A 288,358-nucleotide genomic window follows, 5' to 3' on the forward strand; every position below is an offset into this window, starting at 1 on the left:
CGGGATGTTACAAATGGTATCAGAGCCAACCCCCGAGCCTTTGAGCGTCGTGGTGGGGCAAACCTCAGCGAGGAGGCTGAGTCCCGAGGGGGGTGTGAGGCCCCTATGGGGGGTGCGTGTAGGCACCTTAGGCGAATCCCACATCGGCCATGCACGGGGGGAGATCTGGGACCAGTTGTAAGGTCGCATGACGAGGACGTCATGTGCTTAAGGGGGGGAGAATGTAACACCCCGAGAGCCCAGAGAAATTAGAATATATCGAGGATAGTGTAAGAAAGGAAACAACACCAGCTGGATATCTTTTGGGCTGAATGTTGACAAAGAACTCCCAAGTTAAGCGTGCTTGACCTGGGGTAATCCAGGGATGGGTGACCCCCCTGGGAAGTTCGTGTAGGCTCATCAGGGTAAGTTGTTTTGGTCCTTCCTATCGCTCGAACGGGATGTTACATATACCTCTATTGGAAGTAACATGTTTTCTATTCTAAAACCTTCAATATAGTATATATATTGGAAGATTTATTTCAATTTGAATTTTGTAATGGCTTAATATATAAAGGGTCTTTAGACTATTAGAAAATGTGACATTTAGTCCCTCAATTTAAATTTTAATATATTCCTTTTTTCAACCATTTGTTTTCGTTCCCTTTAGTTTATCAGTTAACTGAAAATTAACAGCTAAATTAATGGTGACAAATAAGACGAAACCTCTATAACACATTAGATTAATTTTGACAAATTCTTTTTTGTTCCTTAATGGAATTGGAAGACAAATTTGGTGGTTGTACAAAGTTTGGTTGCTGGGTTACAATGAAAAATTCTCATTTTGTATGCCAAGTTCCTTGAAGAAACTAACTTGTGATTGTAAATAATATATTGACAATTTGAGTATGAAAATAGTGGTATGAGCAAAAAAGTTGTGAAATGCATAAAAGATTAAATCATTTCATTCATAATTAAGCAAAGCATGATCTAAATATATAACTCAACCAATGTGGGTTTTAACATCCAAAACCAAAACAATAATCTCAAACAAAACTACCTGTCGTGTAGGTATTATTATCTAGAAAAACATACTATCCAAATGAAAGAATCCAAGCAATGAAGTGATCTAAATTCATAAACGACTACATATTTAAATAACAGAACTCCTAAGCTACTACATTAGGACTGGTTTTTGTCTAAGAAACTCCAAATTGTTAAGTCACTCCATTTCCTGCACCATTTTGCTTGGCCTCCCTTCTTCTCTGAATGGAAGTGTGGAAAACTCTCAATTGAGTTTCTTGCTAAATTGACATAATATAAAAAGAGTTAGTATGTATGTATCACATAAGACTAATACAAATACTTCACAAATTAAGTAATGACTACCTAGAGTTGAGTAGAAGATATATGCTCGAGTGTCCTCTCCATTGTAATCCTGGTAGTTGGTATCCCATACTGCTTTGTCCTCTCACAACATATATACTGCAGTAAAGGCTGAGATCCAGAGCCACTTTGAGATTGAGATGATCCAACAGCGCGATTGTTAGGTGGTGTACACGGTGCATTAGCTACTGTTGGTCCACTGTTTCTTTCTATTATGATTTTGGATCAAAAATAAATCATAATCAAACCATCAATTACATAAATGAACGCAGAAATTTAATGTAGAAAATCCAAATCAAGAAAAATTACGGGCAAAAAAAACAAAACTCATCTATAATGTACACAAGAAATTATATTTTGATTAGAAGATGAGTCAAGAGGATATTTCTCTAGATGAGATAAATCTCACTCAAAACCGAATTTGACAATATCTTAATCACAGTTAAATTCGAAATCCTAATTACGATCAAATTAGAAATACCAATCACAGACAAATTTGAATTCTAGATTACAATTATAACACTTTCCTTAAATGGTGCATTAGCTTTGAGGAATCTTCTTGTATTGTCCAAGCTTAAATACGTTATAAAATACATAACCTAAAAATCCATTTTAACAAACAAAAGGAAAATACAATTAAAAACAATAATTGTTGAAATTTTAACTCATATCCAGTATCAGTGTACTAGTTTCAGAACTAAAACAACCATGTCCAACTTGTGGATTTACCTTCTTTGACCTCTTGGAGTTGCTTCTCACATCACTTAACAACTCATTATTTACCCCTTGCTCTACTTGAAATCTCTTTTTACTTCTCTTTGATCTACTAGGCCTTGGGTAATTCTGCAACATTATAGAACAACCAAAAAAGGATTACAATGCATTTTTTAGAATTATAAGCATATAAATAATGCTACTTGGGATGTGCTAGCAAGTTTTGTTGGGCATTTATAAGCATTATGACCCTTTTATTTTACAAAAGCTACAAGTCATGATTCTTCCTTTCCAGGACAATTTTCCAAACTTCTTTGGCTAATCCTTGTCTCTTCTTCTCATCTTCTTTGGCCTTCCTAGCATCCTTATAACTTCTAGAGGCTTTATTGGTTCTTTCCTAGAACCTTTTCCCTCTCATTGGCTGTAAACCATGACTTTAGGACTCCAAATAAGTGGACTTTTTGTAATGGTAAGCTACATAATGCTCAAGCTACTGGACAGATGCAAAAAACTACACAAATTGCATGTGCACATGGGATTCTAGCTAAGTCCCATTCTCTACAAGTGCCCTTCATTGCCTTCATATCTATTGTATGAGTGTCATCTTTGCAATATAGATTTATAACCTCATATCCAGACTCTCCATTCCAGTCCATCACCCAATTACATGAGTTACTCTTATCTAATTTTTTCATAGTAGCTAGAGATATATCACAAGTTAATAGCAAATTGCCTTTTTGTTGCTATTCTTTTCATCACCATCACCTTAATTTTCTCAAGCATTGAAATTAGGGACTTGTGCCTAGGACCTAAAATCCACCCATTGAATGCTTCATTTGTATTATTATTCACCACATCACACTTTATATTAGTTTTAGAAAAAGCCCTACACCACTTATTAACATGCCATTACAACACATCCTCAACAATGTTCTTTTCCAATTTGCTCAACTTATTAGACTTCTCATTCAAATCCTCCTTAATTAGGGCCCTTGTAGGCTTCCAAAATGCCATCTTCCTTTCATCCCCCTTTCCATTTCTGTTCAAACGTATGGTGTATATGCATTGCACATTCTCTGCGTTCTACTCTAGGCAGAACCTCTGCAATTGCATGCTTAAGTCCCTAAAACAAAAAACATTTTTCCATTAATGTTTAGATTATCAATAAGTTTAGAATGTCAGAATTAAAAAAATGTTTAGAAGTCATACATTTTGCATGTCAAACACTACAACAATATTTGCCCCATCTCCAAGTTAAAGATCATGTTGAAGCAATGTCACAAACCATGTCCAAAGCATACTTATCTCATTGCTCACTACTGCCCATGCAATGGGAAATATTTGATTATTCCCATCTCTGCCTGCAACAACCTATAAGATCTCCTTGCAGACACTTTTCAAGAAGCAACCATCCATACTTAATATTTTCCTACACATACCTAACTACCTTTTTTGGCAAAGCATCAAAATAGGTATAATAAAACAAATCAAAGTAGTTCTTATATTCTCTATTTTCAAAATTGGACTTAAGTATACTATTGGTCCCTAGATTACTCTTTTTAATCTCCTCCACATAATCTTACAACCTTGCATACTCCTCAACATAGCAACCCATAATGTCCCTTATTACTTTATTTCTTTAATTCCTGCACACACTAATATTGATCTCAACCTTCAACTCACTTCTACACAAAGCCTTTAGTGTCTTACATATAATCCAGGCTTTGTAATTATCCTATGTCTGAAATACTTTGCAATAAAGCTTGCCTTCACCAACCTATTCTTGTTATCCCTTTTTGAACAATTATGGTCTTGGTAGTAAGTCTAAAAAATATAAGACTTAGAATTATTTTCAATAAATGCAAGGATTACAAAAGGATAACTCTTAACACATGTAAACCTAACTCTTTCAACATCATTTTTCTTACAAGTTGGTTAACTTAGTAAAGACATGTAAAGATTACCCTCCATTAGTCACTAAAATATCAGGAGAAATATTTATGCATATACCATGAATCATACACAAAAATGGTTCATCACTTACCTTACACACATTAAACATGGAGTGTAGACCAAATTTGACCAAGGGTAAGGACAAGGTTGTTGATCAATGAAATAAAAAGATGATTTTTGGATTATGAAGCATATATAGTTAGACATTTTGTTTAGTTTTAGTTTAATATCACGAGTTTATTTACCTATAAATTTTAAAATATTTAGGCTTTATTTTATTAGTGATCTTTAATGAACATGAATTCCTAGGCAATGATATATGGACCACTAGAATATTAGGTTGTAAGGTAACTTGGTTATGGATGTTTGGAAATGAAAAGAGATCCGCACACAATTATATATACGATGATGTTGTTGTTTTACCTTAAATGGGGTTTCTATATTTTTGTTCAAATAGTTTAAAACAAAACACTATTATGAGCTAGTGTGTTTTTGACAATTTCTTAGGAATAGTAAATAGCGTGTTAAATTATTGGAAAATTTTAAATGATAGTCGAGGAAGCCAGTTTCTTTCAAACTTAGTTTCATATAAGTTCTATTTTTTTAAAAAAAAATATATATGTTCAATTTATTAATGACTGCAAACTTGGTCAAACTTGCTGAAGATGAAAAAATGTTTCAAATCAATTCACCTTCTCTAGTGCATTTATAGGCTGTATTTCTAGATTTCTCCAATGTTTTGAATAAAACTAGTCGTTTATAGTTGTTGGAGCCTGCAAAATTAGTCGTTAAAGTGATCTACGACAAAAACGGTCATTTGAAACAATGGATAGGTCGACCAGTTAGTGCAAATTCAAAAGAAACGATCAACAAGAGAAGCAAAAATGGTCGACAAAATAGAAAACGATCAATTGAAAATGATGCAATAGCTGTCATAGGAAGTCCGAGAGAAGATCCATTTAAAATGGATACAGATACAAAAATCACTCAAAATTGTCAAAAATTTCTTTTCATTTCCATATTTGATCACTATCAATAGAAGTCATAATAAATTTTACAACATTCTTTACATCATCATCTCGGGCTTACTATCCATACATTTTTAAAATAAAAAGCACTAAGACTTTAAATACAAAACAAACCCTCTACCCATGCCCTCAAAATTACACCCATGAATCCTAAGGCTGAGATATCTTTGTACACATTAACTAGGACTCACCCCAAATAACTATATTTTCCTTTCCTATAATGATGAAAGAAGCAAAGGTGAGCCACAAGGCTCAGTAAGTATATAGTAAATGGAAACATCAATGGATCGATATATGAAGGCATGAACAATTTAGAGTCAAAGAAAAATCACTACCCAACATCTAGACATCAATTGGATTCATACCTTTACACTTGACAAGAACATCCTCAAAAAAATACAATTTCTTATATTTTATCAAAACACATTTTTTAAGGTGAGCCATAAAACTAGGAAAGTGTATAGAAACAATGAAAAATGGATACGACCAGACTTTCCCTAAATATAATGCATATCATGTCGTATATGAAAACACACGCTAGTCTCATATACATAAACAACACATAATCCATGTCATGTAATTATATAACACGATACCCAGCCATAACATAATACATAAATGCACATATAAGGTCCTTAGGGCCTACATAAAATGTAAACACTGACACCCAAGAACCGATATACAAACTTGCCAACAGCCCAGAGTGGGCTATCAAGTCGAGCACATGAGCCCAATGCTCTCACACCACATCCATAAATACCATATCTATCACCATCGTCATCATGTGCCACAACACTCACAATCTCATCAAGGTCACAAGCTGTTGTGGGTCTCAAACCCCCCCCCAGTCTTACGCATCACAAGATCCAGTTGTTGTGGGCATTCACCACAGTCTTACGTATCATAGGATCTAGTTGTTGTGGGACTCACCCCACAGTCTTACGTACCAAGCATCAGACCATGCTACCCTCATGTAGGAATTCACACACACGAATGCTCTAATGCATATGATCACCTAACATACACAAGTCAGCACTCACAGGCCAACCGTCTCATGCCAATGCTTATGCTCTCAACACATACAATCCATAACCCCCCCCCCCCATGAATGCAACCTATGTCCCAACATCATAATGCGAAGCAATATAGTAACACAATGCAATGAAACACAATCACAAGCAAAGTTATAACAAGTAACATTCACACACCATCAATTTTTGCCCACTAAGATTTTGGTTATTTCACATAATTCAACATTTAAATAGGTTTCACCACATCAATTAAGTACAATTATTTGATAATATTGATAACCCGGTCAAGGTGGAAGTATTCAATTCCAGAATTTAAGGTTGAACGAATTTTAAGGAATGAGAAAGTTACGAATCAAGTATACATTTCAAAGAAAGCCCACAGGCTCAATAGTTAACCAAATGGTTCAAATCCTATACCAAATCGAAGCTTATCGAGTTAGGGTCACAACAAAAAAATGAATCTTAATTCCAATATTGGGACAAAAAGCTATGGTTTAAAGAGTGCAAGGTGTGCACTGTAAGTTTTTGTTTGAGTAAGTTTCAAAATATAGAGGGCATGTTTTGAAATATAAGTTTTTGTTTGATCAAGTTTTGAAATATAAAGGGCAGGACTCAAAATATAAGTTTACGTTTGATCAAGTTTCGAAATATAGGAGTTAAGTTTCAAAATCTTCAGCTCGAATAATTGACCAAAATCACATGAACTGAAGACCCACAAACGACAAACACCCTAAAATGACCACCACTAACTTCCTAACTCACAAATGACATTCCTTGAAGTAAAAATGGGGTGAACAAACCCCAACAAGATTCTCCACAAAACTATCTAATTTACAAGATAAATATACAATATTTACAACTAATGGAGAGGAAAACCCATTTAACCGAGAGAGGTTTCAACACAATGAATAAGATAAAATCTTACATCAATGAAGAGAGAAAGACTCAAGAAAAATTTGCACAACCAAATAAAAGAGGGTGCAAGAAGAACTTGCCTTGTTAATGAAAACAGAAGAAGAAAAGCCTCTTCAAAGCTACAAATCCCCTCACCTTTGAAGCTCTAATTCAACCAAGAATAATGGAAGAAGAAGAAAATAGAAAAAAAAAAAAAAAAAAAGAATGAGCAAGGAGAAGAAACCAACGTCTGAGGGAAGAGAGTAAGAAGAAAAAAAGAGAAAAAGAGAGGAATGGGGGAGAAGTAGGCTGCATGCCCTCTTCCACCAACTCCCACCAACCTATCTCCCATTTCTCATTTTTGCCTTTCTCTTTATGCACACACATCACATATAAATATCCAAGCCCATTTTATCCATTTTGCATCATTTGTTTTTTTTTTTTTCTTTTCTCTTTTCTTTATTCTCTCCAATTATGAAATTCCCCATTTGTCCTCACCTTTTTCAAACACAACATGTCCCTTTTTGTCATTTGTCACATTTCTCATTTTTATTTAATTATAATACCACCTTTTATACATATGGGCCCAATCCCAAATCAATAGCCCAATTAAATAAAATGGCCCACTTCCATCTTAGGCCCCAAATAAAATAACACACATACTTAATTTATTTCAAGCCCAATGGCCTCAACCCATTTGTTGACATGATCAACTCAATTTATACTTCATTTTAATTTTTCACTTACATTTTATTTTTCCATAAAATAACATTTCAATTAATTTGTCTTTTTATAAACACATAAAATATTTTGACCCTTTTAATTTGAACAGTGCCCGAAATGCATCACACATAATAAAATCATATTTCTCGTAAAATTCTAGACCCATTAAATTGGTTGTTACACAAATGCAATATGATCAATTTTGATATATCAAATATAAAAGATTCTTTTGATATAAAAATTTATTTTTCCAAATCAAATGCCATCAAGAGTTTTGAGAATGAAATTTTTGGCATTAGTTGAAATTTCTTTTCATGATGGTGCATGTAGAACTTATAAAATAATTTTGGTGCAACAAGAACAAAATTTTTCAACATAAGAATAATATTATTCCATCATCAAAACCAAAACATCAAAGGCAAAACAACAATAATAAGAGGAATGAAACTATAAATAGTCAACTTTATATAATTTTTTGAAGGGTCGAATGATATTCTTTGAAGTTAATATTTTTATACAAGGTCTTCTTATGAGTGTTCTACTTGTTTAGAAATTTTCATAAATTTTGATGATGACTTCGGTATTTTAATTATTTGAGTTGGATGGGATGCCAAGTAATAACCATGTTAAAAAAACACTCTCGAAGTCTTTTAAGTCTATGGATGGGCTAAGGATGACTCAAAAAAATATAAAATAATAATGTCATTAAGATTCAATTTGGACATGTTTAGATACATTATAACTTTTATTATCACCCTTAATTATGATTTTAGAATAAATGGTAGCATTTTCATAATGGATCGATTAATTGTGAGAGGCTCTCTAGTGATCGTTTTATGAACTTACTTAACCATAGGAAAATGAGTCTAAGGGATTAACTAAACAAGACAAGAGAGAAGGAAAATAATTTTGGAAAAAGATGAAAAAGTAAAATATTTTTCAATTTCATAGAAAACAATTCCCACCTCTCCTCTAGTTGTAATTTTTTATGAAAAATGGAATAAAACATGTTTTAATGTGTTATATCACAAAAATTTTCTACAAAATATTAAGCAATCAAATATGTAAGTATAAAATTTTTTTCATTAATGTGATATTTTTCATAAAAAATAATTTCAATCAAACACACTCAAATTATCAAGAAAAGTGAAAAGAGTCATTCTACAAGGCCCAACAAGCCTACCGAGCCCCTCATAGAAAGGGGGAAAAAATGAATTTGCCCCCGCCCACTTTGCAAATTTGCAAAACGGGCCATTGTCCCTGTCCCTGCCCCTGCTCTCTCATCTCCCCTACCATGATCGTCGCCTCATCGCTACCCTTATCTCGTCATCGCGCCTCGCTATCGTCGCCTCTCTACCATCATCGTCTCGCCGACAATCGATGCAGCTACTGTCGGCGAGGTGAGGTGAAGCGGCGATGGCAGCGAGGCGGCAACCATAATAGGGAAGACAAGAGAGCAGGGGCAGGGCAATCCATGGGAGAGAAAATGAGAGAGCAGGACGTGAAAGCAAAATTATCTTTTTATTCTCTTTCAGTAACTCGGTAAGCAGAATTTTCCAAGTGAAAAATAGAAGACAAGTCAACTTCTGTAGAGGAGCAGCATTATATCATTATGATTGATATATATATATATAATATATAACCCTACAAAATTCAACAAGAAGAACGTCCATTAATGAAATTAAATATTTGAACGTGCAAGAGAGAGGGAAGGGCTTGTTCTTGCCAACCAATGATTAATTAATTAATTAAGCTAGTTGGTGGCTCTTATATATCATCATCAAATTAAACCCCCAAATTAATAAAATTACCCAGAAACAAAAAAATAATAATTTTCTTTTCTCCAACATATATGTCACTACTAAGCAAATGACATGCTCTTTTGTTAATACTTAATTAATTATAATAGCTTACTAACCCTTTTGTTTTAAGATTAATAAACTACAATTTTCTGCTGTATTTTTTTTATTCCAGTTTTGGCCCTGCCATTTATTATTATGAATCATGACATTATTTTTTTTTTTTTAACTTCATTCTTTTTGTGCTAGCTTGTATATATAAGTAATTCACAAGCTTTAAGTTCTCTTCGCCTCACCCACTTACTCTCCTTGAAAAAACTTAAGCTATAGAGAGAGCTGAGAGAGAATAGAAATAGAGATGAAGATTATAGTCATTTGCTTAGTGGTGGCGCTACTTAGTCTTCTGGCCGCCGGATGAAGGTAAACCCCCCCCCCCCCCCCCCCCCCCCCCCACACACACACACAATTATAATTTTGTTTTTGCGTCGCCCAATTAATTAGTACATTCATCGACTACCTACGTAAGTATAGTTAACATATATACATTTTTTACGTTTCTCTTATACATACATGTCATTACAAAAAAATCAAAGTTTTAGCGACGAAAAATTTCATCGCTAAAATCTTAAAATCCGTTGCTAATTTTTTAGCGACGAATTTATCAACGGGCAAGTATCCGTCGTTAAAAATGACGTCGCTAAAATTTAGCGACAGGAAGAATTCAAAGACAGAATCAACGACTAGTGCGGCATCCGTCGTTGAATTTAGCAACGGGAGCCTCACCCGTCGCTGATTCAATATTTATTATTATGTTAATTATTATGTTAAAAATCAATATTTATTCATTGAATTATTGAACTTGTTATATTTAATGAAACCTCAAATGAGGCCCAAGGCTGGGGGGCTTCTTATGGCAACCGCGGGCTGCTCCTTGGGCGCTCACTGGAGGGCCATAAAAAGCAGCCACTTTGGGCCAGCCCAATTGTCCTGTGGCTTTTGTCGTTTTGTCTGTTGCTGTCTCTTTTGCACGATTTGATCCAGGCCATTGGTGCTGCTTTTACTGAGAGCAATCCGAACCATTAAAGGAGCTCTAGGTTATGCATTATAAGTGGTGGCCAGTGAGAGGCCCCAGATGAAGGTGGAGGCTATAGAAGTTGTAAGAGAATACCCAGATGTATTCCCAGAAGACTTATCTGGTTTGCCTCAGGATAGAGAAATCGAATTTACCATTGATTAACTCCTCGAATCTCATCTCAACCCCATATCCATTCCACCCTACCGAATGGCCCCAGTTGAGCTACGAGAGCTCAAGATTCAGTTACAGGACTTGCTGGAAAAATGTTTCATTCGCCCTAGTATGTCATCTTTAGGAGCGCCTGTGTTATTTGTGCGCAAAAAGGATGGAAATTTAAGGATGTGTATTAATTATTGTGCAATAAATAAGGTGACTATTAAAAACAAGTATCCATTACCCAGGATAGATGACTTGTTTAACCAGTTGCAAGGGGCCCGAGTATTTTCTAAAATTGACTTGCGGTCGGGATATTACCAATTAAAGATAAAAGAAGAGGATATTCCTAAGACGGCGTTCCGGTCATGGTATGGTCACTATGAGTATTTGGTGATGCCGTTTGGTTTGACCAATGCACCGGCGGCATTTATGGATTTGATGAACCGGACGTTTCAGCCGTATTTAGACAAATTTATTATTGTGTTTATTGATGACATATTGGTATACTCACCCAATGAGGAGGCTCATCAGGAACATTTGAGGATTACTCTGTCCACGCCAAGGGACCGTAAGTTGTATGCAAAATTTAGTAAGTGTGACTTTTGGTTGAAGGAAGTTTCCTTCTTAGGGCATATAATCTCGGGTAAAGGCATATCAGTGGATCCTGCAAAAGTAAATGCAGTAAAAGAGTGGCTGCAACCTACTACTGTTTTTGAGGTAAGGAGTTTCCTGGGATTGGCAGGATATTATCACAAATTCATCGAAAAATTCTCGAGCATTGCTACTCCACTAACTCAACTTACTTGGAAAGGGGTCAAGTTCGTTTAGGACGAGCATTGTGAAAGAAGCTTTCAGGAACTAAAGTTCAAACTAACAACAGCACCGATTTTCCGGAGGATACGAGGTATATACAGATGCCTCTGGCATAGGACTAGGATGTGTGTTGATGCAACGCGGGAAGGTGATTGCCTACGGGTCTCGACAGTTACGCCCTCATGAAAAGAATTACCCGGTGCATGACCTAGAACTGGCAGCTGTGATACATGCTTTGAAGCTGTGGCGACATTACCTATACGGAGAGGAATTTGTAATATATGTGGATCATCAGAGTTTAAAGTATATCTTCTCCCAACGAGATTTAAATCTTCGTCAGCGGCGGTGGATGGAGCTTCTAAAGGATTATGATTGTACCATCCAATACCGACCTGGGCGAGCAAATGTAATGGCAAATGCACTAAGCCGAAAGAGTTTTATGACAGGAGCGTGCCAAGCAGTCTGTCTACAAACTCTAACTGAGGAATTTGCAGGATTGACCCTTAACGTGAAACCGTGTGGCGAAACGGCAATTGTAGCGCAAATGCAATTACAAGTAAATCTGTGGGACGAAATTAAACAAGCTACAACTCAAGAAGGAAATTTGGAACAATGGATAGATGAGCATGGGCAACCGAAGCAACCGGGATTTGAGTATCGTAACGGAATACTCCGAATGAATGGACGAGTGTATGTACCAGCTCTTGGCAAGTTACGGTAGAAAATTTTGAATGAGGCACATCGGACGCCATATACAGTACACCCTGGAGCCACTAAGATGTATCGTGATATACGGGAAGTGTATTGGTGGCCGAGAATGAAGAGAGACGTGGCCGAATTTGTAAGAAAATGTGACACTTGTCAAGGGATAAAAGCCGAGCATCAAAAGCCATTAGGGAGTTTGCAACCACTAGAAATTCCTGAATGGAAATGGGAACATGTAACGACAAACTTCATCATGGGTCTACCCCGAACTCCAAAGAAAGCTGATGCTATTTGGGTAATTGTGGATCAACTAACAAAGTCAGCACATTTCTTGGCCATAAGGAGCACAATGGGCTCTGAACAACTTGCCCGACTGTATATCCAGGAAATTGTTCGCCTTCATGGGGTGCCTGTGAGCATTGTGTCAGACAGAGATAGTCGGTTCATGTCAAAATTATGGAAAGTTATGCAAGAAGAACTAGGGACCCAACTGAATTTCAGTACCGCCTATCACCCCTAGACAGATGGCCAAACAGAACGGGTCAATCAAATCTTGGAAGACATGCTTAGGGCGTGTGTACGAGATTTTGGAGGCAGTTGGGATGAATATTTGAGTTTGGTAGAATTTGCTTATAATAATAACTATCAATCAAGTATAGGGATGGCACCATATGAAGTATTGTATGGACGACGGTGTCGATCCCCAATGTGTTGGCTTGAAGTGGGAGAGAAACAACTTGCTCGAACAGATCTTGTGGATAAAGCGACACAACAGATAGAGGTAATTCTAAAAAACATGAAAGCGACCCAAGATCGACAGAAAAAGTATGCAGATCGTTGGACCCAACCTTTGGAGTTTGCTGTCGGAGACTCAGTGTACATCCGAGCTGCTCCAGTACGTCCGGCGTTTAGACATCAGCGAAAAGGGAAGTTAGGACCTCGATATTTAGGGCCATACCAAATTAAAGATCGAGTTGGATCAGTTGCTTATCGGTTGGACTTACCAGAACCACTAACCGGATTACATGATGTATTTCATGTCTCTCAATTACGGAGACACATATATGATCCGAACGTAGAGGTACACATTGAAGAAGTTGACCTCCAACCTGATATGACATTTGAAGTGCGACCTATATGGGTGCTAGGACGCTAGGATCGTCAGTTAAGGCAAAGAACTCTCCCTATGATAAAGGTACAGTGGAGTCAGCACTCGGAATGAGAAGCAACTTGGGAGATGGAAGAAGAAATGCGAAGGCGATACCCCTACTTATTTGAAGGCCACGAGTAATATCGCAATTGAGCAAAAGTAAGGCTGGGAATTTTTATTCCCAGTCAGGCGCCAAACGACGCCGTTTCGAGCGCCAAGAGGCGTGCACGTCATGCGCGCGGCCTTCCTGGCCGCGCCAAGTGGCAGCCATGCACTGCCTGCTGCTTTGCCTTCTAAATTCTTGTCCGCCACAACCCAAAATCACTCCACATTTTGATGCAATTGTCCTAGGAACTTGGAAGAATATCAATAATTTTGTCCCAATAGTAAACTACCTAATTATGTCATGAAATGATGAAAATTCTCAATGAAAAGTAGTATAAATAGAGAGTCTGGAGAACAATTGAAGGCAAGGAATAAACCTCAAATTGAGGAGAAGCAGAGCAGTAAGGTATGCTCAATTTAAACCTATTATGTTATTAGTTAATTGATGATTTGATTAGTGAGATAGTGTATTTGCTTAAGCTAAAGTCTATTCTAATTAGTTAATTTAGTTAGTTAGTTAAATTAATTAGTAATTAGTTAATTTAAGTATTAGTTAGTTAAATTAATTAGTAAGGAATAATGTTCAAGTTAGTTAATTAGTTAATAACTTTGTGGATTCAATAGTTAATAAATTTAATTATGAGTTGACCTTGTTTTGAAAATATTTTTTTTAAGCAAATTAAGTGCGTCAACAATACAAGTTATCAGACGGCACGTATCTCGAGGTAAGAGTTTAATATACGCTGCGTGTAAATTTCTTTTATCATGACTTGCATAAGATATTGAGGAAGTGACTAGGCATGGGGCAATGGATTGTTGACCGTGAGGGTTCTAGGATAGGGTCATAGTTGGAACCATTAGGGGCCACCTAAAGCCTGAGATAGGTGTGGTGGACAGGCTTGCATGTATGTTGCACTTCATATTTATCTATGATGTCATGCTGAATAATTTATTGCATTGCATATTACCTTTACTGAGTCTTAGGACTCACTCTTCCCACTAACCACACAAATAGTTCGGGGTCCGGTAAAGGGAAGACGGTGTTTGTCGAAGACTAGCTGAATGATGGGAATGGCAACGCATGATGGGAATATGACCTAGTAACTTGTGTCTGTCATATAATTATTTTGTGGATGTGTTGAACGCTGCTTGTATTTTTCAGTTGGACTTATTACTTTTAATGAGTACATCGTGTGAGCAAATTATGCTATACCTTAATTGCAATTTATTTACTCATAAGGCACAGGTCAGATTCGAGACTCAAGTGTCCTTCCGCTGCAAATGAGTTTTAAACATCGAGTTCTCAATAGTCGAAGGCGGCGAAGTCTGGACCCACCCAGGGCACCCACGTCATTTTATCCCCTTGTTGTTAGGGCATAATCGGCCTCCGAAGCGGGATCTACTAACGTTACAGTGACACCCGATAGTGGGGACGGGGCGTCACACAATAAATGTGATTTTCAATAATTTTTATTATTTTTTGGAGAGCACAAAATTTATTATAGTCTAAGGCTCCATTAAGTCTTGGTCAGTTTTGAAGATATTTTAACATTATTATTGTGTAGTTTAAAAAATAATATTAGAATTTACACAGCAAATAGGAGAGAAAACACGGGGAGCAACCTTTCCACGGAGAGAGAGAGAGAGAGATTTTCTTCACTACAGCCGAGAAAATTTTTCCCAATGCTGAACGAAAAAAGTTCGATATTTGTAATGCATTAACGTCCTTTAGACATCAACAATCTTGGGGGTTTGTCGCCTCCTGGGAAGAACAGGCATCTAATAAACAAGCTTTTGCCTCTTCCTTCACTTTCCCCCGGTCTGCAGGTATGGGTTTTCTTCTTCTTCTTCTTCTTCTTCTTCTTCTTCACTTTCCTGTTTCTTTCTTGGCCTTTTTTGCTTCTGGAAATTTCTCTGTTTGGTGCATTTAATGCTGGTGATGCGAGGGAGATTTCTTCTAGCTACCTCCTCCATTCTAAGGTTTTCTGCCTATATATACAATTAAATTAATTTCTGTGTTTGTTATGGTGATTCTTATTCTTGGAGCGAGTTCATATTTCATCTTTTAGAAATCTTTTATTGCCGTGATTATCTTACATTGGAGTGGGCGAGTTACTTCGATATTTCATATTCCTTGTTTACTATCCATTTCTCATCACAAGGTTGCACATTCTTATATGCGGGCATGATGGGCTCAGCCGATGTTCTGTTTCTGGCTCTGGGCTCTGGCTATTTTGGGTTCTTGTCACATGCATCCGAATTGCTTGCTTATGCAGGAAGAATGCTGTGAATCCTCGTAATTTGCTGAAGAAGACCAGACATCCGGAAGACAGCCCCTGTTCCAGTAGGCCACAGAATGCTACGCCGCAGGTTCAATTCTTTTGCTTCTGCTCAAGGTAATGTGTTCCTTCTCCTTCTGCCCCCGGTTGTGATGGGGATAATAATTATTGGTCCGACTTGTGTAAGATCAAGGGCCGGTGGATCCAAAATTCTCGGTCTGACTCAGCCCAAGATCCATCATGGAGTTTGGTTCAACACTCTGACCTAAAGTCTCTCTCTCTCTCTCTCTCTCCATTTCTATGTAGAGCCTGCGGTCCAATTCCTGATCAATCTCTACCCCTAATCCTACCTGTAACCTTAACCCTAAACTCATGGCCAATCTAACATATTAAGTTTCTTTTTCCTTTTCTATGTCATTTCCATGTTGATTATTAAATTTGATGATGAAATTAATTCAGGATACGGGTTGCGCCAGAACTGCAAAATCAGTTTGGATGGAAATATATGTTATTTCTATATTATTTACTTATTAAGTTTATTAGAACACAATATGCGTTTGAATTCTTTGGAAAGTTGACAGACAAAAGAATCTTATGTGGATATGTACATTTATATATTTATTGATAAATGTGTATTGTATTTTCCCTCTAGAAGGCTAGTTACCTATGTATGTAGTGGTAGATAAAGAAATTTGATTTGGCCGGATTTATTTAACTATTGTTGTGCTTTTTGATATTTTGTTTCGCAAGGCATTATTCACCGTCTTTTTTTCAGTTCATCATGTTCTGGATGACGTTGGAAGTGAACACTGGGTTCCCACCTTTTTTTCTCTTGACAGAGAACTAAAGCTAGTTGAGCTCGTCTGTCAACCATGATTTACACAGCAATTGACACCTTTTACGTAACGGATGAGCAGCTACAAAATACACCTTCCAGGAAGGATGGCATAGATGAAGCAACCGAAACGACCCTCAGAATCTATGGCTGTGACCTCATCCAAGAAGGTGGCATTTTACTCAAGCTGTATCCTGCATATGTTGTTGTTTCTGCTTCTACTGTTTTATGATACTGAAAGTAATGCTCTGTAATACTTCTGTGGGTTGCCTGAGGCCAAACATAAACAGTCCAAGGCAACCAAGTAGTTACAGAACATACTTATAAATTCTTTCTAACACAATGTGGCCTTTTCCTAGTTGTGTCTTTTGTTTTCTTTAATCTGCTTTCCGCAGACCTCAAGCAGTAATGGCCACTGGCCAGGTTCTATTTCATAGGTTCTATTGCAAGAAGTCATTTGCTCGCTTTAATGTGAAGGTTTTGTTTGTTTTTTTTCAACTGTTTAAATTCAGTTGGAGGCTATATGATATGTATGTACTTCTACTTCCTGATGTGGAATATGATCTTGTTTATTTGCAGAGAGTTGCTGCCAGTTGTGTTTGGCTTGCATCAAAGCTTGAGGAATGTCCAAGAAAAGCAAGACATGTACTCATTGTTTTCCACAGAATGGAATGCAGGAGGGAGAGTTTGCCAATAGAGCATTTGGATCCTTTTTCCAAGGTTGGATTTGCTTCTCATTATACTATGACACTTGCTAATTCTGGATACAAGATATTCACATATAGACATTTGTTGATAAGTACATGAATGAACACAAAAAAAGGGCGCAATCTTGTGCCCTCTGACTAGGGACCAAGGTTATTATACATCTCATTTGTTAGGTACTTTGTGCATTAAACGTCAGGCAATGCAATTTAAGCTTTTACAACACTCCTCTGACTCTCCCACAACATGACCTCACTTGATTTCATTTGTAAAATGATCTTCTCTATTATCCATGCTTTCAAAAAATTGCGCTCCTCTGCTCCTGTTTCTGAATGAACCTCCACAACCACTAGGGGGCCCTATTATAAACAGCTCCATACCTATTGGGTATTCAGCTTTTTTCCTTTTGTTTTCTTTTCCTTGTTACATTCCTCCTTTCTTGAGGATTTGTTTATATTTAGTGGACCAAGCCATGGAACATGATCATCTACTTCTAATTAGTCGATATCTGAACTGAGTCTTCCCTTTTGACAGAAATATGCAACATTAAAGATGGACCTGAATAGAACAGAGAGGCACTTATTGAAGGAGATGGGTTTCATCTGCCACGTTGAACATCCTCATAAATTTATATCAAACTACCTTGCCGCCCTTGGGACACCCCTGGAACTGAGACAAGAAGCATGGAATCTAGCAAATGACAGGTAATTCTCATTTATTTTATATGTAATGGAACTATATTAGATGCTGGTTAGACATGTCAAATGGGGAGTCGGTCCAGAGGCTGATTCAGGCTGCCTCACCAAGCCTTTGCAGGCAAACTATTAATTTTTATTTCTAATTAAAAAATTACAGATGTACAATTTTGAATGTACAAAATTTAAAATAACACATATAGAGATATTCTGTGTACTAAATAATTCCTCAAATTATTTTTATTGACTCAAAAGTGTTGACAAATGAAAAGATTTAAAATACATACAAATTTATAATATACGAATCATAATGTACAAAATTAAAAGTAACACATTAAGGTAATGTCTATATTAAATTATATGTCAATATATTCCTATTGTTCCAAAATTATCAAAATTATGACAAATGAAGAGTTACAATTACAATTATAAATTTTTTAAAAATATATGTTTTTATTTACCAGGCCTGCGGGCCATCCCAGGCAACTTTATGACTTGGATCTAATCTAAAATTGTGATCCTCATTGGTAATTTTATTTTTTCGTTCATGTGGTTATTGCTCCTTTTTGGTAACTTTAGTTTGTTGAGGCAGTTCATTGAGAGTCCCTTTCATGCAGTTGCTTTATTGATGGTCCACCAGATTGTTCATGGCCATTACTCCTTTGTTGGTGACTTGATACTGGTTTGTTGAACTGAAAGATCCAATCTTATAAAATTTCAGTGTGGGTGGATGATCCATGACTTAAAGTTCATGTGGTTACTACACCTTTACTTGTACCTTAATGCTTGTTTGTTGAGGTACTTCATTGACCATCCTTTTCTTAAGCAGTTTGCGTACAACTTTATGCGTGCGATTCAAGAGCGAGGTTGTTGCCTGTGGGGTTGTGTATGCTGCTGCTCGTAGATTCCACGTGCCACTACCTGAGAATCCACCATGGTGGAAGGCATTTGATGCAGACAAGTCTGGTATCGATGAGATTTGTAGAGTTCTGGCACATTTGTACAGCCTTCCTAAGGCACAATACATACCTGTTTGTAAGGATGGGGGTTCATTTACAACATCCAACAGATCGTGGGAATCTCCTTCTCTGCCACTTCCAAAGGTAAATACCCCTCACTTCCAAATGAATAAGAATCAGGACAATAACAGCACGAAGCCTTAATCCCACTAGATGGGTAAATGGATAAGGTAAACTAAATTCTTTTTAGGAAGTTTTCTTACTAATCCAAAGTTTTTGCCTCATTCCTGTTTTTGTTAGGAAGATTCACTTACTGTCCCACCAGCAAATAATGATCCCGGTACTCCAAAGGCATCTTCAGATACAACTAATAAGGAATCTGGCAATTCCAAGAGTGAACTGATAAAAGCAGCACCTGAGAAGTTGAAAGAGTCTAACAAGAAGAGCGGTGATGATTCTCAAAGTATCCCCACTGAGGGAGAGGCTAGAGAAGAGCGTGCATCCAAAATGAAGTCTGAGCATAGGATGGAAGTGAGTGGGGAAAGACAGGAGAGGGAGCGGGAAAAGGTAAGGGACAGGGAAAGGGAGAGGCTAAAGGTTCGGGATCGTGACAGGGGAAGGGATTCTGAGCGGGAGCGGGAGCGAGAGCGAGATGACACTGAAAGGGACAGAGACAAAATCAAGGACAGAGGACACCGTGCCAAGGACAAAGGAAAAGATTCAGGTTAATTTATGAATACTTGTCGGTTTTATCTCTAGATCTCTACAGTCAAAATTATATTAGCATTTTCTGATCCATATCTTATTGATGCAGGAGGTCATTCAGAGAAATCAAAGCGTCATACATCTCGAGGTTAGTGATGTTCATAAATTTCTTCCAATCTTGATTTAGTTACTAGGAGGGCCAGCCTTGGTGGCAACGGCCCAATTGCTCTTTTATGACCAAAAAGTAATGGATTTGAGTCGGGGAAACAACCTATTTGCAAAATAAAGCAAGAAGGCTGTGTACATGACTCTCTCCCAACCCTCACAAAACAAGGGAGTCTCTTGATCTAGAGATGCCCTTTCTTGATTTAGTTACTAGGTACTGTAGGGTGCTGACTTCCAACATCTATTGAATTTTTTACAGAACGCGAGTACCATGCTTCGTCTTATTCTAGAGAGAAGGATCGACACAGATATCATTAACTGCTTGTTACCTAATTCCAAGGCGGGCGCTCTGTACTATTTCAAATTTTATCTGCTCAATGGGTTGAATTTGTATGTGACATAGTTTGACCAGGCTGTCTAAAGTTGGAAGATCGATTAGCAATTTTGCTGCTTTTGGGTTTGAAATATGGATTGATGAGGTAACCAGATACATATATGACATATACCTTAATGGTTTATGAATAACGTGCTCATGGCTTGTCTGTGGTACACCCTTTCCAACAAGAAACTCCCTGCTTCACTTGTGGTAGATTGTGGATGAGAGAAGAGACTGTTTGCGGAATTCCTTTTTTTTACTGTTTGCGGAATTCCTTTTTTTTCCCCTTCTGCAGGTCGGGAATTGCAAGTGTGTTGTTATATTGCAACAGAACCTGGGATGTTGAGACGCCACCGTAAGGAAGTGTGAATTTACTGTTTCAGCTGATGAGACGAACATGACATGAAAGAGTTGCCGTGGCTTCGGATTTCAACCATGTGGGAAGCAGCATGTCATTTACAAGATGTGTAGCATATTTTATTTTTGGAGATCTCAGTATTTTCATCTTTTTTTACAATGTGGGTGGAAAAAAGTTAGACGAACCAACTGAATCCTTGATGTATTTTATTTTTTCAGTTATTTTGCACAGGTTTATATTCTTCTGTGGTTTGAAACTACGAAGGGTGGGTTTGTAAGAGCCATGAAATGGTTCAGCAGTTATAAGAATTAGGGAACGACTTAGTGATTTTAGGGGTAACTTAAGAGGTAGTTAATTAGTTAACTTACACTTCCAATCGAGTAAAACCGGATGAAGCTTTGCTTAAAACCCATTAAAAGATTCTATATTTCTTCTAGCTAATTTTAAATAAAGATTTGGATAACCAAGTCGGTCCGTGCCTAAATATATATTTTGTATGCTAATTAATACCAAAAGAGGACCAAAAAAGTTGCCTCTAAATCATGATGCACAGCTCTAATTAATAAAACCTAAATAAAATGTAACAATGTGTTAAACCATGCAAGTTTTTGGAAAGGGCCGGGGGGAAGAAGATTACAAAAGTTAATCCAGATAAGACTTTTGAGATCAATACCATATATAGTCAATGAGAGATTGAACAACCGCTCTTATCTTTCCTTCAAATTAACCTGTCCCTCTCCCCCGGAGTATAAGATGCCGTGTAGACATCAGCTTCGCGTGCTCTATCGATCTGCTAAAATCCGGCATATATATGGCCAAACTTGCAGGTATGTCTGCTCGAGACTTGAGCGCAGCTTTGATGTCTTAATTAGGAGTTGCGTTGGTACCGGCAACTGCAACCTGCTTGCTGCTCGTTAACCTGTGGGTGGGTCAGTGAAGCTGAAAAAAAGCGTTCAGAGATGACAACATGCATCAAGAAGAGTAAATGGCTCCATCTAATAAGCTATTGTTCGTTGTTTGAAAGAAATATGTTTGTCCGGATATTTTTTGACTTCCTTCTCCTTCTGGTAATTAGTGTATGGCCGGCTATATATTGTCATCGTCCAGATAATCCTCTACTCCAAAAAAGCTTCTTGGTGCCAAACAGGGCTATATATGACATGATATATACAAAATGGGGAAGAGCAAACACAAACTCGTTAAAATTTTTATGATACTGCTAAAGTCTTCCATTTAATTACCAACTCGATCTAGAAGTACTGTAATATTGTGATTCTGTGAACATCATCTTCTTCTTTGCTTCTTTTTTTGTATCATTTATTCTAGCTTGCTTTGATTATATATACTGTGATCGAATGCCAAGATCACTACTGCACACTATATATGGTCTTGGTTTTAATTTATTATTATATTATAATTAAACAAGTAAAGGGTGGAGAATTCTAATTAAATTGTCATATATATTCCAATATATCCAAGAGTCGAGAATTCAGAAACAACTTAAATCAATAAACAAGTTTATGTGTGAAAATCAAATCAAAGAAGCATTTAATTAATACAACAAAATTAAGGAAAAAGAAAACAAATTAGAAGAATATATAATTCAAACACTCATTCCTGTTGGAACTTGATACAAGAAACAAAGTTAATGAATTATCTAAATTATGAATGCCAAACTTTATGGACCTAATCATTTTTCCCTTAATAAATAGCTTAATACATATATAGAGGCCCTCTCAACGATTAAAAAATATCTTTACATCCTTATCAGGACGGAATGTTAGTGTGTGTATGAATGCACGTATTTCCGTAAGTAACAAACTACGTCTATAACCAATTGATAGTATTTAAAAAGGTTAATTGATTTGTTGTACTCTCTCAACAATTAAAAAATATGGTGTTTGGTCCTTGATTTACAAAATAACAAAATTTTGTATTTTTTAATTATTAAAAGTTATTGTTTTAAGTCTTTACCTTGAGACAAAAAAAGAGAATATGAACAAGAGTGAGAGAGCGATGAAACTATGTTCAACAAATAGAAATGATGGAGAATAGTTCTGTTATATTTTGTAATTGAAAAAAAAAAGTATCGTATTTTGAGTTAGTGATTTAAAAATTTAGATGTTTGGAATTTAAGGTTTTTTCTTAAAAAAAAAATTATGAATAATTTAGTCTTTTTCTCATCAAGGTAAATTTTAATTTGAAGTGTCTTACTCACGTGATTTTTTTATGACATGACATTTTTTTTTTTGTACGTGTATGTCTTGCGTGACATAAATAATAGTACTATTTATTCTCAGTCAAGTAAAGACTTAAACCAATGATTTTTAATATTTAAGATACAAAATCTTGATATGTTTTTCACATTAAGGGCCAAACACCATATTTTTTAAATGTTGAGAGTGCAAAAAATGAATTAATTATTTTATTTAAAAAATCTCCAATTTTTTTCAATTTAATAACCTGCTCGGAATAGCTTGGTCTTACAAAATTCATCTTTCTTGTTCTTTATATGGATGATATTTTTATGCTATATTATTTAAACAAATTGATATAAAAAAATCTTGGAGAAGCATCTCATGTTTTTAGTATCGAGCACATTTAGTGATGCATCAGTTATAAAAGGAGATAACTTAAGCTTGGATAGTGTCTTAGAAATGAAATTGAGAAAAAAATACATGAAGACAGTACCATATACTTAATATACTAGGAAGTATGATGTATATATAGATTTACACTAAACCTAACATTGCTTTTTTAGTTTGTCCATTTGATAGATATTTATCTAATTTTGATTGATATCAGGCCGACTCAAGACATAAGCCATTAAAGTCTATGCCTAGGGCCCCCAAAAATTGGGTGCCCCAAAAAATTGTACTCTTCAAATATTAAATACTTTTTATCATTTTTTAGAGGACCCCAAAAGTTGTTACTACCTAACACCCAAGTGACCCTTAAAGGCCCGCCTTTGTTGAGATGGTTGAATTGTAGTTAATAAAGTTTTGAGATACTTGAAAAAGACCAAACTAATAACATATTCTATCATGCATGATGAGTTATATGTTTTGGAGCAAACCATCTAAGGTAAGAAAGCTTTTTGTTAAGATGTTTATTGTTGATTCCATTGTTAAACCCATATAGTTGTATCATGATATATTTTGATTATATCATTCGTTAAGAACAACACAAATGTAATAAGATCTAAATATATGATTAAATATTTGACAATGAGAGAGTTCACTAAGAAAGGTGATATTAAGGTTGAGCATATCAAGACTAAATGTATAATTATTGATCCACTAACTAAAGGAGTCCAATTTCACATTTTCAAAAATATGGTGGTTTAGTTGAGTCGTTTAATGTTTTTGGTTAATGGGAAGTGTTGTTTATTTACTTATTTTTTGTTTGGATACACCTGTGTTAGTGTAATAACATTATCTTAGTATAATTGTCCCTCAATGTTTAGTTGTTAAGTTTTGAATATTTTTATATTGTGAGATATTGTTGGATAATATATGATATGCCATTACATAATATCTTAAGTGAAGTCTTGAGGGCATTTGCAAAAAGCCTTGTTGGTATATTTTATGGCTCATAAATATTATCTCGAGCTATTGATGTATCATCTCGTATCAAGCGATAGAAAAAATCGGATCAACTTATCCTGATGGGTCTACGCGAACTTTCTAGAGTCACCCATCCTTAAGCTATTTTAGCTCAAGCACACTTAATTCGAGAGTTATTTATTCACATTCAATCCAAAATGTATTCAGATGGTATTGTTTCCTTCTTTATTATTCTCGATAAATACTAACTTCTCTAGAGTCCCTTCTTAAACCTGACCTTGGACTCTCGAGGTACTACAATCAAATTGTACTTAAGATATTCTAATTTAATATGTAAGTTATAAGCAATTTTTTTTAGCATGGTTATGTTGTTTAAGGAAAAGAAATATCCAAGACCAACGAGAAAAGATAACACATTTTGATGATGTACAAGTGTTATTAATCTTTATAACACTATCATGTCAAATTTATGTTGACAAGGTTGATTGATATTCGTGGCAACCATAGATGATACTATATAGTTTAATGGTGTAATTATCACCCTAATTTGATATCAAATATTTTATTGAACTAAAGTATAACTTGGATTCGAGTTTTGTTTAACATTTGAACCCATAAAAATATTAGATTGAAAATCATTTTATTAAACTCTTTTACAAAATAAATCACAATTACCTTTTATTTAAGAGGGAGAAAGCCTTTTTAATTGTGTCGAAATATATTAATTGTAAATTTTATTTTATATTAAGATATATTGATCTTAATATGAGACATTCAAAAACCCACAAGTAATAAATACTCTTTTAGAAGTGTCCTTATTAGAGAGCACTTAAAAGATTGAAAAAAGAAGAGGAATTCCTAATGCAGCATTGTTTACATATCCAAAAACCAGTGCTCGGAAGCTTTAACTTATAGTATGAAATGATATTCTAAACAATCACGTTAATTATCTATATGAATTTTTTATTTTATTTTATTTGTAACACAAAGTCCATGAAAAGAAGTTATTTTAAATAGCTTCAAAGTCATAAAATTGGGATAAATATGACCATTGAAGGTCAGTAGTACACTCTTGTCTAGAGCTCATAGCCATGGAAGTGCCCTTCTTCATATTTTCATCTTTTCCACTCATTTTTTTTCAATGAAAAATATGGTTTTTGTATCTTTTTTTCATATATATGAGACAAAAGATGAATGTGTATATCTATTTATACAAAAGATACATATGGAAGATTGAATATTTTCACATGCAATAATTGCATATATATATATACTCTTATAAAAAATAAAAGGACTTTTGGGTAAAATTATAAATTTATCACGCTTCTTAAGAGCAAATTACAATTTCTAAAGTGTTTGGGGTGTCGGGTATAGGCTTAACCTCAAGTGCACTGGTGTAATTCTCTTCTTAACATTTATATTAAATTTTTTGAAAAGATAGATCAGTTATTTAGATTTTAGGATTTAAAATTTAGAATTATCTATCAATAGAATTAATATATGAGTTTTATACTCATCTTAAATATCTAATAAGAGTCACTTAGTGTACTTTCACTATGAAAAATTCTTTACTTATACTCAATTTATCTAAAAATTGTAGACTAACTAAATAAAAAATTACTAATAACGTACTAATTTAGTGATTCAAAAGATTTTCTATGATTTTAATCTATCTTATTTGCGAAATGACTTAAACCCATGACCATAAAGTGGTGATGCAAGATTTGGCCTTGTGAAATTGTGTTAGGGCTAAAGTAACGGGCTCGCTTACTTGTTAGTAGTTATGGATCAAATTGAATATTTTTTAATAAAAAAAAAATCTTCATTATTATGTCCAAAAAGAGTTATTATACTAATCATTTTACATTTCTCATTTATCTAACAAAAAGGATAAAAAAAAATCACTTTTATTATAATAATTAAAATTAAATAAAAATATTATTCAAACACTCAAAATTGTTATGTTATTTATGTTAGACAATATAACGTTTGCTCGATGCAACTCCACTCTCTACCCCTTTTAGAATGATCGTCTTTACGTGGTTCTCAGTGTTTGTATCATCGATTACGCTATAAGAGATAAATCACATGTTGGACCTTTAACCCTTACGTATGATAAGAATTAAACTTGTAAGTTACTGAATTAACACTAACATATTATTAAACCGACCTCTCGATTTATGCCATGAGTGCACTTCTCACCCCTTTTATGCCTGCATCAGACAAACTACATCCAAGCAGGATTAGATTTCTGTTGTGACAATTTTTTATTTTCTTTTTGGATTACGCCCTATTACTGGTGTCCTCAGCCACCTTACCCCTAGAGTTACACTAAGGAAATAAATCGCGAGATGTGCCCGAGTGACCAAGGTGGTAAGCCTTGGCACCATTGATGCCACTTCCAAGATCCTCTCTTAGAAGGAAATATTCTGCTTATTCTAAAAATCGAACTCATATTAAGAGTTTTTAGACAAACTTTTAGCCTGCTTTTTTGTCATTCGACTATATTTGCTCCTTTTTTGTGACATTTTTAACTTGGTAAATTCACGTCAAATGAGTGAGTGTCAGTGTCAATTTTCGTTTTTTTTAATTAACCAATCTCTCTCTCTCTCTCTCTCGTATTCACAAGCTAGCCTACTCTTCGTTAAACCCATAAACCCTAACAAAAAAAGAAAGCCGGGGCAAGCGAGCACGCCCTCTTTTACTAATCGCAACGGTTTTCTGGCTCAGTGGGAGCATTTTTGGGTTGAAGATGAAAAATCTGAAGCTGTCTTGTGAGCTTACGTCGAACCTGCAATTGCAGTCGGAGGACGAAGCCCTTCGCTTTGCCGCTTTCGATATCGAACGAAACCGCTTGTTCTTCGCCTCTTCGGCCAATTCTGTTTACGCCACTCACCTTCCTTCATCCCAGGTAAGCCCATTCATTTGGATTTCGATTTATATCTTATGATTTCTACCAGTGTCTGAAGCATATTTTTGCGGTTGCATAAATAATTGAAAAGGTTTCGGGGACGACTAGTTGTTTCAGATGAAGTTGTGCGGTCAGATAAAAAAGTGCAATTAACTTGGGGGTCCGAAACTTTTCCTACGGAGCTTGGTTATTGAAATGTATCGAATTAACGTGGCTAATTGGATTTCAGAATAGCTTCCTGACCGTAGTTTGCCAAAACTCTACACTGAGAAAGATTTTCAATGTTTGGGACGGCGTGGCCAAAATATATAGTTTTGGTAAAAAAAAATTCCGACAGTTATTTGTAAAAAATTGATTTTGAAGTATTCAAGTTTTCTAAAATTTGATTGGAAAGTTGTGGATGCGAGAAACTTTGAACCTCAGAGTACTTTCTGAATTTGGTGAAAATCCTGCTCTCGGAACAAGTTGGAAGTAGGGTAAAAATCTAATATCTGAATTTCTTATGAATTTTGTTTACTATTGTGTCTTAGTAAATCTTTTTGGAGTTTAAAAATCTACCTGATTGCATGAATTCTCTATGGTTTGCGTGGGAACTGTGGGTTTTTGATCATCTTGGTTTTATTTTAAAAATATGCTTTTTGCCAGCTAAAAAATGGAGGTGGCTTTGAACGGAATTCTTCAAGTTAACTGGGGATTAGCTAGAAAAAGGCCATGAATGCTTGGACCTCAGATAAGAATTCAACCTTAATGAGGAATAAAGTTCTATTACAATACCATTATTTGAGATTGCGACTGGATGGAATTTCTCCCAACAGGGATGAGAACAGCCTTCAGGCTTGCCTCTTACCACGGACCTGGTCAAGGCATCCCACTTCGGTGGATCTGAAATCCAATTTTCACATAGTGGGATTAAGGGTTGTTATTGTTAAACAACAACAACAACAGCAAGCCTTAAGTACCTCTAGGTGGGGTCAACAAACACTTGATGGATAAGTTGAATGTAATTATTCAAATATCCAAATGGCTCAGGAATTTTCTATATCTATTGACTTTTTATGGTTTGATGAAAATTCACGTGGATATTTTGAATGCTTGATTTTTTTTTTTGTTTTCCTGGATAAAAAATAATTCAAGTTGATCAATCTGCCAGGATGAAAGAACATGGAGGACAACTACTTTATCAATGGCTATTCAACCTCTTGATTTAGAACCTGGAGACTTCATTACTTCCTTTGATTATCTAATGGAGAAAGAAGCCTTGATAGTGGGAACCTCGAGAGGACTTCTGTTACTGCATAATGTGGAAGATAATGCAACAGAAATAGTTGGTAACGTAGAGGGTGGTGTGAAGTGTATTTCACCTAGTCCAGATGGAGATCTGCTTGGTGTAGTCACTGGTTTAGGCCAGATGTTAGTAATGACTCATGATTGGGATTTGTTATATGAAATGGCACTTGAGGATCTTCCTGAAGATGTTAGCATAAGTAAGATTTCCTTGCTTTTCTTCATTCAATTCTAAATATTCTTCTTTCTTAAAGGCCGCTTAAGTATCTAGGAAGAATAATATCATCAAGCTAATGATTAAGCATATTATATACTGCAACTATAAGGTTCAGTTACAAGATTATTAATACATCATGCTTCTTAGTGGGTTGCATGACAATACTAGCATAAGCTTTAGTACATTTCTTCAAAATAAGCAAGTCTTTGAGTAACATGCTATCAACCTTCCAAAACTCCCTGCAGGTTCTTAAACACTATGGTCCTCTAAAATGTTAATATGCATAAAGCATGAGTCAACTACTCAATAGTGATACACTAAGGCATGCACACACATAGCCAATGCTCAAGCATACATATCGTGATGACAACTTCTATTCCAAACCATTTTACTCTCGGGTTTATCACTAGGTTCAAGCATTATACTCCCCACCCTCCTTCCAATGCCTCTCACATGGACCATGCCTCTTGTTATGCAATCATGGCTTGGTTCTAGAGGAGTCTCAAACTTCCACTCTTGTAGAATAAAATAATAAATAATTCTAAGGCAAAGGGATGTAATAAGCATCAATACTGTCATCATTGTTTGATATTCTGTTAGTCTTATTTTCTAAGAGGCTGCTAGCTTGTTACTTGTCATTTCAGGTGAAACAAAAGTTTCTTCCAATTATACATTTGAGAGTCCAGTTTCTTGGCGAGGTGATGGGAAATACTTTGCTACATTGACCACAGTTCATAATTCTTTTTCCTTTCATAAAAAGATTAAAGTTTGGGAACGATATTCTGGGGAATTGCACTCTGTTTCAGAACCAAAACATTTCATGGGATCAGTTGTGGAATGGATGCCTAGTGGAGTGAAAATTGCTGCCATCTGTGACAGGAAGGAAGAAAAGAAGTGTCCATCAATAGTTTTCTATGAAAGAAATGGGTTAGAAAGAAACGCCTTTAGCATCAATGAGGACATAGGTTCAACTATCGAAATTTTGAAGTGGAATTGCAGTTCTGATCTTCTTGCGGCTGTTGTCAGATGTGAAAGGTATGACTCCCTTAAGATCTGGCACTTCAGCAATAATCATTGGTACTTGAAGCAAGAAACTAGATACCCCAGTGAGGATGGAATTAGATTCATGTGGGGTCCTACAAAGCCTCTGGAGTTGATTTGCTGGACTCTGGGTGCCCAGATCACGATCTTTGACTTTGTCTGGGTTACAGCTGTCATGGAGAACTCAACAGCACTAGTTGTTGATGGCTCTGAGATACTAGTAACACCTCTTTTCTTATCTCTAATACCACCTCCTATGTTTTCATTCAAATTAAGATTCTCAAGTGCTGTTCGAGATGTAGCTTTCCATTCAAAGAGTTCAAAGAACCATCTTGCCGCATCCTTATCAAATGGCTGTTTGTCTGTAGTAGAATTTCCTCAACTTGATGATTGGGAAGAGCTAGAAGGAAAAGAATTCGATGTTGAGGCTTCCTCTTCGGAATCATCAATTGAATCCTTTATACATCTCATATGGTTGGATGCACATGTGCTTCTTGGCATTTCTCATTTTGGTTCTAGAAATGGTAATTGGTTTCCGGATACATTGTCAGGCAAGGAGAGGCTTCATGGGCACTACTTGCTGGAAATTGAGCTTGTGTGTTCAGAGGATCATGTCCCAAGTTCATTGACATGCTCAGGTTGGCATTCAAAGATATCCAATTTTGTCTCTCTTGAAGAGCCAGTAATTTGTATCGCTCCTAATCCTGCTAAAAGATATTCGGCACTTGTTCAATTTGTTGGAGGAAAAATTTTTGAGTATACATCAACTTTGTTTATCACCGGAGGAGCTCCTGTCCCATGTCTTCAGATGCATGACAAATTGGGGTTCTTATCATCTTGCCCATTGATGGGTGTGGTTCCTGTTGCTGACTCTGAGACATCACAGTCTTTGCTTTTTGGACTTGAAGACAATAGCAGGCTTCATGTTAATGGAAGGATATTATGCCACAACTGCAGCAGCTTCTCATTTTACTCTATCTTTGCTAACGAAGTGATCACCCATCTTATTCTTGCAACCAAACAAGATCTACTTTTCATTGTTGATATTGTAGATGTGTTGCATGAGCAAGTAGAGGCTAAATATGAGAGCTTCTTGCCTGTTATCAAGAAAAGAAATGAAGAGAAAATAAACTATATAAGCATATGGGAAAAGGGTGCTAAAATTGTAGGCGTCCTGCATGGAGATGAAGCTGCCGTTATACTACAGACATATCGAGGAACTCTTGAATGCATTTATCCTAGAAAGTTGGTCCTGACCTCCATTGTCAATGCTTTGGTCCAAGGACGTTTTAAAGACGCACTCCTCATGGTGAGGCGGCACAGGATAGATTTCAATGTTCTAGTTGATTATTGTGGTTGGCAAGCCTTTATTCAGTTGGCTCCGGAATTTGTCAGACAAGTAAACAATCTGAGCCATGTAACTGAATTTATTTGCTCCGTAAAGAATGAAAATATCATGGAGACACTGTACAAGAACTATATTTCCTTACCTTGCATAAAGGATGCTAAAGTTGCAGAATTCAGACATTTTGAGGGATTTGATGCCAAAACCAAGGTATCCTCTGTCTTGTTGGCCATAAGGAAGGCTCTTGAGGAGCAAGTGGTGGAAAGTCCTGCAAGAGAGCTTTGTATATTGACCACTCTAGCACGAAGTGACCCTCCAGCTCTTGAAGAAGCTTTGAAGAGGGTAAAAGCTATCCGGGAGATGGAACTATTAAGTTCTGATGACCCAAAGAGAAATTCTTATCCCTCTGCTGAGGATGCTTTGAAGCATCTGTTATGGCTATCTGATTCAGAGGCTGTTTATGAAGCTGCTTTAGGTCTTTATGACCTGAACCTTGCAGCCATTGTAGCATTGAACTCACAACAAGATCCGAAGGAATTTCTTCCATTTCTCCAGGAACTGCAAAACATGCCGACTCTGTTAATGCACTACAATATTGACCTTAAACTCCAAAGATATGAGAATGCACTCAGGAACATAATTATGGCAGGAGATACTCACCATGCTGATTGTATAAACCTGATGAAGAAAAATCCTGAACTTTTTCCTCTAGGAATCCAACTTATCACTGATCCTTCCATGAACAAGAAAGTCCTTGAGGCCTGGGGCGATCATCTTACTGACATAAAATGCTTTGAGGATTCTGCAGCAACTTATTTGTGCTGTAATAGTTTGGAAAAAGCACTGAAGGCTTATCGGGCTTGTGGTAATTGGAGCAGGGTGTTGACTGTTGCTGGATTCATTAGGTTGGGGAGGGAGGAGGTTGTGCAACTGGCACATGAACTCTGTGAAGAACTCCAAGCACTTGGAAAACCAGGAGAAGCTGCCAAAATTGCCTTGGAGTACTGTGGTGATGTTAATGCTGGGATCAATTTATTAGTGAGTGCAAGGGACTGGGAGGAAGCTCTGAGGGTTGCTTTCATGCATAGGAGAGAAGATTTGATCTCAGAGTTGAAGATTGCATCTCTTGAATGTGCCAATATGCTAATTGGTGAATACGGGGAAGGGTTGGAGAAAGTAGGCAAGTATTTGGCCCGCTACTTGGCAGTGCGACAGCGGAGGTTATTACTTGCAGCAAAGCTTCAGTTAGATGAGCGACCAGTAAATGAAGTTGACGATGATACTGTTTCTGAAGTTAGCAGTAATTTCAGTGGAATGAGTGCTTACACCACGGGGTATGAGTTCTATATTCATAATCATTTATCTATTTCTAGTTTATCATGCTTTACTGGAACTATATGTATTTGGAGATATGTGCTGTTGATAGTTGAAATCAGGCAGAGATCATGCTTATCTATAGATGGAGCTTCTGTTCCACCCATAGCAGTTCATGGTCCATATAAAAGCACCTGCTTGGATGTTAAATATGTGCACCTATTTTCCAAAGGTCTGGTTGTTCATGCAGGATTGCACTAGAAACGTAGGAATCAACTGCTTAATGTTGTCATATGCCATGTTTTAGTTTAATAAATTCACTTGTGAAGTTAAAAGTTGGAGTAGCTTTCTCTTGGCCTCTTCCCTCATTCCTTCCATTTTCTTCTTTTCTATTTATTATTTTATTATTATTATTTTTTTTTTTTTTGGGGGGGGGGGTGGGTGGGGTGTGGTGTTGAGGATAAGTAAAAGATTTAGAAAAGGTTGTGTGGTCTTGTGTGGGTTAGAGAAAGAGGTCAGGTACCAGGTAGGCAGGTACTTCAGAGTTTGTTGTGTTATGAAATTCCATTGCTTAGAGGTAAGAGTGGCAGTTCATTGGGAGTTAAAAGTGAATAGGGGCTGTTTTGTGGCTGTGAACATTATACTTGGGTACATTGGTGAAAGTGGAGAAGAACAGGGTTTAATAATCTGATATAGAAGATCTTTGTACATACCCTAAGTTTAGGTTGCATGGGAGATCATTACCTCCCAAATTCTGTAAGGATTCCATTGAATAAGAAGAATGGGCGTCTCCTATAACATTAGCAGGGCCTAAGATAGGAACTTTTGATTGCTGACAACATTTTAAACCAAATTGGCATTAGAGAAGGAAAAGATAAAAAAAAACTAGGCCAAATTAAGGTCATACGAGACAATATGATGATGTTAAACATGACTCAGCATTGACTGCAGTCTCTGTCCAAAAAACTTTGTGGCCTATATTCTTTCACCTTTTACTTTCCCGGTTATTAGAATAAATGCATTAGAACAACATATGATGTAACAAAAAGAAAAATGATTCAACCATGAGCATAATTGTATGAGTTACATTATGCTCCATTTTCCAATATTCTTTTCTAATTTTGGTGGGTTCTATTCTCTTGAGCCTCAAATTTTCTTGGATGAATTATCCCATGGATTGCTGCCTATTGTTCTTGTTGAGAGAGTTTGGATTGAATAAAAATTCTCTCTTATGTATTCCATGGGTATGAAACCCTATATATAGAAGAAGTATGCTAATGAATCTCCTAAAAACTAGGAGTAGATAACAACCTAATAAGTAGGAACAATAATCATCTATAATTTCCAGATTTATACAAAATATGAAAACTTAAACTTGTTTTATCTTCTTAGGCTTTATGCTTCTTTATCTTCTCATCATTAACCGCCACTCCTTATCTTCTAAATGATAAGGTTCTTTATCCGCAACACTTCCCCTCAAGATTGAGAATGGATATCATCCATTCCAATCTTGCTAGTCAACCTTTGATGCACAACTGTAGGTAACCCTTTAGTAAGAATATCTGCAAGTTGTTCACAAGATGATATATATGGAGTACATATTAGCCTACTATCCAATTTTTCCTTAATGAAGTGTCGGTCCACCTCAACATGCTTGGTTCTATCATGTTGTACCGAATTGTGAGCAATACTGATTGCTGATTTGTTGTCACAATATAGTCTCATAGGTTCCACCAAAGTGATCTTCAAATCATCTAACAAAATTTTCAACCAAAGTAACTCACATACCCCTAATGCCATGGATCTGAACTCTGCCTCTGCACTTGACCGGGCCACCACACTTTGTTTTTTGGTTCTCCAAGTTACAAGATTACCCCCTAGAAAGGTACAATAGCCAGATGTAGATCTTCTGTCCACCACTGACCCTGCATAATCTGCATCAGTATAGGCTTCAAGTATCATATTTTTCCCCCTTTTGAACATAATACCTTTCCCTGGTGTCCCTTTCAAGTAATGAAGTATTCTTAAAACTGCTCTAAGGTGAGTTTCTTTTGGACAATGCATAAATTGACTGACAACCCCCACTGCATATGCAATATCTGGCCGGGTGTGAGCTAGATAAATTAGTTTTCCTACTAACCTTTGGTAGGATTCTTTATTCACCTCTTTATCTTCTGGAACCTCCCCCAATTTGTGGTTAAATTCAATTAGAGTAGTAGCAGCCTTGCAACCTAGCAGCCTAGTTTCCTTTAGCAAGTCCACAATATACTTTTGTTGAGAAATAAAGATCCCTTCTTTTGAGTGTGCAACTTCTATGCCCAAGAAGTATTTCAGCCTCCCCAAGTCTTTAATTTCAAACTCTTTAATTAGGCATTCCTTTAATCTAGTCATACCTTCTTCATCATTTCCGGTCACAACAATATCATCCACATATACCAATAGGGCTGTTACTCCCCCCGTGGCCGAGTGATGGATGAAGAGGGTATGATCTCCTTGGCTTTGTTTATACCTTAAGGTAAGCGTTGTATGGGTAAACTGGCCAAACCAGGCCCTAGGAGACTGTTTAAGGCCATACAATGCCTTTTTTAGTTTGCACACAACCTGCCCGTGAGTATTTGTACTATAGCCGGGGGGTAAGTCCACGTAAACTTCCTCCTCTAGGTCTTCATGCAAAAAGGCATTTTTTACATCATATTGCATCAATGGCCAGCCTAGGTTAGCAGCTAGAGATAGAAGAACTCTCACCGTATTTAGCTTTGCAACTGGGGCAAAGGTGTCTAGATAATCAATGCCATATACTTGAGTGTATCCTTTTGCTACTAGCCTTGCCTTATACCGGTCTAGATTCCCATCAGATTTGTATTTGATTGTATACACCCATTTGCATCCCACCGGTTGTTTTCCTTTCGGTAGTTGAACTACCTCCCATGTATTGTTTTTTTCAAGGGCTGCCATCTCGACTTCCATGGCAGTCCTCCCATTCTCATCCCTTAGTGCTTCGGAAAAATGGTGAGGAATTGGGATGGTATGTAGGCTGGTTAGGAAGGTTTTGTGTGGGGTAGACAGTTTAGAGTAGGATAGGACCAGGTGTAAAGGATGCTAAGTGCAGGTCCTGGTGCCTTTTCTGAGGGCTATAGGCCATTCCAGATCACTGGAAAAGGTAGGAGCATCTTGAGGTGTGTGATGTTCAGGTATAGGTGTAGTGGAGTCAATAGAATTATTACCTACTGGTGTCACAAGAGAGCTGCTGGTGTCAGTGCTGTTAACAGGTTCAGAAGAGGAAGTAGATTCTTGGATCTGCATTGGGCTAGTAGCCAGCTTCTGCCGCCTTGAGTAGACCTGCAGGGGAGGAGTACTTGGTGAGGTTTCCTCTAGAGTCTTGTCTTGTGTGTCTTTTGCAGGAATCGGATCTAGTGAGGAGATAGTTTGAGGTGAGGGATCTAGATCAGGGAGGGGCATGACTGGATTTCCCTCGGCAGTTTTGTTACTGTCATGAAAGTGATCAGAATAGGGAGAATTTTCCACAAAAGTAACATCAACCGAGACAAAGAATCTTTTGGAAGGAGGGTGATAGCACTTATAGCCCTTTTGGCTGGAGGAATATCCAATGAAAATGCATTTCAGAGCGCGAGGATCTAATTTGCCTCTATTAGGGTTGTGAACATGCACAAATGATACACACCCAAATATTTTTGGTTTCCAGCAGCTAGATATATGTAAATCAGGAAAATGACTGCTTAAGAGCTGAAGAGGGCTATAGGATTCAAGAGTTTGAGATGGCAGTCTATTAATCAGGGTAGTGGCTGTTAGGACAGCCTTTCCCCAATAATTTTTTGGAACATTATGGTGGAAAAGTAGTGCCCTAGTCACAGCTAATAGGTGCCCATTTTTCCTCTCAGCCACCCCATTTTGTTGGGGTGTATATGGACAAGATGATTCATGAATAATTCCTTTTTGTTGGAAAAAATGTGCGAGGGATTGATTGAAAAAATCTTTGGCATTATCAGTCCTTAACCTCTTGATTGGCACTCCAAATTGAGTACTAATCATGTTATAGAAGTTAGGAAAAATAGTGCTTACTTCAGATTTGTTTTTCATAAGAAACAACCACATTACCCTAGTGCAATCATCCACAAATATGATGAACCACCTCGCCCCAGAAAGATTGGGAACAGTTGCAGGGCCCCAAACATCACTATGTAGAAGGGAGAATGGACTAGAGGTTCTTTTATTGGATGAAGGGTAAGACACCCTTTTATGTTTAGCAAATTCACAAATAGGGCAAAGAAAATCTTGAATATCACAACTCCTAAACAAAGCTGGAAACATAACTCTAAGAGTAGAAAACGAAGGATGACCAAGACGATGGTGATGTAACCAGATCTGGTCCTTATTAGATTGCACCAAACAAGACACAAGATTCACCTTGTCCTTGTTTTCTTCCCCATTTGATCCATCAAAGTAGTATAGGCCAGCCCTAGCCTTAGCAAGCCCAATCCTCTTCTTCAACCCTTGTTCCTGAATTTCACAAGAAGTAGAAAAAAAATTAACACTGCAATTGTTATCCTAGGTAAGCTTTTGAATGGAGATGAGGTTGGTGAAGAGTTTAGGGACATGGAGAACATCTTTGAGAGTTAGATGGTTATTAAGGATGATATTTCCCTAGCCAGCTACAGTGGTCAAAGAGCCATCTGCCAGTGTTATCTTTTTTGAGCTTGAACAAGGACTATAGGTAGTGAAATAATAGGATAAAGGGGTCATGTGATCTGTTGCTCCAGAATCAAGAATCCAAGAATCAGATTGGGTTATTTTCGAAGCATGTAGGGTGAGAGAATGGGAGGACATACCTGTAAGTGCAAGAGAACAAGTACCTTTTTCTTTCTTTTAAAGAGAGTCTAAAAAGTTTCTTAGCTTTTCAATTTCTGTCCGGTTGAAATCCAAGCCATCTGTTTGCTCCTTTTGTTCCCCTTGCTTGTACTCTGTCTGCTACTGTTGATTGCTGGCTATATAGGCTTGATTTTGGACCCCAAATTGTCCTCCTGTAGATGGTTTTCCATGTAGCTTCCAGCACCTCTCGATGGTATGCCTTGGTTTTTTGCAAAAGGTACACCATAGAGAGTCTCGAGAATCTCTATTGCTGGAAGTTTTATCTCCGGCAGCCTTCCTTTCCTCCTTAGGACCCTGGTTAGGACCTCTTAATGCTATTAATGCTGACTTTTCTATAAGAGCAGTGTCTAGCATTACTCCTCTTCTTCCTTCTTCAACCCGAATTAGAGAGATTACCTCATTTAGGGAAGGTATATCCTCTTTGCCAAGTATTTGAACCCGAACTGCATCAAACTCCATATTTAGACCTGCCAAGAAGTCATAGGTTCTCTCCTTTTCCACAAATCTTTTATGTAAGGCTGCATCTTCACTACACTTCATCTTTAGACATTGATAATGATCTAATTCTTGCCATAGAGTTTGCAGCATATTAGAGTACTCAATAACAGATCTTACCCCTTGTTTGGTTGCTGCAATCTTAGTTCGGACTTCATATATTTGTGCTGCATCCTTCACTTTAGAATAGGTGAGGTTGACAGCCTCCCAAATATCTTTAGCGATTGTTAAAAACATCACCGTATCACTTATCTCGGGCATCATCAAATTCCAAAGCCAAGACATAATTAAAGAGTCCTCCTCATCCCATGCAGCAAACATAGGATCTCCTTCTTTAGGGCCAGTCCCTAATAGATGACTTATCTTACCTTTACCTTTGAGAAAGGTCCGGATAAGTTGGGACCATTTTAGGTAGTTTCTTCCATTCAACCGGTAGGCCGCCTAGAGATTTTATAGTTCTCCTCCATTACTCGAGTTGCTAGATTCGGTGAATGGAGCTTCTGACGGGCTGCTTGTTTCAACCGCTTCTGATGTAGGATTGGTGTTGGAGATGGTAGACATCTTAGGGGAAAAAATAAGAAGATATCGGGTGAAGAAGGAAGTCGCAACTGACTTTGATTTCTTCAAGAACCGGAACAAGAAGAATAGGCTGGAATGGGACCAAGCAGGAAAAAAAGGGCAATGAAGGCCTAAACAAAATTCCCTAGAGACCAAACTCTGATACCATGTTGAGAGAGTTTGGATTGAATAAAAATTCTCTCTTATGTATTCCATGGGTATGAAACCCTATATATAGAAGAAGTATGCTAATGAATCTCCTAAAAACTAGGAGTAGATAACAACCTAATAAGTAGGAACAATAATCATCTATAATTTCCAGATTTATACAAAATATGAAAACTTAAACTTGTTTTATCTTCTTAGGCTTTATGCTTCTTTATCTTCTCATCATTAACCGCCACTCCTTATCTTCTAAATGATAAGGTTCTTTATCCGCAACAGTTCTTGGCAATAATCGTTCACATGCCATTATATTTTCTAGTGGGAAGGTATCATGGGCTGAATTTGTCAATCATTCCTTGCAACATGTAGACCACCTTGCCTTTCCCTCACTCAAGCTTGGAAGCATCAGTTTAGAGACTTAAGAGTAAAAATGCTCATGTATTTTCTTGAACTTTGGTAAATTATAATTGGGAGGCAAGCTTTGTTGGTAACATTAAAGTTACTCTTTTTGTGATTGGAAGGTCTTGGGTTTAATTTGTGGGAACTACTTCTTTATAAAGCAAAGGTAAGGCTGTGTACAAAAGCAATCATCTTCTGACCTTTGCAAAGCAAAGAGCCTTGTGTACTGGGGACACTTCTTTAGGAGGGTTATTTTATAGCTTTTCCTCTTGTCAATGAATGGCTTATATCAATCCAACATATGGTTACAGTGCAATCTTGAATGGCTGGTATCAAGGAATAACCAGTCTACATGCTCATCTACCATATAGGAGATATTTATAAGTGTACTCCAAGTTACTATCTCAGGTAATGCCTACCTGTGTTGGTAACACCTACCACATGGAGTGACACATGTCTGGTGGTATCCATGTCATGTCTTTATAATTTTCATGTTCATGATAACTTGGTAGCCAAATGGTAATCTTTTCCACTTGAATGGTTTTCGTCCTAGAAGACCTCTGGGCCAGGTACACTTTAAATTGTTTCTCAAAAGTCAGTGTCTATTGCCTTCATTTAGCAAACTCCATTATCGGCAAGTTTCATGTAAGTCATGACAAACTTTCTATGAGTCTTCCGAGAAGATGTTGGCATTTGATCTAAAAGAAAAGTTTGCTTGTTTGTACCTTGGCTAAAAGAAAAGTTTCATCTGATGCCCATATGACGACTATATTGTATAGCATAGAAAATTCGGCAGTTAAGTATTGATATATGCAAAATATGAGTGTACCTAAAATAAAAGTATTAGGATAGAAGTGTTGCCATACAAGAAGACAATTAGAAATGAGATTATTTGTAAAAAGGTTAGAGTGTCTTTTGAAGATAAGATGAGATTGTTTTGGACTTGTGAAAAGGAGATCACTGGATGCATTTGTGAGGAAAATGGACATAATGGAAGAAGTTTGTAGCAAACTAAGGTAGAGGAAGGAAAAAATGTCTCCCAAGACGTGTGATATACCCTCATTCATTAAACCACATTTATCCAGATATTGTCAGCCGATTCAGCCCACGAACTATTTATGCGTGTTTGTTCTGCTGCTGAAGACAAAATATGGAGTATTCCCTGTCAAAGAATAAAATAAAGAATAAATAAGCTTATTTAAGGATGATAACTAAGGTATCCAGGTGGCAAGGAGATGGTAAAAAATAAATGTATTCATGGATCATTACAAGTGTCAATTGGATGTGAGCAAGAAGTCTGAAAACTATCTTATACAGTTATGTTGTGGAATTAAATTGATGAGTGCATGTGCATGGTATAGTTTAGTTGAGTATCAGGGGCCAAAGGACAGGAGGAAGGGCAAATTTCAGTTATTGTATGACTAAAAAATAAAAAAAGACACATTAATGATCTAAATAATCACATAATATAGAAACAATCTATCATTACTATATTGACAGGAATACGTTTAAAAGAATTTTGCAAGATCAGAGTGGGATATCATATTCAGTTTGGATTTAAGGTTGTTTTGAGTAAAATGTCAAAAAACGATAATTTTTGCCCCTCACTTGTAGAGGAGACATGAGTAGTTTTTGGGTGGTGGTAGGCTCTAAGCTTAAACACAGTAAATGAGCCTGCAGTAGTAGTTGAATTTATCTGTCAAAACCCAAAAGTGTGCTGTTCCAAATATTTTTTTTTCTAGCATTGCAAATATTTCTATCATACAATTTGGATTGCACCAATTGACCACCTTTCATAAGCAGGACACGAAAGAGCTCCTCTGCTTCCATCAGATCAAGTACTTCTAGCAAGTCAAGAAGCATGAGGCGTCAGAAGAACAAAGGAAAAATCCGTGCTGGCAGGTAGGTTGATTTTCGACATTCCTTTCCTTTTACTTTTCCTCAATAACTTCTGGCATTTAAATTTCCTTATTCTCCTTTATTATGGGTGTTACAATGTACTGTCATCCAGCCCCGGTGAAGAGATGGCTTTGGTAGAGCATTTGAAGGGGATGTCTCTGACCACTGGAGCAAAGCTTGAGCTTAAATCTTTGTTAGTTTCCCTTGTGATGCTTGCAAAGGAAGATATTGCCAGAAGATTGCAACATATTGGGGAAAAATTTCAACTGTCTCAGATGGCAGCGGTAAAACTAGCTGAAGATGCAATGTCTAGTGACATCATAGATGAGCAAGCATATTCTTTGGATCATTACATTCAGAAAGTGAGAAAAGTGGCACATTCAGATACTTTTTCTTGGCAGTCTAAAGTGTTGCTTTCACCTTGAACAGGTAAACACTTGCCAGAATGTGTACTCGAACTCTATTAAAATGAGATGGATATGAGCTGGAAAAATGTGGTTGCATCCAGAAACACCCAAGGAAAGTGTAAATAAACAAACCCCACAGCATTCATTGCTTTATTTATTTCGTTTTTTGTTTCGGTTATGATGTTTTTTGTGATTCCTGTTGCGTGTTTTCTTTTCTTCTTTTTTGCTGCATAAACATCTGTATGTTTTTTGTTTTGATTTCTCTTCTTTGGATTCTTTTGGTTTGGGAACTGGGGCTGGGGGGTGGGGGGGTTCTATATGGGTGTGCATGTGGATGTTTTCTTGTTATGGATGTTAATTATTATGGTTATTGTGGTGAATGGCTCTGTTCTTATGCTTTTGTTTGGATTGCATACCCTAAATGGCTGAGTCAAACTTTTGAAGATTATGATAGGTCACTTGATATTATACATTAGGAAGATCACTTTACTTGAGTGGATAATTTAACTATAATATTCAAATCGATACTTTCCCTTAATGATGGATGCTGTAGATGTAACAGTCACTAAAACTCCCCCTGTGGATTCTATAATGTTAAAGTTGCAACTAGTGTTTAAAAAGACGCACTTTAAGTGCAAAGTGCAGCATGCTTAGGGCTTTTTGTGTGTGAAGCTCAATGACTTTAGCTGAGCGTGATTAAAGTGCACTTAAGTGGCACTTCTACTTGAGCTTTTGAAGTGCAAAAAAACACAGAAATATGCTTGTTTTTTTTAACCAGACGATATGGATGGTTGGATTTGTTTCAATTTTTGCAATGATGTGGTTGCTTGAATGGAAACCTTACCTAAAAAAAGCTGTTTAAGATCTGATGAAATCATATATACACTTAAAACAAAAGAAAAAAAAAAGATTCAACTGTATTTAGCAAGCAAAAAATATTGATGGAAACATGTAATTAGGTGTAAATTAGGGATTGCTAAGATATTCTTCATTGTTGTAAATTAGGGATTGATTGTTGATTCTTAATTGCTGTAAATCATGGGTTGTTGATTGATTGTAAATCAGGGATTTGATCATTTGGGAATTGCTGTAAATTAGGGATTGATTGATTGGGGATAGGTGTAAGTTAGGGATGATTTTTTTTTTTTCCATGTGCTTTTTTATGATTGTGTGTACTTGTAGACTGGTATAAAATATACATGAAAAATTATATCTCACCATTTGTTAAATTTGCGAGCCTCATTCTTATTTAGTTTTTCTTAATGATTGTTTTTTTAATAGTTTATATTTTTAATGCTTATAAAAGTTTATCCTCTTTATTTCATTTTTGTGTGCTTCACTTGGCTTAAGCGTGCACTTCACTTTATGCTTTGCACATAAGCTCTGCAGGCATTCTGTACTTAAGTGAGCTTAGCGCTTTTGAAACACTGGTTGCAACATTCCATATGCCATTAGAAAATGATCAAACTGACTCAACAACACACAGCCATCATCTATTGTTTGAGCTGTGTGAGTTTAGAGGGGAGAGGCTTTTGACCAAGATGATCCCACCTTGACATGTGACTAGGATTAGGTGTGCCTTGATGTCATATGTTTTACTCTCTATACAGTCATCGTTTTGTTCTTCTCCTTGGTTTTTAACTCCCTCTATCTCTCTGTTGGTTTGTTCATAGAACAATTGTTTGGTTTGCTCGTAGAACAATTGTATCTGTTTTTCTATTTCTTACTCAACTGGGGTCAACAATGCAGCTCCTGCTCATAATATTTCTGAGAGGACTTTTCAGTAAACAGATAAGATGATGCTTTCTTCTCTCTGTCCTGATGATACAGTCATAACTGTTGATGACTTTGACATGGAGATAGGTTATTACTTATTATGCTGCCATAGTGAACGATAGATGATTCACATGAAGCAAAAGGTTTTCCCAGCTTGCTGGGTTAAAGGCAGAGGCAATTGATTGACCAAATACTTGATCATATCCAACTCATTTTCATGTTGTGAGGATGAAGAACGAAATTAGAAGCAGAAGGTAATAAGTCAATCAAGTAGTTTTCAGCTGTTCAAAAGGCCATGATTGCCTTAAGGATAATACATGGTCTGTAATAAATTCATAAGCAGCTGCTATCAATTATTACTCTAGGCCGGGGATCATACTTGCATAAAAATTCACTGGCTTCATTGTGTTTGTGTAGAATTAGAAGGGAGATAAATTTCTGATGAATAGCTTGATATGTTGTTTTTTATAGCTCTCACTTTTAAAAAAGCCTTGAGTTGGATTTCCTTTTTTGTTCTGGTTCTGCATCCTGTTGTGTGTCTAGCCAAAAATGATGGGAAACATGATCTACTCCGTTACATTTGAAAGTGCCTTTTAATTACTTTTGACTGCATTTTTGTTTGACTGCATATTCGCGTCGTAGTAAGCATCAGTATACATGTGCATCACACACAAACATTGGGTCAGGGCATCCAACCGGCCCAGGGGGTGGGGACAGCGGCAGCTTGGTCATAGATTGGTTTACACGTCCACCTTTTACTTATATTTTCCTAACATTTTCTTCCCTCTACGGATTTATGAAGGTGAGGTTATTTGCTTTTTGTTGTCACACGCTGAGATATGTCCCAGATCTGTGCATTGACTGTTTGTAATGGTGGCTGCAAGAAGTCAGAGCTAGCCAGATGACATTTCTAATCTATGCTGTAATTTTTTCTTCATTCTTGATCTATTCTCATTTCTGATTCTTTAGTAGCTGTTTGAACCATTTCCTTTTGCATTTCTGAATTATTTAGTTGTTCTTGCAATCAAAACTTTTTAGTTTTATATGTTCCATATATTCAATTACATTTCATCAAACTGGTGACATGTCCAACTAATGTTTCTTTTTGGAAAGGCGATTAACATCTTTATCAGATTAACACTGGGCCTGTAGTTGAAGTGCTATCCATCTGATCATACAAATTGCTTATCTTAGGGGCTTTCTTTGGGGTCTCCATTGAACCGTCTTACTGCTTGTGTGTGATTTGTTTCTTTATAAGAAATTGGTTTGCTTTGTACAAGGCTTTTGACGTTCAGAAATAAATCATATGAACCTTGTTGTTTTCTGATATTTTGGGCTCTAAATTCATTTGGAGCAAAGATTCTACCTTAAATCATCATACATCAAGTGGTTGGTTACTCATAATTATAGTTTTTCCATTCAGTTTTTTGGTAATTTAAGGTTGAATCTTGTTTCAAACGATTTGGCCTCAAAACTGTTGCCATTCACTTCCTTAGGGTAGTCAAATTAGAAAGGGGTAATCAATTAGTTGCAACTTTCCCACAATCATGAGTGAACTTGCACTCTTCCATTCCAACCATTTATCTTTGGAAATGGCCTCACGTGGGAAGTAAATGGTGAAATGGGTCATATGAATTCTCATACTGAATTATTCATGAATTCTACATATTATTAAAGTCAATAATGCATCTCATTGAACTTTCACCAATTTCATTTCTAGCTTCCAAAGCTGCTTTAAGTACATTTGCATGTAGTTTAGAGTTTAGGATTTAGGGTGTTATATATATCTCTCTCTCTCCCCCCCCCATTTGTAGCAGATGAGAAGTAGATTTACATGTCTAATTCTCACAAGTCTATACAAGGGCCATCCTCCCTCACATGGTTTATTTTGGCTAGTTGAAGAGATCAAGGAAGTTAGAGAGTGAACTTGAGAGCCAATGAAAAGTGAGGTGTATCTATAGGATGAAAAAACAAGCAACGAATACATATTTTGTAATAGGATTGTTATGGAGATGGATAGAGATCTTTTAATTATCAAATTTTGTGAATCCAGAATCTACGGTAGCATAGAAATAATTTTTAATTGTTAATATTTAATTATACACAATTATATAAGTCTTCTCTTTATTTTTTCTTATAAGATAGTGATAAAATTGTGTGTAAAACCCACAAAAATTAAAAGAAGGATTAGTGATTGAATCAGAGGATTCACATCCCTTCTTTTCTAGGTAGCATTTGGCATAGGGTCATACGATCCTATCCTTTAGATTTCAGAATCTGAAATTGAAGGATTTAATAAGATAGGAACAAAGATTTTACATGACCTCACCACCAAGGGAATGTGCTAGGGGTGGGTTCGTCGAGGGGCGAGTGATGGCGCGTAATCCAAAAAAGAAATATGACTTATATTATCTTATGTTTTGTTTAAAGGTTTGAGAGAGAAACCAAGGACAACTTTCACTAGGCTACCTTTGCCATGAAGGCAATGCGTTGAGACATAGGTCAAGAAAAGGAAATTATGTAGAGCTTAGAGTTACAACACAACTCGTGTTTATTAAAATGAGTAAGATAAGGTTATATTAAAATAAAGTTAAAATATTTTTCAGATCAAGATATGAAATATTTTAAAATTTTTATCAAACTATTTGTTAAATTTTTTGTAACGCTTTAAAAAGTATGTGTTATTTTTTTTATTATTTATAAAGTTCAATATATGTTTATCTGAAGAGGAAGAGATATAAATATATCTAGAAAATGTCAGATAAGTTTTTTTTTTTTTTTAAATATCGCTAAATAAATTTAGCAAACGTATTAGAAATAACAAAAGTTTAGAATATTTTTTATATTTTATCTTTTTTAATTTATATCTTAATTAACAAATATTATCTTAAAAGAAATAAAAAATAAAAAATACAATACACGTAAATGCCTGCCACTACCAAACACTGGTGAAGAAAAATAATCGAAACCCCTTACCATTGGATCATAATAACCACATTCACCAAGAAAAGGAAACACTATATCCACATATACGAACCATCTTCGTCATCGTCCAATCAGAAGCCTTTTTTCAAAATCCAAACAAGGCATCACCTGGAAAGAAACCAAAATCTGCCCTGGCCCTAGATCGCAAATATCTTCACCAAAGGAAAGGCCATGAGAGTCGTAGCATCATTGGAATTGCTCAGGGGTGTCAAAAAAATATCTAAAAATCGGTGAATCGAATTGTAACTTTTGGATTAGTTCTATGGTTCAATGGTTATGTTATGATTGTAAAAAATTAAGAACCGATATATTTGATTTGGTTATTAATTTTTTTTTTTTCAAACTGTGGTTCGAACCGAACTGAAATCGATATTATATTTATATATATTATAATTTTTTGGATATATATATACACATACACATAAATAATATCAGTTCCCAGGAAACTAGCGAGATTCATGAATTCTCTTATTTCTAGACTTTTATGCGTTATTACTATATTAAATGGTCGATGTAATCTCATTTAATGAGATAGTCTATGAATTATTTTGTTCTATTTTTACTTCAAGACTTGAAGTATTAGTGAAGTTATGGGTTTATTTTAATTAACAAATTTATTTATAATTTCATATTTTGCAAAAATATTTAGAAATTAAATGTTAATTGGATAGAATCGAAATCGGTCCGGTGTGACGGATTGGTCATGGTTTGATTTTATATATGTAATGATTCGATTATGATTTTTATTTTTTTGAAATTATTAAAAATAGTTCAATTACTAAATTCTTATAGAATCAGACTAATTCAAATCGTTGACACTCGTAAAATTGCCCAATAGAGTTGTGAGCTAGAACTGATGTGAAGGCAAGTTAGTGACAACCAAATAAGGTTGCAATAGAATAAAAAAAAATCTATGGAAGGCAAAAATATAAGAAGATGAGAGGCAAGGGAAGTGGAGGTAGATGACAAAGAAGCTCTCGAGGGAAAGGAAAGGCAATGCAACTATCATTAGCGCAGAGGAAGAAAATGGCCAAGCAAGGCTCCAATGACGCATATGTCCTTTAATACATTCTAAAATATTTAACAAACAGTTTGATAAAAAATTTAGAATATTTTTTACCCTTATCTATTGATTATGTCCATATTTTTTGTCCAAAAAGTATTTTAATTTTATCTTAATACAATTTTATCTTATTTATTTTAACAAACGTTATTTGATAATAAACATTAGAAAGACAAAGTTGCATCATTTTTTGCATACCACCAAATCATTTATTTTCATTGCTTTCCTTCTTTCTTCCACAAATCTTAATTCCAAGCAAAGAACTAGAGATTTTCACCTCGCACTATGGTAAATACACTAGTGATTCGAATTGTGTTTAGAAGCAAACAACTCGATCTTCCATTAAATCTCCATGGCTATGGATATGGCTCAATTCATCAAGCCATTTGAAGAACTATATTTAATCATCGAAATTAAAAATTTGCATAAATTTTTTGTTTGAAAGAATAAACTAGAGACTATTAATATTAGCGAGTAATGATATGTAAAAGTTGTTGCCATCAAATGAATAGAGAGAGGGGTGTTACTCTTTGGGTACTTAGGTTCCATATTCGAGCTCTGGTTATGGGAGAAAGTTCAGTAGTCAGGGACTCTTAAAAATTAGAAAAATATCAAATTGCTCTCACATTAGTAGAGAGAGGCTAGGGATAGAAACTAGCTACTGGGTTTCTTGATTTACATCTCCTGTTGAAATTGTGGGGCCGAGCAGCAAGAAGTGCTCGTGATAGTACATTAACAAAAAAAAAAAAAGGTGAGAAAGTGGGAGAATTGTCTTGCACAAAAAACAATATGCGTGGATCTGTAATTATATGTTGAGAAATGAACAATGAGCTCGACCTATTAAAAGCATTATTATTTAATGAAATAAAGACCTTTAATTCTCAAAATTTTGGAACCCACAATCCTTGGTAAAATAGAAAACATGTTTAATTAGTTAATGTTTAATTATATATAAAATTGTTGGTGTTATCCCATAAAACAAAAAAAGTCCTATATTTGTTATATAATTATATAAAGGGCAAATAGTAAATAAAAAATACTCAAATATTTTTATGAATTTATAAATTTATCTAAACGTTTCAATTTTAACAATTATATCCTAATTAGTTCAATTAGATATAATTTTATTCGATACTTAAAATCAATTTAGTGTGTACGTGTAGGTAACAATTCACCTATCATAAATAAATAAATAAATATATATATATATATATATATGAATGAGACCCATAAGATCTACATGTATAATTTTATTTTTTTTATATGTACATGTGGGTTTTACTTCTATATTTTTTTATGACAAATGGTATGTCACATCAATAATGGCACACGTCTCCCAAATTAATTTTAGATATTGAATAAAATTATACCTAATTGAGTCAATTGGATTACAATTATCAAATTGAAACGTTTAGATAAATTTATAAATTTACAAAAGGATTTGAGTTTTTTTTTTTTTAATATTTTCCCTTGTATAAATTGTGTGTAAAGACCTCAATTGAGGGTGTTTTGGTGAGCTATTTTCTTTTCTTTTCTTATTTTATTAAAAAAGAGCTTATAAATCTTTAACGTAATACTTTTTTTTTTTCTCTTCCAACAGTTTTTTTTACAAAAATTGGTGCCGCTAAATTCTTTCTCCTTTTTTTTTTTTTTAAAAAAAGCTATTTTAAAAAGCTCTTGTTAAAACCAAAATATCCTATAAAATAAACTTTTATAATTTATTAAATCTTTGTAGTTAGAACTTATAAACCCAGGATTGCACCATTGGCTACAATCTCTCTATATTTTCCTCATCATAATAACTCAAAATTTGCCACAAGTTTAGTTGTCACTAAATAATATTAATGTTATGTACCAAAAAAATAATGATAACGCGAATACTATATAGTATAGAATTGTCATTAAATGCCAATTTGATGAAAAGATCAAATTAGCTTTGTGCCAACTTTTTATCGTCATAGTAATTTAGGGTCTGGTCTCTTTATATTTTAGTTTTAAATTTATTTTTAATTTTGTATTTTGAGTGTTTGTTTTGATATTGTTGATTTGTCTGTAGTATTTTTCACGTTTTATAAATTTTGAGCGTGTTTGTGATGAAAATAGTCAAAATAATTTTTTATTATTTTAAATTTTCTTTATATTTTTTTCTTATTTTTAAAAATATAAAAATAAATATATTTTTACTATTTTAAAAAACTAAAAATTGAAAATAATCTGAAAACATGAAAGAAATAATGGTCTTAATATTTGTGACAAAACCAAGTGTCACTAAGTAAAATGCATGTGACCACTACATTACAAAATCTTCACTAATGATATTTAAAAAAAATTATAAAAATAATTTTTGTGGTAAACATTCTCATTACAGAATAACATAAAAAAAGGGATCCTTTTTTATTTGTTGTGTAAATTTTTTATTACTTTTTATTTTTTAATTTCATTATTTATTCTTTTTTTTTTTCCAATTTTTGGTTTTTATTCTTTTACTTTAATAAAGAAATTAATAAATAAAAATAGATCTGTAATTATTTACTGTGTAATTTTTTATTTAAATTAGAGTAATAACATACAAAGAATTGAGAAATTTGAAAAAGGGTGATAGTCTAGCCAAAAGATTCTTAAGGCACAGAAAAAGCTAATACCCTATTCATTTTCATTTTTTAAAATAATAAAAATATATTTACTTTCATATTTTTAAAAATATAATTTTGAAAATAAAAAAAAATTATATAAAAAATTAAAAATAATAAAAAATCATTTTACCTATTCTCATCACAAACACGTTAAAAAATTTTAAAATGCGAAAAATACTACAAAAAAAAAAAAATACATTTTTGACAATTTTAAAACAAACACTCAAAATACATAAAATTAAAAATAAATTCAAAACTTAAAATTAAAATACGAAAAAAACAATTCCTAAACTATTAGGGCATTCTATCTTAAATATAAAAATGAAGAAAATGGAACATTAGTGCCCATTCAGATATAGAAAATGTTTTCTAATTCTACCATTCATTTTTTTTTTTTTAAATTATTGAATCTACTATTAGAAATAAGAGACTAAATGTTCTAGTTTTATACTATGTATAAAAAATATCAAAGAATATATTTTTTAAAAATAATGTTATTATTTTCTTAAACATAAAATGTTTTGGCCTGCTTAGTTATAAAATTAGAGTTGGAAATTAAAATATGTTTTATACAACAAAATACACCTTAGGGTTCTTAAAAAAAAATAATAGCTACCGTCTTTTTGTTATTTTTACTCTCTATCACGGTCCATTTATGATAAAAGAAAACTTGTTTTAACATTTTTATAACTTTTATGTTTTGGAAATGTCAAGAAATATTTATGGGATACTTTTGTTATTTTATAACCTTTTCGTAATCGTTTTATAATATTAGAAAAATATCATTTTTATTCACGAATAGATATGAATTTTTTTTCATCTCTAACTCAAAATTTTAAATTTTTTTTATAGATTTTGTTTCTAAAATTTATTTTGAATACATTATGGAAGTTTTGTTTATTTTTAAATTAAATAATTATTTTTTATTATAAAAATTAAATTTACAAAAAAGTCATACATTTTTTTATTTACACATTTTTTGATATTTTTATTTATTTTTTTTAAAAGTATTTCGTGATTTTCATTTCGTATTATATTCATTTTCTATTTCTGTTTTAGTCTAACGTAAGAATCTATTGAAGGGAAAAAAAATAATCTACTACCTTAAATTCAAATAACTTAAGGAAAAATAGATATAACAAATGAATAAAATGAAATTTTATTTATTTACTTTAAACACAACTCCTATGTGTTTTAATAAATAAATTACGTTATTATAAAAAAATAAACAATAAATTAGGGGGCTAATAAATGAAAAGGAAATTTAGTTTTAGTCATTTGATACAAATTCTGGTTACTGTAATTATCACTAGATTGTAAAAAAGTGGAAAAAGAAAAAATAAGAAGTAAAAGCGTAGGGTTTGGTAAACCCTATCTCTCCTCCGTCTCCTCCGCCGTCCGACCGTCTCACCCCTTCCGTCTCTGTCTCCCCTCTCGCTCTGTGTCCCCGTCTCTTCTCTGCCAGCGGCGGGTGTCGCTGCGGGTGAGCCACCACTGCAAAGCCTCTCACATACGTATCGCTGTATCTCTCCGTTTCTTCTCTGCCAGCGGCGGGTGTCGCTGTGAACCACCACTGCAAAGCCCCTCACAGACGACAGATCTCACTGAACCCGTTGCCGGCCGAGTCCAATCTTTTTGGTTGTAAGTGTAATTTCTTCACCTAATTGGTTCATTACATGGATTGCATTGCATATCCGTTTCTATGGAGAAATGTGTGATTTCGCGGCCAATCAGATGAAAGAACTATTCTCTACGGATTGATGGGGATGCCAAGCATGGTGATATGATTGGATTAGCAAGATGTCAAGAACCATCGGATTCTTATATGCTGAAGGTACAAGATTAGAAAGTTAAACAATTTTTTAGTAAAACGCATGATAAGTGTAAAATTTTATATGTTGAACTATACAGCAACTTTGATAGCTATTTGTATTAACAACTGCAAGACATGAAAGAGGAAATTGTGTTGAAGGAAACAACAGTCTTCTACAGTTTAGTGTATTACTTCCATCCTAATTTTGCTTGCTGCCCTCTCTTCATCTAAAAGGCTTGGGCATTCCTATTTGTTTATAATTTGGTTTATTCCATCCTAATACTAGGTTTACATAACCCATTATTAAAATTTGAAATTTGGAACTGTCAGATCCGAAGGATCTGGCAAGGTATGGGAATAATGTTTGAGTGTTTGGAGGGAAGATTTGAATTAAGGAGGGAAAATAAGAGAGAACGAGGGAGAGAATATAACAGAATTGAGAGGGAAAAGGTCAAATGTCATTCATGAGGATTCTCATCATCCAATATGGCTAAGTTATAGCCATACACGAATCTGGAGTGTTCCTCCAAACGACCTAACTGCCGTAACAGCTAGGTCCCACATCAATAATAATCAAAGAAACTGAAAAGGACTCAATTACAATACTGCCCCCAATAATGCCCTGAGGACTGTGACAGGAACTCAATGATTTCACAAACAAAGATTTTACTTCTTGTTTTGTTAGAATTGGGAGCACTGGCAGCCTTGTAATCCTCGCAAGAAACTGATCAAACACCCCTCAACACACTCTCAACTCACTCGGCCAACATATAACCAACACAACAGTCAATAAAGAACATAAATAAAAGCATAAACAGAACAAGAAAGACAAAATCAAATCACATGAGGAGACACCGGTTTTTATCCTGGTTCATGCCACGTAAATGACACTACATCTAGCCTTGAAACCACCACCGAGCAGTCTTCTTTATTGATGGATAATAGTACATGACTTTCCCTCTTTCTCTCTCCCACGATACAAGTTTTTCCAAGAATGTACAAGACTATTCTAATTCTAACCCACAGCCTTCTCACTCTCTTGGCTCTCGTGAAAACATAAAAATAATATGCAATTCTTAGACTCTCAGCCCCCTACTCTATTTATAGAAAATAGGGTGATATTTCCTAGGGCTGGTTATGACATTATCGGATTTTCCCTCCACTAATAACTAATATTACAAGAGTGCAACCTGCTTGTCAACTATCCCATAACCACATACAAAATACTGCACATAATTCTTTCACTAACTCGAGATAATTTTCAACATGTCTTTTTTTCTTAGAGGTTTAACAAAGAAACCAAATAAAACCAACCCAAGGTCACCCCCACCATGGAGGTAATGCATTGAGGTAAAGCTTAGCTAAGGGAAACACCTAAAAGCCTGAAGCTAGAGAGACAATGCCCATGACTTTCCTTATACATTGAAGCATGCATTCTTGATCTCCCTTTCCTTTTTCCACAGATCTTAACTCCGAAGAGCGAGCTAGAAATTTTCACCTTGCATTATGGTAAATACATTTCTCATTCAAGATGGTAAGTGACTCGATCTTCTTTTGGAAATCCCCATGGCTATGAGCATGGTTTATTGGATCAAGTCATTTAAATAATTGTATAAAATCATCAAAAACTAGAACTATAGAGGTTTTTTGTTTGAAAGAATAGGCTAGAGTGCAATAGTAGCAAAATAATGAAATATAAAAGCCCTTTTCATCAAATTAATGCATGCACATGCTCACATAGAGTCATGTCACATGAAAAAAGTTGGCTTGAATATGTATTATTAGTATGGAATTAGATACAGACCTTTTAATTATCAAATTTTGTGAATCGAATATCTGTAGTAAAATAGAAAAAAAATTGCTATTCCTTTGATTGCTTCTCATTCCGTCTCTTTAGGTAGCATTTGGATAAGGTCACATGACTTTTATTATCATTTAGAATTTATAATTTGAAATTTGAAATTCAAGTTAGTAATAAGGATTTTACATTAAGAAAAAGAGATAGAAACAAAATCATAACAAATGTTCGTTTTTGTTTTTTGCTTAGAGGTTAAATAGAGAAACAAATGACTGTCGGCCAGTGTTGTTAAAGGCCCAAGGCGCACTAAGGCGCAAAAGGTCTTGGAGCCTGAGGCGCAAGGCGCAAGGCGAGGCGCGCGCTTGGCAGGTGCAAGGCGCATGCTAATTAAGAAGAAAGAAAATTATACTTCTTAATTGAATAATAAGTCATAAAATAGATCCTAATCACATATCAACATTTATGTTATCAAAAAATTCAAGAATTCAACATATATTAAATAAATCACAACATAAACATACTTCATGACATACCTGTAAATTTCAGCAAATTAAATCCCACCATATTTCAACAAATCAGAAAAATGAATCAACATTTAAACACCACAAATAAAAAACAAAATTAGTATTTGACATATATAATTAAAAGCCAACAAAAATAGTACTAAAAATGTCATTAAACTTAAGCAAAACCCACAAAAAAATGTTAGTTTTAAGACTTTAAGTCAACAATCAACTTAAAAGGAAAAGTTAAATGATCAACCTTAAACCATTAATAGGTCCTAAATGGCTAAATTTTAATTAGGATTAACTAGATATACATAATAACTAGAAATCATCCTCATCATCAAGATCAAATGTATCCATATTTTCATCATTAGAACTATCATCTCCAATATCTTTTTCTACATCATCTCCCTCTCCATCTTCTTCTTCCTCGTCAAGATCCATTGGAGCATTTGAAGTTGATGCCCTTGTCCCCCTCCCCCTTGTCAAATTTGAAGTTGAAGTCGCTTTTGATCTAGTTGAGTGATTAGCTTCTTCAACACCAGATGCCATAGTAACATCAGCCCATGTCAAATCATGATCTTCATGTACCAGCTCATTATCTGACTCTCCAAATTTATCAATTGCCCCAAGCAACCACTCATTACTTTCATCAACTTCATCTAAAGAAATTAGATCAATTGATTTACGCAAACTGAAACGACGTCTCAAAGCTCTATGATACTTGACAAATACCAAATCATTGAGACGTTGTTGCTCCAATCGATTTCTCTTTTTGTTATGAAGTTGTCATAGTTAAATTAGAATCAGTAAGTTAAAGAAATAAGAAATTATACACCTTTAGTGGTGAATATTAAGAATAAGAAAAAACACCCTTACATGCTCAAAGACACTCCAATTCCTTTCACAACCTGAAAAGCTACAAGTGAGGCTACATATCTTGATGGCAAACTTTTGCAAATTAGGGGTTGCAGTACCAAATTGAGACCACCATTCAACTAGGAAAAAATATACCATAATGACATAATCAGTAATTGAAAATTGCTAGTTGTAGACTAATGATTAGATTTACTTAGATTATTAATTAAAAAACCATATTACCTGGTGCCAATCGATTCCTTCCTCTTATGCATATTTGTTTTCCAAATATCCCTTCAGCATTTTTATACAAGCTTAGCTCTTTAGAAATTTTGTCTTGCACCTTTGCAGTGGGAACCAACCTCTCTGTGGTTTGATACAACCCATCAATAATCTCTTGATCTTCTCTAATGCTTGCATTTGAATAAAAAAATTCTGGATTCAAGTAATATCCGGTTGCATGTAGAGGACGATGCAATTGAATATTCCACCTCCCATCAATAATTTCAAATATTTGCTTGTATTTCCTTTCATCATCAAGAGATTTTGCAATGGCTTCTTTTTCCCTATCCATAGCCTCATAAATATAAGGCATAGCAGGCTTATCCTCATTGTCTACCACTCTAAGCACCTTGACAAGTGGCCCTGACACCTTGAGAGCATAAAGAACATTTTTTCAAAATGAATCTTGTAACACTGTTTGAGATGCAAGCTTACCCCGTGCTTCTCTTGCAAATTTAGAGTTAGTCCACTCTTTTGAAGTGAACATCTTCCTCAAGTTGGCTTTTTGTTTATGAAGTCTTGAAAGGTTGAGGAAAGCCGTGGCAAATCTTGTTTTCCCAGGTCTTAACATCTCTCTCTTTTTTGTGAATATTCTCATCATATTCAACACTTGTGTAGAGCTATACAAGAATCCATTTACTGCACATGCTTTTTGAAAAGTCTTCTTCAATATAGGAAGTTTAAAAATATCTTCTAACATTAGGTCTAAGCAATGGGCAGCACATGGTGTCCAATATAAGTGCTTTTGCTTAGCCATTAAGAATTCTCCTATAAGACAAGTTAAAAATCTATCATTAAACTAACAACATTAACATCATTCAAAGGTAAAAGTTAAAAAATAGCAAACTTACCAGCTAAAACATTAGCCGAGGCATTATCAGTCACAACTTGAACCACATTTGCTTCACCTACTTCCTCTACAAACTGGTCAAGTAATTTAAATATTTTAATAGCATCCTTGGCATATGAGGAAGTATCAATGGATCTAATGAACATGCTTCCCTTTGGACAATTTACTAAAAAGTTAAGCAAAGATCTCTCTCTCTTATCCTTCCAACCATCACACATAAGGGAACATCCATATTTAGGCCAATCCTCCTTATGACTCTTCATAATTTCATTTGTGCGTACCAACTCCTTCTTAAGATAAAGAACTCTCACCTCATGATAACTAGGAGGTTTCATGCCTGGACCAGCTCGGCCAATAGCCTCAATCATTGGCTTAAAACTTGGATACTTGACTGCATTGAAAGACAAGCCGGCTTCATACATCCATCTAGAAAACCAAACGCAAGCATTCTTCCTCAGTTCTTTATTGACATGGGTCTCCATTGTTGTTTGCTTCCCAGTGCTCACTTTAAGTTTCAGAGGCAAAAGCAAATCCAAAGGCCCTTTCATCCTTTGCTTTTTTTGTTGCATTGTTAAACCTTGACTTGAACTTGAAGACATAGGCCTTTTAACACCTCTTTCAAAAACCACTTCATCATCATCATCATCTCCAAGGGTATCAATGTTGTCAAAATCTGGTATAACATCACTATTGTTCTTTTCTTCTAGCTTTTTCGACATATACTCTCTAATTTCTTCTTTAACATGTGAAGGACATTTTGGACAAACTTTGGCATTCCTATACCCTCCAACAAGGTGTTGTTTAGCTCGGTAAACCCCTCATTTCGTTATTTTTCCACAAAAATTACATTTTAAACAATTTATGTCCTTTGGATCTGGCAGTGTGTTATATTTCCATGCTGGATCTTTTCTACCACTGCCAGAGGAGCCACTAGGAGCATTTGAATTAGATGCCATTAGGATTAGGATATCTGCCATAATCATCATAAGCAAGGAGTCATAAATTTGAAAAAATATTGTAAAAAAATTTTGAAAAGAAGCATGGATCAATAAGTGGCTGAATTTCAACCAAGGGAGGGAGGGATTGAAAAAGAATTCTAATTAGAGGTGGGATTTTTTGGAATGGAGAACTGATGCAGGACAACAAGAAGATTGGAGGAGAAGAGAAAAAATTTCAGGGAGGGGAAAGAAGAAATCCAGGGAAGTAGTAGAGATCAAACTTCTATTCTATTTCTAATCAAGCATAGGATCCGATTAAGGATTAAAACTTCTATTCTATTTCTAAATGCTGCAGTTGCAGTAGTTTTATATGAGTATACTTGAAAATTTGTAAAGACTAAGGCTAAATTATGCCAAAAAATGTTAAAAGAAAAACGAAAAAGAAGAAACAGCAGTAGGCATCAACAAATAAAGATTAAACAAAAAAATAACTGAAGAAGAAGAAGAAGCAGCAGCAGCGTAAAAAAGAAGAAGAAGAAGCAGAGGAAGAAGAAGAAGAAGAAGAAGAAGAAGAAAAAGAAGTGGGCTAGTAATAGCAGCAGCGTAAGAAGAAGATGAAGAAGAAGTAGTAGCAGCGTAAGAAAGAAGAAGAAGAAGAAGAAGAAGAATAGCAGGAGAAGGAGGAGCAGGAGGATAGCAGTAACGTAAGATTAAGAAGAAGAAGAAGAAGAAGAAGAAGAAGGATAACAGCAAAGCAATGTAAGATTAAGAAGCAGCTGTGTAATAAGAAGAAGAAGAAGAAGAAGCAACAAGGATTGCCGAAGAAGAAGCAGGCTAGCAACTGCCAGCAGCGTAAGAAGAAGAAGAAGAAGAAGAAGAAGAAGAAAGGATTATCGATATGTTACCTTGGCCTGGAGAAGCAGAAGCAGCTCAATCAGAACTGGAGAAGAACTTGAGGAGTTGCAGTTGCTGTGTTGCGGAGAGAAAATAATGCTGCGTAAGAGAGTTTTGGAGCCTTGGAGGTGTAGTTTCTTGGCCTTCCAGAAATCAGATGAGCTGGAACATCATATTTTTGAGTTTTGTTGACTTTTCAATATTATATTTTATTATTTTCTCTCTTTAAGTTTTAATAGAAATGTTTAGAACATAAAACATGATTTTTCAGCTGGGCATGTGCGCCTAAGGGAGGCACGCCTGGCTGGATCTCGCCTCGCTTGGACATGGCAAGGCAAGATGGCTGCGCTTTGAGGGGCCTTGCGCCTAGGTGCGCCTGTAACAACACTGCTGTCGGCACAAGGTTGCACGCATAATGATAGGAATGTGTTGAGGCAAAGCTTAAGCTAGAAGAGCACTGTCAGTACTCAATAGTTCACTCAAATATCACCGAAACAACCACAATACATGCACAAATCAGACAGTAAAGAAAAGACAGAATTGAAATAAGGAAAGAAGATCAAACCACAATTGCTACACACTGATTTTACCTTGGTTCATGCCATGGAAATGGCACTACATCCAGCACCTCCACCAAGAGAACAATTCACTAAGAACGAAAAGAAATTAGTACAATGGAATCCCTTGCCCTCTCATACAACCCGAGTACAATCCTCTCAAAGAATCCAAGAACTATCCTTCTCACAACTCTCTCTTTTCATTGTACTCGTATAAAAGATTATAATGAATGATTGATAATCCACAGCTGATCCCCTGCCCTCATATTTATAAACTATGGGGTGGATCATCCTAGGGACATAACCGACTCTACAAAGTCTATACTACCCCTAGTATATATAGATAATTACAGAATATCCTGCACACTACTGCCACTCGATCACCATCATGGACTCCTCTGATTTCTTCTAAGCTTCCAGCATACTAAACTCGGGCAAAACAACAACAAGAACTCTAAAGGGGCTAAAGCTAAAGCACAAAAACATCAATCTTGCCATACAACATAAAGAGAAAAACTAACTACAGACATATAATACAGATTAAAACAAGAAATCACAAAAGCCAAACTAACAAGAGCCATCTAGGAGGAACAAAAATACAATAAACACCAATGGCTACCATTGTCAAACAACAATGAATAAAGATAGCCAAAACCACATGCCATTGGCTCATGCCAACCCCACCACAACCACCCCAATCATAAAGGAATTAATGGTAGCACTGGATTTACAACCACCACTTGCCATTGGCTCTTTAGAATATTGTTAGAATATTTTATTGAAATGTTTTATATAATATTCTAGCAATATTATGAAGATATCCTAAAATATATAAAATTCCTAGGAGTTTACTTATCAAGTACTGGTTGTTCCTTTTTATCTTATAAATACATGTCCATGCCAACCTTTTTTGTAGACGACAAAACTCTCTCTCTCTCTCTCTCTCATAGTTTGAAGAAAACCACTTATATATTTCTATATTGGGTACTCATTCACTGTAACCTATTCTCTCTAGCAAAAATCTTTGTGCAAAAATCTTCAAAGATTTTTGCATCCCATGATTTTATACAACTGTTTGAATGGCTTTATCCTACAATTTGCGCTCATAGCCATGGAGATTTTCAATAGAAGATTGAGTTTCTTGTTTTGAAACAACTTTGAAATTGAATGAATGAAGCATTTACCACAATGCAAGGTTAAAATCTTTAACTCTCCCTTTGCAATTAAGATTTGTTTAGAGTTTATTGAATGTAGAGCCTGTTGTCATTAGTGCCTTAGTCAACCATTTTCTTCCTTTGTGCCAACGATGGCATCATCACCTTTCCACTTAGATTCCCTATCTTCTCGTCCCACATCCCTTCACTCCCATTGCAACCTTTTTTGTTGTCACTAACTTGTTTCAGCCTGTTATTTCAATTCCCACTGTTGACTCAATTAGCCACTTCTTACTAAGCTATGACTCTTATGAACTTTTTTGTGAATCCAGTATAAGAAAAATGGGTTCTGGTGACACTGGTTTAATGTCATTTTCTATTAAAATGACACAAAACAATTACAATAGTGTCATTTGAATAAAAATGACACAAAACAATTACAATAGTGTCATTTGAATAAAAATGACACTACGGTAGGGGTAATTTTAAATTATCTAGTGGGATTTTTATCTTAAATGACCCTAATAATTTAGAGATGTTAAATTTTTAAGAATGGCATGTAGTTTCAGTTTTAGGTTGAATGTCATTAGAAATTTATAAATCATACACACAAACTAACCTTCTAATTGCATACCCAATAAAATGCCACTAGAAATTTTTTTCTTATATGTAAAAATATTTCCTCTCTTATTTATAAATCTTTATTTTTTTGGTAAGAATTTCTTTTGGAATTTTTTCTTTCTAAAGAAAGATTTTTTGTCTTTTTAATTATAATTCCTCAAGATTCCTCCCATGTCTATTAATTAAATTATTTTGTGTACTATCAGTTGCTTTAATAAAAATTCTTTCTACGTGTTTATAATACATTTATATATAATAATATAAATAAAAATTCTCCATGTAGAGAAAACAAAATAATTTTTATAGAAATAAAAGTAGATCACAACACAAAATAAAATTTTGGAAGTAGAATTTGAACCCGTGTGCTTTCACAAGGACTTAATATCTGGAACTTTAGACCACTCAACCAACATATTCATCATACAAGTCATTAAAACAAAATAAAATTTTTAATAATTTTGGGGTAATATAAGATATCCTTGCTGAGACCTATGAGCAAAAATAACCCAATTTTTTCACCAAAGCTTGAAGTCAAAGCCTATCTTTTTCACTATCATGACCCAAGGCAAAATCCAAAAATGTAATGGTAATGCTATTGTACACTAATTTTTGACACACACACACACTGCTATTTAAAATTGAGTGTCAATTTTCACACTCAATTTTCACCAAAGTTTGTGTACAAATAGCATTACTGCAAAATGCAAAAAGACCTAGGTAAAATCCCCAAATGTGATTCCTCTTTATTTTATTGTGTCTGATTAAGTAGCTTGCTTCCAAAGTTGTGGTCTTTGTGGCATGGGTATTTTTGTTTTTTTTGGGTTCTTAAATTTGTCATTGTTTGTTAAATAGGTGCTTTTTATGGAGATCAAAGAGGAAGATAGGATGTGGGCAACACTGGACATATTTTCTAGGGGGAATATCCATGAAATGCGGTACACGATCTTTGTCTTCTTTGTATTCCTGCTCTTAGATACTGCTGCATTTTTTTTTATGGCTATTAATGTTATTCAGCATGATTGGGAGTAGGTTTTGAATTGATTCTCATGGACAAAATCTGCAACTAGAAAAAAGTATTCATTATCATATATGTCATTTGCATTATTGCATGCATGTAAAAGTTATGAGTTATGAAATTACAATTGATTATAATGTTGTTATGTGTATTATATATATGTGAAACAAAACATGATGTTTTGTGGCTAGGAAGGTGCTTTCTTTGGAATGAGTTGCATTTGTGTTTTTTGCTCCAGTGTTATTTGTCTATGGCGTTAATTGAAGGTGATGTTTTAGAATTTCATGGTTTTTTCACTTGTGTTGTTTTAGTTGCACCTGTGTTCTTGGTTGGAATGACAATTAGTGGATGGTAGGGAGCTATTTATTGGATTAGTAGGCAGTTATTGGGTATGTTTTTTCTTAGAATCCCTCTCGGCTACTCTTTCTATCTTTCTCCAACCTCCTCCTCAGATTCAGGATGGTAAGCAAGTCGACCTTCCATTAGAAATCTCTATGGCTATTAGCATGACTTGTTAAATCAACTCATTCAAATAATTATATAAAATCATTGATTTTTGTTCGAAAAACAGGCTAGAGTGCATTAGTAGCCAAATAGTGAAATATGAAAGCCCTTTTCACACACGGATAGAGTCGTGCCACACAAAGATGCCCCAACCACAGAAGAAATGTCTCAAGATAGAAAAAGGAAACACCTAAGTGTCTTAATCTAGAGCACCAAAGCGTAAATACTGCTAGATAAAGTAATGAAAAAACCAAACTACCAAACATAAAAGACAAAGAAAAATAAGAAATAACAAAAATGAAAGTCGCAAGTCATTTGATAGAAACAGAAAAAGCTACAATACGCACCAACAACTACCACTGCCAAATAAAATTGAATGATAATAACCTAATCCCATACTATTGGCTCATTCTAACCCCACCACAACCACCAATACGCTTTATTGAGTTAGCGTACTACATCCCAAATACGCTTTATAAAGGAAGTTGATAGGAATTGTAGCTTCACCGGAATAGACTAAGTGGATGTTAAGAGCTAAAAATGGTAAGGGTGGATCAGTATAAGAGAAACAAATTGTAATATCCTGCATCGAGTGATAGGAAGGATCAGATCAAATTACCTTGATGGACCTACGCGAACTTCCTAGGGTCATCCATCATTGAGCTACTCTAGCTCAAGCACGCTTAATCCGGGAGTTCTTTATCCACATTTAGTCCAAAAAGTATCCAACTAGTATTTTTTATTTCCTTACTATTTTCGATATATATACTAGCTTCTCTAGAGTTCTTTCTTGGACTTGACCTTGAGCTCTTGAGGTATTACATTCTCTCCCTTGAGCATATGACGTCCTCATCATGTGACGTTACAACTGGTTCTAGATCTTTTTCTTTTTGGGATTTGCCATCTTAGAAGCCTGTCAGGAGCCGCTCCTTGTTCAGACCCTCGCGCCCTTGTGTCATTTCTCGCTCTCATCGAATCGTCTTTTCCAAGGGTCAGCTTTGATATCACCTGTAACATCCTGCATTGAGCGATATGAATGACCATATCAACTTGCCCTGATGGGCCTATGCGAACTTTCCAGGAGTCACCCATCCTCGAGCTACAATAGTTCAAGTACGCTTAATCTGGGTGTTTTTTATCCACATTTAGCCCAAAGGTGTCCAGGTGGTGGTGTTTTTTTTCTTACTATTCTCAATATATATACTAGCTTCTTTAGAGTTCTTTCTTGGACTTGACCTTGGGCTCTCGGGGTATTACATTCTCCCTTCTTGAGCACATGATGTCTTCGTTATGTAACTTTACAATTGATCCCAGATTTGTTTCCCTTTGGGGGCTGCAATCCTAGAAGCCTGTTAGGAGTCACTCCTTGTTCAAGCACTCGCGCCTCTGCGCCTTCATCAGATCGCTTTCTCCAAGGGTTAATTCTGATACCAAAACTGTAGTGGCCTACTCCCAGATAGTTTCGCTAGCATAGAATATTCGGAAGGAGAACATTACAAGGATGATATAGAATAATAACGCACAACACCACATTATAATCCTTAGATAAATTCAGCGGAGGCTAACATAAAGGTTTACAACATCTTGGCACCATGGCCTACACAATGAAATGCAAGGGCATTTTACGACATAAAATTTTCTCACACATGTCCTCTTCACAAACACTAACATGAACCATCTAATCTGGGAGGTCTTTGTACACTTCTAACTCTAGGGCTCTAGTCCCACTAGACTCACCCTCAACCACTACTTTACTTTTACTTGGAATTCAACCATTGCTTTACCTTTACTTGGAATGACACGAGAGTAAAACAAGGTGAGCCACGAGGCTTAGCAAATATATATATATATATATATATGAAGTATGGAGAGATAAAATTAAGGGCATGAATAATCAAGATATAGTAAATAAAGACACTATGAAAATGTGTAAGTAGGATGCAACTCAGTTTACCCATTCACACCTATTTCCATGCCGTAATCATTATATATACCATATATTCATTTTTATGCTCATGCACATACATCAATAGTAAGGAATTTTTCACATAATTCTCAAGACTCTCATGGCCAATATATTCATACATGAATATATATACATCATGAAAATACATTAACAATTTGAGTCTCGCCTACCGGATTGATGGTCACCTTACCTGCGTCAGACGCTCATAGGATATCATTTTCTTATTCACGGACATAGTCGCTCTGCAAAATAATAGGTGAGCAAAGATAATAATCATGCATCATATATGCATATCCTAATTTCATATCAATCCTCAATGATTAAGAAAAATTTCAAATCATGCTTATCATGCATAATTATATAAATTAAGGTGTGCACTATCTCATAATCACATGGTAATTTCAATACATTTATTTACTCATACTTATAGAAATGCTCAACCAATATTTACAGTATATTTTTACCTTAACAACAACCGTAAGGAATCAAAATTTATACATGCAAGAAACACCAAATCTTGCAAGACTCTAGAGCTTAATCAATAAATGTGTCATTCCTTGAGAATTATAGGATGATACAAATTCCTATCAAGGCTTTTGAATAAAATACTTCAAGTATTTAAGAAGAATGATCAAGGGTAAGTATCACCTCAATTATAGAAAGAATAGCCAACATAAAAGGATTTAATTAGGCAAAATTTTAGAAAATTTTTAAATTTTGAAGTCTAACTTCAAGGGCTTATTTCGGGTTCATAACTCAGTCAAATATCATGAATCACAGTGTTCTAAAAGGCGCTACGCGCTAGTCGGGCGCCAGGCTGGGGCCTAGCGCCTAGGGCGCCTAGGCGGGGCCTAAAAAAATTGCTATTTTTTTTTTGTTTTTTAAATTTTGTGATGTAATTTGATGTTATTTTCAATTTAATCAAAGTTAAAAAGCATTAATAATGCAACATAAACCAAAGTCGGCTGCGACGGTGATAAGTCTATAAGCAAGCAGCAAATTTTTTGGAAATATTAAAGAATATATATAATTAATAATAAAAACTAAATATAAATCTAATAATTATATATAAATAGAAAAGAAAAATGAAATAAAATAAAAAATAAAAAACATAAAAACGAAATTAGAAACGCAGCAAACGCAAAACAGAGAGAGAGAGAGGGGGGGTGTTACGAGTGGATGGAGATGGACCTTGCCGCGGCGGAGATGGAGCTCGATGGCGAGGACGAGGGCGGAGGCGACGATGCTGAGGCAACGAGGAAGAGGAGGACGTGACGGAGAAGAGGGGTGATGATGAAACTTGGCGGTGAGGATGGAGTTGGATGCAACGACGACGGTGAGCTACTGGCGGGCCGATGAAGCTTGACGGCGTTGAGGCAGCAGCGTTGAGGTGAGAAGAGAGTGAAGAGGGGGAGACACTAACAGGTTTGAATCGTTTGATTTATGATTTAGCAAAAAAAAGCCCTAAAAACTGATATTTAAATCGAAAAAAGCCCTAGGCGCCGCCTGGGCCACCTAGGCGCCTAAGTCGCCCGATTACTCGGGCCGGCGCCTAGGAGGCCCGACTAGGGCAATTTCGGGGCGGCCAGTGGCCGCCTAGCGTCTAGCCCGATTTTTAGAACACTGATGAATCATATATCAAATCGAAGCCTCGGACCTCTAGTTTCTGAAACAACAACCGAATCTAGAATTGAAAATAACCATATGGAGATATCCCACAAAGACCGAAACAAGGCATAATTTATAATAGCAAAATTTTAGAATTCTAGATAGAATTCAACAAGCCTGTTATGGGTTCAAATCATAACAAAAAATTCAAATCTTATATCAAATCGAAGTCTATGATGTCTAGTTTATAGAGAAACAAACTGATTGCAAATCGGATATAACCAAAGAGCGTTATACCCAAAAATCGAAGCAAGGACAGATTATCAGAAAACATAGTAGAAAATTTTCGGATTCTGGGTACGAATTAAAAAGGTTGTTGTAGGCTCAAAATGCAACAAAAAATTCCAAAAAAATAAAAATAAAACGAAGCTTATCGAGTCTAGTTTACACAAAAACAAACGGATCTTGAATCAGATATACTATAGAGAATTATACCTTAAAACCAAAGCAAAATCAGATTACTCAATAGTAAAATTTTCAGAACTTAGTAGGGATTTACAAGGCTATCATGAGCTCAAATCTTAATCAAAAAATTTGATTCTCGTGTCTTTAATGAAGTTTAAGATGTTTAGTTTACACCCTAACAAACGGATCTCAATTTGGATATAAACACAATGAGTTATAGGCCAAAGAACACAACATAGTCAGTGAATTCGAAATTAAGGGCAAAAACTTGTAATTGAAAGGAATGAGCCTTCTAAGATGGAAAGACTGTTGAAGAACTTGCACAATTATAATGAGAAGAAGAATAAGATCTTGCATATGAAACAATAAGGAAGAGAACTTGGCTCAGAAGATGAAATCCAAAGAAGAACTTGATGAAGCTCTTGAAAATCCCTTTACCTGAAAGCTCCAATGAAGGTTAACAATGGAGGAAAAAGAAGAAAGAAGGAGAAGAAGAAGAAGACAATTGGGAGAGGGAGAAGGGAGTAAGAAGCAAGAAAGAGGAAAAGGATGAGGAAATGGGGGAGGAGTTGTCTCTCAACTCTCTCCAATCCAACATCTCTTTTGGCTTCCCTAATTTGCCCCTCACGTAACACACATAATTCAAATATCTTTTGCCCTTTATGTCATTTTCTTAATCTTTATTCTTTTTAATTAAGATACCACTCTCTATGCCCATGGCCCGGCCCAAGTCCAAATATATGGCCCAATCCAACTAAAGCCCAATGGACTTTTCTTGAAATTTGGATTCAACCCAATTCCTTTACACTTAAAATTTAAAAACTTATCAATATCTTTATTCAAATAAGGCCCAAACCTATTTATTTGAGACTTTTTCACACATTTAATTTATACTCACAAAGACATTGATCCACTTATATTTATTTTTCCACAAAATATTATCTTTATTAATTTGCCCCATTACCAACACATATAATATTTTCAACACTTAATTCAATAAAGACAAAAATTTCTAATATTCGAAAGAAGATATTACTCGACATCTAGATCCACCAACGGATCGTTACAATTTGCTCAAGCTCAGGTCCAAGAAAGGACTCTAGAGAAGTTAGTATATATATCGAGAATACTAAGGAATGAAATAATATCAACTGGATACTTTTTGCGTTGAATGTGGATAAAGAACTCGGGTTAAGCATGTTTGAGCTAGGGTAGCTCAAGGATGGGTGACTCTTGGGAAGTTCGCATAGGCCCATCAGGTTAAGTTGATTTGGTCCTTCCTATTGCTTGATGCGAGATGTTATAGGTGATATCAAAGCTAACCTTTGGAGAAGGCGATCTGATGAGGGCGGGGAGTGGCGTGGGGGCACGAGGGCTTGAACAAGGAGCGGCTCCTGGCAGGCTTTTAGAATGGTAGCTCCCAAAGGGAAAAAGATTTGGAACCAGTTATAAGGTCACATGATGAGGACATCATGTGCTCAAGGGGGGAGAATGTAATACCCCGAGAGCCTAATGTCAGGTCCAAGAAAGGACTTTAGAGAAGCTAGTATATATATCAAGGATAGTAAGGAAGGAAACAACACCAGTTGGATACTTTTTGGGCTAAATGTGGATAAAAAAACTATCGAGTTAAGCGTGTTTGAGCTAGGATAGCACAAGGATGGGTGACCCCTGGGAAGTTTGCATAGGCCCATCAGGATAAGTTGATTTGGTCCTTGCTATTATTCAATGCGGGATGTTATAGGTGATATCAGAGTAATCTGGGCCGTATGTTGGGACCATGTACTAGCCAAAGGTTGGGGATATTGGACTGGGGACACTGGGCGGGGGATTACTAGTAGGCTATAGGAGCAAATGTTTGGGATCAGAGGAGTCTCCGTACACATAGGAATGACAGATAGAGTTAATGGTGTGTTTAGTGGTTTAAATGAGGTTAGGCTAAGATAGCGTTCAAAAAGTAATTTGATTGTATAGGAAATGAGTGGTTGTTGAGGAAGATGTCCGACTCGTGCCTTAGGCAGAGGTTGGGCTATTCCTACACCTGTTCCTACCCTTACACCACCTTTCACACCTGCTACTTCTAGGGAGTTTACAACGGAATTACGATAGGAGGTGAGCGAGCTGAGAGGTATAGTGGCCACCATGTTGAGACATATTGAGGCCTTCATGACAAGCCAAGAGAGATAGGGTTAGGTACCTCAGGGGGCAGGAAATGGACCAAGGTTGAATGAAAATAATAATGGGCAGACTTCAAACCCATTGAATCAAGAAATGGAGCCCCAGGGGACAAATGGATATGCGGGAAGTCAGTTGGTAAGGAACTTTATGACTCTCTGGCCTCTAGAGTTCCATGGAGGGGTAGATGCACCAGTAACAGAGGATTGGATGCTGTCTATAAAAAAGCACCTCCGGAGTATAGGGTGCAATGATGGTCAGAAGGTCCAGTTGGCAACATTTCTGTTACGAGGGGATGCTGAGAGGTGGTTAGAAACCACTAGGCAGAGATTCAGGGGTAAAGAGCCATCATGGATAGAGTTCAGAGAAGAATTCAATGGTACTTATTTTTCTACTTGGATCTGTGACTAGAAGACCTACGAGTTCATTGAGTTGACTCAGAGGAACAGGTTAGTAGCGCAGTATGAGGCAGAGTTACTTATTTGCCGAGGTTTGCTCCAGACTTAGTATTTACAGATGGGAAAAAGGCAGCGAAGTTTCATCGCGAACTACGTGTTGAGATTAGATATATCAGTTAGTCAGCGCTCAACTTACAAATTATGCTATAGTGGTGCAGTGGGCCTACATAATTGAGAGGGAAAGAAATGAGTTGAGAGCAGCACATGCAGCTTCATGGGGAGCGAATTCATCTCGTGGACAGGGCAGCATTGCAGAGGCTTAGAGAAAAACAATTGTATGCAAAATTCAGTAAGTGTGATTTTTGGCAGTAAAATGTGGGTTTCTTAAGACTTGTAGTGTCTGGCGAGGGTATTGTAGTGGACCTTGAAAAAGTGAAGGCAGTGGTTGATTGGCCCAGACCAACTACCATGACTAGTATTCGAAGTTTTTTGGGATTGGCAGGCTATTATAGGAGGTTTATCGAGGGATTCTCTAAATTATCCTTGCTTATGACCAGATTAACTCGGAAAGAAGTAAAGTTTGAGTGGAAGGAGACATGCGATAGTTGTTTTCAAGAGTTGAAAAAGAGGTTGACAACGACTCCAGTGTTAGCTATTTCCAAGAGTGGGGAGAAGTTCACTATCTCTAGTGATGTTTCATATTTTGGATTAAGATGTGTTCTGATGCAGGATGGACGAGTGAATGGCTATGTCTCGAGACAATTGAAGAAACATGAGATGAACTATCCTATACATGATTTGGAATTGACAACAGTGGTATTTAGACTCAAGATATGGAGGCATTATTTGTACAGGGAGAAGATAGAGATTTATATGGATCATAAGAGCTTAAAGTATGTCTTCTCCCCAAAAGATTTGAATATGCGGCAATGCAGATGGATAGAGCTTTTCAAGGACTTTGATTGTGAAATTTTGTATCACTTGGGAAAGGCCAATGTGGTGGCTGATGCGTTTAGTTGTAGGGGAGCTTCCATAGCAGTTATGATGGTCTAAGAATGGACGCTATTGTGGCAGATGGGTAAGATGTCTATCTCTAGTCCTGATGAGAGGCCTATTGTGTGTTGTGCTTACATGAGGGTGGAATTTGATTTGATTGAGCAAATTCGAGTTTAGTAGCCACATGGTGTGAAATTGGCCCAGATTTTGGTAGATGTGGAAAAGTTTTCCTCAGTGGGATTCAGTCAGAGGGGTGACGGCAAGTTGCTATTTTAGGGGCGGATTTGTGTTCATGATGATGCAGAGATTAGGAATGGAATCTTGTTAGAAGCTCACAAGTCTCATTATATTATCCATTCGAGCACGACAAAGATGTATAAGAATCTTTGACGGCAGTTTTGGTGGGATGGTTTGGAAAGAGATGTGGCAAAATATGTTTCACAATGTGTAGTATGTCAACAAATTAAGGCGGAATATTAGAGATTAGTCGGTCTCCTATAGTCGTTATCTATTCCGAAGTAGAAGTGGGATAATATATCCATGGACTTTGTGACGGGTTTGCCTAGGACAACAAAGGGGCACGATGCTATATGGGTAATAGTTGACAGGTTGACTAAATCAGCCCACTTCTTACCGATAAAGAAGACTTACCCTCTGAATCGCTTAGCAGAGATATACATTGAGGAGATCATGAGACTGCATGGTATTCCATCTAGTATTGTGTCGGATCGGGATCCTCGTTTCACTTCACATTTTTGGGAGGCTTTACATGGTGCTTTGGGCACTAAGTTGAGATTCAGTACTGCATTTCATTCGTAAATTGATGGGCAGACTAAGAGGATGATCCAGTCACTGGAGGATATGCTTAGGGCATGCGTATTGGATTTTCATGGCAATTGGGACGATTATTTGCCATTAGTGGAATTCGCCTACAATAATAGTCATCACACGAGTATTGGGATGCCACCTTATGAGGCATTATATGGCAAGCCATGTAGATTGCCCATTTGTTGGGAGGAATTGGGAGATAAGAGTATTGTTGGGACCTAAGGTCATTGAACAGATGATAGAAAAGATTCGAACTATTAAGGCCCGAATGAAAATAGTTCAAGATAGACAAAAGAGTTACGTGGACAAAAGACGACGTGACTTGGAATTTGATGTGGGTGATCATGTATGATTGAGGGTAATTCCCATGAAGGGTGTGCATCGATTTGGAGTTTTGGGGAAGCTTAGTCTCTGTTATATTGGATCGTTTAAAATTTTGGAGCGAATTGGGACTTTAGCATACATGTTGGCTTTGCCACCTCAGTTATCCGGTATTCACAACGTTTTCCATGTGTTTATGTTGAGGAAGTATGTGCCGGATCCCCAATGTATTATTAATTATTAGACCATAGAGGTAGGATATGATGTTTCTTATGAGGAAATGCCAGTCAGTATACTGGAGCGGCGGGAGAAAGTATTGAGAAACAGGATGATGTCGTTTGTGAAAGTCCAGTGGCAGCGTCACTCTCAAAACGAGGCTATTTGGGAGCTTGAGGATGAGATGAGGCATTTTTTTCTCTAATTGTTTGCGTGACCAGGTATGAATTTGGGGGACCAAATTTTTTAAAGGAGGGAAGAAATTGTAACGACTCGTTGGTGAGTCTAGATGTCGAGTGGTATTTTCTTTCTAGCATTAGAATTTTTTGTCTTTATTAAATTAAGTGTTGGAAATATTATATGTGTTGGTAATGGGACAAATTAATGAAGATAATATTTTGTGGGAAAATAAATGTAAGTAGATTAGTGTCTTTGTGAGCATAAATGAAATGTGTGGAAAAGTCTCAAAGTTGTGGACTAAATGGGTTTGGGCCTTATTTGAATTAGGCCATTCATAAGTATTTAAATTTTAAGTGTAAATGAATTGGGTTGAGTTCAAATTTCAAGAAAAGTCCATTGGAACTTAGTTGGATTGGGCCATATATTTGGACTTGGGCTGGGCCATGGGTATAAAGAGTGGTATCTTAATTAAAAAGGAAAAAGATTAAGAAAATGACCTAAAGGGCAAGTGATATTTGAATTATGTGTGTTATGTGGGGCAAATTAGGGAAGCTAAAAGAGGGGTTGGATTGGAGAGAGTTAGGCGACAACTCCTCCCCCATTTCCTCCTTTTCCTTTTTCTTGCTCTCTTGCTCATTTCTTCCTCTTCCGATTGTCTTATTCTTCTCTTCATTTTTTCTTTTTTTTTTCCTCCATTATTAACCTTCATTGGAGCTTCAAGCAAAGGGATTTTTAAGAACTTCATCAAGTTCTTCTTTGGGTTTCATCTTCTAAGCCAAGTTCTCTTCCTTATTGCCCTTAATTTCGGATTCACTAACCATGTTGTGTTCTTTGGCCTATAAATGCTTATGTTTATATCTAAATTGAGATCCGTTTGTTAGGGTGTGAACTAGATATGTTAAGCTTTATTTTAGACACAAGAATCAAATTTTTTGATTAAGATTTGAGCCTGTGATAGCCCTGTAAATCTTAGCATAAATCCCTGCTAAGATCTGGAAATTTTATTACTTTGAGTAATTTGATCTTGCTTTGGTTTTTAGGGTTTAATTCTCTGTGGTTATATCCGATTCAAGATATGTTTGTTTCTGTGTAAACTAGACTTGATAAACTTCGTTTTATAATTTTTTTTTATAAAATTTTTGGTTGCATTTTGATCCTACAACAACTTTGTTAATTCTTACTCAGAATCTGGAAATTTTCTACTATGTTTTCGGATAATCTATCCTTGTTTCGATTTTTGGGATATAATGTTATTTGGTTATATCCGATTTGCGATCCGTTTGTTTCTCTATAAATTAGACATCATAGGCTTCGATTTGATATAAGATTTGAATTTTTTGGTTATGATTTGAACCCATAACTGACTTGTTGAATTCTATTTAGAATTATGAAATTTTGCTATTATAAATTTTGTCTTGTTTCGGTCTTTGTGGGATATCTCCTTGTGATTATTTTCAATTTTGGATCTGGTTATTGTTTCAGAAACTAGAGATCCGAGACTTCGATTTGATATATGATTCATGATATTTGACTGAGATATGAAAACTCGAAATAGGCCCTTGAAGTTAGACTTCAAAATTTGGAAATTTTCTAAAATTTTGCCTAATTGAATCATTTTATGTTAGCTATTCTTTCTATAGTTGAGGTGATGTTTACCCTTAATCATTCTTCTTAAATACTTGAAGTATTTTATTCAAAAACCTCGATAGAAATTTGTATTATCCTATAACTCTTAAGGAATGACACATATTGTTTAAGGTCTAGACTCTTGCAAGATTTGGTGTTTCTTGCATGTATAAATTTTGGTTCATTGCGGTTGTTGTTGGGGTAAAAATATACCGTAAATATTGGTTGTGCATTTTTATAAGTATGAGTAAATAAATGTATTGAAATTACCATGTGATCATGATATAGTGCACACCTTAATTTATATAATTGTGCATGATAAGCATGATTTGAGGTTTTTTTTAATCATTGAGGATTGATATGAAATTAGCATATGTATATATGATGCACGATTATTATCTTTGCTCACTTGTTATTTTGCGGGGTGGCTATGTCCGTGGGTGAAAAAAGGATATCCTATGAGCTTCTGACGTGGGTGAGGTGACCATCAACTCAGTAGGCGAGACTCAAATTATTATTGTTTGTTGATGTATTTTCATGACGTATATATATTCATGTATGGATATATTGGTTGTGGGAGCTTTGAGAGTTATGTGAAAAATTTCTTACTATTGATGGATGTGTATGAATATAGAAATGAATATATGATATGTATAATGATTACAACATGTAAATGGGTGTGATTGGGTAAACTCGTGAGTTGCGTCCTACTTACACATTTTCATAGTCTTTATTTACTCTATCTTGGTTATCCATGCCCTTGATTTTATCTCTCTATGTTTCATATATATATACTTGTTGAGTCTTATGACTCACATTGTTTTACTTTCGTGACATTCCAGGTAAAGGTAAAGTAGTGGTTGAGAGCGAGTCCAGTGGGACTAAAGTCTAGGGTTAGAGGCATACAAAAATCTTTCAGATTAAATGGTCCATGTTAGTGTTTGTGAAGAGGGTATGTGTGAGAAAATTTTATGTTGTAAAATTTATCAGTGCCCTTGTATTTCATTTTGTGTAGGTCATGGTGCCAAAATGTTATAAACTTTTTTGTTGGTTTTTGCTGAATTTATCTAAGGATTGTAATGTGGTGTTATGCGTTATTGGTCTATATCATTATTATGATGACCTCATTTCGAATATTCTATATTAGTGGGACTATCCAGGAGTCGACCACTACACAAATGCCCACTAGATAAATGACAATGGATGTGAAGTGAAGTGGTAGGAGATGACAAGGATGGTTTAATAAGAAAGATCATGCAGCTATCATCGCCACATGGGGTGAAAATGATCAGCATGGTAATGACAATAGAGGGTTCTACAATAATAAAACCTAGAGAGAGTCAAATCAATTTCCCTATGTATGCAATCATTTATTCATCATTTTCACCTTTTTTTTTTTTCTCTCATAAAAATCTTACTTAAAATGGAGGTTTAGGGATTTTCAGCTTTCATTGTGTCCCTTGCCTAAACATTTCAATTTGCAGTTGTTTATAATTAAGCAACTCGATCTTCAGTATGAAATTTCTTTGGCTATGAGAACATCATGTTGGATAAAGGCAATTAAACAATTGTATAAAATTGTGGGAATAAAAAATGGTCGTTTCCATAAAAAATGGTCGAAGTAGACATGTAGTGCTAGGATAAAAATTGGGCATTGAGTACATACTCGGTGATATCAATACTGAGAAATCAGATAAATACTTTTTAGATTATCTTCCAAATATTGGTAGAATATTTTGTTGGTACTTTGTAATCATCGTATTCCTATACAAAATATCCTTATAGAATGTTACAGATTTTAGAATATGTTTGACATTTTGTTGATGTTTTGTAATCTTCATAATCTTCTATAATATATTCTTGTAGAACCTTATAGATTTTAGGTTGTCTTCAAAATTTTGACAGAATATTTATATTTTGTAATCTTTAATAAAAATATTCTTGTAGGACGTTATAGAAATAGAATATCTTCCAAGTATAGAATATTTTGTAATCTTCTATAAAATATTTTTTGTAAAATTATGAATATATGTGTTCTTTTTTTTATTTTTTCTTTCAACTTATAGTTTTAAAAGAGAAATTAAATATAACATGGTTAGCCCAACCACAAAGGAAATGCTTTGAGTCATAACAAAGACAATCTAGAACCAAAAGCTCTGCACCAACACATTAATTTTGCCAAACATAGTAAAGAGAAATCCTAATTACTAAATATAAAAGGCAAATCAAAAAAAGAAGAAATGAGGACACTAACATGATCCATTTAGATGAAACAAAAAACTTTAGGACACGACAATATCTACCACTGCCAAACAATGATAAATAAGAATAGCCAAACTACCATACCATTGGCTTGTTTCAATCTTATCATAACCACCATAAGATTTAGTGAAATAAAGCACTAGATCTACAAATATAAACCATCCTCGTTATCATTCAACCATAAACCTTTCTTTAAACATAAATAAGGTATCACTAAGAAAATTAGCCAAATTGGGTCGACGTCATAGATCCCAAACACATTTCACAATGAAAGTCCGTAGGAACTAAGCTACATCGAAATAAGTCAATTAAGTCACTATTGAGAACTTAAATAGTAGTGTCGAGCAAGTTAGTGACAACCAAAATGGCTTGGAATAAAGAAATATCGATATATGGGATAAACAAAAGGCAATGGGAGTGAAGTGATGTGGGAGGAGATGACAGGGAAGGTGTAAGTGGAAAGGCGATGAAACCATTATTGATCCATAGGAAGAAAGTGATATACAAGGATGAAGACGATGAAAGACTCAATAATCAATAAAACCTAGCTAGAGAGAGAACCAAATTGCTTTCCCTATAGGCTAAAGCATTTTTTTCATCACCACCACATTTTTTCCCCTTAAAAATCTTAATTAAAAAGGGAGGGCTATGGATTTTCACCTAGAATTGTGGCAATTACATCATTGATTCAATTTTGGAGTTGTTTCTAATTAAACAACTCGATCTTCCTTGCAAAATCCCCATGGCTAAGAGAATGACTTGTTAGATTAAACAAATAAAACAATTATATAAAACCATGGAAAACCAAAACCTTTGAGGATTTTATTTTAAAATAATATGTTAGAGTGCATCGGTAGATAATTGCTCTTTTCGACCCAAAAGGGAGGCGGTTGGACGTGAGCTCACAACGTCAGGGAATAGACTTAGGGGGGTGGATGGTACCTGCAAGTACTTTAACGCTCAAGTAAGTAAGAGAGTAAAATGACAGAGTATCAATAGGTTAGAGAAGAACCTACCTTGGCTCTGAAAAGAGCTGATTTATATAGAAGGATGAGAGGTTTTTTTGCATGCATGCATCGTGCGTTTGCAGGGTGATGAGACTGGATATCCGGCGCTGACGAAGCTTCTTGATAGTGGCATGGTGTCGATAAGACACTCATTAATGTGGATGACATCCACCATTAATGAGGATGAGATCTTGAGCGAGTGTGGGAGTACCCAACATGCAGTTGTAATGATGTTGCTGCATGCTAACGTAGGGCCAGAGTTGAGCCAAGGCCGAGATTGGGTTGTTGGTTAAGATCAGGCCAGGATGGAGCTTGATTGGTCCATGGGCTAAGATAGAGTTGGATTGGGCTAGAGGCTCGATTTGGGTCAGTACGGTCCACAACCCCCCAAGTCGGATGCTTGAGAAACGAGTATTCGAGCTAGAGAAGGGGAGGTTGGGCGGATTTGTTGCTTTAACTAAGTTCTACGGAAGTTGGTGTTAGAGCCCGACCGAGGTAGATAGCCGAGCCAATGTGCGAGACTGAGATGACTCGAGGTCTGCCAAAGCTTGTTTGATACAAGGCGTAATTCGGGCGAGATCGAGATGACTTGAGGTCTACTAAAGCCTGTTCGATACAAGGCGTAATTGGGGTGAGACCGAGATGACTTGAGGTCTGTCAAAACCTATTTGATACAAGGCGTAATCAGGGCGAGACTGAGATGACTCGAGGTTTGCCAAAGCTTGTTTGATATAAGGCATTGTTTAGACGAGGCAAGGCCTCGAGGTCCGCCCGTCGGGATAGACCTAGGCGTTTGGGGGTGGATTGACCGCGTCAGTTTGATTCATGGAGCACGGTTTGGATCGAGATGACTCGAGGTCTGGCCGTGCCGAACTAACCCCCGCCCCTATCTGATCCCAAGGACGGTAGTCGGTATGGCAAAAGAGAGAAGGCAAGGCAAGGCCTCGCAGTTCGCCCGCTAGGATTGACCCGGGCTCTTGGGGGCAGATTGACCACATCAGTTTGATACACACAGTACTGCTTGGACTGAGATGACTCGAGGTTCGGCCGTGTCGAACTGACCCCCACCCCTGTTTCACCCAAGGACGGTAGTCAGCACGACAAAAAAGAGAAGGCAGTTAGCTCACTGGGATAGACCCAAGCGCTTGGGGATGGACTGATCAGGTCGGTTTGATACACGCAACACGGCTTGGATCGAGATGACTCGAGGTCTGGCCGTGTCAAACTAACCCCTACCCCTGTCTGATTCCAAGGATGGTAGTCGACACGTCGAAAGAGAGAAGGCAAGGCAAGGCAAGGCCTCTCGATCCACTCGTCGGGATAGACTCGGGCGCTTGGAGCGGTCTGTTCGCGTCAGTTTGATACATGCAGCACGGCTTGGACCGAGATGACTTGAGGTTCAGAAGATGATGAATTCCCAATCGTAAGATAGTCTTCAAGATAAAAGATAATCTTCATGGATAAAAGATAATGCTCATAGATGAATAATGTTTCAAGATAAAGCATAGTCTTCAACATAAGAGATGTCCCGATTGAATAATCGTTTTTATTGATGAGTAGTTGCGTAATCATATAGGCGAATACTTGACGAACACCAAATGTTAGAAGGGCATAAGACGAAATATGGGGTTGGACCTATGTAAGGACAGGATAAATAGTGAATGAATAAATGAAATTGTCTGGACTAAGCGGAGTTTATTCAATTGAATGATACAACAAAAATATTTAGGATAGTTACTTAGCTATAATATCTTCACAGGCTGGCTGCATTCCATGACATTGGCAGGGGCTGTCCTAAGAGTTCAGACAAGTGGTAGGCTTTGTCGCCGAGGTATGGGCCTTCTCAGTTAGCACCAAGCTTCCCTTGTTCGGGTTGTTGCCTTGGGCCTTCAATCTTTCTTAGGACCAAGTCTCATTCTTGGAAACTTCGAGGCTTGACCTTTTTATAATATTTCCGAGCTACCCTTTACTTGGAAACTTGTTCCCGGATGTGAGCCTAGTCTCGGATCTCTTGGATGAGGTCGAGGTCGGCTTTTTGTGTCTCGTTGTTAATGTTGTCATAGAAATGTTGCCGTTTGGGACTGGGCTTCCCGACGTCCACCAGGATCATGGCTTCAGACCCATAAGTGAGCTGAAAAAGCGTTTCCATGGTTGAAGTTTGAGCCGTGGCGTGGTATGACCACAACACCATGGGGAGTTCTTCTGGCCATGTGCCCTTGGCATGATCGACTTGTTTTTTCAATTCGACCAAGATGATTTTGTTGGCGTCTTCATCTTGACCGTTGATCTACGGGTGCTCGACTAAGGTGAAGACCTGGTGGATGCTGAGCTCTTTGCAAAATTCCTGGAGTTTGTTGTTTGTAAACAAAATACTATTGTCCGAAGTAAGCACTCTGGATAGGTCATATCGACAGACGATGTTCTTTCAGATGAATTTCCTGATCTTTTCGGTAGTGATAACGGCTAGGGGTTCGGTTTTGATCCGTTTGGTAAAGTAATTGACTGCCACCACTATGAACTTGAGCTGGCCCAAGGCGATTAGGAAAGGCTCGAGAATATCTATCCCCCATTTGTAAAATGGCCAAGGGCTGCTGAGGTTATGGGGCTCTTTTGGTAGGGAATGATGTGCGCTTGCAAATCTTTGGCATTTGTCGCAATGATTTACATGAGCTAGACAATTGTTCCTCATTGTTGGCCAATAGTATTCAGCTCTCAACACCTTTGCTGCCGGGCACCCGTCCTTCGAGATGGCTTTTGCACACTCCTTCGTGCACCTTGACCATGATGTATGTGGACTAGTCGGTGTTAACACATTTGAGGAGTGGTGTGGAAAAGCCTCTTCTGTATAGTTGATCTCCAAGTAAGATAAAGAAGCATGGTGACTTTTTGAGTTTCTTGGCTTTTTCGGCATCGGTGGGGAGCGTCCCTTCTTGTAGGAATTAGATGATGGCGGACCCCCAGAATTCCGGTGCTATCTCCACAGCTTGAACATCGAATAGGTCGACAATGGGTGAGTGTAAGGCTTCTTGTATAACAGATTGGTTGTTTCCAGACTTTTTGGTGATGACCAACTTTGAGAGCAGGTTTGGCCGCTCATTTTGTTCCCTGGGGATATATTCAATTTCAAAGTATTCAAAAGACTTGGCTAAAGTTTTGACCATGTTGAGGTATCGGTCGAGTTGCGGGTCTTTTGTCTGGAATTCGCCTTTGACCTGATTGGTTACCAACTAGGAATCACTCATTGCGACCACCCGGGCTGCTCCCATTTCTCTTGCTAGATTTAACCCGGCTATGAGGGCCTCATATTCTGCCTAGTTGTTGGTTGTCTTGAAGTTGAAGCGGAGGAGACTATTCGAGCATTAGCCCACTGGGTCCCTTTAAGATTATTCCAGCCCCGCTCCCCTTGATGTTGGAAGCTCTGTCGACAAACAGTATCCAGGGATTAGACTCTCGGCTCGGATCAGAAGAAGATAATTCAACATAGAAATCAGACAGTACTTGATATTTGATGTGCTTGCGGGGCTGGTATTGTATACCAAATTCGGAAAGTTTGACTGACCATGTGATCATCCCTTCTTGAGAGTATATTAGTATGTCAGTATGTCGTCTATAAACACGATCACGAACTTGTCCAAAAATGGTCTAAAAACTTGGTTCATGGTATCCATTAAAGTGGTTGGGGCATTGGTTAGCCCGAACGGCATCACCATAAATTCGTAGTGCCCATATCGGGAATGAAAAGTTGTCTTAGGCACGTCCTCTGCCTTGATCCTCATTTGGTAGTACCCTGATTTTAGATCAATTTTCAAGAAGACTTTAGCTCCTTGTAATTGGTCAAACAACTCCTCTATTCTGTGAAGTGGATACTTATTCTTGACGGGTATCTTGTTCAGCTGCCGATAGTCTATGCACATCCTCAAACTCCTATCCTTTTTCTTAACAAAGAGTACTGGTACGCCCTATGGCGACATGCTCGGTCTGATGAATCTCTTGTCTAACAGCTCTTGAAGTTGGGCCTTTAATTCTCTTAATTCTGCGAGGACCATTTTATATGGGGGTATGGAAACCGGACCTGCTCCCGGCACAATTTCTATTGAAAATTCAACTTCTTTCTGAGGTGGCAATCCAGGCAACTCTTCGGGAAACACATCCTCGAACTCTCTAACGATTCGCACTTCTTCGATTTTCAATGGTTCCTCGCTTTTCTTTTGGACACAAGCTAAGTATCTCTGTGCTCCTTGTCGTAATAGTTTCTCAGCCTTTAGAGCCGAGATCCACTTCCTTTCACTTGTCCTCTTTTGCCCTCGAAACTTGACATTCGAGTCTCCGCTCTTGAGGCTGATTGTCTTAGTTTTACAGTCTAATGTAGCATTGTATTTGGTTAGGAAGTCAATTCCTAGAATCAGGTCAAAATCTTAAAAATTTCAGAAGGATTATATTCACCAGGAACTCAACTTCTCCTATTTGAATCTTCCTATTTTTGTCTCCTGATGAGGTTTCTAGAGATTTCCCCATCGGGGTTGCCACGATCATACGATAGTTCAAGTTTTTCGATTTTTCTCCTAGTACTTCAGGAATTGTATGTGAAATGAATGAATGACTTGTTCCTGAATCTATCAAAACATGCAGAGGAATACCAGATGTAGACATGGTACCTTCAATTATAGCTGGATCTTCTGCCGTATTTTGCCGAGTTAGATGAAATAATCTTCCCTGCTGCACCCTGTCATTTCCTGACGATCCCTGAGGTTGACTCATCTGCTGCGGCTTAGGGCAATCTTTTGCAAAATGCCCTGTCTGCTGACAGTTAGAACAAGCGATTCCTTTCTTAGGACAGTTCAGATTGATATGTCCCTCCTCTCGACAGTTGTAGCAACCTTTCGTTCCTAGCCGGCACGGCTTTTCGAGGTGTTGCTTCTGGCATCTTGTGCACGGATTATTAGGCTTGAACTTAGGCCTCTTGAGATCCAACTTCTTGCCTACTTTTTGATTTCTTGCTTGCTGACTTTCTCCTTGAATGGCTTTGATTCGGCTCAGATTAGTCTCAGTTGTGACGGCTTGCAGCACCACTTTTGCATAAGACTGGGTACTTACGCTGCTCAAGGCTCGTTGAAGCATCAGATTTAGCCCACCCAGGAACTTTTGGGATTTGATCCTTTCATCTCCTTCAGACTTAGAGGAAAATACTTTTCGTCGAAGAGTTCTTTGAATCGCTCCCAGGTGACGTATGGTGCCCTTGCTCGAGGGGTCATTGCTCGTTTTACTCCTTTTCACCATCTGTCTGCCTCGTCTTGAAGCATGAAGGTGGCACAATTGACTTTTTTCTTTTCTCCGCAGTGCAAGTGGTCTAACAGGTTCTCTATTTGTTTAATTTAGAATTCCCCTTCGTTAGGGTCCGCTCCAATTTTTTGTTAAAAAACGGGAGGGTTCTGTCGATGGTAGATGTCGAGCATGTTGACTGCATGGCCGTCCCGAGAGTGAGTTCCTTGTATAAATCCCACTATGCTTCCCATTATTCGCTCCATTTGGTCAAGTCGACTGCTTCCCGTATCCTGCCTAGAGTCGCCTTCTGGGTTGCCACTTGTGTTTCCCTCTACATTGCTAGCTCGTTGATTGGGTGCCCTAGGTCCTACCGTTATCTCCCTTTGAGTGTTTACCATCTGAAAGAGAATAATATTCTAGATTAGCTCACAGGGTCTGTCTTAATTAATTTTTACAGATATTATACATCCGATTACAAAATGTCATAGGCAACACACTACATAAGTCATGGAGATAGTTAGATCATTTCTAGCTAGGTCTATTTTGGTTCGGACGACCTCCATATCCAGACGTTCTTTTCATCGTTGGACTCGTACGATGGTCTCTCAAGATCGTTCCTAACCACTTCGTTCTCTTCCTCGTCCTTGGAGTCTGTGTCCTCAAACTTAAGGGGGTTATTCTCAATCCAAAATATGGGTACATCGTTTTCCTCTTCTGCCTTGATCGGGTCTCCCATTTCTTCTTCTTCCTCTTTGGCCTCGATTGGGTCTCCTATTTCTTCTTCCTCTTTCGTCTCGATCGGGTATCCCATTTCTTCGTCATGCTCCTCCACTAGCACTGGCTCATATAGTTCTACCAGTAGCTCACGAATCCGTTCCCAATAAAGGAGGAATTCTGGGAATTGCTCGCCCTACCGAACCCAATTCGCGAAGTCTTGCAGATCGCCTTCCAAAACACCAACCAACATGTTTATCTGGAACTGGACTAGGTCAGGCCAGAGTCGGTAACTCGGGGGGTACGTCGTCGATGATTTCTTCCATTTGGACCAGATGCTCCATGATGCCCTCATTTGGTTTTGGGTTTCGGTTCTCAAGATGATGTGCCCAATGATCGACTAATATTTGCTCTGAGAAGTTTCCCGCCATCCTGTCATCACAACGCCCGTTAGTACCCTTAATTGTTCTTGAGTTGGTACTTCTAACCTTCTTAGATTTTCGAAATAAGTGCTAACGTTCTGTCTAAGTTATCCTTTCTAGGAACTCTACTTAGTTGAGTTCCGATACCAATTGTAATACCCCACCTACTCAGGGCGTGTTATGTGTTAGGGAATTTAGGAACTTATTTTTTTTTTCCATGCTACCTCATCCTGAAATTCCCTTAGACCTATTTAGTGCTTGACGAAATAATTATACACTAGAAATAAATAAAATCTTATAAAGCAGAAGTTGAAATCGAACCTGATCATAACATTTCATACTTAGATAACTGAACATGGTACTTATTACAAAGTTGATACATAGGTTTCTAATTTAAAACTTACATAATACTTGAGATATTCGTACTATAACATAACATGGTACATTTGCTCATTTCTCGACGACTCACGTCGTTACACATCTTCAACTTCCGTACCGTCACTGCAAGTCCCGACTGGAACGTTGAATGTTCCAGGGGTAAACCTGAATTAGATGATGAACTATCTAAGTAAGGGTACAAGATGTTTTAACATGTGTGTATACAATGTTTTACTCATTGTAGGTGTCAACTGCACCCCTCATGCTACCTATCATTTTTACGGCCACCTCTTTCGAAGCCGGGGTGTATGGGGGCACCCATTAGTATAGTAATGGTGCCAGTTCGTACTCCCTACGGCCACAATACATGTGATTAATGATATCAACATGTACGTATGCATTTCATAGCATGTCATGTGTGTAGTCTACGTGATTGATACATATCAGAGCATGCCAATATGATGAAGGTATTCTCGAAGATCGGGTGTAAGCATAAATACTTATAACCGTACTAAACTAGTAGCAGTACACACTTTACACAACTAAGTTACCTCGATAAGCGTGACAACCTCGATAAACGTGTTGAGCCAGCTATTTCCCAATCCTCGAGTCCCAAGGATTAAATTTATTTCCAGAATATTAATTCATTGTTTTCTCATAATTTCTATAATTTCTCTTTATTTTTTAAGTCTTATTTCTTTAAAATTTCATAATAAATATCTAAACCTTCATTTAACCCAATTTTCCTTCACTAATATTTTTAAAACATTTCTAGCATTCTGGAATTTTCTTGAAATTTTTCAATTTAAATTCCTATTTTTTCCTTATTTTCATAATAACAAAATTACTTAAATAAATAATTAATTTAGCATTTTTCTGAAAATTTTTCACAAAAAAGGCATAAACGAAATTCTAGATTTTTTGGAAATATTTGCAAAATTTTCTCTATTTTCTTATTTTTTTTCTTTTATTTTTTTTATTTTTATTTTCTTTATTTTTCTTATCGGGCGTGTGCAAGCTATGTGCCTTCTTCCCACTCGCGAGCGCGTGTAGCCACGCGCCTGACTGGTTCGCCTTCTCCGGCGATTGCTTCGCAGCCAGTGATACTGCTGAGCCTCCAAGCTTCAAAAGAGGCTTCCCTCCCCCTTAATTTTGATCTCGTGAACCCGATTACGACCTTAGATTTGAGAAAAACATAGCAAAAATATCTCGATTTGTGCGATGAAATCTCGGCTTGATTCTGCTTCTCTGCTGCTTCGTTGGCCACCAAACGCTCTAGAAACCTTGCCCACGATGCAAGGACCAAAACCCCATTCACAAAACTCTCAAACACTGCCCCAATTGATCGCTTCTTGAAGTAAATAATTCTGATGAAGAAGGCTGCTTGAACGCGGCTATTTATAGTCGAAACTCGCTGCGAGTTGTCCCATCACGAACGCCACGCGTCCTGGAAGGCTACTCTGACGTCCTTTGAAGCATTAATGGCCCCCCTACCCTTGGTTGCTTGTTGCAGGCGCGGCTAGAGCATGGCCGCGCGCCTGCTCCGATTTTTGTTGATTTTTTTTTTATACATATATAATACATACATACATATATACGACTTTATCATATACAATTTATATATATATATTTATATAACAATATATTATAAGAAAAGAATTCCCATTCATATTATAATTCTGATATATTTTTAACTGTACCTCATACAATATAAATTTAACTATTTAAACTATATATACTTTATGCAATATAAGTAAATTCTGTTAGAACGGGAGATGCTATGGCACACACCAAGAGGGGGGGTGAATTGGTATAATTAAAAACTTGGTAGAAACTTGAAAGCTTTTTGAAACAGGTTGAAGTTTTAATGATTTAAAACGTGAAGCATATAAAATGACAAATATGAATCAAGTGAGGAATTAAGGAATGCTTGGAAAGATAAAGATGATTTAAAGAACACAAGCACACAAGAACATCAAGATTTATAGTGGTTCGGCTTAACCCAAGCCTAATCCACTACCTTAGCTCCTCACTAAGGATTTTTCAAACCATCCACTAAAACCCCCAACTTAAACCAAGTAGGTCCTCTAGTCCGAGACTAGGAATTACAAAACCTCCCACTCAAATAGGCCCTTTAGCTATACAAGCTAGGAAAACAAGAAATATATAGTTGGAGAGAATCTAAGAGATGAATCTTAGTTACAATGACTCTAAAAAATGATACAAGGCTTAAATGAATGTAAACAAATTAAGATCACAGCCTTGAAGAGAGAAAATTGAAGCACAGTGAATGTAAATAGAAACGAGTGTAAAATGTAAGCTCAATTCAATTCGTTCCCATCCATTAGCATTCTCTTGATCATCTATGACATGTATATATAAGTGTCCCACGAAGTTGAAGAGAAATATAGCCGTTGGAACTTTCTGCAAAAAGAAATAATCGACAGAAGAAATATATAGTTGACTATTTTTACAACTAAAGCAAGAAATAGTCGACAGACAAAACGAATAGTCGACTATTTTATAACACAAAATTTTAATAGTCGACAGACACATTCCAATAGTCGACAGATGCTGAGATATGAAGAAATTTTTGAAACTTATGAACAAAAATAGTCGACAGATCAGAAGGCATAGTCGACTATTTTTACTCGATAGTCGACAGATGCTAAAATAGTCGACAGATGCTTAAATAGTCGACAGAACATCAAAAATAGTCGACTATTTTGAAGCATAGTCAACAGAATGATCCTGATAGTCGACTATTCTATAAAAAAACTTGAATTTTCAATACATCCTTATTCGATTCTTTAAAAACTCATTTTGATTATCTTTAAAGCAAGTTGAGATTATCAAAAGTATATTTTGAAACAAATCACTCTCAACAAGCAAGTTTTTCAAATCACTCTCAACCATACTCAATATTTCTTCTATAAGTTTTCATATCTTGCTTCAAAGCTTATATACTAAAAATTCATTTTCTCATTCATATAATCCACATAGTAGAAATTGATTTTCATATAGACATTCATCAAAACTATTCATATATACATTTATCAAAACCATTTCATTTCCAAGAGATATTAGATATCAAAATACCAAGAGATAGTTTTCTAAAATGAACACACTTTCAAAAATGAACACACTTTCAAAAACATGTTCTAGTTGGTCTTTTGCCTTAGAATTGTTTTGACCAACGATTTCAAGGAGATTCTTTTTAGATCTTAAAACTTGTTTATGCTAATCTCCAAATAATATAAAAGATCATAGATCATTTTAACAAAGCACTTTGAAATTGATTTTTGTTTCCAAATCAAATGCTTTGATTGAGAGAAAATAAAAAGACATTTGAAATTTTTCATCATCAAAACTAAACACAAGAGTAAAATATCAAATTCAATTACATTATAAATAAATATATCTTGCTCTATTAAATTTATCGATAAATTCTAAAATTCTAATAATTTCTCTAGGATCTTAAAATATTAAAATTTTGATTTATTATTTACGATGTCTAAGGGTATTACGAAGTGTATCCGTATCAACAATGGATGAGAGTATTCTTGACCATTTGATGCTTTTTATCGAGAGCAAGGTATTAGATATCAAAAGACGCCACAGTTGAATGGGTTGGCAGAGAGGATAAACAGAACACTTTGTAATATTGCATCCTAGGAACATCATAGATTTTAGGATATTGGTAGAATATTTTATAACATATCTTAGCAGTATTCTGTAATGTTTTGAGGAAGTGGTATTACCAAGTATGTATTATTTACTCCTTTTTTATCCTATAGATGCATAATTGGGCAAACCATTTTTTTTTTTGCAAGATAACCCCCCCTCCCCCCCTCTCTCTCTATATATAACTCAATTTGAGAGAAAAGGTTTTTATATTTTTGTATTGGATGCAAATGCACTCTAGCTTATTCTTTTGAGCAAGAACCCTATGTAGATTTTGACAATCCATGATTTTGTTCAATTGGTTGAATGACTTAATCCCACAAATCATGCTCAAAGCTAAGGTGATTTTCAAAGGAAGATCGAGCTATTTGATTTGAAAGAACTCTTGTAATACCCTAAGACATCATGAATGATAATCACAATTTTGGTATTTAGACCCTAGAAAAGTTATTAGAAGTTTAATATGATAAGACATATTTATTTGTACTATAACTAAATTTATGTAGTTTAATCATAATTAAATACATTGCATAAAATATATAGTTTAAATATGGTTAAAAAATACCAAAAATTATTTATTGGGATTTTTTTTACTAATATAGGTATATTATATATGATATAGTTGTACGTATGTATATATGTATATTATATATATGTATATGTATGTATAAATGTATATTAAAAAAAAAAATCAAAAAATCAGCAAAAAATTGGAGCAGGCGCGCGGCCATGCTCTGGTCGCGCCTGCAAACGGCTATCAGATGAGAGAGGGCCATTAATGCTGAAATGGCTGTTGGGATGGCCTTCTAGGACACGTGGGTGCCGTGATGGGACAAGACACGTCGAGTTTTTGCTATAAATAGCCGAATTCGAGCGAGGCCTTTCATCAGAATTTTTTACTTCATAGATCGGGCATTTGGGGTAGCGTTTGAGAGCTTGGTGAGTGGGGTTCTAATCCTTGCATCGTGGGCAAGGTTTTTGGAGCGTTTGGTGGCCAATGGAGCAGCGGAGAAGGAGAATCGAGCCTTGCCGAAAAATCGAGACTTCGCCGGAGTCGAGATTTCAAACGCAAAATCGAGGTATTTTTGCTATTTTTTTTCTCAATTCTAAGGTTGTAATCGGGTTCGAGAGGTAGAAAATAAGGGGGAGGGAATTTTGAAGCTTGGAAGCCCGACAGGGTCGCCGGCGGCGATTTGGCCGTCGGAGAAGACGACCCAGTCGGGCGCGTGGCTGCACGCGCCCGCGAGTAGGAAAATGCTAGATTAATTATTTATTTAAGTAATTTTGCTATTATAGAAATAAGAAAAAAATAGGAATTTAATTTGAAAAATTTCAAGAAAATTCCAGAAGGCTAGAAATATTATTTAAAGAATATTAGTAAAGAAAAATTGGATTATGTGACAGTTTAGATATTTATTATGAAATTTTAAGGAAATAAGACTCAAAAAATAAAGAGAAATTGTAGAAATTATGAGAAAATAGTAAATTAACATTTTAGAATAAATTTAATGTTTTAGGAATCCTTGGAGCACGAGAATTGGGAAATAGCTTGTCTTTCGAGGACGACATGCTTTTTGAGGCAACTTAAATTGTGGACAGTAAGTGTACTGGTACAAGATTAATACGATTATAAATATTTATGTTTACACCCGATCTTCGGGAATGTTTCATCATATTGACATGCCCTGGTATGTATTCATCACGTAGACTGCACACATGACATGCTATGAAATGCATATGTACACATTGATATTATTGATCACATGCATCGTGACCGTAGGGAGTACGAACTAGTGTAACACCCCACTTACTCTGGGCATGTTATGTCTTAGGAAATTTGGGTCTTATTTATTTATTTTTTTTAAATTACATTACTCCCGAAATTCCCTAAGACCTATATAGGGCTTGACGAAATATTTTCTACACTAGAAATAAATATAATCGTATAAAGCGGAAGCTGAATCGAACTTGCTCATGGCATTACATACATAAATAACTGAACATGGCATTTATTACAGAGTTATTACATAAACTTCTGAAGATAAATACAAACGTACATAATTCTTAAACTATTTATATTACAATATAACATGACACATTTACTCGTTTCTTGACGTCTCGCGTCACTACACATCTCCAACCTCTGTATCATCACTGTAAGTCCCGACTGGAACGTCGAATGTTCCAGGGGCGAACCCAAGTTAGATGATGAACCATCTAAGTAAGGGTATATAATGCTATATCATGTGTGTATGCAATGTTTTTCCTCGTAGGTGTCAACTGTACCCCTCATGCTATCTACCATTTTTGCAACCACCTCTTTCGAAGCCGGGGTGTATGGGTGCACCCTTGGTAAGACAGTGATGCCAGTTCGTACTCCCTACGGCCTCATATGCGTGTGATCAATGATGTCAACGTGTATTTATGCATTTCATAATCATGTCATGGATGTAGTCTACGTGATGGGTACATTTCATAGTATGTCAATATGATGAAAACATTCTCGAAGATAAACATTTATAATCGTACTAAGATTGAAACGGTACACTTACAGTTAAGTTATCTTGAAAGGCATGTCGGCCTCGAAAATCATGCCGAGTGGTTATTTCTCAATCTTTTTGGCTTCAAGGACTCCTAAAACATCAAATTTACTTTTAGAATATTATTTTACTATTTTTTCATAATTTCTTCAATTTTCTCTTTTATTTCTAAGCCTTATCTCTTCAAAATTACATAATAATCATCTAGACTTCCATAAAATCTAACTTCTCGTTACTAATATTCCTTAAATAATATTTCTAGTATTCTGAAATTTTCTTGAAATTTTTCAACTTAAATTGCTATTTTTTTCTTATTTTCATAATAGAAAAACTATTTAAATAAATGACTAATTTAGCATTTTTCAGAATATTTTTTACAAAACAAGACATAAACAATATTCCAAATTTAATAAAATTTTTTGCAAAATTTTTATTTCTTTTATTTTATTTTTTTTCTTTTCTTTTCTTTTCTTTTTATTCTTTTTTCTTTTTTTGCGGGATCGTGGAAGGCATGTGTAACAGCCCGCCTTCTCGGACGTGTTATATCTTAAGAAATTTAGTCTATATATATATATTTTTTTAGTTACATTATTCCCGAAATTCCCTAAGGCCTTATCTAGTGCTTGACAAGATATTTACACTAGAAATTAAATACAAGCGGAAGCTGAATCGAACCTGCTCATGGTAATGCATAATTTAATAATTGTACATGGCATTTAATACAAGTTAATACATAAAGCGTTTGATGATGGTACAATATACATAAATCTTAAACTAATCATATTATAACATGGTATATTTACTCGCATCTTGGTGTCTTGTGTCACTACACATCACCACTCTCTGAATCATCTCTGTAAGTCCCGGCTGGAATGTTGAATGTTCTAGGGGCGAACCCATGTTAGATGATAAATCATCTAAGTAAGAATACCAAATGCAATGCTATGAGTGTATGCAATGTCTTTCATCGTAGGTGTCAACTACACCTCTCATGTTGCCTATCATTTTAGCAGCCACCTCTTCGAAGCCGGGGTGTATGGGTGCACCCTTGATAGGCCAGCGGTGTCAGTTCGTACTCCCTACGGCCTCATATGCATGTGTTCAACAGTATCATTGTGCATGTATGCATTTCATAGTCATGCCATTGATGCAATCTACGTGATGATTTCATATCATAGCATGCCAATATGATAAAAGCATTTACATTTATAACTGTATTAAATTTAGGCAGCATACTTACAGCTAATTTGTCTCGAACTACGTGCCACGCGACTATCCCTTAATCTCCTTGCTCACAAGGACCCCTACAACATAGATTTATTTTTAGAATACCATTTGCTAGTTTTTCATAATTTCTTCCATTTTTCTTTTATTCCTAAGCTTTATTTCTTCCAAAATTACATAATAATTATCTAGGCTTCATAAAAATTTACTTTCTTTTTACCAATATTCCTTAAATAATATTCTTAGTATTCTGGAATTTTTCTTGTAATTTTCTAACTTTAATTCCTAGTTTCCCTTATTTCATAATAGCTAACTATGTAATTATTACATAATAATTACCTAATCTTTCAATTTATTAAATTTTTCTTCACTAATATTTCTTAAATAATACTTATAATATTCTGAAATTTTCTTGGAATTTTCAGACTTAAAATCCTATTTTTTTTCTTTATTTTCATAATAGAGAAATCTACTTAAATTACATAATAATTACCTAATCTTTCATTTTATTCAATTTCTTTTCACTAATATTTCTTAAATAATACTTCTAACATTGAAATTTTCTTGAAATTTTTTGAATTAAAATTCTATTTTTTTTCTTTATTTCCATAATAGAAAAATCTACTTAAATAATTAATAATTTTGGTATTTCCAGAAAATTGTTTCACCAATATATCATAAACAATATTTCAAATTTAATAAAAAAATTTCAAAATTTTACTTTTTTTTTTTTTTTTGACGGGCGCGTGCCAGCCACGCACTGTCTTCCTACTCGCGGGCGCGTGGCTGCACGCACCCGTCTGCTTCATCTTCTCCAGCTGCTGAACACGTCGCCGGTGATGCTGCCGCTTCAAAAAGCTTCAAACGAAGCTTCTAAACCTCCATATCCGACCCCCCGAACACCATAAAAACCTTAAATTCGAGAAAAAACATAAGAAAATACCTCGATTCGTCGTTTGAAGTCGCGGCTCCGGCGAGTTGCGCGTTTTCCGGCGAGCTCGATTCCCCCCTCTTCGCTGCTCCGTTAGCCACCAAATTTAACAGAAACGATGCCCACGACTTGAAGATCAAAACCCTACTCACCAATCTCTCAAACTTTCTCCCAATCAACCGATCTAAGCCTCGAAATTTTCGGATGGATTGGGCAGTCTTGGAGCGGCTATTTATAGCCCATTTTCGACGTGCTTCGCTTCCCCATCAACGGCCACGCGTCCCAGAGGCCATACCCCGATCATTTCGGCATTAAAAACCCTTCCTTTACCCCCAAGAAACAACTTGCAGGCGTGGCCATGCTCTGGCCGCGCATTGCTTCTGCAAATCTGATTTTTATATATATATATATATACATATATATACACGATATACATACCTGCATATATACTTATATTTACATAAATTATGATTTCCTTTAATCATATTATAATTTCATTTAATCACATTAATCTTAAATCTTACTATTTTCATTTACATATTTATACATTTATTTACATTTCACATACATACTTAAACTAATCAAATTTAATTTAAATCAAATTAATTACATAAACTTAATATCATATAGACTAAATTAATTTATTCAAATATGACTTAGGGTATTACAGCATGCGCCTTTTTCCCACTCGCGGCGCGTGCAACCACGTGCCCACTTGGTTTGTCTTCTCCGGCAGCCCTCTCACCGCTGGCGATGATGCCGAGCCTCCAAGCTTCAAAAGAAGCTTCCCCCATAATTTTGACCTCCCGAACTCGAATATAGCCTTAAAATCAAGAAAAAACAACACGAAGTACCTCAATTTATGCGATGAAGTCTCGGCTCCGGCGAATGGCGTGATTTTTCGGCGAGCTTGGATCTCCTTCTTCACTGCTCCGTTGGCCATCGAAATTACCAGAAACGTTGCCCACGAAGCAAGGACTAAAACCCCACTCCTAAATCTCTCAAACACTCTCCCAATTGACCGATTTATACAATGAAATTTTTGGATGAATGGCCTTGCTCAAACTCGGCTATTTATAGCCAAAACCCAGCGTGTCTAGTCCCATCACAATCACCACGCGTCTGGGAAGCCACTCCGACAGTCACCTCTGCATTAAATGCCCCCATCTCCCTCATTTCTTGCTTGCAGGCGTGGCCAGAGCATGTCCGCGCACCTGCTCCAGATTTGCTGATTTTTTTTAATTATATATATACAGATATATACATATATTCATATACATATTTATATCATACATATATACATACGAATTTATACCTACCGTAATACAAAATCCCATTACAAAATTATAATATTTTTTACTATATGCCTTATATATATATAGTAAGAAAATACTTATTATATAATTTCTAGGACTATAATTTCACACCATGATTTAGGTTAAATAAATCACATATAACTTTAATTTATACTTGCCCTATTGGTAATCACTTAAAAATTTCCAATAACTTCTTTAAGATCTCAAAACGCTAAATTTCGATTTACGATAACTAAGGGTATTACAACTAGCACCGCTACTATACCAAATGTGCCCTTATACACCCCGGCTTCGAAAGAGGTGGCCGTAAAAATCGTAAGTAGCATGAAAGGTGTAGTTGACACTTACGATGAGTAAGACATTGCATACACACATGATAAAGCATCTTGTACCTTACTTAGATGGTTCATTATCTAATTCAGGTTTTGCCCTTGAAATATTCAACGTTCTAGTCGGGACTTGTAGTGATGGTACGGAAGTCGAAGATGTGTAGTGATGCGAGTTGTCGAGTAATGAGCAAGTGTGCCATGTTATGTTGTAGTACGAATATTTCAAGTATTATGTACATTTTAAATTATCTTTAGGAACTTATGTATCAACTTTGTAATAAGTGTCATGTTCAGTTATCTATGTATGAAATGCTATGATTAGGTTCGATTTTAGCTTCCATTTTATGAGATTTTAATTATCTTTAGTGTATAAATTATTTCGTCAAGCACTAGATAGGTCTAAAGGAATTTCGGGGTGAGGTAGCTTGGAAAAAAAAAAAATCCTAAATTCCCTAAGACATAATACGCCTTGAGTAGGTGGGGTGTTATAGTTGGTATCAGAGCTCAATTAAGTAGAGTACCTAGAAAGGAAAACTTAGACTGAACGTTAGCACTTATATCGAGAATCTAAGAGGGTTAGAAGTACTAACTTGAGGTCAATTAGGGGTAGTAACGAGAGTTCTGATGACAGGATGGCAGGAAACTTCTCAGAACAGGTATTAGTCAATCATTGAGCACATCGTCTTGAGACCCGGAACCCGGAATCGAACGAAGGCATCATGGAGCATCTGGTCCAAATAGAAGAAATCATCGACGACGTACCCCCGAGTTACCGACTTTGGCCTGACTTAGTCCAGTTTCAGATAAATATACTGGTTGGTGTTTTAGAAGGCGATCTGCAAAATTTCGCTGATTGGGTCCGGCAGGGCGAGCAATTCCCAGAATTTCATTTTTATTGCGAGCGGATTCGCGAGCAACTGGTGGAGCTATATGAGCCGGTGTTAGTGGAGGAGTCTGACGAAAAAATGGGAGACCCAATTGAGGCGGAAGAAGAAGAAAAAATGGGAGACCCGATCGAGGCAGAAGATGAACACGATGTACTCGTATTCTGGATCGAGAATAATCCTCTTGAGTTTGAGGAGACAAACTCCGAGGACGAGGAAGAGAACTAAGAGGTTAGGGACGACCTTGAGGGACTACCGTACGAGTCCTAAGACGAAAAGAACGTCTGGATATGGAGGTCATTCGGACCAAAGTAGACCTAGCTAGAAATGCTCTAATTATCTGCATGACTTATGTAGTGTGTTGCCTATGACATTTTGTAATCGGATGTATAATATCTGTAAAAATTAATGAATTAAGACCCTGTGAGCTAATCGAGAATATTATTCTCTTTCAGATGGTGAACACTCAAAAGGGAGATAACGGTAGGACCTAGGGCACCCAATCAACGAGCTAGCAATGTAGAGGGAAACGCAAGTGGTAACCCGGAAGACGACTCTAGTCAGGAGACTGGGAGCAATCGACTTGACCAAATAGAGCGAATAATGGGAAACATGGTGGGATTTATGCAAGGAACCCACTCCCGAGACGACCATGCAGTTAACATGCTCGACCTCTACCGTCGACAGAACCCTCCCCTCTTTCAAGGGAAACTTGGCGTGGACCCTAGCGAAGGGGAATTCTGGATTAAACAAACGGAGAAGCTGCTATACCACTTACATTGTGGAGAAGAGGAGAAAGTCAACTGTGCCACTTCTATGCTTCAAGACGAGGCAGACAGATGGTGGAAAGGAGTTAAACGAGCAATGACCCCTCGAGCTAGGGCACCATATGTCACCTGGGAGCGATTCAAAGAACTCTTCGACGAGAAGTACTTTCCTCTAAGTCTAAGAGTGAAGAAGGAGAGAGAATTTATAGAGTTAAGGCAAACTGGGGACATGACTGTAGCCCAGTACTAAGATGCTTTCAACCGATTGATCAGGTACATGCCCATTTATGAAGGAGATGAAAAGATTAAAGCTCAAAAGTTCTTAGGGGGGCTAAATCTAAGGCCTCAGCGAGCCTTGAGTAGCGTAAGTACTCAGTCCTATGTAGAGATGGTGCTACAAGCTATCACAATTGAGGCTAACCTGAGCCAGATCGAAGCTATTCAGGTAGAAAGTCAGCAAACAAGTAATCACATAGCAAGTAAGAAGCTTGATCTTAAGAGGCCTAAATTCAATCTTAGTAATCCATGCACAAGATGCCAGAAGCAACACCCCGGAAGACTGTGTTGGCTAGGAACGAAAGGTTGCTACAGCTACCGAGAGGAAGGACATATCAATCAAAACTGTCCCAAGAAAGGAATCACTTGTTTTAATTGCTAACAGACAGGACATTTTTCAAAGGACTGCCCCAAGCCACGGTAGATGAGTCAGCCTCAGGGATCGTCTGGAAATGCCAGGGTGCAGCAGAGAAGAGTATTTCATCTAACTCGGTAAGATACAGCAGATGACCCAGTTATAATCAAAGGTACCATGTCTACATTTGATATTCCTATGCATGTTTTGATAGATTCAGGAGTGAGTCATTCATTCATATCGCATGCATTTGCTGAAGTATTAGGAGAAAAATCAAAAAACTTGAACTGTCGTATGATCATGGAAACCCCGATGGGGAAGTCTCTAGAAATCTCTTCAAGATACAAAAATAGGAAGATTCAAATAGGAGAAGTTGAGTTCCTGGTAGATCTAATCCATCTGGAATTTCAAGATTTTGACGTGATTTTAGGAATGAACTTCCTAATCAAATACAACGCTACATTGGACTGTAAAGTTAAAACAGTCAGTCTCAAGAGTGGAGACTCAAATGTCAAGTTTCGAGGGCAAAAGAGGGCAAGTGAAAGGAAGTGGATCTCGGCTTTAAAGGTTGAGAAACTATTACGACAAGGGGCATAGGGATACTTAGCTTGTGTCCTAGGGAAAAGCATGGAACCATTGAACATCGAAAAAATACAAATTGTTAGAGAGTTCGAGAATGTGTTTCTCGAAGAATTGCCTGGATTGCCACTTTAGAGGGAGATCGAGTTTTCGATCGAAATCGTACCGGAGTTAAGTCCGGTTTTCATACCCCCGTATAAAATGGCCCTTGCAGAATTAAAAGAATTAAATGTCCAACTTCAAGAGCTGTTGGACAAGGGGTTCATTAGGCCAGGCATGTCGCTATGGGGTGCGCCAGTGCTCTTTGTTAAGAAAAAGGATGTGAGTTTGAGAATGTGCATAGATTATCGGCAGTTGAACAAGATAACTGTCAAAAATAAGTACCTACCCCCCCAGAATAGAGGAGTTGTTTGACCAGTTACAACCAGCTAAAGTCTTCTCGAAGATTGATCTAAGATCAGGGTACTACCAATTGAGGATCAATGCAGAGGACATGTCTAAGACAGCTTTTCATTCTCGATATGGGCACTACGAATTTATGGTGATGCCGTTCGGGCTAACCAATGCCCCAACAACTTTTATGGATACCATGAATCGAGTTTTCAGACCATTTTTGGACAAGTTCGTGATTGTGTTTATAGACGATATATTGATATACTCTCCCTCGGAAGAAAAACACGAGTCGCATTTAAGGGTGGTATTGCAAACGTTGCAAAAACATAAGATGTATGCTAAATTCTCGAAATGTGAATTTTGATTATACCAAGTGGCATTTTTAGGGCATGTTATATCAGTCGAAGGAATATCGGTCGACCTAGCAAAGATAGCGGTTGTGGAAAACTGGAAGCAATGTCAGTTTGTTACAGAAGTTAAGAGTTTCCTGGGATTAGCTGGGTATTATAGAAAATTCTTGGAAGGGTTTTCTAGGATCGCAATGCCTCTCACCAAGTTAACTCAGAAGGGGGTAAAGTTCGATTGGAACGAGTGGTGCGAAAAAAGTTTTCAGACGCTTAAAAATAAACTCACAACTGCTCCAGTACTGGTTATGCCAAACGAATCATGAGGATTTAAGGTGCACACACCGACGCCTCAAGAAACAGTTTGGGATTTGTGCTAATGCAACACAATAAGGTCATTACCTTCGGATCCCGACAACTCAAGAACCACAAGCGGAATTACCCAATCCATGATTTGGAGTTGGTAGTGGTAGTGTTTGCCTTAAAGATTTAGAGGCATTATTTATATGGTGGAAAGTTCGAAATTTTTACTGATCACAGGAGCCTACAATATGTATTCTCGCAGAAAGAATTGAATATGAGGCAACGGAGATGGATGGAGTTGTTAAAAGATTATGACTGCACTATCCAATACTATCCAGATAAAGCTAACGTTGTGGCTGATGCCTTGAGTATGAAAGAAACCACTTATGTGGCTGAAATGATGGTATCTGAGTGGAAGCTAGTTGAGCCTTTTAGTTTGACGACAATGGGAGTGGTTTCCCGAGGTAACACTGCCTACGCAGCCAGTCTCACTCTGCAACCAGAATTAATGTATCAAATACGACAGGCTTACTCAGAAGATTCCCAAATTAGGATGTGGATTGACGAGCAGGGACGAGCAAAAAGACCGAAATTTGAGGTAAGAGAAAGCATTTTTCGGTGTCAAGGAAGGATATATGTACCCCGCGTGAGGGAATTAGGACAGGTAATTTTGGGAGAAGCCCACCGATCCAGATACTCGATACACCCTGGTGCCATTAAGATGTACAAAGACTTGAAGGCTGTGTATTGGTGGCCGGGAATGAAGAAAAGTGTGGCAAGGTACGTTAGTCAATGTGATATGTGCCAGAGAATCAAGATTGAGTATAAAAAATCGAGTAGAAGTTTATAGCCATTAGAAATCCCGGAATGGAAATGAGAACATATTATGATTGATTTCGTGACATGATTGCTAAGAAGTCCTAAAGGGAATGATGCTATTTGGGTGATTGTTGACAGATTGTCTAAGTCTGCTCATTTTCTGGTTATGAAAGTAGGCCAACCAATTAGCAAGTTAGCTCAGCAGTATCTTAACGAGATTTTCCGATGATATAGTGGAAAGAATTGGACTAGTCGCTTATCGACTTGCTCTACCCCTGGCCTTATCAAACCTCCACGATGTATTTCATGTATCGCAACTCCATAAGCATGAGCCACATCCCTCTTAAGTAATGCCAACCGAAGCTGTCAAGGTTCAAGAAAGTCTTTCGTACTTCGAAAAATCGGTTAAAATTTTGGATCGTAGAGATCAAGTCCTCAGGAACAAGTCAATTCCCCTTGTGCAAGTTCTGTGGAAAAACCTGGTGAGTGAAGAGATAACTCGGGAGCGAGAAGAAGACATGAAGATTAATTTTCCCTACCTGTTTGAGGACCTTATAGTTAGAATAAGCGAAAAATGATCAAATTTCGAGAACGAAATTTTTGTAAGGAGAGAAGAATGTAATACCCTAAGACATCATGAATCATAATCACAATTTTGGTATTTAGATCCTAGAAAAATTATTAGAATTTTAGTGTTATCAGTAAGTTTAATAGGGTAAGATATATTTATTTGTACTATAATTAAATTTATTTAGTTTAATCATAGTTAAATACATTGCATAAAATATATAGTTTAAAAATGGTTAAAAAATACCAAAAATTATTTATTGGGATTTTTTTTACTAATATAGGTATATTATATATGATATAGTTGTACGTATGTATATATGTATATTATATATATGTATATGTATGAATAAATGTATATTTAAAAAAAAAATCAGAAAATCAGCAAAAAATCGGAGCAAGCGCGCGGCCATGCTTTGGCCACTCCTGCAAACGACTATCAAAGGAGAGGGGGGCCATTAATGTTGAAATGGCCGTCGGGATAGCCTTCTAGGACACGTGGGTGCCGTGATAGGACAAGACACATCGAATTTTTGCTATAAATAGCTGAATTCGAGCGAGGCCCTTCATTAGAATTTTTTACTTCATAGATCGGGCGTTTGGGGTAGTGTTTGAGGGCTTGGTGAGTGGGGTTCTAATCCTTGTATCGTGGGCAAGGTCTCTGGAGCGTTTGGTGGCCAACGGAACAGCGGAGAAGGAGAATCAAGCCTCGCTGGAAAATTGCGACTTCATCGGAGCCGAGACTTCAAACGCAAAATCGATTTGGTCGCCGGAGAAGACGACCCAGTCGGGCGGATGGCTGCCCGCGCCCGCGAGTAGGAAGAAGGCGTGTGGCCTGCACGCGCCCGCTAGAAAAAAAAAAAAAAGAATAGAAAAGAAGAAAAATAAAAAGAAAATAGAAAAAAATTTTGCAAAAATTTTCAGAAAATCTAGAATTTCCTTTATGTCTTATTTTGTGAAAAACTTTTTGGAAAATGCTAGATTAATTATTTATTTAAGTAATTTTGCTATTATGGAAATAAGGAAAAAATAGGAATTTTATTTGAAAAATTTCAAGAAAATTCCAGAAGGCTAGAAATATTATTTAAAGAATATTAGTAAAGAGAAATTGAGTTATATGAAAGTTTAGATATTTATTATGAAATTTTGAGGAAATAAGACTTAGAAAATAAAGAGAAATTGTAGAAATTATGAGAAAATAATAAAATAATATTTTGGAATAAATTTAATGTTTTAGGAATCTTTGGGGCACGAGGATTGGGAAATAGCTCGTCTTTCAAGGACGACATGCTTTTCGAGAGAACTTAAATTGTGGACAGTAAGTGTACCGTTACAAGATTAGTACGGTTATAAATATTTATTTTTACACCCGATCTTCGGGAATGTTTCATCATATTGATATGCCCTGGTATGTATTCATGACTTACACTGCACACATGACATGCTATGAAATGCATATGTATACGTTGATATTATTGATCACATGCATCGTCACCGTAGTGAGTACAAACTAGCACCGTTACTTTACCAAAGGTGCCCCCATACACCCCGGCTTCGAAAGAGGTGGCCGTAAAAATGGTAAGTAGCATAAAGGGTGCAGTTGATACCTACGATGAGTAAGACATTGCATACACACATGATAAAGCATCTCGTACCTTAAATGGTTCTTCATCTAATTCGGATTTTGCCTTTAGAATATTCAACGTTCTAGTCGGGACTTGCAGTGATGGTACAGAAGTCGAAGATGTGTAGTGATGCGAGTTGTCGAGTAATGAGCAAGTGTGCCATGTTATGTTGTAGTACGAATATTTTATGTATTATGGTTTTAAATTATCTTTAGGAACTTATGTATCAACTTGTAATAAGTGTCATGTTCAGTTATCTATATATGAAATGCTATGATCAGGTTCGATTTCAGCTTCCGCTTTATGAGATTTTAATTATCTCTAGTGAATAAATTATTTTATTTTGTCAAGCACTAGATAGGTCTAAGGGAATTTCGGGTTGAGGTAGCTTGGAATTTTTTTTTTTTTTCTAAATTCCTTAAGACATAACACGCCTTGAGTAGGTGGGGTGTTACAACTCCAAAATTGAATCAATGAAGTATCAACACAATTCAAGATGATGCTTTCTAACTCTCCTATTGTAATTAGGATTTGTGGAAGAAAATGGGTGGGGAAAGAGAGAATAGATGCTTGAATATATGGGGAAAGTGATGCGACTCTATCTCTCTAGTTTAGTAATTGTAGAGCCATTTGTTGCCAATGCATTGGTGTACTATTTCCATCCTCCGCATCAATGATGTCTTCTTTGCCTTTCCCCTTAAAAATTTATGTGTCTTCTCCTCCCATTTCCTTTCACTCCCGTCAATTTTTATTCCACCATTAATTCAATCTTTTCTTCCATTGCAACTTTTTTGTTATCACTATTAACTTGCTTCACCATACTATTTTAGTTCCCATTGGAGACTCAATTGATTGATTCCCATTAAGCTACAACTCCTATGGAGTTTTTTCTAGTGAGCGTATTTGGGTTGTAGGATGCTAACCCAATTTTGAGCTTTTATACCGACTGATGTCTTGTTTAATTTTTGAAGAAGGGCTCTTGGTTGGACAATTACAAGGATGGTTCATATTTACAGATCCAATGTTACCCTTTCACGAGTATTGTGGTGGTTGGAAAACAGTCATTGGTGTATATTGTATTTTTTTGTTTCTTCCAAATGACTCTCTTTCTCAATTTGAAGAAAAACACATATATGTTAGCTACTGATGTACTGTAACATATTCTCTCTAGCAAAAATCTTCAAGGATTTTGGCAACCCATGATAAAGAATGGCTTTATCCTACAATTTGTGCTCATAACCTTGGAGATTTTCAATAGAAGATTAAGTTTCTTGTTTTGAAACAAATTTGAAATTGAACGAATGAAGTATTTACCACAATGCAAGGCGAAAATCTTTAACTCTTCCTTTGTAATTAAGATTTGTTTAGAGTTTATTGAATGTAGAGCCCCTTATCATTAGTTTTGTCATGACCCAAGAGGAATTAGAGGGGCAATGCTGCCATTAATTACAATTGTTGGTTAGGAGATGCTATTCATTCTGTTAAAGTGCACATGGGTGCTGTTCTACAATATTCTATTACTTGAATAGCCTATAAATAGGTCATAGCATGTAAAGAAATGTATGCTAAAACAGTATAGTGAATTCATATTTTCTCTCCATATCTTCTCCCTCTCATTCTTCCTAGTTCTCTCTTATTTCTCTTGAATTCTGCTCTATATCACCTCTCAATTCTCCTCTGTTTCCCTACCAAATCCTTCCTAATTCCTTCATGGACCCTAGCTAAATCCTAGGGTCGTGACATTTGGTATTAGAGCCGATGATTCTTGGCTATGAATCGGAAGTCGTAGCAATTGACCAAGGCGACTTCGCAGCAAATTCAGACAATAGATTGCAGAATTGATCAAAGTAGTGATTTCCGACGCTTAGGGCGGATTAATTTCCAACAGTCTTGGATGCAATTCTGGTGACTGAAAAATTAATTAAAGTAAAGCACTTTGGGCTCGGAATTGGAGATGAAGCGGCGATTTAGTTCATAACAACAGAACGTTGGCATTTGCAATGGAGCTTGAGGTGAATCTATCAATTTCGACTAAACAGAGGTGGGCGAAATTCCGGCGAATTGTGGCCAGGTTATCTCTGACTTGATTCAGTTGAGAGGTAGGGTAGTCTTGTGGTTGTAAATTTCGTCTCAGATTTGAATTTTGAATTGCGTAGGCAGAGTTGGTTTCGTAATCTGATATGTCTTGAAATTGGAGGCCGAATTGATTCAATCAAGTTCCAGGAGTATTGGCACAGCAGAAACGTTGTTATCAGAGTGGTGCAACGGGTTTTGGGATCGGAAATGGATCTTAAAGGCGGAGTTCAGAGTTGATTCCGACTATGAATTCTAGTAAATTGTGTTCGAAACTTGGAAGGCGATTCCGACGGTGACTGTGAACATATGCGGTCATGTGCAGTTGATTGTGGCGAGCTTAGTACTGCTGAATTTGGATTTTGAGGAAGGCGAAGGCAAGAAACAATCTCTTGTGTGATTGTGGAACATCAGTGAATTTCGAACTGAGGGTGGCAAGTTCTAGTGAAACATCAAGAAACAATCTCTTGTGTGAAACATCTCTTGGTTCTTTGGAAGCTGAGGGTGGCAAGTTCCAGGTTATTTCTAACTAGATTCCAGCAGAAACGTATTGAGGCAGAGCCAATCCAATTAATTGAGGCACGGAATTCAGGTGAATTTCGACAACTAGAGGTCGGTGATTGGGTGGAGAAGAAGGCACCAGCCTGGGCGATCATTGAATCCGCTGGACCATGGGTAGATAGCGATTAGCTGCAAGCAAGTTCGATAATCGACAATTTAATTGCAGATTAGAGGTGTTGATTCAGGAGAATAGGAAGCATCATAGCCTTGAGCGAGGCGAGAAGGAAGGAGCGACCACTGCATGTGACTGGGGCTATTATCCAAAGCAAATCTAGGTCACTGCCTGTGATCGAGTTGTGAAGGCAGGCACCATCGGAAACGATCCAGAGGAGAATTTCGCAAGCAGCAATTCTCAATTGCCTCGATTTCAATTGTGATTCTCAACTCAAATTTGAAAGTTGAGCGAGAGGTGAGTTCTAGGCAAATTCTTACTTGATTCCAGCACATTTTATGGGTTGCAGCAGAATCGACCAACATAGAAGGGGGAATAGGCCTGGGCGAGCATGGAATTGAGATTCCAAGAGTAAGGAAGGCTGTCGATTACGGATCAGTTGCCCGGAGCGAAACAAGGCTAGGCAATTCAGGCAATCCCGAAGCTGAAGACGAAGCAGGTGGTAGCCTTGTGGCTGGAAACTTGGCTGTGGAAATGGATAGCAGCGATTCGAGTGTGATTCCGACAACTCTTTGCAGTCGGAATTGTTAAAGATGCAATGAATCAGCTGCATCTCGGTTGGCGCTTGGGAGTTAAACGAATTAAGATAGGGATGATCGAGGTAGATTCGTGAGGTTCCAGTGACGGAATTATGGTGAAGTTGGAAGCTGTGAGTAGGCGAACTTGAAGGCCAAACAAATTCGATCCTCAATTGCTGAAGTGAGGTTGAGGCGCGAAGGAAGCTTCTGTCGGAAGTGGATATTGAGTAATTGCTGCGCATCGGAATTGGGAGAATTTGATTTGGAGGCTGTTCAGCAGCAAGAATTGAGGTTGCTGAACGGAAAGCAACCATTGCAAGGTTGAATTAGATTGCGGGGATTAAGGATTGCTGAATTTTAATACAAGGAGGAGTTTCCGAAGAGATCCTTAGAGGCTGATCAAGAGGCTGTTACAAGGTGTAATTTCAAGGAATTAAACTGAGGAGATGGCTAAAGGACTAATCACTGCAACAAAGGAAATCAAGGACCTCCGTAGGCAACTGGACGATTTTTTGATCCTGTGTTCGCATAAATTTGAGATTGCTAATTGAACTTTGTCGACTCAATTCCAAGTGCCGATTTGTCCACTTTTGCTCCATTGGCTATTCTGGTGTTTGACAGGGATAGGCCAAAATGGTGGATCCGACAATGTGAACGGGTATTCTACCAACATCGATTAGCTGAAAAAGAGAAGGTAAAAATGGTTGCAGCTAATTTGAGTGGAATTCCAAGCGTTTGGTTTCAGAATTGGAGCTGGGGAAGGGTAGAATGGAGCTGGTCATAGTTTGTAAATACCTTGTATGGTTTGGAGAAAGGCCCAAAACTAATGTTGTCATAGGAGTTCCTAAGGCTGCTCATCAAGAAGTGCAGGGAGCTGATACAGTAGCCATGGAAGAGGAAGGTGGTGTTCATACAACTAAGGAGGAGTATGAGGTACTAAGAATGAGAATGGTAGCTGCAAGGAGGGAGGACAACCCTTCTGATCTTATTGATCTCCAGAAGCAGCAGAGGAAGGATTTTGAAAAGTCTCTTTACCAAGTACTTGAGGAGAAGGAGGAAAGGATTGCACCGGGCACACCTTGTTTGGAACATCTCATATGTATGTCTTTGGCACGGGCACACAAAACAGGACATCAGCTGCAAAAAAGGTTGATTTGCTTAAAGAGAAGTTTAAATTTCTTCTTATGCCTGGAAATGAGATGGTTACAGGATTGATAGCTCTATTGGAACAATTTTCAATGGAAATAAGGAAGAGGTGGATGGCTGGACTTGGGCTTGCCGCTAGTTGTAGTTCTGTTAAGGAAGAAGGAAAGAGAAAGCAAAATAAAAAGGTAATACGAGAGGAGAACAAGAAAATGCGAAGAAGAAACCAATTGGTGAAGATGGGCATCGGATGAATAACAATGGTTCAATGGTAAAAAGTTTCTTGGGGACAAGAAACATTTCATGGAGGGGAAATTGTCATGAGCCAAGAGGAATTAGAGGGGCAATGCTGCTATTAGTTACAATTGTTGGTTAGGAGATGCTATTCATTCTGTTAAAGTGCACATGGGTGCTGTTCTACAATATTCTATTACTTGAACAGCCTATAAATAGACCATAGCATGTAGAGAAATGTATGCTGAAACAATATAGTGAATTCATATTTTCCCCTCATATCTTCTCCCTCTCATTCTTTCTAGTTCTCTCTCATTTCTCTTGAATTCTGCTCTATATTACCCTTCAATTCTCCTCTGTTTTCCTCCCAAATCCTTCCTAGACCCTAGCTAAATCCTAGGGTCGTGACAGTGACCTAATCAACCATTTTCTTCCTTCGCACCAATGATGGCATCATTACTTTTCCACTTAGAACTTCCATATTTTCTCCTCCCACATCCCTTAAATCGGCCCCATTTAGAGCCGGCCTTAGGCTAGGGCTATAGCCCGGGGCCCACAACTGAGGGGACCCAATTTTTTTTAAGCCTATGTATATATGTGTATAAAAGATTAAAAAAAAAAAATTAACAAAAGAAGTTGTCGCCTGTTCCTTGTCAATGAAAAGGGAAGCTAACCAATCAATTCTCAATCTCAAGAAAAAACGTAACGAGGAAGAAAAGTTTCTTATTAATTGTATAATATAATATAAAATAAATAAACAAAATATGGGGAATCAAAACAGACTTTCTTATTAGTCACAAAAAGAAGAAGAAAAAACCCTTTGACTTTCTAAGTTCATAACTCAACGCAAGCAATTTTTTTTTGGTGATTCTCCTCTTCTCCAATACAGAGTTAAAACTTGGAAGATAAATCATTCAAAAGCTAGACTAGTGCCTTTCTTTGAAGGTATTTTTTTTTATAAATACATATAGAATCCAGATGTATAAATTTTGTAAATTGTCATACATATATTTATTAATTTTTTATTCTTTATTATTTGATTCAATAGAAAACTTGATTGAGATTCTTATTCTCTATAATTGAAAGTTTCAAGTGAAAGAAAATATACTCAAAATCCAGGTTTTATTGTTCTTTGTTAATTAGTTTTATTTTTTTTATTGTGTTGTGTTTATTATAAAAATTAAAAAATGTTTCCTAATAAACAACTTTCTGAAAATCTCAAGAGACAAAGAAAAAAAAAATAAGAAGAAATTGTTCAAAGTTTAAGAGGATCTTTGAATAAATATTTTGTTAAACAAACCAATGCTTTACTCGAAAATTTAGATGAAGATTGACCAAATGAATGTGAACAATCAATTCAATTGGAAGAATTAGTAGAAAATGAGAATGAAGTGAACAAAGAAATTGATGATCTAGATGAAAATAGAAATATTGATGAACCTTTTCTTGAGGAAAATGAAAATATTAATGAATCTTGCCATGAAAATGAATGTCCCGAAACAATATTTGATTTAAACATTTATGACCCACGAATTTGGGATAATCTTGATGCAAAAATGAGTGATTTACTTTTAGAAAAAGGTCCCATATAAGAAACTAATCTCAAATTCCCCATGGATGAACATAATAGACATTTTTTTTCAAATTATTATCTTCGTATGTTACCAAATGGGGAAACTAAGGATCGAAAATGGCTAGTGTACTCGAAGGAGTTGGATAAAATGTTTTGTTTCTGTTGTAAGTTGTTTAAAACAATGAATTCTAGAAGTCAGTTAACTAGTGAATGAACTAGAGATTGGAAACATCTTGGTGAGAAGCTTAAACAACATGAAAGCAATATTGAACACCTCACTAACTCGAGGTCTTGTATTGAATTGCAAATCAGATAAAAACAAATCAAACAATTGATACAAAATTACAAGAGCTAATCAAGGAAGATACATTACACTGGAAAAATGTTATTATCAGAACCATCGCTGTTGTGAAATGTCTTGCTATACATAATTTGGCTTTTCGTGGAACAAATGAAAAAATTTATGTAGATGGTAATGGTAACTTTTTAGGCCTATTTGAAATGACTGCAGAGTTTGATCCACTAATGCAACACCATTTTCGACTCATTCAAGATAACAAGATTCATTATCATTATCTTAGCTATAAAATTCAAAATGAGTTGATAGCTATTTTAGCATCAAATGTTAAACATGCAATCATTGAAAAAATAAAAACGGCTAAATATTTTTCAATCATTCTTGATTGTACTCCTAATGCAAGTGACAAAGAACAAATAACCTTAATATTGAGATGTGCCAATGTTTCAAGTACTTTAATAAATATAGAAGAGTACTTTCTAGAATTTCTAAATGTGAAAGATACATCTAGATTAGGAATTTTTAATGAATTACAAAATGTAATTGAGTCCCTTACACTTAATTTGATGATGTGAGGGGACAAGGTTATGATAATGGCTCTAATATAAAAGGGAAAAATCTAGGTGTACAAAAAAGATTACTTGATATAAATCCTAGAGCATTTTACATGCCATGTGGTTCTCATTGTCTCAACTTAATAGTTTGTAATATGACGAACTCATGTGTTAAAGAAAAATCTTTATTTGGGGTATGTCAATGCATATATACAGTATTCTCTAATTCAACAAAGTGATGGAATGTGTTACTTGATTATATAGATGGTTTGATTTTGAAATCATTGTCAGCTACACATTGGGAAAGTCACATTGAAAGTGTCAAAGCAATAAAATCTCAAGCTTCCGAAATCAGAGAAGTTTTATTTAAATTAGAAGAAATTAGTGAAGATGTCAAATTGAGTAGGGATGCTCAAAGTTTAGCATCATGAGAGCTTTCAAGTTTTGAATTTATATTAAGTTTGGTTATTTGTCATGTCATTTTGCATAAGATTAACTTACTTAGTAAAAAGTTACAATCTGAAGACATGCGTCTTGATGGTGTTGAAAGACAATTAGAAGGACTTGTTTTATTTTTTGAAAATTATAGAATAAATGGGTTTATTTCTGTCATGATTGATGCTAAAGAAATTTTCCCTGATATGAGAATTGAGCCTGTATTTTAAAAAAAATGTCAAGTTTGTAGAAAAAAGGCATTTTGATGAGGTTTCCAATAGTGATAGGGAATAACAATTAGTTGAAGAATCATTTAGAACTGATTATTTTCTTGTTATAATGTATATTGCTTTTGGTGAATTGAAGAGCAAGGTTGAACAATTGCATTGTTTTGAATCTATTTTTGGGTTCTTATTTGATGCTGCAAAGTTGATTTCGTTTTATGATAATGAATTGAAAAGTTTTTGTGTGAATCTTGAAAATGCTTTAAAACATGGTGATGTTTCTGATATTGATGCAAGAGACTTATTTTCAGAATTATAGGTGTTGCAAATGATGTTATCAAAAGAAGCATATGAAACAGATAAACCATGAACATCCATTAAAATTCTTGAGTTTATAAAGAGTGTAGATATGTTTCATAATGTAATGGTTGCTTATAGGGTATTATTGACATCTAAAATGTCTTTTTGTTGCACTTTTAGATGCAAAATCATCAATTATACTATCATATTTAATGTTTTCTAACATATCTTTTTTAATGCATAATATCGCTAATCCATTTAGCCTATCTTGAGTTATGGTGGTCCGCAAGTAAGATTTCAATAATTTTAATTTAGAAAAACTTCTTTCAGTAGATGTCACAATCACAGGTGTAGTCAATAATTACCTTATAAGCAACCATTACATTAGGAAATATATCTACACTCTTTGCAAACTCAAGAATTTTAATGGATGTCCATGGTTTATCTGTTTCATATGCTTCTTTTGGTAACATCGCTTGCAACACCCATAATTTTGAAAATAAGTCTCTTGTATCAACATCAGAAACATCACCATGTTTTAAAGCATTTTCAAGATTCACACAAAATTTTTTCAATTCATCATCATGAAACGAAGTCAACTTTGCAGCATCAAATAAGAACCCAAAAATAGATTCAAAACAATACAATTGTTCAAACCTACTCTTCAATTCACCAAGAGCAATATCCACTATAACAAGAAAATAATCAGTTCTAAATGATTCTTCAACTGATTATTGTTCCCTATCACTATTGAAAATCTCATCAAAATGTCTTTTTCTACAAACTTGACGTTTTTTTTTGTAAATATAGGCTCAATTCCCATATCAGGAAAATTTCTTTAGCATCAATCATGGTAGAAATAAACCCATTTATTCTATAGTTTTCAAAAAATAAAACAAGTCCCTCTAATTGTCTTATAGCACAATCAAGACGCATGTCTTCAAATTATAACTTTTTACTAACTAAGTTAATCTTATGCAAAATGTCATGCCAAATAACCAAACTTAATATAAATTCAAAACTTGAAAGCTCTCATGATGCTAAACTTTGAGCATCCCTACACAATTTGGCATCTTCACTAATTTTTGTTAATTTAAATAAAGCTTATCTGATTTGGGAAGTTTGAGATTTTATTGCTTTGATACTTTCAATGTGACTTTCTCAATGTGTAGTTAACAATGATTTCAAAATCAAACCATCTATGTAATCAAGTAACACATTCCATTGCTTTGTTGAATTAGAGAATACCGTATATATGCATTGACATGCTCCAAAAAAAGATTTTGCTTTAATGCATGAGTTGGCCATATTATAAACTATTAAGTTGAGACAATGAGAACCACATGGCATGTAAAATGTTCTAGGATTTATATCAAGTAATCTTTTTTGTACACCTAGATTTTTCCCTTTTATATTAGAGCCACTGTCATAATCTTGTCCCCTCACATCATCAATATTAATTGTAAGGGACTCAATTACATTTTGTAATTCATTAAAAATTCCTAATCCAGATGTATCTTCCACATTTAAAAACTCCAGAAAGTACTCTTCTATATTTATTGGAGTACTTGAAATATCGACACACCTTAATATTAAAATCATTTGTTCTTTGTGACTTACATCAGGAGTACTATCAAGAATGATTGAAAAATATTTAACCGTTTTTATTTTTTCAATGATTGCATGTTTAACATTTGATGCTAAAATAGCTATCAACTCATTTTGAATTTTATGAGTAAGATAATGATAATGAATCTTGTTATCTTGAATGAGTCGAAAATGGGGTTGTATTAGTGGATCAAACTCTGCAATCATTTCAAATAGGCCTAAAAAGTTACCATTACCATCTTCATAAATTTGTTTCACGAAAAGCCAAATTATGTATAACAAGACATTTCACAACAGCGATGGTTCTGACAATAACATTTTTTCAGTGTAATGTATCTTTCTTGATTAGCTTTTGTAATTCTGTATCAATTTGTTGATTTGTTTTCATCTTGTTTGCAATTCAATACAAGACCTCAAGTTAGTGAGGTGTTCAATACTGCTTTCATGTTGTTTAAGCTTCTCACCAAGATGTTTCCAATCTCTAGTTCATTCACTAGTTAACTAACTTTTAGAATTTATTGTTTTAAACAACTTACAATAGAAACAAAACACTTTATCCAACTCGTTTGAGTACACTAGCCATTTTCGATCCTTAGTTTCCCATTTGGTAACATACGAAGATAATAATTTGAAGAAAAATGTGTATTGTGTTCGTTCATGGGGAATTTGAGATTAGTTTCTCATGTGAGATCTTTTTCTAGAAGTAAATCTCTCATTTTTGCATCAAGATTATCCCAAACTCGTGAATCATAAATGTTCAAATCAAATCTTGTTTCGGGACATTCATTTTCATGACAAGATTCATCAATATTTTTATTTTCTTCAAGAAAAGGTTCATCAATATTTTCATTTTCATCTAGATCACCAATTTCTTCATTCACTTCATTTTCATTTTCTACTAATTCTTTCAATTGAATTGGTTGTTCACATTCATTTGGTAAATCTTCATCTAAATTTTCAAGTGAAGTATTGATTTGTTTAACAAAATATTTATTAAAAGATCCTCTTAAACTTTGAGCAATTTCTTTTTTTTTTGTCTCTTGAGATTTCCGAAAAGTTGTTTCTTAGGAAATATTTTTTAATTTTTATAATAAACACAACACAATAAAACTAATTAACAAAGAACAATGAAACCTAAATTTTGAGCATATTTTCTTCCATTTGAAACTTCCAATTATAGAGAATAAGAATTCCAATCAAGTTTTCTTTTGAATCAAATAATAAAAAAGAAAAAGTTAATAAATATATGTATTACAATTTACAAAATTTATACATGTGGATTCTATATGTATCTATAAAAAAAAAAATACCTTCAAGGAAAGGCATTGGTCTAGCTTGTGAATGATTTAAAAGTTCCAACTCTGTATTGAAGAAGAGGAGAATCACAAAAAAAAAAAAAAATTCCCTGCGTTGCGTTATGAACTGAGAAAGTCGAAGGTTTTTTTTTTTTTCTTTATTTGTGGCTAATAAGAAAGTCTATTTTGATTCCTCATATTTTGTTTATTTATTTTATATTATATTATTATATAATTAATAAGAGACTTTTCTTCCTCATTACGTTTCTTCTTGAGATTGAGAATTGATTGATTGGCTGCCCTTTTCATTGACAGGGTACAGACAGTAACTTGTTTTGTTATTTTTTTTTAATTTTTTTATACACATATATACATAGGCTTAAAAAAAAAATTTAGGGCCCTCCTCAGTTGTGGGCCCTAGGCTGTAGCCCTGGCCCAAGGTCGGCTCTGCTTGTTTCCTTCAGTTAAAATAAATAATATATGAAATTTGAGAAATGTAAGAATAAGTTTCATAGTATAGTTGAATAAAAAAAATCGAAGTTTCAAGTGTGACAATGTGTTAGTCGAGTATTACACAGAAATTTCGATTAATCTTGCTTTGAGAACATTTCTCAAATATTAGATTTCATTGCTCGAGTAACTGTATTGAGAAACTGAGAGTTTTAAAATACCCGTCAAGTAATGCTTTACATTACTTGAGTAACCTATAAAAGAATGGGGAGTTTTAAAGAAATAGTCAAGTAATGTATTCGACTAACCTATAAAGAAACCGAGAGGTTCAAAATCTTATTCGAGTAATATGTATATATTACTTGAGTAACCTGGAAAAGTTCAAAATATGTTTAAAATCCTACTCGAGTAGCCCTGATATATTAATCAAGTAACTTTGGCTTTAAATTAGATTCAAATTTGTTCTATGTAGTACTAAGTAACGTCGTCATAATACTCAAGTAAGACGGCTTGTGAAACTTAAAATTCAAAATTCTTAGCTGTTAATGTTGTTTGAAAGTGAATTTAATGCTATTTGAATAACAATAAATGTTACAAAACATTTTTATACATAACATTACATGGAAGTATACATGCTTTACCTATGATTTTTAGCTTTAATCTAATCAGTGTTGCATAAATAGAATTTTTTTGTTGATAGCTACAGAAAAGGGACTGAGTGTTGATTGTCTCCGTTTCAAACACAAGGCAAGTCCCATATATAAAGTGTGAAGCTTGAAATGTAGAAAAAAGAACGAGAAAAAGAGAGAATAAAATAGAGCCCAAGTGAATACAAACTTTGCTGAAAATTGGGTTTGAAATGAATGGTGCCAAAATTATGAGATGCTTTACAGTGCCGGACCTGAGATTTGGGGGCCCTGAGGCGAAATGTAAAATGGGCCCTCGAATCATAGAGTACATTTAAATTTTCTTTTGCCAGATTCATCCAACATCAATAAAGCCAAGTTAGCCAACATCAATAAAATAGACATAGGCAAGCTATCAAATAATCCAAATCTCTGAATATATCACAAACAAAACGAAATGAAAATGATTCGTGAAAGAGAAACTAACCGCTGAAAATGAAAGTTGAAGCTAAGCTAAGTAGATTTGGATTCTTCTGGAGAAGCAAATTTGTTTCAAGGATCGGACCGAATCTGAGGCAGCAAGCGGTCAAGCTAGAGCGACTATCGACTAAGAGCGAGGCAGCGGGGAGCGAGCCACCGGTGACCGGCCATGAGGGCGAACTACCGCCGATGCCGATCGAGTAGCAAGAGGCGAGAAAGCGAGGGTGAAGGGTGACGATCTGACGGAGCAGCGAAAGGAGAGAGAGGCAACGAGAGGCGAGGGCGAGGGCGAGCCATTGACCAACCGACGATGAAGGCGAGGCGTGAGGATGAGGACGATGGAGGGACTTACAGAGCGACTGAGCGAGAGAGGGCTGTGAAAGCGAGAGTGAGAGGGCGAGAAGGGCAGGGGCGAACGCGAAGCTTCGAGGGGGAGGGGGAAACCGTGGGCGATTGGGCCCTTACCAAAAATGGGGGTTCCAATTTATGGGCCCTAAATACATTAATTTTCATGGGCCCTAAGGCGGCTGCCTCACAGGCCTCATGGAAGGTCCGGCCCTGATGCTCTAGGAAATAGCAAAGAAGATGCTATTGGAAAGATCAAATATAAGCACTATTGCCCCTACGGGCATGGTTGAGCGGTAAAGCATGTGGAATTTTATAGAAAGTATTAGGGATCAAATTCTTGTGGTGGTATTTGTCCCATGTAAAGGTGTGAACTGAATATCCTGTTTTATGTGTATAGACTGTGACCACATTTGATTTTACTTGACTGACGAATTGAGATGGATGGCCGCCCGTCCCTAGGACTAGTTGGGCGAAGCTCGGAAACTGGGTTATCAAAAAAAAAAAAAGATATATAAACACTGTTAATTAAGAGATTAGTTTAAAGTATAGTTGTTGAGTCGGCTTGATTACATATACTCAAAATCAAATATAATGTTATACAACTTGTACTACTATATAAATATAAATATATATATATTTATATATATGGAAAGTTGATGAGGGCTGGCTGCTGGCTACTTCTCATACTAGAAGGAACAATTCAATTCTCTTGCATTTGCTACTCAAATTCAAAGCAAAAACTTAGAACAAGACAGCCATTGAAGAAATCAACTTTGTATTAATTGAGTAATAATAATGCTCTAAAAACCCAAAAGCATTACTGCTAGCTCACATTCCACACAGATTTTCCCTTTTTTCTTAATCTCATAAACAATACAATCACAACCCAATCCCAACAGAAAAGACTATTGAACACAGTATTAATTAATTCTGGAACAAGGAAAAGTACATTGAAAATAACTTACTAACATAAATGATAGAAAGACAATTCAGAAGAGGGAAAATATAAAAACTGACACTAAAATAGATTAGCCAAAACGAAGAATACAAAGACAAATCAACACAGAAGACCAAGCTAACAACATATACATATTAATTAATTAATTATAAGGAAGCCCCAGTAAATTACATTAATTGCATACATACATGCATTGGCAACATCAATTAGAGAGTTGGATGATGTATTTCTGTTCTTGCCAAATGGCTATGTTAATATATATTGTGCCCTCCAAAATGAATTGTTGACATAATCTTCTACAGCTTGAAGAAATAGCTAGCGTCCTCTCCTTGCAGGATGATTCATTCACTGTCTGTGCCTTTTCTTTTCTTTTTTCCTTTTTTTTTTTTGTAGATGCATGGAATGAAACTCACCTGCTGGCCATTACATTAGTAATTATATAATACCCCTTAATTAATTGAACACCCCCCCCCCCTCCCCAAAATAAACCCAAAAAATAATGAGCAATTCATCATAACAAAAGTTGATAAATCTCATATATATATATATATATATATAGTAGTTCCCTGCTCTTTGTGCTTACTTTTTGTATGCTTTTGTTTTAGTTTCTGTTAGAATTGCGGTTATATTGAGATAAGTTTCCTAATGATAAGATAAATGTTATGAATTTGAATTTGTTTCAAATTCATTAACATTTGAATTTTAACAATATAATGGGATAAGTAATTGAAATTTGAATTAGATTCAAATTCCTAAAGAGATATATACATCTATATCTGCATGATACTTATAAATAGACATAGAGCCTAATGAAAAAAGCAACAATTAGAATTAGTTTCTGATTACTCAGATATTGTCTCCGATATCATTATTCGAGCATCGGACGAACAAATGGTGGACGTATAAGAAAGATTTTATAGTTTTCTTCCACAAATATTGTTAGACAAATCAGTTTCGATTATTCCGCTACGATTCAGGTATCTTACATACCATTTGCTATTTGTTCAAAAGTTCTTCAGTTTCGGTCTATCTGATCCTACGTAATCATGAAACCACCCTTCTATATGTACAAATAGATGAAGAAAAGCATCAGTAAAACCTTACAATCTAAGAACTGGAAAGATATATATATATATATATATTTATATATATGAGGGAGAAAGAGAGGAAATTGAGGAGGGCGGGGGAGCTCACTTCACTCCAATCCAGAAAGATCAAGGCAGCCTCATCTCCCAGTTCACGCCCTCCCTTAATCTACAACATTATTATTAGTCTCTCCTTGTCGCAGAGCCAAGGGTTTTCATGAATAGGCAGCTGCGGAACGCCTTCATTTCCCTCTGATTTGGAGCAAAAGAGAGCTCCCTTTCCCTTTGCCTCTCTCACTCACTATACCCACATAAATGGCGCTTCTGGTTGTCTGCTCCAAGAGGGCAATGAGAGGAGGCCCTTTTATAGGGCTCTCAGGCTTGCGTTTCTCGATGATGAGATCTCATCTGCACCATAGAATGTGAAAGATGTATATGTACGTCAGATTATAGAAAATCTCCCAATGCTAATGGGATCTTACTTTCTCTTTCTTGTCAAAAAACAAAGAATCATGGCAATATAATTCTAATGGTATTCCTATATTTGCATATATAAAATAAAACTCAATCAATCAAAATATTACGTCTATATTCTTCAGTGTTCAAAAATGCGCTAGGCTTTAGTTGGGCGCCAGGTTGGGGCCTAGCGCCTAGGGCGCCTAGGCGGGGCTTAGGCGGCGACTAGAAAAATGGTTGTTTTTTTTTTTTTTTCTTAATGAACTATCTAATGAACTGGTATTAATGTATTATAGACAACAGCAAGCTTGCGTTGGCAACAAGCAGCAAGCTTGTTGTGCCTAGGCCCAAGTTTGCGTTGGCAGCAACAAGCTTGCAACAAGTAGCAAGTTGTTGCTACTTGCTACAGCGAGCAGCATGCATGGCAGAGGAAGACGAGATCGGAGGCAGAGGAAGATGGATACATACTGGCCAAGAGACGAGATCGACGGCGGCGGCGAGTGATCAAGAGACGAGATCGGCGGCGAGAGAGAGATGACCCACGATGAATGACCAGAGAGAGGAAGGGAAATGGGAAATAGAGAAAGGGAAGGGGGAAATAGATCGCCCCAGGTCGCACGCGACTCAGGCAGTTAGGCGTCGCCTCGGCCGTCTAGATGGCGCTGTGGCTCGATTAATCAGACCCGGCGCCTAGGGTGCCGACCAGCCTTTCTTCGTCGCGGCCGCCTAGGCTGAATTTTCGAACACTGATATTCTTTCCTTTTAATATAAAATTATTAATGCGTCCCGTCATTCTACATATATAAACTTTTTGTTAATATAATGTTACCTTTTTTTTTTTTTACCACAAATTAAGTGCTAATTACAAGAATCTTCACACACACTCTCTCTCTCTATGGTAGCTAGCTTTTACATTTAGGGGCAAGCACTATTGGTTTCAAAACCCACTTTGCCAGTTGTCGTTATTGCCTCGGCAAATAAAAGCATTTTACGACAAGAATGATAAATTCGTTGTTAATTGTATTACTGACCGTATGATTCTTATTGTTAAAAATAGCTATTTAACTATCAAAACATAAACTAATAACAACTGTATTTCTTATCGTTAATGGTGTGAACAATTAGTGATGATGGTTTTAGAATTCGACCACCACGTGCCGCCTCGACGAATGAACCTCGGGAATAGAACTTTGGACATGGCTATGTCGAGCCTTGGAAATAAAACCTACAAGACAATGGAGTGATGGAGCTAGGATCCTCCGAGGTAGACTTCGACGCTCAAGTCAATAGAGTAAATACGGGTAGTAGAAAATGTAAGAGCTAGAAAGCTTGTCATACTTGGTGAGAACCTTTTTTTTTTTATAGTCAAGTCCGTTATGGGATACTCGAGATAAAACCCTAGATGAGCGGGCACGACTCCCGAGGGCCTCGGTCAAGCTAGAATGGGTCTTGCGGTTTGGCCCAAATTTTTCGGACTTTGCTCCAGATTGTAGACTTACCACGTATTAGTCTCTCGGGCAATCCACGTAACGAGCGAAACTACTAGCGCGTGGGGGTATTCTTGTAATTTAGGTAGTGCCACATCACTTGCCCTCCACTCCTTGAGCTGAGCTGAAAATCATGTTGGGTCGAGGAGTAGCTTAATTTCTGAGGTTATTTTGACTGTAGATTTTTTTCGAGATGCACATGAGTGTTTTTAATCATGAAATTAACGTTTAACAATGTCATTTATTACCTTGAAATTATAAGGGGTGTTTGATTGGAAGGTTTGGATCCCTCTATATAAGCCTCAATGCCCCACCCTTCAATTATTACTTCAAGGTAAGCTCCCAACTTTTGAGGTTGATCTTTCCCTCCATTTTTCTTTACTTTTCTTTTTGTTTCTTCCTTTGCTTTATATATATATATATATATATCTATATATATTCTTCTCAGCCCTTCAAGGCCAAAGTCGGCCATGGCCGAGGCGCAACCAGGGTCAGCCTGGCTGCCCTCGACCAGGGCCGGCTTGATAGAGATCGGCCAAGCTTGGCTAGGGGTCGAGCTCGGCCATGGCCGATCTCCCCCTGGGGCACTTACCCCGCTGCTACTTCTTTCTTTCTTCTTTATTTTTTTTTATATATATATATATATATATATATGGTCGACCTTTGGGACTTTTACCCTGCTGCTGCCCCCTTGTTTCTTTTGGCTTTTTTGTTGCAGGTGTGATTTGAGATTTCCCCAGCTAAGTCGCGCCTGCTGAGCTCTTTTTGGCTCGTGCCCAATTGTGGTTTTCCTTTCCTGACCTTTACCTTCCTTCTCCTGTTCAGTGATTCCTTCTTGGTTAATCTTACTTATTTTTAGCATGTCTTCGTCTTCTTCTTCCTCTTCCTTCTCGGATTCAGAAACCTCAAGTACTAGCTTTAGTAGTGAGGAATTGAACGTCGAATTATCCAGTTTCTCCCACGGCCCTCTTTGTAGGCCCAAAAAGCTTAGGAGGCCTAAAAAGGTTTCTCTTCATCCTTTTTCGGAGTCTCGTGTGAGTAGCGATCCCAACCAATAGAACTTACTTGTGGATTTGACTATCGACCATTCTACCATAACCGAGAGAAAGCTGTTTTCCCTCAAGAAATATCACCTCATTCTTGATGATTATTGGTACAGAGAACCCCGAGGTCTAAAAGCCCATCGGGCCCCTCATGGTTGTATCACCGTATACGAGCAAGCCCTTGCTTTTAGCCTTAGGTTTCCCCTCACAGCTCCTGTATTCGAGGTGTTTTCTGCCGTGGGGTTATGTCCATCTCAATTGACTCCCAATGGCTGGAGGTGCCTTGCTGCCTTCGTTATCTATTATTGAGCTCGACATATTGAGCTCACTGCCCAACTCTTTTTTAGAATGTTCAAGGTAATCTCTATTAGCAAGATCAAATCTCGGTTCGCTTTTTCTTCCCTCAATCAGCGTCAGTTCATAGTCGATAATCCCATCTCAGCAAAACGATGGAAGAGTAAATTTGTCTTTGTTGGCCTGAAGGACGAGGATATCAGTTTTGGGGTGCCAGTTGAGTGGGTTTTCCAGTCCTCAAAGATCCGTAGTCGCGAGATCTCACATGATGAGTTTCGTAATATTCAGATTTTGAGGGAGTTGAACTCTATAAATGCTCGAGCATTGATATGTGACTGTACCTTGTACCTAGGGGGTTTATCCACTCACGCTTGCTTCAAACCCGATGTCACTCTTGGTAGTAATTTCTTCCACTATTTTCGAACTTTTTATTTGTTGTTTTTCTTGCCACTAACATCTTACCTGTGCTTTTGTAGCTGAAATAGTGAGCACGACCTTCATCTGGGGAAAGGACAAACGGAGACCCGCAGAGGATGAAGGTGCCACTGCTCCCAAGAAGGGAAAAGCTGCCTTGGATCCCCCCCTAGCCGGGGAAGGGGAGCCTAGCTGCCCTAGGAGGAAGAAAACTTCTCAACCTTCGAGACAACTCATCCCAACATCCAATTCTCCCCCACACTATTCAAACCATGTTCCTAACTAGAGAGTGAAGGAAAACGACCTCAATCGGAATAGTTAGGTGGCGAGACGAATGATTCACCACTTCGCCACTCCCGCCGACCGTCAAGTGATGGCTGAGCATTCCTCGGAGGCAGTAGAAGTCGCCTTGTGTAAGCATCTAGCTCAGGTAATCCTTTTTACTCTGCTGGCATCTTTTAGGCTGAGCTACGCTGCTCATACTCACTTCGTTTGTTACAGGTGGTCATGCTTGTTTCGGACTTCTCTGGATGCTTTACCTAGGCTTCCAAGAAGATCTTGGAGTTAGACACTCAATTGTAGGAGAAGGATGAGATTGTAGAGAGTCAGAAGAAGAACTTAGATGAGTTTACCTCAGAGCGATAGTCCTTGGGCTTACACATTCAAGAGCTCGAGGAAAAGTTATCCCGGGTGAACTTCGTGCTATCCTAGGCTAACTCACTCAATCATAGGTACAAACACAAGTATGCCGAGCGTACCAAACTTCTTGAGGTGGAGGAGTTCATCTAGCAGAAATTGTAGGAGGATTGGACGAAGGGATTTCAAGCCCATACGACTGAGGTGTTACGAACTCATTCGGACTTGGATATGTCTAATGTTTGATCTGGGAAAAAAGAAGGAAAAGCAAAAGGAAAAGCAAAAAAGGTTGCCTTGAAGTAATAATTGAGGGGTTGGGCCCCGCCGTCCAACCAAACATCCTTTATAATTGCAAGGTAAGGAATGCCTCCCTCCATCCAAACACCACTTATAATTTCAAGGTAATAAATGACGCTGTTAAATATTAATCTCATGCTTAAAAACACTCATGTGCATTTTGGAAAAAATCTACAGTCAAATAATCTCAAAAATTAAGCTACTCCTCGACCCAGCATGATTTTTAGCTTAGCTCAAGGAGTGAGGGCAAGTGATGCGACACTACCTAAATTCCAAGAATACCCCTATGCGCTAGTAGTTTCGCTCACCACGTGGATTGCCCGAGAGATTGACACGTGGCAAGTCCATAATCTGAAAAGGAGTCCGAAAAATTCTAGCCGGATCATGAGACCCGTTCTAGCTTGATCGGGGCCCTCTAGAGTCGTGCCTGCCCATCTCAGGTTTTATCTCGAGTACTCCATAACGGACTTGACTATAGAAAACAGAGGTCCTCACCAGATATGGCAAGCTCTCAAACTCTTACATTTTCTACTACTTGCATTTACTCTATTGATTTCAACAAAATAACCAATTAACGTATTTTTCCAATGCTTTATACCTTCATTGATAATCTCCTTTGAAAATTGCACTATGGACCCATTATTTGATTTAATAGGCGAATAATACGATAATTTCTTAAGCATCCGATGACTATTTGAGCCAACCACACTAGCCTAAGACTCTTTTCCATTATCATAGGGCTGCTTACCTTGATCGTGCACACTCTCCTCTGTCATGACACGCCTCATACCACTGGTCGATTGAAATTCAGTAAGCTTGGCAGGTCTGTTAGACCCAAAACCCGCTGTCTCAACATTTCTCATTAGAGCCGAATTCCCATTAGAAAGACCAAATGAATGATTGGCCCCTAGAGAACTTGCTTTAGAATTATTAATTGACCCACTCATATTCTTATTGCATGGGCGTGGGCTAATTGATTTTTTTTCTTACTCAAATCATGGGAACAATCCTATCTGCCTGATAGCACATGCGTACAATCTTGCCCCCCACTAATTTCAAGATTCTCACGTAACCCACATACCGGATCACGCGTCCCTTCCATACACGACTCCCGTCGATTCTACTCGTCGGAGATTCCATGACAGGCATCGAAAGAGGTTGAAAAACCTCCCCCGAAGGTCATTACTTTGCTCTGGGACACCTCCGTTGGCGCTTTAAACGGACAACCCCAATCCAAACCCTCATTGGGATACCCTTTATCCCTCCCATCAGCATGACCGCCATGAACGCCCCCTATGGCTATTCCCAACGCTTTCACTTGTAAACACCGACGAAGTTAACTGCGTTAAAATGGTGGGGAGATCAACGAGAACGGAAGGTCCGAGGGGATCTTGGCCGACCAATTGGAAAAGGGCGGGCAATGTATGGAAGGGGATGGGCAGATCCTATTTGTCCAATCTTTCTAAATTGACTACAAATATGGTCACACCCAACTCTCTAGCAAAATTCTCGATATTGGATAAGGAAGGATCGATAGTTGCACAGATCACGGTGTTGCTAAATCAGGGGATTGATGGCTTACGTTCAAGTGGGGTTCCTTTGGATAGTGTTGCAAATAGTCGAGAGAATGAAAGGAACTTGTTTATACAGGTCTCAAATCCGGCGGAGGGGGTTTGCGACTCAAACGTCAGGATGGATGAGGATCTGGTGCACTAGGGTGGTGGTCGCAAGTTGAGAGGTGCGGATATGACAGGTGCTTTGGCGAGTCCCAAGTAGCGATGGGCGGATATGGTGGACGATCCTCGAGTTGGTTATCTTGAGGACGTTGGTGAAAATCAAAACTCATGCATGGCAGGGGAAACAAATGAGGTTTTGTCTCAGAAAGCTCATGGCGATCATGCTGAGAGGAGGGATAAAAGGTATCCCAATGAGGGTTTGGATTGGGGCTGTCCGTCTAAAGCGCCAACGGAGGTGTCTCAGAGCAAAGTAATGACCTTTGAGGGAGTTTTTTTGATCTTTTTCGACGTCTATCATGGTATCTCCGACGAGCAGAATTGGCGGGAGCTGTGTATGGAAGGGACGCGTGATTCGGTACGTGAGTTGCGTGGGAATTTTGAAATTAGTGGTGGACAGGATTGTACGCATGGGCTATCAGGCAGGTAGGATTGTTCTCATGATTTGAGTAAAGAAGAATCAATTGGGCCACGCCCATGTAATAAGGATATGGGTGGATGAATTAATAATTCTAAAGCAAGTTCTCTAGGGGCCAATCATCCACTTGGTCTTTCTAATGGGAATTTGGCTCTCATGACAAATGCTGAGACAACGGGTTTTGGGCTTAACGGATCTGCCAAGTTTACTGAATTTTAGTCGACCAGTGGTATGAGGTGTGTTATGACAGAGGAGGGTATGCACGGTCAAGGAAGACGGTCCTATGATAATGGAAAAAAGTCTTGGGCTAGTGTGGTTGGGTCAAATAGTCATCAGATACTTAAGAAATTATTGTATTATTCGCCTATTAAAATAAGATAATGGGTCCATAGTGCGATTTTCAGAGGAGATTATCAATGAAGGTATGAAGCACTGGAAAAATACGTTAATTGGTTATTTTGTTGAAAAAGGCCTCTCATTCCCAGTGGTACAGTCTATTGCACAAAGTATGTGGTAGCGGTTCAGACTTATTGAGGTATTGTCCAATAATTGTGGGTGCTTCTTATTTCGTTTCGATAATGAAATAAATATGTTGAAAGTGATTGATGGAGGGCCTTGACACTTTGCTAGGAGATCGCTGAGTCTAAAAATATGGGAGGTGGGTATGGATTTATCTAAGGAAGCCCACTCCTCGATGCTTATTTGGGTTAAAATATTTAATATTCCTCTCGAGGGGTGGCATAAGAAAGGTATTGCATTTGATGCGAGCGCTCTTGGTCATCCCATACACATTGATTTTACAACTGAGGACCATTCTAGAATGGGATTTGCTCGGATTTGTATTGAGATAGATGTCTCTTTTGATTTCCCCAATTTGTTACCCTAGATCAGGGTCTGGATAGTTGTTCAGGATAGACTGAATTCTTGAGAATACCAGTGGAATACCAGTGGGTGCCCTTGAGATGTAATCAGTGTAAGGTTTTTGGCGATTCCCTTGATCGATGCCCTCTGAATCTTGACAAGGCAGGTTAGAATCCAACTGCAGGGGCAGTAGGGAATGGAAGGAATGATAGTGGGAGGGCTAATCTCCGTGGGTCTTTGATCAATAGTGCTAAAAAGGCAAATGCGACTTCTCCTTATGCCCTGAGAGTTGCAAGTGATCCGATGGCAACGTGTTATTGTCTTATGTCAAAGGAAGATATGGATACCCCATCTCTTGGGGAGTTACAGCATCCGATGGATATAGAGCGTGTTGCTAAGAAAGATATGGTGGGTTGTCAGTCATCTAAGAGGGGTTGTGACAAAGTAGATGTTGCTCAAGTTTCTTATTTTGAGGACTCAGGTTCCGACTACATTTCGGTCAAATCCAAGTCCCAAAAGAAGTGAGAGAGAAAGAAACTGAATGCGCTTCTCAAGGCTAAGCAGGTTTCTAGTGCAAGGTGGCCTGTAATTACTGACCCAACTTGAGTTAGGCTTTGCTCTATGTATATTTAGTTTTATCTTTGTTGTTTTTGGTTCCCCTCAGTTGTTGAGGGTGTGCGTTCCTTTTGGTTGGTTGGTGCGTGCGGGGTATACTCTGCCCGTGTTTGTAGGCTTTTGCCTCTTCTTTCTCTTAATATATTTCTTATTTACATAAAAAAAAAGTTTGCCATTACGAGGTTCTATGACAAAAGTTGGACGGAGTTTATCAAAATCCTTTCATACCACCGAATCGGTTGGGTGTCTTATCACCTGATCATCTACTTTTTTTTTTTTTTTATCAAAATGCCATCTCATAGAAGAGGTATCAGATGACATAACCTCTGAAGTCGTGGTTTTAATGGAAAGTAATGTTGAGTTTTTACTGTTATTTTTTTATTATATATTTTTATCTTAAATTTTCCATTACGATAATCTTTCTTCCATCGAGAAGCAGCACATACCTTGCAACAGTCACATCGATTGTTTGTCTTCCAATACAATATGCAATCGTTCACATAAGAGACATACTTTTCATAATACAAGCCAATGTCACGTAATATCTTTTTGGCATTATAATATGAATCTGGTAAGCAAATTGACACAATTTTAAATAGCAGTGAGTGTAAAAAAATAGTGCACAGATAACATGACTATTACATTTTGGGATTTTTCGTTGGATCTTGATAGTGAAAAGCATAGCCTTTGACTTCAAGCTTTGGGTAAAAAAATTGGGGTTTTTCTTGCTCATAGGTCTCAACAAGGATATCTTACATTACTCCGAAATTATTAAAGAATCTATTTTGTTTTAATGACTTGCATGATGAATATGTTGGTTGAGTGGTCTAAAGTTCCAGATATTAAGTCCTTGTGAAACACGTGGGTTTAAAATTCTACTTCCAAAATTTTATTTTGTGCTTTGATCTACTTTTATTTCCATTAAACATTATTATGCTTTTGCTACATGGAGCATTTTTATTTATATTATTACATATAAATTTATTATAAGCATGTAGAAAGAATTTTTATTAAAGCAACTGATAGTACACAAAATAATTTAATTAATAGACATGGGAGAAATCTTGAGGAATTATAATGAAAAGACAAAAATCTCCTTGCAAAGAAAAAATTCCAAAAGAAATTCTTACCAAAAAATAAAGATTTATAAATAAGAGAGGAAATATTTTTACATATAAGAAAAAAAGTTGTAGTGGCATTTTATTGGGCATACAATTAGAAGGTTAGTTTGTGTACATGATTTCTAAATTTCTAATGACATTCATCCTAAAACTTGACACTACATGCCATTCTTAAAAATTCCAAATCTCTAAATTATTAAGGTCATTTAAGATAAAAATATGACTAGATAATTAAAATTTATTCTTGCTCTAGTGTCATTTTTATTCAAAATGATACTATTGTTGTTTTTGTTATCTAGATACAATAATAAATTTATTTGACTAAAAACGTCGTCGCCTAAGTTTGCAAAAAAGAAACAATTAAAGGGTCCAGGGAGATTCTGGTGCAAACACTCCAATACTTAAATCATACACTGAAGATGATGAACACCATACTGAAATCAGTATTAGAGATGTACATTTTCAATAATGAGTGTTTGTTTATTTATAAAGAGATATAGAATAATCTTAAGTAATCTAAGATTAGGATTCTCATAGATAATGTCTATCTTGATATTTTTTAATCTTGTTAGGATTAGGATTCTTACATTTTGGAACTCATTAGATTAGGATTCTTATAATTGATGTTTATCCCAATATTTCAAAATTCTTTTAGAATTAGAATTCTTTATGAATAATTGCTTATTGTTTTCTTAGAATATTTTGAAGGATTTTTGAATGTCGGAGTTATCTAATTTATGCGTTTGTGTGTTTGTGTGAACCCCCTCCCCCCGACAGATTTATGGGAATTGAAATAGTAGGGTGAAACAAGTTAGTGACAACATAAAGGGTTGCAATGGGGGGCAAAAGGATGTGGGAGAAGAAGATAGGGAAGTTCTAAGCGAAAAAGCAATGACACCCATTATTGGTGCAAAGGAAGAAAATGGTTGATTAGGGCACTAATGAAAACAAGCTCTACATTCAATAAACTCTAAACAAATCTTAATTGCAAAGTGAGAGTTAAATATTTTCACCTTGCATTGTGGTAAATACTTCATTCGTTCATGTTGATGTTACCTGTGAACCAATCACAAAGCCACACGGCTAAAACCAAGAGAAGTACCAAGATCCACAAGTTGAAATAGAAAATAAAGAACATCCAACATCACAACGCACAGAAGAACAAGAGATATACGTGTTCAGATCCAAATTGATCCTACTCACAGCAAGGGTTTCGCTCCTAGTCAATCCACTAGAATATGTATAACATATTTACATTGGATTTACAGAAATGAATACAACGAGAGATACAAGAACCACTCACAAGATCTCATGGTAAATCAAGAACGATACATCGATCATAAAGCATAAACGAAAACGCAACACAACAGAGTATATTGCTCGAAACTCAAGTAATCCTAGCACTCTCATCTCACCAATCTCTCACCCAACGACATCAAATAAACAAGTAACACATACTTACAGAGATTATAATGGAGATTCCTTGCGTCGATAGCCTTTCTGATTGCCTTGTTCTTCCTCCAATCTTGCTTCTTGAATCTGTTCTCTCTCTCGCTCTCAATTAGGATTTCTCGCGTGTGTGTGTGAAAGTGCAAGAGAAAAGATTTTGTTTAATTTCCCCCATTCTCGTTGCTTCATATACATGGGCCAAGAGACACAGATGGGATAAATAGGTTTGACACAATAAGCTTGGGCTTGGAATTGGCTGCAGACACCAACGGCCCAACCCAACTTAATTATATACAACCCAAATAACAAATCCACATGCAAATGCACATGAAATTTAAATGTACATGACACATAAATATAAATGACAATATTAATACATTTTGAATCACAAATCCTAACAATTTTGTTAGGATTTGTGATTCAAAATATATTGATAAATGTTTGCATTTGATTTCCTTTTCATTTGCATTACATCTGGCCTTAATTTCATTTGCATGTGGATTTGTTATTTAGGTTGTGTATACAGAAGCTGGGTTGGGCTGTTGGTGTCGGCAGCCCAACAAGAACAAGCCCAAGCCCAAGCTTATTGTGTCAAACCCATTTATCCCATTCATGTCCTTGACCCACATATATATATGGATGAGATTGGAGAAAGAAAAAAAAAAGGTGGCTTTTCTCTTGCACACCAATGCACGATCATAAACCCTAGTTTTTTGTATTGTCACTTTCTTTGAGAAATCACGGGTTGTGTAAGAGAGGTAGGCGAGTGTTGTGAGTGCTGTAAATAGCTTGTTCTTTGAAGCTTTTGTACTTGGTTCTTTGTCGGTTTGTCGATACTATAAGTGGTTTTTTCTGATTGTTGTTAACTGCTTGTAATCTCTGTAAACCCATTGTATATATTAGTGGATTGGCTAGGGGTTGGAAGCCTCTGTCGTGAGTAGGATTCAATTTGGATTTGAACACGTATATCTCTTGTTCTTGTGTGCATTGTGGATGTTCTTTATTTTCTGTTTCGACTTGTGGATCTTGGTACTTCTCTTGGTCTTAGCCTTGTGGTTGTGTGATTGGTTTACAGGTAACATCAACAAGTGGTATCAGAGCTGGAATTGGCTTCAAGATTAGAGGAGCTGGGATCAGAGAGTCAAGCACAGTCAAGAACGAGTGAAAGCGGATCGAAGGCGATCGGTAAGATCTGAAAGGTCATGTCGTTTAGGGAAGATCGGAGGTTGCAATCGGCCTCCAATTCTGTAAGTATTTGATATCCTATTCTGCTTGCTGGTTTTGTTTATGAGATCTGTTTCTTGTTGTTCTTGAACCCATCTTAGGGTTATAGCGAGCATGTTTGTTTTTCCCTAATCCTCACTGTGTTCGTAAGTCTTTTAAATCGAAATCAAGATGGGTTTGAAGAGACAATTATTGATCTATAATGTACTAGATTGGAATTATTTCTCTCATTTGTTTACTATTGCTGTTGATTTCTTGCTGTTGTCGTTTCTCTATTGCAAGATTCATTGCTGATATGAATGTGTTTTACTTCCTGTTGTAAGTGTATATCACTTGATTGTTTCTAAGAAATTGGATCTATTGAGGTTGATTGCATGTAATTGCTAGATGTATTTGAAATATTGTTGTAGCGGCTCTCTCCCGGATAATCCCACTAGCATAGGAAATTTGAAAGGAGGTCATCACAAAATGGATACAGAAACAATAACTTAGATTAAACACCAATTATTATTTTTTTTGACTTGCTCACCGATCTTCAAGAGCCAAAATAAAGCATTTCCAACGACATTTTAACTTACACAATTCTTTAGGCTCAAAGGCCATACAATCAAAATATAAGGGCAAATATCGTTTACAAAATGAATCTCACTCTACATACCCTCAAAACAAACCACTCCCATAGACTTTTTCGGCTAGGATATCTCTGTACACCACTAAACCCGGGTTCTAACCTCACTGGACTTGCCCTCAACAATTTTTTTTTCCTTTACTTGGAATAATAGGAATAAACAAGGTAAGCCACAAGGCTCAACAAGTATATATTACAACAAATAGAGCAATAGAGTTAAGGCATGGATAAATCAAAGTGGAATAGACCCGACTTCCCAAGTACGAGTAACATTTCCCATTAGTTCCCATCATTATTATCATTTCCATGCCATTGTCATTATTCATTTTATGCATCGTTTCATTTCTCATGAATATATAGATTTCCATGCATCACATCAGCCCTCAAAGCCTTTCATTCAAATGCATGCATACATATATATAAAAAAATCATTTAGCCATTCATTTGGCTTGAGCATCGCCTACCGGGTTTATGGCCACCTCACTTGTGTCAGACGCTTTTTAGGATATCATTTTCTCACCCCGCGGAATATAGTCGCTGCGCAAAATAATAGGTGCGCAAATAATAATACCATGCAATGCTTATGAAAGTTTCAAACAAATACATCAAACATGCTTTTTTATTAGAGATGTTCTCATCATGATCATCATGCGCACTTAGACATTTCAAGATTATATCCTCACATGAGCCAATGATATTTTCATCACATGATTTAACATCATTCATTGAGATTCATTTCCATACCATTTCTCAAGGTCAAACAAGTTGATTACATGAATTCACCATTAAGATCTCATGATTTTCATTTTCAATTCTCACCGTTAATTAACTTCCCCATTTTTGGAACACTTACATATCCGCGAGATGGTTTTGAAGCCAACTAAAACATCACAAGAGTTTTGGAGAAGAATTACAAACATTAGAAAAGAATCGGACTAAAAAGAAAGAATTAATGCATTCTGTTAGTTGGTCGAATAAAAGAGTTAGTTGACTAACTATGGACTTAGTCAACCGATGAAGGAGACTTAGTCGACCAAATAGGGACTTGGTCGACCGACTGAAACACTTAGTAGACTAAATAGGGACTTGGTCGATCGACTGAAACACTTAGTCGACTAACAGAAGCCAAAATTACTTACTTAGTTGACCGATTGAAACACTTGGTCGACTAACAGAATTTAGGACACCCACTTAGTCAACAGAATGAGGGCTTAGTCGACTAACAAAGGCTTGAAACTTAAAAATATCAACGACAACCCATAAAACTCAACATCCCAAGCAAGATGCACCAAAACCTTGCTTCTCTAAAATTCCTAATCAATCGAGTGTCATTCCTTTGAGAATTTAGGGTGAGCTAGACCCTAATGACAACTCTCGAAAAGATCCATCAATGATAAAACACAAAGTTTTTAAAGGAATGAGAAGAAGACCCACCAATCAATATGGATTCAAGATTGGATCTTCTAAGAAAGAAAAAGAATCAAAGACAAATGAACAACGAAGAAAAACCAACTTGACCTTAGAGAAAAAGAAGAACCAAACTTTCATTAAGAAGGAAAAGTACCATGAACTTGCATTGAGATAAAATAAAAGGAACAAGATCTTGCACCGAAATGGAAACAAATAATAGAACCTTTATTTATAAAAAGAACTTGCCTCCAAAAGAAACAATGAGGAAAGAGAACTTGCTTTAACAATGCTTGGTCCAAAGAGAAGAACAACTAGTTGTATCTTCCATCCTTGAACTTCAATAGAGATTGACAATGGAAGAAGAAAGAAAGAAGAAGAAGAAGAAGAAAAAGAAGAAAAAGAAGATGATCGATCGGGAGATAAGGGAAGTAGAGAGGAAGGAAGACAAGGAAAAGAAAAAAGCATGAGGGAAGAATGGCCGCCATCAGCTTTCCAACCACCCCCTTGGCCAAATTACCACTTTGCCCCTCTCATTTACACGCACACCACAACTCATTAAACCCATTTTGGTCGTCTTTTACCTCTTTTTCTTTTCTTTTTCATTTTCCTTTTTACTCCATAATACACACAAGTTATCTATAATAAATACTCATTTATGAAATTCCCATTTCACCCTTACTTTTCACACACACAATGAACAAATTTCAAGCCTTCATTAGACTTTTCATAATTCATTCTTTTTGATAAATTAAAATACACAAATCTTTTATGCTCATGGGCCCAATACCCATACCCATTTCATTAGTCCAACACAATGGCCCCATTATTTCTTAGGCCCAAGGGTTTCACAACTTCATCTTAAATAAAACACAACCCAATACATTTGGCTTCAACCCAAGTTTTCTTTCAAAACTCAATCCCTTAAATTAGGCACATCACAATTTTATAACACTTAATTCTTAAGGCTAATTTATCACACATAATAAATCATAATTCAAGTAAAACTCTAGGCCCACTAACGGGTCGTTACAATTGCAATCTAGTCTCTATACTGTTTTAATCCTGGTCTATTTTCTTGATTTGATTGCAATTTTGTCTCTATTCAATTTCTCTTGTTGTGAATATTGGTACTGCCGAGCTTTTGTGTATTTCAAATTTTTGTTGTTGGCATATGTCTATTGGTTTGAGTTCTTCTTGCTTACTGTAGTTTCTGTTTGGATATCTTGTTGTTTATCCCGCATCATTCCTGTTCCATTCTTAAATTCTGTGTTATTGGTATTTGGTTTTGGATTCTGTATGCTGGTGGGTATTTGTTTTTCCTTTGCAAGATATTAAATGACCAAACAAGATATGACACCAATTAAGGTGAAACTCGAGAAATTTGACGGCCATGGCGACTTCGGTACGTGGCAAAAGAATATGAAGGCAATCTTGGTCTAGAACCATTATGCAAAGGCCTTGATAGAAATAAAAGAGGAAAATGATAAGCAACTCTCCATGACCGCCCAAGAAAGGTAGGACATGGATGAGATGACTTATTCTTTGATAATCCTCAATTTGGTAAACAATGTTTTACATCAGATAAATGAGGAGATCGCAATATTGTAGGTATGGAATAAATTAGAGTATTGGTTAAGTCTCTGTTTATTAGTAGGGCTATCAATTTTTGGAGTCTAGGCATGAAAAAAGGTTAGGGCACATTGGCCATAAGAGGGCTATTAGAGTTAAGCATGTTAGGCATGATTGAATTCAATTTGATTAGTAACCTAGAGGGTTTTATGAATCCTGTGTTATGGCTTGTAGGTTCCCATAGATGTTTGTGTTATAAGTGATTCCCATGAGTTGTAGGTTGCTTTCTCTATCTTTTTTGGGGACTGTTCCTGTGTCCCTGTTTTTTGTTTAGGACCTAATATTTCTTTCTTTGTTGATAAATATTCTAGAGAGATTTTGGGTATTCTTTCTTAGGCGTAAAAGTGAAGCTTTTGAGAAGTTTAAGAAGTGGAAAGTCTTTGAATATTGAACAAGAAAGAGAATTAAGTTTGTAGAACTGATGTAAATCTAGAAGTTGATATGTGTCTAGTCTTGTAGAATTAGAAGAGTCTGAACAAACTGATAATGTAGAGTTTGAGGTGGAAATGTGTTAGTCTTAAGGTGGAACCTTAGGAAATTTTCGTGTCTAATGAAAGTCCTAAAGTTAGCCCTGATGTCTTGTTTATAGAAGTCTTGATAGAGGTTTATGTTGCCCATGGTGAGGCATGTATTAGTTGAGTCTGTCTCGTCAAAAGTTTGAGCAAGCTTTGTCATTGCTCAATGTGCTCCCGTTGTAGCTAGGAGAGTTTGCAATTTCAGATTTGTTTCAAAACAAGAAACTTGATCTTCTATTGAAAATCTCCAAGGTTATGAGCACAAATTGTAGGATAAAGCCATTCAAACAATTGTATAAAATTATGGGTTTCCAAAATCTTTGAAGATTTTTGCTAAGGAGAACATGTTATAGTACATCAGTAGCTAATATAGAAATATAAAAGTGTTTTTCTTCAAATTAAGAGAGAGAGAGAGAGATTTGTTGTCTACAAAAAAGGTTGGCATGGACATGTATTTATAGGATAAAAAGGAGCAACCAATACTTGGTAAGTAAACTCCTAGGAATTTTATATATTTTACGATATCTTCATAATATTACTAGAATATTGTATTAAAATATTTCAACAATATTCTGAAAATATATATTCATTTTTCTTTTCTCTTAGATGTTCAATAGAGAAACAAAAGATAATGGACACAAGGCCACCTCGACCAACTAGCAAATGTGCTAAAGCAAGGGACACACTTAAGAACCTAAAGCCAAAGAACCAACCCATCAATCTTGGTAGATAATGTAAAGAAAAAACCTAACTAGAAAAGATAAAAGACAAATCAAACAAGAAAACAAAAATGACAGTAGAAACTTAGAAAGAGTCGTTTGGAAGAGACAAAAAAATACAATATACACCGACAACTGTGACTACCAAATAGCAGGGAATATGAGTAGCCAAAACACCTTACTATTGTTGTTTCCAACCCCCACAACTACCACAATACTCAATAAAGGGTAACATTGGTTCTGCAAATATGAACCATCTTTGTCATTGTCCAATTAAGAGCCCTTCTTCAAAAATTAAACAAGGCATCACCCAATATAGAAGCCCAAAATTGGGTTAGCATCCTACATCCCAAATACGCTCACTAGAAAAAACTCCTTAGGAGTTGTAGCTTAATGAGAATCAATCAATTGAGTCTCCAATGGAAACTAAAATAGTTTGGTGAAGCAAGTTAATATAACAAAAAAGTTGCAATGGAAGGAAAGATTGATGAAACAAAGGAAAGGAAGAAAGCTTACCATTATAATTTGACTCGCTCGGGCTTGTCCAATATCATAGGGATATTTCCAAATAATCGGTGCTTATCTCGGGGAAGGATGGTGGAATAAATGAGATGAGCTCCAATCCCCAAGTCCTCCACCAAGTCAAAGTCAATCACCCTAAGATAAACTTGTAAGTGATATTCTCATGCATAATGCTTGTCAAGAAAAAGGACTGGGCAATCGCAAGGCTTGTTAACCTCAAGTAGGAGGAGTCCTCTAGGGGACTTCGACATCAAGCTCCCATTGGTGCTTATAGAAAGGCACAAAGGGTCAGTTGCACTTAGCCCAATTGTAGCGATAGTGGTTGTCAGGTACAAGCACAAAGTGGCCTCCTCGTCCTTATACGACGTTGGAGAAAGAGCCTGATGTTAGCTTTCGACCCTCAATGCCCTAAGAAAACTAGATGGCGAAAGATTAGCATAAATAAGGGTTGTTGAAAGAGAAGAAGGAGGAGGAGCTCTCTCAACAATTTAGTCGACAATAGAAGTGCTTGCCTCATCTTAAGAAAGATAAAGTCATTTGCATGCAGGTACGTGCTCTACTATCCTATGAGATGAATGTTTTTCTCCTTCCCTCATTTGGGAGTTGGCAGCTCTCAAATGGTCCATTCTTGTAAAACATGGAAAATTTAAGTATCCACCATACATAGCATTAATAGAAGAAAAGGAGTAAGAAGTTAATAAAAGAGGAAAGGTACCCACAAGAAAGGATTGCTCCTGTAGGGATATGGAAGTGTGTGCACTATCCTCATCATTGGGAGAGGAGACTTCAACAGAAATGAAGGCAGAGGACGATGACCAAGAAGCACCTAAGGAAGAATCCTTGATTCGTTAGTAACCCCCCCTCCCTCTCATTCTTTCAGCAAAAACAATATCGTTTCTCTCGACTAAAAGGACAACATGAGATGCCATTCACTCATCCAAGGGCTTGGAAGGTCCCAGTAAAGCCCTAAGGGGAACACCCCATCCCACAACCACAATTTTTTTTAGAGTCAACACCTTCTGCAAATGATATGGCTTAGGGGAAACCAGGCCCTCAATAGCCTAGATATATATTGCCCAAACCATCTTAGGCTTGGGGAGCTTTTTCATCTAGGCCTCCCGCTCATTATCCCAACACCATTGAAGTGGAGCATTCTAGCTTGATAGGGGCTTAACTACGAACCACCTTGACTCAAAGGTTTCAATCTTGTTTAGCAGGTTAAAGAAGAGTTTGTCAAGTCCAAGAACCCTTTGGAAGGTGAAGAAACATGCCTCTTTTGGTTTACCCCCCGAAGTTTGTAAAACAACTAAACAATTTGGGGGAAGGCACCACATCCCTTTGGTAACACAAGATGGAAACCCTAATTATGCCCAGCCATTAGGGGGGCATAATTAGGGTGAAGTTGGGTCGATACTAGGTGGTTCATCCTTGGAAAACTCATGCCAAATTTAGGGATGGGGAAGCGACAACCAGTTATAGTGGATGCCTTATGAAACCCTATATAATTCTCATCAACAAAAGTTGTATAAGTCTTTTATTGACTTGGTACTTTCACGTTGAAGTCAGAAGAAAAAAGGAAAGTCTATTTTATTCTCCCAATATCTCTCTTGACTAACCTAGTACTCCTTAAAAGGACCCTAGCTCATTAGGTAGGGATGAACCTTTTGACCTATTGTCCTAGCCATATGGTAAGACGAATGTACCAAATAGAGAAGTTTTTGGAAAGTGGAAAACAAGTCTTCGAGAAAGTGTTGGGATCTCTGGGAGAGTGGAAGAGAGGACTCCGAAAGAGTGTTGAGATCTCCAAGAAAGTGTTTTAGAAGGTCTCCGAGAGTGTAGAAAATAAGTCTTCCAAGAGCTACCAAAAGGAAATTCACTAGGATGAGAAGTATGAAATAATTGGAGGACCCCTTTTATATGGGGGGGATCACGAGAGATGAAGAGGTAGTCTGCAAAAACATCGAGACCAAATGATCTTGATTGCTAAAATGACTAGGGAAAATGGTTTGATGTGGGAAGATCCATTGAATAAAACTATAGCACCAAAAATAATAAATAAATAAACATAGTACAAAATGATATAATTACTCTTTCCTTCAAGAGACCTAAAAGAAAGAGTAGGGAACAATTGATATGTCAAGCAAAATGGGCCTAAAAGAGCCAAACCCAAGACAAGTCCAAAGGCCTAATAAGCTGTGCAAAAGCCCAAAAAAGGCTTGGGAGACTTTCCAAGAAAGGTCCTTGAGAGACCCTATAAGGAACTTTTTTCGAGTTCGAGGAAAGCAGTCTCTTTTCAAATCTTATCATTGTCAAGAATGTATCAACTTACCTTTGAAGTTTTTACCGTGAAAGCCAGAACAAACAATCTCGAAATATGTGGATATTCTCTCATCTATCATCTTCAACCTCTATGAATAAGGGGGTGACCCCCCACTCTTTAGATATGTGAAGAATTATACAAAAATTATATTTCTACTATAAATACTGCATACTCTTTCGATTTCTAATTAAGCTAACTTAATCGTCGGAGGGCCTGTGCAGGAGACACCACACGTCTTCTGACTATTTTCTATTTTACAGGTCTTTTAAGGACTGAAAAATCTCTCGTAGTTATAAATTTATTATTATATCTCGACAACAACAATTTTAATTGCGAGTTAAATGAAACAAGTATCATTCATAACTTACTTAAAGGCATAATTCTAGAGTGGCGAGTTGGGATGCCACAACTTTCTTTATTTCTCCACGAGTAGGGATCCCAAAATAATTCATTCTTGGAGGGATGCCCTTTGACAAGGGTTTGGGGTTGAGTAAGCTTAACCCTAATATTTCTTGCTAAGAACAAGGTAGGGATAGGGACTGGATCTACAATCCCAACCCCACCTTGCCCTTATTAGCCCTACCCCGTCATATGTATATGTGAAAAATTAAACTATGTTGATATAAATTATTTTTTCATAATGGATATATAAAAAAAGTTGAGTTGAAGCCATTACATTTGTGAAGGAAAGAAGGATCAAAATATTTTGTGGTTTTTAATTGGAGATTTTGTTTCCTTTTATTGTTCTTGATTAATCTAAACAATCCTTTCTTGGTTTTTGCAAGCATTATCTGAATAAGGTTATAAATTTTCTTTATTATAATTTTTTTCTTAATAATATACTATTTTTTCTTGTTTATTATTATTATTAAATTTTTAATGATAAAATAATTCTTAAATAATTTTTTGAGGGAATGGAGATCCCAATCTTAAATAAGTCTCCACGAGTAGAAAGCCTTTGCAACTGAAGTGAACCAATGAGCCAAGTGACGTGCAAAGGCTACTAGTGTCAACATGTTGCTATGCTGTCAATAAGTGGGAGCTAGCTCCTTTCAGAACCCCTTCGTCTATGCACATCAGGGACTATGTTATTGGTACTTCATAAATTACACCATGAGTTACATAATGCATCATAAATAACAAAAATATCCGTCACACTTCATCGCCTTAAGTGAAGGGTATTTTACTCATGCACCTCACTGTTTCACGTCGCCTCACTGGCACACTTTACTACAAGAAAATTGGTCTTCTGTGATGACCTTAGGTGGTCACAAAAAGATAGAATTTTATCACTGAATCTTTTCAGTGATGATCAAGTATTCGTCACGAACTCGTCACTGTAGGTCTCCCACCAATTATCTTTGGTGACGAAATAATCATTTCATCACGGTAAATGCATTATTGGTGACGAAAAAACTTGTCGCCCAACTCATCACCTAAGATCATTATCTCTTCTTATCTAGTCACCAAAAATACTTTTTAGTGACATTATTTCATCACTATTAGCTTAAAAATTTTCATCACCAAAACATATTTATGACTATCATTAATTCTCACAATTTTTTTTTATCTCATCACCAAAACTGTCTCGTGACATTGTCTCCTCACCAAAAATCAAAATTGTTTGTTATGAGAAAATTTTTGTGACAAAACACTTAGTCACCAAAAGGTACGTGTGATAAAGTGAAGTCCTCATAGAAAATATTTTGTGATGGTTGGTAAAATACATGTGATTTACATATCAAGAGACTTAGACATCATCAAAAAGTTTATGTGATGAAAGCATCTCATTGCAAAAATTCTTTTACTACAATACAATATTATCACCAAAAACTTTTGACGGTGAGCTATCAACTTGTCACTAAAAATTTCCTGTCATGATATTCTCATCATATAATCCCACAAACATTCCTGTTAATAAATTCCAACCTATTTAAAATACCAATCACAACTACCATAAATTTCAACGAATTACATCATCCAAAATTTTAGTCCATCAAAACATATCCCACAAATGACAAAACTCATCAAATAATTACATGTTCCAAGCATAATTCATCAAATAAAGACAAACAAGCAAAAAGTATATGAAGTCAAAATAAACTTTCAACTTCTTTGCATCCTTAAAGTCTCACACATCTAAGAGTTGTTGCCATCTTCTGCATTTGATGGTTCATCTAAAGGTTTTTCTCCAACCTTTTCTAAAACAATGGCCAACATACTCTTCAACTGATGGATCTCCTCTTTCTATGCTTCAAACTCAATTTCTCTTTACTCATTATACCGTAACAAGTTCTCCACTTGTTGTTTAAGTTGTTCTGTTTCTGAATGATTCGTTGGTGTTGTCCGAGTCTTTTTAGATGGTTTAGCAGTAAAGTAACCTGATCTCAACCTTATTGATCAAGCACAAATTTCTTTTTGAGTAAGTGTTGAACTTTCTTCTTGTTGTGATGTAGAGGCTGTAGCTTGTTTCTCCAACATCATCTCCTAATGTAGTGAGAAAGATAATTAGTATAACATCATAACATTTTAACATAGCATAAAAAATGTAAAATGAGAAGTTTAGTGAATCAAATATGCTATATCACAACTTACATAATCTGCCTAGGCCTCTGAAGATTTTCACTTTCGACTTTTTTCATTGTAATGAGTTGCTTTAAAAAGAGGAATATCATCAAGTAATTGCCCCGTGGTTGGATCAGCCTATTGTTTTTTAAATATAAGTTAGTATAATGTAAAACAATACAATTTATGTTAGAATTTAATAGAGGAAATACATGAGTAAATGGTGATTCATGAACCTGATATTGGGAGGAGGGTTTATCCAAGTACATTTATCAAAAATAAAAGAAATATGATATAACTAAGAAAAGAGCTAGACAAAAATAGAACAAACTTAATATAACATGTGAAAGCATATGAAATGAAATTCTAATATTTATACAACACTCTTAGTTATATCAATCAACTGTGGTGGGAATGACACCTATTTTTGTGATTGGCATACAAATTCGCCAACTTTGCATCCACAACATCTCTAATCCATTGGTGCTCATCATACCCAACAATATCAAAGTGACTCTAATAGAAGAAATTAAATATATATATATGATCAATTAGGACATGTTTCTAAATATTTTAATATCAAGTTGAATGAAGTACTTACTCTCAACTCACTGATAAGAGGCATCTTATCCACATCATCCATTAAACTCCAAGTCTTTTTTGTTGGTACTAAACTCCTCACGAAGCTTCCCATTAGACTAACAAAAGGATGATATCCTTCATTATCATCTGCGCGTCGAGTATCAGGATTAAAAGTGATTGTCAAATGTTGAACACCAGAAAGCCGTTTGACTTTTAATAATCCAACTCCTCTTGTTAAACCGCGACCTTTTCTATTAGCATTTGAACCTGCATTTATATCCATAATCATAGCTTAAATTTTCTACAATTTAAATAATTTAACATAGTATAAATATAAAAATATATCAAACTACCCAACAATACCTATAGTAGATGGTTGTGAATTAGTCAATGGAGAAGATGTATCCAAGGTCGATGACAGTGGTGGCGGTGGCACAGCATTGATACCATCAACAGACTCTAAATGTGGTGTCGATTCAGGTTCTATGGATGTGGGGGCAACCACATTTGAACATGATAATGAAGCTCTAACCTTTGAAGTGGATGGGTGTAATATGGTGGTAGTTTTTTCTATGGGTGTGGGGGCAACCACATTTGAACGTGATGACGAAGCTCTAACCTTCAAAGTGGATGAGCGTAAAATGGTGGTAGTCTTTTCTGTGGGTGTGGGGGCAATCACATTTGAATGTGCTGACCAAACTCTAACCTTCAAAGTGGATGGGCATAACATGGTGGTAGTCTTTTGTCCTCTCAACAGTTTAGGAGGCATAATGCTACAATCTCAAATAAAATAAACATGTATATAATAAACATTAAATATTACAAACAAATAGATAACTTTTTGACAGAAAGTTCATATAATATAATCTTAACCAAACAAACATCTATATACCAATGAAACATTTTCATAAAAAAAGTGTCGTCAATCAATCACAACCAAAAAACTGTTGAAAAATTACAATAATCAAAATTGTGAAAAACTTCATCTTGCACAAACTAATCAATGTCACTATCTAGCTCAACATATTCTTCTTCTTCTTCATCTCCATCATCACTATATTCTTCATATCACTATCAAGCCTTACATTACGAGAATCTTGTGCAAAATCAGGATATAGCAAATCTAAATGCTTCCATGCCTCTCCATCTGCAGGATGCCTTAATATGTTACTCTCTTCTTTCCGCTTCTCTTTGTGCCATCGCATAGCTGAAGCAATTTGCTTTGACATAAATAACCTCTTCAACCTAGGAGTTAGTGGAAAATACCCTAAAATTTTGTGAGGAACCCGCTTGCCTTTATTGTCATATATCTTCCATCGAGGTTCCTCACATATAGGACAAGTATTTCTTTCACTCAACTCCTTCCAAAACAAGACGCAATCATTCTTGCATGCATCAATAGATACATAACCCAACCCCAAATCTCTTAAAATTTTCTTCACTTCATAGGGTGAGTCAGGAATTGTCGAATGCTTTGGTAGAACTTCCTTGAATAATTGGAGTGTCATTTCAAAGGACTTGTTACTCCACTTATTCAATACCTTCAAATGAAGGATTTTTACCAGGAAAGATAACAATGAAACATCTTGACAACCTGGATAAAGTTCACGTTGGGCTTCCCTGAGCAACCTATCAAAGCAACACTCTTCCATTCCAACATTAGGATCATAATCCTCTGTTTGTCCTTCTGCATTTGTTCCTTCATACATTTCTCCCACTTCATCATATTCCTCTCCTTCATTGTTTTCCTCTTCTTCACCTAAATCATCATTGTCATCATCAAAATCCCAATAATTCATATTTTCTGGCACATCTTCTCCATGCCAAAACCATCTCTTATAGTGTAAACTGAATTTATGAATGTACAGATCTCCGATAACACCTTCAATTGTTTTCCATCTCAAATTATTGCAATTATTACATGGGCAACGAATTTTGCTTTCACGGTTCATATTGTTCTTGGCAAAAGCAATAAAGTCTGATACTCCTTGTTGGTATTCAAAACTTGTAATTGGTTGTCTAATCCAACTTCTATCCATGCTTATAGTGAAAGTGAGAAAATACCTAAATCATTTTATCAGTATTAAAATCACAAGACTATGTCAAAGCATATAACAATATATTTATTGGAAAACATTTAAGACAATCACTGCTACAATATATTTATTGGAAAACATTTAAGACAATTACTGCTACAATATATTTATTGGAAAACATTTAAGACAATCACTACTACAATATATTTATTCGAATTATGAGCACAAGTATTTGGATAGTCAGATATAATGTTTGAAGACATCTACTTTTTACCAAAATATGAAGTTACGGCCGTTACAAATGCATGTATTTTGAGTCTAATCAGTATGGGCCCATAGTGAACACTTCTTTTCATTATTTCAGAGGTCTGTGATGTGGATCGTGCTACATTAGCGTATTTGGACAAGCACGATGGAAAGAATTCGAAGATGTGGTTGTAGTGATCGGTGTGCGATTTTATGGGCGTAGAGTTTGCATATGGTGTCCGTTTTTCAGATTTGGTGATGGGTTGGAAATAGAAGAAGATGAAGCACTTGCACTATTTAACAAAGAAAAAATCAAATCTCATTTTAAAACCCCAAATAGCACATGCATCAAATCATCTAAAACACATCAAAAGGAGAAACTGAGAAGAACGAGAATAGTAGCATCGGACCCCAACCCAAGTTCCATAGACAAGCTGAAATGGAAGGAAATAAAACAACTTAATTAGATCTTGTTAGTAGAACTAGAACTTACCTTCCTTAGTAAAAACCCAAAGCTAGAAGCAAGAATAGTAAGCCCAGAGATCTGCTGCTGCAATTACAAGAAAAATACCAATAATATTAAATTGTAAAATATGACAGGAGAGGGAATGAGAGCAAGCAGAAACTTGATGCTTATATATCCAAGCTCACCGAACGCAAGGAAGAAGAAGACGGTGAGCGAAGCCGCTGGAATGAGAAAGGAAAAGAAATGGTCACTGGCTTCTCGTTGGAATGAGGAAGGAAGAAGACGGTGCTCTCGTTACTGCGGCTTCTTGCTGGAATGAGAAAGGAAGAAGACGGTGCTCTTGTTGATGCGGCTTCGTGCTGGAACAAGCAAGGAAGAAGACGGGGTGCTCTCACTGCTACAGCTTCTCGCTAGAACGAGGAAGGAAGAAGATGGTGCTCTTGCTGCTGCTCCTCTTTTTTCCCCAGCTTCTCTTCTATTAGCAAGAAATGAGGGGCAAAAATAGACTCAAGAAGGGCAGAAATAGACTCAAGAGGAGCAGCTTCACTCTGCTTACTGCTTTCTTTTATGTTATACGCATATACACGCAATGTCTTTCTCCCTTAATATTTTAAAACTGATAATATATGTATATATATATATATATATGCATCTCTTAATATATTACAATAGCTGAGCATTTGGACCTTAGAGGGCAACCTTTCAAATTTCAACTTTTAAGACGCCATCATGATCTCTGCTCTGCCCATGCCCTTTCATTTCTTATCAATAGTCCATCAATTTATTATTATTTAACGTGGCAACACATGGAAAACCCCTTCCTTCCCCAAATAATATAGTTTATGCTATTACCTTATATATATCAACTTTAGATTCATATTTAATACAACATATTTACACATTCCTCTAAACATATATTTAAATGGCTCTCTTATGTTATTATTATATTATTCAGTTATTGATTATTTTCTTTAAAATACAACCATACCTTAATACAACATAATACAATATATCATATAACATATTTACTAATTTACTCATTTACTCATATACGCAAACCATCCAGCCTTGCTTGAAGATAAATTAAAGCTTCCAAATCTCACATTTTCATCCTCCCAGGTGAATGATTGCACCCTCATTTAATTTCAATTGAAAATTTTTCATATTATATAATATCTATGCTATTTATATATATATATATATTAAATTTTCATATTATACATTACAAGATTTTCTTTGTGGGGGGGCAAGTTGCACGGCCAAAAAAAAGCTTGAAGCTTCAATTGCCTTCTTAACCATTTACTTTTCCAATACATAATATATATTTTAACTTAGTACAATATTATCAATGTAATATATTAACCATTAACCACCACTTCCTTATTAAAAATATGGTAAATTTAATATTTTCCCTTGAATTCCTCTTAGCCACAAATTTTAGTAATAACCTCAAATACAAAACTTAATTCTTCTATTAAATTACTCAAACCTACAATTCTCTAACGAATAAATCATTTCAGATATATAATTAAATTATTATTATTATTATTATTATTTCCAAAATATTGAGTTATTATAGTAGCAACAATCGAAAAAAAAAAAAAACCTGTTGGGATTAAGAATTAATCAAAGATGAAAAAGAAAAAAAAAATAGTGACGGCTACTCCATGTTTCTGATTTCAAGAAAATAGAAGTAAAAAAACAGACAAATCAAAATAAAGTTTGGAGAAGTTAGGAGAAATCAAAATTAACGAAAGCAAAATGAAGTTGCCAACAATTAATTGTGGTTTGGCAAGGGCCATGCTTTTTATTTTAAGGGGACAAGTGATATACGCAAGAAGAAGAGAAATCAAAAAGGGAAAGGGAAGGAATGGGAAGGGTGGGAAAATGTAATGATAAACTTTAATGTTGATTTTTTAGTTGTCACAAAAATTACTTTTAATGATGGCTATTTTTCGCCTCCAAAAGTAATAATATCATCACTGAAAGTTTTCTCGCTAAATGGCGGGAAAAATTTGAGGGCAAAAAATTAGAGTGTAAATTTTGGGTAATGACCTTTTATTGTCCTCGCCAAAAGTTCACCAAATCTCATCACCAAAAGTGATCTTTGGTGAGGAAATTTACCTCATCACAAAAAAAGCCCGTCACGAAATATCTTTTTTCTTGTAGTGCTTCATCATTTTGAGTGAGGAGTATTTTAGATATTTTCGCTATATTATATAGCCGATGAAGTACCAATAGCATTTTTTTGCACTAGATCTGTCGTAGGGGTTGGTTCGGCCACTCGATGACCGACACTTGCCATTGAAAGACAAATTGCAGTGCGAATCTCACAATATAAACGTAATCTACCAAACGGAGTCTTATAAATCAAATAGAAATAATGAATATTGCAGTTTGGTTGTTCCAGCTAAAGATATAAATAGAACTATTGGTGCAAGTTCACATCAATCCAGTGGGGGCTTAATATAACTATATGTGCTTGATGGCAGCATAAAACGCCTCCATTTAATTCCTCACTCACAGCTAAGCATAACTCCTTTGCTTTGCTGGTCCAAGAAATAATTTACAACAAAAGCCAATGATGCAATGGGCAGTAGACGAAAAGGCATCTCCTACTAATTCTCTAAAATGGCATTGGAAGATGAAAGTTTTCTTCTGCTTTGCAAATCATGCCCCAACCCACAATGTTTAGCCTTCTGCAGATCGAGCAACATGATCCAACATCTATGAAATGCTGAGATGCAAAACTTCGCAATCTAAGGCATGAACTATAATGACCCGTTAGGTGTTTAAGGAAGACAAAAATATTATTATAATAATTAGGGACGGATTTAGGAGAAAGGCACGGGCTATAGCCCCCACCCCCACCCCAAGATTCAACTCTCCTCTAGAGGTCTATTTGGGGGAGAAAGGGTTGAAATATTCATGGATCTGGGGTTAGTTCTCCCTCAAATCTACTCTTAGATTCGTCTTCGATAATAATAAGTGTAACACGTATTATATTAAAAAAAAATAATAAGACATAATAAGCTTGAGCAATTGAAAAATTGAAGGATATTGCCATGCTAGCTTGTATATAGTGGAAATATGTATTAGATTAACAATAAATATTATATTATGGCATATGTGACTATTTGGTATATTATATAATATATAAGCGAGAAAAGGGAAAACTAAGAGAACTGGGAGAAAGTTGGAAAAGTTAAATTGGGAGTGAAAAGGGCTCTCGAAAATGCAATATGATATTGAAATTTGTTATATTAATATATATATACGAAAGTATGGCTGAATTAAAGAGCGCAATGAAAAAGAGATTTGAGATTGGGGAATCCCCCGCCCCTAAATATAATAATATTATAATATTAAAATAGAAATAGAGAAAATAAATTTTGAGGAAATGGTGGAAAAGCCACATGAATCTTGGATACCTATATATATAATATTATAATTTAAATTGTAGTGTGAATATACCCATATATATATATAATATAAGAGATTGGGGAGCGGACTTCACGTGAACTGTTCCATACACAAATATATATATATATATAATAGAGTATATTATATATTAATATATTATAGTATAAGTGAAAAGAAAAAGAAGGGGTGTGCAATAGACACGCAGTAGGACGGCTGTCATATTATATATAATCTAATATTATGTTATATTAAAATATATGTTAATATTAAAAAAATAAAAAATAAAATTAATTTAAAAGAAAATAGTTATCCGTGTGTAATACATATGTAATAATAGATAGTAGAATTAATAAGTATTGATTAAAATTAATAATTATTAATTATATAATAAAATTAATTATTAATTACATAATAAAAGAGATTGCCCATTGAAATTGGAGGGGATTAATTTAAAGGGGTTTTAAAGCTTTGAGTGATTTTGAATTTTTTTGGAATTACGCCCCATCACAGGCATCACCAGTCATTCTATCCCTAGAATTATACTGAGAAGATAAATTATGAGATATGCCTAAGTGGCCAAGGTGGTGGTGGGCCTTTGGCCTCTTATTGATGTCATCCCTAAGATTCTTCTCCAGAAAAATAAAAAAAAGTATTTTACTTTCTCCAAAAATTGAACTCATATTGAGAGCTCCCAACTAAGTTTTTCAGCCTGTCCTTTTGTCACTTGGCTATGCCCGAGGGTGATTTTGTTTTTAATTCTCTCCGCGTGAAGTTGTGTATACATATAAATATATAATGTATATATTAAAGAATAAAAAAACTTGTGGCAAGCCATGCCCTACAAATTATTATATATCGTATAAATTAAAATTTCTATTAAGTATTAATAGTTGATAAAATTATTATTAAAAAAATAATATTTTAGTGAGATATTAGCTATGAAAATTATTCTCATGGTGTGATGAATTTTTTTTTTTTTATAACTCGTGTTCGAGCTTTGCCCAAATAATCCTGGGGAGAGCAACCTTTCCCACTAGTTCGTCTTCCGAGTAAATTCAGATACAGTTATAATTTATACATACTCGGAGTGAACTTTCAAAAAACGATTACTCTCCCCGCAAATTCCACCTTTTATGTCATGTGGACGAGAATTCTGAAGAGGCGATAGGACACACCATGACCCTACCTCTACATGAACAATTTACCTTCCAACCTTTCAACTATTATACATGTGCATAACTATTATACACGTGTAATAGTTATTCATATATTATAATAAAAAAATATTATTTAAAATAGTAAAATGACGGCTGCTAGGCGTATGAGAGAATGGGGGCAAAATTCACGTAAATTTTGCCCATGTGTTTATATATATATATATATAATATTATATTATATATAATATGTTATATTCCGACCATTATGAAGGGAGTTCACGGGTGCATAATAAATAGAATATTATTATATATATAATATATTATATTATTATTATAATTTAATATATATAATTAAAAAAATAAAGATAAGAAAAGAGCCATGAAAAGTGTTGTGTGTCGCGTGTGTATATATATATATTTATAATATATGAATCCCACATTGATTCACTAGTGGATGGATATCGAGTTTATATACTAGCTAAATAACTTTTAAAAAGTGATTACCTAGACTGTTATAGTTGATATCAGAGTTAACCTGCTAAATCGACGATAGTGAAATCCCAAAAGAGGGACAAACTGGGTGCTTAGGAACCAATTAATGATCTTAACGAATCTCACATCGATTTGCCAATGGGTGGATGTCAGGTTTATATATGCTGACTAGACAACAACTTTTAGAAAATGGTTGATAATTTTTTTTAATATATATTATATAATATAATATATATATACAAGACAATATAACATATTATATATATACTATTCACTATTAGTCCCCTTTATAATGACCGACTTCTCTTTTTTTTTTAATTTATAATATAATATATTATATATAATATAATATTATATACATATATATATATACATGGATAAAATTCACGTGACTAGTGTTTTTTTCATTAGTTATTAGATTGATGTAAAACTAATAATTTCTCAATTCAGTTGTTATGAATATTAATGTTGTTGGCGATGCATTTTGAATATTGTGTGATCATTTTATTAATAAAAATTATTATCTCTTAATTTAATTATTATTGAATTTAAATTTAAATTTAAATTTATATAATTTATTTAATTATTATTCATTGTCGGTCTCAAGCCCGGATAAAGGAGGAGGGTTGTGTTAGGTAGCCGACAGCCAACGTAAAACTTAGTCGGATTCAAAACATGAACTCTAGACAAATTATGAAAAATCGTTTGGGCGTGAGCGTAACCCTTCATAACGACGCGCTATACTGCCCCCGTGTAGTGACAAGTGAGCTAGGGCCGCTGCATCGGCGCCCGGATGTAGTGGTAAATGAGCAAGGGTTCCCGCATTTGCTTGGACGGATGTGGGTAAAGAAGCTAGTCCAAAATCAAAACCAAAACCAAAATCAAAATAAAAAACAAAATCAAATTCAAAGTCAAGGCCAAAAACAAAATCATAGATTAAGAATTGGGTCATGGAATATAGGAACATTAACAGGCAAAGCTATGGAAGTGGTGGATGTGATGATTAAGAGAAAAATTAATATTATGTGCCTTCAAGAGACGAGATGGGTAGGGAAAAAAGCAAAAACTTTATCAGAAGCTGGATATAAAAGATGGTACACAGGAACTGATCGAGCGAAAAATGGAGTGGGGATTATTATGGATAAAAGCTTAATGAATAAGGTAGGGGATAGGATTATTATGGTGAAGATTAGTCTAGGAAGAATGACTATGAATATCTTTAGTACATATGCACCACAAGCGGGGTTAGGTGATGAGATAAAAGTAAAATTCTGGGAGGACCTAGAGGGACTCATACAAATGATACCAAGAGGAGAGAAAGTGATTATAGGAGGTGACTTAAATGGGCACGTAGATAGAGACAGAAACGGATATAGAGAGGTACACAGAGGGTATGGATTCGGGGAAATTAATAATGAGGGTAAATCTATCCTAGATTTTGCTATGACATATGGGTTCATTATAACCAATACTAGGTTCAGAAAACGAGACGAACACTTAATCACATATAAAAATATCACCTCAAGCACCCAAATAGATTACTTCCTCATGAGACAAGAGGATCGGTTATGTTGTAGGAATTGTAAGGTGATACCGGGAGAGTGTTTGACTACTCAACATAGACTTCTAGTACTTGACGTCCAAGTAAGAAATTGGAAGAGAAAAAATCATATAAAACAAAATCCAAGAATCAGGTGGTGGAATTTAAAAGGGGAGAAACAACTAATCTTCAAAGAAAAATTAAGGGGTAGAAGGGAATGGAATGGAGAAAGACAGACAAACCAAATGTGGAAAGAAATGGCTAATGCTCTGAGAAGCACGGCAAAGGTAGTCCTTGGAGAGACAAATGGTAGAGCCCCTAACCTTAAGGAGTCTTGGTGGTGGAATGAAGAGGTACAATTGAAAATTAAAAATAAGAAAACTTGCTATAAGGCGGTATATCAATGCAACAATGAAGAAAATCAAAAAAATTACAAAGAAGCAAAAAAGGCAGCAAAAAAAGCTGTTAGTGAAGCAAGGTCAAAAGCATATGAGAATCTATATAAACGACTTGATACAAAAGATGGAGAAATGGATATATATAAATTAGCTAAAGCAAGAGAAAGAAAAACACGGGATTTAAATCAAGTGAAATGCATAAAAGATGACAATCAAAATGTTTTAGTAAATGAGGGAGCGATTAAGGAGAGATGGAATGAATATTTCACAAAATTATTCAATGAAGGTGGTGACACAAGAGTTAGGTTGGGACATCTTAGTAACTCCGAAGGGAATGTGAGCTACACATTCTATCGACGCATAAGTTCAAATGAAATAAGGCAAGCATTAAAAAAGATGAAAAATCATAAGGTAGTGAGACCAGATAATATACCAATAGAAGCATGGAAATGCATGGGAGAAGAGGGCATCTCCTGGCTAACGCAACTATTTAACGCCATCCTTAAATCAAAAAAGATGTCAAATGAGTGGAGGAAGAGTACTTTGGTTCCTATATACAAAAACAAATGAGATGTTCAAAACTGTGAAAATTATAGAGGAATTAAGTTAATGAGTCATACCATGAAACTCTGGGAAAGAGTAATAGAGCAGAGGCTCAGAAAGGAAACAAAGGTGTCAGAAAATCAGTTTGGTTTCATGTCTGGTAGGTCAACAATGGAAGCTATATATTTACTGAGGTGTCTAATGGAAAGGTATCGAGATCATCAGAAGGACCTACATATGGTGTTTATAGATCTAGAAAAGGCCTATGATAGGGTCCTTAGAGAAGTATTATGGAGGATTTTAGAGAAGAAAGGAGTCAAAATAGCCTATATACAAGCCCTTAAGGACATGTATCATGGTGTAGAGACAAGGGTCAGAACATGCAGAGGGGATACTGAACCATTTACAACTACAATAGGACTGCATCAAAGTTCTGCACTAAGTCCATACTTATTTGCCCTAGTAATAGATGAACTCACTAAAGATATTCAGACAGATGTGCCATGGTGTATGCTATTTGCAGACGACATAGTGTTGGTGGATGAAACAAAGAAGGAGTGAACACTAAGCTTGAGTTGTGGAGAAACAATTTAGAATCTAAGGGATTTAAATTAAGTAGAAAGAAAACAGAATATATGGAATGCAAATTTAGTAAAAATGCAAGAGTGGATGATGTTATAATAAAATTAGAAGACCAAATCTTACAAAGAAAAGACCATTTTCGATATTTGGGATCAATGATTCAAAAAGATGGAGAAATCCACGAGGATGTCGCACATAGAATTAAGGCAGGTTGGCTAAAATGGAGAAATGCATCGGGGGTGTTATGTGATGGTAAAATCTCATTAAAATTGAAAGGAAAATTTTATAGGACAGCTATAAGACCAGTCTTGTTGTATGGTTCAGAATGTTGGGCAGTCAAATACCAGCATGAGCAAAAGACGAGTGTAGCGGATATGAGGATGTTAAGATGGATGTGCGGACATACAAGAAAGGATAAAATTAGAAATAAAGTTATTCGTAATAAAGTAAGAGTAGTGCCAATCGAGGAGAATATGAGAGAGACTAGACTAAGATGGTTTGGCCATGTGAGAAGGAGACTAAGAGACGCTCTTGTGATGAGAGTTGATGAAATAGAACAATTAGTCACAAAAAGAGGTAGAGGTAGACCCAAGAAGACTTTGGGAAAGACATTAAAATTTGATATGAAATATATGGATCTAAATGAGGATATGACAAAAGACAGAAATACATGAAAGTCTAGAATTCATGTAGCCGACCCCACATAGTGAAATAAAGGTTGGATATGTTATTGTTGTATTAAAAATAATTCACTTAGACGATTTAATTTGGGTGGGGGTTAGTTAATTTGGGGGGCACCGGTGATAAGGGCTTAATTGAAAATTTGGGAAGGGAGTGATGGAGGTGAGGTGCATGTGGGGAGGGGCTGGGCAAATGAGTGGGGGAATATTATATGTTGCCCAAATATGGCAAAATTATATTAGTGTCAGACAACATAATTATTATCCGACATAGGCAACATATCAATGTTCTATATTAATATAACAAACTTTAATATCATATAACATCCATATACTCCTCTGCATTTTCGACAACCCACTTCACTCTCAATTAAACTTTTTCAACTTTCCCCAGCTTCTCCCAAATTTTCCGTTCCTTGCTAATATATTATATAGTATACCCATCTACCCACATATGCCATAATACAAAATATTTGTTATTAATCAATACATATTCCCACCATGTACAAGCTATGCACGGCAACATCCTTCAATTCTCCAATTGCTCAAGCCCATTATATCTTATTATTATTTTTCCCTTTTAAAATATAATACGTGTTACACTTATTATTATTATAATAATATTTTTGTCCACCTTAAACACCTAACGGGTTGTTACATGAACATACCTGTGGACCAGGGCTGAGCAGTTTTCTACTTCTCAGCATTCTGATAATGTGGCACAGTAGTTTTCTAGCCAGTCCGAAGCAGATTTAAGGACCCGAAGCTCGCCGGTCAGGAGATCACGAGCCATTCGTCTCCTAAGAGCAGCTTTATCAAAACTGACGGACGAGCTGGGAGGCCCCATTGACTGCACAATGCTTACAAAGATAAGTAAGCTTTCACACTAGGCAATCCTCTATCAAACTTCATCAATATAACTGGAAAACTTGGTGCATGTTTGGTTCATAGGTTGAGATAGGTTAGTATACAATGTCCTGGGAAATAATCTCCAAATCCTTGCAGATGAATAGGTTAGGCAATCCTCTATCAAATATTAACTATTGATTTCGTTTTGGCTTCCCTATATTAACTTTTTCTCCCACATTTGACAAGTTTTGTTAAATATGTTGAATGATAAATGTTTAGTGTGCTTATTCAATGTATTTGAGATAAGGATAAAAGCTAAAACTACAAAATTTTCCAAACATCCATGCTAATATAATCGTGTAAAAGATGTTTTTGAGAAGAAAACTAAGACGTAAAATAAAATTTGTTGAGTTCTGAGTTCTCTTGCAGCGTATTGTAGAATAGTGGGGTCAGGTTCTAAATAGGCTAGGTCTGACATTTGATGCATTCAACATGATTTTGCATCCGCATCATGTGTTGGTTGAAGAGTACACAGAACAGTTCTAGCAAACATTAAATATGTTTTGTGGGATTGTGAAAGCCATGGTAAGACATCTCAAAAGCTTGAACCAAATGTTTCGGTAGGCTGCAGCTGGCAAGGCGTGAAAGGAATGGCTAAAACCGAAGTGGTGCACCTGAAAATGTGTTTTGTGCATGTTAGTGGCTGCCAGCATGGTTGTATTTGTGTGTAAGTGCTCCGCATTCCCTGGTACGTTTTTACTGAGCATGTTTGCATGTATGTTACTAACTAACCGTTCCATCATACTCCAGGGGAATGAAAAGATTTTCAAATAGCTAAGTACCTGTTCTCTTTGTTGTTTTTAACTCGTTTTGAGTTTTCAGTTTTGCAAAACACTGAAAACCCGTTCTCTTTTTTATTTTCAAAAACGCATTTTCGAAAACAAGAAAAAAACTTGTAAAAAAAATCCAAAACAACAAAAAATCGTTTTTGACTGTTTTTAGCCAAAACGCGGCCAAAAAATCAAAACGCGCACTTGCCGAGTCCTCTTGCTGCCTCTTCTCTCTTCCTTCTTCCTCTCTCTCTTCCTTCTTGGCCGGCGACATGCCTGCCAAGGCCATCATCGCCGCTCACCGTCGTCTATCTCTTCCAAATCAGAGTTCTCTCTCTCTTCCTTGCTATGCGACGACACACCTGCCATGACTATCTCCGTCGCAAACCGACCGCGGTCTCGCTCTTCCTTCTCTCTTCCAGATCGGAGTCCTCTGTCTCTTCCTCTCTCTCCTCCTGGTTAGCTGGTGACGCGCCTGCCACGACCATCATTGCCGCGAGTTGTCACCGCCATGACTAGCAATCCAGATCCGTCGCGCCTCGCCTTCGCCTACGCCAATCATTTCTTCTTCCCCTTCACCGTTCGATTACGTTGGTTGTCTCTTCTTCCCCATCCCCGGTCGCCATTCGCCTATTCTGTCTCTTCTTCCTGAAGAAGTTGAAGCAAGCTTTGCTTGGGATGGGAAGCCTGGGAAGGGGCAAGAACTAATTTCTCAATTATTTTGTTTCTATTATTAATTAAGTTTAATCATTAATTATATTATTCTATTATTTAACCAAACATCTAATTTAGTGTATGCACTAAAAGTTGAACCTAAAGATTTTTAAATTATAAAAAAATAAAAATAATATTATCAATAATGAATAATCAAATTTATTAAATAAAATATTATAAATTTTTTTTTCTCAAATTTCAAAGTGAACGCGTTTTCAAGTTTTCAATTTTGAGAAACAATTTGTCAGAATGAAAAAAATAATATGTTTTTAATTTTCTCAAAACAGACACTCAAAATACAAAACTAAAAATAAAATTCAAAACTCAAAACTGAAAATTAAAAGACAAAGAGAACACCACCTAAAGCTTTACGTTGTGTTTTGAGTCTTTCATTCTGAACTATAGCCATTGTCATGAGGGTTTGGAGGTTACAGTATAGTTGTAATATAAGTCTATCTTGCATTGTAAAAGAGCTTTAGTGGTTTTGAGGTATATTAGTACCTAAGGGCACGCATTTAGTTCAAAGGAGTTTACCCAGCAGTGGTGGGAGTCAATTAGAATTGACTTAGCCCTAGGCTAGCAATCGACGGGGCTAATTAACTATGGTCTATACATATGAAACTTGGAGAACTTGGAGGGTCAACCATGAGTTGGTTGCTGGACTAGAAGAGTCGACTACTAGGTTCAGTTGCTAGTTCACTTCAACTAATCAAAGGTGCCAAACTACCCCGATTGACTAAAAGGAAGTTGATTGTGGAGTCAGCTATCCAGTCCAAAGGCCTTATTGAGTCAGTAATGAACAAAGCACACAATTAAACTCTAAGAGCATTGGTGAGATTTAATGATGACATGTTAAAGAGGATTTGGATTGCTTAGCAACTACTCTAGAGGTTCCCAACACTTACCCCAAGTCTCGACATAGATCTTGCGTGCGTGCAGGGAGGGGGTGCCTTGAATTCACAGGTCAATTAGTGCATGGGTCCTGACTACAGTATTTCTTGATGTGACCTCAGTAGGACATTTAAGTGTCAAGGAGGTGAACTTAGTCAGCTTAGCAGAGCCATGCTAGCGACTTCCAAATAGACGAGGTGCCACACTCTCACTACCTTTGCTCAACTCAATTATCCTTTGTTGTTTGTTTGTGTAACACCTTGTGCTTCGTTAAAGGACCAAAGGAGAGACTAAGTGAAGGAAGAGATGAGAATCAACCTAAGGAGGTCAGTTGTAGGAAGAATAGAATTGTGGAAGCCAACATCTAGCTTAAGTTGACTTAGGAGTTGACTGTCCACTTAGTAGACTTAACAGTCGACCATAAGTTGATTGTGGAGTGGATAATGACTACGTGAAGAAGTGTTGTACTAGAACTAACAGTCAATTTGCCAGTCAACTTTTGAAATAGGTGAACTATTTTAGCTAATCAACTGGCTTCGGGCTCAAATTTGGAAGACTAATGGAGAATTAATTACCTGCATTTCATATATTATAAAAAGGCAAATAAGAGGATTCTAAAAATATAAATTCTGTGAAATTTGGTTAAGGTTGAGATTTGGAGCTAATGGGGTAACAAAGACTAATTAAGTGAAGGTTAGATTAACCTCCAGCTTTCTAGTTGGCTCTTGAGTACTCCGGAAACAGGGAAATAATCTACACAGGAGTACGCTAGCATCAGACTGAAGAAGAAAATGGAGAGTCCAAAAGGGGAATGACACAAAGCTAGAAGTTTGTGTCACGACCCTTGGGGTATTTTAGGGTTAAAGCTGTAATTGGTTACATTGTTGGTTAGGAAATGCTATTAGTTCTTTGTAGTGCACATGGTATTGTTCCTAGACTCTACTTCTAGTTGAACAGCCTATAAATAGGCCATAGTATGTAGAGAAAAGTATACTGAAAGAATATAATAAATTCATATTTTCCCTCTCTATTTTATCTTTCTGGTTCTTTCCTTGCTCTCCCTCATTTCTCTTGATTTCTACACTATATCTCCCTCCAATTTCTTCTCCGTTCCTCTCCCGAATTCTTCCCATTTCCTTCCTAGACCCTAGCTAAACCCTAGGGTCGTGACAGTTTGATTTGGTGAGGAGCCCACCTCCAGTCTTCCTTGTTTATTGTATGTATGCTTTACTGTATGTATGCCTTATTGTCTTTGTAAGTTTGTTTATTTTAGAATATAATTGTGCTTAAAAGTTATAATATTAAATTATTAATATATTCAGGTATTCTGATTGATGAATCAATGAATCCTAAAATTGATTTTACAAATTGCACTATAATATGACTACTACTCTTATTTGCATCATATATGTAAATATTATTTTATCATTTTTATAGTCTCGCTTTTTATGTATTATTTTATCTGTTATTCTTTGGCCTTTTAAGAACATCTTTTGTTATATTATTATATATTAGAAATTAGATTGCTTAATATAATATATCAGAAATTATATATATTATTTGATTTAATATGTATTTTGTATTTTTATCAAATTGCTTGGACTCAGAGATGGATTCTTCTTCTAATGTTGATGATATTAATATTTGTTCAGAGCAAAATTTGGAAAAGCCTTTGTAGAGATATGTTATGAAAATTAATACTTCTCAAAAGAGGGGGAACATTCAATGGTGGTGTAACTTTTGCAGTGAAGTAATCTGGCTCACATACAAGGGTTAGAACACTTGCTAAAAATATCAGGAGAAGGTGCTGGACCTTGTAAGAAAATTTCAGGAAGTGATTTAATTGAGCTACAAAATGATACATGCAAAAAAATAAAATAAAAATAGATAGCACAAGAAATGGAGATGGCAATATGGATATGGCTAAGTGGGTTAATACTTGGTCATTTTATTTGATTTAAGTTTATTTATTCTGTTTAGATAATATTAGTGGATATTAGTGGGTTAGTTTGTTGTTAGTGCTTTCCTATTTTTTAGTTTAATGGATTTGCTTAAGTCTATTTAATAAACGCTTGAATTGTATTAGTTATTATGAGGAATGAAGAAAATTATATCTCTCTTGAATCATTCTCCTACGACTTCTCTGCTCTTCTTTTCATTGCAATTTGCAGCAGGTTTTCTTCCTCCTAAATTCTATCCCTATCACAAAAGTTAGATGTTGAAGCTAAAATATAGCAAACAAGAATGAGCCGAAAAAAAAAATTTCCTTTGCCTTCTCAGAGTAGTTCACCAAAGACTATGGGATCAGGACAATTGGGCAGGGGCATGTACAAGAAAGTGTTGGCTCAAAAAAGAGGAACACTTGTGAGTGAAGGTGGTGGTAGAAATAGTAGTTCTCTTTCCAAAGCTATTAATGTGCAACCCCGTATTGAATTGGATGCTCACGTTGCTAGAGTGTTTTATTCAGCTGGTTTATCGTTTCGTCTTGCTAGGAATCCATATTATGAGAGTTTTTATACCTATCATGTTGCTAGTGCAATTCCTGATTATTTGCCTCCTGGATATAATTTGTTGAGAGCTAGTTTGCTCCAAGAAAAGCACATGTTGAAATATTGTTAGAGCCCATCAAGAGAACCTGGAAGATGAATGGTGTTATTATTGTGAATGATGGTTGGAGTGACTCATAAAGGAGACCGTTAATTAATTTTATGGCAGTTTCAGATGGTCAACCCATGTTTCTGAAAGCTGTTGACTGTTCTAGGGAAGTTAAAGATAAGAAATTTATTGTTGATCTGATGCAAGAGGCGATCAATGAGATTGGGGCTGATAATGTGATTCAGGCAATTACTGATAATGCTAGAAATTGTAAAAGTGTTGGGCAAATCATTGAAGTATTATTTCCAAATATTTTTTGGACTCCTTGTGTGGTTCATACATTGAATTTGGCATTGAAAAATATTTGTGCCATGAAAATAATCAAGTTGCTTATGATGCATGCAGTTGGATCACAGAAATTCATCATGATGCTTGCCAAATTAAAATTTTCATTATGAATCATTATATAAGTGACAATTTTTAATGAGTTTGTTCCTGTTGAGATTTGTGATATTTTTCTTTAATTAAAGTTGGTTTAATTTTCTGTTTTTTCATTTATGTCTCCATTATTATATTTTCTATTATATTTTCCATTTGTAACTGAAGTTTGGCATTCATTTTTGGAATGCAAACTGAAGTTTGGCATTCATTTTTGGAATGCAAAACATCCTACATTTAAAGTTTTTTTTATAGCTTTTCAGTTTTATTTGGTTAATGCTATGTATTCAAGTCCTATATAAATAGGACTTCATTTCTATCCTTTGTAGAAGTGTGAGTTTTAATGTAAGCTTTCATTTCATTAAGAAGAAGTTATTTTTTCTCCAAATTCTGGTTTTCTTCTTCTCACATTTTTCTTTTTTCTATCTCTTTGTCTAACATAACATTGAGATTTTACCATTGCTTCTGCAATACCTTCTTCTATTTTTTATATTTCAACAGTGGTATCAGAGCTTAAAGAGCTGTAATTTTGTTTGAGAGAAGAGAATTCCAGTTTTATACTTTACAGCATGTCTTCTAATTTTGGTGTTTCCACCCCTCCACAATTTAATGGTGACAACTACCAATTTTGGGTTGTTAAAATGCAATCCTATCTCAAAGCACTTGGCCTTTGGGCATCTATTTTGAATGATGCTGATCCTCCACCATTGGGAGCAAATCCAACCTTGAATCAAATAAGACAACATGAGGAGGAGAAGTCAAAGAAGCCTAAGGCTTTATCTTGTATTCATGCTGCTTTATCAGATCCTATTTTTGCAAGGATTATTGATTGTGACACAGCCAAGAAAGCTTGGGATAAGTTGAAAGAGGAGTTTGAAGGAAGCACAAGGGTGAAGGCTGTTAAATTAATAACCCTCAAAAAAGAGTTTGAGATGCTGAAGATGAAGGATTCAGACACTGTGAAGGAGTACACTACCAAAGTGATGACTATTGTGAACCAAATCAGATTAGCTGGTGAAGATTTTCCATATCAAAGGGTTGTGGAAAAAATAATGGTAAGTGTCCCTGACAGATTTGAGTCAAAATCTCAGCCATAGAGGAGTCTTGTGACTTGACTACTCTCTCTATAGCTGAGTTAATCAGCAAATTACAAGCCCAAGAGCAAAGGGATGCAATCCGTAATGAGGATCATGTTGAAGGTGCCTTTAATGCCAAATTCAAAGGCAAGAAATCTGTTGCAAGGGATGATAGTAAGGCAACCGAAGATCAGGGGAGCAAGGGAAAAGGAGTATCAAGGAGGGGAAAATTTCCTCCTTGCCGTTTCTGCAAAAAGACCAATCATGCTGAGGAAAATTGCTGGTACAAAAACAAGCAAGTCTACCATTGTGATTATTGTGATAAGAATGGTCATACTGAAAAGTTTTGCCGTGCCAAGCAAAACCAATCATCCCAACAGCCCCCACAGCAAGCTAATCATGCAGATGATCAAAAGCAAGAAACAGCTTTCTTGTTTATGGCTTCTCATGTTGTTGAAACAGATATAAACTCATGGCTTATTGACAGCGGCTGCACAACCCACATGGCTAAAAATATTAGTCTTTTTAGCCAGATTGACAATTTTATAAGGACAAAGGTGGTCCTTGGACATGGAGAGACGATACTAGCTGAAGGTAAAGGTAATGTCATCATGCATACTAAGCAAGGTGAAAAGAAAATCTCTAATGTTTTATTTGTTCCGAGATTATCTCAAAACTTGCTTAGTATTGCTCAGTTGATGCATAGCAAATTTTCTGTGGTTTTCAAAGATGGTATTTGTACTATTTATGACCCACAAGGAGTGGAGATAGCAAGGGTCAATATGGTTGATAATGCATTCTTTTTGAATGGTGAGAAACTCTCCAATCCTACAAGTTTTAGAAGTTTGGTAGGAAGTTTGCTATATTTGACGGCATCCAGGCCGGATTTAATGTTTGCTGCAAGTATGCTCTCAAGATATATGAATTCTCTTGATTTTGGAATTTGGTTTGAGTCCATTGGTGACTTGAAATTGATTGGATATGCTGATAGTGATTGGGCTGGTTGTGTTGATGATTCTAAAAGCACTTCTAGTTATATTTTTTCTCTTGGCACTGGGGTTTTCTCTTGGAACTCAAAGAAGCAGGAAGTTGTGGTTCAATCCATCGTTGAAGCTGAATATATTTCAGCAGCAATATGGCTTCGCAAATTGCTTGGTGATTTAGGATATGAACAAAAGGAGCCTACATAATTGTTTTCTGATAACAAATCTGCTATTGCTATAGCCTCCAATCCGGTACAACATGGTAAAACAAAACACATTAAAGTCAAGTTTCATTTGTTGAGGGAAGCAAAGAAAGAAGGCAAGATCAAGCTCACTCATTGCAATTCAGAATTTCAGCTTGCTGACATCCTCACAAAAGCTTTACCGTGTGGTCAATTTGAATTTTTACGCAACAAGTTGGGTTTGACAAAGAAAAATCTCAAGGAGGAGTGTTGAGATTTGTGATATTTTTCTTTAATTAAAGTTGGTTTAATTTTCTGTTTTTTCATTTATGTCTCCATTATTATATTTTCCATTTGTAACTGAAGTTTGACATTCATTTTTGGAATGCAAACTGAAGTTTGGCATTCATTTTGGAATGCAAAACATCCTACATTTAAAGTTTTATTTATAGCTTTTCAGTTTTATTTGGTTAATGCTATGTATTCAAGTCCTATATAAATAGGACTTCATTTCTATCCTTTGTAGAAGTGTGAGTTTTAATGTAAGCTTTCATTTCATTAAGAAGAAGTTATTTTTTCTCCAAATTCTAGTTTTCTTCTTCTCACATTTTTCTTTTTTCTATCTCTTTGTCTAACATAACATTGAGATTTTACCATTGCTTCCGCAATACCTTCTTCTATTTTTTATATTTCAGCAGTTCCTTTGAAGTTGCCATCTGTTGCAGATACACAGTTTGTAACTACTGTAGTCAAGTTAGAAAGGCTCAAGCTTATCGAACACGGTTTACAATCAATGGTGATCAATGACAAATGTTCATGCTACAAAGATGATGATATGATTAAGGCAAGGTTGGTGAGGGACAAGATTTGGATGAACTTTGGTGGGATGGTGTTGATTATATACTTGAGTCCACAATGCCCATATCTAACATGCTTAGAGTTTGTGAAATAGATAAACCTTGCCTCCATTTAGTTTACGAGATGTGGGATTCTATTATTGAAAATGTGAAAAGGTAATATATAGGCATGAGGGGAAAAGGCTAACCAAATCTTCTGTCTTTTATGAGATGGTATATGACACTTGTTTAACTCATTCTTTGAATCAAAGCTAATCCTTTCTCTATGTTTTTAGTTTAATTTTATATTGAGTTTTTGTTTGTCATTTATGTTCAAACTGATTTTTATGTTTTTTTCCTGTTTACTCTATGTTTTACTAAAAGTTTTACAGTGAAAAGTGACTCCAATAATATCCAAATTGAATTGCTCCACACAAGGATTTTAAAGTAAATAAAGAATGGGAAAAGTGCATGAAAAGATATTTTTCTCATAATGAGGGACATGTTAAGAGTTGCAACTGAATTTACAGATTTTTTATTGATGAGAGAGGACTTTTTGCAAATAGTGACCTTATAGCAGATAGATACTTGATGGATCCCATTACATGGTAGAGCCTCCATTGTTCTTCAACTCCTTTGCTTCAGGGGTTAGCATTTAGATTGCTCATGCAACCATCATCCTCTTCATGTTGTGAAAGAAATTGGAGTGCTAACCTTTTTGAGCATTCTATGAAAAGAAACAAGATGACTCCAAAGCACGAAGTTTTGGTTTTCATTCATAGTAACCTTTGTCTTTTGTCAAGAAAATCCCCAAGGAGAGACTAACATGTGGGTTATAACTGGAGATTTGTTTGGGGATATTGGGATGCTTGAAATTGCTAATCTTTCTCGGGATCAACCAAACTTGGAGGGCGTGATTTTTGTGGATGATATTGATGATGTTAATGAAATTAAGGATGAAGCAGCTTAAGTCTAAAGGAATGAAGGTTATTGATTTACCTTTTGCATTCATATATTTTCTAACTATCTATTTTTTTTTAATCCTATACACTTGTTTTAGATCTTTTGGTGTTTAAATTCAAAATGAGTAATGAGATTAGAGTTATTTATATTTGGAACTTTGTATTTTGTTTTAAATGCATATTTACAAGTTTAGAATATAGTTTTGGTTTTATTATGTCCCTAGAAATTTAAAAAAAAAATAGTTTATTAACTAACGTATCCCAACCTTGTGTTCTAATTTTTCGAAAATGTCATGTCCCTATGTCCTATGTCCCTGTGTTCGTGCTTCATAGACCTAGGGGGATTTGTACAAGTTTCTAAAGTGAGCATGGGTAAAAAGCCTCTAGGTTTAACTAGTGGAATGCAAGGTAGGGCTGAAGCTTGTAGAAATGGATGCAGGTGCAAGTGTTGCAAAACCACTATAAATCTCTTTTGCCTACTGTGGGATTATTTACTTTATTTTTCTTTATTTTATTTCACACTCAACAACCTAAAAATTAAAAATGAGATGAAAATTGCTAGAAATTTTTTGTCAGGAATTAATATGAGGGCTGTTTTGTACTTTTGGCTTGGCAGCCTCATTGGCACCAATTCATTAATTACCGCCTATGTTGGATTAGTATATAAACTAATCCAGTTGAATGAAAGAGCATCTAAGTACATTTTGGAAGAACATTCTGTCTTTCTCTCTCGAAACTGCCCATCTCTCTCTTCAGCTCCTCTTCTTCCTCCTTCAATTCTCTCTCCAATTTCTCCATAAGATCTGTCCTAAATTCTCTCTATTACGAGAGAATTTCCCTGTCCCATTTGAGAACTTGACATTTTGGTATCAGAACAAGTCCTAGGCCACCGATTTAGTTTCTCTCAAAAAATTGCAATGGCTGATAGAACACGGATGAAGCAATTCAACGCACAATTGCAACAAGTGAATGCAACTGTTTCAGATCTCCAAGCACAAGTTGATTCACTGGAATCTAGATCCAGCTGAAATCATGATGCAATTCTTGCACTGGACAGGAAATTTGAGGCTTCCATGAACGGATTAGCAAGAAGATTTGACAGATTCATGCTTATGTTCTCTAAACTGCCTCAGGCGAGTCTTCCAAATGATTTTCCTCCTAAGGAACGGTCTGATCCAATCCTTCAAGGAAATGGAACAATTCCTAAGACAGCTGGTTCTTCAGAGTTAGAAATTGAACCTGCTGTAATTGGAGAAAATATAGTTGAAAGAGCTGTAGAAAAGAGGCATGAAGTACAGGCTGCATCTAATCAGCCTTATTTTCCATTGCCAAAGCTGGAAATACCAGTGTTTAACTGTGGAAACACTAGGTGGTGGATCAGGCGATGTCAAAAGCTCTTTACCTTGTATAACATTCCGGATCAACAGAGAATTACTTTAGCCTCTGCCAACTTGAATGATGTCACAAATGCTTGGTTTCAAGGATGGATCCGATGAAGAGACAATTGTCAATGGACAGAATTTGTGGATGTTGACGTGTGAAAGTTCAAGAGAAAGGAAAGAAGCCATCCATGACTGCTTCTAGAATGCTAAGGTTTTTGAAAGTTTCTAAATCTCGTTTTTGGATAGTTTCCTAATTCCAAATTAGGATACTTTTCTAATGTGTTTTATTGTAATCTTTCCTTCTTGTAATCTTTCCAAAAGTTGTAAATAATCAACCCTATAACTAGGGCTCTATGTTAATGAAAGTTTTAAGCGTTTTCATCCAATCTTACATAGTATCAAAGCCTTGCTTATGAGATTATTCCGACCTTCATTGCCCTCCAGCACCTTGTACCTCTTTCTGGCCTTCATTGCCATTCCCCAGCCATTGGTGCCCTCAACTACTTCCTACTGTTCTGCCTTCATTGCACTATTCTACTCCATCTAACTCTCCAATCATGTCTGAAATTTCCGAGATTGCTCCATCTATGACCGGAGAGACTAACACACTTGATACTCCAATGGGAAGTTTGCCTACCGACGATCTACCCAGGATGAATCAATCTTACAAATTGGTTGGACGGAATTACTTACAATGGGCTCAATTGGTAAAGACCTTCCTTAAAGGAAGAGGAAAGCTAAGTCACCTAACGGCTCCAAGCCCCAAGGCATCAAATCCCGAGTTTCTAACTTGGGATATAGAAGATTCCATGATCATGTTATGGCTGTGGAATGCTATGCGGCAGGAGGTTAGTAAAAATTATATGTTTTTGTCCACTACTAAAGACATATGGGAGACAATTAAGCGTACTTACTCTAAAGTCCAAGATACTTTGATTATTTTTGAAATTAAGATGAAATTGAGTAATACTAAACAAGGGGCATTAACAATTATTGAATATTATAAAAAGATGAATGGGTATTGGCTAGAGCTTGACCACTACCAGGACATTAAAATGGTATGTGGTGAAAATGCAGCTACCCTCAATTCTATTCTTGAAAGAGATAGAATTGTAGAATTCTTGATCGAACTCAACATCGAGTATGACCAAGTGAGAGTTCAAGTCCTTGGAAGAGAAAAGCTTCCATCTCTCAATGAAGTCTTTTTTGTTGTTCGAAGTGAGGAGAATAGGAGAATAGCCATGTTGGGGGAAACCAGTTCTAAAGGATCAGCCATGTTAACTAATAAAGGAGAAGGAGAAGGATCAAAGTTCAGATCTCAACAAGGAAAGACTGATGGGCAGTCCAAGTCGCAAGGGAAGGAAGGTTTGTGGTGCTCCTACTATAAAAAACCTAAAAATACTCAAGAAACCTGCTTCAAGTTGCATGGAGAGGAGGTTGTGCTACAAAAACTAGGGGAATTCAGAAACATACCCTCTAGGAATCATGCCTATCTTTCCAACAAGCAAGAAGAGGTTGTGGAAAAGGCAAACTTAGTGACTGGACCGAAGCTTGACCAACTGAATGCTAATAAAATCAGCAAACTCAAGGTGTTCCTAAAGACCATCCAGGATGAATCATGCTCTATTGCCCAACAAAGTAATCCTCCAGGTAATTCCATTGTTTTTGATACCTATAAGTCTCTTGACACTCCTAAACAAATCATCATTGCCAATGAGACATCTATTCCTATAAAGGGTTGGGGCATGGTCACTCTTAGCCCGAATCTTCCTGTCAAACAGGTTTTACATGTCCCTAACTTCTCAACCAACTTGATTTCTGTTCATCAACTCACCAAGGATCTCAATTGTCATGTTATTTTTTCTCCTCACACTTGTGAATTTCAGGAAATGGACACAGGGAGGATGATTGGTGCTACTGAGGAGAGGAATGGGTTGTATGTTCTAAAGAGGAAGACTTTGCTACCTAATGGGTCTCAACCTAAGATAGCCCGCATATCTCAGTCTCATCCAGCCCTTACTGACATCTGGCTTCATCACTATCGACTGGGACACCCTCCATTTCAATTACTAAGAACTATGTTTCTTGTTTTGTTCAAGCAATGAGATCCTAGTACCCTGCATTGTGATGTATGTGAAATATCAAAGCGTCATCAAGTCTCTTATCCTATTAGCAATAAACTGTCTTCTCACCCTTTTTACATTAATTCATTTCGATGTTTGGGGGCATCTAGGATTCCCAATTGTTCTGGGGCTAGATGGTTTATCTCTTTTATAGATGATTGCACTAGAATGATTTGAGTATTTCTTTTAAAGGACAAGGCTATTGTTAATATTGTTTTGCCTCACTTTTATACAATTATCTTGACTCAATTTGGCTCTCTTATTCAAAAATTTAGGACTAATAATACAAGGGATTATTTTAACCAGCACTTGCATCAATTTTTCTAGCAAAAAGGGGTTATTCACGAGTCTTCCTGCATCAACACTCCACAACAAAATGGAGTGGCTGAGAGGAAGATGAGACACCTCCTAAATGTCATTAGAACTCTTCTCCACCATCACAATGTTCCTAAGAATTTCTGGGGAGAGGCAGCCCTCACTGCAACCTACCTAATCAATAGAGTGCCTTCTAAAATTATTGGCCATCAAAGTCCTTTCCAGTTTTTTCCTCTCATTTTCTTGACATCAGTCTGCATAATTCCCTTCAACTTAGTTTTTGGTTGTATAGCCTTTGTTCACATTCCTAAACAAGATAGAGACAAGCTAGACCCTAGGGCTCTTAGATGTATCTTCCTTAGCTATTCTCCTACCCAAAAAAGGCTACAAATGCTATCATCCTTCTACTAAGAAATTTCTTGCTTCGAAGGATGTAACCTTTGTTGAGTCTCAAACCTTTTTTGGTTCTTCTAACATTGGTCCCCAAGGGAAGAATCAATTGATAGGTGACCAAGGTTTAGCCCTTCCTAGTCTGGATTTACTCCCTCTCAAGACATCAGAACCTACTGCATCTATTGGATCAGAACTTATCTTTGATAATGATCATCACTCATCTACTCCAAGTGATCACCATAGCCCTAAGCAAGCAGGTAAAACTGAGGGATCATCCCCAGTAAGGTTCAAAGGCTCCCCTTTTGTGTACCACATGAGATAGCAACCTATTTCTCAACCTCAACAAGGTTCAGCATCTAATTCCCAGCTAGGTACTGAAATGATTTGTCCCTTAAATCTTGATCATTCTAACCCTAATCCTGTTCATTCTAACCCTACTGATTTGGATATCCCTATTGCCATTAGAAAAGGGGTTAGAAGATGCACTCAGCATCCTCTAGCCAACTATCTTTCTTATCACAGGCTGTCCCAAAGGCACAAAAGCTTCTCCACTTCCCTAGACACCATTGTCATTCCTAAATTAGTGGATGAGGCCTTAAAGGATCGTAAATGGAAGCTAGCCATGCAGGAAGAAATGAGAGCATTGGAGAATCTTGGAGAAAGAGTCCTAGCTTATGAAGAAGTCACGGAAGCAGATAAGAAGCTAATGCACAGTAGATAAGCCTCCAGCAAATCAAAGAAAGGAGATAAAAATGCAGCTAGATAAGTTCCTAAAATCTAGGAAAAATAATAGGAGTAGATAGAAGTTTTCTTATCTTATTTTTCTGTTGTGTACTAGCTCCTAAATTCTAGGATTAGATTACATAGAAACTTGTATAAATAGGTTTCCCATCTATTGAATCAATTGAGGCGAGTTCATTGATAAAAACTCGGCTTAAGTTCGGGGTTCCCTACTCTAGAGACTAAATTTGTTCATGGTATCAGAGCTCGATTTTTTAACTGAGTATCTCGATCAAGATGGCTAGCCCTAATCCAGCAGTCATTCTTGCGACTGAAGAATCCTCTCTCAGATCAGCGTCCCAACAGTCGAGTATGCAGCTTACCATTATTCCCGCCAGCACCTTCTCCATGGATAGCCAAACTTTGCAAATCACACAGCATAAGCTAAACAGCAGGAATTTTAGGGAGTGGTCTCAATCCGTGACTTTGGTGATTAAGGGCAAAGGAAAGTTTGGCTACCTCACTGGAACTGTTCCAACACCTCAAGAAGAATCCGAAGATTACCAGCGATGGGAAGTAGAGAACTCTATTCTCATGGCATGGCTAATCAACTCGATGGGAGAAAAGATAGGCCGAACCTATCTGTTTTACAAGACTGCAAGGGAAGTATGGAATGTAGTCCATGAGCTATATTCTGATCTTGAGAATACTGCTCAATGTTTCGAGATTAGAGCAGTCATTCGGACTACAAAACAGAATGGACTCTCTATTACTGAATACTACAACAATTTATTGGAGTTGTGGCAAGAGATGGATTTAAATTATGATCCAAAGTGGGAATGCTCAAGTGACAGCCAGAAATATAACAAGACACAGGAGAAAGAGAGGGTTTTCGACTTTCTTCAAGGCCTCAATTCGGATTTGGATGAGGTTCGGGGACGCCTCTTAGGCCTTAAGCCACTACCAACACTTAGAGAAGCATTCGCGAAAGTTAGACGTGAGGAGAGCAGAAGGAGAGTCATGCTTGTTTCAGCAGAACACAACACTGGATTTGCCCTTGCTGCAACAAGAAAAGAAGAAAATATGAGGGCTAAACAGTGGTGCGAACACTGTAATAAGCCCTACCACACAAAAAGCAACTGCTAGAAACTTCATGGGAAGCCACCGAATTGGCAACCAAGAAACAAGAAGAAGAAGGAGAAGGAAAGACCAGCCTATACCGCTACAAGTGTACCTACAACTGCAAGTGTTCCTAATAACGAAAGAGGTATGGGATTAAATCTAACAGGAGATCAGGTAGATTTCGTGCAGAAATTACTGAATGGTGCACATATTCCAAAGGAATTAGATAGGCCAGCAACAGCTACTCCAACACCATCTTTGACCCAAAGAGGTAACTCATTTTTTTCCTTAACTACTAGAGGGATAAGCAACAGCAGCTGGGTTGTGGATACAGGAGCATCCAATCATATGATCGGATCCATGGCTATGTTTGAAAATTTTCAATTGGAAAATAGGGATCTAACTGTGTTAATGGCAGATGGAACAATATCTTCAGTTAAGGGAAAAGGAAAAGTGTATGTGGCTGGTTTAGTACTTGAATCTGTCTTATATGTGCCAAACTTAAAGTGTAGCCTGTTATTTGTGAGTAAACTCACTAAATGGGGCAGTTGAGAGAAAATGGGATAGTTGAGAGAAAAAATCGTCATTTACTTGAAGTGGCTAGATCCTTGATGTTCACAAGTTCCACTCCTAATAGGTATTGGGGGGAGGCAATTCTAACAGCCGCTTACTTGATTAATAGGCTCCCAACCAAAGTTCTAAAATACCAAACACCCTTGAATAACTTGATGACTACTTTTCCTTATGTTCAGATTCTCAATACTCTTACCCCAAAGGTGTTTGGATGTGTGGTCTATGTCTATCAAACCAGCCCAAATCGTCACAAACTAGAACTAAAATCATTCAAGTGTATTTTCATTGGTTACTCTCCTACCCAAAAAGGATATAAGCGTTATTGTCCTACATCACAAAAATTTTTTGTTTCTTGTGATGTAATATTTGATGAAACAGTTTTTTATCACACTAGTACTGCATCACCAGTGGAAGAAAGCCATTGGGATCCCACAATTTCAATGCCTATCACACTGCCTATATCTCCCACTACTACTTGTGAAAATCCTGCAGTTGTTTGTTCACAGCCTGCAACGATTGAACCCAGCAATATTCAACCATCAGCTGCTACAAGCCCAATATCTGATCACAGCCCAAATGAACTAGGGGAGACTGACCTAAGGGAAGGATTGAGTCCAGAAAAACCACTTAAAGTGTACTCAAGAAAGCTAAAAAATCTTGCTCCTCAAATCAGCCAGTTGTTGGAACCTGAGATTGGTCCAGAAAATGAGATAAAAATATAGCAGCTAGCGGTGATCTGGATCTACCTATTGCAGTCAGAAAAGGAGTAAGATCTTGTGTGAAATATCCCATATCGAATTATCTAAATTATCCCCACAGTTCAAGGCATTCACTGTAATTATGGATGAAGCTTCTATTCCCAGAAATATACATGAAGCTTTGGATGATACAAACAGGAAGAATGCTGTGATGGAAGAAATGAAGGCTTTGGACAGCAACAATACATGGGAACTAGTGGACAGACCGAGGAATAAAAAGATTGTAGGCTGCAAATGGGTATTTACTGTCAAATATAAATCAGATGGGAGTATAGATTGTTATAAAGCTAGGTTAGTAGCCCAAGGGTACTCTCAAACCTATGGAATAGATTATGAATAGACATTTGCTCCAGTTGCAAAGTTAAATTCCATTAGAATACTTCTATCCATTGTTGTTAATTTAGATTGGGAGTTATTTCAGTTCGACATTAAGAATGTTTTTCTAAATGAAGAACTGGAATAAGAGGTATATATGAAGATTCCACCTGGATTTGAAAACGAAGAAAGAATTTGAAAGGTATGCAAGCTACACAAATCTCCCTACGGTTTGAAACAATCCCCTAGAGCATGGTTTAAAAGGCTTAGCTCAACCTTAACCAAATTTGGTTACAAGCAAGGTGAGGCCGACCATACTCTATTTATTAAACACTCAAATGGGAAAAAGTGCATATTGATTGTGTACGTTGATGATATAATTGTTACAGGGGATGATACTAATGAAATTGCAGCTCTAAAACAAAGACTGAAAGAAGAATTTGTGGTAAAAGACTTCGAAAATATGAAGTATTTTTTGGGAATGGAAGTAGCAAAAAGTAAAGAAGGTATTGTAATATCTCAACGAAAATATACTCTTGATCTTCTAAAAGATACAGGAATGCTTGCATGCAAACCAAGACAAACTCCACTTGAGAGGAATTGGAAGTATATGAAGAAGGATGATGATCCACTAGTAGACAAAGAAAGGTATCAAAGGTTAGTTGGGAGATTGATTTATCTGTCTTTAACACGCCCAGATATAGCCTATTCAGTAAGCATCATAAGTCAATTTATGCATGCCCCAACTCAATGACATTTGAAAGCTGTATACCACATTCTAGGATACCTAAAAGGCACACCAGGTAAGGGACTGTTGTTTAGGAAGACTGATGAAAGAGGGGCAGAAGGATTTTCTGATGCAGATTGGGCAGGATCAGTGGTTGATAGTCAATCTACATCAGGTTTTTGTACAAAGCTATGGGGTAACTTAGTCACATGGAGAAATAAAAAACAGTCCATTGTAGCAAGAAGCAGTGCTGAAGCAGAATTTAGGGCGATTGCCCAAGGAGTTTGCGAATTAATTTGGGTGGCCAGATTGATGGAAGATCTACAAATGTTGTTAACCAAACCAACACGTCTCTACAGTGATAGCAAGTCAGCCATAAGCATCGTTAACAACCCCGTACAACATGATAGAATGAAACATGTCAGAATTGATCGACATTTCATCCAAAGAGAAATGGAAGATGGAGGAATAAAACTTAACTTGAGGGGCAGATATATTAATTAAATCCATGCCTAGACCAGGTTTTGAAACTCTCATCAACAAGTTAGGAATGAGAGATATCTATTCCTTAGCTTGAGGGGGGGGGGGTGTTAGAGAAAGAGTCCTAGCTTATGAAGAAGTCACAGAAGCAGGTAAGAAGCTAATGCACAACAGATAAGCCTCCAGCAGATCAAAGAAAGGAGATAAAAAAGCAGTTAGATAAGTTCTTAAAATCCAGGAAAAATAATAGGAGTAGATAGAAGTTTTCTTATCTTATTTTTCTGTTGTATACTAGCTCCTAAATTCTAAGATTAGATTACATAGAAACTTGTATAAATAGGTTTCCCATCTATTGAATCAATTGAGGCGAGTTCATTGATAAAAACTCGACGTAAGTTTGGGGTTCCCTACTCTAGGGACTGAATTTGTTCAGGGAAGAATAACACATGGGATCTAGTGCCTAGATCAAAGGAGGTGGTTCCAGTGGACTGCAGATGGATTTTCAACTTAAAGTATAATGCAGATGGATCTTTGGAAAGGTAAAAGGCCTAATTGGTGGCCAAGGGCCACACCCAAACATATGGGATTAATAACTTGTAGACTTTTGGTTCAGTAGCCAAGATGATGACTATGAGGATTCACTTATCCCTAGCAGCTCACTGTGGATGGCAACTATAGCAACTAGATGTGAAGAATGCATTTCTTCATGGTGATTTAGAAGAAGAGGTATTCATGGAACAACCACCTGGAATCAAGGAAGGAAATGCAGATGAAGTGTGTAGACTAAAAAATGCCTTTTATGGCCTCAAGCAATCACCGAGAGCCTGGTTTGATAAGTTCTCCAAAGCCATGAAGTTATGGGATACTAGCAGAATAGAGGGGACCACACTCTTTTTTAAGCACTCAGTGAAGGGAAAGATGACTACATTACTAGTCTACGTGGATGGCATTATTGTAACAGGAGATGACATGGAAGAACAAAAGGTTCTAAGAAGCAAGTTGGTTCAGAACTTTGAAATCAAAGACCTAGGATCACTTAGATACTTCTTGGGAATAGAAATGGCCTACTCCAAAGCAAGTATCTTTCTATCACAATGCAAATATATACTGGACCTCTTAAAAGAAACAAGTTTGCTAGGAGGAGGAGGAGTATGCACTCTAGTGGAACCTAATACTAAGTTAGGAGGAGATACCAGCAGTCCACTAGTAGACAAAGGGAGGTATCAAAAGCTAGTAGGTCGGTTAATTTACTTGTCACACACCATGCCAGATATTGCCTATGCAGTGAGCTTAGTAAGCCAACTTATGCATTGTCTTACTAAGAATCATATGCAGGCTGTAAGAAGAATATTGTGTTACCTGAAAACAATTCCAAACAAAGGAATTATGTTCAAAACAGGTGGTACTTTAGATATACAAGGCTATACAGATGCAGATTATACTAGATCATTAATGGATAGAAGGTCCACTACTGGATACTGCATATTTCTAGGTGGGAATTTGGTCTCTTAGAAAACTAAGAAGCAGAGGATAGTGGCAAGGTCAAGTGTTGAAGCCAAATTTAGGGCTATGGCACTCGGCCTATGTGAATTGTTATCGTTAAGGATTGTCCTAGAAGATCTTAAGGTTGTTGTTAATGAGCCAATTAGGTTATTTTGTGATAACTAATCAGCTATAAGCATTGCTCGTAATCCTGTGCAGCATAACAGGACTAAGCTGATTGAGATTGACAGACATTTTATGAAGGAAGAGCTTGAAAAAGGTATAATTTAAATACCCTATGTTCCATCCGAGAAACAAGTGGTTGATCTTCTAACAAAATGATTGACAACTAGAAGAATTGAAGACCTAGTATGCAAGCTGGGAACAATGGATATTCATTCACCAGTTTGAAGGGGAGTGTTGATATGTGAAAGTTCAAGAGAAAGAAAGCAACTATCCATGACTGCTTCTAGAATGCTAAGGTTTTTAGAAAGTTTCTAAATCTTGTTTTTGGATAGTTTCCTAATTCCAAATTAGGATACTTTCTTAATGTCTTTTATTGTAATCTTTCCAAAAGTTGTAAATAATCAACCCTATAACTAGGGTTGTATGTTAATGAAAGTTTTAAGCGTTTCCATCCAATCTTACAGTGATACAGCCTAAGACTGTGAAACAGGCAACTAAAAGTGATAGGTTACAAGAGCCACTGTAGAAGATCTCATTAAGAAGCAAAGAACTCATGAGGGGAACAAATTCATATTCCAGTCAGTAGGGGAATCATTTAGTGGCAATGAATCGAGGATCTAATCAAGAAGGAAAAAAAAAAATCTAAATTACAAGAATCTAACAATTCGTCCAACGATTACTTCAAATCAACCTACAGGAGGAAAATTTGGTAATGTGGAACAACGTAGGCAAGCCGGTTTATGTTACATGGGTGAAATGCAAGGGAAGAGATTCATAGCCAATTTGAGGTTTTTAAAACTTGGTGGTTGTGATATAGTATTGGGTGTAGATTGGATGAAAACAATCAGTCCAATCAACTTTGACTTCAACAAATTGAAAGTCACCTTTGAGAAAGATGGGAAGAAGCTTACTCTTGCCGGTAGTTCGGACACAAGCTTATGAAAGGTGATTACAAGAAAAGGGCTGCAAAACATGTTGAAGAACAAGCTAGCACAAGTGGCACAGTTATTCACCATATAAGCCTTTGAAGAAATGTAAGGGCTGCAAGAGAAATCCAGTGAATTCTATGCGACCGTCGGCAATCAATCTCTACAATAATGGGAGGTACATAAGCTTGACTCTTTTACACATGATTTTAGTTGAGTACGAGGACCTCTTTGTAGAACCTACATCCCTACGACCTAAAAGATTGTTTGATCATGCCATTTCGAACCCATTAGTATTTGATCTTATCATTATCCACCAACTCTGAAGGCTGAAATTGAGAAATTAGTTAAAGAAACGTTACAAAAATCCATCATCCAACCATAGCCCTTTTGCTTCACTGGTGTTACTTGTCAAAAAGAAAGATGGCTCTTAGCGATTTTTCATAGATTATTGTCAATTAAATACAATAACAGTCAAAGAAAAGTTTTCCATCCCCATTATTGAGGACCTTTTGGATGAACTCAAACATACCACTGTTTTTACCAAACTTGATCTAAGATTTGGTTATCATCAAATTAGGATGAGATTGGAAGACATTCCTAAAACAGCCTTTGCACCCACCAAGGTCATTATAAGTTTAAAGTTATGCCCTTTGGGCTAACTAACGCTCTACCCACTTTTCAATCCTTTATGAATCAAATTTTTTAGCCTATCGACAAGATTTCATCTTAGTTTTCTTTGATGATATTCTTGTATATAACCCTACCTTTGGTCAACACCTTGACCACCTAAAAACTGCATTTGAGGTCCTTAGACTTAACTGATTGTATTTGAAAAGTCTTTTTTTCAAAGGCAGGTGGAATTTTTGGGGCATTTTATCTTTGATCAAGGGGTGAGTACTAACCTTAAGAAGGTGGTTCCAATGCTTTCTTGGCCCAGACCTACTAATATAAAGGTTGTAAGGGGATTTTTTGGGGTTAACTGGATATTACAAAAAATTTGTTAAAAATTATGGAATTACAAGTAAGCCTTTGACAGAATTGCTGAAGAAGGACAATTTCTATTGGAATCCTTGGCAGAAGAAGCTTTTGAGAAGTTGAAAACAGCCATGGGTAAAGCTCCAGTGCTGACCCTACCAGATTTTAATAAACCATTTGTGTTGGATACTGATGCAAGTAATCTGGGAGTGGGGGCTATTCTTATGCAGGAAGGACAGTGAATAGCTTTTATAAGCCAAGCCTTAGCTCCTAAAGATCTGGGGCTAACCATTTATGACAAGGAAATACTGGTCATTTTAAAAGTTGTGGATAAGTGGAGACATTATCCGAAAGATAAATAGTTTATTATAAGGACTGATCATGAGAGTTTAAAATACTTATTGTAGCAAAAATTGCATACTCAGTTACAAAAGAAGGGGATGACTAAGTTGTTGGGCCTCGATTATACTATCCAATATAGACAGGGAAAAGAAAACATGGTTGCTAATGCTTTATCCTGACATTTTGAAGAAGGGACCCATGCTGCCATTTCTACCATTGTTCCTGATTGGTTGCAAGAGGTGACGGCTAGTTATGAGTTAGTTGACTAGACTAAGGAATTATTGGAGCAATTGGTTATTGATTCTTCTAGTAGACCTGGCTACACACTGGTTAATGGCTTAATTTGGTTTCATGACCAGTTGGTGATAGGAGATTGTGATCAACTCAAGAATAACATTCTGCAATCATTACATGGATCACCTTTGGGAGGACATTCAGGTATTCAAAATACTTATCATAAGGTGAAACAACTGTTTTATTGGCCACATCTTAAGAAAACTATGATGGATTATGTGTTGGCTTGTAATGTTTGCCAACACTGTAAGCATGAAACGGTGGCAATCCCCATATTACTACAACCATTGGCAACGCCAAAGCAGGCTTGGACAAGCATATCCACGGATTTTGTGGAAAGACTGCTGAAATTAGAGGGCAGAGATTGTATTCTAGTGGTGGTGGACCAATTCACTAAATTTGCCTACTTTCTCAGTCCCTCACACCCTTTTACAAACCAAGAAGTAGCCAAGATGTTTTTGGATCATATTGTCAAGTTACATGGAATTCCTCATTCCATAGTTTCAGATAGGGATAAGATATTTACAAACTTATTGTAAAACCTGAAGTTTTTTAGGCGTCGTTGTACTGGAAATAAAGCATTTCCTTTTAAGTTGAAAGTTTCGATAGGCACATGTGTAATTTTCGAGGAATAAATGAAGGATTTCCGAAAAATCATAGAGGCTAATGCAAGAGATCATTATCTTAAGGGATTTTGGAAGGTTTAAACAATTCTAGAGCTCAGGTGTTATAAGGGAAAAGAACTTTTGGGCTAAAGAGTCATTTGTGGGAATCTTGAAATATCTAGTGACTAGGTACTTAAGGAAACCAAATGGAGCTAACTAATTGTTGAAAGTGCAATAATAGGCAATGATTAAATCTAAATAACCATGTGGAAGCACACATCTCAAGGGGACACTTGTCACAAGGGCTTGCAAAGGCACAAATCCCAAAGCACACATGGCACGATCCTACGAAACTCATGATGAGCTCTTTTATCCAAGTGACACGTGGCGCACCCGAATTTGCCGGAGTTGTCCATAAATACTAGGCCTTTTGATGGATCATTTTTGCTATTAGACAAAAGGGTAAGGAGGTGAATTTGAGAGGAAAAGCTCTACCCAAAAACGAGGTGAAAAACGCTTCGCGGAAAAGTCTGGCCACTACCGTAAAGCGTGCCAAACAATGTCGAAGTAGTGAGGTAAGTCCATTGTCTTTCTGTAGTCCAGTAGAATACTGAATAAGGGTCGCGTGGGTTCGAACAGCGGTCAAAACGAAGTCCGAACGAGGGAGAACGGGCCAAAAAATAGTGAGCGAGCAAAACTACCCCAGAGAGGGGGGGCGACGCGTGCAGCCCATGCATCACTGCCTGCTGTGCGTGCAGGCATGTGGGGGGCCTTCCCTCGATGCGTGTGGGATTCCCCTGCCCCACGATTTTTTAGTTTTGGTCTTTGATTTTATTCCTAAGACCCAATGTAAAAATATTCTAAGTTTGAGCTTCGAAAACGTGTAATTTTTGCAGAAAACTATTCCCGAACCCTGTGAACAGTGTCCAAGGTGAATGTTTTTTGCATCCTTTTGCCACATATCGAACATTTGTCTTCATACGGGTAAGGGTGATTACTTGCATAGCATGTCTTTCCCTTAAACCGAACATTTTTCTCTCTCTTTGTCATGCATCACTTGGTGCGTGTGGCTAGATGAAGTCAGGACCTCATGTTAGACTGGTGAAAAGTCATGGAGATGTGTGAACATAATGGATTAGCAGGGGTGATTGCAACACCTCAGCATCTCTTCCACACGGGTGGTTTCACATCATTTTGCATAACTCATTTACATGCATGCTTTCTTTCTTTGATGCACGCACTTAAATAAAATTGTCTAACCCGGTGTTTCATACCCCTGGAACATTCAACGTTTCAAGTGGGTTAGTCGTGACAGGTGTCCCAAAATCGAGCCAAAGAAAAGGGAAGGAAGTAGTCATCGGATAGCTAGTTTCTTTATGTATTGGTTGTAAAAGCACTGTACTGTAATTTTAAGTGTGAGTTTTTAATTGTTGTAAAAAGGGAGTCTAAAATGATCCCTGGTTCCCTATTTTGTATCAAGGCATGTTAGGTTATATTTGTGTTAAAGCATATAGTGGGAGCCTTAATTGTTTAGCTTATGATTTTAAAAGTTTTCATATTCGATTCTCTGTTTCCGTTGGCAAAGACTTCCATAAATGCCCCATAGATTATCATATGGTTGTTAGCATCATCATGCATCACCGCGTATGCTTTGGAGAAAAGAAAAGCGGGGCGTTACAGTTTGTATCAGACCCGGACTTATATAACTTGATTTAGGTTCCTTACTTGACTGACTTCGAGGATGTTTTTAGTATAAATACAGGAAATAGACCCCAATATAATTGAGCATCAGAACCAACGCACCGTCATGGGATGGTGGACCATACAACTAGGAGGAGTGTACATGATTCCTGGAGACGCCCTAGGGGATTTTCTTAATGCTGTGTCACCTACCATCCTGGAGCTTCCACCGAGTGTGGTGGTGCCACATCTAGCTAGACTCCAGATAGCCTACCTGGTTTCCTTACTCACCCCCGAGTGGAAAGATATAGGCAATTATCTCATCATTCACGAGGTCCACCCTGATTTTATAGCCTTTATGAATTGTCTACGTGAAGTCGAGGCCCTCATGGCTGATCAGGTTGTGTCCGCACTTGAGGAGGAACCCGTGCAGGAGCCCGAGGAACGTGCCCTGACACCCCCATCTGGGTCCAAGGTCGAAAAGTGATTTCGGTTTGAGGTGTAGGAAGGTAATTTTCATTCATGTAAATTTTAGATATGTGTATAGGGAAGGTGGAATAGTGGCGGATATGACTTATATATATGTATACATAGAATAGCAAGGTAGGAAGGTTATGGTAAGGAGATGAACTGCCATGTATGCATAAATAAAATGCATTATCAAGATGAACTGGTAAGGAGTGTTTACCATCTGAAATCATTCACAAGAAGTTTTTAAAGACAATTTATAAACATATTCCCAAAAGATGTAGACCCGGTTAAATGAACAAAGCATATAACCACATGTCCTAACCTTCTATATTACGATCACCCACCTATCCATACTCATATGAGGGGTTTTATAAAGCCATTATTCAGCATGCAAATCCCTAAGTCCCAAATTCCTTATTGTAACAACCTCTTAGGGTTCTTGTTACATACTCAAGGCCTTTAGGTTTACAATACAACCCCAAAAGGAGTTTCTTTTTTTTTTAATAGATGGATGTTCACTAGCACCCACGGCTTTGTTTGGATCCCCAAAATTCCTACAACATCAACAATTTTCCAAGTCAGTTTGTCCAAAATCCTCAGGGTTTCGAATCCTTCACCTACAAACACTTGTTCATTTAACAAACCATTACTCAAGGTATCCTCATCAGATAAAATTCAGTTAGTCCTAGTTCATCAAATTCCTAAAGAGCAGCAATCAACAAATCTTCAAATGATAATAACCATCACATCTCCAAAAGCAATAGCCATCAAATTTTTTGGGAAGTAACAATCATCAATTTCCAAGAACAATAACAACCTATTTCCAGGAAATAATAACCATCAAGTTCCAGGAAGCAATAATTAGAACTTTATACGTAAACCCAAAATTCCCTCCCAAAATCCAATATGTTTCCTAGAAATGGCAACAAAGTGGGTTTAACCTACCGAATGACCCACTTACTCGTCCCTGCCTCAATCCACTTACTCATCGAGTTTAGGTGTCATTCCTTCAGGTTTCTTCTTTCTTTTCCTTCTTCCTTATGTTTCCAAAATCATCGAATACATACCCTGTCACCACAAACCATCATGATTAGTAAAACAATAACATCTTGCATATTACATCACCGTCCTTTTATTTATGCATACATAGCAATTCATCTCCTTACCATAACCTTCCTACCTTGCTATTCTATGTATACATATATAAGCCATATCCGCCACTATTCCACCTTCCCTATACACATATCTAAAATTTACATGAACCAAAATTGTCTTCCTACACCTCAAACCGAAATCACTCTTCGGCCTTGGACCCAGATGGAGGCGTCAGGGCACACTCCTCAGGCTCTTGCACGGGTTCCTCATCAAGTGCAGACATGACCTGACCAACCATGAGGGCCTCGACTTCACGTAGACAGTTTATGAAGGCTATAAAATCAAGATGGACCTCGTGAATGATGAGATAATTGTCTGTATCTTTCCACTCGGGGGTGAGTAAGGAAACCAGGTAGGCTATCTAGCGTCCAGCTAGATGTGGCACCACTATGCCCGATGGAAGCTCCAGGATGGTAAGTGACACGGCATTAAGAAAATCCCCTAGGGCGTCTCCGGGAATCATGTACACTCCTCCTAATTGTATGGTCCACCATCCCATGACAGTGCACTAGTTCTGATGCTCAACTATATTGGGGTCCATTTCCTATATTTATACTAAAAACATCCTCGAAGTCAGTCAAGTAAGGAACCTAAATCAAGTTATATAAATCCGACTCTGATACCAATTGTAACGTCCCGCTTTTCTTTTCTCCAAAGCACACGCAGTGATGCATGATGATGCTAACAACCATATGATAATCTATGGGGCGTTTATGGAAGTCTTTGCCAACAAAAGCAAATGATCGAACATGAAAGTTTTTAAAACCATAAGCTAAACAATTAAGACTCTCACTATATGCTTTAACACAAATACAACCTAACATGTCTTGATACAAAATAGAGAACTAGGGATCATTTAGACTCCCTTTTTACAACAATTAAAAACTCACACTTAAAACTACAGTACAGTGCTTTTACAACCAAAACATAAAGAAACTAGCTATCCGATGACTACTTCCTTCCCTTTTCTTTGGCTCGATTTTGGGACACCTATCACGACTAACCCACCTGAAACGTTGAATGTTCCAGGGGTATGAAACACCGGGTTAGACAATTTTATCTAAGTGAGTGCATCAAAGAAAGAAAGCATGTATGTAAATGAGTTATGCAAGATGACGTGAAACCACCCGTGTGGAAGAGATGCTGAGGTGTTGCAATCACCCCCGCTAATCCATCATGTTCACACATCTCCATGACTTTTCACCAATCTAACATGAGGCCCTGACTTCATCTAGCCACATGCATCAAGTGATGCATGACAAAGAGAGAGGAAAATGTTCGGTTTAAAGGAAAGACATGCTATGCAAGTAATCACCCTTATCCATATGAAGACAAATGTTTGGTATATAGCAAAAGGATGCAAGAAACACTCACCTTGCTGTTTTAGATGCGGTTAGACACTGTTCATAGGGTTCAGGAATAGTTTTCTGCAAAAATCACACGTTTCCAAACTTAGAATATTTTTACATTGGGTCTTAGAAATAAAATCAAAGACCAAAACTAAAAAATCGTGGGGTAGGGGAACCCCACACGCGCCCGCACATGCCGGGGGAAGGCCCCCTACGTGCTTGCACGCGTAGCAAGTAGTGGCGCGTGGGCTACAAGCGCCGCCCCCCCGGGGCAGTTTTGCCCGCTTACTATTTTTTTATCTGTTCTCCCTCGTTCGGACTCCGTTTTAACCCCCATTCAAACCCACGCGACCCCTATTCAATCATCTACCGGACTACAGAAAGAAAATGGACTTACCTCGCTGCTTCAACATTGTTTGGCGCGCTTTACGGTAGCGGCCCGACTTTTCCGCGAAGTGTTTTTCACCTCGTTTTTGGGTAAAGCTTCTCCTCTCAAATTCACCTCCTTACCCTCTTGTCTAATGGCAAAAATGATCCATCCAAAGGCCTAGTATTTATGGCAACCTCGGCAAATCCGGGCACGCCACATGTCGCTTGGATAAGAGAGCTCATCATGAGTTTCGTAGGATCACGCCATGTGTCGTTTGGGATTTGTGCCTTTGCAAGTCCTTGTGACAAGTGTCCCCTTGAGATGTATGCTTCCACATGGTTATTTAGACTTAATCATTGCCCATCACTGCCCATCATTGCACTTTCAACAATTAGTTAGCTCCATTTGGTTTCCTTAAATACCTAGTCACTAGATATTTCAAGATTCCCACAAATGACTCCTTAACCCAAAAGTTTTTTGCCCTTGTAACACCTGAGCCCTAGAATTGCTTAAACCTTTCAAAATCCCTTAAGATGATGATCTCTTGCATTAGCCTCCATAATATTTTAGAAATTCTTCATTTGTTCCTCGAAAATTACCCGGGAATTACACGTGCCTACTGAAACTTTCGACTTCAAAGGAAATGCTTTATTTCTTGAACAACAACGCCTAGAAAACTCCAGATATTACACTTACTTTGGCAAGAGATCTTTAAATCCTTGGGCACACAGTTGTATATGTCTACTACCTATCACCCGGAATTATATGAACAAACGAAAAAGGTCAACCAATGTTTGGAGACTTATCTCCGTTGCCTCTATTTTCCACAACCACGGGTTTGGCACAAAATGGCTTTCTTTGGCCCAGTGGTGGTACAATTCTTGCCACCATAGCTCCATTAAAATGTCACCCTTTGAAGCTTTATATGGATATAAGCCTCCCTATCTACCTGCCACTGTGGGTCCAACCTCCATTGTTGTTGTTGATACTCATTTATGGCAATGACAAGATATGGTACAGTTGATACAAAGGGAATTAGCAACCGCTCAAAAATAGGATGAAGCAGTTTAATGATCAGAAACAGAGTGAAAGGGAGTTTGTGGTGGGAGATATGGTTTATCTTAAGTTGAAACACTCCCATCAACGAGCTCTTTCTCATGGGCAGGTTTCCAAGTTAAGTCCTAAATATTATAGCCCTTTTCCTATTTTGACTAAGTTTGGGATTGTGGCTTACAAACTTCAGCTGCCTCTCAACACTCAAATTCATCTTGTATTCCATGTTTCACTGCTTGAAAAATCAATAGGAACACAGCCGATTAGTCCTTTTTTTCCCTCATTTGCACTTAATGCTCCTCCTACAATGGAACCTGCCTTAATTGTGGACAAATGGGTGGTGTACAGACACAGTTCTCCCTTAATACAAGTTTCGGTTCAATGGACACATCGTCATCCGAACAATAATACTTGAGAGTACCTTCCGGACTTGCTCACTCAATTCCCTCAAGCTGCCCGCCTTCTCTCCATTTCTTGGGAACAAGAAATTTTTCTCCCCACCCCCGGGGGGAAGGAATTGTCAGGAACTTAATATGAGGGCTATTTTGTACTTTTGGCTTGGTAGTTATAGTAGTTGTACTGATAGCAAGCTACTATAGGTTGTACATTTGAAATGGCAGCCTCATTGGTGCCAATTCATTAACTACCACCTATGTTGGATTAGTAAATAAACTAATCCAGCTGAAAGAAAGAGCATCGAAGTACATTTTGGAAAAACATTATGTCTCTCTCTTGATCTCTCTCTCGAACCTACTCATCTCTCTCGCCAGTTCCTGTTCTTTCTCTTTCTCTAATTTCACCCTAAATTCTGTCAATTAGCAGAGAATTTCCCTGTCAGCTCTGAGGACCTGACACTTTTTACTGACACAATTCAACCACGTCAAACCACCACAACATAAAAGATCAACAAAACCCATAAGTGTTTGTCACAGTATACTTGTAATGCCCCTACTGAAACTGAAATGTTGACTTGGGCAGCCAATTCTCAGTTGGTAATATCCCAACTTTACACCTGTTGAAAGCACGTGACCATCCTTTAATTGGTCAAACAATTCCTCAATCAGGAAGAACAGAGACTTATTCTCAATGCTCACCCAATTCAGTTGTTTGTAATTCAATACTCGATCTGCGACTGACTTCCTTCTTCACTAACAGAATCAGTGCACCCCCACGGGACATATTTGACCAAACCCCATCTCCAATAGTTTGCCCTGAACTCTTTAATTCATGTCTCCAGAGTATTAGCTTAACAAGGCTCCACATGGTGCAGAAACACACGTCTAAAGAGTTATGGATCTCCCCACTATTCTTACACATAAAATACCAGCTCCTCTAATATGTCTACACTTGAGTTATCAAAAGTGATGACAGAACCTATTGAAATTGTTTGAACAAAGAAGGGCACCCTAGAGGAGCCCCCGGTCTCCATGCAACCTCCAAGGAATTATATGCAGTGATCTGGTGAGCAAATACATCATGACCAGGATGGCATGATCCTATTCATGGTTCCAGGTGTTGAACCAGGGGGTGGGGGGGGGTTATCAAAGATCTAGCAATTGTCTTCGGAACTTGCAACTAGTTCCCCCATCTTACAGCTACTGTCTTACAAATATAACATTTATGCATGTTACCTCAATAGACACGCTATGCTCCTCCATCAAACGACTGATCTGTGCAAGCAAGAATCGATGTGCTTCAATCTCTCTGCTTTTGTTCTTTAAAGGATGACGAGCCAACCGACCATCACTTTGTGCAGCTTCGACAGCTAAATCACTCAACTCTGGATATTTAAAATCAAACAAAAAATGTAGGCACACATAGAAATTGGCTAAAATAAATTAGCATCTTCCCAAACAGTTAATTTACAAAAACAGTAGCACGAGTTTAACCTTCAAAAGAAGTCAAACATAGAACACGAGCAAAGGCACGAAGTGATTGTGGAATGCCTCTTCCTCTTCCTTTTGCAGACTTGACTTCCCTGTATGAGAAAAATCACATGCAGAAGCAGAATCAACAACTTAGAAGCCAAAATCCAATTAAGATAAAGCATCAACTTAAACTTAAACTTAGAATAACCTACATGCAAATAGGCATGCATATGCAAGGATAGTCTGAATTAAGCTCATAAAATAAACCATATTTAAATAAATAAACTTCAGAAGGTCTCAAAACAAAAACAAAATGATAAATAACTGGTTCTGTAAAATATGAGGGTGACTGAAATCAAGATGTTAAGGTAGATATGTGGCCATACAACAAAAGCCAAAATGGAAAACAAGATTATACATAATGAAGTTGGAGCAATGCCTATTGAAGATAAGACATACAAGAGACAATTAATATAATTGTCATGACCCTAAGAGCAATAGAAGGGCATTATTGTAATAGAGTTGTAATAGGGTTGTTAGGAGATATTTTACAAGTTGTTAGGAGCACATGGGTCCTGTTAGGAATTAGTTGGCAGCTAGCTAGGCCTATATAAAAGCTACTTGTAAGAGGTTGGGCAAGATATGTGAAATGAAACTGAATTTCCTTTGTTTCTAATTTCTCTATCCCTCTCTCGTTTCTTCTCTAATTCCTTTCTCTTTCTACTGATTTCTCCCCTTCCTTCAATTCTTCAATTTTGATTTCTCCCCTAATTCTTATCACAACCCTAGTTAACCCTAGGAATGTGACAATTGGTATCAGAGCAATACCATCCTCGACTGTGCTTCTATTGCGGCTCTGATTTGAAGGCGAATCCAACTGGGGTTGGGCGGTGTGCTGCTCACTTGGATCGGAAGATGATTCCGGCCAGAGCCGGCGGTCTTGCAATCAGGCGAAGGTGGGTGGACCGGCAAGCACACCGGAGAAGCAAACAGCCATCGTTCGTGAGAAGCGATAGTCCGTTGGAGAGTTAAGCGGACCACCAGGTGCCCGCAACTGTAGCAGACATTCCGAAGGGGCATGAGTCCGTCAGAAGGTGAAGCGATCCGACGATATAAGCTGCGATTGTCAGTGAGCTAGGAGCGAAGCAACATCCGATCAATTTTCAAGAAGCGCAACTGAGAAAGGAGATTCATAACGGTTGATCGTTGGCAACTGCAATGGACCTAAACTCAAGCAAGAGAGTTTAAAGGAAGTAAGCGATTGAGGCAGCAGGGCTTGAGGCGACTCTATTGGTTCAGTGGTCAGTGATTGGGTAGCGACTACACTGGCGATCTTGAATTCACTTTGAACAAGAGGAGATAGCGAGAAGGAAGGTGATAGGCCGCTGGTACACCGAACCTATCAAAGACGCAGCAAGCAGCCGAAGGCATGAAGAGGGGAGTAAGGGGGGGTCCGCACATGCAGGTGTAACAACCAGCATGTGCGCATGGGAGGGGAAATGTAATCCACATTGCTGGGGGAATAATCAACATGTGAATGGGGAATTCAGTTAGAGAGGTGGCAGGGAGAGGTATAAGTAGGAGGGGAAGAGAGAGAGAGGTAGCTATTTTTTGATAGAAAATTGGGAGAGTTAGGACCTCTCAAATGCCTTGTTTTATTCTTGTTTTTCTGCTGAAAGGTATTGGAAACCATCGATATTGGATTGCTATTGGAATTCTATCAAGGTTCCTATCAGAAGGCATGCATGTGAATAAGGCAGTCGATCAATCTTGGTTGTTGCGATTCCGAAGGTGAAACAGGACTTGTGATTTCAATTAGGGTTCCACATTTGGTCGTTGCATGCACAGTCAGAATAGAAGGCGAACTAGACAGGAGTGTGATTTAGTAAGGCGAATTATGGTAACTATTGGTGCGTACTTGGAAGCAAAGCGGGAGGTTGATTCTCGGCCAAGAATTCCCGTTCCAGTAATAGATCCATTTAGCCTCGACTATGGTTTCAATTCGATTTAAGGGAAGTAGTATTGGAGATGGTTGATTTCCAAAAATTGATTCCAATGCCTAGGGTGATAGACGGCAATCATAGCACTGAGGTTTGGAGTTCGGGAGGCGGACTTCGTCGGCAAGCTAGCCAAGCTAATTCTGATCCATTTAGGCCATTGCCAACCCACGTGGTTAATTTCCAAGCGAGAAAGCAACCCTCGGTTTGGACGTTTGAAATTGGAGGCGAAGCAAGGTGGAAAGAGCTTCGGTTTCTTGGGTTGTGGCTTGTTCCGTCCGTGAGAGTTCTACCAAGACATGCAGGGCACGCATAAGGCCATGGGAGCCTCAATTGCAGCAGAAGAATGTTGCGTTTCCACTTGGATTAAACAAAAATCACGAGAAGTTTGGCCAAAATCATGGGACATGTGAAAAGAAAATTGATAATCAATTCAATCAAAGGCGCAAGGAAACAAGCAATGGGATACATGGAACATGCGAGGAATTCGACCATATGTTACATGAGCAGCTGCAGAAGTTTGCGATGATACTAATTAAGAAGTATCACTATCGCTTTCCCGCTGAGTTTTTCGATGATTATCGCGAAAGTTTAAACCGAGAGGAATTTCTTAAAATGGAGCAGCCGAAGGAGAAGTCAAGATGGCAGGAAACTAACTCACTGCTGACTTCCGAGCATGTACAGAAAGAGTATTTTAATTTAGGCAGAAAAAAAAAATAAAAAAAGAGATGATATTGGTGGTGAATGGTATTATCCAAAGGGAATCGATAACAATCAAATGGATAGGGCAACAGATGCAAAGGGACCATTGGATATCTTTGAAAAAGAAGTTCATGTAGAGGAAAATTCCAAGAACCACAGAGAAAAATGAGTTGTTGAATTCATTACAAGTAATAAGAGTGGTGCAACGGATATTGGGGCTGGAGTCTTTCCTTAGATTTCGGTCAAATCTGAGGAACAATCAAATTTGGAATGGAATATTAACTTGTTGGATAAGTCGGATATAAAGCAAGTTGGAGCTGGAGCTGAGAATGGCCATGCTTGTGACATCTATCCTAGGCGGGGTCAAAATTGGATGGTCCACATGCAGTTGAAGGCATTCATCAAGGACTTCGACCAAAATGGTGGCGAAATATTAAAGGAAACTGGGGTCACATTTAGCCAATCTTCTGGAAGTGCACCAGCCCACATTAAAGAAACTGTGGTGGGAAAAGTTGGCAAGGACAGCAACCGGCAAATTTTAGCAATTCACTTTGACCAACAGAGTGTGATTAATTTTAGCTGGGTTTCAGTCAAGGTGTACATGAGAACTACTGCAAATTTGCTATGCATACAAAGAATTTTCAAAACTTCTCCATCCAAGCTGTGGAAGAGAAGGAAAAAGGAAGATGGAAAGCTGTGGAGGTTTGGCATTTCTTGGGGACAATAAATGTTTTAAGGTAAAGAGAATTGTCATGACCCTAGGAGCAATAGAAGGGCATTATTGTAACAGGGTTGCAATAGTTTATTAGGAGATATTTTACAAGTTTGCTAGGAATTAGTTAGCAGCTAGCTAGGGCCTATATAAAGGCTACTTGTAAGAGGTTGGGCAGGATATGTGAAATGAAACTGAATTTCCTTTCCTTCTAATTTCTCTATCCCTCTCTCGTTTCTTCTCTAATTCCTCTCTCTCTTTCTACTGATTTCTCCCCCTTCTTCAATTCTTATTTCTCCCCTAATTCCTATCACAACCCTAGGAATATGACAATAGTTTAGACATGTAAGAAGAAAATTAGTAGATGCTCCTACGAGGCAAGTGAATGAACTGGAAGTTCATAGCGAAAGGGAAAGAGGAAGACAGAAAATTGGTGGAAAACCTTTAAATATTGTTAAATCAGATAACTTAATTGAGGTCTAACCTCTTCATTTAGATTTTATAGTAGGAATGTACAATAATTTACCCCTAAAAATAAGGCCTAATTACATTTATTCCAGCACTCCCCCTCAAACTAGAGCATATAGGTCATATGCACCAAACTTGTTACAAATAAAACCAATACGAGGACCCTGAAGAGACTTAGTGAAAACGTCTACTAGTTGATCGATTGAATTGACAAAGCTAGTGATAATACATTCGAATAAAACCTTTTCTCTGATAAAATGACAATCAATTTCTATGCGTTTGGTCCTCTCATGAAAAACAAGATTTAGAGGCTATATGCAAGGCAGCTTGATTATCGCAGATTAATTTCATTTGCGTCACCTCGCGAAATTTTAATTCTTGAAGCAATTGTTTCAACCATATAAGTTCACATGTAGCCAAGGCCACAACACGATATTCTGCTTTAACACTAGACCTAGAAACCACATCCTGCTTCTTACTCTTCCAAGATACCAAGTTGCCACCAATTAGAATACAGTACCCGAAAGTAGAGCGTCTATCTAAAGAAGATCCTACCCAATCAATATCAAAATACTCAATCACCTAAGTATGACACTTATCTTCATATAACAATCCCTAGCCTGGTGTGCCTTTGATATATATATCTGAGAATGCAAATGGCAACATCCCAATGACTATCACATGGAGACTACGGAAACTAACTAACTACACTAACAGCAAAAGAGATGTCTGGCCAATTAATAGTGAAGTAGTTTAGCTTTCCGACAAGTCAGTGATATCTATCAGAGTCAGATAATAGCTATAAGAGCTTGATATTTGGGTCCATGGGAGTATCAATCGGTCTATAGTCAAACAGACCAGCCTCCTCAAGAATGTCTAAGGCATATTTCCTTTGTGAAATAATTATACCGCTTTTGGACTGGGCCACTTCAATGTTAAGAAAATATTTCAACTTACCCAAATCTTTAGTCTGAAAACAGTTGAAGAGATGTGTCTTCAGTTGAAGAATACCATCCTGATCACTTCCAGTGATGACAATATTGTCCACATAAACCACTAGATAAATGCATTGACCATTTGATGAGTGGTGATAAAAAACAGAGTGGTCAATCTCACTGCGATTCATACCAAATTCCTGAAGAACTGTACCAAAACCGTCCAAACCAAGCTCATGGAGATTGTTTCAACCCATAAAGAGAGCAGCAAAGTTTGTAGACTAATCCAGACTCCCCCTGAGCAACAAAGCCAGGTGGTTGCTCCATATAGACTTCCTCCTGAAGATTCCCACGAAGAAAAGCATTCTTAATATCCAACTGATAGAGAGGCCAATGATTCATTGCAACAATGGATAAAAACAAGCGCATAGAGGCAATCTTAACCACTGAAGAAAAAGTGTCACCGTAATCCAGTACAAAAATTTGAGTGTAACCTTTGGCAACCAGACGTGCCTTAAGGCAATCAACCTTCCTATCTGGACCAACCTTCACGGTATATACTTAGTGACAACCCACAGTAGATTTATCAGGAAGAAGAGAAACCAAGTCCCAAGTGCCACTAGAATGTAGAGCATCCATCTCATCAACCATGGCCTAGCGCCACCCTAGATCTAAAAGTGCCTCACTGGTAGTTTTAGGGACAACAATAGAAGATAAAGTGGACACAAAAGCATAATAGGGTGAAGCCAAGCGATGATAGCTAAGGTGGGTGTAGATGGGATGGGGGTTGCAAGTAGAGCGTATACCTTTTCGAGTGGCAATGGTCTCAGAAGAAGATTCAACAACTAGCTCATAAGGAACTGGTTGGGCCGAGGTAGGTGAGGATGTCTAAGCACAAGGTGAGTTAGCAGGTTCTTTGTTAGCAGCCGTAGGAGGATGTGGACGGCGATGATAAACTTGAAGGGGACGTTCAAGGACAGTAGGAGCAGTATCGACTAAGGGACAACAAAGGTACGGAGTGGGAAGAACCTCAAAAACTAGACGACTCTCGAAAGAGAAAGAAATGAGATGTCTCAAAGACGGTAACATCAGCAAAGATGAAAGTTTGGGATGGCTTTAGTAACCACAAGGAAAATGCACTTGATAGCCTTAGCTGAAAGTTTGGGATGGCTAGGGGTCATGTCATGAACAAAACAAGTGCACCCAAAAACATGACGAGGAAGGAGATAAAGACTCTGAGCAGGGAAAAGGATGGAGTGAGGGACCTCATGCTATAAGATAGAGGAAGGCATCTGGTTAATGAGATAACATGCAGTGAGAACAGTTTCAACCTAAAAATGGAAAGGAGCGTGACTATGCAGTAAAAGAGTGCGAGTGGTTTCAATCAAATGGCAATTTTTGCACTCAATCACTCCATTTTACTGGGGTGTATAGGGACAGGAGGATTGATGTAAAATACTCTCAGAAGCCATGAAAGTAGTGAAAGGAACTAAGAAATATTTTCTAGCATTGTCACTACGGAAGGCACGGATAGAAACATTAAATTGAGTTTTAATTTCAGCACAGAAGTCCTTAAAAATAGAAAATAACTCTGAACAGTTTTTTAGTAAGAACACCCAAGTATAGCGAGATTAATCGTCGATAAAAGTGACAAAGTACCGAAAACCTAAAACAGAGGGAACATGATAAGGACCCCAAACATCACTATGGATTAAGTTCAAAATGGGACGTAGCTTGATTATTGACACATTTTGGAAACGAAGTACGAGGCTATTTTCCAAGCTGACACAACTCACAATATAAAGTGGAAACATTAGAAAGATGCAGGACCATCTTTTGTAATTTGGATAGACTCAAATGTCCCAAACGATTATGAAGAAGAGTTGAAGATTTAGTAGAAATGCAGGCTACTGGGGATGATGGCTTGTCGAGATAATAAAGTCCTTGCGACTCACGCCCAACGCCAATCATCTGTACCGTATCTCGATCCTACACAACAACAAAATCAATAAAGAAGGTTATGGAACAATGAAGAGCGCGTGTCAGTTTACTAACAAAAGCAAGATTAAAAGGGTTGTTGGGAACATATAAAACAGAATCTAAGGGTAACAAAGGGAGCGTTCGTACTTGGCCAGTGCCTATAGCGTATGTTTTGGAACCATTGGCAAGAGTAACAAATGGAAAACAAGAAGTAAAGAGATAGGAAAAGAGACGTTGGTTACAAGAGAGATGATCAGTTGCACCAGAATCGAGAACCCATGGTCCAAGAGTGGTAGACGTAGTAACACAAGCAATAGAATTACCAGTGTGCACCACAGAAGCAGTGGATGATGATGCAGTCTATTTAGAAGCCTAATACTGAAGGTAGTCCTCATAATCACTTCTAGTCAAAACAAGGGACGGAGAGGAATGATTCTCAAATGTTTCTGTTGAGGAATTGGCTATGACAGACTGAGCTCCATTAGTAGCACATGGTGGTTGACCATGTAGTTTCTGGCACCATTCTCAAAGGTGGCCCCACCTATGGTAGTAGTTGCATTTAGGATGATTACCTCGTTGTGAGTTACCGTCTCGGTTATTCCCTTGCTCTCCTCTACCAAAGGTTTGTGATGCCAAGACAGAGGAATCAACCTGAGAACTATCGATGACTAAAGACGAGGAAAAAAACTGAAGAAGTCTAGCAAAGGCATCTTCTAGCGTCGGAATAGTGGGACTGGATAATATTTGATCCCAGACTGGAGCAAGGTCAGATTGAATGTCAGTTAATCCCAGAACCATAAAGAATTTATCTTGCTATTACAACAGTTCTTTTGCAATATTACCAACTAGTAACAAAGAGTTGAACGCTTCCTTCAAGAATTCTAGGCGACCAAGGAATTCAGACATATTCATATCTTGTTACTTCAAATGAACAATCATGGAAACAACAAAATAGAGACGTTGGACATCATTTGTATAAAGAGATTTAGCCTTTGTCCATACCTAAACCCAAGTCTTGTATGCCTTATAAATAACATATAGTTTAGGATCAATGGTCTGCCATAACATATTGCAAAGAAGAGTGTCGGTTTTCTTCCACGCTGTTCTCTCAGCAATGGGAATTGCATCGGCTTTCATACTTAGGTGATCTTCCATTCCTTGACCCATGAACCATAACTCAACAAAGGCAGCCCAAGACATGTAATTGGTACTTCCAACCAATTTTTTGGAAGTAATGATAGGTGAAGAAGAAAAAGGAAAAGAGAAACTTGCAGATTTAGATCTAGAGGCGACTGAATATGCTGGACTCTCCATGCTTTGGATGGAAAGGCAGTTTTGAAGCATCTTGAATGGCAGATCTGTCAGAAGGACTCTCCATATTTTGGATGGAAGTCACTTTTGAAGTGTCTTTAATGGCAGATCTGTCAAACGTGGAGTGGATCTAGTTCAGGTTGGTCTGGACAAATCTGATGGGTCAGATCTAGTCTGACGGGTCAAATCTAGATTAAATAGATCTAAAACGAATCGTGCTTGGCAGGTCAAGTTAGACCAAATCTGATTTGAGATCTAGGTTTTAAGCTTAGAAATCAACTGAAAGGCAGACCAAATTGAAAAATAGCAATTGTATGGCAGATCTAAAGGAGGAGGACAATGAGGAAGTGGTTAAATTTGGGTGAGTTGGTAGAAGCGAAGAGGCCACGATTTGGAGGAAGCTATAGAGGCGAAGGCAAGACCGCGATCTAGAAGGCTACCATTGGAAGCAACGGCGAAGGCTGTCGAACGTGAGGAAGAGAGCGACGGCAGCCGGATCTAGGCGGATCTAGTCAGATCTAGCAGCATTTGGGCAGCGCGCGAAGGAAGCTGCGAGCAACGGCGGTGGGCGCAGATTTGGGTGGCGACAACACCGGTGGCCAGATCTAGATGGCACGTAGAGGAAGCCGCGAGCAACGACAGTAGGCACAGAGGAAGCCGCGAGCAACAGTTGTTGAGAAGAAAGGCACCACCAAAGGGATAGCACAATGAAGGAAGAGAAGAAAGGCACCGCTGGAGGAATAACACAACGGGAAAGTATTTTCTTACACAGGCTATCATAGCTAATTACATTTATTCCAACAAATATGATGGAAGGATATAATGGCCTTACGGAGGATATGGCCATGGATTAGAGATAGTTGGAAAGCTAGAATTTGTGTAGTCAACCATACCTAATGGGATTACGGCTTGTGATTGTGGTTTACAAGTAACCGATTTAGTAGCAAGAACATATTTTAAAGTCCTAAAGAAATAATAGTATCATTTGAAGGTTTAAGAAGAAATTCAAACTGGGTTGACAGAATCATTGGCATGATCACACCTTCAAACTACCAGCAGTAGAGAAAAGAAAGAACCCAAACAAGGGTGATGTCAAACTGCAACAGGGAGTGAAATAAAAATATAGAGAAAACAGAAAGGAAGGAGAAGGAGAGAAAAGAGAACAAGCAGATAAGGAAGAGGAATATCTGAGGAAAGAGACTCAACTATGAGGGACAAGAGAGGATTGTATATTTTGTAGATCAACATATCTCTGGTTCCTCTACCAGTGAAGTAACATATTATTCAATGAGGAAAACAAATTACAAATCAATGCACTCTTAACCATATAGAAAATAGGAACCTAATCCTTTTGTACTACCTACCCACCTTAAACCATGTGGTTGCCCTTCTACTGATTCCCATCACAGGACATAATTGGCTCCACATGGGCCTTTCAGAAACTGAACAAGTGTACCAGAAACTTGAACTGGCATGCCCTAGTTCAAAGTACAGCTGGTCTGACAGAACATATGTAGTTTACCTATTTATCATTATCTTTATTTTTACAAAGCTCGCGAGCAAGGATATTTTTGACAGTATCAATCATGGTGTCTCATGCCAATCTGGAATATCAAAAACATATCAACTTCTCAGATTCAACACAACAAGAATCACAAGCTTTAATTCCACTAGTGGGATCAGCTTCCCAGAGTCACTACAAGAAAATTAGTTTACTGGTACATAAATCAGGTCAGACAAAAGTCGGCCACAAACTTTCACATCTCTCTTTTATAAATAATGCCCCATACCTCTCTCAAATATCAGTCAGCCAGTCAAATCAATTCACAATGGCAAAGCACAGAGTGTTCATCCCTAAACCATAACAATTGGTACCATCTTATTATCACGTAAATCTAATTCTCTTCCTATTAAACCATTCACATACTGGTTGCTCAGATAATATAGGTTTAAATTAGGTGCCAGCTACAATTAGTTAATTCTCATTTTCCAAAATTTTGCTGGATAAAGGACCTAAGAAAAATGGATCTTCCTTTTTTCCAATTAGAAAGCTATTTTCCTTCAAATCTATCTCAATCTTCTATCAAAATAATGCTGGCTGAGTTTCCTCATTCTTAACTTAGCATATTGAGACTTGTTTGTTAAATATCTAATCTAGAGTTCTACAGCAAGATCATTACCCAATCAATCTATGAATAATACACTGTACTGTACATGTACTGAGAAGAACAAGTTTCTATTACCTATTTGTATTTTATGTAATAGTCTTCAAGAAAAGAGAATATTTCTAAAATGAGCAATTTCATTCAAATTGTCAAAGACTCCTTAAGCATGTAACTGTTGCATACAGTAAAAGTTCAAAGAAAATCTAAACCTTAACGAGTTATTGAAAATCTTGGCAACTGATTCACCTTCAAGCCACAAACCTCCACAGTCAAGCCTTAGAAGTACAAGTCTTGCCTTTATTTTTGCATTAAGTATTCTGTTGGTCAGTTTAATCTGCTCCTTTTATGTGAAACTAGTCCTTAAATATGATCCTGAATCGGATTAAGTAGGTTTTATCAGTCTGACTTGTTTCCCAATCATTGGAGTTGGAGTCTAATACTTGTTTCCTAGAGTACAAATTTCAAGGAAATTAGTTGTAATGTGCAAGGATTAGCCTTCCAAATTCTTAAACCATGGTTGCTTCTGCATTGGCCCATACCATACAATTACTCCCGGGAATCCTAATACTTCTTCTTCCATCAGTCTCCTAGATTACTAAAAAACATGAAACCAGCAAGGTTATTGTTCTCAAGTGAGTTTAAAGAACCCATAATATCCTTAAGTTTTTCTTTTTATCTTCTTTAATCATGGCCTTAAGCCTTTCTCTTTTAAATTGTGATAACTCAAAATCTATACAATTTATTAAGCTTCTGGATATAAGAATTAATATATTCAGCTGCGAAACAGCCTTTAACGCCACACAAGATATTAACTCTTAGTAGGATAGTGTTCTGCATCACCAAGCCTCTCCCCCAACCAAAAAAAACAAAACAATGATAATAAAAGAAACCATTCTTTGACTTCTTAGTTCTTATTTTCATGAAAAATCTTTCCCATCTCAATTCCAGATTGAAGTGAACCTGAGCTATTAGAGTTAACATTTTAACCTTCAATGGTATCTTTGTTTAAGATATTAGAATTGATAAATAAAAACCAACTTGATTTTGAAGGAATCTTGAGAAGAGCTGAAGCCGTTATCATTTTCAATGGCTGGTGTACAATGCAGCTGCAGAAGCTCCAACTTTTTTGGCCACAGAGGATCATGATGAGGTATATTGACCTGAATTTGAACCTGAGAGTTACTCATGTCATTTCCATAATAAAATTGTCATAATTAGAATAACCCAACATTTGACCAGAAAATTAAAATTTAGCAAAGAATTCTAGAAACTAAACAACATATAGGCAGCAAGAAAAAGGTTGGGGAGAGGGGGGTTGGGGGGGGAGTGAACGGAGAGATGATACTGAGAATAAGAAAATAAACTAAGGATCTTCGATATTAATTGATATATAAGCAAAGGATATATTACAATGCATTTCCAACAGCAAATAAAGAAATGTGGGCATCCAAAAGATATTTTTGCATTTATGCGGTTTTCACAAGATATCTATATCCAGACAGAAAACCAGGATACCATTCAACTGTAGCACAGAAATTCTCACTATAACTTGTCATTTTTGGAAAAATGGCCTTACCACAGCAAGAATAGATTGAATGAATTTAGATATGGAAAGGAATAAATTGATTCAAGAAGAAAACACAAATTGGAGTTCGTAATGACATTCGCGGTCTACTATCGGAGGTTTATTAGAGGGTGCAGGATGATTAGTAAGCCCCTCACCAGCCTGCTAAAGAGGAATAGCTTCCAATGGAGTATAGAGGCTGAGGATGCCTTCAAGTCACTCGAGGAGGCCATGACTAAGGCTCTCATCCATGCCCTGCCAGATTTCTCTAAGGAGTTTGCGTTAGAAACAGATGCGTGTGACACAGGAATAGGAGCAGTCCTAATTCAAGAAGGCAGGCCAATAGCCTATCTAAGTCAAGCCTTGGCCGCCAGGCATCTTGGCCTCAACATCTATGACAAGGAGTTGTTGGTTGTCTTAATGGCTATGGAGAAGTGGAGATACTACTTGGAAGATAGGCCATTCACAATCAAGACAGACCATGAGAGTCTAAAATTCCTATCACAACAGAGGGCTCACAATCAGCTACTAATGAAGGGAATTACTAAGCTCATGGGGTTTGACTACGTAATCCAATACAAGAAGGGAAAGGAGAATCTAGTGGCCGATGCTTTGTCAAGAAGAGAGACGGAGGGGAGTTGCCACGCAATTTCATCTTTAATGCTGGATTGGGTGCAGGGCATAGCCAACTACTATGAGCAGACCAGCTGGATCAAGAAGGTTCTGACCCATTTATCTGTACAACCTCAAGTTGACCAAGGATATGTTATAAAAGGGGGACTACTCAGGTACAATGGTAGGGTGGTAGTCAGAGAGGATGAGCGACTAAAGGAGCAGATCCTACAGTCCCTACACGACTCCCCCATTGGGGGGCACTTGGGGTTGAATGTAACCTACCATCGAGTTAAGCAGCTATTCTATTGGCCAAGGCTCAAGAAGGATGTAACAAGGTATGTTCTAAAGTGCAGTACCTGCCAAAGGTGCAAGCACGAGCAGGTTCCCCACCCAGGCGTGGGAGCAGGTGATCATGGACTTCATCGAAGGACTGCCCAAGTCAAAAGGTTTTGACACCATTTTGGTGGTGGTGGACAGGGTGACCAAGTTCAACCACTTCATTGCCTTATCACATTCTTTCACTGCTACAGAGATGGCCAAGAGACTAATGGATAATGTGTTCGAGATGCATGGGTTACCACGAGCCATGATCTCGAATAGGGACAAAATCTTTACCAGTCAATTCTGGAAAACCTTAGTCCGAGGGCTAGGGATAGGATTGCATTTGTCATCAGCCTATCACTCGAAAACCGACGGGTAAACGGAACGGGTGAATCAATGCTTAGAGACATACCTAAGGTGTCTATACTTAAACAAGCAGAAGAGCTGGAATCGGTGGTTGGCTTTAGCACAATGGTGGTATAACACCAACTATCACACTGCCCGCAAGAGAATTCCCTTTGAAGCCCTATTTGGATACCAACCCCCTATCATCCCTGCCATCATGCATTACTCCCCATCTGAGACCATAGCAGACCAATACTTGCAGGCCAGACAAGAGGCCCTATAGGTGATCAAGAAAGAGCTTACCATAGCCAACAACAAATAAAGCAAATGGCAGATATTCACTGCACAAACAAGGTTTTTAAGGTAGGGGAAGAAGTCTATTTGAAGGTGAAGTGATTCCAACATCATCTTTTCGTTAAAGGCCCTGCCTCAGTCCTAAGTACTATGGGCCATTTAGCATTATGGAAAAGGTGGGTCTTGTGACCTTCAGGCTGCAGCTTCCTAAGGGAGTAGGGTTACATCCGGTATTCCATGTCTCTCTTTTGAAGAAGGCAATGGGCACTACAGATAGGGTAAGCCAACAAGTACCGAAGATGGTGGAAGACCCCATAGTAGAAGTGGAGCCCAAGGCAATCTTGGACTGGAGGGTGATTTACCAAGACACCATACCTCTCTCGCAGGTCTTAGTGCAGTGGACCCATTTGCACCCCGACAACACCACCTGGGAATACCTCCCAGACCTTCTCCAACGGTATCCCAAGGTGGCCAACCTACTCTAATTTGTTGAGGACAAGAAATACTTTAATGGGGGAGGGGTTGTCACAGGCCAAAGGTAATCTTATAATCAGTATATGATTAGTGGAAGGGAGTATACGATTGAATTTAGAGGTTGTGTGTAGGAGATTAGAGCCAAGGGCACATGGCCACTTGAGCTACTCTTCTAGAAATTATAATAACCGCCTCTCATATAAATAAGAGAATGCCAACAACGATGGGGATCATGTGAGGATTTTCCACTGATCTTTTCCCTCCTAATTCTCTCTCCCTCTCTCCCTCTCTCATTTTCCCTCTAGATTCTCTTCTCTCCTCTTTCTTTCCTGCTCGTTCTCGGTTCTTCAAATTACCGAAGAACCTATCAGTCAGATCAGAGGTTTGACACACTCCTTGGGAGGTAAATTATCTATTCTTATTGTATATGTGGATGATATCATTGTTACATGAAATGATATGTCTAAAATCAAGAACCTCAAAGAAGTGCTTGCAAGGGAGTTTGAAATCAAAGATCTAGGAAACCTAAGATATTTCTTAGGCATGGAAGTTGCAAGGTCTAAAGAGGGAATTTCAGTCTCTCAAATGAAGTATATCCTAGATCTTCTAGATGAAACGAGTATGTTGGGTTGCAAACCAACAAACACACCCATGGAATCTACTGCAAAATTAGACATTGGCAAAGAAAGTGTCCCAGTTAACAAAGGGAGATATCAACGTTTGGTGGGAAAGCTTATATACTTGTCACATACTAGACCGGATATAGGATTCTCTATATGTATTGTGAGTCAGTTTATGAATGATCCTTAAAAAGAACACTTGGGAGCATTTTACCGCATCCTAAGGTACCTAAAATTGACACCAGGCAAAGGGTTAATATTCAGAAAAACAACAAACCGAGGGGTAGAAGTTTATAGTGATGCTGATTGGGCTGGCTCAATTCTTGATAGGAGGTCAACCTCCGGATATTGCTCATTTGTATGGGGAAATCTAGTCACTTAGTGCAGCAAAAAACAATCGATGGTCACTAGAAGTAGTGCAAAGACTGAATTTAGAGCTATGGCTCAAGGATTCTGTGAAGGAACATGGCTGAGAAGATTACTACAAGAACTACAAATGACTATTGCTAAACCAGTACAGGTGTTGTGTGATAACCAATCAGCTATTGCAAAAAATTCGGTTCATCATGACCGGACAAAACAGGCATAAATCGACGGGCATTTCATCAAGGAGAAGTTAGAAGAAGAAGTATTTCAGCTTTCCTATACTCCTACTAATAGTCAAGTTGCAAATATTCTCACTAAATCTCTACCGAGGAGAAAATGTGAGAATTAAGCTACAAGCTTGGCCAGAATAACAAATTCAGCCAAGCTTGAGGGGGAGTGTGGAGAATTGAGAAGGAAACGGGAGGATAGCAAGATAAATATAAATCAAAGAATGCAGCCAAGATAAGGTCCCCAAATTCAAGGAGGAGATAATTCAATTTGAATATTAGTAGAGTATCTCATTCAGATTTGAATGTATTCCTAAAATTTAGAGAGAGTTATTTTGTACTTATTAGATAGCATAGATATGTTATAATTGTAGATAGAGTAGACTTGTATATAGCATAGATATCCTATAATTGTATATATAGGTCACACTCAAATGAATAAAAATTATTCATTCTTCTCCCTAAATAATTTCTGCAACTATAGTTTATCCTAACCAAATTAAGGTTGGTTTCACGACATTCATAATGTCAATTAACTTCTAAAAATTACATTGATGATATAAATCCATGTAAAAGAAGAATGTCATAAAATTTTACGCAGGATACCCTTCCTAACGTAACCCTCTAGCAAGAGAACATTTAGATGGTATTACAATGCCCATAAATGTTTCAACCTTTCTTCAGCTTCTTACAAGGTTGTCACAGTACTCCTTTCCTTGAAGAAGCTTGATAAACAAGAGAAATAAAAGTTCAATTCACTTTTGTAGTTTATTTACTTTTGCAATTAACTAATATGTATATTATTTTACAAATATTAGCTCTTCGTAGCGAAGTTTAGCCACCACCAAAAAAAGAAGGAACTTGATAGAATTTGGGCAGAAAAACATAATAATTTTATTCCAAGGATAAGTCTAAATAAATACAATTTTTGGAGAGTTAATAAACCACTTCTCTAAAAATAGAAATAGGACACCAACTTAACCACCTAAACTAAAACCTTAAAATTAGAGATAAGAGGATAGAGATAAAAGAATAAGTCCACTAATGGATCAGCTTTGACTACAACCTCTTACTCAAAGATAAGATAGCAAGACCAGATAGGATAGGATAAGATTTTTATCTCTCGACACTCCCCCTCAAGCTGGAGAATTGATATCTTCAATTCCCGGCTTACTAGTTATTTTCTAAAAAATAGAACCAAGAAGTCCTTTTGTAAGTCTACAATTTGATTTCTTGTAGACACAAACAAAGTACAAATCAGACCACCATCAAGTTTTTCTTTTATAAAATGTCTATCAACTTCAACATGTTTGGTGCGGTCATGTTGCACTGGATTGTGTGCAACATTAATGGCTGACTTATTTTCATAGTAGAGCTTCATTGAAGCCTTCCACCTGACCTTCATATCTTCTAAAATTATTTTTAACCCCAATAACTCACAAATTCCGAGAGTTGTTGACCTAAATTCAGCCTCTACATTGGACTGTGCTACAACACTTTGCTTCTTACTTCTCCAAACCACAATATTTCCTCCTATGAATGTGCAATATCCAGATGTTGACCTTCTATCAATTACTGACCCAGTATAATCAGCATCAGTATAAGCTTCAAGAGTTAGCTCTTATCCCCTTTTGAACAAGATTCCTCTACCTAGTGTACCTTTTAAGTACTATAGAATTCTAAGAACTACTTTCAAATGTACCTCTTTAGGGTTATGGATAAATTGGTTGACAACACCAATAGCATATGCTATGTCTAGCCTGGTATGTGATAAATAATCAAGTCTTCCAACTAACCTTCAGTGGGGGCTCTTATCTGTTGCCGTGTCTTCTAGGTTATCACCAAGCCCATGATTAGGTTCAATAGGAGTTTTTGGACTAAGACAAGATTAGTAAACAACTTTGGTACATGTAGTACATTTCTTAGTATGAGAAAATCATTGATGTAAACATCTCCTTGGCCGACTATTGTTGTTGTCATGCCATCAGCCATGATTATCTTTTTATTGCTAGGACATGGTGTATATGAAATAAATTTCTAGGAGGAACAAGGCATGTGGTTTGTGGCCCCTGAATCAATGATCCAGACACTTGGGAAGGTCACATCTGAGGCATTTAGAGCATGAGAGAAGGAAGAAATACCTGAAAAAGTTAAGGTACAAGTACCTATTCCAGTTGGCTTCTCTAGACACCCAGGTGATTGTTTTAGCTTTGTAATTTCTTCCTTAAAATCAGCCGATGATTCTTGAGAATCCTCTTCCCCAGTTTGTTGTGTGTTTGCCACATACACTGAGTCTTCTCAGTTTTCCTGATGATCCTTTGTCTCAACTTGAGACTTACCATGGAGCTTCCAACATTTTTCTATGGTATGTCTAGGTTTTTTACAATAAGTACACCATAACTAATTCATAAATCATGAAATGATGGTTTTCTAATGAGCAAAATTCTTTATCTCCTCACAAACATCTGAAAAAAATATAGATGCAACCATGAGTTTTGAAAGCTCAATAATTCCAAACACACACAACATGAAATGTAAACCCCCAACCACATTTAGGGTCTCTATGACGATGGACATCCATCCTTCAAGAGTTAACCCTCCTCAATTCTTTACTCTTTAAAGGTTCCCAATGCACAAATCTCTTAATGATGGTAGACCCTGCTTTGGGTATTCTCATCTTAGATCCTACATGCGTAGCCCCAACATGTCCCTATAACATTTATATAAATCAAAAGAGGTAACAATGCACTGAACGAGCAAACCAACAACATGCCACGCAAATGATGTTCTATGCATTAGGAAAACAAGGGTAGAGGAGTTACAAAAGATGAGATTTGAAGCTAGTTAACCTCCCGAGTAAGTGAGCCCCCACCTTAGTGAGGGAGGATCCAACTTAATGCCCAAGCTCCAAGATCCCTCAACCTCTCCTCTTTTTTCTCTCCTATTTCCTTCTTCCTTGCTCTTAACTAAAAACTATTCCTTCTCTCTCTAGTCTCACCACTTGTCTTCTTTCTTCTAGTCTCATACTCTTTATGTTTTTCCAAAATCTTGGAAGGCCACCCACCTCTTCCCCTTTTATAGTCTCACTAGGCTTGGCCCCTACTCCACCCTCCTTGACCACATACATACACAAATGGAAAAACCATTTGATTTTCCCCTCTTTTTCTCTTACTAATTAACTGTAAGCAACTCCTTTTCACCATTTTAAATAATCTACTTTGGGGCAGTCTCCCCTTTTTATTTTTTTTCCTTCCTATATATATTTATATTTCATTTTTCTCCCTCTCCCACTTACATATATATCTACATATTTGACAACTACCTTGGTTAAATACACTACTACCCAACTCCTATTTGATTTCACACATTAAATCAAATGATCTTCAAGACCCATGATTTTTATATGATTATATCTCGTATTAATACCCCCGATTATCAATCGAATTTATCTGGCCCAATTTTGTACAACCTTTCCTCAAGAAATAATTCTCAAAGCTAATTGCTACAAAAATTACTTTCCTAAACCATTCAATTATCAGAATTTTGGGTTATTACACTGATAGACTCTTTGCTCAACCATGGTTCACCAAAGCCATTTTCTCAACCCTTAATTCATCCTACGGATCCCTTTTTCCTGTTTTAAGCCCAACTCCAAGGATTTTATAGCCCCAAGCCATCTTCCTTATTTATTATTCAATTATTCCTGAAATAGGAGATAAAATTATGGGTTATTACAAATAGAGTTCAACATGGTTACCCCCACACCATAACACACAACACCCCCCCCCCCCCCCCCAAAAAAAAAAAAAAAAATACAGTCCAGATTTGGGTTAGGCTATAACAATGCTCAAACTGTTGAAGCAGTCACAATTTTCACACTTTTTCCGTGCTTTTCCTTTTTTCAGATGGCAATGTAAAATATGAATCACTTGTCTCTATTGCATAGCAAGATAAAATAATAATAACAATAAAAATTTCCATTATTAAAGGGACCCAAGGAAAAGAATAATCCTGCAGGACAGACATTAATCATGTTAGGCCGGACATGAGTTATAATGACCTTACAAAAAATATGATCATGGATAGAGATGCTTGATGAGCTAGCATCCATGTAATTCGCTCCACCTATTTGGACTAAGGCTTGGTATATTGTTGTTGTTGTTGTAAATATTGATCATGTCAAATGACAAGAATACTAGAAGACATTATTTAAGCACCACTAAAATCTCATCCAATTAAAACTGTGATGCAACTTTGATTTAAAGCTCAAGTCTAACCTCATCATAAATGTTGTGACGAAGTGTAAACCCAAAGTCCAACAGGAGAGTTCCATTCGAAAATTTACCATATCTTATCACAACCTGAAAGAAAAGAATTTAATATTTATATATATATGTCCATACATCAAAACTTAGAAGACCAACTGCATAACTACAAAGAAACACATCACTGCAAGACTTCCAGAGAAGTTGATTTTTTCTTATTTCCTTTCTTTATTTTTTATGGAAGCTTGTGGGCGTTAGTAACATCTTATAGGATGATTGTAACAAATTATACCCCATATACATACCAATCTTATACTATTGAACAGAAATGGAAAGTTATTATCCTTATTACACAAACACTGTGTGTAGGAACATTCTCTAAAGCCATTTGTGTAACTTAACAATAGGAATGACAGTTGGATCTGACATATCTAGGGATTATATTGCAGTGAAGAACTAGGCAGCAAGGTGCAAACAACCCACGTAAAATACATCTAAAACCTAAAGGAAATTCAAAGTTTTTAAAACTACACCAGAAAATAATGTTACCTCACACACCCCTCCAGCCCCACAACACCCCCCCCCCCCCCAAAAAAAAAAAAAAAAACAAAAGAAAAAGAAAAAATGATGAACAGTCTCACTAGTGGTAGCAGAATTATATTACTTTTTCAGTGTTATGGCAAGGACAACCAATTTGCTAGCAAAATTAATATATTTTTAGGTCATTGGTAAAAACCTAATATGCAAGGGACTATGAACCAAGGGACTCATGGGTTGTCTCTAGGGAAGATTACAAAATAGGGATACAATTGCATAACACCGACATTTTAAAAAACAAAATCCAATCTATCTATTTCTTGACAAGCAGTTTCACCAGTATGAGCCCCAAAATGTTCATATTCAGAAACATACTAAAATAATAACATGCATGTAAACTGCATATGCACAAAAGGATACAGGAAGTTCCATAATGAAGAAATAAAAGAAGGAAGAAAGCATATGTTAAAAGGCCAAAATTTCATAAAATCACCGAAGACGAGTTACAGCCGTGCCCTTTATCACTGACACAATATTTGTTCACAGTTGCATTTTCAGATGGCAATTTTGCATCACAAGTAAAAGAAAAAGAGCTGAAATTTTAAATTATAGAGAATGGAAAATAATTTTGAGCAAAAAGGTATTATTTAGAAAGAGGAGAACAACTAATGGGCACCTGATCACCAGGCTCATATTCACGGTCAGCAATAACCTGCAAGATACATCTAACTAGTAGATTAGGTTCCAAGTGAAAGTTTCCATAGAACAAACTTGAAAATGGAAAGTAAAAAATTACATAAGACACAAAACTTATAAATTTATAGAGGGGGCTACTAAATAATGCCTCTTTCATCTGCAGTTCCTTAGGAAGGGAAAACAGGGAACAAACCAAACCTTATGGCTTTATTTGCATGCAAGTGATGGTCCTTAACATAACACTTGTTCTAACGTATATGCAAATAACAATTTGGGATGCCATGATAAACACTTCTTTGAAACTAATTGCATAATTCAAAATGACTTCATCCTGAATAAGATGCGGAAATGTGCGATACCAAACGAAAATATATCAGCAAAGCAATAATCAAAAAAGCAAAGTAAGAGAAACTAAAAAAGGTATCAAATTAAATCAAATACAAAGCAAGAAACCAATATCCAGCCAATTGATTGGATTTCAATGGAGGGCAACAAAAAATGATAAAGAAACAAGTAATGAAAACAAAAGACTGCCTGTTACACCATGGGTCCCTCACCCAAAAGTGCTAGCTGAAGGTAACTTATGGGCTCATGGGACCAAGTTTTATTCCCAAGACCTCCCTAATAGACTACCAATGCGAGATTGGATCGTGATAGACTCCCCTCATTTAGTACTCAACATCCTCACCAAGCTAGAAATCCCACTTCAATCAATCAGGCCCAAGTCAGATTTAGAACACATTCCTAGACCGCACCCACACTGTAGTGGTCCAAGGTTAACTCTAATACCACTAGTAACACCACGGCTCCTCACCCAAAAGTTCTAACTAAAGGTGACTTATAGACTCATGGGACCAAGTTTTATACCCAAGACCTCCCTAGTAGACTATCGATATGGAATTGGGTTGTGACACTGCCTTAAGGAGACAAATCCAATACAAAAGGAGTTTTGTTAGTCAACCATAAACATAAGTTGGATAAAAAAGCACTTCAAGTAATACACAAACTTTTCAAACGCCCAAAAGTGCACATGTAACACCACAAGTCCTCACCCAAAGTGTTGGCTGAAGGTGACTTGGTCCAAGTAATATACCCAAGACCTTCCCAAATGACTACCAATGTAAGATTTGGTTGTGACAAACTCCCCTCCTTTAATACCTAGCATCCTTGCCAAGCCAGAAATCCCATATCAATCAATTAAACCCAAGTCAATCATAACACTTTTCTCGATCAACCTACACCCACATAGTAGTGGTCCTAGTTTAGCTCTAATGCCACTTATAACATCAGGGATCCTCACCCAAATGTGCTAGCTCAAGGTGACATATAGGCTCATGGAACTAAGTAATATACTCAAGACCCCCCCCCCCCCCCCCCCCGCGCCGCTAGTAGACTACAGATGTGAGATTGAGTTGTGACAATATACCTGTGTCTTCCTCTCCCCAGGCAAAAAATGAATAAAGAAAAAGTAGACCAAAAGGCTCTCTAGTAACCAAACATGAATCACATCCCCAATAGCACAAAAAAAACTGACGTAAAGGTTGGCATTAGGGATGGCAATTGCAACCGAAACCGTGGGGAACCGAACCGGTCAACGCGGTTAAAAACCGTTTGACTAGGTAATGGTTTGGTTCGGGGAAAAACCGAACACTGTTTCAATGGGTATGGTTTGGTTATGGTTTTCACTAAAACCAAACCAAAACCCGAACCGAAATCGAACCGAATGGTGGGTAACCGAACCGAACCGAATATATATATAATATATTATATATATTATATACAACCCCGCCCACCTGAGCCCAGCCCACCTGAGGCTAGCCCACCCCAACCCAATTGCCTTGCTTGCAAACCCTTCTCCCCTTCTCTTCTCCTTCCTCTCTCAACCTCACTCTCACTCTCTCTCACCCTCGCTGCCTCTCGCTCATCCGCCCGCCCTCGCCCTTGCTCTCTGCATGTCTCTTGCTCTCGCTCGCCCTCGCTGGATCTCTCTTGCTCTTGCTAGGGCTCGGCCCCTGCTCTCGCTTGCCCTCAATCTCTCTCACCTTTTCTGCCTCATTTCTCTTGCTCCTCCGCGCGAGCTCGCCAATCGCCCTTGCTCTCTGCATCTCTCTTTCTCTCACTTGCCCTCGCTAGATCTCTCTTGCTCTCGCTAGGGCTCGACCCCTCTTGCCCTCACTCACCCTCGCTGCCTCTCGCTCTCTGCCTCATCTCTCTTCATATTAATTTATTTTTTATATTTATAATTTTGTTAGATGGAGTTGACTCATTCATTTCAGATGGATATGCATCAATTTACAAAGAATATATTAATGTTGTTGATGAAGGTATTAACTTTCGTAGCTAATTTTTTTTAGCTTAAATTACAATTTAATTATGCACATATTAATTTATTGATTTTAACAATTGTAGGTTTGGAAATGTGATTTTATATCCAATAAGTTTTGTAACTTTATGCAAGAATAAGGTAACTTTATTAGAATTTATCTTTGTTTGTTGTGAAATTATCAAAAAAATTTATGAATGCTATTTGTCTTTGTTTGTTGATATGGATTAAACTAAAAAAACCATAGTTAAACCGAAACCGAATGGTTTGGTTATGGTTTTAAATTTTTAAAACCAAATGGGTAATGGTTTGGTTTTGGTTTTAGTAATTTAAGTTTGGTTTGGTTATGGTTTTGGCAAAAATCGAAACCAAACCGAACCATTGCCAACCCTAGTTGGCATTACACAATGAACCCCAAAAGAGAACAAAACTCAACCTCGTGTGCACCAGGAAGCAAAGAAGATGATCATCATCATCTCACTAGAGTTTTTGCATATGTAACAGAAGCCAGTAATGATATACAAGAACCTCCTCAATGATAAGGATAGTCATAATTCTTGCTGTGTACAAATAAGAGGAAAAGAAAAGAAGAGAAGATAATGTAGTTTGTTATTAGTAGTCAACAGTTTTATTCTCAGTTGCCTATGAGGCTCGTTAGTTCTGTTCTATTGTAACAAACAGCAGTTACCTGCTCAGTTTGTTACTGCAGCTGTCAGAGACAGTTAACATGTTAGAGATTATGTTGAGTAGTATATAAACTCAACTAGTCTCGTTGTATTATTTGAGATCTCAATTCAGAATTTGAGTATACAGTTTCTTTCTTTCTGTTTCTCTCAAATTTTCTTTTCCTTTCTTCTTTCTCGCTCAGGTCATTGGTACTAAGAATGGAGCCACAGACAGTTGTCAACACAAAGAATGCTACTGATTGGGAAAGGCACTAAATTTCAATGAGTTTCCAAGGAAGGCCATATTTACCTTTGTCCAGTATATTAAATATTACTGAGATAAAATGGTTTGATGGACCATAATAAAGTCAACATATAAGGTCAAAGGGCTAAATCCAAAGTCAAACAAACTTCTACAGGAAACACTGTTATCACAATTCATTTGAAAAACAAACCATACGTCAAAACATATGGTAATGTGTAACAGCAATTATCAGCTTCAAAATTAAGCAAAGAAAAATGAAAACATATGTTTAAACCAGATAGGTTCAATTCGATAATGTGTAACAGCATACTGAATGAACCAAAGAGAATAAAGAAAATTACACAAGGACAATAATATATGGAGAGAGGGGTGGATGCAGACACCTCCGAGTGTTTTTTGCCTTCGTCACTTAATACAATTGCCTCTGCACTACCATCATGATTTAAAAAATCTGCAAAAGGAATCTATGAAATATTCTAATAATTAACCATAGTAAAATCAAGAAGTTACGAACTTACACCAAAATCCAATTATCATTAACACAGATGTGAAAAGAAGAATAAATATTTAAAAAAAATAACAGATGTGGAAAAATAACTAAATAAGTAAATCGCAGCAACAATCTAATGACGACATACCAGAGATACACCCCTTGTGCTTATCCATGCCCGAGATTCAACTGAAAAATCCACGGAGAACTCATCAAAAAGAGGGGGGGGGGAAGAGAGAAGTCATGAAACCATAACATATACAATTATTCAAATGGGAAAATAAAGTTCTTCTCTTTGTTTCTATGAATGTTAATAATCCAAAACACAGTGTTTCTTTCCTTTCTTTATAGGAGAGAATTTGCGAAAAACAGACTACAAAGACAGAATATGCATATTACACTACATCAAAGGACAAATTTTGGACAGATTCTACAGTAAGGTTTCCTTTACAATAGGAAGGCCACATGTTCGAATTATGGAAATAGTCTTTTAGCATAAATTAAAAAACAGAAAAGTAAGGGAAATGTTGTGTACAAATATGACCCTCCCCACCATTGCATAAATTGTTTGAGAATTTGCTGTCTTGGCCATTACTTGAAGTTGGTTTTGCATGAACTCGGGTTTAGTAGCCAGGTGGCCATTTCTTGGTGCAATTGAGAAATTTCAAGAGTGAGATATTGGATTGGAATTCAATCTTTTGAATTAGTGGGCTAGGTGTCAACCTTCAGTGAATTTAGAAGATTTGAGCTGCCAAATTAAGGAGAAGGTAAGCATTGAAATAGCAATGTTAAACATGAGGCAGCATTTTATCAAGATTAATATAAATTAAGAAGGATTTCTGCATTTGGAAGATTTGCTCTCAACTAGTGCATAATCAAAAAGAGAGAAGTGAAAAATAGAAAGAGATGGAAAGAAAGAAGAGAGTTGGTTCTTGAAGCTTCAACTGAGAGTGAAGAGCTGAGAAAAGAAAGGCTTTGTCTCAGCTAAGCGAGGCTTAAAACCGAGGGTGAAGGAAGAAAAGAGGAAGTATAAACTAAAGGATATGGGGAAATAAAGAAAAGAACATAATAGGAAAGAACAAAAAAGGAAAGAAGAATATACATAATATTCCTACAATATACTCCATCAATCAAGGAAGTGATTTGGGGTATCAATTACACAGATTGGAGATAATCCCCACTAGCAGAAAGGGAAATTAGCTCCTTTCCATTTCTACAGGAAGGAAAAGAGAGGAGCTAGGCTCCACTGAGGTTGTCTCCTTCAAGCTACATGGCGTAAGGGTTCATTGTCAGTTCTCAAAAATGCAGGAAATAGCATGGTTGAATTCTGTTACAATGCTTTGTGTTAGCATGATTTAAAGGTTTAACTGCATTAAAGTGGTTTATGTGCTTCGCATGAAACTATCACCATAGAGGTTTATTTATGTCTTGGATAATGTTAAACTATTCATCTTAACAAGATAGACATCAAGGAACAAGGTAGGGTCCTAGGTGATGCCAAGGTTCATCATAGGGGGATGAATGATTATTTTAGTAGTTAGAAACCCATGATATGAAAATTGTTAGAAAATCATGCCCATAGCTCAAGTAATGCATTCATGAAATTGTTGTTTAACCCTTACTGACTAGGAATACTCATTGGTGCATATTCAACATGCAAGGCATTACAAGTAGCTCCAAGGGTGAAGACAAAATTGAGGAGGAGTTTAGCAAAAAAAAAATTAAAAGAAATTTCATTTTTTTTGCACGTTTAAGTATTTTGAGCTAATGATGTAATGATAGTAAATTTGGCTTCATGGCGATGTTTTGGTTGGTAAACATGTCCAAAGTATGTTGTTAATATGTTGAATGTGTGAAGTGTGGTTAAGGCATGTGAATATTTGGAAGAAAGCAGAGCAACCAGAATATAGGAAGCATTCTACCGCTGTTGACAGCGGAGGTCCGGTCAACCAAATGCTGGCAGAATGCCTGCTGCCATCTTCCGGTCGAGTTTCATGTCTTGATCAACCGAACCCTCCAGTGTGTTAAATACATGTTTTAAATACTGAGTTAAGCTACGGGGTAGGCTAGACAAAAGGCCATCCTACCACATTCTTCATGGTTGGCTGATTCAGCAGTCGGATTTTACAAAACTTGAGCACGATTCTTCTTCGACAAGGGGAGAATGACAGGAAATATGATTTTTTCTTTTATTTACTTAAGACTATATTTTCAGCATTTTGTTTTAGCAAGATTTTATTAGGATTAATATTTAGTAAGATTTGTTACATTTAGTAAGATTTGATTAGGTTTATATTTACAAAGATTTTGCTGTTAGAAAGATTTGACAAGGTTTTATAATTTGTTTAGCCTACAAATAGTCCTTATGGATATAATCAGAAGGAGCTTCATTGACTGATAATAATACTGATTTCCTCCCTCCCTCGGCTTGCTTCTTGCTTCTTCTACTTCTCTTCTTCTTCTTCTTCCCCTTACTTTCTCCTCTTTCTTCCTCTTTTCTCCAACTTCTCTTTGCTGTCCCACATCACATGTACAAGTGCACAAACAATGCAGCCATGGGGCAAGTCCGCGGGGTCTTAAAGAATTTCAGTGTTTTGTGATTTAGAATTTTATAAGATCTAGATCTCCACACCCAAAACAAAGCAATATAGAATACAAAGGCCACCAAGAATTCTCTGAACACCACTGAAGTAAATGATAAAGTAATAGCCCAGGCACACAGAAATTATTGAATAAAACCATTCAAAGCATGGCCTATTCCTGGAATCACGTCAAGATGGTCAATATAATTTGCATACTACTAAAATCGTGATTAAATTAATGCACATCGAACAGAAGCAAAACACTATTAGCAACCTTCACTAGACACACAAAACATATGGAAACAGAATTATGGATCAAAGAAGGAACCAAATCAAACATCTCATTTACTGAAAGCAGGATGCCAGAATGATGGTTATTGACTACATTAGGATGAAATTTAGTACCTAAAGCATATGCATGTCGAAAACCATCAAATCTGATGCCATCAAAAGTTTCAGGGAAGTAATCAAAAATCTGAAATTAACAGATATGGTTGTTAGATGATGAAAGGATGAAGATATCCAAAGATTAGATGACAGTGTAGCAAAATGAAATACTTGGATAATTGCAAATGTGGAGCATTTTTTGTCCGAGCAAGTGATTGCCAATTTGTTGAGCTTGACTATTGTGATAAGGTACTACCACATGTATATATTGGGAAGTGCAAACAGGTGAGCAACTGATATTGTCAATTAAGCATAATAGCAAGTACTTACTGGTTTAACTGCCAAAAATTCATTTTCAATGTGAAGATTCTTTTTAATCGTTTCTTGGTATACCAAGCTTGTCTTAATCATCTCCAACTCCATTTCACTCCAGAATATCTAAAATGACAAAAACAGCAACCATTAAAACATACTGGAATAATGTGTCCTCTAAAAATGCTTCTACATTAGAATATACATGTTCAAGTAGCAAAACAAGACTATTATGGAGACATATAGAAATGCTTCAATATTATCAACAGAAAAGAAGAAATTTTAGCCCAAAAATATTGTTCTTTACCAAACTAAAAAGAGTAGCATCAGCTGAAATGCAAAGCCATATTCTTTTCACCAGCATTGAAGCACCAAAATAGTGGTTGCCAGATTGTTAATATTAGTGTGCACAGATCATAAGTGTTTCACAGCTTTTAGAAAATGCTTCATCATAAACTGGAGCACATATTACAAATGACAAACATACCATTTCATAAGTTTTAGAAAAATACTTCCAACATATACTAAGACCTTTTAAGGTATAATTCTAATGCAGGCTGCTCATTGATTTACTAACAAACATTCCATTTATGCAAGCAACAACAGACAGATAACTTTATATCAACACAAGATGAAGGACTATTTCAGCAGGAAGTTTGAGAGGTTCTCAACACCAGCACAACAAATGCTAAGTAAAAATTGATCAGACAAACTGTGAAACTCAAAAAACTTAAAGCAACAGAAACAAATAAAACATCACTCCCATAATAACACTGTACTTTCATGCATTTTCTGAACAACCCTCTCTATTCAGCTCCCATATTGAGCTTCATTCATCCAAACATGAGCTAAAAAATCATTATGGAGACATGATATGATGCAGAAAGTCTACTCAGACACTAACATATTTATAGTTCTCTAACCTCAGATCTATTCACCACAACATTAAAACTACCCACACTACTTCAAATTTGACTCTTAACATAATCTAATGAAATACTTAAAACTTGTCGATAACAAGAAGTAAAAAATAAAAAACAAATAAAAAAACTTACTGTGTTGTGAATTTCACCAGGCCGCGGAAGATGGCTTATATAAGGAGCCCATTCAGACTGCTGCACAAAAGAACAAAGGATAACCATCCCACTTAGTAAATTTACATATTACTAACTTAATATAAGCATAAGACCATGAAAATAAATAAAAATATGAGAACATATCAGATACAGGAAACTATTAATAGCCCATAGATATCTTATCCTTGTAAACCAGACAAGCAACAGCCAAATAGGTACCTGACCCAATTTCTGCTCAGCTAGGATTATTATGGCAAGTTTTGCAACATTGCCAACTTCATCAGGTAACAAAGAATTAATTTCTGGTAGGAGATTATCTGGTGCTATTTGCTGCAGAAGCATGTAAAATAATATCTCATTAGAAGCGGCAATGCTTTGTATAATGAACCCTGGATTGTCTCAAGAATACCGTACCACACTGTAAGGAACCTTTAACATGCAATCCCCAGTTTGTATTGACTTTGAAGCAAACAATGACCTACAGTCATGGCATATATCAAATGGCAACACAATCCCAATATCTCTGAAAGATAAAAAATAAATAAATAAATAATAATAATAATTTTTACGTCATGAAATTATGAATGGATACAGCTTGTCAAGAGGGAATTTTAGGGAAAAGGCAAAACATTTTTTTTTCTCATCTGATAAACAACACTTCTAGCATCTTATAATGTGAAACATTACCACAAGAGAAAATGAAAAATCCTAATATCGAACATAAAAATATGAAATTAATCATAATGGATAAAATATGAGACTGTCAACCGTCAGTTATGAATAACTCCAAGCAAGAATGTTACACCCTATGAACCCCAAGCCAAGACTTAAAAATCACAAAGCCTAAAAATCCATTCATCTTATTACAACTAATAGATCTCCAAAGTCTACAAAAGAAATAAAACTAGGACAATGATCAATAATATCCTCAAGAACTACATAATTGAAATGAACAAAAAAGAAATTATCCCTAAAGCGAGTCCACTAACATCCCCTAATCCAAGTCCAACTCTAGGCATGTTGTTGTTGTTCACTCAGAAAAAGTCAGGTGGAGTGGTCAGCTTACAGCTCATTGAGGATTACTCTGCATAAGTAGATTATATCCAAAATAATGCATTTCATGCAGACATAATAAAAGCTTATTTCATTTATAAATATTCCCAATGCATTAAGATGTATCAACACTAATAAACTCATCACTTGGTGTAGCAATAACAGTATGGCATTAACCTTTCAATCTATAAAACACAAATAATCAAGGGAGCCATAATAATCCATTATCAATCATCAACAATATATATATGAACGACTTTAGCTAAGCACAATTAAATTGCACTTTTACCTGAGCTCCGAAGCGCAATGAAACATGCTTCAGAAATACACTTGGGTTTTTCCATCAAACAATATGAATGGTTGGATTTGTTTAAATTTTTGCAATAGTGTGGCTGCTTGTATGGAATCCTTAACAAAAGCTATTATCAGATCTTAGAAAGATCTAAATAAAATCATATCTATGTTTGTTTAAAAAAAAAAAAAAGACTCAATTGTATTTACTAAATAAAAACTATTAAAGGAAACATATAATTAGGGGTTTCTAATTTATTCCTAATTGTTGTAAGTTAGGGAATGATGATTGATTCTAGATTGCTATAAATTAGGGATTGAAGATTGATTCTATATTGCTGTAAATCAAGGATTGTTGATTTATTGATTGGAGATTGTTATAAACTAAGGGCTGATTAATTGGAGATTTTTGTAAACTATGGATGTTTTTTTTTTTTTCTTTATTCTTCTATTCGATCCTTCGTATAAATCATGTTCATGAAATAGAATGGGTTTTTTGCAAAACTTTTACAAGAAACAATAGAAGACTCGACAACATAAAAATAAAAAAAATTAAAAAAGAAGTCTTAGCATATTCAAATCCTTTCAACTGAGAGTTCGAACCAATTTGTCTTCCAAGTTCCATCAGGACCAGCAACTTACCAGATTGTATCCTTTTATATGTCCCCTACATGCTTTTGCTATGGTTGCATGAACTTGTAAACTAGGTATAAAATATAAATGAAAAATGGTATCTCATCTTGTTTTGTTCAATTTGCAACCCTCGTTCTTATTTAGGTTTTCAATGATTGCTTTTTTAATAGTTTATATTTTTTAGGCTTATAAACATTTATACTCTTTATTTTATTTAAATGCTCTTCACTTTACTTAAGCGTGTGCTTCGTTTTGTGCTGTCCACTTAAGCGCCATAGGCCTTCTGCACTTAGCGCTTTTCAAAACACCACTTGTCACAAGTCTATGTATTTTACAAATTATCACAAAGAAAAATTCTTAATTTCTATTAGTTAAGATATGTTCTTCAATATCATGGAACATCTTTTCTCCTTAAGACTTCAATAAAAGATTATTCCAAAATACAAGGAATAATTAATTTGAATTAAGACATAAGAAACTTCTTAATTCTAGAATACATCAATGGAAAAAGTGGTTAGAAGTCATTATCTATTGCGCAAACAGAGAGCGAATCACACACACACACACTTTGATATCACTGTAAGCCTTTAAACCCAACAACAAAGACACAATCGGAAACATAAAACACAACCAACAAACACAAAAAAACCTGATGGAAAGTAAATAACACAGAGAGATTTACCGTGGTTCACCCAGAAAGGGCTACGTCCACGTTAAACTCCGGCAAAGGAGAGCTCACTGCACTATCGGAGTAAAAATAGGGTTTACAAGACTCACAACATACAAGCCTCACAACCACTCTATTTACAAAGACTAGTTTACTAACAAAATCGCCTCAAAACCATATAAAAGAAAGATCAGAGGCTTACCCTATTGAACTAGAAAGAAGAACACGAAGGAGATGAAGAATGTAAAACAACCACAAATGAGAAAACCCTCAGACCCTCGCTTCTTCTCTCTCTCTCAATCTCTCACCACAAATCCCGATGCACAATGCATTAAATAAGGATCACACAATGCAGAAGGATAGCTGGGATTGCACCAGATAAAGGTAGCATCGACGGTCCAAACTGCACGCGTGAAGGACAGGGGATAATCAACAGACATTTGGCACAATCAAGAGAATGACAGTCGGGCGGTTGCCGAGCTGCCCTCCGTTGCCACGTGGCAGCAGTTGCAACTGACCCTCCTGCCCGGCTTCCTTAGCAAAACGATGTCGTTACAAGCTTCACCATCAACATTATCAATATGATTCATCTCATATTAGATAGTCTAAATTAATAGCACAAAGCCGGGGAAATGAAATAAATAAATGACATCCAAATCAAAATCAAGATTTAAATAAAGAGGATTCATATGAAAAAAGACCAATTAATTCATTACCACAAAAAAAAATAATTACAAAGTATATACACACTAATGGACATTATGCACTTGTTACACAACCACCCCTACAAGTGGGAGAAATGGAGGTTTGGGCTCTAGAGGGATTTGGTGTATTTTACAAGAGATGCTTACTTATAAATCTCATCATTTTAGAGTTTGCTAGGAAGTACTTGGTACTATAACTATTGGAGGAACAATACCTAATCCTAAAGATGCTCCTGAATCTTTTTGATTGCTCATTCAAGAACTACAATCTTTGGTTCTGGACTAAATCATTTCTTTGTATTTGAGTACAACTTCCAGATCAATAGGAAGGAAGCTTAAGTACAACCTAATCAGCATACAAAATCAAGGAATTTGACACAAATACCCCTAGGAACATGACAATACCCCTCCCCTTAAAAACATTTCTTGTCCAGAAGAAATTATAATAGCCTGGTTACTAGAGGGAATTGCTTGAATAGCTCAGGGAGGTATTCCCATGTGGTATGATCCAGGTAACAATTAGTCCATTGCACTAGCACCTGTGTTAATGGCAATGAGTCGAGATAAACGACTCTCTCGTCTAGCACTGCCAAGGGTTTTGTCACCTCTGGGGGGTTGATTTCGAAGATAGGAAAGTCCGCACTGACTAGATCATGGGGCTCCACTGACTTCTTTAGAAGTGACACATGGAAGACAGGATGGATCCCCACTCCTTCCGGAAGTTGCAGTCTATAAGCAACCCTTCCCACCTTAGCTAGCACTTGGAATGGCCCAAAGTACTTAGGGCCTAGTTTAGAGGGAGAATGCCCAATGAATACCTGCTACTAGAATCTCCTCACTTTTAGGTACACCATATCCCCTTCTTCAAAATTCCTTTCACTTCTCTTCAAGTTTGCCATTTGCTTCATCCTATTTTGTGCCACCGTTAACTCATTTCTTATCACTTGTAGGGCTTCTTACCTCTGCCTTGAGTGTTGGTCTATGGTTAACTCCACATTGGAGTAATGCATAACTGCTGGTATTAACAGAGGTTTGTAGCTAAATAGTGCCTCAAATGGGGATCTTTTGAGGGAGCTATGGTAGTTGGAGTTGTAGCACCACTGGGCAAGTGATAGCCATTGATTCCAACTTTTGGGTTTGGAGAAACATACACACCTTAGGTAAGCCTCTAGGCATTGGTTCACTCATTCAGATTGTGAATCTGTTTCAGGGTGATAGGTAGTGGACATGTGCAACCCCACACCCAATTGTTTGAATAATTCCTTCCAAAAATTGCTTGTGAACACCTTATCCCTATCTGAAGTGATGGACACCGGTAGTTCATGCACCTTCACCACTGAATCCAACAATAATCTAGCCACATCAAGGGTTGTAAACGGGTGGGCTAGACTTAGGAAATAACTTAACTTAGTCAGTCTATCCACAACCACCAAGATAGTGTTCTTCCCCTCAGACCTTGGGAGCCCCTCCACAAAATCCATGGAGATCTGTTGCCATGTCTGTTCGGGTAATTCTAGTGGTAATTCTAAGGAAAGGACAAAAAATATGGTTCATTAGTGCCTGGAAGGTAGCAAGAGCATTAGTTAGGCCGAAAGGTATAACTAGGAATTTGTATAATCCTTGATGGGTGCAAAATGTAGTTTTGGGTATGTCTGGGCAACTCATCCAGATTTGGTGGTATCCAGATATGAGATCAAGCTTTTAGAAGACTGTTGCCCCCGCTAACTCATCTTATTGGTCATCAATAATTGGAATGGAAATTTTGTTTTTAATGGTGTGGGAATTTAGTTGTTTATAGTCAACACAAAACCTCCAACTTCCATCCTTTTTCTTCACAAGAAGAACAGGGGATGCAAAAGGGCTTTAGCTAGGTTGGATTATGTTTTTGGAGAGCATGTCCTTAACTAAGCGTTCAATCTCGGCCTTTTGAAAAGGAGTGTACCTATCGGAGCGGACATTTATGGGTTATGTGTTAGGTTTAAGGTGGATAGTGTGCTCTAAGAAGCAGTTAGGGGGTAGGGAGGATGGTTCAAAAAATAAGTGCTCAAATTCAACCAATAAAGATTGTAAAGAGTCACCGAGGTTTACCTTGCTTGGGGATCTAGTGAGGGCATCTAACTTAAACCACTAGTGGTCTTCCACCCTGAACTGGCCATCCCCCTTGCAATCTTCAGCTACTTCAAGGGCATATACCGAATGTAATTGAGCTATGGCTCCTCCTTCTTGCTCGAACAACTTCTTCAAATGGCTCCTTGAAATGGCCTTGCATTCCCCCCCCCCCCCCCCCTTCCATACACCCTATTAGGGTCAGCCTCCTTCCTCCCTTCTCAAAAGTCACCTCTAAGGTGTTGAAATCAAATATTAAAGGACTCACTATCCTCATCCAGTCAACTCCAAGCACAATTTGGCACCCTCCTAGCTGCAGTATTCTTAGATCTGCTAAGAACTCATACCCTTGCATCTTCCATGTGAACCCTTGGCATTTATACCTACTAATCATTTTGTTGCCATTGGCAACGGTCACTGGAAGGGGTATAGTGGTCTGTAGCGCGCATAGAAGTTCTTTGGTTGTGTTCTCATCCAAAAAAGTATGCATGCTCCCACTATCAATGAGCACAATCAGCTTCTTCCTCCCTACAGCCCCTTTAATTTTGATCACCTTCTTCAAAGGGTGGCCTTCCAAGGCATGAAGGGAGATGTATCCCCCCTCCTCTCCTTCTTCTGCATTATCACCTACTTCCAACTCCATTGCTTCCTCCTCTGCATCTTCTTCTTCCTCATCTTCTTGCCCTTCCATCTGCATCAAGTGTTTTTGGCATTGATGACCGGGGGTGTACTTCTCACCACACCTAAAGCAAAGCCCCATCTGCCGTTTTTTATCAAATGTGAGGGATCTCACTGGTGCCATATGGATTGATGCCCGAGTAGAGTAGTTTCCCTTGTTCATCTGGGGATTGTTACCCTTGTATCCTCCTCCTATTGGATTCTACCAACCCCCTCCCGATCCTTTTGAGGAAATCTTATGCTTCCTTGCAAAGGTTTCAAGGGATAGTTCATGTAATCGGGCCTTCTCTGCTACCTGCCTCACAGTGGTGGGTTGTAACATCTTTACCATCGGCCTGAGTTCATCGTCCAACTCGCTGAGGAAGCTTTGATACAAAGTAATGCTCATCTAACGTCGAATGAGCATGACTGAGTATGGACTTAAGCTTCTCAAATTTGGCTTGATATTCATCCATCGTCCCTTCCTTCTTTAATTTGTTGAACTGCTCCACCATATCCGTCAAGCAGCTTTCTCCAAAACGAGCACAAAACTCATCCACAAATTCCGGCCATCTCCACTCATTCCCCCGTCCACTCCAACTCTAGAACCAAGAGTCTACTACATCATTTAAGTATGCAACCACCATATTTACCTTATTCTCCTCCACCACCCTGTAGTGATAAAAGAAGTGTTTGCATCTTCTGATCCACCACCGCGGTTTCTCCCCTTCGAACACTGGAATCTCTAGCTTCGGCATGGGAGCATTGGGTTGATTCACCACATTTCCTCTTAGTGTGGCTTCTGCTGCAAGCTCCACTCGTTCTTCCCTCTTCGATCTTTCCCTAGCTGCAGGAATGATCAGCACTACAGCTGCTCTTGGTGGGAAATCCACTGGCAAGCTTGCATTGGGTTGCCTAGAAAAGATGGCTAGCGCAACACTCAACTGCTAGCTCAGCTCGGAAAATTCCTCCCTCAATCGTGAGAAATCCTCCCTTACGTTCCTTTTGACCTGCAACACGTATGCTCGGATGCGACTCACATCCTCTTGAGTGTTTCTGACTCCCACTTCTACGGTCTCCAACCTCTCATCAACTTGTTCGTGGTTCTACCTCAGCCCAACTTCTATGACATCCAATTGCGATTCCATCTGCTTCATGTGGGTTCCTTCTGCCATGTTTTCTAGCTAGTGATTGATGGCTCTAATACCAATTGTCAGTACCAGAGGGACTGACAAGGATATTTGGCAAAATTCCGAAAGGAATTCTTTGGTTATCGAAGAAATAAGAGAGAGAGAGAGAGAGAGAGAGAGAGAATTGAGAAGGAGAGAGAAAATATCATAATATTCTCATTGATGATGACTGGGGCGTGGCCCTTTCTTACATATATAGACGATTGAGGGCCTTCTAAAAGGTACCCCCTTCCATAGCACTACAACCTAATCAACATACAAAATTAGGGAATTGACACAAATACCCCTAGGAACGTGACATAAACTAGCATAAGCATGAAGGTCAAAGGCCACATAAAACGTTAGGGTAGTGCATTTTTTAGCCAGTCTTGGGCCTAGCAGTGGTTAAACAATGTCAACAATGCCAAGGTGGTGGCTGGTGACCTTCATGGTGGCCTCTGATGGGTTCCTAAGGTGTCAATAAGGCGGAAAAGAAAGAAACAGCAAAGGAAGAAAAAACCTACCTCAACTCATTGCTAGTGAAGAAACCTAGTAAGCTTTCCAACCTCCTTTGCTAAATCTTCTTCTTCCTTGGCTTCAATAATGCTTTCTTCTTGTTTTGTCTTGTAAACTTCACGAAACCCTCAATTTCTTTGTATATAATTCACACTGCTCGATCTCTCACTTATAATGCTCAATGATTTATGAATTCTAACCAATTTAAGTGGTAATATTATCCTATAAGCCACCACACTAGTCTTCTTTAGTACCTCAAAAGGTCCTATGTAAAGGGCGCTTAGCTTTTCCTTCCCATCAAACTTATTCACTCCTTTTAAGGAGAGAGACTCAAGAAAACCTTATGACTAACTTGCAAATTAAAACCTCTTCTAGGATTATTAGCATGGCTCTTATATTAACTCTGTCTGGTCAAAAGCCGCTAGTGGATAGTGTCACGACCCTAGGTTATCCTAGGGTTTACAATGGAATTTTGGAAGAATTTGAAGAAGAAAGAATGAAATGGAGGGAGAAAACAGAACAGGAAGGGGGAGAAATTGAGAAGAGAAGGGACTGGTTTGGACAAAGAGAGGGAGATAGGAGTGAGAGGAAACCAGAATGGTTCTCATTCAATTCATGGATAGCCCTATTCTCTATTCAACAGCTTATTTATAGGCTGTTTACATCCCTGTGGTTATTACCAAACTAATCAACTAACAAACTCAAGTAACTACAAACTAACAAACTCTAGTACAATTACAACTACTGCCCTTTGGGACATGACAGATGGTAACAATCTTTTAGTTTACATCCTTGTGGTTATTACCAAACTAATCAACTAACAAACTCAAGTAACTACAAACTAACAAACTCTAGTACAATTACAACTACTGCCCTTTGGGTCATGACAGATGGTAACAATCTTTAGGTACTCTCTTGTACCATTTTCAGTCCCAATAATGTCTTTTGTCCACTTTGTACCAGCAAATGAGTGAAACATTTTGTACTATAAAGTGCCTCATATGGTACAACTCAAACTTTAATGAAAATTCTTATTGTAGGTGAATTCCATCAACATTAACTGGTCATCCTAGTTGCCCTTCATTCCAAAGCATAGGATCTAAACATATTTTCCAAGGTTTGGATTGTCCTCTCTGATTTCCTGTCAGTATGAGGGTGATAAGCTGAGCTATTACAGAATAGATACAAGAATTGTGATCTGTTGATCATTCATGCAACTTACACTGAAATACACACTATAGACAGCAACTAATTCAATTTCATTTCCAGGAAAATAGCATGTATTCCATTCCATACATGTTCTTTAAAGAAAACCTGACTCAAGACCAACTTCAAACCTGATTGAACTAAAAAATCCAATAAGAGTTTCATTTTTTTCTTTTTTCTTTTTTCTTTTTTCTGTTTTTTTTTTTTTTTTTGGCCCTAAAACCGTTTTCTTTCCAGAGACTTGATTCCGAAAGTAGAAATCGAACCTACAAGCACGCAGATTTTTCGTGACACTAACCATAATAAAATACGTAGAATCATTAAAAACAAAGCATTCTTTCTGTGATTCTATCGTTCATTAATAATAGCAACACCTAGAACAGCAAGACAAATTAGCTTTGAAAGAGCAATTTTACAACCTGCCGTAAGCTGATTTTCCTATTGAAAGCACCGACGAAATCTCAGCCCCTGCCTTTCGCTCCAACCATGGCAGAAAATCACAAAGGTCTTCATCTGAGCAACACGAAGCCTGAGCCAAGGATCGAACCATTCAAACTAAAACCATACTTTCGAGCATGTAAGACCTTAAGAACTTCACATTCCTTGAATTTAGTTTATTTTCATTACCCTGCAATTTTCTCAGCATCCAAACTGTAAGAAGAATTTAACAGTTAGAGCAAGATTGCACCTCGGGCGAAGAGAACTTGGATAATTTGAGCTTGGTTATGCTTAGGCGATTGAATATAGTGACGATTGGGCGTTGAAACCAGCGAAGATTTCCAAATCGGATGCTCGAGGGCATTGCTTCGAATGCACAAGCAGGATGTGGATAATTCTTTCACGGGAAATTTGCAAAAATAGGACTGCCGGTGAAGAACTTAGAACTCTTAATTTTTTTTTTTTTAGAAAAATAGGACTTTTAAGAGTTTAATGAATTAAAATGACCTCAATTTAAATAAGTTTATGATCCCCTTCGTCTTTTTCGTCTCGCACGCACATCCCCAATCGCCTCGCCGATCAGAACATCTCTCTCGCTCGTCCTCTGTTCTAAGCATCTAGGATTGTTGCTTCTTCGTCGATCTTCGCCTTCAAAGCCATTGCAAGTAATTTAAGAATATTTGATATTTATTAAAGATATCTGTTAAGGATATTCTTAACAGATATCTTTAACAAATATCAGATATCATTAACAGATATCCTTAACACTTATCTGTTAAAAATATCCGTCATGACCACGACAATAAACTAAAACAGTCGCAGTGAATATATCAGTCACGACTGCAATCAACGATGCCATGGCCCTACTGCAATCGTTTTTTTTCATTTTCTTGTACATGGCCGCCATTTGTCTCTTTTCCTCTCCCATCAACGTAAATACACACAGTACATATATAATATATGATACATAATGGAGAGAGAATGAGAGAGACCCATATCTCTTGAATCATAAACAATATATACACATATATTTAGGTTAGAGAGAATGGTAAAAGAACAAAAAAATAATAGATGGATATATATATATGTACCTTATATATACAGAGTAATAGAGAAAGAAGAAAAAAGATCTATTGAAAAAGAAGAAGACGAAGGAGGATTGTATGCTGATTTAAATCGAGGGCATTTTAGTCCATTCAACTCTCAAAAGTCCTAATTTTGTAAAAAAAAATTAAGAGTCCTATTTTTGCAAAGTTCTTTATCGGCCGTCCTATTTTTGCAAATTTCCCTTCTTTCATTGGTTAAATAACATCACTTATTCCTGAATTTTATACTTAATAATAAATTAATAGAAGAAGAAGCTAATAATAAATTAATACAAAAAACTGAAATAGGGGCGAATAAAAGTTCAATTTAATTAAATTAATCGAATCAAATTGATTGAACTTGTGAGTTTAATTTAGTTTTTTTCTTACATTGGTTCAGTTCGATTAATTTTTTTCAAAAATTTATTTTTTGATTTTCAATTCTTTTCTAGTTAGAAGAATCAAATTTTAAAATGATATTATTTTGATATTTAAAAAATAACGTCGTTTTCTTCTATCTTCTATGTTTTCTCTCAATTAATTCATTTTTTTTGTATTTCTTCGGTTTAATCGAATCGGTTCGATTCAATTTATATGATTTGGGTTTAGTTTTTTCGATTATCAGTTAATTTAGTTTTTCGAGTTAATCGGTCAGTTCGGTTCAATTTTGCTCCTCGATTAAGTTTAATGATTTAGTGAATTTTGATTAATTTGATAACCAAACTTATTGTTTACACACTCCTAAGTTGAAAGAAAGTCTGCATAAAAAGGAGTGGAAGCCTGATCTATTATTACAACATTGTCACATTAAAAGTGATAACATAAGATAAAGAATAAGAAAAAAAAAATTGACATTCTTGATATCGACCTGAGTCGATTGTAGGTTATCACCAAATTGAAATTTTAGATATTTGAAATGGTTAGATTCCATTTCACGAATACCACATTTTCTTTTTTTAATTTTTTATTAAAAAATTTATAAAAATTATTTTAATACAGTAAATTAATTTTTTTTTTCCTTTGAGCAAAGTGAATGTCACATGCTAAAGGAAAGGTTATTTTGGGTTTAAATTGCCACAAAATAAAAGTATTAGGTTAACAAGACCATAAGTTAAAAATTGGGTTTGATTTATCATAATTAAAAAGGCTATGGGATAATTTAAACATTAATCCTTTAATTTTTATAATATATTTTTTTTGTCTAAATCCATCCACAAATCTAATAACGTGAAAAATAAAAATTAGAAACTAGATAAGCACATGACATCAAAAATAATCAAATCCTCCATATCACTATTCCAAAACTACCTTCTATCCTTTTCTTCAAATTCGAAGCTCACTCACTAAGATTTCGTTTTATTTTAAATAGCATCATTAACACTAACACATGTTTGCATTGTCAGTTGGTTTGTGTAATTAGTAGGAAAAAAATATCTACGATAAGATTGTTAATGAAAATCTCTCTTTAACAAATTTGTAATCTATGAAAATGTATAATCAATATGTAATGTCTGGTGTTTTATGTGAGTTATTTAATCCTTTGTGTCATTTTTTTGTTGTAGGTAATGGGGTTGATTTTTTTAGGCTTTTTTTAGGCATTTGTTACTCTCCTCAAGTTCATGTTTTCTCTAAGATTTTAGGGTATTATTGTTTTTTTTGGTATATATGGCATAGACAAAGAATGAGCAATAGGAGTATATAAGGATGTGGCTTTGGATTTGCTATGATTATTTGAAGGTTGTTTGTTTGGAGTTAGCATTTTGAGTTTTATGATAAAATTGGGAATATCTACATTCCTCCTTTTGATTTGCTCAATTAATTTGAATGCATGGTTATTTTGGTTAGCTTTATTGTTTGTCTTTCAATAAGAGTATTTTTAGTGTTGAGTGTTTGTTATGTGCGCCACGTCAATTTATAAAAGTTATTTGTCAAATTTATTTTTACTATTTATTAAGAAAAAATAACACACTATTATGATATTCATTAAAGACGTTGTTGGATGTAGTCCACTATGACTAATAACTAGGCCTAACGACCTAACTTATGTGTGCGCGTGCGCACATATTTAAGTTAAATAAAGTTATTATTTCTTCTTATTTTATAAAATAAACTTATGGTTCAAATGTCTTTCATGCTATTGTTGTAAAAAATATAACAATTAAATTTATATTGTGAGAAAGTTAAGCCAAGGTGAAGCTAGGCATAGAACTCGAGATGACCACCAAGTAGGGAGAAAGGGAAATGATGTTGTCTAGGAAAAAACTCGCACTTTGTCTGAGAGAGAGGTTGATAGGCTTAGGTTTCTTGAAGAAGTAACTATGGACTTGAATAAACAACAATATTGTTGAAGAGGGTGAGAGATGGAAAGCTACTCGAGAGAGAGTTACATTATTCGAGAGAGCAACTACAAGATAGAACATTATCAGAAGGCATGGGGGGATTCCTCCTACACGAGACTTCTGATGCTTAAATCAATGTAAGTTATGATTATCATACAAAAGCAAGTTAAAGATAGTCCAGGAGAAGAAATAGTATGGGAAACCTAGATTGATTTTTGCAACCCAATTTTGGAAAACCTGTTAAACTTTAAAATTTGTGATTAATCATTCATACAATCACCAAATTAACACTACCCATTTGATTATCATCCTCTTATATTTGTTTTATGCCTATAATGTGAGAAAAATACTAAGATAATCAAATAGGTTACGTGACTAAAATTGCTAGTCACTGCATGGAATAAGAGCAAGAAAACCTAAATGAAGATCTAATTTTTCATCACATGTTTGAGGGCTTGATTCAACAAATTTAACCCTAAACAAATTTTAGACATTTAGGAACTTGAATCTATAGTCTCATAGCATGCAAAAAATAGATTAGTTAAACAAAATGTCATGAATTTACCACAATAAAAAAAAAACCCAAGAGACGGAATTTAGATTATTAGATTCTATATTTGGTATTAAACTGAGTCTAATACCACTTGTGAAAATGACGCAATCTAAAGAGGGTTAAAAGGAATATTAGAATTCACAATCGTTTGATTTTTCATTATACGAGTATCTCTCAAGTACTGACAAATCAAACCAACACATCAAGATTCACGTGTTTAGATTAGGTGTTCTCTCTCCCTCTCCAATTGTTGAATGGCAATGCTTAATGGGACAAACCACCACAGTTTTCTATTTATATAGAAAATTATGTTCTAGATGGGAGAAAGGGACCTTATTTTAAGGTTTTCTTAGTGGGTTAAATGGCCCAATAGCAAATTGGTTCTACACTTCTATATCACACATAAAAAAGTATTGAAATTGACCTAAGCTTCAAAACCTAAATAGATCATTGTAAATGGAGCTTTATCAGTCGCATCAACTCTTTTTTCAAAATCCAAAATTTTAGTTAGTGACAACTTGTATTTATAAAAATTCCAACACTTTAATCATTCAAAACTTTAAAGAGAAGGAGAAGAACTACCATGAAAAAATGTGTTTTGTGATATATATATATATATTAATATGGTGAGTACATGCATAAGCTCAAATTGTCATCTTCACTCTCTCACATATGTTTTCTAGTAATCATCTTCCCTCCTAGGTCCTTGCATTTAGAACTCTTCTAAGTGTCTTTCTTGACTTCTATCCTCATCATACTCAAGTCCTAAATTCTTTTTCCCCAAAAGTTTTTGGGTGTACTATTTTTGTACACAAGTATCAACCTTCTCAATCCAAACTTGAACCTAAAGCTTTCAAATGCATATTTGTTAGTTATTCTCCTACTCATCAATGGTATAAATGCTACAATCCTTCTACACTTTATTGTTTCTTGCGATGTATCTTTCCTTGAGCATCAACCATTTTTCTCCCCTATCCCTCTACATGAGGGCACACCTAGTGTAGAGAAATATTGGGACTGCACCATATCTCTATCTATGAGTTCACCTCTTATCTCTCATCTTACTTCCCTACCTTTTATGATTTTTGCTCCTAAACCACCTCCTACTAATGAATCAGTTCCTCTTACCCAAAACTTAGTGCCTAATCCAGGAGGAGATCAAGAAAACCAGATCCAAGATGATCCAACTTCTTACAAACCATCCTTGGCGTATTCTAGAAGGCCTTGTAATCCTCAGCTATACTTGTTGTCTAATCTAGAGATATGTCTAGATACTGGAACTATGGAAGATGATAGTGATATGGAAAGGATGACATCTAATAGGTTTGATGATCTAGCTATCCCAATTGCACTAAGGAAAAATGTGAGATCATGTACCAAACTCCCTATTTCAAATTATTTGGGGTATTTAAATCTATCTCCTCAATTCAAGACTTTTACTGCTAGAATTGATGATATTGTGATCCCTAGAGATATATAACATGCATTACAAGACGAGAAATCGAAGGCAACAATTATGGATGAAATGCAGGCTATAGAAGCCAATGGAACTTGGAATATTGTGAGGCTACCTAATGGAAAGAAAATTGTTGGAAACAAATGGGTTTTCATAGTGAAATACAAGTCAAATGGAAGCATTGACAGGTACAAGGCTGGACTAGTAGCCCAATGGTTTACACAAACCCAAAGACTTGATTATGAGGAGACTTTTGCTTAGTAGCTAAGCTTAATTCTATCTGGGTGTTACTCTCATTAGCTGTCAATCTGAATTGAAAATTACATAAGCTAGATATCAAGAATGCTTCTAGAAAAAGAGATTTATATGAGCATACTCCCAAGTTTTGAGACAGAGAACACAAAGGGAAAGGAATGTAAATTAAAAAAGTCATTATATGGTCTTAAGCAGTCTCTTAGGGCGTGGTTCAAATGGTTTAGTGACACTCTAACCAATCTAGGATACACACAAGGCCAGACAAACCATACCCTATTCATAAAAACTTAAAGCAAATGGGAGGAGAACAATCCCCATTGTGCATGTGGATGACGTTATCATCAGAGGAGATAACATCTTAGAAATTGAAAATCTCAAAGAGCAACTAAGAACTGTATTTGAAGTAAAAGACTTAGGAGAATTGAGATATTTCCTTGGAATGGAAGTGGCTAGAAGCAAATAAGGAATTTTCATATCCCAAAGGAAGTACACAATAGATTTGTTGAAGGAAACTAACAAACTTGGATGTAAACCTACCAGTACTCCACTGGAACCCAATTGGAAGAATAAAGAAGACAGTAGAGGAGAATATCAAGTGAATAAGGGAAGATATCAACGCTTAGTAGGTAAGCTAATCTATTTATCACTCACATGTGCATTCACCTACAGGAAGACATCTTGAGATAGCACATAACATCCTTAGGTATCTCAAAGGAACACCTGGGAAAGGACTTTTATTTAAGAAGAGCCAAGATAGGGGAATTAATGGATATGTAGATGCAGATTAGGCTAGTTCCATTGAGGATAGTAGATCTACATTAGGATATTGCACTGAGTTATGGGATAATTTGGTTACATGGAGAAGCAAGAAGAAACTAGTTGTCCACGTTCAATTTCAACCGGCTGTGATTCATTAGGGCCACAGTAAAGGAGTAAGTTCAAGATATAAGGAGAAAGAACACAAAGAATTTTCCTGTGGTTCAACTAAAACGATGCCTACTTCCATGACTATACCCTGATTATTCTTTCAGAGCAGTAGTATCTAATTATTTCTGTTGGTCTCTCCTTTCATGATGTTTTCACCCCCTATTTATAACGAGGGGCCTTTACAATTTGCATAAGATATAAAAATATAAAGATGATATAATGGGGGATAAACAGTCCTCATCATCTGCATAAAATCGTGAGTGGGATCCTCATTATGAGGGATATGGCTCGTCTCAGATAAAGTGAGTGGATCCCATGCCTCCAGCTATCCAACAGCTTTGTTGTCTATGCGAGCTGAAGGATTTTAGACCATCGAGCTTAATGGTTAGGCCAACAAACTAGGAGCATTGTTGGAAGTTCGTTGGATATATCGTTGGGAGCTCGCTAGAAACCTTGTTGAGAGCTTGCTTGGAGCTCGCTTGGTTCTGCGATCAGAGCTCGTATTTTAATGACATATGAGCTCATCTTAGCGAGCTCACTTGGACCTTCTAGGTTTTAGGCGGTTGAGCCAACCTACTGGACTGGGTCTAGCCTATGAGAAGTGATGTGGGAAATACATATAACACTAGTAGTGGCTCATAGCAATGTAGAAGTAGAATATAGAGTTATTGCTCAAGGCATATGTGAGGTGATTTGGGTGAAAAATTCGAAGAAAGACCTAAACATACATGTATACTCTTCAAAGAGGCTTTATAGTGACAGTAAGTTGGCAATAAGTATTGTGAATAATCTGGTACAACATGATTAGATGAAACACATTAGAATTGACTGACATTTTGTCAAGCAGGAGATTGATATAGGAGATATAAGTCTTACTTATATTCCTATTGAGTTTCAAGAGGCAGATATTTTTACAAAGGTAATGCAGAAGCAATGATTTGAATCCATTTGTGGCTAGCTGGGAATGATGAATATCTATTCACAAATTTGAGAAAGAGTGTTGGAGAAGATAAAGGAAAAAGGATAAATAATTTCAAGCTGTAAACAGGTAGATAAGGAGATGAGATTAATAAAAAAAAAAAAAGATTATAAAAGCTCAAACTCAGAAGATAAAAAGAAAGGAAGGATAAAGTCGTTCCAAAACCAGATAAGAAAGTCCTAGTGAATTCTAATTTGTAATGTGTTGTTATCTAAATTGTTGTGATCTATTTTTGTATTTTAGAAGATTTTTCAAGGGGTTGTGTGTATATATAGTGCATCTCTCGAATTAATAAAAGTACGAAAGTACATTCATTTTATTAAGCTTCCAACATTCCTTTTATTTTTCAGCCTTATACCAACAAAAATTCTAGGAGTGGCTTCTCTTCTTACAATGAGGATAGGGTGAATACTTTCCCTTTCTTGCTCCACCTTTGTTACCTTCACTATCTTTCTTTTCTTCTTCTTTTTCTTTTTTTTTTCTTCTTATCACCAGATTGCTTCCTCCATCCCCTTCTTGCATGCTTTTCTTTTAGTTCTCCATAAAAACTTGTTTTAGTTGATTCCTCAAGCTTGATCACCTCTCTTTACTCCAAAGCTTGTAAAGCATTAACTACCACTATTAAAGTCAATTGAGAAAGCTCTTTTGAGTCTTCCGAGATGAGATCTTGGACTCAAACCTCTCAAGAACACTAATAAAAACCTTTTCAACAATTCTCTTATTAGTCAATTCTTCACCAAGTAATCCAATTTGATTCACAACCTTCATGAGCCTGTTTGTATACTCTTTGGTGGTTTCAGTATCCTTCATCTTGAGAACCTCAAATTCCCTCATCAAATTGAGTGCTTGTATTCAGGGGCGGAGCCAAAAATATTTTTCAGTGAGAGTGAAACTTATTAAAGAAAAAAATTAAAATTAAAATAATAATACAAATATACAAAAAGTTAACAGAATTTATTCAATGTCTTGTACAATTGATCCAATAATCAAAATATCAAATTACGTGCGTCCAATTGATTTAATAATTAAAATATCAAATTACGTGCGCCTGTTAATTAATAAATTTATTTATCAATCTTAACATCACATTAACAAACTTATTTTCGAAAAACCCAATATTAGTTAACAAAATTCAAGTTTACTTAATTTTAAAAATGAAAAAAAAATATTTTACCTTTTTGAAATAAAAATTGGTCAAGCCTTACTGCTCACTAATTAAGCAAGAGAGAGGGAGAGAGAGCTGGAGTCGAAGAGGCAGACAGTGATCGACCAACCAACATCCAACTCCAGCGAGCGATCAATGATGAAGGGCTGGAGCCCGGAGGGGCGAGCCAATGAGGCCGAGGTGGCAACACCGGCGAGCAATGGAGCCAGAGGCCCAAAAAGAGGCAACAACTAGCAACATCAAGCAAGAGCGACTGACGGTGACGGACTGAGCGAGGCGAGCGATTGTTGATTGAAGAGGTGAGGAGAGGGCGAGCGGAGCGAGTCAGTGACCCCACCTCAGCGATGGTCGGATGGTCAGAGTTGTCGGATGGAGGCCAGAACGAGTGAGAGCGACAGAGAGGAAACCCGCAGCCAGCAGCGAGCGAGAGCGACAAAGGGAAAAGGGCAAGGACCTGGGGGGCGGGCGGCGAGAGCTTGAGCGACAGAGGGATTGAGGGAGGGTTTAAGATTTTATACCCGGGCCTGAGTGTAGGCCAATATCAATGGCGGGCCAAAGCCCTCACTGGGCCTACATTGGCTCTGCCCCTGCTTGCATTTGCCAGCCCTATCACTCCCTTGAAACTCTTTCAATTTGTCCCATGCTTCTTTCGTTGTCTCACAAGCCATTATTCTTGGTAAGATTACATTTGATACAACTAAGTAGATACAGGAGAAGGCTTTGTATTTTTTGGCACATTCCTCACTATGATGCTTGATTTGAGCAATTGTAGGATTTGCTCTTAAAGGTGTTGGATCTCTTTCTATTTCCACTACCTCCCATTAGTCAAATGCTCTCAAATATGCCTTCATGTTGACTAACCAGATTGGGTAGTTTTCTCCTGTAAATATAGGTGGTAAAGGAGCAGAGAAACTTGTTGAAGCCATAAACGGAGTTAGGTTTTTTTCTAATTTTTGGAAGGAAGCCTTGTTGATTTTCTTTCTCACTCACAGCCCCCCAAAGATCAGTGGAGCTCTCATACCATGCTATGAAACTCAAAATATGGAGAAGAGATCTGAAAGTTCTCAACAGAAAGACATGTCTTCATTCATTCATTTTCTTCTTTTATACAAAAAATACATGTTAGATCGAAAATGTTGGTTAATACCAAACTCCAACTAAAACTAGACAACTTCCAATAAAAATACCAAACCCCAACTAAAACTAGACAGATTTTCATAAAAGAAGAATCCATACTACTTTTCACTAACCTCGACTTCACTCAAGTTGCCAAAAACATATCTTTTCTTGTTCAGAGTATCTAAAAAAATCTCACACTCTTAACATTACCCTTGGCGTCAAAAACTCTGGTAACAAAAAAATGCATAGCGCATTTAGGAAAGCTTTGCTGATGTCCTTATTGAAATAGGTAGACTGCACTGGATGTTAACATTTACATACTTGAGCCCATTTCTTCATCTGCAGATAATGAATGAGAAGAAGTCAAGTATGGTTCCAACAATTTAAATCAAATCAATATATTTACATACATATATTGAGTCACTTCAAAACAATCTAATATTTTTTTTCCCTCTTTGATATAATAGCATAAAGTGAACTAGAGCATAAGATGGACTTACACTTGCAAGCAAATGTCATTACTCCTGACACTACTTCTGAAACTATTTCGTCCTTTAAGGAACCTTCATCAACCTGAAAAAACCAAAGGTAGAAAAGGTCAAATGGGAAGCAAAAAGAACATTGAGAATGTAAGTCCCAGAACTAACCGGGATTATAAACTAAAAAACCAGGGAATCTTGGAGTTGTTTTGATACATCGGTCTTCTTCCCTTACCTATTTAGACTTCTGAATCATCATCTTCATCTTCATCATCATCACCACGAGCCTTAATCTCATTGGATGGAATCAGCTACATAAATTCTAACTTTCCTATCTTTGTTTAGAATTCATGTTGAAAGATCCAATGATTTTTACATGGATTGCCGGCTACCTAGTGAAACCTTCCTCCTTAGGTAGAATAACTTCAACAAGAAGTTTTCATGAAATTACTCGTGCAAGAGGAATTAGTTCTTACTCACAATGCTGCCGTCACTCTAACCAGAGATGCCATTGTGGTCACGAGTAATCCTTGCATGAGCAGATGCCACCCAAAAGTGATGGAACTGAGTGGCATCTCTGACAGTAATCCCACGACCTGTGATCTTCGAGATAAACTTAAAGCAGTGTGGAAATCTGCACATACGTGGAGATTCTTCACCATCTGGATAATAGTTCCAGGTTCAGTATTGAGAAGAGCCTTATCCTCTTCCTCTACGTTTTGCAGATTACAGATCCTGTCAGGAACATAACCCATTTTCTTGAGTAAACTGCTCCACAACTAAACTATGCTCTCAAACTGTGGATTGCTTTGGTTACCAACTCAAAATGCATGGACCCTCTTTCTGACCTCAGCCCAACTACATCCTGGGATTTTTTTCAATCCAGTCTCATTCATCTTCACTCTTATGTTAACTGCATCACTCCATCTTCCAGACTGAGAATAAATGCTCGATAAGACCACATACTGAGCTGGATTCCAGGGCCTAACTTTGACAAGTTGGTCTAATGCAAACTCTGCTAGCTTCACATTTCCATGCATTCCACATGCACCCAATAAAGCTCCCCATATTCCAGCATCCGGTTCCATGGGCATTTTCTTAATCAAACCCAGTAATTCATCAAACAAACCAGCACGACCTAACAGATCCACCATACAAGCATAATGTTCTAAGTCAGGGCTGACACTATGCTCTTTTTGCATGGAATAAAATATCCTCCTTCCTTCATCTATCAAACCTGTATGTCTGCAAGCAGACAGGGCAGTGACAAATGATATGGAATCAAGTTCAACGTTAGTCTCTTTCATAAGTGAGAGAAATGCTATTGCATGGTCCCCTTGCCCATGCACTGCGTATCCAGCAAGCATAGAGTTCCATGAGATGATGTCCCTATTTTCCATATCATTGAAAATTTTCTCCGAAAGCTCAAGATGCCCACATTTGGAATACATGTCAATGAGACTGTTCCCAACAAGTGTGCTAGCCTGAAAGCCCATTAGGATACTGTAGGCATGGATACTCATACCTTCTTTAATGGTAGACAAATATGCTGCAGCAGGAAGAACACTCACAAGTGTGACTACATTAGGCTGTAAACCCTCTAATCTCATTTTGTAAAATGAAGAAATGGCTTCCTTAGCATATCCATTTTGCATATACCCTGCAATCATTGCGTTCCAGGATACCTCGTCTTTACTGATGTTAGTTTCATTGAACAAGGATTCAGCCATGGAGAGGCTTCCACATTTGGCATACATATCAATTAGAGCATTGTTCACGTGACAATCCAACTCAAACGCAGATTTTTTAATTAGACCATGAATGCATTTCCCTTGATCTAGGTCACCTAAGAGTGCACATGCTGAAACAACACCCACCATTGTTCCTGCGTCTGCATGCGCCCCAGATAGTCGTAATTGACAAAACATCTCCAAAGCACAGAAGGGTTCGCCAATCTGAGCATACCCAGTTATCAAGGAATTCCATGTCACAACATCTTTTCTTGACATCCTCTTAAATATAGTCAGTGCAGGAGGAAAGAGCTGACATTTAGCATACATGGACAATAAGGCTGTTCCTGTTGATAAATCAGAGTCAAAGTCAAATTTGACAGCATAACAATGTATAGTCTTCCCTAGTCTCACAGAAAACAACTCTGCACAAGCTGGTAGAACACTTAAAAGAGTTACCCTATTTGGTCTCAAATTGTGTTTCAACATATCTCTAAAGAAAGCCAATGCTTCTCCTGGATACCCAGATTGAGCAAAAGCTGCTATAGCTGCAGACCAAGCAATTACATCTCTTCCCTGAATTTCTGCAAACAAATTTTTAGCATTTTCCAACTCCCCACACTTGGCATACATTGTCATAAGCGGAGTAGCAATCAAAATATCTGAGTCAACATGTTGTTGTACCGCATGGTCATGGATTTTCTTTCCCTCCTCTAAATCTCTAATCTCAGATGCAGCCAACAAAGCACTTATAACAGACACCTTATTTATCTTCAGCTTTTCCCTTTTCATGTAACTGAAGAACTCTAATACCTCCGCAAAAAATCCATTATGCGCATACCCTGCCATCATTGTAGCCCATGAAACATCGTCATAAACCCACATTTGATCAAAAACCAGGCGAGCAATATCAGCATGCCCACACTTACAGTAAACATCAACCAATCCATTTAAAACAGGTAGTGGGAAAGCCCTCCTAATTACATACCCATGAAGGGTCTTACACAATTGAATATCAGATAACTTAGAAACTGCAGGGAACAAATTCAACAAGGTTACAGAATTCGGTTTCATTTCACCATTCAACTGCATGTTTCTTAAAAACTGCAAAGCCCCGGAAGGATAGCTCTGCGACAACCCAGCAATCATAGCATTCCAAGACACAATATCCCTGTTCGGCATTCTATCGAACACCTCTTGTGCAACATCCAAATCACCCAATTTACAATACATGTCAACAAGACCAGTTCCTATAAACACATCGCACTCTAGTCCTTTGTCAATGATTGCACCATGAATCAACACACCCTCTTCCAAGTCCAAAACTCCAGCACAGGCTTTCAAGGCAAAAGTAAAGGTGTATTTGTCTGGTTCCACAGATGCTTCCCCCATGCAGTGGTAAATTTCCAGAGCCTCGCGGTGCCGGTTCGACCTCGTGTAGGCTCTGATCATGGAGTTCCATAGCATCACCCCTGGGTTGGGCGTGGAATCGAAGATAGAGCGAGCCAGATCGCATTTTTGGAATGAAGAGTAGGAGTTTATGAGATGGGCGCTTATGATATCATTCGGTTTGAAGCCTGAAACCACCAGGTGGCCATGGATTTGGAGCACAGAATTGAGGTCCTTGCAGGAAGAAAGGAAGCCGAGGTAAGGCTGATAGCGTAACCATGGAGTTTGAGCAGCTCTTACTGGAAGGGAATGGAAGGATCTACTTAGGGCAAGTGTAACGATCATCTTTTGCAGATTGCATGAATTCAGATAATACACACACATGCATGTATATGGTGAAGCTGTCATATATGCATGTATATGGTGAAGCTTTCTCTCTTACTGTTTTTTTTAATTTTTTTAAAATATCTAACATACTTTTTTTTTTTTTTAACGTATCATTACGAGCGCCCCCTCTATTTGGCCCCACGATATTAGCAAAAAATGTAAATTAGAGAACTCAGCAGCCAATTCGATTCTTACCCCTGCCGCAAACGTGAGAGCGACATACACTATCTAAAATACTCTTTATTCTACATTTGAAATGCCCAAAGCATAAAATAAAAATAAAAATACCATTGTCAACGACGGATGATAGAAAGCTCAATTCTAAGTTATGGATTCCTTTAATTACTAGAGAAGGAGAAAAATGGAAAACTCATCAATAATAGAATTTCACCAATGAAATTAACAAAAATTCTATCATCGATAAAATTTCTCTCAACACGATCACTTAGATAAAGAGAGAAAAAAAAGAAAAAAAATATACATTTATACTATCATAAAGAATTATTGTCAACATCATGAAATTTTTCTCTCTCTCTCTCTCTAATTGCCATATGAGAAAACCCTTCTCTACAAATCTAATCGAAAGGTTGACCTTTGGATTTGCAAAGTATGTCCATACTAATCGATCAATTTTTAGAAAAAAAAAAAAAAACAAGAGAATGAAAGGAAGAGCAAAAAAAAATGAGCTTAGAGCCATCATTACAAAAAATAGAGGGTCATGAAAGGTGTCTAATTGAGATAGAAAGAGAGAAGCCTCTCTCAGTGTCTCCAAGAGACCCTTTTAAGAGACTTTCATGGGCTACTCGAAAACCTTTATTTTAGTAACAAGAGACCTTTTTCGGGAGACTCTCGTGGATCATTTGGACTTAGAAGTCTCTCTCTTAACAAAAAGAGGCTCTTTTGAGAGTCACCAAGCTCCTTAAACTTGGTCTCTAAATGACTCCTCATGTTGCAAGATTATGACAAACAAGCCAAAATTACCTTCGATGTGCTTGCTTGAAAATTCGAAAGAGTAATTCCTAAACATATGGATACTCCCCTACTTATCAATTTCACCCTTAATAAATAGAGAAACATCCTTCTAGTTAAGGTATGCTTAGAATTCTAATTCTACTACACTTCGACTATTTTTACATTTTTATTCAAAGAAAGATTGACCTAAGTATTGAAGGACTAACATAGGAGACACACGGCCTCTAATTGCTTCCATTTTCATAGGTTCCCAATAAACATACACTCGCAATTATAAATTTATTATTGTATTTAGACAACAACAATAATGAATCTTGATATAATAGTTAAATTATTTTCAAATTAGTTATTATTTAGATATTATAAGTTCAATCTTAATATTAAAATAAAATATTTTTTTTTATGATACAATAGATATATTGAAGAGAAAACTGGAAATTGCTTCAAAACTACCTACATGTCACAAGAGGTAAAAAATTTTGAGTCTTTAACTCACTTCCACCTTAATTGAGAGGATGAAGACAACTTTGGGTAGTGCATCCCTTAGTATTTGAGTGATTGCTATCATATGGCTCAATTGTTTAAAATTAAAAAATCAATGAAATATAATCTCTTGTTCTATTAAGTTTTTTCAAATATTCTTAAAGCCTAATATTTTGGTTCTTACCGAATAAAAAGTAACACATTTTATGTCTAGTTATCGAACTTTCTCTTTTCGCCTAAAAAAAATAAGAATTGACAATTAAACCTCAATTTTTTTAAAATAAAAAACATCACTTACTTTTTAGTCTTTAAATGATAATAAATAGGTAATTATTTTTGAAGATCAAAATGTCAAAAATAACTCAACCTCAAACAAATTTTAATAAATCATTTTTTATTTTTAATACCAAACTAGTCACTATCCTATAAGTAATTGTATTACATATAATTGTCTAGTTTACTAGTGTTTGGTTTTTTTTACGTAAATTCTTTTTAAGAAAAAAAAAATGAATTCATGGACTTTGAAATTTATATTAAAAGCATGTAATGTCCTTGACATTTGAAAAAAAAAAAAATACAATGACTACTACTCTTATTATAGATCACATTGCAATTACTTCCACATCGTTAGTTAATCTTAATTAACTATTAACTATCTCAGAATAACTAAGATACACTTATATTTTAAAAATCTCTCTCTCTCCTCTCTTTGTTGAATCTACTACCCTATCCTTCTCTTGGTGGCCATAGCACCGATGGTAGGTACTCTCTCTCTCTCTCTCTCTCTCTCTCTCTCTCTCTCTCTCTCTCCATCATGGCATGAAAGATGAACTCCACGAGGCTAGGAGATAAATTAGCCTAGCTAGCTTCATCAACCAACCGCATCACTGGGGTCAGGGATGCAAAGATCTAATTTCGATCTTTGCAACACCAATGTCAATGATGCGTCGGAAAGCTTGGGCATCGTCTACCTACGTTATTCGTTGAGATGCAACACTCCAAGATCATCAACATTGTCCATTTCCTCAGTTATCGAACGAGTCTCTACAACACCAAGCAAGGTGACGAACCTAATAGAGAAGAACAATGACTAGAGATGATGAAGATCAAGAGGAAACTCTCCCTCACTAGAGTGGCTTTGCAATGCACATCATCTCCACACACTGTTTCTCCTGCAGCAATGACCAGGAGGATCTTTTGCTTCTCTCTCTCTCTCTCTCTCTCTCTCTCTCTCTCTCTCATATACGTACTAGAATGGCCCCTACAGTGAGAGCTTCTAGCCTCTCCCATGTAGAGTGTTCATTTACCGTTCGTACCAAGGCACCACTTCAACCACTCACCACCATACGTAGTAGAGATCACCAAGCAATCGATAGAGGGGGGCACAAAAATTGAACTTGAGACCTCAGCTTCAACTCAAGATATATGTCCTATAGAGCTATATAAGCAGTAGTATCGACGACTCCAGTTATTCATGCATAAACGTATAATCTCATACGTAGATCAAAAAGAAGAGGGAATAATAAAGCAAGAAACCATGCCTACCAACCTTCGGGTAGCAGTTCGTTAAAATTACCATACCAAGAGAAGATACTGCAGAATCTCTCACAAATAACAATCACAATTTATACTTGGATAGGGAGATTCTTCATGGAGAAAAGACCCATCACCAAGTGAATACCATATCTAGTGAAGTTCTAGGTTCCACAAACTATAAACATTTCACATGGTGAAGCAGGATGGTTGAGAAGTCTTCCAAGCATGAAATTAAATTCAGCTTGCTCGGCTCCTAATGACATCAAGACCCATTTCAGTAGGATCGGTTGCTTGCAATTCTATCTGAATACCGTCAAGCTCTCTCTTGAACCTATCCTTGGAGCTTGCGTAAATCATCTTGCTTCGCACCCGTGATGTGTCAGGCGACCTTCAGAATAGTTGAATAAAAGACAAAAGGATTAGGAAACGACACCACGAAAAATAACTAGGAGGATAAATTAAGAATGGCAGAACACATGTAGAGAGGACCAATCACCAAGCAATGAAGAAAATCCTGCTTTTTTGACAATTTTCCTCAGTCACAAAATCGAAATCATAGACAGCATATCGGCATTCATCCACAGGAAGGCTTGCAGAGAAGTCCTCATAGCTTTCATTTGGATCACCAACCTTCTCCACAACAACCTGCTTTTGCTTCTCTTCAATCTTGAATATTATGAAGCGGTAGGTTCTTTTTGCCTTCAATTCAAGAAACTTTAACTTGCAGTCATCATGCACAGCCATCCCTGATGTTGCATTTGCCTACGCATTGATAAAGTATAAACTAACATTACACCAATTTGAACTAAATACAACACCAACAATCACATCTCGTTCAAATAACACATTTAAGCGCAATCAGTTACATGAATTTTAGCTCTCTAACCATCTCTATCCATGGCGATATTTACCACTTTGAACTAAATATAACAACCATCACATGTATAGAAATACCACATTTAAGTGCAGCAGGTTACATGAATTCTAGCTCTTTAACCATCTCTATCCATGGCCATATTTACCACTTGAAACTAAATGTCAGGATGAAATAACAATAGTGAGCAGGGATCAACATGTGGTTCATAATTTTTGTGGCCCTTACCAACCAAAATGTACAGCATCAATATTTTATTTTGCCCAATTTCTCTCTTTCCCTCCTAATGCTCTAGCTATTCATCATGGACACTTTGAAATAGGTGCCAAATTTGTATGATCTCATACTCATTGGATATATCAAAATTTGTGTTCAACACGCCACATTGATGTCTACAGTTGGATAGACTTAGAATTTAGTTGATGCCTTAAGCATAACTTGATTTTGTATATTTATTTACATTTGTTGAAGACTTATTGACTTGAGGACTTGAGTACTATTCTTTCATGCTGTAAGAAATTAACAAAATAATATGTCTATGCTGAATGACTTTAAGTGGAGATTGACAATTGAATTAGTTATTTTATTCAATATTTTCTATTGCTATCATATTTATATGCATGGCTAACAAAGATGTATGGCAAACAAAGTTTTCTATATCTTTTCATGTCTCCCATTTCATACAACTGCCCAGCAGCCCATGCCAATGTCATTTGCATCTGTACCTCTTAGCACTGTACTAACATAGACTAAGTTGCACCCACCAGTCGCTCTTTAATTTTTCTACCCAAACTGACATCAATAGATTTGTTCACTTGACCCATAATTTACCAATTGGGGACGGTCCTACATAAAATCCCAAGTCTACAACTAATTGTTGAATCTGTGTATATCTTATTTTCTTGTACAGCATGTTTCCATTTGTTTATTGTCTCCTAATGGTTGTAGTTCTCTTCCCTATTAATAGGGAATGTATTCCCCTGCACATGATTAAGTGAATAAGAGTTTTTTCACTATTCTTCCCTATTTACTACATGGTATCAGAGCAAAGCTCCTAGGGTGTCTATTCGATCCTCATCATCTCCATCCCGGGGCTTGTTCTATCTCCCGGCCTTCATCGCCGGCTACCTTGCTCTCATTTAACAAAGGGTCTCTCTAGGTTCCTCTATCAAAACCGATCGCCGCTGCCACTGGTGCTGCCCACCAGAAGTTCAGCGAATAGGAGGACTCCGACGCTAGCAACCACAGCTGATATCAACCGGTAGGGTGTAGATGGGTGTTTAATGTGAAATACAATGCTGATGATACATTGGAAAGATACAAAGCCTGATTAGTGACTAAGGGCTATACTCAAACGTATGGCATAGATTACTTGAAAACATTTGCACCCGTGGCAAAGATAACTACACTAAGGGTTCTCCTATCTTTGGTTAGCTGTTATGGCTGGGAGTTGATGCAACTAGATTTGAAAAATGCCTTCCTACATGGTGACTTGGAGGAAGAGGTATTTATGGATCCCCCACCTGGTTTTCCTAATGAAAGTTCAGGTTATGCTTGCAAATTAAAGAAAGCTATGTATAGATTAAAGCAATGCCCAAGAGTTTGGTTTGACTCAAGGGCTATGAAGGCAATGGGGTATCAGCAAAGTAGAAAGGATCACACGTTATTCATAAAACATTCAAAGAAAGGTACTCTAACAGCCCTACTTGTTTATGTTAATGATATAATTGTTACTGGCAATGATAAGGATGAGCAAAAATTGTTAGAGGGAAATCTGGCCTGAGAATTTGACATCAAAGACCTTGGTAGGCTCAAGTATTTCTTGGGAATAGAGATTGAATACTCAAAGGAAGGTATATTTCTTTCCAAAAGGAAATATACCATGGACTTATTGGAAGAAACCAAATTGCTAGGTGGCAGGGCAGCAAATACTCCCTTGGATCCTAACCTAAAATTAGGACCAAGTGATAGTCCATTGGTTGATAAGGGGAGATATCAGAGGCTAGTCAAAAGATTGATTTACTTATCTCACACTAGGCTTGACATAGCTTTTGCGGTTAGTTTGGTGAGTCAATTCATGCATAGTCCCACTGAAAAACATATGCAAGTTGTACGAAGGATTTTGTGCTATCTGAAGTCAACACCTGGAAAAGGTCTATTGTTTAAGTCAAGATAGAAGTTAGAAGTCAGGGGATACACTGATGTTGACTATAGTGGTTCACTTGCTGATAGGAGGTCCACTACCAGCTACTGGGTGTTTTTTGGGGAAAATCTAGTGTTATGGAGAAGCAAAAAATAAGGAGTTGTGGCCAGGTCTAGTGCTGAAACAGAATTTAGGGCAATGACCCTTGGATTGTGTGAATTATTTCGGCTGAAAATTATGCTTAGTGATTAGAAAATACTTGGACATTGTCCTATGAAGTTAATGTATGACAATCAAATCAACATTGCACACAATCCGGTACAACATGATCGCATTAAGCATGTTGAGATTGATCGCCATTTCATAAAATAAAAAAAGCTAGATACTAGAGAGATTTGTTTGTCTTTTGTTCCCTGAAAAAATCAGCTAGCTGATTTGCTCACTAAAGGTTTATCAACTTGAGGGGGAGTGTTGAATCTGTGTATATTGTATTTTCTTATACATGTTTCCATTTGTTTATTGTCTCCTAATGGTTGTAGTTCTCTTCCCTATTAATAGGGAATGTATTTCCATGCATATGGTTAAGTGAATAAGAGTTTTTTCACTGTTCTTCCCTATTTACTACACTAATTCATGTTTCCTGAATGGTTACAACAAAATAATAGATCTTAAATGAAAGGTCCAACAGTGAATGTGCATGCTCTTTAGCCAGGGGGAAGAGGGAAAAACACTTGAATGCAAGACTTGCAATCTAGGACAAGCATGGGGTCATTGAATATGCATGCTCTTTTACTAAGGGAAGGGAATAGCACATGAATGCAAGATTTGCAATCTAGAACAAGCACAGGGTCATTGAATATGCATGTTCTTTTACTAGGGGAAGGGGAATAGTGTCATGACCCAAGAATTTATAGAAGGGCAATATAGTAATAGGTTGATAATAGTTGTTAGAAGATATTTTAGATATTTTAGCAATTGGTTAGAAGCACATGGGTGTTGTTATGCAGTTAGTTAAGAGCAAATATGCCTATATAAGGTTACGTAAATGGATGGGATTTTTCATGCTGGAAATTGATATTGAATCTCTCATTTTCCTCTCTACATTTCTCTCCAAATCTCCCTCTCGTTTCTCTCTATTACTCTCTCCCTTTCTATTGATTTCTTCCCCCATTTCTGCCCCATTTCCCTCTCCAATCATTCTGTTCTTAGTTATATTTCAATTCTGATTTCTTCTCCAATTCAATTCCTCTCTAATTACTTCTTAAACCTGTTATGAACTCTAGGTTCATGACAAATGGTATCAGAGAGATTGTTCCTCGGCTGTGAGTTCGGAAATTCAATAGTTGTCCGGTCCAATTTTGAAGTAATCAAGATAGATTCGAAGCAGAACAGTCAATCCTTGGCTGTGATTGCTATAAAGTCGTGTAGCACTCAACAGCAATTCCAATGGTGTTTCCAATGAAGTGATTGATCAGTGAGATTGGTAAGTCTCGTTTGACAATTGGAAGGCGAAGCAATTCCGTTGAACATCCTTAGCCTTCGATCTCTTTCGCTAGTGCAAATTCCAACTATCCTAGCGGCGGAATTTAGGGACAGATCTGAACGAATTCCTAGTGACGGTCCTCCTACTACTTTGTAATTTCTGACGCTAATTTATAGTCGCTACATGTCGAATCTCTGCTGTGTTGTGTGAATTTCAAACGCGAAGTAGGAGGATTGGCTTTCGGCTTGAGAATTTCGGGAAGTGTTGACTGAGCAAGGAAGGTGAGCAACCCCAACAATTCCCTTGGTGAATTCCAATCAATTATTTATTATCATTTCTGTTCAGAATTTGAAGGCGACTAGGCTAGGCGATTCCGACGAAGCTTCCAACGACCCCCTAGAGCAATTTAGGTTGATCGGAAATTGCAGTCGAAGCAGATTTGGAGTATTGGACAGTGATTAGGTGAGTACTCCACTGGGAATCTTGGTTGGCGTTGATTATGGCTAGGTACTAGGTAGCAATCAATTGCAAGCCATAATTGAATACTGACTTGGGAGGCGAAGCAAGAGGTGGATGTCTGGCCACGAATTTCGACAAGCTCCGCACGAAGTGGAAGCAGGTTGGGGCAGTCCTTGAATCACAACAGTTGCATAGAGAGTCTGGGCAATCTTGGATTTGCTGTGATCGAGTGCTGGAAACGATTGCAGCAAGCGAATCCATTGGAGAAACGTCGTCAATCGGGTGGAATTCTAGGGAGTGGAAGGAATACACGTGAATTCCGGCAAATCCAGACTATCTTGGCGGCAGAATTCAAGGACAGATCAGCCACGTTCGCTGATCCAAAGTGGAGCAAATCTTGAGCGATAACTGATCCATAATGGTCCATTGCAGTGAATTTCAGCGATCAGCTTGGATTGCTGTCAGTCCTAGACTCTTGATTAGCAATTAATTGCAGATCAGGGAAGGTAATGGTTGCGGAATGAAAAGGATTCGTGACTCTTACTTATAGTGGGGAGGCTAAAGCAAATTCGGCGGATTTATAAACCAATTCATAAAATTATTGCGTCCATCAGGTCTTAATTACGGGGAATTCCTTTGGTTACAGCACAGTCCAGCAAGGGAGGCGAGCAGCCCAGGCCATTCTAGCACTAAATTTCGGCGATCTAGCAGAACTCCGACAGGTGGAAGGAATACATTTGAGTTTTAACAATTTGGGGTGCAATTGAGTGGTTGGGTAAGGCAAGTCCAACGGTGATTCCAGTAAGTACAAGGAAATATTGCAATAGGCGTGACAGGAGAATTGACAGCCCTAGGCAACTCTTGAAGGCCAACCAAAGTTGTTGTAATGTGCAAATTATCTTGTACCGAAACCAGGTTTGATTTTCGAAGAGTGAATCCGATGCCTGGGGTGATAGACGGCTGCCATAGCATTGAGGATTGGAGTTTGGGAGGCGGACTTCGTTGGCAAGCTAGTAAGGTGAATTCTACTCCGTTTAGGCTATTGCCAACTAATGTGGTTAATTTTCAAGCAAGAGAGTAGCCTCAATTGCAGTGGAGTAGTGCTGCATTTTTAGTGGGATGTCCTACTCGGGAGGTTTTGGGAAGCAATGCCCACGTCATACAATCAAGTCCTCAATGGCAGCAAAAAAATGCTACATTTTCAGTTGACCAGAAGCATCAAACATGGGGAAAGAATTTTGAGAAAGAGATTAGCCAAGGGTACAAGGAAACAAGCAGTGGGATTCATGAAACGTGCAAGAAATTCAGTCACATGGTCCGCGAGAAGCTACAGGAGTTTGCAATGATACTGACTAAAAAGTATCATTACAACTTTCCGATAAAATATTTCGATGATTATTACGGAAGTTTTAACAAAGAGAACTTCCTTAAAATGGAGCAACCACGGCAAGAGTTAATACACTTAAATGTGCCAAATAAGGGCTGGTAGGAAAGAAATGAAGGGTCAAGCCAGATTGTAGATTTCTCTTCCATCCAAGGCAAGTTTCTTGCGAATTATGACCTTGATAGTAGGTCTATCCACCACCAGAAGATTCAAAGTGGTGAGAAATTCTTGACGCCGGTTGTAGCTGGGGAAAAAGCTTAAGGAGGCAATTGAAGAAGTCAAAGGTTTTGTCAAAGGGAACAAAACTCCCACTGCTGTATTGGTTCTTCCCCCAGTTGGCAAATCTAAATGCTTGTCTATTACATTGAAGGACGAACAGAAGGCTAGAGAACTCGTTAGTCAACCTTCTGCATTCAAAACAACACACAACGAAGATGATGAGAAGGGGGTAACATATGTGGTAGTTGGTCGGTTGAGTGAGTTTTGGAATGATCGACATTTGAAGGCTGTAGGGTTGCAGATTTCAGATGCTACTTGCGACAAAGAGCGGCTAAATTCATTGAAGGCATTTGATGTGAACACATTGACAGGTTTTGGCATTATATTGGATCCCCAGACTATGGGTACTAGCAACCTTAATTTGGTAGCTATTGCAAACCCAAGGGAAATAGTATGTTACTCTTTGGAGAAAGATGCAGTTCTGTGAAACTTAGAAGGAGGAAGAAGGAAAGAATGATGAACCAAATAGAGAAGGCTAGAATTGGATGAAGAGCCATGGCTACTTGTTGCAAGTTCTTGGGAATAAGAACTTTCTCAAGGAGGGGGGAATTGTCATGACCCAAGAATTTATAGAAGGGCAATATAGTAATAGGTTGATAATAGTTGTTAGAAGATATTTTAGATATTTTAGCAATTAGTTAGAAATACATGGGTGTTGTTATGCAGTTAGTTAGGAGCAAATATGCCTATATAAGGTTACGTAAACGGATGGGATTTTTCATGCTGGAAATTGATATTGAATCTCTCATTTTTCTCTCTACATTTCTCTCCAAATCTCCCTCTCGTTTCTCTCTATTAATCTCTCCCTTTCTACTAATTTCTTCCCCCATTTCCCTCTCCAATCATTCTGTTCTCAGTTACATTTCAATTCTGATTTCTTCTCCGATTCAATTCCTCCCCAATTACTTCTTAAACCTGTTATGAACCCTAGGTTCATGACAAATAGCACTTGAATGCAAGACTCGCAATCCTGGAGAAGCAGAGGGAAAATGACACATGGTGATTGAGCCATATTTTACTTGAAATGCAAATCCTTCAGAGGAAGACAACAGGAATGCAATCAATGCTTGTGATTGCTGTTGTTGGACAATGGGACTATTTGCACCACATGTTCTGAAATGCAGTGCTATCTGATGCAGATGAAGAGTTCTAAACCTGATAGCACTAAAAATTTTAGGCCTCAGCTTCCTAGTACAATTTAGATTTCCCAGTCTGATAAGGATTAGGATTTTTTTTTTTTTTCGAGTTTAATGTGGATTCCTAATTTGCTATATGTAAGTTTATAAATACCATACATGTATAGCAATTCTTCAAATTTAGATCATTGATCATTGAATTCAAAGAATGCATTTGACATTCCCCCCCCCCCCCCCCCCCCCCTCTCTCTCTTCTCAGTTTCTCCTTCTTCTTCCCTTGTTTGGTCAGCTCTGCTTCGCTCTTATTTCTCTGTACTATTCCTTTCTTCTCTCCTTGTTGTCCATAATCAATGTGCTACCAGAGCCTATTCTCTCTCTTTTTCTTTAGATGTTCCTTTCTATTCCCTTATCTGTCTTCTCTATATTATCTCTCTCAACTTCATTGCATTTCCTTCACTTTTTGTCATCTTCTCCACTCTCTGTTGTTTTGTTCCTCCTATCTTTTTGTACATGCCCTTCAATTATTCCTCTCTCCTCCTTCCCATAGGTGTACTGTTTTGAATAATTATTTAGAAGTGCAGTCATTCAGGACCATTGGACAACAAAACTTTTATGCTTGCGTTTCCTACTTCAATTTAGAAATCCTAGTTTGGAAAGAATTATGAATGTTTTGTTTTGTTTCTTAGTTTGAATTGGATTTCAAGTTTTCTAGGATCACATGAATATATAGATCCTCCCCCTCTTCTCCTCAGTTTCTTCTTCTGCCAGATCCTCCTCCCCTTATTTAATTTTCTTTGTTCTTTTTTTTCTCTCATTTGTGCTTCATCTCTAAGGTTCACTGGATCATCATTTTTACTAGTTTTTCTAGCCTCTAACAATGAACATAACTTTGGACTTAAAATTGACTGGTGTATGTAAACTACATTTTTGTTTTCACAGTATAATTGATAAAAGTTAGCAAATGATTTAATAACATCAAATTTCTAGGAACTCTCACTCCATTTATATTTCTATGACTTAAAATATCATACTGCTAGTTGATCTATAGAATTTGGTCAATAACAAAAGGCAAAGTGTAGTGTTAGTCTCTCATTCATCATAGATTCAATTAAATTGCTTTCAACATGAAAGTTAGAAGGCTTGAACAGAAACATTAAAAATTTACAGATAAAATTAAAAATTACTAGTTTTCAGGTTCAGTTTTGATAAAAAGAAAATCAAATTAAAAACAAAGTAAACACAGCAAAAGGGAAAAGAAAATTGAATTTTAAAAAGGATTGGTAAAAAACTGTTAAAGAACAGATGAAGAAGCTATTTTCAAGCAACTCCAAGACACCACTGCCATAAAATTCATTATAGTCTGTTGGACGGAATTAAGGAGCCAAAGACAAGAAGACTTTCAGCTAAAGAAGAAGTCTAGTAGATGTGGATAAATTAGAGTAGATAATATGAAATTTATATAGTGTAAATCTTGTTGTAAAGTTGGATTTAATTCCTAAGTTTTAGAAGATAGTTTTTCCTATTTTTTTGGAGATAGATATTCTAAATCTTCTCCTATTTTCTAGGAGGAAGAATAAAATCCTAAGCTGTATATAAACTCCTCTTGTGAGTTCCATGATTTATTCAAGTCTTTAATCTTTCTAAGATTTGTTTCATGGTATCAGAGCCTTGTTCCATGATTTATTCAAGTGTTTAATCTTTCTAAGACTTGTTTCATGGTATTAGAGCCTTGTTTCGATTTTCTATACTCAGCATTTCATTAGCTGCAGTCGAGAACATGGCAGATCATCATCAGAATCCTACTCTAACTGAGGCATCAGCCACAAGCTCTCCGAGCATTCTTCCTCATCTTCCTTTTGCAGCCAGTTATTCCACCAGTCCGATTGATCATCATCCACTACAAATCACTCACTATAAACTAAATGGGAGTAATTTTAGGGAGTGCTCTCAATCTGTGATGTTGGTTATCAAAGGGAAAGGAAAATTTGGTTACTTAACTGGGTCTATTCCTTCTCCATCAACGACAACAGCTACATATGATGTTTGGGAGGCTGAAAATTCCACCATAATGGTATGGTTAATAAACTCAATGGAGCCTAAGATTGGTAGAGCTTATCTATTTTATAAAACTACAAAAGAGGTGTGGGATTCGGTCCAATAGATGTACTCGGACCTAGAGAATTCATTCCAATGTTTTGAGATCCGATCTGCCATCAAAACAACCCACCAAGGTACTTTAACTGTTACTGATTATTTTAATCTTTTGATTGAACTAGGAAATGAGATGGATCTTTTCTACATTGTTAATTGGAAGTGCTCAGAAGATAGTAATCTATACAATAAAATGATTGAAAAGGATAGGGTGTTTGATTTTCTCCATGGGTTGAATCTGGAATTAGATGAAGTTAGAGGAAGGATATTGGGGACAAAGCCCTTGCCCTCCCTCAAGGAGGCTTTTTCGGAAGTAAGATACTGGCGCATCCGATCATACGACTAGTTTAGCCTCTTACATGATAGAATATGTAAAATGTACTACCTCTATTGAGATTTCTATGGCCAATGGAACTACTTCTCCTGTTATGGAGTTTGGAACTATTTGTATTTCTGGATTAAAGTTGAAATCAGTCTTGCATGTCCCTAGTTTACAATGTAACTTATTATCAGTCCATAAGATTACTCGAGATATGAATTGTTACGTCACTTTCTTTCCATCCTATTGCTTGTTTTAGGACCAAGCCTCGAAGATAATGATTGGCAATGCTAGGGAAAGAGACGGCTTATACTACTTCGTAGAAGATACCTTAGTTTCTGCAGCAAATAAGGCTAGTTTAACAGTCACTACTAATGCCAAAATTCTTTTATGGCATAAAAGATTAGGACATCCAAGTTTTCCCTACTTATAGTTCTTGTACCCCCTGTTTTTCATCAATAAAAATCAGAATTTTGCATGTGAGCAGTGCACCCTTGCTAAACAAACCCGTGCCTCTCATCCTATTCAATCCTATAAACCATCTACTCATTTCCATTTAATTCACAGTGATATTTGGGGACCATCTAAACACCCAAATATTTCTGATTCTCGATGGTTTATTACGTTTATTGATAATCACACTAGGGCTTGTTGGGTGTACCTAATGCAAAAAAAATCAGATGCCAGTTTTATCTTCAAGAAATTTCATAAACTAATCTTGAATATGTTTCAAACCTCCATTCACATTCTTCGAACAGATAATGGTCAAGAATATTTCTCTCATGACCTTACCAACTATCTTTCTAAACATGGTATTTATCATCAAAGCTCATGTCCTTATACGCCACAACAAAATGGCATTGTAGAAAGGAAAAATAGGCACATCTTAGAGGTGGCCCGAGCAATTATGTTTACTACCAATGTTCTCTATTTTTACTGGGGAGAAGCTATGCTTACAGCAGCTTATTTAATTAACTGCCTCCCCTCCAAACCTTTGGGTTTTAAGACTCCTCTTGATCTCCTTTGTCAGTCCTTCCCGAAAACTGTGTTCCCTAATTCTATTTCTCCTAAGATCTTTGGTTGTGTTGTGTACATACACAACCATAGTCTTTCCTGTACCAAACTTGACCCAAAGACCATCAAATGCATTTTTTATTGATTATTCTCCTTTCCAAAAAGGTTATAAGTGTTATTGTCCTAACACTCGGAAGATCTTTGTGACCACCAATGCTACATTTTATGAAGATCTCTCATTTTACCAATCATCTGGTCATCCTACTGTCAATCAACTTCTCCTTCCTAATTACTCTCCATTGATCATCTTCTACCAGTATGCTCTCAAGGGGGAGAATTACCACCTGAGAACATCTTAGCACAACAATCTCAATCAATCTTCTTCCCCTTCTTCCTCTTCTTCCCTTCCTAGTTGTCCTTCCTCCCCTATGTCGAATGCAGCCTTTTTTCCTAAACCCATGTCCTGTTCTGGTGCTGATAATCCACCGCCTGGCTTAAGGGCTGATGATCCTTTATTGGTGTACTCAAGACATTCTCAGCCTCAACATTGCCAGTCATCACTTCCAAAAGCTGGCTAAGAAGCTAGTCCATCAGAGGACAGCTTGAAAAAGGATGAGACAGAAACTGACTAGCTGGCCAGTGGCCAAGATGATCTTGATTGGGCTATGCCAATTGCTCTAAGGAAGGGGGTAAGATCATGTGTAAAGTACCCTATGATTAATCATCTGTCTTATTCTAAATTGTCTCCCCAGTTCAAAGGTTTTTGTGGCAAAAATTGACAGCATCCGAGAACCAAAAAATGTTCAAGAAGCTATGAGTGATCCCAAATAGAAGAATGTTGTTATGGAGGAAATGAATGTTCTTATAAAAAACAATACTTGGGACTTTGTTACATTACCTGCTAACCAGAAAGTAGTAAGATGCAGATGGTTTTTTTCAGTGAAGCATAAAGCGAATGGAAGTGTGGAACAATACAAGGCCAAGTTGGTAGCCCAAGATTTCACACAAATCTATGAGATTGACTATGAAGAAACTTTTGCTCCAGTGGCAAAGCTTAACTCTATTCGGGTACTAATTTTTCTTGCTGTTAATTTGGACTGCCCTTTGTTTCAATTTGACATTAAAAATGCTTTTTTAAATGACGACTTGGATAAGGATATTTACATGAAGATGCCTCCCAGTTTTGAACAAAGTGCTGGTTATGATATAGTGTGCAAGATGAAGAAATCTTTGTATGGACTTAAACAGTCCCCATAAGCATGGTTCAAGAAGTTTAGTATGACTCTAAATATGGTAGGATATAAGCGAGGGTAAGCTGATCATACCTTGTTTATAAAACACACGGCAAGAGGAAAGAAAGTTATATTAATTGTGTATGTTGATAATATTATTGTGACATTGAGATGATTTGCAGGAAATTGAGAGCTTAAAACAGCAATTAAGGGCAGAATTTGAGGTAAAAGACCTAAGAATAATGAGATATTTCCTAGGAATGGAGGTTGCTAGGAGCAAGGAAGGCCTTTTCATCTCACAACGAAAGTATACTTTAGATTTACTAAAGGATACAGGTATGATGGGATGCCGGCCAGTTGGAACTCCCTTAGAGAAGGGCTGGAAAAAAGATGAGAAAGGAAAGGATATTCATGTAGACAAGGAGAGGTACCAAAGATTGGTCGGAAGTCTCATATATTTGTCACTAACTAGACCCAACATAGCCTATGCAGTCAATGTGGTAAGTCAGTATATGCGTTCTCCTACTCAAAAACACTTACAAGCAGTGTTTCATGTTCTTAGGTATTTAAAAGGAACACCTGGAAAGGGCTTATTATTCCGGAAGACCAATGAAAGAGGGATAGAAGGCTTTGTGGATGTTGATTGGGCAGGATCTCGTGAGGATAGCAGGTAAACCTCAGGCTATTGTACTAAGTTATGGGGGAATGTGGTGACGTGAGCAAAAAACAATCAATGGTGGCTCGCAGCAGTGCTAAAGCTGAATTCCGAGCCATAGCTCATGGAATTTGAGGCAGCGTGAAGCACGAGTATGAAGAAAACACACTAAAATAAATCCTTAAAAGAACAAACTTCAATGGCCAAAACTTGGCTTTCAAGAAAACGCAAAAACAAGACTGTTTTGCTAAAAAAACCCAAATAGGTTGCTGAAATTTGATTAATAAAAACTTGATTACAAACTCTAGATCCTAGGTATATTTATAGTGTTTGGCTAATCCAAATCCATCTAATATTTGAAAAACAAAATCCAACTAGAATTCTAATAGAAATAAATCCTAAATAAAAGTCAACTAGAATCCTAATAAAAATAAAACTCTAATCAAACATGAAGTAGAATCCTAAATCAAGTAGAAACATGAAATAGAATCCTAAATCAAGTAGAAATATAAAGTAGAATCCTAAATCAAGTAGAATTATAAAACTTAAGAAGTATTAAAATAACATTATGGCACTACTATTTAGGTGATACTGTTCCAGTTTAGTTGGGTTGGCCTTGGGCCGAGTCTTAATTGGTGACCGCATCATTCATCTTCACTTGAGAAAAAATTCGACCTCAAATTTTGATCCTGTTTGGACAAATCCACATCCGATAAGTACGAAGAGAGATTAGCCACTTTGAATGTTTAGAAATACCCATATGATTAGGCAAATCCACAACATAAGCATTGTCATTGGTCTTCTTTGGAATCTTGTAAGGACCATACTTCTTTAGCTTGAATTTGTTCTGCTTTCCTACTGGAATTTGTTCCTTCTTCAAAAAGATCATAACTTCATCTCCAATCTCAAATACCTTGTGCTTCCTATGCTTGTCAGTTGTCGCCTTATATTTCTTATTTGTGCAACTTTTGCTTGACATCTTCTTGAACCGCTTGAACTTTTCTGCTAAGGGAACATGAGCAAAGACATTCCTCCCCTTCTTAGCCATATCAGCATTGGCATGGGTCCAATCATCGCCATGTTTGTTGCCTTCTGCCTCCATTGCATTATTACTGTTAGATTGAAGACGTTGAACCTTCCATCTTGAGCGCTTCTCTAATCTAGTAGATCTTATTGCCTTCGATTCAACCATGCCAGATCTTGAATAAACTGTAGAAGGATTTGCTACCATGACCTCCATCTCCTTTACAGTAGCAAGTCGATTAGAGGAAACACCACCATCATTGGGTTGCGAAGCAATGCTTGAGCCATCGGGACTGGAAAATACCCCAGTATGAGTCAATAACCTTGGAGTTTCTATCATGTTAGCAACATAAATCAGACCTGAGTTTGCAAACGTTGAGGTTGCTGGGACAACATAATCTTCGAAATCAAGCTCCACTTTAAAAGCTTTGGTTTGAGTCTTTTCCACTATGGGTAACAAAGTATAACGCACACTTTCTTTCTCAAGCTGATATGTGTTCTTCCTACCCGAGTGCTTAGCATCCACATCAAATTGCCAAGGCCTCCCAAATAAAATATGGCAAGCATCCATATCAACAATATCACAATAGACTTCGTCGGAGTACTTACCAATAGAGAAAGGCACCCTGCAACGTTCATCCACATGTATGCCACCAACTTCTTTGATCCATCCAATCATGTAAGGGCTTGAATGTTTTTCAGGAGTTAACTGCATCTTTGCCACCACGTCTCTTCCTATGATGTTCTCCTGACTTCCACTATCAATAATCAACTCAAAGATTTTTCCTTTCACCATACACCTCGTGCGAAAAAACTTATGCCGTTGAGTAGTATCTTCATTCTTTTGAGATAGCATTAACTTCCTCACTACACAGGTATATTGCCCATGTCCATAATCTTCTTTGTCATCCTCCCCATCAGGCCCGCAATATACTTCCTCTTCAACAACGTCTTTCTCTTCCTTTTCTACAATGTTAACTGTTTTCCTCCTTGGACAATCACTAGATCGATGCCCAACCTCATTGCACTTGAAACATTTTAAAAGAATAGGCTTTGCATAAGGATTAGGGGATTTTGGAAGATTAGAAGTAGTACCTCGAATGTTTTCCCTCGTTGTAGCCTTATTAGGGTTGACTGTATGGGGTGGATTGGAGGGTTGCGCTCCTTGAACCGACTTGCCTTTATCAAAAGCTGGTTGTTTATTTTCATTCTCACTATATCGACGATAGTTGTCATTACGAGATCTCTCACTCAACATTAACTCAACCTTTAAAGCTAAGTTCCTTGCTTATTGCACACTCAGAACCATCTGAACCCCAATTTTATCACAAATAACAAGTTTCAATCCATTCAAGTAACGAGCTGCTTGTTGATTGTCACTTTCTGACAATTGGTTTCTCTCCGCCAATCCCAAAAACTCAGAAGTATATTCATTCACACTCTTCATTCCCTATGCACATCTTTGATAAGCTTCAAACATATATTGTTCATAGTTAGGGGGCAAAAACCTACCTCTTAACAGCTGCTTCATTTGTCTCCATGTCTGAACTGGCTGTCGGCCTTCTCTCAATCTCGTCTCTCTTAATCGCTCCCACCAAACAGATGCACCGCCCTTCAATCTGTAAGCCACTAATTTTACTTGTCGTTCATCTGGGATCTCCATGTATTCGAAAAAACGGTCAACCTCAGTGATCCAATCCAAGAACCCCTCAATATCAAGATCTCCACTAAAAGTAAGAATATCAACTTTTAGTTTATACTCATCGTTGCCCCAGTGGTTGTGCTGATGTGCATTCCTCCTAACCCCTCTACCACCAGGGTTAGCTATTGTTAGACCAAAATCATCCTTTTCATCGCTATCTTCAATCACTGGTCTTCTAGGATTAACAAGGACATGATTAATGGGTGGTCTTCCCGCTCCGGCTTGATTCACCCCCCATTATTCAGGTTTCTATCATCATCAACTCGTAGTAAGGTGCCCAATTGGTTGCTATGTTGCTCCAATCGCTGCTGGATAGTACGAGTTACTTCCCGCTGTTCTTCGATTACTCTCCAAACTGCGGACAACCCCTGATCACCGTCACGAGGCTGGTTGCTACCGTTACCTTCAAGATTGGCCATCTGATTGGTTGATTAACCACTCTGATACCACCTGACGCAGCATGTAGCGCGAGTGTGAAGAAAACACACTAAAATAAATCCTTAAAAGAACAAACTTCAATGGCCGAAGCTTGGCTTTCAAGAAGACGCAAAAACAAGACTGTTTTGCTAAGAAAACCCAAATAGGTTGCTGAAATTTGATTAATAAAAACTTGATTACAAACTCTAGATCCTAAGTATATTTATAGTGTTTGGCTAATCCAAATCCATCTAATATTTGAAAAACAAAATCCAACTAGAATTCTAATAGAAATAAATCCTAAATAAAAGTCAATTAGAATCCTAATAAAAATAAAACTCTAATCAAACATGAAGTAGAATCCTAAATCAAGTAGAAACATGAAATAGAATCCTAAATCAAGTAGAAATATAAAGTAGAATCCTAAATCAAGTAGAATTATAAAACTTAAGAAGTATTAAAATAACATTATGGCACTACTATTTTGGTGATACTGTTCCGGTTTAGTTGGGTTGGTCTTGGGCCGAGTCTTGATTGGTGACCGCATCAGAATTTGTGAAGTAATTTGGTTGGAAAGGCTAATAAAAGATCTAGGGATACCCTTAACTCAACCAACCAGGGTTTATAGTGATAGCAAATCAGCTATCAGCATTGTAAAGAATACAGTGCAGCATGACCGAATGAAGCATGTGAGAATAGACCGAAGTTTTATAAAGAGGGAGATAGAAGAAGAAGAGATCAGTTTGTTCTATATTTCTACAAAAAACCAGATAGCCGATGTTCTCACAAAGGTAGTTGCAAGACTGTGTTTTGAAGAGTTAATTGGCAAGCTAGGAATGACTTGTATCTATTCATCAGCTTGAGGGGGAGTGTTGGACGGAATTAAGGAGCCGAAGACAAGAAGACTTTCAACTAAAGAAGAAGTCTAGTAGATGTGGATAAATTAGAGTAGATAATATTAAATTTATATAGTGTAAATCTTGTTGTAAAGTTGGATTTAATTTCTAAGTTTTAGGAGATAGATATTCTAAATCTTCTCCTATTTTCTAGGAGGAAGAATAGGATCCTAAGCTGTATATAAACTCCTCTCGTGAGTTCCATGATTTATTCAAGTCTTTAATCTTTCTAAGACTTGTTTCATATTCAATTTGTTCCTTCCTAACCTAAGAGAAGCTTTGAGAAAAATAAACATGATAAAATTATTGGACATTGTTCAGTACTGAAAATAGGCTTGGTCATCTAAAAATTGTCCACAAAAGGCAGAAACTGGACATGATATTCAAATAAAAAATTCAAATAGAAAATGGAAAACTCCATTTTCCATTTCCAAATTTATATTGACAGAAACATCTTCAGAATGTTTCCCATTGTTTTCTTCACCAAAAAAAAAAAAGAGGATTTCCAAATAGAAAAAAGAATTTCCAACTAAAACAAAATCAATATGAATTGTACTTGTAATGTAAATACTAAAAAAAACAAAACAAAAAAGAAAGTCCGACAACCAGATGCCCCAGCATCATAGGGGTTCAGCAGCAGTTGGTAGCCAGCCACCAATAATTGCTTTTTTTATATATATATAATTTTCTGTTATTAGAAGAGGTGAGAAAAAGGGTGAGAAAGGAGAGAGAAAGAAAAGGGGGTAAAATGGTCATTTCACATTTTTTAAAACAAGGGTGGTCATACTTTTTTTCAAAATAGAGGGGAGGTCCCCTCAATTTTACCTAGCCTTAGGGGGAGTGGGTGTAATTTACCATAAACAATAATGCAAAACTATAAGTCTATAACATTATAATTTTACAATTGTCTAAAAATAAAAATATTTGTAACTAATAACATTAACTTATAGAAAATACTAAAAATATTAGTGACAACAAACTAGTACTATAAAATGTTTTTACTATCACACGATACATGATTTGTAATGCACAATTCACTTCAATACTCATCCCCACTAATACGAACCAAAGAGTGAATTGTATTTAACTCTGAATCACAACCTAAATCGCATGTATTGTACAATACGATACAACGTTAGATGACAAAGTTGATAGCAGTGGTGATAATGGCATTAATATTGAAGGGAAGGATAATTAGATATAGATTAATATACAATACAATGTTGATTAAATCTTTTCTCATCATTTTAAGACTTCATGACTTATGATTTATGAGTTTATGACTTTTGTAAGATTTATGGTTAAATTTGGAATCCTTTGTAGCTTATTTCCATGCCATACATGATACCAATATTGTCAAACTTGGGTTAAAATTACTATTTTTAGTACTTTCTTCATGTTGTAGGTATAAACATCTTTAAGATTATACTTTTTAAGCTATTTATCAAATTGTTATTGTATCTTGCAATACAATACAATTCACGACTTGGAAATTAGGCCTTCTAATTCACAATATGTATCTCAAGTTGATAACTATATTATGAAATTTTTAAAATTTTGAAAACCCAAAATGAACTTTATAATTAATGCCATCAACGATTATCATTAATATTGTAGTGTAGGAATATCATGAATATTGTATTGGTAAATGGCAATATTAATCTTACAGTAATTACTGAAAAAATATTGACATAGTATTATCAATCTAATTAATTCATAATTGTAATAGAATAATAGATATTATTATCTATTAATAAAATATTAATATGTAAAATTAGAATATTAGCAATATCACGAATGTCATACTGATGGTGTTAATTCTTATAATGATATAGTTAATATTATTATGTAATAATTATATTAATATTATTAAAAATAAGATATCACATTGTTTAACAGCTAGACATATTTCATATAATCATCTTGAATAATTTTTTTAGTTAAAAAAAATAGTTGTCTATAATTAACAATTGAATATATTTTCCAATTATTTAGTGAACAAGTAAAAATGAAGATGAAGTGAAAAACTAGAGGTGGAAACCTAGAAAATGTTTTGCTTAACTAAATAATGCCTTGACATCACTTGATTCACCCTTATAGAACACTTGTGTACTACGCTTAAAACACAAATCCCAATTTGTCAGTCAGTACTTCTAGTAACAAAATGGTCAAACCTTATAACCTTTCAAGTCAAAAAAACAATAGTGTAAACATTGTCATGTCCCACATCGATTGGATATATAGTATCGCACAGGTATGTAAGGTCTTGGGTGCATGCGTTGAGCCTAACAACAATAACATTACATTTAGATCAGGCATTCATGACAAAGTGATATCAAAACACGACTCAAGTATGTTATTCCTTTATATGTTGTGGGCACCATTGAAGACACCAGAGTCGAAGTAGGAGTCGAAGTGACAAGGGTATCACGCAATTGGGTGAGAGAAATAGTCACATCAGACATTAATTGGAGCCAGGATGCTATAAAATAAAAGTATATAAGGTCTTGGATGAGCAACACCTCTTTTAGGGGGTGTGATCATGCCATATACTAACAAAATAAAGCTTCCAAATTCATAATTGCAATGGACCTAAAGCTGACAAATTTAAGCTGCTTAAATCCATGCACAAATGCTTTCCCGTCACATTTATTGGATGATGAAATAAATTTCTGCAGTGAAATTCCTTTGTAAATGAATATCAAATGGACCGGGAAAACAAAATTGGGGTCACCCAATTCCCCCAATTCTTTACACCCCAGTTGCCAGTCAACCAGACAAATATTCAAGTAGCACAGTTGATAACTGCCTGGATGATAAGTATAATATACACAATAGCGATAGCAACGGCACTCAAGAAAGCCGGATTCCCAAATTTTTTTCAGGTTCACCCAAACACAACATAAATTAAGGGATTAGGCAAATGCACACACCAAGAAATGCAATACCCCTGCCCCGAAAGAAGAATAAACAAATTGTGACGCAAAAAGTATACAAACTTCACTCCTGAAAAAACCCCCCACTCAAACGAAATTCAACAAGGCAAACACTCATACACCCCACAACGATAGAAACCCTACAATCAAAGCCCGACGAATCAGATCCGTGGACTGCACAATTTCAAATGAGAAGCATCCAGCCACAGAAAATTCGCCACCAATTTTACAAAATCAAAATCTATAACGGCATCAATTGACAGATTGAACACAGAGCAACTCCAAATGCCACACAAAATACACAACTATATATAGCCCTAGTGAGAGGGAGATAACTGACCATTTTTTCAGGAGAAACGAGCAATCGAGAGATAGAGAAAGAGAGAGAGAACAAGGCTCCGATGAGTTGAGAAATGTAGATGGATGGATTCAGAGGTTAGATGCCTTGGAAATCAAAATGGAAGTAGTCTCTTGGTTCGCGTACGCTTTGATGAATCTCTCTCTCTCTCTCTCTCTCTGTAGTCGCACGCGTCGGGTGAGATAAAAGTGCACCGCCCAAACGACGATGCGACACGTCAACTATTCCAAAAACATAATATATATATATATACCTAAATTTCGCATATCGGATTTGTTTTAAGTAGATATTTATACATTTTGAGAAATTATATGAATTTTCTTCCCTAAATCACTTTTGAAAAATGATTCACCTAACTTTTTATTTAAAAGATAAATTTATCTTAATTTTTATAAATAAAAAAAATAATACATATGTCCTCCAGTACATTCTAAAAAATTTAATAAATAATTTGATAAAAATCTTATAATATTTTTTTATTTTATTTTGACAATTTCATATCTTACTTTGAAAAATATTTTAACTTTATTTTGATACAAGTTTATCTTACTCATTTTAACAAATGCTACCTAACAAAGTTAGAGAATCGACGACTTTGCTATTTTTATTAACAATTTTCTTTATCTTCTCTCTTTTTATAAACTATCTTGTTTCTCTTCTCTAATTTCTATTTTCTATCTCTCTTCCCTTCTTATCTCATTTACTTTGTTATAAGTTGTAGTGGTTCGGCAATCATCAATCATCGTCAACTGACTAAATTATAAAGACTACATTTATTATTCAATTGAATTTCTTACAAATCAATTGAGAAAAGGGATTCGTGATAAAAGAAAGGTTATATAGTGAAGATTCACAATATCGATCAATGAAAGGCTCTTAATTATCATTAACTAATGATGTTGTAACTCTGTTAGTGATTTTAGTCTAAAAATAAAATAGGAGAAATATAATGATTAGTTTCTCTAAAAACTCTTTATTGATCAGCGTTGTGATGGTGGGATGAAGATTTATACCTCTACTATAGTCTAATCAATGGTGACAATTGGGATTTCTACATAAACCTCCGTCACTACCATTAATCAAGGTTTTTTCTTTATCTTTTACTCATTTATTCCCTCTGTATTTCTCTATTTGTTCCAGGTACTTTGGACCTAGATTTAATTATTATCTCTCTCTTCCATCTTCAAATCTAGATATGTGGTTTTAGAGTTTCAAACTATAATATGGGTTCAAGATCGATTTGGGTTTCAAATTGCCATATAGGTTTAAAATATGTGAAAATTGAATTTTAATTCTTCGTTCTTTTTTTTTTTCCTCTTTCTTTCTGGGCTACCCAATGATCTGGGCAATGAAACCTAAATCATTGGGCTTAGATGAACCTAATCCAACAACTTAGGTAATGGAGTCGAATTCACTAAATTCCATCGTCGAAGTTTGATGAACTCTATTGCAATGATTAGCGATTATAGACGGCCACTATTGAGTAATATTTCCTTTATTTGTATTCTATTTCTTTTGTAATTTACAAAGAAAAGAGAATAAAGGTATTTTTGATATTTTGAAAAGTTAACACTTGTTAAGTAATAGTTTGAAATAAAATGTTGTGAGTTTTCAAAAGTCAATGAAAGCCTATATCATTTTTATCATTTTTTGAAAACATATAGTGGTAAGTGAATATTAGCTAAACCTTAGGGATGGTCTTTGAAATTTATCCTATATCACTATAATAGTTATTAATTTTTAATATTATAATAATTTTAAAGTAGCAATACAATTTAAAATTACTTTATATAATTACTTTGAACATTTTTTTAGATAAAAATAGTTTTAGAGTTAAGAATTGGATATTATAAGAAATAATAGACACCTAAAAGGAGGGTGAATTAGGTTTTTAAATTTGTTTTCTTAATTTTAAAGATTATTTAAATAAAACAGTTTGGACTCTTCAAACCATAAACAGTAATGCTTTAAATATATCATTGATAGAAATGATAAATGTAAAATAAATTCAATACAAGAAAATTGATCATTTTTAAGTTTTAGAAAGTTGTTGTGGGAATTATAACATCCAATTATTAGCATTTTAATTATCGATGTATCTTGTTTTTATGACTTAAGTTATTTATTGGCAAAAATTGGGAATATTTGAAGGATCGCTAAGTAGCAGATCAATTCTGTGTTGAGAAGTCGGGTATGTTGTTTTCGTGTCTCACTCATTTCCAATAAGATTATTCTACCTTACCCGAATTAGTTGACGTACCGTATAACTAAAAATATCAAATATCAAAAATATTCTCACATTGAAAACACCGCGTGCACATTTAAATAAAATTGGGGCGAATTTCATCATAGATGAAATTATGAAATCCGCCCTAAATAAACTGAGCGGACTTCAACTGTTGAAGTCTACCCAGTGGATTTCATCGCCCAGCGTGGCAGATTTCATCTGTGATGAAATCTGCCCACACAATGTGGGCCCATTGCACGGTGGGCGGATTTCAACATTGTTAAAGTCTGTCCGTCAATTTTTTGATAAATTCATGCGTCAATTTTTTTTGAGCATTGTAGCATGACTCTTTCCAATCATCTATGCTAATTAGTTATGCAAAATATGAGATGATAATTTAAGAGCTAGTATAAGCATTGTTGAAAAACCAAGTGCGTGAGTTATATGGCTTGTTGAAGAGTCCAAATCAAGGAGATGAGTGGAGAATGTGGAAAAGTCAAGCGTATAGTGAAGTTGAAAAGTCAAAATAGCAAGTGAGGAGAATTGAAGAGTTGTTTTCTTACGTGTATACATAGGGGGGATCAGAGGAAGTCTTCTATAAGCTTGAAGAGATTTGAAGCAAGAGTCAACAATTAAGGTCAAGGGAGGAGAACATCTAGAAGGTTGAGGGTTGAAAATTAGGGTTGGAACCAGCTGGAAATTAAAGAGAAAAATATGTTTAATAGCTTAATCTATAATTTTGTGGTGGAGAATTAAGCAAATTTTAGAGAGAAATATATATATATATATATAAATTTAAAAATTTGGGAAAGGAAAGGCAAATTAGCAAGGGCTCTTGAGAGACACTAACAAAACATATATTATTCAACAACAAAACACAATATATAATATCAAGATACATTTGCTTGAACATCATAATTTTTCAATCATACTTATCGGAACAAAAACGTATATGAGCTTAACAAAATATATATGACTTCTATTCTTCTAAACCATCGTACAAATATATATGACTTCTATTCTTCTAAACCATCTTCAAGAAATCTTTCTAAAATTTTAGGGTGCGTTCTTTTTGTTTTTTAATTTTCAATTTTAAGTTTTGAATTCATTTTTAATTTTTTGTTTTGATAGTCTATTTTTAAAAAATTGAAAACGTATTCTCTTTGTCATTTTAAAAAACTATTTTTCAAAATAGAAAATTAGAAAATGCGTTTTAAAAATAAGTTTTTAATAATATTTTATTCAATAAATTTGATTATTTAGTAAATTAAAAATATTTAATATTAATATATTATTAAAAATATATATACATTCTAAAATTGATGAATTTTGTAATATTTTTTCTCATTATAATAATAAAATATAAATAAATAAATGTGTTTTGAGTTTAGAATTTATTTTAAATAAAAACACTCAAAATAACTTTTTGTTGTTTTAAGTTTTCTTTACAATTTTTTTTTGTTTTCAAAAATGCATTTTTAAAAATAGTAAAAAGAACGCGTTTTCATTATTTTAGAAAATCAAAAACTAAAAATGACTTGAAAACAATAAAGAGAACGCAACCTTAGGATTTGAGAACTTTAAGAATTTATGCTCTAGAACTTAGGATGACTTGCCTAAGTATATATATATTTACTCGAGCATAGATGACAGATACTTAAAACACATTGCTCCTAGATTTTAGAAATGCTTTCACATATTTTGAGTACTTATGATATTTTCCAACCTTAAATTTACTTTAAACATCATGAGGTTCACATGACACTCATGTATTATAAATACTTAAAATATTATTTGAAATCCTAGAGCAACATATTAACATATCAAGCATATTGACAAATAAGAAACAAGAACAATATTAATTACAAATAAAATATATTAAGATTATTACACAATCTTAACATGAAGGATAATATAATATAAATCATATGAATCAAAAACTCAAGTATCACCACTTGATAGTATGATCATTTAATAAAAAAATTTGATGTTTAACAGTTAAATATCGGATATAAAATATAGAACACATTACTCTAAAACTTAGAGTAATGTTGCCACATATATCACATAACACATCATAAACTTCACAAGACACTCGTGCATTATTTTTAGAATGATCTTAAAGAGAAGCATATTAAAAGTCATATCAATAAAGTATATAACTAAAAAAATATTAACACATATGAGATAAATTATACTAAAAAGACAAATCTGTCAAGATTCCTTAACCTTATATGAGCTCAAGACATCTTCAACATATATTCTATCAAGATAGACTTAATATATCCTTGAGCAATATTTTACAGAGGGATAAAATAATTTACATACTAATCAAAACAAGTTTAATATAACATATGAGGACATTAAAGTTTTGGCATAATGCAAACATCGTCAAAACATTCATAACATAAAACTTAACAAATATATTGTTTAAAGAATATAAACGATATGATTCAAATTGTAACAAATGAGATAATCTAAAATGTTAACCTATCAACACAAGAGTTAGGAGATGACAACTAAGAACTAATTATTATCTAATGGGGTGGGATTGTTTGAAACCGTAAAAAATTACTATTGGAACACCTGTGTTTTACTTGATTACTATTCTTAACAAAGTTTCTACTTTGTTTCTTTTTTATTTTTTTGGTATAAAAACTCTCTTTTTATATTTTTTTAAGATGGACAATTATATAGGCTTCAAAATTAAGAGTAATTTTGTGAGGATTGATCATTTTGCCCTGTACATGGCATTGTGCCATCAGACTACACAACACCCATGTAGGGATAAAATGGTCATTCTTGCATCACGACAAGCATACTCACCCTTATTTTTAGGAAAAAAATTATTATCCTATTAAGATACTCTCACATGTTCTCTTTTCGTATCTCTTTTTTACATTATACATGTTTGTGATTAAAAAAAAAAATGAAAGGGGTAAATTTCACACACCATCTTTGAGGTTTGCTTAAATTACATCGATCATCCACGTGTTTTCAAAAATAACATGCGCCTCAATTGCTATTAATTGAATATGAAAATTGACTATTTTACACTCAAATATAAACAAACTTCCTTTGTTACCTCTATTCTCTAGTGTATCGTAACTTCTTTCCTCCCTCTTTTTTTGACAACTTAGACCTCTATCCCTCAACTCTCTTCCTCATCTCATTCTCTTTGTCCCTTGGGTTGGCAACAGATGAGATGGTTTCAACCATGGGATGCTCAAGAATTCTCACTTTCATTTTTGTAAAGCTCTATTTGGATAGGGTTTTATCACAAACCCTATTGGTCACAAATCTCTCTCTTTCTCTTTGAATCTCGAACCTATATTTTTTTAGGTTCAACTTGTTCTTTGAAAAACCCACATTTAACCTATAAATTTGGGTTCTTTTAGGTTTCTTCTCATTTGAAGGAAAAACCCAAAAATCTTGGTTTCTCTTTTAAATGAGAAATCAATTTATTAGTTTCTCCTTCAAAAGAGAAAACCTAGTCTCGATGATGGTGGTGAAAGTTGGTCACCATGTGTAATTCTTTTTTATTTATTTTGTTTTTTTCAATAATAGTGGAGAGAGAAGATTTATTGTAAGAATTTAAAAAAAAAATTAATGACCATTAACTAATAGCAGATGGAGTAACCTATAACTATGAGACTCAAGAGAGATACATGCCATCAGTGGCGGAGCCACATACAGTAAAGGGTGGACAGTTGCCCACCTTGGATTTTTAAAAAAAATATTATATATAATAATTTTTTTTTTAAATGTCATCCTGAATTTTTAAAAAATTATAGATTTTGGGTATATTAGTCGATGAGGATAAGGGTGTTCGGTGATTGCCTCTGATTGCCGAAAACCACCGGCCACTTTGGTTGGTGGCACTTGCCAATGCATTTACGCACATTGGGTTTGGCCAGAAGTTTAAGTTTAAATTTACGAAATTTGGCTGTTAGATTTTATTGGTTTTTGGGTACGTTGGTTGATGAGAATAAGGGTGTCAAGTGGTTGCCTCTGATCGCTGAAAATCACCGGTCATGATAGCTGGTGGTGACTGCCAGTGCTTTTTTCAGTATTAGTCGAAAATTAAAAATAAGAAATATGAAAATTAGACTCACTTTTCTTTTGTGTATGTCAACCTCTTTTGACTATTTTTTTAACTATTTTTAATTAGAGGGATTATTATTTTTCATTTTTTGTTACAAATTTATCAATTACATATTTGAAATTGTGGCAAAAAATATATTTTCTGTCATGAAATTTGTCAAGACTCAGCTATATAATTAAATTAGAGATCAATAATTGAACGACAGTCTATCATGGAACTTATTAAGACTCGGCTGCACAATCAAATTGGAGATTAATGATTGAACGACAATTTAGTTGTGTATATTCAAAAATAGATATTTAATAAAATTGATAATAATATTATTATGAGACGTTATTAAAATATAAAAATATATCGATTATATAATTTATAGATATATATTTTTTAATATTATATTATTTTAATTTTGTTATATTATTTAATTTTAGATAAAGTTTAGAGTTTAAGGTTTAATTTTTGCCCATCTGCTTAAGATTTTTGGCTTCGCCACTATGTGCCATTTTAAAAACATATAAGTAATCAATATAATTTAAACAAATCTCAAAGTAGTCTATAATATTGATCTAAAAAAATAAAAAAAAAATACTTTTATGGTTGTAACAACATTGTGTTACCCAACTCACCGTTTTTATTTTTTTTTTTAAAAAAGAGGGCATACTAATGTACAATTGTCTTGAAAGGGTTGTTTAGTGAAAACTATATAAGGACCAAATTAAGTATAAACAGAATAATTTTATTGTTCGAGTATATTGATCTTATTAAACTCATAAGCTATCATATAGGCGACGTATGAAAATATTAAACTTAATGCGACCCACCTAATATAAAACACACAATTCTATGAACTTAACTGTTGTCACTCATGAATTTAGTAACTACTGATCTTATTTATCGTTATTGTAAATCTTAATCTTGAGCATCCATGATTATGGTTACATGTATAACTTTTTTTTTTTTTCTCACATTTTTGTACTGTAAAACAATTTTAGATCCTAAAATCAAGCATTTGCTAAGTAATGGTTTCATCGTCATTAGGTTTGATTGATATAGAGATTGTTACAGGAGAGTGAATGAGTGATGGAAGAAGAAGAAGAAGAAGAAGACAGAAAAGATGTTATCTGGTAACTACTATTATATGTTTCCCGGTATGGCAGTTCTCCATAAGTGAGCAAGCTGAAAACCAGCTTGGATTTCATTTGTCAAATGCCAACTTCTCTGTAAATGATATTGGAACAAGGCAAAGCCCCCTGCTTCGAAGATCGACTCGACTACTTTTCGATCTCTGTTCGACAGGCATTCAGTTTGTTAGTCCCGAATGATATAATCTTGTTAAAAAAAAAAAAAATCTAATTTGTTGGCCGAATGGATAGCTCCAACAATATTGAGCATTGTTTATAGTTAGGGAAATAATAATAATGCATTGCCTACCTGCAGATCAAGAGAGTTGCTGCTTCTGTTTGAGGCAGTCAACGTTCCAAACAATTTCTGCGCACAATTAACATCGAAAAGAAAGAAAAACAAAGTAAATACAGAAGTCGATAAATGGTCAAGTCTTCTATATTAATCCTATAGCCGGCAGATAATAAACTTGACCCCTTTTTCCCACAACTTTCCTATGTTCTAACACCAAACAGGAAAGGGTCAAGTAATCGGTTGAATCTGAATCCAAAATAATTAACTGAGATATAAAAATGAAAAAATTACCAAAAATATAATAACCCTGTTGCCGGTTGCACTGGCCACTTATTTTAGGTGACCTAAACCGGTTAATCTGGTCAGATCACCCGGTCCAATCTGGTCTTCATAACACTGCATTTCACTGTTACTTAACAAACAAGCAAATAGAGTTTGTTAGGGCAGTGAGGCTTCACCTGAATTTGATCTTGAAGTACCTTGATAGAAATGGATGCCTCTTGCAGTACCGAGGCTGTGTCAGCCTGCAAAAAATTCATAAACCCAAATTCAGGTATATTCAAGGATAAAATCAAGTCTTCTCTTTCAGAAACAGCAAAGAAAAAATCTGGCTTTTTATTTGTTCTTGCATTTTCACTCTTATTTTTTGCATCTCGAATGGAGTTGCAGTAATCGCTGACCTTGCCGTAGGGAGAGACCAGTTTCTGAAGAGCAGTGACCTTCTGACTGAGCTTCTGGCTTCTCCTAACTGGCGCCTGCAATCACAAGAGAAAGGAAACAACGCTTCATTGCAGAAACAGAAACAGAATTGTTGGAGTGTCCCCCCCCCCCCAAAAAAAAAATAAACAGTACATACTCTCTGTCTTTGGATCTCCCTTGATTCTTCCTTGACTTGATTATCCCATTGCTCTTCAAAGCCTGCAGACTTCTTCTTGCTTGTCGTCAACTCGCTCCGAGCAGCTTTAGTGTTAACCAGCTCATTCAATCCCCCATTACCAAGCTCGAATGGACGTTTTCTTTCATTTCTGGCCTGGCTAGGGTTGTCAAAGATGATGCACTGTTTGATTGGCTCCTAAATAAAAAGTTGATATGACATTAAACGTTTTGACTTTCTTAGTTGTTTAATGAAGTTGATTCCCATTGCATCAATGGAATCAGCCAATAAAACCAATTCATCCGTCACTTGTCAGACCACATAAACTAATGCCATGGTTGGTTTCAAGTTCTGGAAACCTTTTAGTCAGCTAGTGAGTTATTCCATTATCCAATTGTATTTAATCTTTCCGTCTTTGTATGCATATAAAAAAACATAATCACATGTCAAGTTTTGACCATGGGCTAGTGTAGAAGGAATCAACGTACGTACAGTTTCACATTGTGGAACCGAGACCTTCTCGCAAAAAGACAATGGCCGGTGAGGTGTAATACTATCACAGCTTAATTCTGACATTAGATTACTTGCTCCTAGGTAAGGGCAATCTAGTCTTTTGGTTGTCATTATCGTCGATGATCCTGAAAATTGAAATGTACACAAGCCACAAGGGTCACATGGATGATTCAACGAAAGTTGTTAGCAAAAACAAGAGAAAAAAAAGGGGTCATGAGCAAAATTAGGCTGGAATTGGAAGAAGTGTGTCCTAAAACTAATCACAGATCGAGAGCGATTCGTCAAACCTGGTCGATGGTAAATGGGAGATTGAGGAGGAATGGCAAAGGCTCCAGATTTTTGCCAGCTAAAGTGACTGTATACTTCCGGCTCAGTGCAAATGCTGCTTCCGTAAACATTTGATCTGTTGAGAGAACATGAAATTGAAGACACTAATTATCAATATTATAGGCCTAACTCTTTTTGACTATAATGAGAATGACGACATCACTTTTTAACTTAATTAGGAAATTGTTTATAATAGATTATGTCTATAATTTTCAGAAACAATCAACACATGGCTTTCAATTAGAAAACAACCAAAAGGAAAAGGATTTTCCCAGTGTGCATGGTTGCAAGGAAATGCCAAAGAAAATAGAAGAAATCATGTGAATTTTCTAACTGATTAATTCCATCTGGCTGTAACTAAGAATCAAATAGTAGCTTCCAAATTTCCAACTAGTTTTAACTAGAGGAAGAGACATACACTATGCTGTCCATCTGCATCGGCTGGATGTCTGAGACAGGCTGGTCACTGTAAGCTACAAAATGCAAATAAGAAAAGACAGTGAACAAATGGGAGAACTTCTTGATTGTTCACTGACAAGAATATCTTTTAAATTGCCAGTATCACTTCTACCGTAGCTGTAACTCTGTGTCGAAACCGACGGTAAAACGACGTTCTCCATTACAAAGCCCTTCTGCAAAGCTTAATCCGCCAAGAACAAATCAATAATATAAGAAACATATAAGAAGCTGTAAAGCTAAATAAACAAACGGTTGCATTGTCACGATCTTCATCATACACAAGATCAAACTACTCTTCCTGTGAGGAGATTATGAATCAATCAACATGTATATATATTTGACAAAGGAAAAGCTCAAAACTGGACTGGCTCTTCAAGGCATTATGACAAACAGGTTGCCCGCACCATACCCGTCGAGCTGTTTGAACTGAACACCATTATCATTGAGCTATTTGATGTGCTCACCTTCGATTAAAATTTATAGAGAACCGGAGCAGGAAGCAGCTTAACTTGTTTACATTGGTCACCGGCACTGAAGGTATATATATAGGCATTTTAAGATTGGAATTGAAACAAGGGAGGTGAAGGGTTTCCATTTTAGTCAAAGAGGTGGGTATTCAAGGTCACAGCTTTGTTTAGTGCATGGGAGAAAAGGACATAACGTAGGGAGAAGATTTAGCAGAAAAATAGGTAGTTTATGCGGGAAGGGCGGCTGTGAAAGAGCAAGTTTTCCTTTGATTTCGCTTTCGGATCCTTTTGACTTGTTTTCGAGAAGAAGAAGAGGACCGTCCCAACAAACACGCAAACGACATGAGAATTCAATAAAATTATAACTCGAAGCTCAACCACCATTTTCTTCCTATCAAACGCAAATCTCCTTCTAGAACGAAGAAGTCCCCTTGATGTACCCACCTAATAACAATAATTTATAACAATTCATCAGTGTCTTGCTAAAAAAAGTAATGTTGAAATTAATATTTTTATATTTTTTATGTAATTATTTAAATTTTTATTATTTTAATTATACACAAAACCTAATTTTCTAATTAATTTAATTTCTATAATATAATATATTTTCCAGAGAAAACTTAAACTTTTTATTATTTTAATTATATAATTGGATAATAATTTTTGAATTAATTTAATTAATATACTTTTATATAAAAAAATAAAATAAGATAATAAAATAAACGTTATATTATGTTCACGTCAAAATATAAAATTTAAATTAATTTAAAAAATATAAATTTAAGAGTGTAATCGAAATAATGAAAAGTTTGAATGAATATATAAAAAAAAATAAAAATTTATGAAGAAAAACTTAAAACATAATAATAATGTTATTTTATATTATTTTATGGTCTTAAAGTAATCTTCCTACATCAAATATTTAAAATACAGTTATATTACTTTATAGTTTTAATAATCATAGTAGGACCACTCAAAACTAATGTAAGGACATTTCAGACATTTCGCCTAGTAAGACTATCATTTCAAATTATAAAATAACACCACATATTATTGTCCATATAATAATAAGACACAATATCTACAAATGCTATAATATATATATATTTTTTTGCTATTTCACAAAATAACAAAATTTTTTATTGATATAATATTCATATTTTTATGAATATTTTTTTATAATTTATTGTTACAATAATTATTTTTTTGCCATTTCTATTAAATATACTATTATTTTACATACACTTAATTGAATCACCTTTCACTTGTCAAAAAAAGCTATTCGAAGTATAGATTATTACTCCTCATAATAAAAGGGCCCTATTTTTTTTTAACCTTACAAAATCTTAAAATATCTTACCTTGATGAAGCATTTGCTTAATTTTAAGATCCTTTTATTTTTTTATTAATTTTAGAATTTATTGTTTTAACTATTGTAGTTTTTTTTTTTTAACGTAGGAATCGAGGAGCTTCTCCTAGTGGCGGCGTTGCCTCCCTATAATCTACTAACACCAATCCAAATCGAGCAATTAAACCAGGCTCGAGTTAAAAACTCGTGCTTATGAGCCCTCATATAGTACAACGATACAGTGCTTCACTATTCAAGAATCGAACACACAACCTGAGAATACCCAACACCCAGATCCTATTGAAACGATCGCTCAAGCTACCTCGAAGGGTTGTAGCTATTGTAGCTTGATCATCCAAAGAACATAAATAGTAGTGATTATAGGGTTGGATCTACATGACATCATAAGAGAAGGTCTTTGCAAAAAAAGAAAGGGCTTTTAGAGGTGGTTTAACCAAATGGGCTTTCTATTAAGGAATACTTGAGCTTTCACACACATGATCGACCCTCTAAAAAGGCATATTGACTATAGTATAGTCCTGCGCAGGCAACTAACTCTACATGTGTAATATTACAAGAAAAATAGTTGCTGATCCCCATACTCCTTGGAAAGTGGTCATCATCACCATCTTCCAACTAAGTAATCCCTAACCCACAATGATATAGACCTTCATTTATGTGAATATGGAACTAGGATGATCTTGAGTTAATCTTGCACAAGTGATAACCAAACTACTTGGGGTATAAAAACCCATTAACTTTGACTACATGAAAATAGACATAATGTAATGCCATACAATAGAAACAAGGAAAATCTCCTCTTTAATTTAGCTATTCCTTTTTTCTCTTTTTCTTTCTAAGAATCTATTTCCAACTTTGATAAGCATTTAGCATTTGGTTTAGATTTTCCAACAAGCTAGGGATACTTCTTTCCAAACATGATTTTTCATGTTATCATGCCAATGCAATCTTGCTTCTTTCTATAGTTGTAAGGCTCAAGATCAACATTTGGTTTGGATTTTCCAACAAGTTAGGGATACGTCCCCAACAATAGTAGTGTCTTAGTTGAAGAAGCATCCTAAAGAACTCGATCTCAATCCAATGCCCAAACCCCAAAACATAAACAAGTAGGATAAGGGTGACAACCACATTGCAAACCTAAGAGAGGCACAAAGAGAACATAATAATGAAAGGCAAACTTACATGGGTATTTGTGAGAAAAACCATGGAGAAACTTGACCCTTTCCCGAAATTAAGGCCATTTAGTTCAAATGTATGGTTTCAACTAATTCAATTGAGTTCATATTTACTTCTCTAAGGCTGTGTATATTGTTAATAGCTAGTAGGAGACTATGCAAGACAAATTTGATGATTCAATTGCATATGAAACTTGGGATTTGGTTCGCCACCACCTTCTTGTCATGTCATCACTTGTAATAGGTCTTCAAAATCCAAACAATAATCCATGCCTCGATTGATACTTACAAAGCCTGGATTGCCACAAAATGTTTTTATCAATGTGACATGAAGTTGACTTTTAAGGTCTTGTCATGAAACCTATGACCATCCCTCTAGTACTTTCCATTGTTATTTTCTCAAGGTGGATCAATTGAACATAAAGAATGCCATCTTTTATAATTATTTTTAAGAAGTATACATGAGTCAATCTTAAGGTTTTGTTGATCCAACCTTTCCCCTCGCATTTGTGTTTGCGCAAATCTCTTTATGACCTCAAACATGCTCTTATCATGCTTGGTTCTTACAATTAAGCTCTTTAATTTCTTATTACAAGTAATCGTGGTATTTTTTTGTCAATATCGAGCTTTTAGATTTGTAGTAATGAAGAGGCAACCAAACAACATGGGAAAAAAAAAAAAACAATATGTTCAATCCAATCTTGAATATGAGCCAAAAAGGAACACTAGACAAAACAAGAATTAAAAGATTGAAAGGGAATAGTAAGATGAACCATACTTGGTCCAAACAATAAATCTTAAGTATATGCGATTAGCAAATATGGAAAAGAATACGCCTAATATATATATGGAGGGAAGGAGAAACAAATGAGTATACTTAAAAATTGTAGAAGTCACAAAACCTAGCGAAACTGGGGAACTTCGGTATTTCATGAAACCTAAGATTATGATTTGGGGATTTTGACTTTGGGAGGTTATTGGATGAGGTTTGGGCAACTTGGACTATCCCAATTTTTTTCCCCATTTCTTACATTGTTTTTTATTTGTATTTTTTATTATGATTATCGTTAATAATTTTACTTAATAACGACAAGAAATTAGAATAGTAATGATAAATTTTTAACTTGTCAAAGGTTATTAAAAGTTAAACTATTACTACAGATATTATAACAAAAATTCTAACAAAAACTCTCTAAAAAGATTCAAACAGTACTCAACCTTTAAAGGTATATTTATCTATATCTTCAATATAACTATACGTGCACTATGATACACAAACACTCTTCGAGGGTGTCATTTCGATTTTTTCAAAACGTTTCTTGTACCAAAAATGTTGAAAAATACCAAAAAATAAATTTTGAGTTGTTTTTATAATTTCATAAATATTTCAAAATTATTTTATAATATTAAAAAAATATCAGAAACGCTTTTTCATTCATGAAATGGTTAGAGGCAAAATTTTTTTCTTATATTATATAATATAAAAATATAAGAGAATTTTTATATTATAATATATAATATATAGATTATATATTAGATATTAATTTTTAATACATAATTTTCTATATTAAAAATTATATTTACAAAAAACTCCCTATATTTTTATTTACACATTTTCCTACATTTTTCTTTTCTTATTTTTTTTTTTTAAATTATCGTTCTTCCATTTCTATTTCGTATCATATTTATTTCTCGTTTTTGTTTCTGTCCAACCTAATATATATATATATATATGTTTGTAATGGGATAAGCTCTTGCTTTTGTCTTCCTTGCCTGGTTTTTTGTGGCTTGTCCTGTCTCTAACCCATAGACAATCATACATCCACATAAACAATTTGTATATATATATATATGGATATAGACACAATCATAGGAAAGTATTTATACTTTGAATCTGTTTAATTATTTCTTTAATGAGGCCGCGTTTGGATTGGATCCTATTAGTCGTTCCATTGCCGGTAAGGATATATATATATATATATACAAATCTGATCTACAAACGCTAATCATACTTTATAAAAAAAAGAGATATACATATATATTTATAAACTTGAACACATAATTTAAATGTCTGGACGAGGAATCTCATTGGCAAGTGATCCACATTGACTTAGTTCATGACCTGATCAGAGTCAACAAACAGGCCTTCTAGATCTTAATTTGTCTTATTTCTATATATGTTAGTAGTACTAATGTTTGGTCTTTCACAAGTATAGTGTTGTTTTCTGCGTGATGTCTATTACATGTAGTGTGATGCCCTTCATTAATAGTGGGTTTTTTTTTAACGTTGGGAAGTCAGACTGCCTTGTGTTAAGCAGACATGCATTGATCCTCAAACCAGAATCTAATTAATGACATGTGGAATGCATGGAATAGTTTGGAAGCTCCTGTCAAATAGCTAAGAAAATCTTGACCAAAAATTTAAAAATAAATTAAATTTAAGTCTGGTTTAATTTCATATAACTAGGGATATTGGCAGTTTGTATTTGCCTCACAGGTCATAGGTCACAAAAGTGCTTGCCTGAAATAAATTAATAAATGGGCCAACTCACCTTAATCGGGGTAATCTGGCTACAAAAGACCACAGAAAGATTTACGGTAAGTGATTGACATGTCTCACATGTATGCAAAGGAGACCGCGAAGGATCTTCGTAAAGGCAAAGTTTTCGCCTGTGATTTACTTCTTTTGCTAAAATCGATAACATTAGTGGCGGAAGACCACGTAAGAACGGTATTTTCAAAATAAGCGTTTACTTATAAACAGAAAAATATATATATATATTTATATATTATATGTACAACTTATATATTAATTAACATTTTAAATTATTATTTATATTTCACTCATATCAAGTTCATAAAGGACTAAAACTATATTGAAAAAATATTATTTGTTTTTAAATTATATTTTTTGTATTTTAATTTTTGTTGGACGATTTACTTCTATTTGTAGATATTTTAATTTTTAATATCATCTTGATTTAAACCAAACATTTGGATAAGGTGTGAGACTGGTGTGGTGTAACACTGGTTCGATTGTGGGTTGGTTGGGGAACTCAGAAATGGGTTCATCCTAGAAAGTCTAGAATTTTGTTCGTGTGTTTGATTAGAATTATTTTTTATAAGAAATATTATATTAATATAAATTTTTTTATTATTATATATTTGATTACTTAATATTTTTTATAAAAAAAATTATAATACAACGCATTAAAACATGTTTTAACCCATTTTTCATAAAAAATTATAATTAGAAGAGGTGAGAATTATTTATTATGAAATTAAAAAATATTTTCATTTTCATCTTATTTTCAATCAAACACACCTAAGATCGACTTTTCCTCTCATAACTCTATGGCAGCTTTAGGTATATTTGAGGGTGGGCAATTGCCCCCTCAACTTCTAAAATTACACTTGTTTTTTTAATGTTCTGCATTTAAATTATGAATTATATTATTAGTATTTCTTGAACTACATTTTACTCTACATAATATATGTAAAATTATAAAAATACCCCTTGTGTCGTCTCACCACCTTAGTGAGGTGAGTAGTTTAGTCATGTGTCTCATCGCCTTAAATAAGGGGTATTTTTATCATTTTATATACATTATGTAATTCAAGGTGTAGGTTAAGGGGTGTCAATAGTATTTTTCATAAATTATTATGCCTTATAACGTTTGACTCATTTGAAATAAAAAATATAGGGATAATTAAGTAATATTAAAAAAATTTAATATACAAACTTGAGATTTCTAACCCCTGACTCGTGGTTTCGACTCGGCTAGTGCTGTAAGGACCCACTCCTGAAAGTCCCGTAAACATAAGAGTTTCAAGAGAAACCCTTTATGGAAAGGATACAGATGCAAACTTCAATAAAAAATCTCAAAAGATATTTTCAATAATATACACAACAGAAGCAAAAATCTTGTAGCATACATTCTTTGATGACAACATTAGGGCTCACATGCCTGCACACACAAAAATACCATGTCTAGCATAGCAAGACAATATCCTTGCCGGACTCAAAACAAGACAAAACACCCAAGAATCTTTCAGTTAGGGTGCCTCTGTACACAACATCTAACATAGGGAGAACTAAGCTTGGTCCCACTCTGAACTTCTTTTCCACGCTTACCTGGAATGATGTAAAACAAGAGTGAGTCACAAGATTCAGCAAGTGTATACATATAAAAAAAGATAACATGGTTGATAGCTGACTCGTCCATAAATATACCTACCTTGCATGATATGTATCGCATATCAAACCATGTCATGTACCACGATGCCAAATCATAACGTAAATGCATCAATGCACACACAGTCCTTGGGGTCCATATAAGACAAGACACACATTGGCCTCCAAGTCCCGCATACAAACCTGTTGTAACCCAATATAGGCTACTATAGACTTCCGAGGTATACACTAGATCATTCCCCGAAATCTAAAAGTACACCAGTGGAGTATACACCATATCATTCCCTATCGGGCCCAAACAACTTCCATATCCAAAGACTCCCGAGGTATACACCACACTACAAGAAAATCATAATTTAGTGATGGGACTAGTGACGGGACTGCCATGCCCGTCACTGATCAGCGACGGGACTGGCACACCCATCACTAATTTAAGTTTAAAACCCCCATCCCGAATAGCCATTCTCCCCCTTCCCCTCTCTAGTTCTCACTCTTTCTCGCCCCCTTCCCCCTATTCCGACGCCATTTCTCTATTCCCCCTTGGTTCTTTTGATTTTTTGCAGCTGCTGTCTTCCTCCGGTATTGTTACTGCTTCGGTGCCATTGCCGCCACTCTTTCAGTCAATGAGGTAATTATTTTGTGTTGTTTAGTTTTGGTTATTTTGTATTGTTTAGTTTTAGTTATTTTGTGTTAGTTAAGTTTAATGATTATTTTGTGTTAGTTTAGTTGTAGTTATTTTGTTTTAGTTTACTTATAGTTATTTTGTATTAGTTTAGTTTAATGGTTCTTTGTGTTTTTTTTTTTATTTTTAGTTGAAAAAAATTTACTTTTAATTAAAATATAATACTGTAATTTTAAATAAAATACATAAGAAATGTTGATGTAATAATGTAATTTTTAATAGTTTACTTTTAAATGTAATATAGTTTACTTTTATTGTTATAAATAAAATATACACATTAAAAAATACAAAAAATTCTATTTCACATAAAACATTAAAAATAATAAATAAAATTTCAATTCAAATATTTAAAACTAACATATGAAATAAATTAGATAATTATTTTAATTCAAATATGCAGGTAATTAAAGACTAAAAATTAAAATAGTATTTAAGAAAAATATTATTTTATTTTTATAAAATATGTAGAGCACACTAATAGATTTCAAGATTTTTATCTAAAATAAAACAATAAAAAGAAGAAATAAAATTTCAACTCCAATATTTAGAATTAATATTATAAATTAGATAAAGATTTATTTTATTTTATTTTAAAATTAATTTTAATATTTTATTTTTATTATTTAAAACGATTTGTGACGGGGCTCTGTACCCCGTCACAGATCTGTGACAAGAAAGTTGTCCCGTCACAGATTTGTGACGGGATTGCTCAACCCCATCACTAAAATTCAGTGACGCCCTTTTTTGTGACAGATTTTTACCCCGTCACAAAAAATTTAGTGACGAATTTTCTATTTTTAATGATGGATTTTTCTGTCACTAAAATCGATTTTTCTTGTAGTGCCAGATCATTCCCTAGAGTCCCATATCCTCAACATGCAATGCAACAAATAAATAAATGTACGGCTTATGCAGCATAAATATGATATTAAGGCCCCCATAAGCCAAATATCAGGCCATACTACGCCCACATAAGAAGTCACACATACACATGCTCCATGTGTCCATGCTCACCTACAATACACAGGTCGGTATTCACAAACCAACCATGTCATGCCAATGCTCACGCCACCACTGAACACAAAACATGATCCCAGATATATGCAAACCCATATCCCAATGTCCCAATGCATCACCATGCAATGTGTAATAATAAATAAATCGAAATATAACACCACCCCAAATAGCAACCATCTGGAACCTACCCCGATAAGGTTCGGCATCATTCCACAAAAAAATATAGGGAGAAATAGCCCTACTTGGCTAGCAAATACAAAATGCATCAACAATGCTCAGGGAACATTTTTTATTCTCATAAAGAATCACATCTAAAAGCATTATAATCTAGCCTATCAGTGAATCTCATCATACTCCAATGATGCCCCAAAATAAACTATTTATCTTCCGAACATTGGGGTAAAACAAATTGCTCAAACGGAAGAACTCCATATTCCATGCTAAGATTGGTTGGGTTGCTACGGCCTCAAAACATATTCAAATAATCCAAGATATATTCTAAAACAAAGCTTAATAAGCCTAGTTTGTTGTACAAAAATGGATTTCAAGTTGGACAATACCACAAATAGTTATGCCCCAAACACCAAAGCATTATTGGACTGGAATTGAAGATTTCAATTTCTAGCTTCTAGTTCATCGGGCTCCAACTCATCCAATTTTTGTCCAAATACCCACAAATTATATACCAAATCGATTCTTATCGAGTCTAGTTTATGAAACTTTAAACGGTTTTTCAATCGGATATCTACAAAGAAAGTTGTGGCTGAAATAGTATAAGGTACATAGTGTAGTCTATTGCGGGAGTCGACTTTGACACCAAGACAGTCGACTTTCGAGGCACAGTCGACTCCGACGTCGCCTCAAGCGAGCTAACCGAGATCAAACCTTGGGGAGTCGACTCCCGGACCCTCCCAGTCGACCCCCAACGGACGAACCAAACCCCCCCCAAACCATCCCAAAACTTATCATAATCTTTCCAAACTCCAAATACATCACCTCTATGAAAAGATGAAATAAAAAAAGACCTCATTTCAGCCATAATCCCAATTTGTCACGGTTCCACAAAAAATTATACAAAACGTACTCAACCAGATTTTATACAAAACCCACAATATGACAACCAAACTTTCAGGAACATTCATTGAAAATTAGAAGTTCCAAAGACATTATAACAACCACGAGACACATATTTGCATTCCATATGACAACAAGGAGAATCTTACACCGAAATACCAAGGAGAACTAAAATCTCACATACAATGGAGGAAGAAGAGAATAGAACTTGCCTTGTGGGTTTTGCTAGCCCCACCAAGCTTCCAAGCCACACAAGATACTATCTTTTGCTCCCAAAGCTTCAAATCTATGGAGAGAGAGAGAAATCTCAAGAGGAGAAGAAGGGATGTTGAAGAAGAAAGGAAGGAAGAAGGAGAAGTGAAAAAAGAAGGGTGGCTCACACCACATCCACCACCTCCTTCATTTTATTCTTTTCTCATTTACTAATTTGCCCTTCAAGTTAGCTCTTATTCCTTCCATGTCCTTAGCCATTTAAATAAATGCAAATATCCTATAATTCTTTTAAATACATCATCATTATATAGATACATAATGATTCTCCTCTTTTCCATTTCTCATATAATATCCTACCCACATACCTTGCAAAGTTGTGGGTCCCATTTTCGTCAAAGTCAAATCCCTAACTTTTCCACCATTTTACCCTCTATGCCAACCCAGCTAAAAACATCATATATAATCGTTCAAAAATAATGGTTCAAACAAAACAAATATTTTATTCCCACAGTTAACACCCGAATCCGCTAACAGGTCGTTACAAGTGCCCTAACTAATTAGGATTGACTTTTAAGTTTGGTGTCTGATCTTGTTACAACTCTTAGTTTCATTTTAATCTTATTTTAAAAATAGAAATTATGAGTTATGTTATTAGTATTTCTTGAACTTCATTTTACTTTACACAATACATGTAACATCACAAAAATACCCCTTGTGCCATCTCATCGCCTTAGTGAGGTGGGTAGTTTAGTCATGTGTCTCACGGCCTTAGATGAGGGGGTATTTTTATCATTTACATACATTATGTAGTTCAAGGTGTAGGTTAAGGGGTGCCAATAGTATTTTTCATAAATTATTATGCCTTATAACGTTTGACTCATTTGAAATAAAAAATATAGGGATAATTAAGTAATATTAAAAAAATTTAATATACAAACTTGAGATTTCTAACCCCTGACTCAAGGTTTCGACTCGGCTAGTGCCCTGACTAATTAGGATTGGCTTTTAAGTTTGGTGTCTGATCATGTTACAATTCTTAGTTTCATTTTAAACTTATTTTAAAAATAGAAAATACTATTTCATTAGACAATTTCATTTTCAAAAAAATGGACACATTTTAAAAATTTGATAAAACCCGGAAATAAGAAAATGATGCTTTTACCTACCAAAAAAATTGAGTTTAAAAATGAAAAAAATTTCATCTATTAAAAATATATTAGTAATGCAATATACATATATATTAATAATAAATTAATACCCACGTACATGCATGCATGCAGGCCAAACTTTAATTATAACAGTTAGTTATAATTAAAAAAAATTATAACCCTGTCTATTCACTTTAATTACAAATAAAAAACAAAAAAATTAAATAAATATTACATCGACAACCACAACTAGTGGAGGAAACCCAAAATTGGTGTTTGGGTTCTTTGAAGGAACTCAAACGTTTGGTCCCCATCCAAACCTAGAACAAAAATGAAAAAATTTAGAGTGTGTTTGATTGCACAAACTGAGAAGAAAAATAAATTTCAACTTTCATGAAAAATTGAAATCAACCTCCCCCTCCAAAGAATTGATTTTCCTTGATTTTTTTGAAAAATATGACATTTTTATATTTGGGTGAGAAACAAATTTCATGAAAAAAGTTGACAATCAAACTCCCAAAGTTAAAATTTAACTGAAAAATATTTCATTTTTCATATTTTTCATGTTAATCAAATACACCCTTAGATTTGTGATGAGGGAAATGTCATCGAATTCACAATCACCCCAATATCCTAGGAATATGGCCAACAACAGCAGTGACACGTGCTCGCTAGGGAGCTAGTCCACGGACGCCATCCAACCTAAGCTCGAGAAGGACTCGTGGCAGATATATCTCAACAAACCTATTAGCCTTTTGCTCAACGAAGATTCTCCGAATTTATCAACCTCAATCATCGTTTCGAAGATCATGGAAGGGTCTAACGCAATGCACAAACCACGATAACTCCAACATTCGTAAATATCTCTGAGAAGATAAATGTCATTTGTAAAAAATGAACATTATCTGTATGAATTTTAATTCCAGACTACTTAGAATTATTCCATACCCCTCTATAAATAAATAGACACTCGTTCTAGAAAATGTATATATTTAATACTGGTAAAAATTCTGCTCTACAATTTTTAGCATTTTCAGTGAGTGACTCAAGTACCGGAATGTTTATGCGAGAACCTCCTCTTGTCCTCTAATTGTTTCTTTCTTACAAACTCAAACAGTTAGACGACAACGTTTCTAGTCAAATAAATTCATTATTATTTCTTCTTAACAAAAATTCTATTGAAAATATATAGATTATTATGAAATATAGTGGAGATATATATTTTTTCTTTTTTCCCAATAAGGGCTTGTTTGATTGGCCATATTTTCCATAGAAAATGGTTATTTTTATCTAAATTCTAGCTTTTGTAGTGTTTGATTGCTTAATTTTTCAAGTAAATTAAATTCTCACTTGAGGGCCACGTGACTCTCTTTTCTCACTTTTGCTGGAAAATCAATTCTTAGGGTAGGGGAGAGAAATTATTTGCTAGGCAAAAAAACCTTCAATTTGCAGTGAGAGAGGGGGAGGGGTAGTTACTGGAGCTCAGTGGGAAACCATGGCTGAAAGTGAGTGCGAGCGATCTACGGCCAGTAATGGAGCGATAGAGGGGGAAGGGCAACGACTAGAGCTCAGTTGGAAACCATGGCTGAGAGCGAGTATGAGCGAGAGAAAATGTGAGCGAACAACAACCAGCGACGAAGTGACAATGCGCAACCGAATGGTGAAACGTCAGGCCGGCAATGATGGCCATTGATGACGGTTGTGGCTGCGGCGGCCAATGACAACGACAATGGCAAGAACAGCTCTTCATCATCTTTGCTGGTGTGTATGTATATTTTTGTATGTATTAATTTATTTTTTATATATTTTGTGTATGCATATTTAATTTATTTTATGTATTGATTATTAATTTATGTATTTATTAATTATCTGCATGTGTGCATATAATTATTTTTATAAAAAATAATAAAAATCAAATACCAAAAGTTGAAAAAATATAATCATTTCTAGGTAGAAAATTAAGGCAATCAAACACCATATGTAACAGCCCGCCTTCTCGGGCGTGTTATGCTATAGGAAATTTGGTCTATATATATATATATATATTTTTTTTTTTACATTATCCCGAAATTCCCTAAGACCGTATCTAGTGCTAGACGAGATATCTGTACTAGAAAATAAATATAAAGCGGAAGCTGAATCGAACCTGCTCATGACAATGCATATAATAATAACTGGACATGGTATTAATTACAAAGTTAATACATAAGCGTCTAGCGATAAATACAACGTATCCAATTCTTAAACTATCCATATTACAACATAACATGGTACATTTACTCGCATCTTGATGTCTCGCGTCACTACTCACCACCAATCTCGGAATCATTTCTGCAAGTCCCAATTAGAACGTTGAATGTTCCAGGGGCGAAAACCTAAGTTAGATGATGAATCATCTAAGTAAGGTACATAATGCTATGTCATGTGTGTATGCAATGTCTTACCTCGTAGGTGTCAACTGCACCCTCATGCTGCTTACCATTTTAGCGGCCACCTCTATCGAAGCCGGGGTGTATGGGTGTACCCTTGGTAAGGCAGCGGTGCCAGTTCGTACTCCTTACGGCCTCATATGCGAGTGGTCAATGACATCAATGTGTATTTATGCAATTCATAGTCATGTCATGGATGTAATCTATGTGATGGGTACATTTCATAGTATGTCAATATGATGTAATCATTCTTAAAGATATAATCGTATTAATCTTGAACGGTACACTTATAACTAAGTTGCCTCGAAAGACGTGTCGATCTCGAAAATCGGGCCGAGTGGCTATTTCTCAATTTTTTTACCCTCAAGAGCTCCTAAAAACATCAATTTATTTTTTAGACTATCAGTTCACTATTTTCCATAATTTCTATATATATATATATATTAAGCCTTATTTCTTCACAAATTTCATAAAAATCATCTAGACTTCCATAAAGCCTAATTTCTCTTCACTATAATTCCTTAACTAATATTTCTAAGTTTATGGAATTTTCTTGAAATTTTCCAACCTAAATTCCTATTTTTTCCCCTTATTTCCTAATAGCTAAATATATAATTATTACATAATAATTATCTAATATTTCATTTTATTCAATTTATCTTCACTAATATTTATTAAATAATACTTCTAACATTCTAAAATTTTCTTGGAATTTTTTTTGAATTAAAATCCTATTTTTCTTTATTTCCATAATAGAAAAATTTACTTAAATAATTAATAAATTTAGCATTTTTCAGAAAATTTTTCATAAAACATGACAATAACAAAATTCCAGATTTAAATAAAAATTTTGAAAAATTTTATTTCTTTTATTTCTTTTCCTTTCTTTTCTTTTATTTTCTATTTCTATTTTTTTTTCTTATTCTCTACCGGGCGTGTGAAGGCCACGCGCTTTTTTCCCACTCGCGGGCGAGTGGCTACACGCGCCCAACTGGGGGCTTCTTCCCCGGCGAGCATCCTCGCTACCGGCCGGCGATCTAACCTCGAAACTTGGTTTTTCTCCTCCTATCATCTCGATCTTGATATTACGAACACGATGGAGCAAAAATAAAAAAAAAGAGATCGAACTTACCTTGAATCGACCGAAATACCCCTCGGCTCCGGCGAAGCTTTAAAACTCCGACGAGCTCGATTCCTTCCTCTTCACAGCTCCGTTGGCCACCAAAGTTACTAGAAATGCTACCCACGAAGCAAAGACCAAGACCCCGCTCTCAAATTTCTCAAACACTTACTCAATCGACTGATTTTTGCCTCGAAACTTTCGGATGTAAAGCTCCATGTCACCTTGGCTATTTATAGCCAAATACTGCCGCGGGACGTCCCATCGAAGCACCCACGTGCCCTAGAAGCTACTACCGACGCCTTGGGGAGCATTTAAAGCTCCCCTTACCTCCCTTTGGCAAGTTGCAGGTGCGGCCATGCTCGGCCTGCGCCTGCCCGGATTTTCAGTGATTTTTCTGATTTTTTTTTTACATATATATACATATGAAATACATACATACTAAATTATATACATACATATATACTAAATTGTATACACAGCAGCTATATACATATATACATACTAATTATATATATACACATACAAAAAATCCTATTTAACTAATAAATAAAAATAATTATTTATCTTAAAATTCTATAGCTTCTTTAGGGTCACATACTTATATTATTTCTGGTATTATCTTACCTTAATTAAGCCAAATTACATATCATATAAACATAATTTAATTAAACCAAATATACTGTTTATTTATAATGGCTCAGGGTATTACATTCTCTGCTCCTAACAAAAATTTCGTCCTCGAAATTTGATTATTCACTCATTCTAACTATGGGGGCTTCGAACAGGTATGGATAATTGAGCCTCATATCTTCCTCTCGCTCCCAATTTATCTCTTCACTCACCGGATTTCTCCACAAAACTTGCACCAGGGAAATTAACTTATTCCTTAGAACTTGATCCCTACGATCCAAAATGTTTATCGGTTTCTCAACGTACGAAAGATTTTCTTGAATCTCGATAGCCTCAGCTGGCATTAACTGGGAGGGATCTGACTCGTGCTTACGGAGTTGCGATACATGAAACACGTTGTGGAGGTTTGACAGGGCCACAGGTTGTGCAAGTCGATAAGCGACTGGTCCAATTTTTTCCACTATATCGTATGGCCCTATATACTGGGGGCTTTACTTGCCTTTTTTCTTGTTGCTTCTAGTCTTTCTTAGTGGAGATATCTTTAGGTATACTTTATCGCCTACTTGGAACTCTAATTTCCTTCTTCTTGTATCTGCGTAGAATTTCTGGCGATTCTGAGCTTTCTTAATTCTTTCTTGAATGATTTTTATCTTTTCTTGAACTATCTCGGGTCCCAAGATTTGACGTTCACCTACTTCAGTCCAGCATATCGGGGATCTACATTTTCGTCCGTACAGGGCTTCATAAGGGGCCATTCTAATGTTGTTATGGTAGCTGTTATTGTAAGCGAATTCTACTAATGGCAAATGCTCCTCCCAGCTACCAGGAAAATCAATAGCACAAGCTCGCAACATGTCTTCTAGGGTTTGAATGGTTTTTTCTGATTGGCCATCAGTTTGGGGGTGGTAGGCTGTATTCAGCCTAAGCTGAGTACCTAAATTCTCTTGCAGACTTCCCCAAAACCTAGAAGTGAACCTTGGGTCGCGGTCTGATACTATACTTATAGGCACTCCATGTAACCTGACAATCTCGTTTACATACTGGTGAGCTAACTTGCTGATTGGTTGGTTTACTTTCATGGCCAAGAAATGAGCAGACTTAGACAGTTTGTCAACGATCACCCAAATGACATCATTTCTTTTAGGACTTCTTGGTAACCCAGTCACGAAATCCATCGTAATGTGTTCCCATTTTCACTCCGGGATTTCTAACGGTTGCAAACTTCCACCCGGTTTCTGATGCTCGATCTTGATTCTTTGACACATGTCGCATTGACTTACGTATCTTGCCATGCTTTTCTTCATTCCAGGCCACCAATATACAGCCCTCAAGTCTTGGAACATCTTGGTGGCGCTAGGGTGTATCGAGTATCTGGATCGATGGGCTTCTCCCAAAATTTCTTGCCTCAATTCCCTCTCACGAGCTACATATATTCTACCTTGAAAACGAAGGATGTTTTCTCTTACCTCAAATTCTAGTTTCTTTGCTCGCCCATGTTCGTCCACCCACATCTTTATTCGAGAGTCTTCTGAGTAGGCTTGTCGTATCTGATCCATTAATTCCGGTTGCAGCGTGAGATTAGCTGCGTAGGCAGAGTTTCCTCGGGAAATTACTCCTACCGTCATTAAGCTAAAAGCTTCAACTAACTTCCACTCTGCCATCATCATTCTGGCCATATAGGTGGTTTCTTTCCTGCTTAGGGCATCTGCTACAACATTAGCTTTACCGAGATGGTATTGAATAGTGCAGTTGTAGTCTTTTAACAGCTCCATCCATTTCCGTTGCCTCATGTTTAATTTCTTTTGCGAGAAGACGTATTGTAGACTCTTGTGATCTGTAAAAATTTTGAACTTCTCGCCATACAAATAATGCCTCCAAATCTTTAGGGTAAACACCACTGCAGCCAACTCCAAATCGTGAGTCGGGTAGTTCCGCTTGTGGTTCTTGAGCTGTCGAGATCCATTGGCAATGACCCTACCGTGCTGCATCAATACACACCCTAAACCGTTTCTCAAGGCGTCAGTGTAAACCATGAATCCTCCTTATCCATTTGGCATAGCTAGTACTGGAGCAGTTGTCAGCTTATCCTTAAGTATCTGAAAACTTTCTTCGCATCGCTTACTCCAGTCAAACTTTACTCCTTTCTGAGTTAACTTGGTGAGGGGTGTTGCAATCTTGGAAAACCCTTCCATGAACTTCCTATAGTAGTCGGCTAATCCCAAGAAGCTCTTGATTTCAGTAATCGACCGAGGTTGCTTCCAATTCGTCACAGCTACTATCTTGGTCGGGTCGACCGATATTCCTTCGGCCAATATAACATGCCCTAAAAATGCCACCTAGTACAACCAAAATTCGCATTTCGAAAATATGGCATACAGCTTATGTTCCTGCAATGTTTGTAAGACCACTCTCAAGTGCGTCTCGTGCTCTTCCTCTGAGGGAGAGTATATCAGTATCTCGTCTATAAACACGATCACGAACTTGTCCAAGAATGGCCTGAAGACTCGATTCATAGTATCCATAAAAGCTGTTGGGGCGTTGGTCAGTCCGAACGCCATCACCAAAAATTCGTAGTGCTCGTATCGAGAATGAAAAGATATATTGGGTACATCTTCTGCCTTGATCCTCAGTTGGTAGTACCCTGATCTCAAGTCGATTTTCAAGAAAACCTTGGCTCCTTGTAACTGGTCAAACAACTCCTCGATTCGAGAAAGAGGATACTTATTCTTGACCGTTATCTTGTTTAACTGTCGATAGTCGATACACATCCTCAGACTCCCATCCTTTTTCTTGACAAAGAGTATTGGTGCTCCCCATGGCGACATACTCGGTCTGATGAACCCCTTGTCCAGCAACTCTTGGAATTAGGTCTTTAATTCTCTTAATTTTACAGGGGCCATTTTATATGGGGGTATTGAAATCGGACCTGCCCCTGGCACGATTTCTATAGCAAACTTGATCTCTCGCTAGGGTGGCAATCTAGGCAATTCGTCGGGAAACACATCCCCGAACTCTCTAACGATTCGCACCTCCTCGATCTTTAACGGCTCCTTGCCTTTCTCTTGGACACAAGACAAGTATCCTCGTGCTCCTTGACGTAATAGTTTCTCAGCCTTTAGAGCCGAGATCCATTTTAGATCACTTGCCCTCTTTTGCCCTTGAAACTTGACGTTCAAGTCTCTGCTCCTGAGACAGACTGTTTTAGCTTTACAGTCCAATGTCGCGCTGTACTTGGTTAGGAAGTCCATTCCTAGGATTACGTCAAAATCTTGAAATTCCAGAAGGACTAGATCCACCAAGAACTCGACTTCTCCTATTTGAATCTTCCTATTTTTGTATCCTGATGAAGTTTCTAGAGACTTCCCTATTGGGGTTGCGACATTCATACGACAATTCAAGTTTTCTGGTTTGTCTCCTAATACTTTAGCAAATGCATGTGAAATGAATGAATGACTTGCCCTTAAATCGATCAGAACATGCATGGAGATACCAGATAAGAGCATGGTACCTTCAATTACGGCTGGGTCTTCTGCCGTTTCTTGCTACGTTAGGTGAAACACCCTTCCTTATTGTACTTTGGGTTTTTCGAACGTCCCTTGAGGTTGACTCATCAGTCGCGGCCTGGGACAGTCCTTTGCAAAATGACCAGTCTGCTGGCAGTTGTAACAAGTGATTCCCTTCTTCGGGCAGTTCTGATTGAGATGACCTTCATCTCCGCAATTGTAACAACCTTTCATTCCAAATCGGCACGGCTTTCCATGGTGTTACTTCTGACATCTTTGGCACGGAGTACTAGGTTTGAACTTCGGCCTCTAGAGTTCCAATTTCTTGCATGCTTTATGACTGTTCTTTTGTTGACTTTCTCCTTGGATGGCTTCGATTCAGCTTAGGTTGGCATCAGTGGTAAAAGTTTGCAGCACCACTTCTGAGTAGGACTGAGTATCTTCATATTGAGTGACAGTCATGTCCCTGATCTGTTTTAACTCCATGAATTCTCTTTCCTTTTTCATTCTCAAATTCAGGGGAAAGTACTTCTCATTAAAGAGTTCCTTAAATCGCTCCCAAGTGATGTAGGGTGCCCTAGCCCGAGGGGTCATTGCCCTCTTGACTCCCTTCCACCACCTATCTGCCTCATCTTGCAGCATAAAGATGGCATAATTGACCTTCCCTTCTTCTCTGCAATGCAGGTGGTCCAGTAGCTTCTCTATTTGCTCGATCCAAAATTCCCCTTCGCTGGGGTCCGCGCCAAACTTCCCTTCAAAGACGGGAGGGTTCTGTCGACGATAAAGATTGAGCATGTTGACCGCATGGCTGTCTCGGGAGTGAGTTTCTTGTATGAATCCCACCATACTCCCCAGAATTCGCTCCATTTGATCCAGTCGACTACTCCCGGCCTCCTGGTTGGAGTCGCCTTCCAGATGCTCACTTATGTTTCCTTGCTGGTTGGGCGTTCTAGGCCCTACTGCTAATCTCCTCTGGGTATTCACTATCTGAAAAGAAAGTAACATTCCGGATTAGATAACAGGGTCTTGTCATCCGATAAGGTAGATCCTTCATTAATTCTATAGATATTACACATTCGGTTGCAAAACGTCATAGGTATTACATAAGTCACTTAGATCTTAGACACTATACAAGTCACGTAGATAGTTAGAATTTTCCCGTTAAATCTACTTCGGTCCCGATGACCTCCAAATCCAACCATTCTTCTCATCTTCAGATTCGTATGGGGGTGCCTCGGGATCGTTCATCATCACTTCTGTCTCTTCCTCGTCTTCAGAATCGGTGTCCTCGAACTCGAGAAGGTCATCTTCAGCCCAGAATATGGGTATGTTGTCTTCTTCTTCTGCTTCAATTGGATTTGCCATCTCTTCTACTTCTTTTGGCTCGATCGGGTCTTCCATACCTTCTTCTTCTTCCTCTTCGAGCGGGTCCTCCATATCTTCGTCGGGCTCATCTGCGAATACTGACTCGTATAATTCTACCAAAAACTCACGAATCCGTGCACAATAAAGTCGAAATTCAGGAAACTGCTCCCCCTGCCGCACCCAATCTGCGAAATCTTGCAGGTCTCCCTCCAAAACGTCGACTATCGTGTCAATCTGAAGCTGAACCAGGTCAGGCCAAAATCGATAACTTGGAGGTACATCATCAAGGATTTCTTCCATCTGGACTAAGTGCTCCATGATACCCTCATTTGGCTATGGGACCCGATTCTCCAGACGGTGTGCCCAATGGTCGACTAAGATCTGCTCTAAAAAATTTCCAACCATCATGTCACCACAATTTTCATTAGTACCCCTAATTGTCCTCCTGTTGGTACTCTGATCCTGCTAGGCTTAATCTAAGTTTTCCTTCCTAGGTATTCTATTTGGTTTGGGCTTTGATACCAACTGTAACAGCCCGTCTTCTCGGGCGTGTTATGCCTTAGGAAATTTGGTATATATATATATATATTTTTTTTACATTATCCCGAAATTCCCTAAGACCGTATCTAGTGCTAGACGAGATATCTATACTAGAAAATAAATATAAAGCGGAAGCTGAATCGAACCTGCTCATGGCAATGCATATAATAATAACTGGACATGGTATTCATTACAAAGTTAATACATAAGCGTCTGACGATAAATACAACGTATCCAATTCTTAAACTATCCATATTACAACATAACATGGTACATTTACTCGCATCTTGACGTCTCGCGTCACTACTCACCACCTATCTCGGAATCATTTCTGCAAGTCCCAACTGGAACGTTGAATGTTCAAGGGGCGAAAACCCAAGTTAGATAATGAATCATCTAAGTAAGGTACATAATGTCATGTCATGTGTGTATGCAATGTCTTACCTCGTAGGTGTCAACTGCACCTTCATGCTGCCTACCATTTTAACGGCCACCTCTATCGAAGCCGGGGTGTATGGGTGCACCCTTGGTAAGGCAGCGGTGCTAGTTCGTACTCCCTACGACCTCATATGCGAGTGGTCAATGACATCAATATGTATTTATGCAATTCATAGTCATGTCATGGATGCAATCTACGTGATGGGTACATTTCATAGTATGTCAATATGATGTAATCATTCTTAAAGATATAATCGTATTAATCTTGAACCGTACACTTACAGCTAAGTTGCCTCGAAAGACGTGTTGATCTCGAAAATCGTGCCGAGCGACTATTTCTCAATTTTCTTGCCCTCAAGAGCTCCTAAAAATATCATTTTATTTTTTAGACTATCAGTTCACTATTTTCCATAATTTCTATATATATATATATATATATATATATTTTTAAGCCTCATTTCTTCACAAATTTCATAAAAATCATCTAGACTTCCATAAAGCCTAATTTCTCTTCACTATAATTCCTTAACTAATATTTCTAAGTTTATGAAATTTTCTTGAAATTTTCCAACCTAAATTCCTATTTTTTCCCCTTATTTTCTAATAGCTAAATATATAATTATTACATAATAATTATCTAATCTTTCATTTTATTCAATTTCTCTTCACTAATATTTATTAAATAATACTTCTAACATTCTGAAATTTTCTTAGAAGTTTTTCTGAATTAAAATCCTATTTTTCTTTATTTCCATAATAGAAAAATCTACTTAAATAATTAATAAATTTAACATTTTTCAGAAAACTTTTCATAAAACATGGCAATAAAAAAATTTCATATTTAAATAAAATTTTATTTCTTTTCCTTTCTTTTCTTTTATTTTCTATTTCTATTTTATTTTATTTTTTTTCTTATTTTCTGCCGGGCGCGTGAAGGCCACGCGCCTTCTTCCCACTCGCGGGTGCGTGGCTACACGCGCCCAACTGGGGGCTTCTTCCCCGACGAGCATCCTCGCCGCCGGCCGGCGATCCGACCTCGAAACTTGGTTTTTCTTCTCCTATCCTCTTGATCTTGATATTA

The 288,358-nt window shown here is 36.5% G+C and overlaps 8 protein-coding genes across 42 annotated transcripts; 3 read left to right on the forward strand and 5 right to left on the reverse strand.

The window, feature by feature from the left end:
- Positions 1-15,129: 15,129 nt before the first annotated feature.
- Positions 15,130-20,828, forward strand: LOC127809212 (cyclin-L1-1-like). Of its 4 annotated transcripts, none has more exons than XR_008025103.1 (11): positions 15,130-15,338; positions 15,788-15,907; positions 16,630-16,814; positions 17,021-17,102; positions 17,205-17,345; positions 17,865-18,034; positions 18,855-19,128; positions 19,285-19,708; positions 19,799-19,837; positions 20,114-20,333; positions 20,445-20,828. XR_008025103.1 is itself a non-coding variant. In XM_052347972.1 (10 exons), the coding sequence occupies exons 3-10, from the start codon at positions 16,663-16,665 to the stop codon at positions 20,170-20,172; spliced, it is 1,341 nt and encodes a 446-aa protein (XP_052203932.1). In that variant the 5' UTR covers positions 15,130-15,338; positions 15,788-15,907; positions 16,630-16,662; the 3' UTR covers positions 20,173-20,828. The 4 variants fall into 4 exon arrangements, 2 of the variants coding, with proteins under 2 accessions (XP_052203932.1, XP_052203933.1); XR_008025102.1 differs by having other exon boundaries at positions 20,526-20,828; XM_052347972.1 differs by having other exon boundaries at positions 20,114-20,828.
- A 5,932-nt stretch (positions 20,829-26,760) lies between these two features.
- Positions 26,761-43,947, forward strand: LOC127810166 (elongator complex protein 1). Of its 3 annotated transcripts, none has more exons than XM_052349470.1 (6): positions 26,761-27,065; positions 28,216-28,549; positions 29,211-32,286; positions 40,574-40,672; positions 40,782-41,098; positions 43,655-43,947. In XM_052349470.1, the coding sequence occupies exons 1-5, from the start codon at positions 26,907-26,909 to the stop codon at positions 41,092-41,094; spliced, it is 3,981 nt and encodes a 1,326-aa protein (XP_052205430.1). In that variant the 5' UTR covers positions 26,761-26,906; the 3' UTR covers positions 41,095-41,098; positions 43,655-43,947. The 3 variants fall into 3 exon arrangements, with proteins under 3 accessions (XP_052205430.1, XP_052205429.1, XP_052205428.1); XM_052349469.1 differs by lacking the exon at positions 43,655-43,947 and adding an exon at positions 42,826-43,614; XM_052349468.1 differs by lacking the exon at positions 43,655-43,947 and having other exon boundaries at positions 40,782-41,254.
- Positions 43,948-50,865: 6,918 nt separating this feature from the next.
- Positions 50,866-140,023, forward strand: LOC127809785 (uncharacterized). Of its 13 annotated transcripts, XR_008025251.1 has the most exons (6): positions 50,866-51,174; positions 51,268-51,367; positions 52,810-52,880; positions 60,657-60,739; positions 125,918-126,089; positions 139,839-139,986. XR_008025251.1 is itself a non-coding variant. In XM_052348869.1 (5 exons), the coding sequence occupies exons 2-5, from the start codon at positions 51,317-51,319 to the stop codon at positions 140,021-140,023; spliced, it is 390 nt and encodes a 129-aa protein (XP_052204829.1). In that variant the 5' UTR covers positions 50,866-51,174; positions 51,268-51,316. The 13 variants fall into 13 exon arrangements, 3 of the variants coding, with proteins under 3 accessions (XP_052204829.1, XP_052204830.1, XP_052204831.1); XR_008025248.1 differs by lacking the exon at positions 52,810-52,880; XR_008025249.1 differs by lacking the exon at positions 52,810-52,880 and having other exon boundaries at positions 139,357-139,891.
- Positions 135,714-140,037, reverse strand: LOC127809784 (uncharacterized). Of its 4 annotated transcripts, XM_052348867.1 has the most exons (6): positions 139,890-140,037; positions 139,732-139,788; positions 137,320-137,729; positions 136,976-137,223; positions 136,405-136,512; positions 135,735-136,296 (listed from the first exon to the last, which is right to left on the reverse strand). In XM_052348867.1, exons 3-5 carry the CDS (start codon positions 137,723-137,725, stop codon positions 136,432-136,434), a joined length of 735 nt encoding a protein of 244 aa, XP_052204827.1. In that variant the 5' UTR covers positions 137,726-137,729; positions 139,732-139,788; positions 139,890-140,037; the 3' UTR covers positions 135,735-136,296; positions 136,405-136,431. The 4 variants fall into 3 exon arrangements, 2 of the variants coding, with proteins under 2 accessions (XP_052204828.1, XP_052204827.1); XR_008025247.1 differs by lacking the exon at positions 137,320-137,729 and having other exon boundaries at positions 135,736-136,296; XR_008025246.1 differs by lacking the exons at positions 139,732-139,788; positions 139,890-140,037 and having other exon boundaries at positions 135,714-136,296; positions 137,320-138,979.
- A 1,911-nt stretch (positions 140,038-141,948) lies between these two features.
- LOC127809787 (fructose-bisphosphate aldolase-lysine N-methyltransferase, chloroplastic) lies at positions 141,949-219,121 on the reverse strand. Of its 12 annotated transcripts, none has more exons than XM_052348875.1 (16): positions 218,927-219,121; positions 218,658-218,767; positions 209,651-209,759; positions 209,456-209,566; positions 209,216-209,275; positions 208,179-208,286; positions 207,867-207,936; positions 205,028-205,068; positions 204,731-204,853; positions 201,117-201,152; positions 199,916-199,999; positions 191,851-191,984; positions 180,564-180,652; positions 180,306-180,454; positions 149,188-149,369; positions 141,949-142,463 (listed from the first exon to the last, which is right to left on the reverse strand). In XM_052348875.1, exons 1-15 carry the CDS (start codon positions 219,038-219,040, stop codon positions 149,220-149,222), a joined length of 1,488 nt encoding a protein of 495 aa, XP_052204835.1. In that variant the 5' UTR covers positions 219,041-219,121; the 3' UTR covers positions 141,949-142,463; positions 149,188-149,219. The 12 variants fall into 12 exon arrangements, with proteins under 12 accessions (XP_052204835.1, XP_052204834.1, XP_052204836.1 ...); XM_052348874.1 differs by having other exon boundaries at positions 142,056-142,403; XM_052348876.1 differs by lacking the exon at positions 141,949-142,463 and having other exon boundaries at positions 148,975-149,369; positions 209,216-209,272.
- Positions 219,122-228,522: 9,401 nt separating this feature from the next.
- On the reverse strand, positions 228,523-232,595 carry LOC127809548 (pentatricopeptide repeat-containing protein At2g39620). Its single transcript, XM_052348416.1, has 3 exons — positions 229,269-232,595; positions 229,055-229,127; positions 228,523-228,893 (listed from the first exon to the last, which is right to left on the reverse strand). Exon 1 carries the CDS (start codon positions 232,558-232,560, stop codon positions 229,855-229,857), a length of 2,706 nt encoding a protein of 901 aa, XP_052204376.1. The 5' UTR covers positions 232,561-232,595; the 3' UTR covers positions 228,523-228,893; positions 229,055-229,127; positions 229,269-229,854.
- A 2,922-nt stretch (positions 232,596-235,517) lies between these two features.
- On the reverse strand, positions 235,518-256,201 carry LOC127810225 (actin-depolymerizing factor 2-like). The gene is made up of 3 exons (XM_052349569.1): positions 255,974-256,201; positions 236,027-236,292; positions 235,518-235,918 (listed from the first exon to the last, which is right to left on the reverse strand). The coding sequence occupies exons 1-3, from the start codon at positions 255,974-255,976 to the stop codon at positions 235,768-235,770; spliced, it is 420 nt and encodes a 139-aa protein (XP_052205529.1). The 5' UTR covers positions 255,977-256,201; the 3' UTR covers positions 235,518-235,767.
- Positions 256,202-263,234: 7,033 nt separating this feature from the next.
- On the reverse strand, positions 263,235-266,799 carry LOC127810185 (transcription factor bHLH103-like). Of its 4 annotated transcripts, none has more exons than XM_052349512.1 (10): positions 266,374-266,799; positions 266,022-266,082; positions 265,869-265,923; positions 265,411-265,526; positions 265,103-265,248; positions 264,593-264,808; positions 264,417-264,491; positions 264,195-264,260; positions 263,752-263,808; positions 263,235-263,605 (listed from the first exon to the last, which is right to left on the reverse strand). In XM_052349512.1, the coding sequence occupies exons 2-10, from the start codon at positions 266,068-266,070 to the stop codon at positions 263,516-263,518; spliced, it is 870 nt and encodes a 289-aa protein (XP_052205472.1). In that variant the 5' UTR covers positions 266,071-266,082; positions 266,374-266,799; the 3' UTR covers positions 263,235-263,515. The 4 variants fall into 4 exon arrangements, 3 of the variants coding, with proteins under 3 accessions (XP_052205472.1, XP_052205470.1, XP_052205471.1); XM_052349510.1 differs by having other exon boundaries at positions 266,022-266,090; XR_008025381.1 differs by having other exon boundaries at positions 263,529-263,605; positions 264,028-264,260; positions 266,022-266,090.
- Positions 266,800-288,358: the final 21,559 nt, after the last annotated feature.

This window comes from Diospyros lotus, chromosome 9, assembly GCF_014633365.1.
Source record: "Diospyros lotus cultivar Yz01 chromosome 9, ASM1463336v1, whole genome shotgun sequence".
Taxonomy (NCBI): Eukaryota; Viridiplantae; Streptophyta; class Magnoliopsida; order Ericales; family Ebenaceae; genus Diospyros; species Diospyros lotus.

What these genes read in the sequence shown, in the direction of transcription:
- LOC127809785 (XM_052348869.1), top strand. Translation starts at nt 51,317, where the DNA reads ATGATTGGATTAGCAAGATGTCAAGAACCATCGGATTCTTATATGCTG. An exon ending in CGGATTCTTATATGCTGAAG is followed by an intron (nt 51,368 to 52,809) that starts GTACAAGATTAG and finishes CTTTTTCCACAG; the next exon opens with ATCTTAACTCCGAAGAGCGA. An exon ending in TACATTTCTCATTCAAGATG is followed by an intron (nt 52,881 to 60,656) that starts GTAAGTGACTCG and finishes TTTGTTAAATAG; the next exon opens with GTGCTTTTTATGGAGATCAA.
- LOC127809212 (XM_052347972.1), top strand. Translation starts at nt 16,663, where the DNA reads ATGATTTACACAGCAATTGACACCTTTTACGTAACGGATGAGCAGCTA. An exon ending in GGTGGCATTTTACTCAAGCT is followed by an intron (nt 16,815 to 17,020) that starts GTATCCTGCATA and finishes TGCTTTCCGCAG; the next exon opens with ACCTCAAGCAGTAATGGCCA. An exon ending in TTGCTCGCTTTAATGTGAAG is followed by an intron (nt 17,103 to 17,204) that starts GTTTTGTTTGTT and finishes GTTTATTTGCAG; the next exon opens with AGAGTTGCTGCCAGTTGTGT.
- LOC127810185 (XM_052349512.1), bottom strand. Translation starts at nt 266,070, where the DNA reads ATGGAGAACGTCGTTTTACCGTCGGTTTCGACACAGAGTTACAGCTAC. An exon ending in CGGTTCCACAATGTGAAACT is followed by an intron (nt 264,809 to 265,102) that starts GTACGTACGTTG and finishes CTTTTTATTTAG; the next exon opens with GAGCCAATCAAACAGTGCAT. An exon ending in TACTTCAAGATCAAATTCAG is followed by an intron (nt 263,809 to 264,194) that starts GTGAAGCCTCAC and finishes AATTGTGCGCAG; the next exon opens with AAATTGTTTGGAACGTTGAC.
- LOC127810166 (XM_052349470.1), top strand. Translation starts at nt 26,907, where the DNA reads ATGAAAAATCTGAAGCTGTCTTGTGAGCTTACGTCGAACCTGCAATTG. An exon ending in ATGAGTGCTTACACCACGGG is followed by an intron (nt 32,287 to 40,573) that starts GTATGAGTTCTA and finishes TTTCATAAGCAG; the next exon opens with GACACGAAAGAGCTCCTCTG. An exon ending in GGAAAAATCCGTGCTGGCAG is followed by an intron (nt 40,673 to 40,781) that starts GTAGGTTGATTT and finishes ACTGTCATCCAG; the next exon opens with CCCCGGTGAAGAGATGGCTT.
- LOC127810225 (XM_052349569.1), bottom strand. An exon ending in AGGATTTTCTTCATTGCTTG is followed by an intron (nt 235,919 to 236,026) that starts GTGATTGGTCCT and finishes ACTATTCTGAAG; the next exon opens with GTCGCCTGACACATCACGGG.
- LOC127809787 (XM_052348875.1), bottom strand. Translation starts at nt 219,040, where the DNA reads ATGCCCTCGAGCATCCGATTTGGAAATCTTCGCTGGTTTCAACGCCCA. An exon ending in TAAAGGTTCCTTACAGTGTG is followed by an intron (nt 209,567 to 209,650) that starts GTACGGTATTCT and finishes ATGCTTCTGCAG; the next exon opens with CAAATAGCACCAGATAATCT. An exon ending in GCACAAGGGGTGTATCTCTG is followed by an intron (nt 204,854 to 205,027) that starts GTATGTCGTCAT and finishes AATATTTCATAG; the next exon opens with ATTCCTTTTGCAGATTTTTT.
- LOC127809548 (XM_052348416.1), bottom strand. Translation starts at nt 232,560, where the DNA reads ATGACAGCTTCACCATATACATGCATGTGTGTGTATTATCTGAATTCA.
- LOC127809784 (XM_052348868.1), bottom strand. Translation starts at nt 137,725, where the DNA reads ATGCCTCCTAAACTGTTGAGAGGACAAAAGACTACCACCATGTTATGC. An exon ending in TTCACAACCATCTACTATAG is followed by an intron (nt 137,224 to 137,319) that starts GTATTGTTGGGT and finishes ATATAAATGCAG; the next exon opens with GTTCAAATGCTAATAGAAAA. An exon ending in CTCTTATCAGTGAGTTGAGA is followed by an intron (nt 136,513 to 136,975) that starts GTAAGTACTTCA and finishes AAAAAACAATAG; the next exon opens with GCTGATCCAACCACGGGGCA.